This window comes from Saccopteryx leptura, chromosome 1 (genome assembly GCF_036850995.1).
Source record: "Saccopteryx leptura isolate mSacLep1 chromosome 1, mSacLep1_pri_phased_curated, whole genome shotgun sequence".
Taxonomy (NCBI): Eukaryota; Metazoa; Chordata; class Mammalia; order Chiroptera; family Emballonuridae; genus Saccopteryx; species Saccopteryx leptura.
In genome coordinates, this window is record NC_089503.1 from 315,741,317 (window position 1) to 316,028,631 (window position 287,315).

At 51.6% G+C, this 287,315-nt stretch overlaps 2 protein-coding genes across 4 annotated transcripts; both read right to left on the bottom strand.

Moving 5' to 3' along the window:
• Positions 1–26,593: 26,593 nt before the first annotated feature.
• On the bottom strand, positions 26,594–145,593 carry SHISAL1 (shisa like 1). Of its 2 annotated transcripts, none has more exons than XM_066358628.1 (5): positions 145,508–145,593; positions 60,277–60,372; positions 57,669–57,882; positions 46,607–46,924; positions 26,594–26,725 (listed from the first exon to the last, which is right to left on the bottom strand). In XM_066358628.1, coding segments are annotated over exons 2-5 (597 nt in total). In that variant the 5' UTR covers positions 60,341–60,372; positions 145,508–145,593; the 3' UTR covers positions 26,594–26,724. The 2 variants fall into 2 exon arrangements, with proteins under 2 accessions (XP_066214725.1, XP_066214724.1); XM_066358627.1 differs by lacking the exon at positions 145,508–145,593 and adding an exon at positions 82,490–83,301.
• Positions 145,594–199,240: 53,647 nt separating this feature from the next.
• On the bottom strand, positions 199,241–204,921 carry RTL6 (retrotransposon Gag like 6). Of its 2 annotated transcripts, none has more exons than XM_066358630.1 (2): positions 204,528–204,921; positions 199,241–204,391 (listed from the first exon to the last, which is right to left on the bottom strand). In XM_066358630.1, the coding sequence occupies exon 2, from the start codon at positions 204,114–204,116 to the stop codon at positions 203,397–203,399; it is 720 nt and encodes a 239-aa protein (XP_066214727.1). In that variant the 5' UTR covers positions 204,117–204,391; positions 204,528–204,921; the 3' UTR covers positions 199,241–203,396. The 2 variants fall into 2 exon arrangements, with proteins under 2 accessions (XP_066214727.1, XP_066214726.1); XM_066358629.1 differs by having other exon boundaries at positions 204,502–204,921.
• Between the last annotated feature and the right edge of the window lie 82,394 nt (positions 204,922–287,315).

Below are 287,315 nucleotides of genomic sequence, written 5' to 3' on the forward strand. Positions count from 1 at the left end.
GGAGGGGACAGGGAGCCCTTCCCTCCATTCAGCCCACCATCCACCACCCTGGCTCTCCCCGTCTCCTTCTCCTCCATCCCAAGAAATCTAACTGCAGCTGAAGTTGCCGTAGAAGTTGGAAGCAGGATATTTCTAGTGGCCTGAACTGGAAGGCATCCAGGGCCCAGGGAGGCGCTGGCAGGCTTGGGCTGGGTGTGCAAACAGCTTTGGAGTGACAGGAAATGCCTCGAAGGCGGGGGTGCCTGGGAGTCGAGCCGCATCCCAAAATAATCCGGGGGGCAGCTGTCTCGGATGCCGAAACTGGGTCTGGCTGCCGGAGCTGCGGGAAGCCCCAGGCCCCACACCAGCCCTGATCGGGGAACAGATGGCACCAGGGATATTTTTTTTTCTTTTACCAAAGTCAGCTGGTAAGTGAACAGCTTGTCTAGAGAAAAGCGTGTTTCTCCCCGTCTCTGTGGTAACAGATCAAAGCTGCCACCTTCCTCTTCCACAGTCCCTGTCCCTATGGCCTCCATCCTTGTCAGACCTGGGTGGCCGTGGCAGAGGGCATCACAGGCTTTTCTCACCTCAGAGTTCACAGGGTTCACACCCGTGGGCGGGTTTGTCCCAGGGGGCAGCTGGGCCCCTCCGTTCATGGGGACTTGGGCCGAGCTGGGGAAGCAGACTGAGAGGCCTGGTGGGTGGGAAAAGGAACAGTGACAACGTCCTAGGAACTGGCCCAGTGACCTGCATCGACCAACAACTGCATGGATTCATTCATGTATCCATGAGCATTTCAAATCACTTGGTATGCTTATTGCCTATAAAAGAATCAGTCCGCAGGTGAGCTTTCACATCTGCAGAAATCCTTGTGCACAAGCCACTCCTCGCAGACTTTTCCTGAGAACCCACCGTGTGCAGGCCCCATGCTTGGATCTGAGGGCATAGAGGCAGCTCAGGTGGAGGCTGGGTCCTCGAGGAGTTTACAGGTGGCTCAGGCTGGGTCCCAGAGGAGCTCACAGCTCTAGTGCAGGACTTGGGGTGGTGCAGTGCTTGTGTGTGAATCTGGAGGGTGAATCCCAGGCCCCTCCTCTACCTGCTCTGTGACCCTGGGTGAATCACCTGCCTGAGCCTCAGTTTCCTTCTCTGTCAAGAGAAGCTACTCTTTGTGGGGTTATTATGACAGCTAAGGAAGAGAACCCATTTAAAGAGCTTGAAACATTGCTGGGCTCCAGTAAGATGACATCACCATCACCACCATCACCACCACCACCACCACCACCACCACCACCATCATCATCACCATCACCACAGCTACAAAAACAGAACTAAAAGCCCTTCCCTCCGTGGTCCTGGTGAGAATGCCATGGTGTGAACCCAGGGCTAGGCACTCATGAGCTAGCTCATCAGGTGAACCCTACCTGGATTTTTCATGTCCCCATCCTCCAGTCTCTGCTTGTGGAACTCACAACACTACCCAGCACATTGGAGGCACTGGGTCATTATCTGCCATAGTGACTGCTTAGCTCTTCCAAGTGAGGCAGACCCACACCTGCTGTGTCAACTCGAGCTCACCCAGCTGGTCTGAACGTGACACTCCAGGACACCAACCTTAAAGCTGAGCTCAGCTCTAGACCCACTACTCTGACCTCTTGCCAGTTCCCTCGGCCAATGAGCTGGGCCAGTGGGTTCAGCAGCTCAGCTGAACGCACAGAAGTAAATGGAGGACCACCATCTCCAGGATCCTTCTCCTTCCCCTTGTTGTCTGAAGCCAAAGGCGTCAGTGTGACATGGTGAGAAGGCCTGGTCTACAATTCCACTGGGTCTCTGAATGGCTGCATGGTCTTGGGCAAGTCACTGTCCTTCTCTGAGTTTCCTTACCTGTAAAATGGGAGCAATCCTCCCTACCTGGGTGAGCCCCCAGGATTGCAGTCATAAGGATTAACTGAAACGGTTGCGGTTGCGGGCAGGGTCTGGAAGAGTGCTATCAGCTAAACAACGACCATGGCTATTGGACCCTCCCCTTTCCTCAGCTACTGTGGCCCAGGGGGCCTGGCTGCTCAGCTCACCAAACCCACCCATGCGGGGCATGCAGCTAGACTACATTTCCAAGCCTCCCTTGCAGTTTGACGTGACTGTGTAACTGAGTCGTGTAACGTGAAAAACGTAAGATGACGTTGCAGGGCCTGGTTCCCAAACCTAGTCCCCTGTAAGACCCTCGAGGCTCCTTGATGTGCAGTGATAACGGGGGAGGGGTTTGCAGAAGAGAGTGGTGATCTTGGAGGCCACATGCTGAAGCCGGAGGAGCCACGCCCAGGGGAACCGAGAGCTGCCCACCCATCAGGTTTTGAACCATCCACAAGTAAGACGTGTTTGACTTTCACCCTTTTGGTGTCTGTTGCGGCAGCTGGTGGCACCTTGACTCAGCAGTTGCTTCGATGCTGCTATTCCTTTTGTTTGTTTTATTTAAATTATGTAGGGTTTTGTTGTTTCTAGAAGTTCTGCTTTCTTTTCGAAATTTCTCAGCCATTTGACAGCATCTGGTTCCTTTCATGTCTGATCCTCCTTTGACTTCTGTGCACTAGATGTTTTCTATGTCTGGCGTTTGACGCTTGGGGGCCTGAAGCCTGGCTGTGTTCCATGTGTGCTCTTTCCCCCGTATGTCTTCCATGAGTGCCGCCCGTGGTCCTGGCTGCTCACTAATTACTAATTCTTCAAGGCCCACGTAGACAACGGGCTCTTCCAGGGATTAATTCCCATCGGCTTCAGCTGGGTAGGGAGCGGCCCTCTGTGATGGCTCGTTTTAAATTCATCTCTAGTCTGAGACACGTGGTCCACACGCCAGTATAAACGCACATTGGGCCTGGCACAGCTGTGGTGTGACTTAAGGGAGATGTCCCCTTTCCCCTCCAATGGCAGTACTGATACCAGCAAGTCTGCTTGCTTTCTGTTCTTCAGCCCCCCACTCCTCCCCATCCCCACCCCACCTACCTCCACCCACCCTCCCCCTCCTCCTCCACCCCATCCACTCTACCCCACCCCACCCTCCCCCTCCTCCTCCCCTACCCCAACCCAAACCACACCCCCAACCTATCCCAACAGGGAGAGCCCAGCTTGCAACTGTTCGGTATCTGACTCCCATGCTGGCAGGCCAGGGCTCTCCTCCCACCTAGAGCCACGTGGTCATAGCAAAGGAAGATCAGGTGACTGGCTTGGCACACGTGACCTCCCCTCCCCCCACAAAGCCAGCTTTGGCAGCTGCTTACCTCTGGGGACTTCTAATTTAACTCCTGGTTCTCTGGATCCTGACAGTTTTTATATTTTTGCTCTTGCTTGCTCAGTGTAGGGCATTTTAACGCATGGATTATATATGTATGTGCACATATAGAAAAGCACATCTATGTGCACAAATTCATATGTCATTTCTTCCTTGCTTTGCAGTGGGATGATTGCTCAGTGAATACTTTGCCATAATGTGGAAAACTGTTTGCACATTGCAGATTGTTAATCAGCAAAGCACCTTTAAAATTCTCTCTCCATCTCTCCCTCCTCAAGTCTTCACGTGGAGATTGATATCTGCTTCCCTACCCATTCTCGTCCACTCTCTGCTCCTGGTCAGGGCCACTCAACACCCCCCCACCCACACACACACACACACACACTCCTGTCTCCCAGTCCTCGCCCTCAATGCAGCATGGTAGTAGTGGGGGAGGGGCAGCACTGTCCCAGGGATGGCATTAGTGTGGCATGTGCAGGGGAAAGGCTGCTCTGGGGACGGGAGCTGGGGGCAGAGTGGGCCAGGTGCAGAGGGAAGGAATAGGTCTGAGGTCCCAGGCTGAGGAGGAAAGGAACAGGTGCAGAGGAGCCCACAGCCTGAGGTGGAGGGGAGGCCCCACAAGCTTACCTGTCAGAGGCAAAGGCCCCAGGTGTCACTGGCCTGGGCCCAGGAGGCAGATGCTATGCAACTATCAGGCAGGCCTTTCTAACAGGAATGCCAGGCAAGGATGGCATGGGCTGCCTTAGAGGTGCATGAGCACAGGGAAGATACCCACCTTTCAGGGAGTCTATACAGGGTTCTGGCATCCCATGGGCAAGGGGGGAATGGGGTACCCCTGATGGGCTGGGTGCAACATTCTGGGCCAGGGGCCTTGCTCAGACCACCTGGGCCCGGGGTCCAGTGCCCTGTCTTGTCTGCCCTGGTCCTCAAAACCTGGGCACTGGTGGTCAGACGGGGCCACCAGCTGATGTCCATCCACCACTTGGGGCCCAGGAGGACAGGCATCACGGCTAGGTGACCAAGGGTCAGACCCAGAGCCCCTGGGTCGCACATTCCACACCAGGCACACTACTCTTGCTGCTTAGACCTTACATGTGTATAACTCACTTGGGTGTTGATGCAGACGCTGTGTCACAACGGGCAATAGATAGTGGTCCCCAACCCCTGGGCCGTGGACCGGTAATGGTCCGTGGGCCATTTGGTACTGGTCCGCAGAGAAAGAATAAATAACTTACATTATTTCCATTTTATTTATATTTAAGTCTGAACGATGTTTTATTTTTAAAAAATGACCAGATTCCCTCTGTTACATCCATCTAAGACTCACTCTTGACGCTTGTCTCGGTCACGTGATATATTTATCCGTCCCACCGTAACGGCTGGTCTGTGAAAATATTTTCTGACATTAAACCGGTCCGTGGCCCAAAAAAGATTGGGGACCACTGCACTAGATGGTCCCGCTGGACTTGCCTGACCCCGGGTCCCAGCTGTAGATGCTCTCAGTTCCTGGTCCGGGTAGAGTTTGGACACTGTCCCAGTGATTCTGACAGGCAGCCGGGGTTCAGACCCGTAGTTCTCATTCACATAGGAATAGAAACCCATTGCCTCTCCTTGTTCATCTTCCATTTTGATAGAGAAATATCTATCTTCTCTGAGAAAAAAAAACAAACACAAAAAACAGCACATGTGATGCTCAGCAGTGACTGGCGGGCCCAGGACAGGACCGGTGAAAAGGAGACACGGAGAGAGGGGACCCCCCCGAACCCTGTGGGGTCTTGGATGGCCACCGCCAGGCGGGATGACGGGGAGAGGATTATGTTTCTTTGTTGTGTGTTCTAGGCTCCTCAGCTCGCCTCTGTTCTTGTCCTGCCATCTCTGGGCCACAGTGGTCACTTCCAGCTCTGGCCTAGCAACCACATTGCATGTGACATCTTTGTGCCTTGACCACCCCCCACCCCACCCCCACCCCCCCGCTCTGATTCGGCCTGCGCTGCACTCTGGGTGCCGTGTACACGGGTGGGCGGCTGCCTGCTGAGCGCCGGTGCCCGGTACAAGTGTGGAAACTGTAGAAGCTTCGAGTCCTGGGACCCCAGGGCTAGGACCCCACGTGGCTTCTTCCCAGTGGAGCCCCTGGCTCCCTTTTCTCTGCCCTCCTTCCCTGCCTTCCCAGCTTGGGGTCCCGCACTGCCAATCAAATCCATTACTCACCCACCAAAACTGCCCTCAGAGGCAAAGTGGAAACTGGCTGAAAAGGCAGGGCATGGGTTCAAATCCTTACTCCGCCCTTTATCTGCTGGTGAGCTTGGGGGAGGGACTGGACTTTCTAAGCCCACGTGTCCTTGTTGTGAGGGGGAATCACCTGCAGACGGCTCACCGGTCTGTGCTGGGCGTGGTGCTGCTGTTGGGCCAAGTGCCTGTGGCTGCTCTGTGCACCTCGAGCTTCTCACAGCTGGATGGCCGGGCTCTGAGTGTCCCAGGAGGAAGTGGGTGGCCTTTGAAAACCCAAACAGGAAGTCACATGGCAGGCTTTTACTGTGCTCTGTGTCTGACACAAGTCACAAGCTGCTCATGGCCTTGGCCATGGAGGGTTTTAGAGGCAAGGAGCAGGTGTAGCTCAGGCAGAGACCAGAGTCAGGGCCCCTGAGGGGAGAACGCTGAGATCAGATGGGGCTGGAGAAGGTTCTAGCCCAAAATGAATCACACTGTCTAGCGCAGCAGGGGAAGGAGCCTCAGGCAGGCCCTGTGGACAGCCGGCCTAGGTCAAGCTGTTCTCCAATGGGTGAACAACCCAGACCCTGTCTTGGGTGAAGATAGAAAGTATTGTAAATGCATCTTGCCTTGACCACATGGGCCAATTTGGGAGGTATAGGGGAGTGGGAAGGAAGGTGGCCAGGTGCTGGTTAGGATGTCCTGGGCTACTACTCCAGGTGTGGCAGCCCTGGCAGGGTGTGGGCCTGGGGCCTGAGGCTGCAACCCTCCCGACGGGCTGCCAGGGCCAGTTCCCCCAACCCTACTCCAGGATGTGTGGTCTGACAAAGGACGTCCCCTCTTGATTTGTGAATGTGTTTTTAGGGAAAATCTTACACAAGTATAAAATCCTTTTGACACTCTTAGCAACAAATTTCACATGCTGTTTCTGTTGATAAGAATAAAATTACTTAGGAGAAACATCAGCTTCAGGCCAAAGTTCCCTCCGGTTGCACTTGTCATTTTGGTGACTTGTTGCGACTGAAGGCACATTGAGGCATTTGGTCTACACGTGCCAGCTCAGCATGGTTTGGAAATACAATTCTGAATCTTTGTGCTACCTTAAATGGGAGTTGTCGGACACTTTAGATAGGAGCCCAGAGAGGCTGATAACTTACTGGGGCCACATAACCACATGACCAAGCCGGGAGACTCACGTGTGACAAGCCCAGGGTTGTGACTTGGGAGCTGTAATATCTGTAACCAGATGTTAAGAGTGGATGTGACCTTGCCATGTTAACAGAAGGAGAGGCACCAGGTGAGGGTACCTCGACCCTGCCCTGGACCTGTCCTTCCCTCACTCTGTTAGCATTTGTGGACACTTGTCACCTGAACAGTTGTCCATCTTTGTGAAGCTTCCTGGGGCTGCTGGAACAAATCCCCACAGACCGGGAGGCTAACGCAACAGAGGGCATCATCTCACTGTCTGGAGGCCTGGTCCCAAGGTCAAGTGTCCGCAAGGCTGGGTCCTTCTGCAGGCCTCTCCCCAGCGTCGGGTGGTTCCTGGCTGTGCCTCTGTTCCCACGTGGGCTTCCGTCAGGATCTCTTCTGTGACTGTGTCTCAGATCTCCCTCTTCTCTGTCTTAATATGTATTAAGATGCCAGTCATTGGATCCAAGACGACTTCATCTTAACTACATCTTATAAAGACTCACAGGTTCTGGGAATTGAGACATGGACATGTCTTTTGGGGGACAGTTCACTGCAGTCTTGGAAAATGCACAGGACCCTGTGGGGCTGTCCCAGGCAAGGGAAATAGGCATGTGGTTCCTGAGGGCAGGGCTGGGCCAGGGTGAGATGAGAGGAGCTGGATTTGGGCTTAGAGCCAGGAGGAGCTGCGGCAGAGTCCAGTGAGCGTCCTAAGCTCAGGACCCCATGCTGGCAGGAAGGAGGACTTCCAAAGGTGGGTGAGCAGCCAGGCCCTCAAGCCTGACCCTGCAGTGACCTCCTTGAAGGCTCTGCCCACTGTGAACAGGAGCCCACCACCAGCCTCCTCCTGGCACTGCTCAGAGCAGGGGAAGATCATAGAGGCCTGGAGAGGCAGGGGCAGGGACAGGAAGGGGAGGACACGCCTGGGGTAGCACACACCCAGGTGGTGTCCTGCAGGCTCGAGAGGGGAACAGTGCCCTGCTGCCAAATGCGCAGTCACCAGGTCCAGTTTCCGCTCCTGGTTGAGGACATGGAGGCCGGCTGCCTACCCCGGGGGGTCCTCTATCCTCAGAGGCCAGCAGTATCCCCATGCTGTGTGTCCACAGTTATCAGCTTAGTTGTCACGGCTCCCTGTTGTCAATGTGAGGCAGCTCCTGTCGCTATCTCTCACCACCCCTGGTCTCTGGGTTTGTCACTAGCTCGCTCCACCCTGCAGTCTCTGCGTTGCCTTAGCACTGTCTGGACTCTCCCCCCTCCCTGCCTTTTGCTGCCTTCTCAGCTTCCTGTCTCTCTGTCCGCAGAGGGCAGCGACCTTCTAGGTCATATGTGCCCTGAGCCTCATCTAGAACAGTGCTCAGCACATCATAGGAATTCAAAAGAGAAGTTTCTCAACAAGAACTCTCTAACATTCTGAAGCATCTAACAATGGAATGAGCCACTTAGTGGTAGTGAACTCCCCACCCTTAATGGTATACAAGCAGTAGTTGGATGAGCATTTGTCAGGGTGCCTTGGAAGAACGAAAGCAGAAGATAGAGCTCAAGCTTAGGGCAACCCAGCCCCCCTCCAAGGGGCTCTAACCTCCCAATGTTCCCCTCCCTGTCCTGATACCATCTTTCTACGAGACACTGGATGATGCCGTGCCCCTCTCTGGGGTCCAGTCTGTCTGCAGTTCTAGAAAACAAGAGGTGGCAACATCTATTTGGTTGAACCACTCAGATAACAAAGACCAATATTTATTCATTTTCATATTCAGAAATTAGACTGAGAGCCACAAATAGACATTCCTAACAGGAGCCCATCTGGCCCTGCTTCTTGGGCTCAGGCTGTGGATTCCTTGTGAAGTCACGTCTTGCTGCCTCCTCCCCTGGGGTTTGGCTTAACTATTTGCCAGCCACGTGGTGGCTGGCTGACAGCGGCCAGGGTGTTCTTTTAAAAGGATGCATGCTGCTCCAGACACGGACCCACCTGAGCCCTGTGCCTCTGCAAGGTTCCGGGGCCCGCCCTCCTCTTGGAGTTGGGGGGCAGTACAGGGTGGAGCCAGGACAAGCGGGGTGAGGGTGTGGAGCCCTTCGGCTGGAATGGCCCATCAGAGCCAACGCTGCATGGAGCAAGGCCCCTCGTTTTGGTTTCTGTTGCTCACCTGGCCCCGCCCACCACTCCGAGCTCTGGATAGGTCTTCAGACAGCTTCCCCATCATCAGGTCTTAGCATCAGCGTTCACACGTCCAGGTAGTTCTCCTGTCTTCATAAAAGTCTTCACCTCCCACTTATTCTGCCCTCCTGCTGTTTCCTTTCCCTCTTGATATCAAAGCTCTTTGAAAGAGCAAAACTCCCTATCTTTTTTGTCTCCTCCCAAACCTTGCAAGCAAGCTCTATACCCTGTGGAGTCCCTAAATCTGCTCTAAATGAAGTCACTGACCCCCAAACCAACATCCACGATCACTGGCCAGACCTTCAGCTTCCTGACCTATCAGAGTTGGCAGCATCTGCCTTGGCCAAGGGGCCCTCTCTCCTCCTGGCTGTCCTACCCTTTCCTGGTTCGTGGGACCCCTGGACACATCTGCCAGTGCCTCCTTACTCCCTTGCTGCTTCTTCCTGTTTCCTTGACCTTGAACATGTCAGAATGTCTCAGAACTCAGTCCTTGGACTGTGTCTCCTTATATTAACCACTTGCTCCCTCAGTGGTCTTGTCCCATGGCTTTAAACACTGAGATGCCAGTGACGTCCATGTTCTATATCTATCCTGAGCCTCCGTCTGACCTCCAGCCGGGTTCCCAACTACCTCCGTGACAGTTCCACTGGATGTCAAAGCCACCTCTTGTGAAGCTCAGATGCTCCCCCCAGGTTCCTGATTGCCTTCCCCCCTCTCAGTCTTGGCCAGTGGCAACCCCATCTTTCCCTTGCTCAGGCCGAGAACCTTGGGTTCACCCGTGGCACCCCTCTTTCTTTCTCTCACCCCTATCCAGTCTGTCAGGAAATTATGTTGGCTCTTCCTCCAAAACAATTCCAGGATCTGACCACGTCTCACCACCCCCACTGCCTGCATCTGGGTACAAGCCCTCCTCATCCTTGCCCCTACCATCAGTTCTCAGTGCAGCCATCAGAATGAGCCTTGAAAGACATTAAGCCAGAGCATGTCCCTCCTCTGCTCAAAATCTTGCAAAGCCCCCCACTTTTTACCCGAAATACCAGCCAAGGTCCTTAACAGGGGTCTACCAGGCCTTGTATAGCGGGACTCCTGTATCTTCTCTGCATCACTTCCTCTGCTCACCCCCATCCCCCAGCTTGCTCCAGTTGCCACGCTATGAGGAAGCCCAAGTAGCCACACAGAGAGGCCCGCATGGGGGAGAACGAGGTCCCTGCCCAATCACCTCAGCTGAGCTCCCCGCTTGTTGCCAGTATCTCCAGCTGTGTGAGGCAGTCCATGCTGGACCCCCCAGCCATCCCAGCGCCCTAGCCCAGCCCATAACATGTGAAGTGCAGAAGCCCCACGCTCACCACGCAGAATTGTCATAGTAAATGGCTATGGGTGTTTTAAGCTACTGAGTTTTGGGGTGGTTTTTTATACAACAGTAAATAACCTAAACAACTGCCCATCTGAGGAGTGGGTTTAAAAATGTGTTTTAATGACATGAAGACAGACCTGCATACATGTCTACACGATGACAAACTGTGCTAGCAGTCTGTTCTTCTGGCATTGTTGTGTTCCACTTTCCTATTTTGCCTGGCTCCCTTCTCTCCTTCCCACACATGCACCCCACATCCCCGGATCACGTTGTCGTATTGTTTTGAACACTTATGCAATCATGGACTGATGTATACTGACACGGGGGGGGGGGGGGTCATCATGTCACAAAGATGCAATCAGAGCTCTATTCTCTTGTCTATACTTTGCTTTTCTGATTTGACAATCCCTCCAAATCCCCTGTAGAACTCCGCTTCATTCTTTTGAATGGTTGCATAAATTTCCACAGTGTGGCCTTTCTCTCTACACTCGTTAGACGTTCCCAGGGGTGTGCTGGAGGTGGCACATGCTGACTGGTGACAGCCTGTTGTTAATTTTGTGAGCCAGTTATTAAAATGCGGCCCTGTAAAAAAATTTAATTCTATAAACTTATAATTAAATGCATTAAAAACAGGGGTAATAAATGCTCTAACATGCTAGTGCGGGCATGCATCTGTGCATCTCTCCCATGACCAGATGTTACGGGGAGGTTCAAAGGTGGCCCCGGTGAAAGCATACACAACAATGGTAACTGTCACCCACGGAGAATCAGGGCTTGATCTGGTGATGTTCTGTTGGCTGTCTAGATTCAGGAAATGTTAGCAGTGATGATGCAAATGCAACTTACAAGTGTGTCAGGTCTGTAGAGACAGTGTTGTGAACAGCTCCGGAAATAGAGGGACTAGTCTCTCTCCCAGGATTTGAACAGTTATTCAGTCCAACAAAGAGGGCATTCCTGCCACTGACGGTGAGTGGTGTGTCAAGTCTTCTCTGTCTCACGTTCACCTTGCCCCTAACAAAAATTCAACTGTCCAATAACGGTCTCATTGGCCCTCCACTTGTTCATTGGTTGCGATAAACCTGTGGAAATTAGTGGACTATACAGAATCTACAATGAAGAGGATGATATACTTTGTTACCATTTGGAAACTTTGGGCTGATGCATTTGATAATAAATACAGGGTTGCACATACAGGCTTGTGGTTTGTTTGTTTGTTTTCTGGAGAACTGTTGGTTTAGCGTTGGTCCCCCAGCACCTGGCTCCGTCTGTGGGCTCAGGGTCCTCCTGCTGCCACCCCAGTGCGGGATCCCATTCCGTCCCATCCATCCAGGGTCAAAAGCGGTGCCTAGTTTCAACTTTAATAGATACTTTCAGACTGCTTTCCACAAAGGTTCTAACAGTCCCCACTTGTAGCTGCAGCACATGAGCACCCTCCTCTCCCACAGCTGCTGATGACAGATTTGTGGGTTTGCTTTGTGCTGGTCTGATAGGTGCGAAGTGGCATCTCATTACCTCCCTGCGCTCCCTCCGTTTGCGCCAGAGCATTTGGAAGTCTTTTCATCCTTTTGCTGTCATTTAGATTCAGGCTGTGATTGCCTCTTGATGTCCCTTTTTCCTTTGTCTGGAGGTTGGGTTGCTGAATCCCTTCCTGCCGACTGGCTCGTGCTCTCTGTAAATTAAACATTGCCTAGTATGTGTTCTCTGAGTGTTAATGGTGTCAATTCACATTTGTGTTGTCTTTTGTAGTACAGAAATTAATTTCAACATTGCCAAATGTTTCTTATTTTTCCTCCAGCTCCTGCTTGTCTGGTCTTGATTAAGAATGTTTCTCTACCTTGTGAGTGTGCACATAACCCTTTAGAATTTCTTGCTACATTTCTGTTGTTTTGTTTAGGTCTTGAATATAAAGTTTCTTTTCACTTGTGGCTAAAATAGAGGTCCAGTCGTTTTATTTTTCTCCTAGATGGGAAACCAGTCATGCCAGCATCACTTGTGAATTTTTGTGAAACAACCATACTAATTATGTATTCATGAAGAATTCCCCACTGTACTAAAACACCACTTTTCTTATGTTACATTATCGTATATACTCATATATTTCTGTATTCTAATCTGTGTGTCTGTTTGGATGCCAACAGCATACTGATTCAATCATAGTGCGACAATATACATCACTAGTTCTGGGATGAGGTTATAAGAGTCTCTCTCCCCCACCCCTACTTCCTTTTGGTGGTATTTACCATGGGGAAGCTCTGTGTTGAAATTGTGGAGATACGAGGCGGAAGCAGTTAGATCCCTGAGCCACTTTGTGGAGGGGACTTTACTGGGGCGTTACCTGCTTGTGTCTCTGCATGAATGGTGAGTGACCTTCTCTGCCTTCCCTTAGCACAGCTGAGCCTGTGTTTGCTGAACTTGTAGTGGTTTCTTCTTTTCAATTCCTGACACTGGGAATTTGTGTCTTCTCTCTTTTTCTTGATTAGTTTGCCAAGGATTTTTCAATTTTATTGAATTTTCCCAAAGAGTTCGTGCTTGCCTTCGATGAGACTCCTTTAGATGATTTCCTTTTTTGTTAGCCTTGCACTCATCTTCATTGTTCTTTTCCTCTTGTTTGTTTGATTTAACTGTTCAATTTTTTTTTTAATTTGTGGAAAGGATGGCTGATTCATTAGTTTCCAGTTAGTTAAACTTGTATGTCAATTTGGGGATGATTGCCATCTTTACTATGTTGTCTTCCAATTCAGTAACACAGTATGTCTCTTCATTTATTTAGATTTTTGATTTAAAAAATTTTTTTTTAAATTTTAATTTATTGTGTTTACATAGATTCTAGTGTCCCCCTGAGTGCATCCCCTCCCTGTGTTCCCCACAACATCCCCCTTTTCCCCCTCCCGGCAACACCCTCCCCCTTTCCCTCCAGGATTTGCTTTTCTGCTCTCTATAACGTTGTGTTATGTGTGTATAATTTCACCAATCTCCTTCCCTTTTCTGATTCCTTCCTATCAACCACTTTCCCTCTGGACCCTTTGATCCCACCTCTGTCTCTATTCTGTTCCTCAGTTCATATTGTTCATCAGATTCCTCAAATGAGTGAGGTCATATAATATTTTTCTTTTTCTGCCTGGCTTATTTCACTTAACATAATAGTTTCCAGGTCCATCCATGTTGTCGCAAAAGGTAAGATTTCCTTCTTTTTGTGGCCCCATAGTATTCCATTGTGTATATGTACCACAGCTTTTTAATCCACTCGTCCACTGACGGACACTTGGGCTGTTTCCAGATCTTGTCTATTGTAAACAACGCTTCCATAAACATGGGGGTGCATTTCTCCTTTTGAATCATTGATGTGGTGTTCTTGGGATATATTCCTAAAAGTGAGATGGCTGGGTCAAAAGGCAGTTTCATTTTTAATTTTTTGAGGAAACTCCATACTGTTTTCCACAGTGGCTGCACCAGTCTGCATTCCCACCAGCGGTGCAGGAGGATTCTCTTTTCTCTACATCCTCGCCAGCACTTACTATGTGTTGTTTTGTTAATGAGCGCTATTCTGACTAGTGTAAGGTGACATCTCATTGTGGTTTTAATTTGCATTTCTCTAATGATTAGCGATGTTGAACATTTTTTTCATCTGTCTATTGAATATCTGTAGGTCCTCTTTGGAGAAGTGTCTATTCTTTTTTTTTTGCCCATTTTTTGATTGGATTGTTTCTCTTCCTGGTATTAAGTTTTACAAGTTCTTTATAAATTTTGGTTATTAACCCCTTATCAGATGTATTGTCGAATATATTCTTCCATTGTTTGGTTTGTCTTTTTATTCTGTTCATATTGTCTTTAGCTGTGCAAAAACTTTTTGGTTTGATATAGTCCCATCTGTTTATCCTGTCCTTTATTTCCCTTGTGTGTGGAGATAAAGCAGCAAATATTTTGCTGCGAGTGATGTCTGAGAGCTTACTGCCTATGTTTTCTTCTAGGATGCTTATGGTTTCATGACTTACATTTAAGTCTTTTATCCATTTTGAGTTTATTTTTGTGAATGGTGTAAGTTGGTTGTCTAGTTTCATTTTTTTGCAGGTAGCTGTCCAATTTTCCCAACACCATTTGTTAAAGAGAGTGTCTTTACTCCATTGTATGCTCTTACCTCCTTTGTCAAATATCAATTGTCCATAAAGGTGTGGGTTTATTTCTGGGTTCTCTGTTCTGTTCCATTGATCTATATGCCTGTTCTTATGCCAGTACCAAGCTGTTTTGAGTACAATGGCCTTGTAGTATAACTTGATATCAGGAAGTGTGATACCACCCACTTTATTCTTCTTTTTCAAGATTGCTGAGGCTATTTGTGTTCTTTTTTGGTTCCATATAAATTTTTGGAATATTTGTTCTATATCTTTGAAGTATGTCATTGGTATTCTAATAGGAATTGCACTGAATCTATAAATTGCTTTGGTTAATATAGACATTTTAATGATGTTTATTCTTCCTAACCATGAACATGGTATATGCTTCCACTTGTTTGTATCTTCCTTGATTTCTTTTATCGATGTTTTATAATTTTCTGAGTATAAGTCTTTAACCTCCTTGGTTAAATTTACTCCTAGGTACTTTTTTGTTGTTGTTGCAATAGTGAAGGGATTGTTTCCTTAATTTCTCTTTCAGACAGATCATTATTGGTGTATAAAAATGCCTCTGATTTCTGAGTATTAATTTTATATCCTGTCACTTTGCTGAATTCATTTATCAGGTCCAGTAGTTTTATGACTGCGACTTTTTGGGTTTTCTATGTACAGTATCATATCATCAGCAAATAATGATAGTTTTACTTCTTCTTTCCAATTTGGATGCCTTTTATTTCTTCTTCTTGTCTGATTGCTGTGGCTAGGACTTCCAGAACTATGTTGAATAAGAGTGGTGAAAGGGGGCACCCCTGCCTTGTTCCTGATCTTAAGGGGATTGCTTTTAACTTTTGCCCATTGAGTATGATGTTGGCTGTGGGTCTGTCATAGATGGCCTTTATCATGTTGAGGTATATTCCCTGTTTCCTACTTTGCTGAGAGTTTTGATCAAATCTTTGATCAAGATTTTATCAAATGCTTTTTCTGCATCTATTGAAATTATCATGTTGTTTTCTCCTTCTGTTTGTTTTTGTGATGAATCACATTGATTGATTTGTGAATATTGTACCAGCCTTGCCTCCCCAGAATAAATCCCACTTGATCATGATGTATGATTATTTTCATATATTGCTGGATTCAGTTTGCTAATATTTTGTTGAGAATTTTAGCATCTAAATTCATCAAGGATATTGGCCTATAGTTTTCTTTCTTTGTGTTGTCTTTGCCTGGTTTTGGAATCAGAATTATGCTCGCCTCATAAAAGGAGCTTGGAAGTTTTCCCTCCTCTTGAATTTTTTGAAATAGCTTGAGAAGGATAGGAGTTAATTCTTCTTTGAATGTTTGGTAGCATTCACCTGTGAAGCCGTCTGGCCCAGGGCTTTTGTTTGTTGGGAGTTTTTTAATAACTGTTTCGATCTCATTTGTTGTAATCAGTCTATTTAGGTTTTCTGATTCTTTCTGATTGATTTTTGAGAGATTATATTTTTCAAGGAATTTGTCCATTTCACCTAGGTTGTCTAATTTTTTGGCATACAGTTCTTCATAGTATTTTCTTACAATCCTTTGTATTTCTGCTGTGTCAGTTGTTATTTCTCCACTCTCATTTCTAATTTTATTTATTTGAGTACTCTCTTTTTTTCTTGGTGAGTCTGATTAAAGGTTCATTGATCTTGTTTATCTTTTCAAAGAGCCAGCTCTTGGTGTCATTGATTCTCTGTATTGTTTTTTAGCCTCTATGTCATTTATTTCTGCTCTGATCTTTATTATTTCGTTCCTTCTAGTTCCTCTGGGCTTTACTTGCTGTTCTTTTTCTAGTTCTTTTAGATGCAGGGTTAGGTTGTTTATTTGAGCTTTTTCTAGCTTCTTAAGGTATGCCTGTAATGCTATGAACTTCCCTCTCAGGACTGCTTTTGCTGTGTCCCATAAATTTTGAGTTGTTGTATGCTCATTTTCATTTGTTTCAAGGAAATTTTTGATTTCTTCCTTGATCTCATTGTTGACCCATTTATTATTTAATAACATGCTGTTTAGTTTCTAAGTGTTTGAGTGTTTTTCAGTTTTTCTATTGTAGTTGATGTCTAGTTTCATGCCATTTTAGTCAGAGAAGATGCTTGATACAATTTCACTCTTCTTAAATTTGTTGAGGCTCGTTTTATGATTTTTTTTTCATTTTATGATTTTTTTTAACCAACATATGATTTTAAGTTTCAAGTTGCATGCATTGCACAATTTTAATATGTATTATATCTTTTATGCTCAAATATTTTCTAAGTTCCATGATCTTTTTTTCTCTGAGCTCAAGCTATTTATAAGTATATCTCTTATTTCCCAAACTAGTCAGAATTTGCTAGTTATCTTTTTTTTTTTCTTCATAGATTTCTATGTTAATGGCATTCTGGTTAAAAAAAAAAGTCCTCTGAAGTTGGTTGAGACTTGATTAATTATCCATTGTGTGAAACTTTTCATAAAGGTCTGGGTCTACTTTAAAAATTTTTTTTTATTATTTGTTGGATGCATTTTTCTAGCTATATATACTAGGTAGTTTTCATCATATTCATGTCTCCCATATTCTTACTGGTTTCTCACCTGATTTCCTACCTGTTCTAAAGAGAAATGTATTGATATCTCTCTCTGTGATGGTGGTTTTGTCCATTTTTCCTTGTAGTTCTACCAGCTTCTGCTTTATGTATTTTTAAGCCATGTGTTATTAGGAGCTTACCAATTTAAGATTGTTATACTTTCCTTTTGAATTGACTTTTATCTTGAATAACATTGTGAAATGTTACTAAATATTTTCACTAATACTATTGTCTTGAAGGAGCCCTACTTCAAGCCCAGTACTATCTCTGATATGACTGTAGATACACCAGCTTTGGGGGTCAGTGCTCACATACTATCTTTTCTTATCCACTCACCTTCATTTCTCCTGTGTACTGATGTTATAAATGTCTTTTATAAATAACATACACTTGATTTTTAAAAAATCCAATCTGACAATCTTTTTTATTTTAAAGCATTTCATTGACTTAAATTTCATGTGACTCCTAAAGTATTTGGTGTTATGTATTATTTGCTTTTTATGATCTACCTGTTCTATAGCCCTCCTTTCTCTCTTATTTTTGTTTATGTCATGCCCTCTTTTAGATAAGCACATTTGGTCATTCCATGTCTTCCTTTATGTTAGTTTGGAAGCTATATCTTCTTTGACTCTTAATTGATGATTACTTTAGAGATTACAAAATATATTCTTAGTGTAATCAAATATTATTTGGTACTTCCTTTCTTCCTGAACCATCCATAGACCCAACAACATTTTAACTCCATTTGTGCCCTTCCTGTCTTTTCTGGAATAGTTGTCATGTACTTTAATGCTGTGCATTTTAAAACCCACAAGACATTATTACAGCCACCAAATTCAGGACTCATCTTTTAGATCGATCCACATGTCTGCCCTTCCTCTCGCTCTTTGCTCCTTTCTGTGTCACCAAGCTTCTTCCTAGAATCATTTTCTTTCTGCCCAGAGGAGACCCTTGAGTATTTTGTTTTAGTTGGGGTTAACTTAGTGATGAGTTCTTTCTGTTTCTAATTCTTTCAAATTATCTTATTTTAACCTTCATTCTTGAAAGATATCTTTGCTGGGTTCAGAATTCCAGGTTGGCAGTTACTTTCTTTTAGCAAATCCAGTATATAGTTCTGTTGTCTTCTATTTTCCACTGTTTCTATTGTGAAGTCTGCAGTCTGTCTAATTGTGCTCTTTCCAAGGTAATCTCTCCTCCCCCCTCCCCATTTACTAGCTGCTTTTAAGATTTTCTCTTTGTCTTCTGCTTCTTGAAAGGAGGGCTACTTACTTGAAGCAGCCCTACTTCAATTGCTAAAGGATGCATCCTATATGATTCCATTTATATAACATTTTTGAAATGACACAGTTTTAGAAAATGGAGAACGCATTAGTGATTATCAGGGATTAAGGAGAGGAGGGTGGGGACATGGCAACAGGAAGAATCCTTGTGATGATGGGAATGTTTAGAAATATTCTTGAATTTATGGCTTGATGCCTTTAATCCAGGGGTTGGGAAACTTTTTGGCTGAGAGAGCCATGAATGCCACATATTTTAAAATGTAATTCCATGAGAGCCATACAACAACCCATATATGTTACACATTATCCAATAAAAATTTGGGGTTGTCCTGGAGGACAGTTGTGATTGGCTCCAGCCACCCATAACCATGAACATGAGTGGTAGGAAATGAATGGATTGTAATACATGAGAATGTTTTATATTTTTAACGTTATTATTTTTTTTATTAAAGATTTGTCTGTGAGCCAGATGCAGCCATCAAAAGAGCCACATCTGGCTTGCGAGCCATAGGTTCCCAACCCCTGCTTTAATCATTTGTAAAACCTTCTTAGTCTTTTATTTCTATTCTCTTTCTCCTCTCCTTTTGGAACTACAACTTCATGTCAGTTACACATTTCCTACCTCTGCTGAGTGCTTTTCATCCTTCTGTCTCCGTGGTCCTCATTCTGGGTATTTTCTTTGAACCTATGTTCAGTCTCATTAACTCTTTTTTCAGTTTGTGTCTAATCTACATTTAACAATTAAACCTTTTCCCTTTGAGATAATTGTACATTCATGTGTAGTTGTAAGAAGTAGTGCAGAGAGATCCCCTTATCCAGTTCCCCCCAATGGTAACATCTTGCAAAAGTTATGGCACAATATTACATCTAGGATATTGACATTGATACTGTCAAGATAGGTAACATTTCCATCATCACAGGATCCTTCTTTTGCCCCTTTTATATCTAGGTTCAGTTTCCTCCTGTCCCCACCCCCTCCTTAATCCCTGACAATCGCTAATATTTCCTCTATTTCTATAATTGTGTGATTTTAAGATTGATATATAAATGGAATTGTACACTGTGAGCTTTGGGGATTGGCTTTTTTTCAGGCGGTGTAATTCTCAGGAGCTTGAACTGGATCATTCCACATACCAGTAAATGGTTCATTCCTTTTTATGGCTGAGTAGTAGTCCACAGAAGGACGTCCACAGTTTGACTGACATAATTTCAACACATATAGCACAGAAGGAGATTTTTATATCATCATGTCTTGACTGCCTTAGGTCTATAAAGGTGTGTATTTAGATACCGATACAGCCTTTCTTTAGTTGCTGGTAGGAGGCTGATTTGATGAGTGGGTGACCAGGAATGCCAGCAAAGGTGACAGCAGGCCTCTAAAGACTTGGGCTGAAAGCAGAGTCTAACCATCCACCTACTGAAGGACATTTGGATGGTTTCCAGTTTGGGGGTATAGGTTTTTGCGTAAATATAAGTTTTATAAATGCATTAGAAGACCCCCAAGGAAGCCTCTCTTTGCCCCAAGAGCATGCCCACAGCATCAGGGCAGTGACAGTAATGGTGCCCCCGACCTCATCCTATTTCTGGTCCTTTCACTGTCCCCTAGCCCTGGAGCGGATTGGGTTGAGCAGGAGGAGGGTGTGCTGCGAATCAGACCTCCCACCCCACTAGGCCATCATCTGGAACTCAAGTCCATTGAGGTGGGAAGGAGCACTCTGAATAGCTTTGATATTGAACCTGAACTGAGCTGGACCTAGCCCCTTTGTGTTTGGAGTGATACGGCTCTGGTCAGTTGGTCATGAGGTTCAGACCTGGGTGGAAAGTGGCCCCTGTGGATGGCAGTTACTGGAGACACAAAGCCCCTCTTTGCCCAGTAAGCATGTCTGTTCCTTGTTGAGTGCTGGGGGTCTGGTCCTTCTCTGCAAACTCACTTTGTGAATCTAGAGTTGGCGCTCAGTCATCTTCTGAGATGGGTGTGAGGTGTACCCACCCAGGAAGAGCTGCTCTCACATGGCTCCAGCTCCAGGTGTGAGGACACGAGATATGGAAGGTGCAGGGCCCATCGCCGACAACACTGTCTGCAGAATGGCCCCTCCCTTGCCTGCATCCTCTCAACTCCTCCGCCGACTGCCAGTGCCCCCTCACGGCTCTGTTTCCTTTCTCAGCTGGTTCTTGCTCCTTGGGACGTGGTGCCTTTGGCTCTGAACCCCTTGAGGTCTTCAGAATGAACTCCTGTGACCAGCTGCCCCTACTGCCACCTTAGACAGCTCCTCAGCTGAGACCCCTGCCCTGTCCTCCACCCTCCCTGACAGAAAGTGACCCAAGAGCATGAGCACAGCTTCCTGGGAGCTCATTTTGAAATGTGAAGGCGAATGTTAACACAGGCACCAGTCAACATGACACTCCTTTATTAAAACCTAAGGACATCTTTATAAAAACTACTGTATATAAAGACAAAAGCAGTGCAACAGCGGTCAGTGTAAAACACATTATTATTACATTATATTATTATTATTAATATTAGGAATATTATTGGTTTTTGGTTTTCCCCTCTCAGAGAGACCCCATGCCCGTCATGGGAAGTCGGGCTATACAGGAGAGAGAAAACGATTCTGTTCCACCCGTAGCTGTGCGCCCTTGTTCCACTGACCCTGGAGGGGACAACCTGAGGGGGGCCAGCCTTGTTAGGGTGACTGAGCCCCCACCCTCGGAGCCCCTGCTTGGTTATTGCACATCACCCAGGCTCTGCCTGTGTGGCCGTTTGACTGTGACATGTCCCACTAGCTCTGACATAGAAAACGGGGGAAGTTACAGGGAGGAACTGCACGTGGGAAACCGAGGTGGGCCCCAAGAAGACATTCTCTTGAGTCACCAGTTTGGTTCCAGTTGTGGCTACCTGGATGCCCATGGTGGCCGTGCAACCTATGACTTTCCATCGTGTGCACGGGCGAGCCTCCCTAGGGTCCACCTGACTTTGATGAGACCCTATATGTTTTGGAGGGTGGTTTCAACTGGGCCCCTCATTGCACAAAGCCAGGAGCCACTGTTCACAATGCAATCGTAGCAACGGTGCCCTGGGAGCCCATTACCATTTATGTGACAGCATTGTGAATGGTGCCCCCTGGAGGTGGGCACTGCAGCAGCCCTAAATTTCAGTCTGTCAAGGGCAAATGGATCAGGGTTTTTACACAAAGATAGGAGTTTTACATACAGTGTAACTAATGGTCACAGTTGTTCACTCACCAAGCATCTATCTAGCACCAGCTGTCTGGCAGGGTCTCGGACTAGAAACTTGGGGTTGGGGGGGAGACATCGCCACCTCCAAGGTCACTTTGTGGACAGAATAGGTAAGTGTTCCTTACTTGCTTTGTGAATCTAAGCCTTCCTAACTGTGAGGCACAACCAGTCATTTCAGGCGACCCCAGCCTCTCCCTAAACACGGCACATTTCCTGACATCCTCGTCTACAGCAGGAACTGCTCCCAGGGGGCACTGGGTTCATATCTGGGCAAATGCCCGCTGAATGGATGAATGACCGCATGTGTGAAGGAATGGGTTGTCTAGGACCTAGTGTCCTGCCTAACTGCCCAGCTCCAAATTTTTCCAAGTTTTTCAGGCCTCTGACCCCGAAGCTGCATACATCCACTCAGCGGCTGCGTGCTGTGGCGTCTGGACTCCAGGGAGGGGTGGCGAGCCTTGCGTGGCATCAGTAGACATGCTGTGCCTATTGTCTGGAGGGCATAGGGCAATCACCCAGGGCTGCCGATGACAGTGACCACAGTGTCACCCACGTGTGGGTGGTGGGCTGCCCCTCTGACCTTTCAGACAGTCTGTGGGGACCAGGCAGACACCCTCTGATGCTCACTAGGTGAGCAGTGAGACCAAGAATCCCCAAGGGTCGCCTTTACTATTTCAGCCTGATTTGCATGGCAGGCGTGGGGCTGATGACATGGCTGCCTGTCAACACTGACAAGACATGTCCCCCATAACTCTACTTGGAACTCTTGTTTGAGGCCTCTGCAAAGTCACTCTGAAGGCCACCTATGGCATGATGCTTCTCATTGGTGGGGAACTAACTAGTCAGCCAAGTTAAAAAAAATTACACCAACAACAGTTCTTTAAAGGTCCGCGACCCTGGGAAACTGGTCTTCCGGCACAGCCTCTAACAGACACAGTGAATGGGGTGGAGTGTCAGCAGGGCCAGGGAATGGAGCCGGGGCAGATAGTGTGCTGGAGAGGTGGTGACGGTTAGGATCCCTTCCTGGCACTGACAGGGGTTTGCACGTCCTGCTGGGAGTGTGGGAACAGTGCTGGGCTCGCAACACCCCCCTCCCAAGTCTCCTTGTGATTGAAATGACCTAAATGGAGCTTTGGATTTGGTGGTGAGCTGGGAAGAAGGAGTCAGTTACCTCCACTTCTGACCATGTTTTACCTGGTACCCCTAAGTCCTTCCTTCCAGTCCTGGGGCCCAGATTTGCTTGAGGAGTTTTTCAAATGATGAGGGGAATGCCGCCTATCCCAGCTAGTCGCCTACCTGCTGTTTTCTTTCGTTCTTTTTTTTTTTTCTTTCTGAAGTTGGAAATGGGGAGGCCGTCAGACAGACTCCCGCATGCGCCTGACCAGGATCCACCCGGCATGCCCACCAGGGGGTGATGCTCTACCCATCTGGGGCATTGCTCTGCTGCAACCAGAGCCATTCCAACACCTGAGGCAGAGGCCATGGAGCCATCCTCAGCGCCCGGGCCAACTTTGCTCCAATGGAGCCTTGGCTGCGGGAGGGGAAGAGAGAGACAGAGAGGAAGGAGAAGGGGAGGGGTAGAGAAGCAGATGGGTGCTTCTTCTGTGTGCCCTGGCCGGGAATAGAACCCGGGACTCCTGCACGCCAGGCTGATGCTCTACCACTGAGCCAACTGGCCAGGGCCTGTTTTTTGTTGTTTTTTTTAAAGCAACAGAGATGGCAAGAGAGATGGGATCTACCTGCAGTCGCGTGTACGAACATGTGCATGCATGTGTGTATGCTCAGGTGTCAGTGTGCATGTGTTTTCAATTAAGGCCTGTTTCATATTGGTCCTGGTCAGCATCAGATGTTCGCCTGGCAGCGGGCAGCCCCAGGCATGTCCGCACGAGCAGGCTGCTCCTCGGGGTGCAGGACGATTTCAGAGGTTAAAGTGAGTACTGCCAGCTATTGGGTCTGAATAGAGATTCCAAAACACACCACAAGGACACCATATTCGGACGAGAAGAAAAGCATAAAACTGCTCATTAATAACACAGTTCCCAGCGGGAGAAGTCCGGACAAAGACAGGGCGTGGGTTACGCAGCCCAGAGTCCAAACACCAGTTCCTTGGAGGTATATGGTCCTCTTCTTTCTCTTCATATTGTCGTTAACATTGTTATTTAGACAGGTTACGTGGTGCTAGCTGGAAGCTCACAGTAAAAAAGTAAACGGGCAGCTGCAGAACTCAGTCTTGGGAGTCACGAAAATACTCTATACATCTCTACTTGGACTTGTCTCTACCCTGCACCTTATTCTTGGGAACACGACTAATTGGCGTGTCTGCCCACCACAGTAGGATCGGGGTAGGTTTTTGTGGGGATGACCCGGTGTCCCACAGGCTTTTGGGGAGCTCTTGACATCAGGAGGGACTGAGCAGCCTTCTACCCGGGCTGCTCACACCCACGTGCACCGTCTTCAACGCCCAGCCACAAGGTGAGGCAGTGAGTGCTGTTACCTGCCCCCCTCCCATGACTCCGCCCTGCACACTTGGCAGGTGAGAAACTGAGGCTCGGTGAGAAGCGGTTTGCCCAAGGCACCCAGCTGGGAAGGGGCAGCACTGTGGTCTCTGCTCTCTATGCCTGGATCTCCCTGCAAGCTGCCCTGACTCTGTCCTGCAAGTTGTCCGTCTGAGGGCTGCAGGGCAGGTGAATCCTAGCCCTCCCTGGTCTACATGACAGTGGCCTCAGGGGCCGGGAGGCAAGGCCCCCGGCTCCTCCTTGGCAGAGACAGGGCACACACAGCTGCATGTGCGCCACCCAGAACCACAGAAAGCTAAACCTGCAAGTCCCCTACATACCTAGTCTGACTTCTTACTCTTACTGACGGGGAAACGGAGGGCAGAGAAGGCATGGGACTTGCCCATGGTCACATTGCTCTTAACGCGGAGCTGATGCCAATCTGGGTCTTGCGCCCACCTCCCCCACCCACAAGCCCACGGGGTTAGGTTCCTGTGACTTCTGAGGAGCTAGCTGCACATGGGACACAGGTGTGGGCTGACCCAGCTGGGCTGCATGGCTGCTGAGCGCCCTCCGTGGCAGCTGCTTCTCCATGGGGATGAGGCCTGGCATGTGTCCAGAATGACTCACATCTGAGGGAAAGGGAGCTATACCCATTCCCTAATCAAGACCCCAAGTGAAGATCCTCCCACTCTGCCTCTCCCGAACTGTCTACCCAGGCCCTGGCACCACAGTCTGGAAGAGACGGGCCGGAAGCCATGGGCCTGGGTCTTCCCCAGCCTGCCTGTGGGGCCTTGGGCAAGCCACTTGACCTATGTTAATGTTTCCTAATCCATAAAATGGGAAGAGTCCCTTCCTCATGGGGCTCTGGAGAGGAGGAAAAGCCAGGCTATAGGGAAAGCACTTTGTACCCTGGAAAGTTCCTTCTGCTTTATCAAGGGTGGGACCTGTCTCACAGTGAACCACAGAGTCTGGGCGCCCTCACCATCACCACTTCCGCACTCCCTGTGTCCCAGTCACCAGGGACCTTCTGATTCCCTGAACCCACTGAGCCTGCTGCTGTCGCAGGGCCTTTTCACTAGGTGCTTCCTCTGCCTGGAACGCTCTTCCCCTATCCCATGGCTGCCTCTTGCTTATCATTCAGAGCTGTGATTAACTATTACCTGCTTAAAAGGGCCTTCTTCCCAGAAGGCCCAAGTTCAACATGACCCACACTCACATGTTGTCACTGAATTCCCGGCAGTGCTCACCTTTACTGATGTCTTCCTTACTCACCACTTATTTCTTCTCTGACCGCTCTCAGCAGCTAGAAAACCAGCATCGTGGGTAGTGAGGAGGAGCCTTCCCACTCACTGCTGCGTCTGATAGTCTGGGTGTGAGAACACTGGGTCTAGCTAAGCAAGGATATGTGATCCAAAGGGGCCACACATACTCCGAGCAGGGCCCACTGAGCTAAGAGCTGGGGGACGTTTCGGTATCACTGACACCAGTGGGGTGTGTGACTATACGGGCAGAGTGGCCCTTGGGGCTGATGCGATCACTTCCTGGACAAGGCCCTTCCTGTGTGCCCTGGGAAGCAGGGTGGACCGTGGCCATGGTGAGCTCTGTGGATGAATGTTATGGGCGTCCAGGTCTGTTTGAAAGTCCCATCTTAAAATGGAAGGGCCTCTAGAACCTTCTCCTCTGGGTTTCCATACTGCTCGTCACTCTGTCCTAGAAAGATCGGTGTCTTATCTTTCCCACCAGATGGCGGCTCCCCTGGGATGGGGATGCGGGCTGCCTGACTTGTCTCTCGTCCCCACCACTGTCCAGCACGGGGCCTGGACACAGCCGGTGCTTAAGCAGAATGTGCTGTGTGAATCGGGGTCAGGACCATGACAGTGGAGAACTTGGCGTGGTGGCCAGTCCACTGGGAAGTGACCAGGAGATGCCTGGGGCTGTGCTGGGAGTGCTCTGGGCTGGGGCCTGGGATTCTGCGTTCCCACACCCCTGAAGTCACACTGAGGGGCTGGTCTCCTCACTGAGTGACCCTGGGCACCTCCCGTGTTAGAGCTGTTCCTGCTGGGGGTCCATCACACCCCTGTATCAGTGGTGAGAGAAGGTGTGTAAGAAGAAGACACCCAACCTAGTACCCACCCCGTGGACAATCAGAGACATGACCCTTATCACTGTTGTTATGGTAACAACGAACCCTCATTGGAGGTTCCAAATCTCCAGCATCCCCCGAAAGACACAGCAGGGCTGGGCCTCGTGTTTGCTGATTCCACCTGGTACATAGCCACCGGCTACAGCAAAACACTGGAACCCAGGCGGCTGGCGAGGACCCCCACCACATAGTGACAAGTGCCCATCAGAGAATTTGGAGGGACACAATAAAAACCAAACAAACAAAAAGAATACCCATATCACACACACACACACACACACACACACACACACACACACACACACTCACGTTCGTTATTTTGACACGCAGAGGCCCATGAGTCACTATGCGAGGGAACCATGGGTGTGACGCATGGGCCCAAATCCTTCCAGCTGGAACTGGCCCAATCAGCTTTGTGTGGGTCACCTCGAGTCCATAATGGCGTCATCTCTCAGAAGCCACCAGCCCAAAATGGGACTATTGCTTGCGGACGGGTGGCTCAGAACCCCCTCCCCTGCACCCCGTCCCGGGCCCCCACCCCTGAGTTTGCTCCTAATCTTAGAAGTCCGCAGGAGGGGCTTTTGGGCACAGGTGGTGTTTTCTCGGCTGCCACCGCAGCTGCCGAGGCTCTCCCTGGCGTCTCTGTGAAGTTGTTCTTCTTGGAGGCTATGCCGGGGGCTTCGGGTCTCACCTCCCCCATCCTGAGGCACGGCAAAAGGGCTTTCTGGGGAAGCAGAAGGAAACAAAATGTCACATTGGTGTCTCCTCCATGGGGACACACAGGGGACATTTCTCTCGGGCCTCAGTGCCAGTGTGTGGTGAATCTAGTTAAAACACAGGAAGACACAGGTTAAGCACTAGGGAAAGACCTTAATGTTGCTCCACAATGCCCCTTCCCTGCTGTCCCTTCACCTCTTCAGATAGGCTTTCGTCCCAACTATTCTGCAGAATTTGCCCTTGTCAGGGTCGCCAAAGACCTCCATGTTATGTTATATCCAGTGGCCACTTTCTCCATCTTTTTTTTTTTTTTTTTTTTGCTTGTCCTTGTGGCAGAACTTACCCAGGTGCTCACTCCTCCTGCTTCAGGGACATTCCAGCCTCTCTCCTGGCTGTCCTCCTGGCCACTTCCCACCTTCCCGGCCTCCTCTCCTCCTCCCCATCTCTACTCCTTCCTGATAACCGCATTTCCTCCCACCGATTTAAACAGTGTACACTGAGGACTCTCCACCCTCAAGCTCTCCTCTGCACTCCAGCTCACACCTCTAACCTGTCTGCTTGACATCACCAGCTGGATATTTAATAGACATCTCCAACTCAACATGCCCCAAACTAAAAACCACACTGTTCTCCGCAAACCAGCCTTCCCCGCAATTCTTCTGACCTCGGCAAATGTGACTCTGTCCTTCCTGCTGCTCACATGGGAGTCCCAGAGTGTCTCTGATCCCTCTCCGTCCCTCACACCCCACATCTGACCTTTTAGCAAATCTTGTTGCCTCTTCATTCAGATGTCTCCCTAAACCTTGCACTTCCTGCCGCCCCGTTTGCCTCTACCATGGTCCAAGTCAGCAGGGTTCTTACTGTGGCCTCCTCACTGGCCAGCTCCTCCTGTCTACAATCCATGCAGCAGCCAGAGGGGGGGGGGGGACCCTGTGAAAATCTACCTCAAATCATGTTGCTCCCCTGCTCCAAACCCTCCATGGCTCCTAGCTCACTCAGCATAAGAGCCAAAACCTTCCTCTCCACCTTCTCCAATCAAATCCCTGACCTTCTCCCTTCGACTCACTCCACTCCAAAGTGGTGGCTCATTTTACGTGTCACCTTGACGGGGCCACAGAAACCCAGACATTTGGCTGAACGTTATTTCTGGATGTGTCTGGATGAGATGCGTATCTGGCTCAGTACACTGAGTCCAGCAGGTGGCCCTCCCTGATGTGGGTGGGCCCGTCCGGTCCACTGAGGGTGACGGGGCAGAGCAAGCAGGCGGAGGAAGGGCGGGCGCCCTCTCTGCACGACCGTCTGTGAGCCGGGACGTCCGTCTCTCCTGCCTGCACACTTGCCTCGGGCTGGAACAGGCACCCCTGTCTCCCCTGGTCCTCAGGCGTCCACACTCCGTCAGGTTGCCAACTGCAGACCCTGACACTCTTCAGCCTCCATGACCCTGTGAGCCAGTCCCTTAGAGTAAATCTCTTTGTACGTCAGTATCTTACTGGTTCTGGTCCTCCGGAGAAGCCAGATGAACACACGGCCTGTACTAGCAGGCTCCAGCTCTTCGCCCAGATAAACGCCCAGCTTATTCCCGCCTCTCCTTCAGGTCAGCTGTTACGGAGACCCTCTCCGACCCCGTTCAAAATGCAGTCCATCTGAGACTCCCTGCTCTGCCTTTACCCTGCTTTTCTGCCTGGCACCTGTCACCATTTAACAGTCCATATACTTTATGTATGCATTTTTAAATTGTCCATGGGCTCCATAGAAGTACGGCTTTTCATCGGTCTTGGCTTGCTGCTGTCTCCCCAGGGCCAACAACGGTGCCGGCGCCAAAGCAGCCGCGCAGGGAAGCTGAGGGGAGCAGACAGTTAACGAGGGAAGAACACAGGAGCCTACCGCTCAGCTCGGTCCAACCCAATCAGAAAACCTCGATGAAATGGGTGGATTTCCAGGAAAACAGAAAATTACCCAAAAGGATCCAAGAAGAGAGAAGCTGCGCAGACCAGCTGCCAAGGAGAGAGAGAGAGAGGGAGGAACTGGCAGATTGCAAATTCAGAGTCTGAGCAGAGAGAAACGCAAATCAGAGCCATAATGAAAAAGTATTCCAGGGCGTGGACAAAGGGAGGCTTCCACGTTCCTTCACTCTGCACTCGGTGAAGAGCAGAAAGGCTGTGTTTGCTGGTGTGTTTGCCGGTGGTGTGTTACACCTCTGCTTCACCGCTGGTAGGGGGACATCGGGATCCCTTGGGAAGGCAGTGTAATGCCTAGCAAAGCGGCAGGTGCACACCCCTTCTGACCCGGCAATTCCGCTTCATGACTGTCCTGCAAATGGGCTCACAGGGCACATATGCACAAGCTTACTGACTGCAGCAGTGTGGGTGAAAGGGCAAGATTAGCACCAACGAAATGTCCACCAGTCGGACACTTGTTCAAAAGGAGTGGTTTCCCATGCAATGGAGAATGCTGCAGATATCAGAACGGGCCAGGCCATCGACCAGGAGCTCTGTCTGTCGTCTGCCCCAGGATGCCATGTTTAGATGCCCCCCTCCCCCATTCTCTGACCTCCATCCTGGAGTGCTGTCATCAGGGTCACCTCTCCCCTGAACTTTAGACTTGAATTCCAACAGTCACCTGGAGATCCTCCCAGCGTATCTAACAGGCATCTCGTTCTTAACGTGTCCAGACAAAATTCCTGAGCTTCTTTCTAAAACGTACTCCTACGTGGTTCTCCCCATCCTGGCTGATGGCCGCTCCAGCTGTAGCTAGGGGTGAAAAACCTGGGCCTGTCCTTGGCCCCTTTGCTCTCACACCCACGTCCAGTCCAGTACCACTGTCTCAACACAGTCACAGACTCGTGCCATTTCTCACCATTCTCACTATTACTCCCACGGTCCAAGCCACCATCCTCCCAATCTGAGGTGTTTCCTGTACCCTTACCTGATTCCCTGCACACACCTCCTTACAGTATATTCTCAACACAGAAGCAAGAGAGAGAGAGAGAGAGAGAATATAAAAATCTCTTTTGCTTGGAATCCCCAAGGCCCTGGTGACTCTCATGCCGGCCTCCCTGTGCTTCCCGATGTGGTTTCCTCTCATGCCTTCTCTCTTTAGCCACATGAGCCTCTTTGCGGTGCCTCCCACATTCCTGGGTAGTCCTGCCTCTGGGTCTTTGCACTGGCTGTTCCCAGTCCCGAGGCTGCTCCAAGGTGCCTGTGTGTGGCTCATTTTCTTAGCCACCTCAAGTTTTGATGAGGATGGCTTCTTAGGGAGTTCCTCCTGAGCCTCCTGCATCCCGTCCCCTGCTTGCTTCTCCCTGCCGCACCACCACTGGCTGCTGTGCTATCTCCTACTTTTGAGCACTGCCTGCCTTCCCACCAGCTCATTCATTCCATGAGGGCAGGGCTTAAGTGGAGTTGTGTCTGCTGCTCTATCCAGGCCCTGAGACCCCGTCTGGAGGGGCAGACAGCGATGTCATGGGTGAATGCTGAGACAGAGGGAACCCCAGGGGCTGAGGGAAGAGGGACAGAAAGTCAGAGGAGGCTTACAGAGGAAGTCCAGGTAGTTGTCTAGCTTTTGCTTGGCTTCCCCCAGGGACAGTGAACTCATTACCACACAGCCTACTGCCCTTTAGGCTGCTCAGTTAGCTGGAAAACTTCTATAATGCAGGCCCAGTTCCCACCTGCGTTCACTGTCTGCCCCCCATCGTTGCCCCAGTGGCCTTCTGAGATGCGGGGCAGCAGACAGTGTCCTCTTTACTCCTCACTGCTGTTCCAGGCTGACATGGAAGAGGCGCGCCCCCCCCTCCAGATGGAGGCAGCACCACCCCCGACCTGGGCCAAGAACTCCAGGCTCTGTCCTTGCTTCTGGGCCCCAGGTCCAGGCCAGCTTCTCTATTTCCCCAGAATGACTTCTCTGGAGGGAACAGCTCAGCAGTCTCTCCGTGGGGAGATGCCTATGTTGGGGGTGGCAGACACACAATCCAGCCTGGTGGGCTCTCCAGGGGCAGGGGCGTGCTGAGGGCCTCCGTGGTACGGACATGGCTCTGTTTCTCATCTGGGCAGTGGGAACACCATGTCTGTTTCATTATTTTTATGTACTTCATATACATTTTATATATATTCTCTTGTATAACATGAACTATTTCAAAATCAATAATGTTATAAAAAATATTCTGCTTATGGTTTCCGAGAGGGTGACATTTTGATGCCTCAGCCGGCATTCAGGGCTCCGTACTGCTGGGCATCTGTTACTGTGTCTACTGTCGTGGCCACTTCAAAGGAATCGCTTTCCAGAATGGCCAAGTGTGCCAACATGCTCGCCTACAACCTGGGAACAGCTTTCTTACTTGACAAACTCCCACCCAGCCTTCAGGACCTGCTCACCGAGTATTCCTGCCATGCTGCGTGTCAGGCTCTGGCAGGCCTTTGTGACGGTCACTACCACCTGGTACTGCAGAGGGGCCGAGGGCGGTCAACACCACCGGTGTCAGAGTCTCACAGGCCTGGGATCAGATCCTGCCTTTGCCCCTGACATGCTTTTTTACCCGAGGCAAGTCAGTTCTCTGGGTCTCAGACCCCATGCGACGGCACTCCGGTCACAGAGGAGCATCCAGCAGCCAGAGAGGACCTCCACTGCTGTGGCATCCGTTGGACAGCGACAGCTCTGAACTGGCCTGTCTGGACACAGCCCAACAGTCATGCTGCTGTGTCCCATGTGCCCTTGGAATGCTTTGCCTCAGCACAGCCTCCAGAATAAAGCTTCAGCAAATGTCAACTTCTGTTCTGCTTTCATGGGACTGTACCTCAGCCACTAAGGAGCTACAGTCCATGAGCGCAAGCAGTCCTGTCACCAAGAGTCCCCCACCCCAATCACAGAGCAACCCGTCCTCCCAGGCCCTGACACCTGGCCCCTCGCTGCCAACCAGGCCCGGACCACCGGCGCTCCTCTCACTGCGTGTCGATGCCATTGCCTCCCACCAGGCCTCTGACACCTGTCCCGGCGGCTTCATCTGCCAGGCCTGGGCTGGGGGCACAGACTGGAGTCAGACGTGAGCCCTGCCCTCAAGGGCTCTGAGAAGGTGGGAACCCAAACCAGAGTGGCAGATCTACCCTGTGTCACCAGTGAGTGGGGTCCTGGGGGTTCTGGAGGGCATGGCCTTGGATGGGGGCAGGGGAGGGGGTCGGGAAACTCCCTAGGGCTGTGTCAAGCATGAAGATGGGAGGGATTCCAGGAGGAGGGCGCAGTCTGAGCCAGGGCTGCTCAGAGGACCCCAGTGTGTGGTACGAGGTGCTCCCAGCAGGGGTGAATTGGCAGAGGGGGCTGCCAATGAGCGTTTCAGCCACTGGGCGAGGGCATTAGGACGACCCTAGGGCTCCGGGGAGCCAACGGGGAGGCTCCTTGCTGGTTCTGATAAAGGCAGGGTTAGGGGTGATGTGTACCGGGTGTTTCTTTCGTGCAACTTAGCTCCCCCAACAACCCTGTGAGGTGAGATCATTATTCCCCCATTTACAGATGAGGAAACTGAGGCTCAGGGAAGTAATATCATTTGTCCAATTAGTGATGGGGCCAGGGGTCCAGTCTGGGCCTCTAACTGCAATAGGTCATAAGGCTATCCCTGATGCATGGCAGTGGCCTGGGGAGGGGGCAGGCTGGATAGAGGCCAGCTGGCCCTGGTGACAGCTACAGAGCTGCTGGCTACATCTGCATCCTAATTGGGAAGTTAAGACAGAGCACCCGGCAATTTGAATAACAAAGAACGTTGAGAGTCGTGACCATGAACAAAAGCAGAGAGCTGGAGACACAGCAGGGCTGGCTGCCAGATAACCGCAGCCCAGGTGCCCTGAGCAGTGATGATCAGGCAGCAGCCCAGGTGCCCTGAGCAGCGATGATCAGGCGGTTCCTCAAGTCCAACTACCGAGCAGGCGTCACAGCCTCAGAGCGACCCTGAGAGGTGGAGACGCTATTCCCCACTCCTGACAGGGCGGAGGTGAGCGAGCTGCAGAGAGAAGAGGGCAATCCCTCGGAGGTGGCACCGGAATCCCTCAGACAGAGCTCGTAGCCACGAAGTGTGGTCCCAGAGACTGCATGGAGGAGGTGTGCTTGTGTTTGACGCTAGAAAGTGAAACGTGCACGTTGGGTAAATTCCACAGAAAACTCCTACAAGCCCACCAAAACAGCTAAGGTGAAAAAGACCAACCACACCACCTGCTAGGGCGGGGCTTGGGGCCACGGGAGCGCTCACAGACTCCTGGGGGCATGCAAACCGGTTGGCTGCTGTGGACAGCTGGTTGGCAGCACATCCTGTGACCCTACACACAGGCCTGCGGAGGCACAATGAACGCCCCCAGTGGGGCCCCTGTCCTAGTCCCCAGAAGCTATGAATGTCGTCTTGCGTGGTGAAGGAGACTGCTGGTGTGACTAAATGGAGGACCTTAAGGTGGGGAGGTGGTCCTGGCTTATCCAGGTGGGCCTAGCGTGATCACAAGGGTCCTTAAAAGAGGGTGGCAGGAGGGTCAGAGTCAGAGAAAGATGCATGTCCCCCACGTCTCAGGGCTGGGAGAGAGCAGCAAACGTACCTCCTGAGAGGCCCTGCCCTTGTGGACCATGCCGGCTGCTGGGAAGGCAGACAGACTCAAATGAAGGAGACAGTCCATTGGTTGGTGGGCAGTGTCGCAGCGAGCAGGACAGCAGGGGATGGCACGCAGGACGGTCAGGAAGGGCTGATGGCCAAGGGGGGTGGGCCAGGTGCCTCTGCAGAGGCAGGGCTGGAGGCTGCTCTGGCTCTGGTGGGGGACGGGGGCGGTCATGGGGAGCTGTCCCTGCCTCTGGGGGCTTCATTCTTCACGTCCTGCATGTAGCCTGCCTTTCCTTCCCTTCACCCTCCTAACTTCTGGACATTTCCTGGGAGCTCAGGGTCTTTAAACATCTATATCTTAAAGGTTAATTTTTAATGCAGCTTTGGTAAATATTTGATGCCCTTGCCTTTCTGGGAGATCTGAGTTTGACATTAAATGGTACAAAGTGCTTCTGACACTGTCCTTTTCATCACAGCCTCTGTCCATAACCCCCTCCCCTGGCTCCACAAAAAGACTCTCCTTTGCCTCCTGATGGGGCCGGCTATGAATTTTTCAAAGCACTTTCCACATCCATTTCTGCCCCTGATCTTGTGTCTCCGTCAGCCAGACAGAAATGCAGGGAGGTGTTAAGTTGAAAGACGCTATAGAAGCATCTCGTCCCTTTTCTCGTCCTACACAAAAGGAGGCAAAGCCATGGGTGGGCTGGGGCAGTGTGGGGGGCAGTGGCTGCCCAAGGTTAAACAGCAAGCCAGCAGTGGAGGCAGTCGAACAAGCAGGTGTGACCCCCAGGCCAGGACTTGGCTCCCAGCACTGGGATTGCTGGAAGGACACAGACTGTCCCTGCCCTCTCTCCCAGCCCAGTGGGCACAGGTGTGACAACGGGGACACATAGGAGTGGGGAACAGGGAGAGAAGTGCTCCAGAGACAGGAATGAGGCCTGGCGGGGGAGTGACCTGAGCAAGGTGTTTTTTGTTTGTTTGTTTTTTTGTATTTTTCCGAAGCTGGAAAACGGGGAGAGACAGTCAGACAGACTCCCGCATGCACCTGACCGGGATCCACCCGGCACGCCCATCAGGGGCCACGCTCTGCCCACCAGGGGGCGATGCTCTGCCCCTCCGGGGCGTCGCTCTATGGCAACCAGAGCCACTCTAGTGCCTGAGGCAGAGGCCAAGAAGCCATCCCCAGCGCCCCGTCCATCCTTGCTCCAATGGAGCCTCGCTGCAGGAGGGGAAGAGAGAGACAGAGAGGAAGGAGAGGGGGAGGGGTGGAGAAGCAGATGGGCGCTTCTCCTGTGTGCCCTGGCCGGGAATCGAACCCGGGACTTCTGCATGCCAGGCCAACGCTCTACCACTGAGCCAACCGGCCAGGGCTGAGCAAGGTTTTGACGGATGAGTAGGAGTTCATGGGGAGCTTGGGCGGGAAACCCAGTGAGGTGACCAGGCTAGGTGAGCATCTCAGGCAGTAACAGGGTCTGATACATTCTGTCTCCAGCCTTAACCTGAGGCCCAGGCTTTGGTCCATGTTTTGCAAATGCTTGTGAAACATGCACCTCCTTGTTCTGGGCGGTGTGCACCTTGCCCTGACCATCCGTGGCTCTAGGCCTCCTGCTCTGGCACCATCTGAACCTCCATGCTCCCTCAGTCTCGGTGCAGACCCGGTCCTGCTTCTATTTTACAGCAGCCCTGGCCTGTCTCAATGCCCTGGCCCATTCCCCATGCCTTCTCCAGTGACCTCAGGTCAGGACAGAGGCAGCAAGAGGGGCTGAGCCTGGAGCCAGGACACCCCTCAGCACATGAGTATGCACACAACACAAACACCATGCACACGATACCACGTTCACACTACACTCACACTACATATACCAACCACACACACTTACTCCCTAGTCTTTGACTTTCCTTGATGGCACCATCGCCAGGAAGGAGGCATCATGGGCAATATGTCCCAAGTCTGCCATCCCTCCTGGGGCCTTCCTCTGCCCACCTGGTGCACACCTGTCACCCCTGGTATCTCTCCATCTCCCTCTCACCTGGAACCTGCCCAGTCCTCAGGATGTACGTCCACCCTTTACACCTCCTATCCCCTGTGGCACAGCCCAGGGTCCCCTCCCCCAAGCCAGTGATAATGAACCCACTGTGCTCTGCCCGTAGCCCCCGCCCCGCCTCTCCTCCAGCCTGGTCCTTCCTTGCCTGTGGCAAGACTTCATGTCACTCATGCAGGATCCTACAGTTGGCCTTGGTGGCCCCTTCACCACCCCCCATATCTGATCCGGTCTCTCTGTAGGTCTTGTCTTCTCCACCTCCAAACTATTTCTACATCAGTTCATTTCTTCCCATCATTTCTCCACCCCCAGCCTGCAGTTTCCTCCCTGGGGTGCAGCAACAGCCGCTCTGCCCCCTCCAACCACCGCAGGCAGCTTTCTCACCAAAACTCCCATCTGACCAACTGACTAGCTGCTCAAAGTGCTCTGCCAGCATCCTGTTTTCCTTAAATCCCATCACAGTGGCTGCTTATTGCAATCCACTGTCCCCCTTCCCGTGCACGTGACACCAACTATGAGATGCACCCTGGCCTGAAGGATGGCTTTTCAGGAAAGAAACAAACAGCCCTCCTTTACTTATGCCCATTGGTTGAAGATGCATCTGGATGACGATGACAGAGGCCTTGAGAGGTGACAAAGATGTCCCCTAGCGTATGTAAGTGGTGATATCATGGCCTGGCACGGACACAGTGCTGGGGTGTTATGGAATGAGGCATTTATTATAGGAGCTCACACTTCCATGCTTGTGAGCAGGGAAGGTCCAGAAAGAGGAGTCAGAGGCTCAGAAAGGTCACAGCGCCGGACGGGACAGTGGCGAGGGACCTATATGCAGGAGGCTGGCAGCTGGGTGGGGACAGGGCGGCCCGGAGTCCACAGAAGGCTTTTGTCTCGGGACACATATGTGGAGTCAGCAGGTAGGAAGGAGAGCGGAACACCCTGGACTGGGTGCCTCTGTGGCCAGGCCTCCCTAGTTCAGAGAGCACCAGGGCCCAGTGACAGCTGTTTCGACCTCCTGGGTCTCGGACATCTCCAGGGTAACCAAACTGACAATGGGACAACTGAGCACAATTCCCCTTTACTTACCCATGTGGCAGAGCTATGATATAAAGCCCTCAGCAACCTCAAACTGGGGGCAGGGGAGACATTTGGCAGGGACTCTTTTCTTACTGATGAAGTGAACGGAGACAGGGAAAGAGGGTACTTGGGGGGGTCCTTCCTGTGAGTGGGTGCTGGAATAGGTCCTCTGCACATCCCCTTGGACTCTGTACCTGTGATCCCCCCCCCCCCAGGAAGGGATGACCATATTTCCTCATCTATAAGATGCTCCTTAATTTTGGGGCCCGAAATTTGAATAAAAAATGTATTACATAAAGTTATTGAACTCAAGTTTTATTTATCATAAAATTCATACAACTCCTCATCACTGTCAAAACTCCCATCCATTAGCTTATTCTCATCTGTGTCTGATGACGAATCACTGTCTTCAACAATGAGCGCAAAAACAAGTGTGAAAAAGTGGGAAATGCAAGTTAAAAAAAATCTACAACCTCTGTATAAGACGTACCCAGTTTTCAGACCCCAAATTTTTCAAAAAAATATGCATCTTATACATGGGGAAATACAGTACTTGCTCCCCACCAATGTCTAACTCAGAGAGGTGAAGCAGCTTGCCCAAAGCCACACAGCTGGGCAGCACAGAGCCCAGTGCCGGCCCAGCCAGGAGGCCCAGAGCCCTTATTGTTGCCCCCCCCTACATCCTGCTCTGGGCTACAGTGTCCAAGTGACAAGTATGACAGAGCCACTCCCAGAGTTCAAGGCCAAAACCATCTGACAACAAATCCCTCCAGTCTCGCCCTAGGGACCTCAGGAACAACAGGAATGTCATCCTGCAGGACATTAAGGACAGGTGCCCTCTTGGCCCCCGGGCACGCATTGGTTCGCACCATTCTGACAGGAACCGAAAGCCTGCGTTTGGAGACATCTGCTGCACCAACAAGCATCTATTCTTAGAAGCAAATATTTTAGCAGTTATGGCTGGAGCTTTAATGTGGGGGGGGGGGGGGAGGAATAACAAAGGAAAGAGTCCACCGTCCTCCTGGACCCACATGGATGGAGATAAATTCCTCCTTCCTTGCCCTGCCATGCCCTATCTGGGAGCTGGCCATTTGAGCCCCTGAGCTAAATGATTTTGGGGACATAACAGCCATCACCCAACCACGACGTTTCCTTCACGGAGATCTCGCTTTTCCCACGTCATCCTGGCGGCAGCCTAGAGGGGGATTATATGGAATTCCTGTCAAATTGACAGAGGTGCATCCTCCTTCCTGGAGGTAGTTAATGAGCCCTGAGGATCGCTCTGGCCTTCATGGAAACATCTCTGCTAATTGCTTAGGCGAGCTGGCATCTCTGATTATACTAACCCGGGCTGCAGTCACCAGGTTAGGGAATCTTAATTAAGTTCCAAACTAGTGTGCTGGGTGGGCAGCATGGGTCTCCCCTGGGGCTGGGTCGGCAGGCGTGAAGGCAGGATGGCAGGACCCCCTCCAAGGATGGGGCATGCCTGACAGCGTGTTCCTGGGAACAGGCTCAGCACCTACTCTGTGCCAGGCTCCGAACGGGCACATCTCCCTCCTCCTGATGCCCCCATTTTCACAGACAGGCAAACACAAACAGGCTTGCAGGAATGAGTGGCTCGCCCGAGGTCATGGAGCCTGCGATCCGGTTGGCCGGCCCCAGGGCCCTCGCTCCCCTGCCCCACTTCGGCTGTTAGAGGGGCTGTGGACAGCCAAGCTCAGTCTAGTTTATTCTGGAAGTGCGGCTTCGAAGTGCATTTTCCAACACCTTCCCTGAGGTATATTTGCCCTGTGGCTGAATACATTGATTTCTTTTTCCTTATCTTTTATTCTCTGCACTTAGCACAGGGCACAGCCAACCCTCGCTAAGTGCTTGTTAGAGAAATGAGTGAATTCACAGTGCCTGAGCTGCTTCCTCTCAATGGACTGTTTCTGTGAAGAAAAAGCAGGATGGAGCGGAAGCATCTGCAAAGGGGCCGACGGCCTAAGACGCTTCCTCCGGGGACCCAGAGCAGATGTGTGGCAGGAAGGTCTGACTACTCCTTCTGCTTCCTGCCTCCCCTGCTTTCTTTGCTCAGAAGGACCAGGAGCTGCAAAGAATAGATGAATCTCTCTTCCAGAACCACCTTGCCTCTCATCCCGGGTACCAGTGCCAGATGCCTGACTCTGGGTGTCCTTGGAAACCCTGGTCTCCTGTGCTCACAAGTACATGAGAATATGTGCATGTCCCCACGGGAAGGTGCACAGACCCTTGAGTCAGGCAGGTCATTCAAGCTGCTGAATATGTGAGCGTTGGAGCCATCATGGTCAGTTGGGTACCAGCAAACGTTTGACCAATTCTCCAGTGGGAAAATAAAAAGCCCTGATTGTAGCATTTGCTGCCCTTGTCCATGGTGTAAATACTGCCAACATGATCACTGAACTCAGAGCTGGGAAGGGATATGTGGTAGCCACCATGATACAGGTTTTCACTATACAGATATAACAAACTCAGGAGCACAGATAGTATAGCAAATGTAACAAAATAATTAGGAAGTAAAGAGCTTCTAGTATCTATTTCATGTTTAATATAATGTATTTAGTTGTAAGTTTGTGTCAAATTTCACCTCTGTCGGTGGCTGTGTTTAACCACGGGATCCCTAGATTCCTGACAATCTAACCTCCAACGATGCAGGCCGATGGCCAGTGGCCCCAGCACACCTTGGATATGTTTACGGATTTGTTTTCATGTGTTATCAGGGAAAACATAACTCTTCAAAACCAAAGCTATGATTGCTTAAAGCGAGTCGGAGTTTTCCAAAAGTGCGACTTGATTTAAAGTCAATTAAAAATGTATTAAGTAAATAGTGTGGGGGGGGGGAGGAGGAAGAGAGTTATGCAGACAAGAGAAACATTTAGGAACTGGAGTTTGGGAAATAAATGTAGCTTTATGGAAATGACTTCAATTATCACCTGTCTTGGGGGCACAGTAAAATAAATGGGCAACCCACAAGAGAGGAGAGACAATTAATTAACGAATGAAAGGAAAGGTGTTCAACACTCAAAGAGACAGCAAGCCATTAAAAAACAAACAAACAAAAAATGAGGGAGAGGGTGCCCTGCAGCTCAAAAGCTGCTGCAGGTGACAGTGCCTTTGGGAAAGAGGCTGGCACTGATATAAAGAGCCATGAAACTGTCACACCCCTTGACCCAATAATATCCCTGCCTGGAATCTATCCTGTGGCAATGACTCAAAAACGGAAAAACCATCAACACTTAACAGGTGTTTGTTGCCGCCCCTGAGTGTCTCCCCTGCAACTGTTATTTGTCATTATATATATATATATACATATATAATTGTCATGCTCTCTGAATACCTCCCTGCAGGGGAGACAGCTAACCTAATACTAAGCACAGGGAAGCTGGACGGCTGCGTGGCTGCTAACAAAGCATTTAGAAGAATGAAGGAAGATGGCAGAGTGTGGCTAATTTCATGCTCAGTGAATAAAATCAGAACGTGAAAGTATGTTACAGTGTTATTAGAAAAAGCGTGAATGCCTGTGCATGAGGAAGCAGAAAATGTGCAATACCTGTAGTTGTGCGTGGTGTGCTATGTGGCTTTCCTTCTCTCTGTTATCCTTGCGCTAATAACCACAGTGACTACCCTGATATCCCGCTGAGGACCCTACCACAGGCCAGCCTCCTGCTAAACCTCGCAGTCATCCTGCCAGGCAAGTCCGTGCACAGTTTCTCTTACTGATGGGAAAACTGAGGCTCAGAGCCAATACATGATTTACCAAGGTTCCCGGCTGACAGGTGCAGGGAGAACGGACCCAGCTCTGACTCTGAGACAAGAAAGTTCGCCACGCCGCAGGGCTGCTGGAGTATGGCCATGAGATGTTTGAGGTAAAATTCTATTTAAAACAGCCTGTGAGTTGCATTTTCACTTCCCACTGGGCCGTGTCCTCTGATGGGGTGGGGTTTCCAGAGGAAGGAGGCAGGTGGCCAGCTGCCAGGTGTGTGGGCATGGATACCTGACCAGCCCAGCTTCTCCTTGGGGTTCCAGAAAGATTCTGAGGGCTGGGAAAGAAGTTCACAGATGGCGCAAGAGCAAGGATGACAACCTCAAAACCAAACCATCCCAAACCAACCACGCAACGCAACCTTGCGCACCTGGTGACCACAATGGAGCCAGTGCCGGGTGGGAGCCCACAGAGAGTTTTAGGTCAATACTGGGCCTGGGCGGGAGAAAGCTGGGTTAGCTCCAGAGCTTGGTTAGCACTTTGGGGGCTCCTCGGGGCCCCACCCCCAGGTGAGTAAGACTTGACCTGCACAGGGAGTCCCATCATTGGCCTGGACAGGGGGCCGCATGCTTTATGAGCACCATCTCAGAGTTTAGCTCTCATGGCAGGAGAAGTACAGGCAGAAACTGCTCCCCATTTCAAGAGGGGGGCTTTGGAGTCAGCCAGACCCGGGTATGTATTCCAGCTCAGCTGCTGTGCAGCTCTGGGCAAGTTGCTAACCCTCTCTGAGCCTCTATTTCCTCCTCCATATGCTAAGCTCAGGATGACCAAGCAACAGTGCTCTTGGTGATATTAAATGGCTCGGTCTGTTGGCCCTGGCCGGTTGGCTCAGCGGTAGAGCGTCGGCCTGGCGTGCAGGGACCCGTGTTCAATTCCCGGCCAGGGCACATAGGAGAAGCACCCATTTGCTTCTCCACCCCTACCCCCTCCTTCCTCTCTGTCTCTCTCTTCCCCTCCCGCAGCCAAGGCTCCATTGGAGCAAAAATGGCCTGGGTGCTGGGGATGGCTCCTTGGCCTCTGCCCCAGGCGCTAGAGTGGCTCTGGTCGCAGCAGAGCGACGCCCCGGAAGGGCAGAGCATCGCCCCCTGGTGGGCAGAGCGTCGCCCCTGGTGGGCGTGCCGGGTGGATCCCGGTCAGGCGCATGCGGGAGTCTGTCTGACTGTCTCTCCCCGTTTCCAGCTTCACAAAGAAGAAAAAAAAAAAATGGCTCGGTCTGTTGTAGCTGCTTAGTTCAGTAGTTCCTCAATAAACTGGCATTGGGCAGAGGAAGATGCAGTGCCTACTATGTGTCAGGCACTGGCACTTATCTATCGAGCATCTACTACAGACCAACCCCCACTCTCCTCGGGTCCCTGACAGTGAAGAAAGCAGCAAGGCAAACAGCGCAGGTAGTGAGCACCACGAGGAAACTAGGAGGAAACGAGGGGAGTAGACGGGGATGGTGGGTCGGGGGCTGCTGCTATTTCACAAAGCTTGGTTGGAGAAGGCCTCTCTGATCAGGCGCTATCTGGGCAGGTACCTGGTGGGACTGAAGGAGGAAGCCTGAGCTGCTCTCTGCCTAGGTCGCCCATTCTCCACTTCCAGAAAACTCCTACTCATCCACTGAAACCCTTTTTAGGTGTTGACTGCTCCCAGGACAGCTGGCTGCTGCCTTTAAAATCACAGAAAACCTGCTGCCCCCTGATGTGATGCTGGGGAGAGATGTGGGACATTTGTAGAGGGTCTTCCCACGTCCTCCTGTCCTTTAACCAGACAGCACCCTGTGAGGCTGAGTCCATCATCCTGTCTGCTGGGGGTCCTCCAGCTATCAAAACCCAGGGGAGCAAAATTTGAACCCAGGTCCATCAGCCTCTAAGAGCCTTTGCACTGACCCACTCTGCTTCCTGCCCATAAAAAAAAAATACAGCTTCATAGCAGGTGGCGTTGTTTAAACATAGGTGCTTGGCTTCCCGAGGAAGTGAGGGCAGGGTCATTGGATGGCCTTCACCTGGGCAGGGAGGTGGAGGGGTTTCAGGCTGATGTCTGGACCCAGTGCGCTCTGAGAGGTAGGTGGGGAAGACACACTCCCAGGTGGCCCGAGCCAGGGAAGTGGGTCACCAAACAATGGACCCTCACCTCTTGGTGGACAGTTAATGCAGCTATTCAAGCCATGGTTACAAAAACGTCTCAATGTCGCAGGAAGCTCGCCAGGACATAATGTTGAATTAAAAACCCAAGACACAATTTTATGCGTGGATGGCAACGTCCATAAAGTAAGGAAATGAGCTGACAACAGCCAAGGCTGCAGGGGGGACGATGGCTGCCTTCAGTGCTGAGGCCGTTTGCTGTCCGCTCTCCCCATGTTCTCAGCGAGCAACGGCACTTTTATGATGAAAAATTAGGCATAAAAAGAAGAAATAGTGACTATTCCTTGGTGGAGGGCTAAGGGGAGGAAGCAGCTAAAACAGGAAAAGAATAATTAAGAGGAGCAATCCTGAGCCCTCAGGGTGAGGAGCGGGTGAGACGTGGCAGAACCTGCCTGGGTTGAATAACTCAGGAGGGATTTGAACTCTGGACTCCCTGTGGCTTCCCCTCTGCCCCAATATTACATTTACTCATTGGTATAAGTGGGGAAATGCACCAGTATAGACCCGGTCACTTTGAATGTTGCCTGGTCCTTTCCTCTGGACCCTGGGGGCTGGTGTGTCCAAAGAACCAGGCTGTTTCCTTCAAGGGCTGGAGTCAGGGAAACAGGAGAAAAAGAAAGAAGGTCCTTAACCCTGGAGACTTTGGGGGGGGGGGGGCATTTCTGGCCTCTTGTGGAATGTTATCAGTAAAAGGGGCTTCACCAGTAGAAGAATTTGATTATGATACACTCTGTTCTTGTGGAGACCTTGTGGACTGGCCCCCTCACCCAGGTCTTTGCACATGCTCATTCTTGAAGATCAGGCCAGCTGTCACCTCCTCCAGGATGATCTCCCAGATGCCCAGGCTGGGCAGGTGTGCCATCATCGCTGATTGCTCACTGCCATTATCTCCACCTGATTCAGGCCGACGGTATGTCCTAGTGCCTGGCCCAGGAGTGGGGAAGATCAGCTCCCTGCTCCTCTGTGGATGGGGATTCGACCCCACACACTGGCCTCTTCCAGGTCCCTGCAACTGCCCCTCCTCTGCCCTACACTGTGCCCTGGCTAGAGCCTGTGGCAGCGAGCTGGTGCCTGCCCGAGGCTTCAGCAGGCTCTGGAGACCCTGGGCTCTATCTCCTGATGCCTATCTGCCTTCTCCTGTCCGACTCCTTGGCTGAGGGACCAGGCTCGAGACCCAGCCCTGCCAGCCGAGCAGTCCTCCATGCAGGCTGAAGCAGACTGCCTGTGTTCAAATGCTGGGTCTGCTGGTGACCAGCGTGGGTAACCCTGGACCAGTTATCTAACTTCTCTGTGCCTCAGTCTTCTCAGCTATAAAATGGGGACTCATCAAATAAGTGTCTGACAGCTGGGGATGAAACACTGACCCAAACAGACAAAACCCTCATTCTCTTACTCTAGCGAGGCTTGGGCGGGACCATAGCGTGCCCTATATGACTGCTCGGCACAGCTCAGGCCTACACTTGGGTTCAAGGGTTGGCTGTTATTTAAAATTCATTCCCAGCACCAAATCCAAGTGTCCCTCCTCTGGCCAAGCCTCCTGCTCTTCTTCACTGAGAAGTCTGGCTCTGTGAGTGTCCTTGCCTGCCTTCCCGGGGTATAGAGGGACTGACCAGACAGTTGAGGGACAAAGCGGTGTTTCCTGGGAGAAATCAATGTTCCCTTCAGCCCTACTGTGTGCTCAGCACTGGGCCAGTCCCTTCCGTGCACCCTCCTGCACATTTTATCACCATCGTTCAGGGAGGTACTGAGATTCAGAGAGGGCCAGCAATTCCTTCGAGGACACACAGCAGGTAAGGCCTCTGGTTCTGGGTGTTTCTGTCACCCCCACTCCATGGCAGTCCTTGGTCCTGGAGCAGCAATAAGAACAAACACCCCCCTTGGGTTTTCACCAAAGCAGTGGGAACAAGAAGAAGACAGAGGTGGTGAAGGAGGGGGTGGGTCTTCCATGTAAATGAGGCCAAAGCGTAGGCCAGTGGGAGGAGCCAGGCCCCAGCCAGGAAGGTCAGGGATTAGAGGGGACAGGCCCAGCGTCTCCAGATCCAGCTGGAAGCCCAAGGATTTGAAACTCCAGCCTGACTTGGGACATTCCGTCTTGGAATTCCCCACATTCCAGTCTGGAGACCTCCTTGGTATTGGATGCAGTGCTAAGGAGAGGAAGTATTTGGTCTTCTCCCTTCTTATCTGGTAATTGTCTGAGATTCCTCACTGTAGGCTGTGTCCTCCCTGCAGAAACCAGACACCAAGGACCTGGGGCACAGAGCCGGGAAGCAGGTGACCAGGTGACGCCCGAGCTTCATCAGGAAGAAGGTTGTGGGGCGGGGTGAACGCGGACACCCCATGGAGGAGGCACAAATGAGTTCTGCAGATGGCTGGAGGGTACTCTCGACAAGGCTGGGGGTGCCCTGAACGTCAGGGCAGAGGGTCTGGTTCTCCCTCAGGCCACATGAAATCTGCTCAAGTCATATGATTTCAAGGGTCATTGTGGCCTTCTTGTGCTTCTGCTCTCGGTGTGAGGGGAAGCAGAGGAGAAGAGACACTTCCAGAGCCGGGGGGGGGGGGGGGGCAGGGCTCCTCCACATCACACAGAGGTGGGACAGCTGGGATGGGGGGGGGAGAAAGAGGCCACAGGGCTGAAGAGTGCTGGAGGTGACAGCAGAGAGTTGGCGGGGCGCTGTAGGAGGCCCCTGAGGGACACAGCGGAAAGAGGGCCTTTCAAGGTGTGTGACTAGCACTCACGAGCCTCCTGGCCTTGCACACATGCTTTGGCATTTCATGACGTGACTGTCAGGCTGTGACATGCACTTGGTGACAAACAGCCCGGTGTGCGCACTGCAGAACACTCACATTTCAGAAAACCCCACCATTGGGGCCAGGCTAACAGACGCTTCATGGTCTGCAGCTTTGGGCGGGCTGTGTATCTTTCCCTCCTGTCACCTCCACAGCACCAGAAGCCCTCATGGGACCCCCATCCAGAGGACCTGCTGGGTAGACATTTGTCAAACTTTGCCGAGCAAGACCGGGTCTTTGTCTCCTGCATGATCTATAGGGCAATTGTTCGATCAATAAGCACAAGCTGATTTAAGTGCACCTTATTAATTATTTAAGTCATGCATTATTGAAAAGGTCACTACCCGTTAACTGTTTAAATGATCGTTCATGAAACTGGTTGTATCTCCTGTGAGGATGCAGCAATGGTGAGCTGAGCACCTACTATGCACCTGGTGTTTCATCCTCAGAACAAGCCCAGGGTGAAGGGCTGTGCGTTCTTCACAAGAATTGGAAGGTTGAAGGGGATAAAGCAACTTGCCTGAAGTTATGGGCTGGTAAAAGGCAGAGGTAGGACTTGAACCCAGGTCGGGTTGCTTGCAAAGCTCATGGACTTGGCAGTGACCATAGTGTTGTAGGTTTTTGCACCTGAATCTTGCAGCCTAGACTCAGTATCGGGATGTCCTGGAATAATGTGCCCATGGCAGCAGCTCAGCCCCCACAGAGCGTTGGCACCTCTCACCCCATGCCTTAACGGGGGCATCTGCCCTCAGCCGGGCTTCTGCCCAGGCCTGGGTCCTGCCAGTGGCACAGTGGGTTCCTGCGCCAAGGTGCACAGAGCCTCCTCTCTCCTTCCAACTCCGCACTGCCAGGGACCCCCAGGGCGGGTTGTTCCGTACCTCCCACCAGACTGGGACTGGACAGATGAGAGTCGCAGCAGAGGAGGTGGGATGGGAACTCACGCCTTGAACAGAGTGAACAGGTTCTGCTGGGGGCAGCCACCCCGCAAGGCCATTCCCCTAAGGTCCCACCTCCCTGGCTAGCTTCCTTCCCGGCATCACGGAGCGCCTGCCTGCATTGGGTTTCTGTGACTCAGCATATGTGCATGATGGAACCCAGTAACGTGCTCAATTTCTAAGTTCATTCTGAAAAAACTTCTCCCCTCCAGCCCCTCAAAGACTGATTTGCCTCCTTCGACCAGACTGTGAAAATTTGGGAAGCCATCCAATTCCCCCTTTTGCCTTGTCAACCAGGAAACTCACAACTCTGTTTAACACTCAGTGGCAATTACTCCAACACCAGGTCCTACGTGTGATAAACTCACAAGCTATGTATGCTTCCAAGCTCCATTTCCACCTCTCACTCTGACTTTCTTGTCCAGGCACATGTTACCGTGAGCAACTTCAAATCTTTCTTTGCAAATAACTAGGTAATTGGCGAGTCAAACACAGCAGCTATAATGATCGGGTATTTTCTAAGTTTGCCAGTCAAAGACAAGAGACCCAGGGCATCCTGGGACCCAAATGCAACCACTCACCAGGCAGATGAACTCTGGAAGGTCACCAGCGGTGGGCTGTGGGTGTCTCCCTGCAGCGTGTGCACAGCCTGGGGGGCTTGTGGCAAGGGGTCTGGGGGCGGCTGTGGCTGTGGGGCCGGCTGCCCTGGCCGGGGGCCCCGGGCAGGGTTCCCCCACCGCCGGGGGTCCTGTTTCATCCACCGTCCATGAATGCCACAGCGCGCCAGGTAAACCTTGCAAATGTCGTAGTTCATTGCCGAGTAATACAAAAGATCCAGGATCAGCAGCATCAGCACGAAGAAGCCATAGATCCACACTCCCAACAAGGCGGTGTAATTGCTGAGGAAAAACAGAGAGAGGCTATGAGAGGAGACAACAGCGGTCCTGCTCAGGCTGGAGTTAATCAGCTGGGTTGATTAGAGAACATGACAAGGGGCTATTTCGGGGTCCTAGAGAGGAGGGGCGGTGAGGAGTCCTGGCTCCCTCTCCTCATGCTCACCCTCCACTTACTCTCTCCCACTTGCCCTATCTGCTTCTTCCCAGATCCTGCAATCCACTGCCCTAGACCCTTGTCCCAGCCTGAGCATCTCCCTGACACCCCAAGTCCTTGGACAGGGATCCTGGGGAGGGGGAGCAATGTTAAGCCTTTGACCAGACCATGAAAACCTGGAAAGCCATCCAATTTATCCTTTTGGAAGAAATATTCAGTTGGGCATTTGGTGGACCCTACCTTTACCCTCATGACAACCCCAACATCGGTGCTAGTCACAGGCCTGTCAGTTGTCCCTCATGGGTGCCACCTGCCTGCCTGCCCCAGGACCTTTGCTTATGCTGTTCCCGCCACCTGGGATACCAGCTCCTCCCCATCTTACTGGACCCAGGGAAAATGCAAGAAGCCTATTGTCTTAGGAAAAACTGACTCAAGTTCCAGAGCCATAAGCCCCTGCCCCTCAGCCTCCACAGTGGGCCACCTCACACCCCCACGTGCTGTGGAACTCAGCCGGGGCATCCCACCTGGGCCAGCTCCCTTACAGCTTGCTCCAATCTCCCTCTTGCTCAGAAGCCCAGGAAATGGCACCAGCTCAGCCACCTTCCCCGTGCCCCATGCAGCAGTCACTGGTGCTGGCTGTTCCACTCATTACCTGCCTTTCAGACCTCCCTCTATCCCCTCCCCCAATGAGCCCCTTCAGCAGGCAACACCAGGCTGTGTGTGGCCAGGGGTCCCAGGGCTCTGACATTATTTTTCTTATTCTTTCACCCAGTGCTTCCTACTGAGGGCTGTTCTGCCCCCAGAAGCACAAATGTGGAGGGTTTTAAGCTGCAAATGATCGCAGCCCCTTCGTGGAACCTGGCTCCCCAGCTAAGGGGCCTCGTCATCGAGGAGCAGGCCCTGCTAGCTCCAATACTGGGCCTTTGCACAGGCTGTGCCTTCTGCCTGGGCAGCCTTTTCTGATTTCCCTGCCTGACTCTTACCACTGCCTCTCTGAGACCAGCCATGCTGCCCCTCCATATGGGTGGGTCCGGCCCCTCTGGCCTGAGTGCCCCTCAAGCCCAGAGCCCACCACCTGGACTGTGGCATAGATCCTTCCACCCAGGGAAGGTCTAAGTGCCCACTGTACCCAGGGAGGGCAGTTTCCTGGGCTTGCTGCTGCACTGGGGCTGCTGCCCTGCAAGCTGTGCTCACCAGGGACCGTGGCTGTTTAAGGAACCAATTTACCAATCACTCAAATGCCGCCTCCATCTGTTCGCTGTGGCAGCCTCTGTTCAGGAGGGTGTGCACTGCCCGGTGGCAGAGAGGAGGCACGTCACTGAAAAACGGCCTTGCTACTCACATCCCACATGGGGGGACCCACCCAGCTCTTGCCAGACAGGGAGGACCCCTCCATGTCCTGGGTCCCCACAGCAGGTCCCTCTGGACCCTGTCTGGAGCCAGGGAACTGGGCCTGGAACCAGGAGGCCTGATTCTGGTTCCTCCTTGGCCCAACCTTGTTGTGTGGCCAGGGAGAATCCCTGCATGTCTCTGGGCCTGCAGGAGAGGATGTGAAGCCCCTCCTGGTCTCAGCTACCAGGCTCTGGATCTTCCTGGCTCAGTTCACCCCGGGTGCAGCTGCGGCCTCAGCAGTGAGATGGGGCTGCTCCCCTCCCACTGCTCCAGCCCCTGCCAGAGCTGGGCCCAGGCGGGGGTTCTCAGTTGCTCACATGTGCCCTCTGCCTGAAACGCCCTCCTTCCCCTCACAGGGAGAGGCCTCTGCATGTCCCAAGCACTTAGCACGGAGCCGGAACTGACAGGTACTTGGGGCTGGGTATCTGCTTGAGGAACGAGGGACCAGACACTTTCTATCACAGCTGCCCTCCTGCGGTCCCACCTCCAGCCACCACCTCTGTGAGGCCTGCAGATGTCTCAGGGGCTTGTTCAGGCTAAGGCCTAAGTAATTGCCAGCCTGATTTCCAGGGGAAGCTACACTCGCCTGAAGGCAATCTGGGTATGAAATTCCTAGCAAGGAACAGAGGCCAGCAGCCAGTCTGGCATGTTGAGGCAGGAGTCCTGGGTGGACATCCCCAAGGACAGAGGGGGAGGGCCTGGCTCTGGTCCCTACACAGCTGATTCCCTCTCTCCAGCCTGCCCTGGAGCCTCCCCAGGGTTGCTCTAAGCTTCGAGCTTTCCTCAGTGGTTCCCATGGCAGCGCCGAGGGGGCTGAGGGAGGAGCAGGGAGTGGGAGGCAGGGGCAGCTGTTTGCAGATACTGCCCTGTAGAGAGGGCATCTGTGATGCCGGCTGGGGGTGTTGGCTGGACCACGGCTGGCCTGGAACCTCCAGGACTGAGAAATAACAGTAATGAAAGCAGCAGCGGGTGTGCATTGCTCTAATGGTTTTACACATCTTAGCCCATTCAGCACGCACAGCCGGAAGGGAGGATTATTGCCATTGGCCCCACCCCACCCCCGTTTGCAGACGGAAGACTGAGGCTCAGAGGAATTAAAAGACTTGTCCAAGATCTCAGTCATTAAATGGCAGAGCCAGGATTGGAACCCAGCAGTCTAGCTTCGGAGCACACATTTCTAACCACTGCATATACCACCTTGGACCGGTGCCACTCAGGTTAAGTATTGTACCATACTGCCTTGGGCAGGTGCTACCCAGGTTCTCTGGGCAGACAAGACACCTCCATGTCTTTGTCTATGCTGCTCCTCTGCCTGGAAGTCAATCCCTACCTGCTGTACACCCAGCTGGCCCTGCCCCCCATGTCTTAGTGCAACTATCACCTCCAGGAAGCCTTCCTTGATGTGTTATGCTGGGCCCAATCCATCCTCTGGGGCTCCCAGAGCCACTGGATTTCCCAGAACACACTGTGTTGTCTTTGCTGTTCGGCAGGATTGCACTGTCTGCACCCCAAGACCAGGTCTGCTTGAAGCTAGGACCAGGATCCATCTTCTCTTCGTGTGCCCAGAGCTCAGCACAGGGCTGCTCCTGATGTTACTTTAGCTATTGCACAGTGAGTGCTATGGTGAACTGGGCACCATGGCGGCCTTGATAGTAACCTCATCACTGGATTGTATCTTCTTTATACATGGTCACTAATAGTTAACAGTCCTACTAGCAATCAGCACACACTCCTGAATCTTTGCAACAGTACTATGAATGAGAAGCCAGTCTCGCAGATTTACAGATGAAAAAATAAACCCAGAGAGACAAAGTCACTTGCCAAAGGCTACACAGCTGGAAGGGGGCTCTACTGGGATTTGGACCCGGGTCTGTCTGACCTCAGACTGTGCAGAATCTTGGGGAAATCCCAAGGTCAAGTCCAGGACAAATGTCCAGGGATGCTCCCACACCTGTGCCGTGTGCCCACTTGTCCCGGCACACCTTCCAGCAGGAACTAGAGATGGCTTCCCATCCCCCGATCCAGCATCTCATCATGTCCCTGTCCCCACGTGTGGGGGGCTGCTGGGCCTGCTGGGTGCTGCTCGCTGTGACTGGCACAGACCTCATCGCCCTCCCAGCCCAGAGAAGTGAGGGGCGCACCAGCAGGAGGTGCTCCCTTCGCTGAAGCCCACTTCTCTGCAAGGGAGCCCACCCTGGAGGTGGCCACTGGCCAGGAAGCCCAGGACGTGGACACCGGCCCCAGGCAGTTCTCCTGTCTTCTGTGGTCAGCTGGATCCATGGTTATTGGCTGGCTGGGAGCATCTTGGTTTTTACATTTAATTTTAAAAATGTGATCTGGAAATTAATTCCATCCAAATGCAGGGGTCTTTTTTGAGTGTGTGTGTGTTTTAAAGGGCAAAAGTTAAAATAGAGGCTGTTTGATGGGGCAAGATGTGAAGCCAGCCAAAGCTACAGTTCTTCATTCTATTTTGGGACATTTATTGATTCAAATGCTTTTGGTGTTTCCCAAAACTAGTAAATGAAACTTCTGATGGAGGAATCTCACCAAATACCTTCCGGGGTCTGGAGCAGGTAGGTCAGCCAGAGGAGCAGCTGCGACCAGGTAGAAGCCCGGTCACCACCCCACAGGCTATTCCAGTGAGGATGGAGTAGGTGAGTCCCCAAAGCTGCTGGGTCAGAACGAGAACATTTGCTCGATCCACCTCACCTAAAGTGTCCCAGCATCAAGCCCTCCTGCGAGGCGGCCAGCTGGTCAGTGCGGCAAGCTGATCTGGTGACTAAATTCTCAGCCCGAGAAGGCAGGGCTGCGTGAATGCGAATACCAGCTCTGCAAAATGCTCTCTCTGTGATCTTGGGAACCGAGCTCTACTTTCCCCATCTGTAAAATGGGGACAACAGCGCTCCTTAGGTGTGGGTGTGATGATGAGGTTTAATAAGATAACACAGGGTGTGGAGGAGAAAGGGCCCAGAGAGTGCTGGTCCTATGATTAAGGCGTCGATGGAATGCTCAATGATCTAGGCCCAGAAAGGCAAAGTGACTAGCCCAAGGTCACACAGCAAGGCTGAGGTTGTCCAGTGCACAGGAAGAGCATGGGCTTTGGGGCCAATGTACTATAGACCACTGTACTCACTGTCCCTCCTTGCAGGCCTGCCCCCGGGATCCATCTTATGCCTCTTTCCACCCCGTTGGGAATAGGTTTGGCCAAGTGATGTGCTTTGGCCAAAAAAACAAAACACAAACAAACAAAAACAATAGCAGAAATGTCCTGGCTGCTTCTGAGAGGGAGTCACCCTGTGATTTGACCATCAGTTTTTTCCCTCTGCTATGGGGACATCCTACCCCGATGGGGATATCCTACCCTGATGGGGACTGCCTGGTCAGCTGAGTCCCAGAATGCTCCATGCACAGAGCCACAAGTGACTCAAAAGAGACAGGCTGTGAACCAACAATAAGCCTAGGGATGCTAGGGCCCCAGCGAATCCGGGGCTGCTCACTTTCACAGCATGACTGAGCCCTGCCCTGCTCTGCCGCCTGTGTGCTTTGTGACTACAGGCAAGCTTTCACCCTCTCTGAGACTCAGCCCCGGCATAATGGGGCTCGTGGGACCTTCCTTATAGATAACACCTCTACATGGATCAATGGCGTTAGTGCGAGGCCCCTCGCGTTGCCCTAAGCGCTCATAAACGTTCACTTGTCTCCCATCCCTGTGCTGAGAGAGTATAATCAGATGAGGAAACACTGAGTCTAGAACCTCAGTCTTTCCAAGGCTGCCAGTGTGTATAGGTTTTATGCCTAACGGCTTAATGGCGATGAGCGTCTGATAAGATTATCGGAAGATTCTGACCCCACTCAGGGGCTGGACTCAGAGCCTGACTGTGCTGAGGGGAGACGTTAGGCCTGCAGGACAGGCCCAGGCGGGGAAGCCCAGAGCACCGGGTTTCTCGGGTCCATAGGCCCGGCCAGCCGACTGCCAGTCATTGGCCATCAGCATGGCTGGAGTACTTCTGGGCACTGGGAAAGGACAGCGTTAGGGGAAGAGCTTTCATGTGCGGACAGGGGAGAGTGACAACTCACCCCCCCCACCACCACCACCCTCTGAGGCCTCGGAGGGTTCTTTGCAGTCCTAGAAGCTCTCTCCCACGCGCCCAGCCCCTGAAGCCCATCTGCCTGGCGAGGGAACACCCACATATTGCACAAGACTCCACTCGTGCTCCCTGTGCCAGAGAGACATTCCCTGTCTCCAGAAAGAGCTGACCACTAGCCCCTCATGCCCTGTCATGCCCCGTCCCACTTCATGCCCAGGACAGACGCTCCTACTGCTCATGCAGGGCCCTGGGTAGACACTGTGGGCAGCTTCTGTAGTATGCTTGTTCTGAACACCAAGGGCCCCTCTGCCCGTGTGGATGGAAGTAGCACCTTGCCCGTCCGTGGCCTTGGTGGGGCAGCTTCCCTCGCTCGGCCTGCCTTTCCCCAGGCATCTGGAACCAAACACACCATTCCATTCCTCCAGAAAACACAACTAAATAAGTCATCAGATGCACTCTGCTTTCTCTGTCTCCTGTCTGCCTCCTGGCTGATTCACTGGCGGGGGGTGGGGGTGGGGCACCAGGAAGCCCTTGCCATCTTCATAAAGCCCTGACCTGGGTCATGGCTGCCTTGATCCATCTGGACAGGTGGTCGGCAGGAGCTACCCTGTCTGGGATCCAGCCTCTTGGCTGAGATCTGGTGCTTTCCCCAGCCTCAGTCAGCCCTGGCTTTCTAGATGCATCGAGGGTGGCGGAGCCAATGACCAGAACAAGGGTCCCGGCAGTGTCCCTCAGGTCTTGACTGCATCTAGAATGGAACTGCTCCAGCCTGGGCCTCAGGTCTTCCTTCTTCTCACAGTAGCTGTGAGGATTAATGGCACAACACAGGTGTCTTACCCAGAAGATGACTAATCCAGAATCTCAAAGGGCTGGACAGTCCCAGAAGTAGATGCTCCTGGCTCCCCTTGCACACCCACGGCCACCTGGGACCTGCCAGCCTTGCAGGCCTGTCCCACCTGGTTCACTGACCCATCCCAAGCAGAGCTCCAGGGATCAGCCCTCTTTCTTCCCTCTCCACTGGTCATCTCCAGTTGTTCCCCCCACCCCCGCTACACACTCCATATAGACACTGGACCCTGGTCCAGCTTTGGGCTCAGGCCTTTTCCCCAGGGTCCTTGAGATCAAACAGCTGGGTGGAGGTTTTCAGGGTCTGATCTGAACTCCGATTGGTCATCTCCTGGGTAACCCTGCCTCCCCTCCACTCAGCAGGGCCTCTGTCTTGCTTCTGCAATGTCCTAGATCCTTTGTCCCATGCACCATGCACCACTCACAAACACAATCCCAGCCTAAAGCCCTCAGGGCCCCTCGGCACCCTCAGGAGAAAGTCCAAGCCTTGCAGACCCTGCTGCCCGCCCCCATGGTTCCCCTTGCTCTTGACATTGAGGCAGCAGAGAACTCTGCCTGGAAATGCTCATCTGTCTGGGCTGTTTGGCTCCCACCTTCCTAGAATTTCAGATACATGGAGTTGAGTACACTTCTCCCTCCTGGGACACAAGGTAGTGGGGGTGGTGGTGCTTAGTGGAGAACAAGGAAGGAGGAATCCCCTCAGAGCAGTGGCTCTCCCCTTGGGATGGGGTACCCTGCACCCATACTTGGCATCATCAGGAGACATGGTTGATTGTCACAGCCAGGGCTCTGGGTGGGGCCAGGAAGGCACAGGCAGCCCCCACAGGGAAGGATCTGGCCCAGATGTCACTGGAGCTGCTGTGGAGATTCCTGTTTTTTGCTTCTGCTCAAATCGGCCTCCTCCAGACCTGGGCTGGCTCTTGGCTCCACCACTGACCGGCTGCCTCAATCAGGCATGTTATTCAACCTCTGCAAGCTTCATCTTCCTTGGGTGTCAAGTGTGTGGAGTATGGGTGACTTCGGGGGAGGAGAGCCTATCCCCTGCTGCACCCTCCATCGTGCCCTCTGAACTTCAAGAATGAGAACTGAACTAAACCTCGGATCCTCAGGATTTCCACGCTCCCTGAGGGAAGGGCTGTATTTTGTGGTCCAGCTCTTCATCAGTGCGGCCGGGGCCCACTGTGCGGAGATGATGAAATGCTCCATGTGAGATCCTGTGTGCACGTGTGAATTATAGAAATCCGTGGGCTTCCCAGACCCCCGTCGCCAGAGCCTTGGAGAAGTCTGGCTGTCTGGCCAAGCTCCTGTCTTCTGTCTGGCTTTTGGTCAGCAACGACAACATTTTCTGGGTCCTCGCCCCAGTCCTAGCACTACTGTCCTCCCTCAGGGAATCAGTCATTGCTTTTATAAAAGGTTTGGGTCAGATTCCGGGCCTGATTCCAGCCCTTGTGCCGAGCAGGCCTCGCTGAATGACTTCACAGACAGAATTATTCTAAGGCCTGAACAGATGGGAAGATATTCACCCATGCATTTGAGGAAGGAAGGCTGGGGGGAGCTGGCCACAGCGAGAGGAGGAAAGACTGGACCACAGTCAAATCTCCTGCCTGACCAAAGGGAAGGGGTGACTTCCCCAAGTGAGCATGGTGTGGTGGCAAACCATTCACGTCCCAACATCAAACAGAGATTGGGACTTAGACCTCCACCCCACCACCTCCCAGTGGTGCCACAAATCCCTTCAACAGTCACTCAACAAACATATCTTCCAAGTGGACTTCTCCTTACTATGAAAAAACAAAAAATATATATGTGTATACACACACACACACACACACACACACACAGTGGTCTTCATCTGTTGCAGGGATTAGGTTCCAGAACCCCCTGCAACAGGTGAAAATCCATGAAGTATCAACCTTGTATTTATTTTATTATTTATATATTTTTTAAGGCTTTATAAACCCTTCCCACACTCTTAGAAACCTTTCCCACACTCTTTTTATATTGTTTTCAATTTTTTAGGCTAGAAAACGCTCATTTTACCACAAAAATAATTAAAATAATAAATATATAAAAATGCCTATATATTGCAAAATCCCACGTTATAACAAAAAATCCATGATACAAAATTAGATAAATATACTTTAAAAATCTGCGATACTGTGAGACCGTGAAAAGTGAACCACAATATGGCGAGGGACAACTGTGTGTGTGTGTGTGTGTGTGTGTGTGTGTGTGTGTGTGTGTATTTACTCTGAGAATCAGCCTCAAGAGTTATTAGGAAAATATCTGAAGCATCCTCATTAAATAGAAGAAGATAAGAACACCTGACAATTTTAAAGACTGTGTTACAGATACGTGTCAACATGATCGGACAAGAAAAACAAGTGAGGTACAAAAATTGGAAAACAGGAAGTAGTTATCCTTGTTTGCAAATGGCATAATTAAGCCTAAGAGAAACAACTGAAAATATATGACAAAGACAAGAAATTTTAGTAAGGTGGCTGCGTATGAAATTCATATATAGAAATCATTACGTCTTGACCTGAACAATAGTTACTTAGAAGAGTTAGTGGGAGAAAAGACCCTATTTATAATAGCCTAAAAAGAAATAAGTAGGGGAAAAATGTGAAAGGTACAATATCTATATGAAGAAAACTCCAAAATACTATGAAAGACAGTTTGAACAAATGGGAAGGCATACATGGTCTTGGATAGGAATATTCAGCATCATGAAAAGTCGATTCTCCTTGAATTACTCTATGAATTCAACCCAATCTCAGTAAAAAATACTAACAGGATATTTTTTTAGGGGAGAAAGTACTATGCAAGCTAGTTCTAGAGTTTCTATAACAAATGAGCCCCGGGAAATAGACCAAGAAGACTTTAAAACATATTAAAGGCACATAGTAGTGACCATAGTGTGGTGCTAGCATATGGATAGAAAGACCAATGGATCTGCTTCATACTTAATATTTAGTACTTAATTCTTTAATACTCAAATTTAATATATTATAGGATCTGATAAATTTGCATTTCACACCAGTGGGGGAAAGATGGACAATTCAGCAAGTGGCGTTGAGACAACTGTCTATCCATTTGGGGAAAAAAAAAAGTTTGATTCCTATCTCGCAGCTTACATCCAAATAAATTTCTGACAAAGATTTGAAGGCAAAAAAATTAAAAACATAAAAGAAGTTTAAAAGAATTTTTAATGCTCTCAGGGTAGAGAAAGACTTTCTCAGTAGGATATAAAAGCCAGAGAACATACAAGAAAAACAAAATTTGATATGACTTGATTGTAAAAAATGAAAAATTAAGCACGAGCCCTGGCCAGTGATGCAGTGGATAGAGCGTCATCCCGGAGCAACAAGGTCACCATCTAGATCCCGGGATCTCTAGCTTACCCCCAAGGTCACCGATTCAAGCCCCAGACAGAACACATGTGAGAAGAAATCAGTGGCACAACTAAGTGGAACAAGTTGATGCTTTCTCTTTCTCTCTTCCTTCCTCTTACTCTCAAAAAAAAAAAAAAAAAAATAGAAAGCACGAGAAAAAAAAGCATCACAAGTGCAAAGACACACTGAGAAAATATTTGTAATGCATATTTCCTTCATCTATAAAGAGTTTGCGTAAATAAATAAGAAAATGGCCCAAAATTCCATAGGAAAATGACAAAGGACACCCACAGCTAGCTCACAGTAAAAGAAATACAAATGGCTCTCAAACCTGTGAAAAGATGCTCAGTTTCACTCATAATGAGAGAAATGCATGCTGCTTCAATCTTAGCACATTCTCACCGCTTCTCTCTTAAAACAGCGCTTTCTTTACACTCATTGCAGTCCCCTCCATCAGGGCCCTGTCCTCACGTCTTAATCACCGTAAGGAAAGAGGCTGTATAGGATTAATCTCTGGGTCCAGAGTTCAACAAATCAACATTTGTTGAACAAATAATGAATGAAGGAAGGAACTTGGGTCCTGTGGATTCCAGGCCTAAGCATTTTTTGCCTAAAAGCCTTCCACATACTTGACCTCATTCAACTGTGCAGCAGCTCTAAGAGGCAGGCATATGTGCCCACTTCCCAGATGGAAAGACCAAAGCTCCTAGGAAAGACCAGGCCAGAAAACCTGGTCTCCCGTACTTCCCAAGGTTCCTCCCAGGCCCACCCATCCTTACCCAACAACCGCCCCAGGAGCTGGGGTGTTTGGTTGGCACCTGCCTTGATGGGTGCCCAAGGCAGGGCGTGTGTGGCAGCAGCGTGGCACTTACTTGTGCGTGTAGCCCTCGGAGCCCGCCGTGAGGTTTGCCTGCATCACCGCCTGGAACTCGGTCTCGTTGCAGCAGTATTTGAACACCGTGTTGTTATGATGACAGCAGAGGATGAAGGTCTTGTTATCCGAGAGCCGAGGGCAGTGGAAGCCAAAGTGGTAGTGGCCTTTGTGGTCCGTGTACGGCTCACAGACCCGGAAATGTGCGGACAAGACTGGAAAACAGAGTCACTAGCTCGGTGGGGTCCTTCACCAAGCCGTAGGCACCAGGGGCGGGGCCTGCTGGGTCTGTCCTGGAGTCCTGCTTGCCTCATCTTTCCCTGGAGGGTCCAGTGCAAGCCTCACCTTTGTCAGGAAGGCTCTTCTGGCCCCTCATCGCCTCCCTTTGGGACTGGGGGCTCCTTGTGGGCAGGGCTCTATCTGAATCCTCCAAGGGCTCTCTCTAGCAGCTCTGCGCACAGCAGGTGCTCCACTGGGAAGCACTGAGTCTGGCCTCACTGGCTCTATCTCACTGTATCTACTTGGCTACTCTAGCGGGCAGGTCTGAGATCCCACTTAACAGAGGCAGAAACAGAGGCTCAGAGACATACAGTGACCTGCCTGGGCTGGACAGTGGTGGCAGAGCAGGAATCCACCCAGGCCTGTGCAGCTGTGGGAGCCCCCTCCACACCACTGTCACTGGCCTTAACAACCTGTGCCGCTGTGTGGTCTGGGGGGGACCTGCTGACAAGTCTGGGCTGGCCTGGGGAGCGGTGAGCAGCAAGGGTGCAAGAACCGGTCCCCTTGTGGAGGAAGGGCACCCCTTCATAGCCTGGTCCTACTAACGCAGTGCCCTGGACCTGATGGTTCCCAGGAGCCTGCCCTGGCACCCCCCACCTCCCAGTGACAGCTGGCCTGGCCCCTATTCAGCCACTGACGCTGCTGCCAACTCAGGATGGTGTTTGCCAGGAGGGCCGATGGTGATAAACGGGAGAGAAAGCCTGAGCAAATATAACAATGGAAAAACCTGGAGCTTCTGTCTCGGGCTTAATTAGTATCTTCATAAAAGGGATCGCTGTATCTAATTTGTATCACTGAAAGGGACCGTCGGCTGAATTCATTTCTCCGACCACAAAGGTCTGGTTTTGCACAAACTCCTCCAGCTAACTGAAAGCTCCGTCTCCAGGAGAGAGGATTAGGATGCAGCCCACACAGCGCCTGCTGTCCACCCGGGCTGTCTGAGGGGAGTCCCAGCTGGGCTGGGCTGGCCCGTTGGTGGCCTGGGCAACCTTGTGAAATCCTGTGCCCCTGCCCCATGTCCAGCACCTGCTTCTGTGAAGATGGACATGACCACTGTGGGAGGAGGGCCCCAGACCCCCTTCTCAGCTTCCACCTTGGGAAACAGAAGGCCTCTCATGGGATGCAGAGGTCACTAAAATAACCCAGGAGAGCACACCTTCTCATTTAATCCCATGTACTCCCATTGTACAGAGGAAAAAACTGAGGCCCTGAGCAGTGGTCTCAAAGTGTGGACTGCCGCATTTTGCTGCCTCTGTGGACTGGTAGGAAATGTAGGTTCTTGGACCCCTCAGCAGACTTTCTGAGTAGAAAGGCTAGGCTGGGGGTGGGCTGGGGGTGGGGGTGGGGAGCAGGAAGCGCTGCAGGAGATGCCAGTTGGTCGGCTTGGATTGGGACCACCTAGACTAGGGGAACGGCCTGCTGAAGGCAGGAAATGAGCAAGGGGGCATGAGGGCGTACAGAGAGAGAGACACAGGGAGAGAGACAAAGAAAGAAACAAGAGAGACAGAAGAAGAGAAAGAGAGAGAAGGTGAGGGAAGAGGACAGGGAGGGAAGAGGAAGAGAATGAGAGGGACAAAGAAACAGAGGAAGAGACAAGGAGACAGAGAGGAAAAGAGAGACGGAGGAAAGGAGAGACAGAGATGGAGAAACAGACAGGGACAGAAAGATGGAGAGAAAGACAGAGACAGGGAGATAGAGACAGAGAGGAGGTGCCTGGGTCAGGTCAGGGCTAAGCCAGCCAGGCCTTGCCCGGGGCCACCTCGCTGTTGGGATGAGGGCTGCTTCTCTGCTCAGCTGGCCCGACTTGGGAGAAGCTGAAGGGCTTGGTTTCTGCCCAACCCCATAAACAGGTGAGTGAAGGCCCACCTGCAAGCCCAGCTGAGGCCAGGCATGGGGTGGCCTAGGAGGCTGGTGGGCACTGGGCGGTGGGGCCCCAGCGTCATGCTGCCGTGGTTCAAATCCCAGCCCCTCACATGCTGTGTTGTCTCAGGCTAGCCAGCTCCCTCTCTGAGCCTCGGTATCCTCAGGAGTCGGGGAGAGAATTCAAGTACAGTCCTCTCCCAGGCTGGCTGGCAGCCATTGTTAACTCACCCCTCCACCCCACCAGTGTCCGAGAGGATGTCTCAGCCTCGCTCCTGGGCTGGTGCATGGGGTGCAGCACACAGTAGGGTGTCATTGTGTGGCACTGAACAGCAGCTCCTCATGAGGGGGATGCCAGTGGGGCCAGGGACTGGGGGCACCCCCAGTCAGCACCCAGAACCCTGGCTGGGCTGGCAGGGACCTGGGAAGGGACTCCCTGCCCTCCTCACCCCCTCCCGTGGAGGCTCTACCTGTGGAGATCAGCAGCGAGAGGACGGTGAGCACGTTCAAGGACTGCTGGCCACAACTGGTCATCGTTTGGCTTGCATCGGTCCGTCCAGAGCTGCCTGTTTAACGAAACCCGGAGAGGCTGGTATGGGCTGCCTGTCGGCGGTGGCGGGGGACAGGCACTGGCTGTGCTGCCCACAGCGGGGGACACAGGGTGGGCAGGGAAGCGAGTTTGCTGGGAGCAGGCGCTGGGCGGTGGTGGATGGAAACACGGCATCCAATTTCCTTTCTGGAATGAATGACCTTCCCCCACCAGTCAACTGTCACCTCCTTTTCTTTTCACAGCAAAATGAGACTTAATCAAAGGATGGGTGGCTAGGGCGGTGGAAATAACCGAAGGGCAGGCCAGGCCGGTGGGCAGGGTGAGCCAGGGGGGACTGAGAACAGCTGACTGACTCAAGCAAGGGGCCTGGGGGGAGCTCCTGACCCTCCGGGGCTCACAGGACCCCATCTCCCTGCTGTGTCGCTACCTCTGGCTTTCATCAACCCCTCTGCAGGTGTGAGCCCGGCCAGCCACCTTCCAGGCATGAGAGACACAGCAGTGAACTAAACAGAAAGTGTCCCTGCCCCGTGGGCACCCTAGTGACAGCACACAAACAGATGAATGTTTAAAATGCCCTGAGGCCCCTGGGGACACACCCTGAAGAACAGGGACCAGAAGGTCCGCAGCAGCACAATTCACAGAGCCGAAAGGTGGAAACATCCTAAGTGTCCGTGGATGGATAAACCAAAATGTAGTCTGCCCACACAATGGGATATCCCTCAGCCTTAAAGAGGAAGGAAGGCCTGTCCCTTGCTACAACGCGGGTGAACCCTGAGGACATTAGGCCGAGTGAAAGAAGCCAGTCACACACGGACAGATTCGGTGTGATTCCACTTCCACGAGGTCCCTGGCATAGTCAAATTCATCGAGACAAGCGGGAAGTAGAACAGTGGTCACCAGGGGCAGGGGGAGGGGCATGGGGAGTGAGCGCTGAATGGAACCCTTTCAGGTTGGGAAGATGAGAAAGTTCTGCAGATGGACGGGGGTGATTGTTGCACAACGAAGTGACAGTACTTAATGCCACTGAAAGGTACACCTACAAAGGGCTAAAATGGTAAATTGTATGTTATGTGTGTTTCATGACAGTAAAACAATCGAGGAGGGGAGATAGAGCAAGGTGGGTAGGGGGAGTGCAGCACGCTGATGGGGGCGCTGCTTGAGGCAGGGCAGTCTGGGTGGCCTCACTGTGGAGGTGACAACTGAGTAGTCTTAGGTGAGGCCAGAACCGGCAGTGCGGCTCTTTGGAAGAGCACCGCAGACCAGGCTGTGGCCCCTCTGACTTCCCAGACTGTCCCAGGGCACCCGGCTCAGGCCTGGCCCCGGGGCTGAGCTCCGGGAGCCACCAATAAGCTGGCTTGTCTTCACTATCAGAAGCTGGCAGCCTGGCAGGGGAGAGTGCAGGGACACCAGCCAAGTCCAAGGTGGCTCTGAATGCTGCTTAGTGACAGAGCAGGAAGCCACCAGGGCGATCCAGACGCTGGAGACTTCAGAGCAAAGAGACCGGGCCAGGCTCAAGGCCAAGGTCAGGAAGCTCAGGATCTCACCTTGGTTCTGCTCTCGGGTCCCAGTCTTCTCACCAGCGGCACGGGCAGTGTGTTGGCATGAGGGTACCAGGAGCCCTTCTGAAGTTTGAGCCAGAATTTAAAAAGAGGGGATGGGTGGCAAGACCCAAGGATAAAGCTGAAATGCCTTACCACGATGATAACTCCTGGGGACACTGTGTCCCACCCTATCTTTCCTGTGGGCTCTCTGCTCCCACCCCTGAGCCTGCTCTGCCCCACAGGCTATAATCTGCTTAATTGCTCTGAGCCTGGGCATCCTCCACGCCTCCCTCAGGGCCCTCGGGGAGGATGAAAGAGATTAAAGCATTTGAAAGTGCTTAGGAAAGGATTTCTATTGGGGAACCTAGGGATCAGCCCTGGAAAATGCACTGGGGTTGGGGGGGAGAGGTGGAATGGTGGAATGGTGGAATGACAAGTCCTCTGAGATGACTCCCCTGCCAGTGTAGCCCCGTTCTACAGATGGGGAAGCTAAGGCCCGCTGAGGGCAAAGATGAGTCTCCAGACTTCAGACCCTCTGGCCCCTGTAGGGTAGAGCTGCCCCACTTTTAAAACTAAGACTCAAATCAAAGAGCTGGTAAGTTTGTTCAATAAATGCCAGAGGGAAGAGGAGTCCACCTCTGCCTTGTGCCCAGCCCTCTCTCCTGCGGCCCCCACTCCCTACAAAGTCCTACATCTATAGGATGCGGGGTTGTCACTCACACCCTGGGTGCCCTCCCCTCATTCCTGTGAGTCCAAATCCTGCACCACCTTTAGAAGCTGCTCTAATGCTACCTCCTCCAGGAAGCCTGCCTTGATTCTATCAGCTACAAGAAGTTTGTCTCTCCACTGAGATCTATCGTTTTCCATCTCTTCTTTCATTTATGTATTAATTCATTTATTCACTCATTGGTTCTCTCAAAATCTACTCACTGACTGCTGATTAGGAAGGAAGGGAGTCCTTGCCCTCAGTCCACTGGGCAAGGATGCCCACCTGTAATACCTTGGGCTCATGCATAATACCCCCAGGGCCTACTCTATCAACTCAGGAGGGTCCTGGGCCAGGACCTGGCTAGATGGAGATCATGGCCACAGAGCTTGGGCTCCAAAGTCCCAGAGACTGAGTGAGAATTCTCAGCCAGCTAACACTGGCCCCAGGCCCTTGGGACTATCTCGGGAAGCTGACTGTAAGGGCCTATTGTAAGGGATTCCCTGGTTTGTGGGCGTGCAGGTCCCACACAGTGGCTGCATCTGTTCCCTGTCCAGCGGTGCTTTCCTTGTGGTCTGTTCAGTGTCTTGTCCACTCCTAGGGCTGCTGGACCAAGGTCAGGGTGCGGAGTCTCTGGATTAGGGGGATCCTGTCCTACCTGTCCAGGCTCCCAGGGCAGCTCTGGTACCAGAATTGAAGGCGGAATTTGTTGTAGAAGAAAACCCACCCCCCAGGAAGTTACATAAAATTCCCTTTTTAACATCTGAGGCAGCAAAGCTTGGAAGAGAGCGCCCCATCCCTGGCTGATCAAAATCTCCATGGCTCAGCAGCTGGTGGCTGTGATCCCGGTTAGGTTTCCATGAGAGGGATCACACAATCAATAGCACTGACATTCACAAGGCCAAAGCCATCCCCTCCGCCCCTCTGTAGGGTCAGCAGAGGGCGACTTGGGCTCAGGGACTTTGAGCTTGAGTGAGGATGGCATGTTATGCTGTCAGGCACCCCCATCTGGGACACACACAGGTGACATCTTCAGGAAGCTGCTCTAGCAGCAGTGGGCATAAGGGCCGGAAGTTGTGAGCACCCCGCTCCGCCCCGCCCCGCCCGCCAGGCTCTGCTTCTGGGTGCTGCAGCCCCCGTGGCGGCTGCCCGGGGTCTGCTTTCGCTGGCTGAGTTCTTCATGTGTACTGGACTCGGGCTTTCCACCGTGTCCCCTCAGGTAATCCCTATCAGCCGGGGAGGTGGAGCATCAAACTCCCACCTCATGAAGAAGGAAACTGAGGCTCAGACAGGTTGAAATGACTTGCCCAAGGTCACATGGCCACTCAGCGGCTCAGAGAGGCCAGCCCAGCCTCCAAACGTATTCCCCCTCCCAGCACTGTGGGAGTATCCAGGGCCCCCGGAGGCCCGCCGGAAAGCACATGTACCACAGAACAGATTAGATTTATCATCCAGGTTCTATTTCTTTGAAAATTGGTAAGCTGCCCATGATGGTCGCTTGTGGCCAACAATAAAACTCAAATTGCTGTGAGAACATTCTGGAGGAGTGGGACTCTCCTGAGCTGACTGCATCCACAATCACGAGTCAAGCACGCCTCTGCGGCCTGCCCCCAGGGTCAGCCGGGGACTGCTGTTCCCAGATTTGAGGATTATTTTTAAACACCGAATTTGGCGAGGCCAGAGAGGAGAGGAAGGAGGGCATATGAAGAGAAACAGAGCTGAAGAAGATGAATTAAACCCCAGCGGGAACAACAGATCCTTTTTGGGCAGGCAGGCTAAGCACGGAGAGGGACAGCAAAGCCTTGGTATTGTGCAGCAAGGGGCTGCCTGCCAGGGACACTCAGGCCTGGGTCCTGGGGCCTAATATTCTCAGCATCTGGCCCACCCATTTTCAGCCTGCCACGCCTTCCAGTGGGCGTGACCAAAGCACATCCCTCTGTCCTGGACCAAGTCAAGGGCCACACTGCCTGGGGCCAAGTCCTGGCTCCACCTTCTGTAACCACACCCCATGTGACCTGGGACAAGTCTCCTTCCTCAGTTTTCTTGGCCTCAGACTAGAAACCAAAATAGAATCTAATCGCTGTGACAATTAAATGAAGAAATGCATGAAAGCACTCGGAACAGGCTGGCACACAGTGGGTGCTCCCAACGTGCCCATGGCCAGTGCTATCTCTGCCCAAGCCTCGCCCACCAATCCAGGTCTTAGGTGACCCCCAGGGCCAGCTGTCAAGACTCCTCTTGAGGAGTCTTGGTGGCCTCAAGCTCAAGTCCACACTGACCGTAGCTCCCCCCACCCCCAACCGTGTTGTCCTGGCCCTGGCTGCTGCTTCTTCCTCTCTGCTCCTTCAGTTCAGCCTGCTGGGATCTATCTGCCTCTCCTTTGGGCCTTTGCACATGCTGTGCCCCATGCTTGGGACACCCTTTCTCTCCTCTCCTGCTTGGACATTCTTTTTATCATTAATAGTGGTATGACTACTATAAATTAGCAGTTAAACAAAGACAGGGCTCTTTGGGGCCTCACAAACAGGCCTGTGGGCAGCAGGTGCCCAACAAACAGACAGGTACTGAAACTAACAGTGGGAAAACAGCAGCTAATGGCTGTGGCATGCGCCCTGGGTGGGGAGTGGGCCGAGCAGAGGCCCCTCACTTCTCGCCATACCCCAGGCCACAGTATCACCTCCCCAGGGTGCAGATGGAAGGTGAGGGGAACAACCAGGATTCAAACCACATGCCCCACTCCTGCACCCTGTCTACACTGATGGATGAGCGTGTTCCTACCCCGGCAGCACACACTATACAACATGCACATGTGTGTGAGTACACATGGTATCAGCGGCAAAGCTTTAACCTCCAGCAAATTCCCAAGTTCCCAGGGCCTCTCTCCAGTGGTGCCAACCTAATCCCAAGTCTGTGGACGTCTGTTTTCAGAACAACATCCACTTGGAGGTTATAAAATCACTCTCTGAAACATTAAGTCTGGGAATAAACACATCAGGAGGCATGACACCTGCGTGCAGCAAGACCAGTGTCCTCCTGACCCCACATGCCCGCAGGAGGGAGCAGCAGGCAGCAGGGAGGTAGCATGCCTTGTCCCTGTGCCCTGAGGTGGCTGAGCACACACACAGAGGACAGACACTGGACAGACACTGGTTGGAGAGCGGCATGTTCACAGGCAGCCCAGACTCTGGGCTACAAGGCCTGTAGTACTGACCACTGTGAACTGAGCCCTTGCTGGTGCCCAGCCCTGTGTCAGCCCCTCACCCACAACCTCTCGTTTAGCCTCACGCAGGCCCTGAGGTCCCACACCGTTCCCTTCTCAGTGGCCTGCACCCCTCCCCACGCAGACCTGCAAGCCAAGTCTGTGCCTCCCCCAACGCCCACCGCCGACTCCTCCATCTTCCCCTCACCGAGCCATCAAGCTCCATGGGGCTGCCCTGAACTGCACTGCCCCCTGCGACCCATCCTCACCTGAAGCAGAGGCTTTCAAAACGCAAGTCCCACCACTTCAGCCCCTAGTTAAAACCCTCCAAATGCCTCCCACAAGGCAGCAGGGTGAAAACCAGACTTCTGTCAGGGTCCTGGTGCTTCTGGTCACACTGGCCATCCTCCAGCCCCTCCCTGTGCCCCCTCCCCCCCCGTGCTGTGCCTTCCCTTCACCTGGCCAATTCAGCCACAGCTCCCAGAGCCTGTGCCCTCCAAGAGGCCTTCCCTGACCTGGCACACAGGCGCTCTGCCGTGGGCACTCACCACCCGTCCACCTTTCCTCTGACCACAGATGCTGGTTTATAGTTGCGCGCTTGGCACAGTGGCTCTCTGGGCAGTGTCTATCCTCTCCACTAGATCACAACCCGGACAAGGGCTGGGACCGAGGACTGGTGACATAATTTGCATAGTCCGGTGCAAAATAAAAGATGGTGAGCCCTTTGCTCAGAAATGACTGAGCATTTCCAGACAGTGACGGCAGGTCACCAGCCTGAACTCAGGCCCGGCTCGACCTGGGATCTGAGATCTGCCGCTGACTTGCTGAGCAATCTGGGCAAGTTAACTTCGCTGGCCTCAATATCCTCATCTGTAGAATGGGAACCAGGGAACCCACCTTACTGGTGTACTGAGGAAAGACGGAAAGGGCCACGAGTGCTGGAGGGACACCTGGCACATCTAGCCAGGGCTCCAGGGCGAGTTTCTCTGGAGCTGCCCACTGCTGTGCTCCCACTGCTGAGGGCTTAGGGGCCTGAGGGCTGCCTGTGTGCCCCCTTAGCAAATGAGTGTCTGAACAGCACGCCTTCCCTTGTGCGGCTTCCTTCCTGCTGTGGCTGGGCCTCCCACCCCACCTGCTGGTTAACTGCCTCCCTGCCTGGTCCAAGCTCCTCTAGGGGGCGGTGAATCTGCCTCAGTATTCCCCCCCACACACACCATGTTTTTCATACAGTAGGTGCTGAATAAATGTTTACTGCTCCACCATGCTTTTCACACAGTAGGTGCTGAATCAATGTTTACTGCCCTAAAAGTAGAGACACCACCCGGATGGATGCCAGGTTCACGTTGTTGCAAACAGCAAATTTGCAGACCGAGGCAGAGGCTTTGGTGAAACTCCCAAATTCTGCTGTCACCGCCATGAGTGACGTTGAGCACCAGCCTCTTGGAGGAAATGCTCACTTTAGCCAAGAAATCTCACCTCCTGGGCTCCAGTGGGATGGCTCGGAGCCCTGCATCTGTAACCCTGGCCCCCGTTGCTCCCCGTGTGAGGCAGGCATGGTAACCCTTGCTCCACGGGGCCACTGTGGGGTCAGTGCGGGAGGGAGAAGCATGCTCTGCAGATGGCATGGGGGGTGGAGTGTCGACACAAGTGTTACAATTGGGACAGGGCGCCACCAACTCCCTCCCTGACTGGGTCTTCCTCCCTCAGAGACACTTCCACCTGCCCCTGCCTGCAGGCTGGACTCTGGGTTCCAGTTCTAACCCCGGCGCGTTCTATGGCTCCCTCTCTCAAGCCCTCACCCTGGGGCAGCTCTGCCCTCACCGAGTCCTCTGCATACATCACTTTCTTGAATCTTTGAGGTGGGCCCCGCTGTTCTTCCCCCCTGCACAGGTGAGGAACCTGAAGCCTGGGGAGGGGACAGGTCTGCCCGAGGGCACATCGCTGAAGGAGGCTGAGCTGGACATCCCCATCCTGCAGAGGCCCCGGGGGGATGGACACCCAGGCCACAGGGCCACAGCTCCCACGCCAGCCTGCTTCCTCCTGGCGAAGGGGCAGGCTCAGTTGAGGCCATCACGGGCCCTCGGCAACCCAGCCACCCTCTGCCTCGCTCTGTTCTCCTGAATTATTTGGCTGCACCATGAAGATAAAACAACCCTGGAAATCCCAGCAGCATTTTTTTTTTCTCACTGGAGAAACACAAAAACAACACATGAAGAATGAATCATTTAAATGTCAGATGAAAGAGGAAAGACAGACATGCAGAAGGCCTGTCAGGACGCTTCCCTCTGATGCTCGGGCATCTATTCTTGTCCCTGCATGTGAGGGCCCCTGGCCCAGGACCCTCCTTCATGGGGAAGAATGCTGAGCCTCCGTTCCCCTTCTGTACATGGGGATAACACACTCACCTTGAAGGGGCATTAGCATGGGCGGAGGAGCTGATTCAGGCATTCATTCATTTATTCCACACTGACTGTGGTGCTGGGTGGACACTGGGCTGGGTACTTCACACTATGTGGCAGGCTGAACAGACCGCCCCATTCCTATGAAGCCAACCAAATACGCACTGCCATGAATCCCGGCATCCTGGTCTGGGTGGGGAGGCCGCGAGGAAGCCGAGAGCTGACAGGCAAGCCAGCCTTATCCAGACCAGGTAAGTGTGAGCCCAGCACATGCGCAGGATGAGGGGGACTGGGCTAAGGAAGATGCCAGGGCAATGAGAGATGAGGCCACAGCAGCAGGCAGGGCCCAGCAGAGCACTCCAGGCCCCTGGCCACCCCACGAGTCATGAAGACCACCATAAGCTCGGGTGGTGGCCCTCTCATTGAGAAAGAGGCGGGAAGCAGAGCAAAGGAGGAGGAAAGTGACAAGTGACATGGGGAGGGAGAGACATTCGAGCACCTAGTGTGTGCATTGTTGGGCTTGCTTGTGATAGGGAAGGGGAGGGGACGAGGAAGAGTGGTGCTAGCTCAGCTCACACAGCAGCCAGCCGTGACCCCGAGAGGGTCCCCTGGGTCTGTCCAACCTGTCCTCTGCCTGGCCAGCCAGTGTGCACACAGGATGAGAAGGCCATCCCGAGAGCTCAGTGGAAGGGGAGATGGAGAGTGTGCCGTGTCCAAAGCAGCGGTACCGGGGCTGGGGTGGGGGGTAGGTGGGGGGCTGAACTAGGGAGGAGCTGGAAGGGAGAACACAGGTGGGGATGGGGGGCGGCTGGAGTTGGTCTAGGCCAGGTGTGGCCAACAGTCTTTGCCCCCGGGCCAGATTAGAAAGAAAACTTTTTTTATGGGCCCGACGAAGTATTAAAATAAAAAAATGTTAAATACAAAAACGATTCATTTAAGTAAACCAAATTTTATTATGTAATTTGTTTATGAATAAATGTAAGTAATTTAGTACGACAAATTAACAAAAAAAATCTTTATAATGAAATTTAAAAAAAAAATAAAGAAGTATCGCGAATCCATTTGACCAATTATTGGAAGTTAACCCTAGATTAGTCACACGCAGAATTCTTTTCCACGTATCACTATCTTCTTAAATATCCCGATTTCCAATAATCAAAGACACTTCCGCTTCTGAGTAGCTGAGATTTTGACTTTCATTGTTGTACAATGGTTAGATATTATAGTTTATGTATAATGATTTAAAAGTACCACTTATTTCATTTCCACAGTGCGTCGTGCAGAGAATATTAAAAATTTAATCGCGGGCCACATGAACTCATTATGCGGGCTGGATCTGGCCTGCAGGTTGTATGTTGGCCATGCCTGGTCTAGGCTGTACCCTCATGCTTCCCCCTACTTCCTGTCCTCCCTCCTAGATTGCCCATGAACCATGGAGCTTGTCCCAAGCATTTGCCCCCATATCATCACTCTCTGTGCTAGGCTCTTGACACGAGGACACTGAGGCACAGAGATGTGCAGTTACTTGCCCAAGTCACACAGCAGGTGGTCCAGCACCAGCATCTCTGTGCCCCTGCAGGGCTCACAGACTCTCTGCCCAGAGCCTGTGCTCCCCCCCAACCCCAGCACAGCCTTCCCTGGGGCCTCACAGCCTCCTGTGACTGAGGGTCACCTTCCCAAGGCTGGGCACTTATCCAGGGCTGAGACCCTGGCATATGCTGGGCTCCGTGAGGGTCTGCTCTCAAAGGAACATGTGTCTGTGCACGGTGTGAATCTGGGGACTTCCTGGGACATCCTCATCTGCCCATCTATGGCTGCTGGCATCGCTATCAACCCTAAACCCCAAATAAAAGTAGGGCAGCTTGGGCAGGCCTTGTATAGGCAATGGAGCCTTTCCATCACGCGGCTGTCTGTGCTGAAAGGAGCTCAGCTTGCTCCTCGGGGGTGGATGGGGGTGGGGGAGCTGGAGAGACCAGTCCTGTATCACCTAGTCACCTGGCGGGAGCCCAGCTCAGGCCTGGGGCCTGGGGCTGCCTCCTGGTTACTGTCCCCCCAGCCAGGCTCCAGTCTGACTGCCTCCTGTGTCTTCACAGCACCCCATCAAGAGTCCCATTTTTCAGGTGAGCAAATTGAGGAAGTTGCTGTGAGATCTCACAGCTAGGAAGCGGCTGAGTCGGGGTTCCAGGCGCCACACCTGGGTTAAAGCTCCCATACGTGTGTGATTCCCTCCCTGAGCCCTCAGGCTCAGCTGGCACCTGTGGGTGACACCACCGCTCGAGCCCTCCTCCATGCCAGGTCCTGCCCCAGTGAGGTGCGCACTTGAGCGCATTCAGTCCCCACATCAGCACTCTGAGGAAGGAAACCGAGGCACAGAAAACCCCAGACGTGCGACGGGACAATGTTCGTCTGACTCTAAAGATGGGCCGACCCTCCTGGATGCCCCCCATACGCACCCTTGGTTACCCTACACGTAGAAATTCCTTTATTCGCCTTTGACAAAGGTTAGAACCACGACACAGCCCAGCCTGCCTGGCAGTCCGGGGCCAGGGGCGCAGGAGGGGCTCAACCCACAGCAAGCTCAGGGAGGCCAGGTCACTCCACAACAGCATGTGCACGTGGCAGGTGTTCAGTGATTCTGCGACGCCGGGCACCAACCTCCACCTGCACCAGGATTGTTCTCAGAAACATTGTTTATAGGAGGGAAACCCTGGAGACAGCCCAAATGGATGGATGGGAAGACGCATCTGGAACACTCGACAGCTGCCAGAATGGGCCGCAGCCACTGGGAGTGTCACAGGGCATTGGAGCAACACTGGACTGAGGGAGGGCTCTATGTCCCCGGATTGCACTCAGTCTGACCCACATGACAAGGCTGGAAGGAGCTGGAGAAACTTGAACTTCTGAGAATGCACGTAGCTGTGCCAGGACGCAGAGAGGAGCAGAGGTAATGGTGGTGGGTCCTGTGGGGACAGGGGTAGGGGAGGGCACACGGGCCCAGGTTCCAGCCCTCACATTGGGTGCCAGGTGTGAGGTGTATCCCTGGTGCTGGGATTGTCCGATTCCGGTAAGGATTTTTCTCCATGGGAATTCCTGGCCTTCGCCTGCTGAGTCCCAACACCCTGTCCCTTTGCCCTGTGCCTGTTTTCTCATCTGTATATTGAGGATGCCCACTCATGAAATGTCCTCCTATTACAGAGACTTCACCTGACCAGATGGACCCTGATGTGATCCAGACACAGAGCCCCACTGCTGCCTTTTATCTGCCCGGGCAGGGGGCTGGGCCCCTGGGAGGCTCGTCTCTTCCTCTGTAAGTGGGTGCCCAGCCCCTCTCTGTTCCTCCCAGGTCGTGGGAAGGTGAGGGAGATGAAGAGTGTTCTGGGCACAACGTGCCCTTGACCATTCGCAGTGATGTCAAGTGATTCAGGGGTGACGGGACAAGTTTCTGCCTGAGGACACGCCACCACGGCCAGCAGCTCTGCAGATACCAGCAAGGGACGACAGCAAGCCCCACTGGGTGCCACGCGCTCTTGGCTGTGCCTTTCACACCCTGACCGCCCCCGGCTCCACAAAGACAATAGCATTCTGCATCTGGCCAAGGTGCTCCTTCTACTAACAGCAGGACCTGCTGTGGAGTCCAGATATGAAACAGACCAAGCCAGGTAACCCAACTGGGGCCTGTTGCACCTTAGGGTGTGTTATTACCTAAGATATGTCACATCCAGAATGTGTTGTACCCAGAGCATCTTGCACACTAGGGTGAGGTGCCTGGGTCAGGGTGTAGCATGTCGTGGGGAAGGGCCAAAGCTTATCAGCTCAGGGCCTTGGAACGCTGAAGCAACTCTCAGATCTCAGTTTCCCCTTCTGTCTGTTGGGGATGGTGTTCAGAGTAGGACGAGATAAATGGAGACTGTCATGGGAGATCCTGGATGTACCGAACCAGGGTGCCTGGAGTGTAGGTCCTCTGCCCCAGCTTGGAGCTAGTTAGAAATGCAGGGTCTCAGGCCACCCTTGGACCTGTTGGATTGGAACCAGGCTGGAGGGAGGCAGAGGGCAAGAAATCTGCACCTCTACCCCATCGCTTTCTGGAGGATTCTGACTCGATTCGAGAGCCACTGTGCTAAATCAGAGGTTGGGAGACTTCTTCCGTAAAGGTCCAAGCAGCAGACATCACCAGATTTGGGGCCCGCCAGGTCTTGTACAATGACTCGCCTCTGCAGTTACAGGGAGGGAGCATCGGAGACAATGCTGAAGCCATGGCTGAGGCTATGTTCCAATAAAACTTTATTACCACACACAGGCAGCCCAGTTTCAAACCCCTGTGTTAGAGCCCTGATCCCCAAAGTACAGGCCACAGACGAGTATCCCAGGCATGTCCTGGGGTTCGGCTGGAAATGCAGCTCAGAGGCCAGGTGCCGACCCATTCCCACGTGCCTGTAGATTTGAGAAGCCCTGGGCTGGGGCACGCACAGGAGGCCTGCAGCAGGTTCCCTTGACAGCTAACAGATCCTGTTGGTCCCTTCCAGTCTGATGGAAGGGAGGGCGGTGGGGGAGCAGAGGGATGGACTGTTAGCAAGTTTTAACAAATCACGGCAATGAGCTGACTGGTAGCTGCTGCTGTTGCAAGAGAGACTTGTCAGCTATGATTAAATGAAGTTGCCTTTAGGCCAATCAACATCAAATTTATGCAAACAGGGCTGCAGCAGAGACCACAGGATAGCACGGAGCCCACTCCCCACCACAATCTGGCACTTCTAACCCCCCACAGCTGGACTGGAGGGCCCGTATCCATGCATCACCCCTGGACCTGGCCCCGCTTCTGGGGATTAACAAGCTTCCCGTCCACACTCTGTAATTGGCACCAAAGCTGCTGAGCGGGAGGTGAGCCAGCAGCTGCCGAGAGCCAGGCCAGGGCCTGTGCATGTCCCAAATGTGTGTGCTGCCCCACTGGGTAGCCACATGGGCCCACAGTGCACCAGGCCTGGCTTTTCCACACCCAGGAGGGCTCCCTGGTGGCAATGGCCAGACAGCACGGGAAAGAGGACACGTCCAAAGGTGGCAGGAGAGCTCCCAGCCATCTCCCCGAGGTCTTGCAAACCCTTGTTCACCCGCACCAGCTCTCAAGGTCCAGACTTGAACAGACATCAGCCTCATCCTGTTCATCACCACTGCTGACACCCGTGGCACCCCAAATTTGTTGCACACAAACTAAACTTCTCAGTCATTTGGCTTTGGAGTCAAGTCCCAACTCCTTCACTTCACTGAGCCCTCAAGGATCAGTCCAATGCCGACTTCTACAGGCTCACTTGCTCAGCTTTCCACAAATGCCACAGGACAGTCATGCCCAAGTACTAGAAGTTTCCTTCCTCTGGGCTCCATACACACTGTTCCTTATGTCTCAATGTACCCCCATTCCTTGTTCATCAACCGATTCAACTCACCCTCTACCTTCTGGGGTTCCGCTTCCTCTGGAAAGGCTTCATTGATGCTTCACCCCTTCACCCCCCGGCAGAATCACTCCCCCATCCTATAATAACCCACACTTGCACAGTCTTTGATGTAGGGCAGAAAAGGCAACTGTGCCCAGTCTTCCTACAGACCAGGAGCTCGCCAAGGCCGGCCCTGGGGGCAATCTCAGGAGTGAATAATCATGTGACATCCACCCCACGAATGGTTCACCCTCTCCTGTCTGACACCTGGCCCCTTCTGAGGAGCAGCAGCAGAACCAGACTCTAGATGTTAAAGACCCTGCCGACCTTGACCTCTGGGCCCTGACAAGGCTGGGCCAACCCCAGTGCAGCTCCTCACTGGCTCCTACCAGGCCCCACCTCTTTCCCAAGGCTTGCTACCCCACATCTTTCTCCCCCAAATAAAAAAATTCAGGTGACTGTGACACTGCAAACAAGGGGGTCTGTGTGGAAGGCTCCTTTCTGGAACACTTTGCCTCAGTAACCCTCGCCCACATGCGACGTAAGAGGGCCTGCTTAGGTCCCATTTTACAGATGACAAAGCTGAGGCAGAGAGTTGGCTGGGTGAAGCCACTCAGTAATGAGGGACGAGCACAGGTGGGTATCCATAATCCCCCCCCGCCCCCGCCGAATCCTGGTTTTGCTATTTAGCAGCTGTGTGCCATGGGGAGGTCACATCCTTTCTCTGAGCCTTGGTGGCGAACGTAACCTGCCCTTGCCACAGAGTGTTCCAAGGATTAAGCCAGGTGTGTTTGCTAGCACCCAGGACAGGGCTGCAGTGAGGACGAAGTGGGGTGGGGGTGTCTCTCCAGCAGAACAGGGCTCCTGGTGGGGCTTGGACGCACTGTTCCACTCCCTGGGACAGATCTGCCCACTGGTTGATGGTGCCCTCCTTCCCACCCCTTTCCTGACCCCTAGCCTCGGACCCCCAGGCAGGAATCAGGTGATCCACAGGCTTGCCTGTGCCATGCCACCCCTGCCCCGAAAGCTCCTGTGTAACTGGTCACTCACCATATGGAGCCCGAACACCTCCTCAGATTTTCAGTGTATAGTCACCCCCCTCTTATCCTCAGTAGATATGTTCCAAGATCCCCAGTGGGTGCCTGAGACTGCAGATGGTACCAAACCCTGTATATACTATGCTTTTTTCCTGCACATACCTATGATGAAGTTCAATTTACAAATTAGGCTCAGTAAGAGATTAACAACAGCAACTAATAACAAGATAAAACAATTACAACCAAGATAAGGGTCATTTGAACACAAGCACTACGATAGCACTGCTGTCGATCCAATAATGGAGAAGGCTGCTAAGTGACTAACGGGCTGGGAGCATCTACAGTGTGGACATGCCAGGCAGAGGTACAATTCACAGCCCAGGTGAGACGGAACAGGAAGACAGGACGAGATTTTATCATGCCACGCAGAAGGCACACAATTTAACACATACACATTGTTTTATATCTGGAATTCTCCATTTAATATTTCAGACTGGGGTTGACTGCGGGAACAGAAACCACAGAGCGTGAAACTGCAGGTAGGGGAGACCACTGTAACCTTTACAAATTACAAACGACGCCCAAACGCATTATCTCTGCACATCACAACAGCCCCCAAAGGGAGACAGAGTGTTCCCCATATATTATGGAGGAACAAGTATTTCAGAGACATGCAAGAAGAGGAAGCCATAGTCTGAACTCAGCTCTGTCTAGCTCCAGAACCAAACTGTCAAGGACACCAAGTAGCCTGGGCTCCAGATAAGGGCCACCATCTCCAGTACCCTGAAATGGGGACAACAAATGTTTCTGCAGAAAACCAACATCATACCTGGCTACAAGAACAAGACTCATTCTACCTCATTGCTCCTGGCCCTCAAAGGGAAGCCTGTACCCCAGTCCTCTGGCCCCTTCCACATCTGCCCTAATCTGACTTTCGATGTTTCTTCATAGCCATCATTCATTTATTCACTCATCCATTTATCCACATGCCTGTCCATTTATCCATTCACCCACCTGTCCATCTATCCATCCACCTACCTGTCCCTCTATCCATCTACTCACCTGTCCATCTATCCACCTACCTTCCCACCCATTTATCATTTATCCACCTATCCATCCCTTCCTCAATCCATCTATCCACTCATACATGCATCATACCACCTTATCTACCCATCCATGCATCCATCCATTCACCTACCCATACATTCTTCCATCTATCCACCCATTGGACCTACTATCTGTCCATCCCTTCATTCACAGACATGTTCAAAGACACCTGGGCTAGGTGCTGGCTACAGAGCTAAGTCAGGAATGAGGTGGTCTCTACCCTTTGCAGGCAGAGAGAAGCTCCACTGCTTCTGTGTCTACTAGGTATTTGTTATTCAATATAGCGGTCATGATCAGCATAACAGTAACATTTACTGAGCACTTACTATGTGCTAAGCACCTTCCTTGAGCAATTCATTTAGCTCTTGCAAGAACCCTGTGAGGAGGAAGCTATCCCCATTTTTAAATAAAGAAACTGAGGCTCAGAGTGATGATGTAACTTGACCAAGGTAACACAGCTATTAGTGGTGAAGACTGGGATTAAACCCTGACTGTCCCTCCAGAACTCCGGGGTAATAATCAACGGCTACCGCTGTAACTGATACCGGAGCCTGAAATGCTATATTCCTTACCTCTAATCCTCACAATCACCCTTGTAGGTAATTTTATTATTAGCACTACTAACCCTATTTTGCAAATGAAGTCACTGAGGCTGAGAGAGTGAAACAAGCAGCCCAACATGGGCCATAGGTAGGAAGCAGAGCTGGGTGTGAAGCAGGCAGCTGAGTCTGAGCTGGAGCTGACTCCCGTCTCCACAGCTCTGTGGTTGCCATGGCGCTGGGCAGGCACCACCCGGGCCTAATGGCTCACTTGATTCATTTCCTCATTCAATCAACAACCACTGTTGTGGAATCCCCTGCTCAGGGGGTTCAGGCATGATCAAGTTTGGTTCCTGCCTGGCTGCTTCTCTGTGGGGCAGGAGTGATATAAACAGAATAAGCGTCAACTTTCTAATGGTGACAAAGTAAGAATACAGATTGCTGACGTGTTTCTGAATGCACCCCGTGTGCTAAACTGAGCACCTTCAGCAGATGTGTCTTCTCTCGTTCACACACAGTATCCCATTTCGCAGATGGGGGAACTGAGGCTGAGGGGTTATGTAACTTGTCCACCGGTCTCAGAGTTAGGAACAAGCTGAGGGGAGACTTTTCCAGGGTAGAGCCCTGAGCACAACCTCAATGATTCCAGGCTGCTCTCGGGGGGATCGGTGCCAGGAGCCTGTCTCCAGCTTGGCCCGTTGCCCTGACGATGGGCCTAAGCTCAGAGGCACTGCTCATTCCCCAAAGGCTTCAAGGTCCCAGGGATCAGATTCCGGACAGTTACACCGAGAAGATGCCACATTCCTGACCTACTCCCTGAAAAATCTAAACAACAAAGACCTTCAGAAGCAAGCCCAGGGGATGCTGTGCTGGACTCCCGCTGAACTTAAAGCTGAACACCAGTGTCCTGGCCTCTGGAGCACAGGGATAATGCTAGGGTTCCTTGCAAATAGGCAGAGAGAGGCTCCATCCACCCCCCCCCCCCACCCACCCCCACACACACTTTCTGGATGCAGAGATGAGGCTCAGAGCCAGCACCGGAAAAGGAGGAGTAAGGCTCAGGTGGAGGGAGAAAGGGGACATTGTAGTCTTTGGTATTTTAGTTTTCACATAATGGCTTATCACACTTGCCCCCCAGCCCAAGGCTCTGGGGCACAGAGCCTAGGTTTCAGAGCCCTGTTTGGCTGTGTCTCTGGCCACCTCACATTTCCCTCTGGGCTCTGTTCTAATTAGGAGACTTGGAGATCAACCTTGGGGTTGCCTGAAGGCGCTGGAAGATAATGGATATGAAAGGTCTTTGCAACAAAGAACCCACAAACATTAAAATCTGAACATGTCACTGGGAGGCTGTGCCTGTCTGAAACCCATTTCAAGCCTTTCCTCAGGCTGCCCCTGTTCTTGAAATGTCCTCTTCCCTCTTTTGCTGGGCACACTCCTACCCACCCTTCGAGACCCAAGCAAAAAGTTACCTCCTCCAGGAAGCCCTCCTTCACCACTCAGGCAAAGTTGGGGTGGGGCTCATAGACGTCTGGCTCTCTTCTGTTCTGCTGCCCACACTGCAAACTCTACCAGGGTGGGGTCCTGTTTTAGTCATCTCTTGTCCCCTGGGCCCAGCATTGTGCCCAGTACAGGGTGGGCGCTCCGGAAATGTGGGTAAAAGCTAGCTGCATTTTCTGTAGCTCTGTAAATCCAGCTGCACACACAAGAGTCTCCCGACAAAGGGAGAAGGAGCCCAAAGCCAAAGTGAAAGCAAATCACCGTGGTTTCTGTAACCCGCGGGAGCCAGGGAGGAAATGCTCACACTACAGTATGGAAGGAATTTGCCTTTATTTTTAATTTGTGCCAATATCTAAGAAAGCGGCACTTTATTTTGAGCCCATTATGCGACTAGGAGCTTCTGATCTGGCGCGGGAGACAAACTTTCCCAGCCCAATTTCCCAATGCAAATCTCCCAGCCCAGCCGCAAGCCGAGCCAGCGCTGTCCCCGCCCTCCGCCGGACACTTCTATGAGGCTTGCCAGGGAGGAATAATCAGATGATGTCGCCGGGTTTTAAAAGATCACGGTTTGTCTCATTTTCCAGGGTAGTGTGAACAAAAAAAAGAAAGAAAGAAAGAAAAAATTTCCCCCTTCCCAGGGCTTCCAGAATTTAATTCAGTGTTAAATGGGTGTAATTTGGGAAATTCGTACATTACTTCTTAATTTCTGGAAGGCGAGTTTGCGTGCGTCTGCGGAGGTGGCTGTGCGTGCGGACAGATGGGCGGGGACGGGAGTGTGCGCCCCAGGCTGGGAGGGAAGGAGGCAGGCTGTCAGGAACACGCACAGTAAACACTCCATTCATGTCTGACGTCGGGAAATATGGGACGGGAGGTATTTGCATTTCATCTTTTGGCTTTTCTGCTTGGATGGCCAGGGCAAGGGAGATTCTGAAGCCTTATTTCTGAAGGGAGAGCCTTGGGGGTTTTAAATCCAAGGAGTGTTTGCACCACCCCTCCCACCACTCTAGGCACTGGCCTCTGACGCCTCTGGACAATGTCCATCAGGTTTGCATCCTATCAGTGAACAGCTCTGGCCTTCCAGCACGCCCTATTCACTGTGACCTTGAGCCCTTCACCCTTGTGCTCTGGGCCTCGGTGTCCCTATCTGTACGTGGGTGAGCAGAGAAGCTGCAAGCTCCCTCACTGGCCATGCAGCTGCTACTTCTGGGGTTCCCACGCCCCCAACACACTGGGCTCCCTGTCTTTGCCACTCCCCCCATTGTAAGCTATGGAGAGTGGGGCTCCCATGCTGAACACCCTACCAATGCCTTCCCCACCACAACTCTCATGTTCCCACGCTGCTGAATGAGAAAACCCAGGCCCAGAGGGCAAGTGCTTTCCTGATGAGTGACAAAGTCAGGATGCCCAGAGAGAGCCCTCCGGGTCTCCAACCTGGTTACAGCCATCAGCCATGAAGAAGGGGAAGAAGGGACTTGTCACAGTGAACCAAGCTGACGCCTGGGACCAAGTACATTAGCAAGGCCTGGTGACAGGCTAGTCATCAAACAAATCTCTAGCCCTGATCATGTCTAAGCAAGGAGTGCCCTGGGGACAGGTCTGAGGAGCCTTGGGGTCTCCTGTATCTCCGCAAGGAGAGGTCACATAAGGCGAAGGGGTCAGGAATGCATATGCTGGAGGGAGAGGGGGGAGGGAGGCAGAAATAAGACTTGAATGGCATATGATGTCCCCAGCAGAGCATCAGGCTCAAGTCACCCTGCTCACTTTCACCGGTTTCAAATGTTCAGAGCCCCACCTCATAGAATAGTGTCTAGGAAACAAGGCCCCACTGTTCTTAGAGGTTGACTATTGCTTTAGTAACTTCTAGAAAGAGCAGCTAGGCTGGGAAAAGCCTCTCTGGGGGTCTAGGGATGGGGTCCTTGTTCATTCTGAAACCTACACAACTTCTGTGTGACTCGGCTAAGGAGATGCTAAAGCAACAGAGGCTGAGGGAGGTGATGCTTTCATCTGAGTGTAAGGCATGCCACATTCTGGGTCCGACCAGAGTTCATCAACAGGGCAATTGGGGTGTGAGACTGGGGAGATCCTGACCTGCAGTGGCTCACTGCCCTGTGTCCTAAGGAGCCATGATGATCGCCATCAGGCACTGGCCTAGTTCCAGATGGTGTAGCGCCGTGGTTAGGAGCGTGACCCTAGCTGGGTTATTTTTAACCTCTCTGAGCCTGTTTTCTTATCTGTACAACAGTCAGTAATCGCCAGTTTACAAGGTTGGTGTGAGGATTAGTGACATCATGGGGCTCTGTGCTTGTTTAGCGCAATGCCTGGCACATCCTGGGCCATTGGGCTTTAACTGTCAAGTGCAACCCTGCTGCCACAGAGGTGCAACCTTGCAACCGTGTCAGGGAAGTTGTCCATTATGGACGCAGACAACGAAGCAGCCAGATCTGATGTGCACTTCTGCCCAGTCCAGCTACCCCATTCGCTCCAGGCTGGGGGGCCTGAGAGAGGGCAGGTGGGGTACATACATACATCCTCATACAAACACGCCACACACATTCTCACACGCTCACTCAAACACACACCTTCTCACACACACAGCTAGCTCCATGCCGAACCGCTTCCCCTCACCTTCCCAGGAAAGCAGTCCAGTACCTCCCAGATGTTTGAGACAGAGCCAGGAATTCCAGGTGATGGTGACAGAGAAACAGACAGACTGCCTCCACCCCCCCAAAAAAAACTTTTAGCCCTAGCTGAGAGGTGGCAGTGCCGGCCTGGCCCACTGCATCAAACTTTCTGGCCACCTCTTGCTCCACCTCCACCTCCCCCAGCCAGGACAGGCACAGCAAACAGCCTCCCTGGAGAGATGCACTGCTTACAGGGAGGTACTCTGTCCTGAGGAGTCACACATCCAGGGCACAGTGGGAGAGGTGCCCCCACTTCTGGGCAACCTTGACCATCAGGGGGATTGTCTTGGACTGATCCTAGACTCAAAGGTTATTCTGATTCTGGTTTTGAATAGCATTTCCATCCACAGTGTACGCATAGGTAAAAAGTCTCAGTGTTTTGCTGGGCTGCCTGCTTCCTGGGACACTCAGACCCTCTTACAGGTGAAGGAAAAAGGGATGACACAGGCTCTCCTTCAGCCTGGGTCTGAATGGAGCCCTACTTGCTATACACAGTATTTCAGTCACAGCTAGAGTGAGAGTCACAGGACACCAGTGACCAAGGACATCTTAGACAACCTGGGGTCCAGGCCCCTATTCTAAACACTAGGCAACTGAGGCCCAGATGAGGGCAGGCAGTTCCTTGGGTCATACAGCCCATAGCCCACAGCACACAGACCTTACCGGGCTTCCTTAGAGTGACCTCACAACAATCTTCTGAGGTGGGAATGGCTCCCATGCTATTTTAGATGGGGAAACAGAGGTTCAGAGAGGTCGAGCTCCTTGCTCAAGGTCACACAGCCAGGGAGAGAGAGAGAGCTGTAGCCCCCCCTCCCCATCCCCCAACCCTCATCTGCTGTGATTCCTGGTGCAGGGCACTGGCTGCTCTTCGCATCCCTGTCTGGGCTTTCTTGGTCAGGAGCCATCACTAAGCCAGGGATCAGAGAGCCCGAGAGCAGCAGGGCAGACACAGAAGTGTACAGATACGCTCCCACGGCAGATTATATAACTCTCCTTCCCGGCCCCACCGCCCCAGGGGTGCCGCGGGACAACCCACACTGAGAACCCACTCCCCCCACCCCCTGTGGGCCCTGCGGGGCCAACAATGGGCACTAGCTCTTTTCAAAGACATAACAGTTGGAGGCGCCAGGACGCACTGGCTTTTTTCCCTCCTTTCCTGTTTCCTCTGGTTGAATAACAAATACTAATACTAATAATGATAATAATAATTAGAATAAATATAACCTGAAGACGCTTGGGGTCTCGTTGCCATGGCAACCGTTGGCTCTAATGAGCTTCCGAGGCCGCTGCAGGGCCACCCAGCCCCAGGCGCGGGATCAATATTGAGTCTGCCCCGGGAGGCGGTGGCGGCTCCGCTGGGGCCACAAGGCAGACAGGGAGCAAGGAACACGCACTTGGAGGGTTCTTCTCGGTCGCCCGCGCCACCCAGCTGGGACCCCGGAAACGGCCGGGTCTCCAGCGTGGCTCAGGAACGCTGTCAGGCGCGCACGGGGCTCCCGGCGCGCACCGGGCTCCCGGCTAGCTGCGCTCCCGGACTCGGTCCTCGGACTCTGATCCCACCTCCGACGCGGATTCCAGCCCAAGCAGCTGCGTCCTGGTACCATGCGCCCCGGACTGCTCCTTAAACCTGGGCCCCGTCCTCTACAGGGTTCAGCGACCCCGACCTCGGTGAGCCCTAGCGCGGACCACAATGCCAGGGCAACGGCTGCCCGACACGGCTCCTTCCCCCAGTTTTTCCCCTTGGCGTCCCTGGCCCCTTTTCAAAGCACCCCGGACCTCCAACGCACCGAACCGGCCTCCCCCAGAGTACCCACCCCTCCTACCCCAGCGTCCGCATCCCTTCACCCGAGCCCAGGCGGCGGAGACCCCGCCCCCAACTCGCCGGGACCCTCCTCCGCCAGAAGCTCCGCCCCCGACCCCTTTTCCAAAGCGCAGGGACCCCAGCCTGGCACACCCCTCCTCCGCGGAACCCCCGCCCGGCCCGCACCGGGCGCGGCTCACCTCGTGCCCGCCGCCGCTCGCTCCTTGCTCCGCTGCCGGGAGCCGCGCCTGCGGAGCTGAACCGCCTGCTGGGGTCTGAGGCCGCCCACGCCCCCGCGAAGCCGTTGCTGCCTCCGCTGCCGCAACAGTTGTCCCGACTCCGGGGGCTGCGGGGACTCGGGGTCTCCCGGCCGGCGCCAGGAAGGTGCCCGCTCCTAGGCGCGCGGGGCGCGGCGCGGCGCTGGGGCTCCGGCTCGGGATGGAGCTCCTGCTGTTGGCCGGGCCGCCGGCCGCATGCCCCTTCGCCCGCCCGCGGCTATTGGGCGGCCCGCGACTCCCGCCCGTCCGCCTGCCCCGCGCCCGCCGCCGCCGCCGCCGCCGCCGCCGCCGCGCTCATGCTCGCCGGGCCCTGCGCTCGCCGCCGCCACCGCCACTGCCACTTCACTCTTTGCCGCTCGTTGCTCGCTCGCGCCCTCTCTGCTGCCCCCTCTCCGAGCCCGTGGCTCCTAGCCGGCCGGCCCCGGCGCCGCACCGAGCTCCCCCTTTCTCTTGCTCTCTCTCTCACTCTCTCTCTCTCACACTCTCCCTCTCCCTCCTCATTTTTTCCTTTCGCAATCTCTTTTCTCCTCTCTCGCGCGCTCTCTCCCTTTGTGCTTTTCTTACTGTTTCTTCATTCCCTCTGTTGTTCGTCCTTCTCAGCATTGATTTTCCTTCCTGCCTTGCCTTTCTTTCACTCCTTTCCTTATCTCCTCCCTCATTTCCTTCCTTTGCTCTGCTCCTTTCTCCCTCCTTTTTCCCTTCTTTCATCCTCCCTCCCTCCTTCCCTTCCTTCTTTTCCTCTCCCCTCACTCCATCTCTGAACCACACTCACCTGCCTGCCGCCTGGTTGCTAATGGACCCTGGACCAGACTGGACTCAGGGCTCTCCCAGCCCTGCTTGCATCCTGCCCTAGGAGGGCCCCACCCTGCAGTGCGCCTACCCCAGGGATTGTTGTCAAGCCAGACATTCCTTCTAGTCAGGTCAATGTTAGGAGCAGTCTAGGGCAGGAGAATCCTTCTCATAGGGCAAGATCCTCTGTCCACCTTCCTAGGGAAAAGCTCAATTTCTCTGACCACAGTGGATACGACTACTTGGGCCCCCCTCTTGTTCAAGCCTCCTCCTCTTTACCTCGCCTCCCAGCAGCCCCCCATTTCACCCCTCACCTGCAGGACAGGGCTGTGCTAGACTCTGTGTGGCCTCAGCCAGTGAGTCACACTCAGTAAGCCCGTTTCCCCTCCTTCCTCTGTCCCTGGTCCAGTGACCTCCAGTGGTAAAGAAGGTCAGGTGAGGGGGGGCACCTTGTATGTCTTTAAAGACCCCACAGATGGATAGTCGTTTGGGGAGAGAGACTAGGTTTAAGTGTCCTGGAGAGCAGGTCATGCCCCCCCCCCCTTCATTCCTTGAGACTCTCAGTGCGTTAGAACTGGCTTCATTTTACCAGGAACTGGGTGGAGCCCTTTACACACTTTATTTTACTTATTCCTCACCACAGCACTGGGTGGGTCCTTCCCATTGTATAGATGGGGCAACTAGGGCTCAGAGAGGTTAGGGCTCCTGCCCTAAGCCATGCAGCCAGTGAGGAGCAGAACCAGAACTCCAGCTCAGATCTCCCTGACTTTTAAGCCCAGGCCCCACACCTGTGATTCACTCGCAGGTACCACCACTGTACTGGAGCACCTTTGTCCTTACTAAGGCAGCCCTTCAAGGATGGACCTTTCACCTTCAAGATCCAAGTGCTGATGGGACTGGGGTCCAGATGGGTGCCTGAGGCCCCCAACTGGAGGGTGGGCGTGGGAACAGTGCCAGGGTGCCCCCTGCAGGAAGCCTGCACCCATGGGGTGCCTCAGTTCCCCATCTGAAACCCAGGAATTCATGCCCCTTCTCCAATGGACATGGTTTGAGCAGGGCTCTGGGCTGGACATTAAGTCTACCCTGATGGACCAGACATGGGCACTGTCCATGGGGATCATGTTCATCCAGGGGCAAAGGCTATCTGTGAACCACTTAACAGGGTGAGGTCTAGGCTGCAGTAAAGAGCTTGGCTGTCAGGGAGGTGGTGTTTCCAGTGGCTAGGCTTATAGATTTGGAGCAAGGTGGTGCTTTGTCCCTAATTAGCCATATGGCCCTTCCACGTGACACAGAACCTCCCCAAGTGTCTCCTTCTCTAAAATGAAGGTCACAGCAGCCCCTCCCTCACCGAATGGCACAAGGATTAAATGAGATAGGTTACGGAAAGCATTTCCCTGGCACCTGCAAACCATCCCAAGATGGGGAGCGATCGTTCCTTATTGTGATGGGGACAGAATCAGAGAGGTTAAGACACAGGTCAGAGGTCCCAGTGCTCTAGGGGGCAGGGCTTAGGTTGAAAGGTGACCATTCTCTGAGCTCCCTGCCTGCAGAGGCTATGTTCTGGGGTCATTGAAGCTGTGTAGTGTGTGTGTATCCATGCATGAGGGATCTGTGTGCCTGTGTGTGTGCATTCAAGACATGTTGAAAACTTCGTTCAGAAGAGCCCCACCTCCCCAACACTTCCTCCCCGCCCCACATCACTGAGCAGGGCTCTGTCTGTGCCTGCCTTGGATTCAGGTGTGAAACTAGACACCCAGAGATGAGAGGAGAGCTCACTGCCCAAAGAAGCTCCTACCTATGTGGGTGACACATGGGATGTTAAACTTCCATCAACAACCATTTTCTACAGGCTGAAACAATCATTCTCTCCTGGCATCTGCGGCCCTATCTCCCCTCAGCCCAGCCTGCCTTCCCAGTCTCCCCTGCAGCCAGGTACCCTGAGCTCCAACCTCATTAAGCCAACTAGTGACTGGGGGCCGACTTGGCCCCTACATGGGCTCATTACACCTCCATTATGCACCTGCTTGCGTGCTGGGCTGGCTGCCCTCACTGTGTTCCCAGGGCCTTGTACCTCCCCCTGCCCAGAAGTCAGCTTCTTACCTGGACAAAGCTACTTTGCCTTCCTGAGCCTCAGTTCCTCATCTGCAAAATGGAAATGATTTCACTCACCTCAAAGGGTCAACATGAGGATTAAATAAGAGACTATAACCATGAGGAAAGTCCTGCTGGTTAGCCCCAAATAAATGTATACCTAGCACTTGGTAGGTATTTGATCTGCATCTCACTTTCCCTTCCAAGGTCACAGGGTGGGCAAGAGCTTTCTTGGGCTTTGGCACTGGTCAGCCTTGGGGGTTAACCTCAGTTCGGCCACTCACCAGCTGTGTGATTGTGGGCCAATTCATTCGCCTCTCCCAACCCCTGTGCACTGATTTCCTGTGGCTGCCGTAACCAATGATCACAAAAATGGTGGCTTAAAACAACACACAGTTGTTTTATAGAAACCTCAAAATCATTTCCACTGGGCTGACATCAAGGGGTCAGCAGGCTCATCCTCCTTGGAAGGTCAGAGGGAGAATTCCTAGTGGCTGTGGGCCTCCTTGGCTTGTGGTCATGGTGTTCAACCTTCAAGGCCAGCACCTTCCAGCCCCCTCTGTCCCATCTGCATGTGGCCCACTTCCCTGTGTGCACAGCCCCTCTCTCCCAATCAGAAGGACACCTGTGGTTGCACGAAGGGCACCCAGATAATCCAGGATAGTCTCCCCTCCAGAGATCCTTGATTTAATCACATCTACAAAGTGCCCCCCACCAAGATCCTTGATTTAATCATGTGTGCAAAGCTCCTTTTTCTCCTTGCCATGTAGAACCCCCGACCGTTCCAAGGACTAAGACAGGGGTGGGTGCATCCTCAGCCTTCTACACTGTGCACATCCACGGAGCAGGACAGGGCAGACGCGAGGTATCAGCGGTGACAAGCAAGTGCATGGGCATCTGTGGAGCCTTCAGCAAATATGTGCTGTCTCCACTCTGGGGAGGGCTGGGGGAGAGGGGGGACGGGTGTTGGAAAGGGGGTGGAGATGGGGGGTGCAGGTAATTACACAGACTGCCATGGGAACCATTACCATTACCGGGCTCCGTATCCACGGCCGCCTTTAATCCGTCCCTATTTACTATTTCTCTGCCTTCGGGAGGCCTGCTCCCCCGCAATCGAAGCTGCTCCCCAGTTGGGTGGCGGCGACGGGCAGGCGGGCAGGCAGGCAGCCTGGCGGATGACTCACACGCTCTCTCTCGGTGAAGAGCAGCCTTTTCAAAGGGCTGGCTGAGGAGGGAGCTAAATTTAAAGCCAGGCCTTCCCGAGAAGATCACCTGCCACGTCAAAATCACTGCCATTTAATTAAAAGATGCAGGCAGTAGGCATCCCACTGTCGTCCAGGATCGGAAGGCTCTGTGGGAGGGAGGGGCACTTGGAGGCTGAGACCCCAGGGTGGGTGCGGGGCAGGGGGTCATGACAACTGGCTTCCAGCCTCCTCCTCATCTTCTCCACTTTCCTGCCATCTTCAGGGAGCTGCCCAACCGCCCAAGGAGCCCCAAGTCCCTCCTTCTCCCTCTTCAAGATCTTTGGGTTCCAACCCTAAGCCCCCATTTCCCAAATTCAAGACACAAAGAGTTGAGCTCTGAGATGTTTTGAAACACCCCCCCCCCACACACACACACACACACATACACAAGACACCCACTGAGGATGTGGACCAGCCGGGATTTGAACTGTCAGCCTGGCTCAAGGGCTTGTGTCCTGGACCACTGGCCAGCTGGTCCCTCCTATGGAGTGGGTGGGGTGGTGGGCGGGTCATTCATTTCTTGGAGCCAAAGGGGATGGAGCACCCACACTGCAGCCACTACTTGGTCCCCCTTGTTTATCCCAAGGAGAGAAGCCCCCTGAGCTCGGGGGACTGGGCCCAGGCCCCTGGAGCGTGGGAGGAGCTGGCCAGTAGCTGGACCTCTGCCTCCCACCCTGCCTGCTCTGAGCTATGAGGCCTGTTAGGTCATGGCCGCCCTGTGCCTCTGCTGCTACTGCTCTCCTACCTGGCCACTGGAGCTACGTGTCATAGTAAAGCCATCGCCTGCCTGTGGCTGCAGAGCCAGGTCACGTAGATGGCAGGACAGTCAAGGGACACTGGCTCTCGAGCCAGAGCACTAAGCCAGCACCCCATATGCAGCAGCGGCCTGGGCCATACTCCCAGCCTGTTTGCTCATCTGTAAAATGTGGGTCTTAGCTGCTTGGGGCCCAGCACATAGTAGGTGTTCAGTATGCGGAAGCCACTGTTATGGCCACTGATTTTTAATTGGTTCTGGAGGTTTGGGAAACTAGGTGTGGTGAGCTGGTCATTGGGTCTAGGAAGCCTCTCCCTGAGGCCAGATGCACCGCACTGGTGGTTTGCCCAGTGCCCAGGCCCCCCTGCTCTTGCCTGCCTCCCTCTGGGCCAAAGGTGTGAACACAGTTTCTATTCTGGCCCTGGCAGGAGGCCTGGCAGGACCACTGACAGCCCTTGGAGCTGAGAGGAGACAGGGCTTCTGTCTGCATCAAAAGTGCACCTGCAAACCCAGACTGCTCCCTTGGGGTTACCCTAAGGTTAAAGTAAGTGGCAAAGGGGTTTTGCAGATGTAATTAAGATTGTTAACCAGTTGACCTTATGATAGATCATCCCAGTGGGTTTTCAACATTTTTACACTTGGGAATTATTTTGGGGACTGCTAAGGCAGAGAAATCACTCTGAGCATAAGTGAATTTGACTAAGATTATTGCGTCTATAATCTTCATACAACATCAGGGTGGTTAACTCTTTCATGGACTGGCACAAAATTTCTGGTGGACCGGTCTGCAGATCTGCAGTTTAAAAACACTGGATTATCCTACGCACCTTCCCTAATCACATGAGCCTTTTAAAAGCAGAGAGTTTTCTCCAAGTGGCAGCAGAAAGGGGGGTGGTGTGAGGTGGTCAAAGAGAGGCCACTGTGAGGAAGGATTCTACACAAGGCAGGCCGGTGCTGAGATGGGGGTTTGCAGGGCAAAGAGGTGAGAGCAGCTCTCAAACAACACCCAGGATGAAACAGTGACTTCCGTCCTGCAACCCCAGGAACTAACTACATGTGGCCAGCACCCTGGAGGGGCCTGGAGAGGTGCAGGAGCCCAGCGGGGCCGGTGCCAGAGAACTCACCCAGCCCACCACACTTCTGACCTACAGAACTGTGTGTAAGATAACAAATGGTGGCTGTTTTAAGCTGCTAAATTTGTTAGTTAGCAATAGAAAAACCAATATACCCATGCTCATTACTTGCTTTTTTATGGGGTGAAGAGCCTTATAGCCCATCCCTCCCGCAGAAGCCCCTCAGAGTGGTCTTTGCATAGCACAACCCTGACCTAGCCACCCCTCTGCCTGCAGACCTGCTGTCATGCCTTCAGAAGAAGCCTGAGCCCCTGGTCTGGCATTCAAGGCCATCCGTGTTCTGATCCCCATTTCCCCTCCCCTCCATCCCCACGAGTGGCCTGCCCACATGTGCCATGGGCAATTTTGTTCGGAGAGCAGGTCCCTCTTCAGACATGAGTTATGGATCTTCATGGCTTCCTGTCTTCAAGTAAAGCACCTGCATACTCTCGGGTCTTTCTCGTTCTTGGAATCCCCTCCTAGTGCTGGTTGTGTGAGTAACGGGGACATATTGGCCAATGATACACAGGTTGCAAGTTTCACGTTTTAGAAAATTCAAAACAAGGAAGAGAAGACACGGTCCCCATCAGTTTGGAAAAAGCCAGCAGCATGGACCCTGCGGCACCCCTGCGGCACCCATGGGCAGCTGACTGTAGCAACAGGTATGGCTCCCAGGGTGGCAGGGAGACTGGAGACTTGGGAACACTGCCTTGCAGACCTGCCTGCCCCTGGCCCCTGAGGCTCAGAGCCCGCTGGTGTCCATGAGTCAGGAACCTCTTCATGGGGGGCTTGAGGGGAGAGAGTGTGTCTACTGCAAATGAGCAGCGGGACCCCGGAGGGGTTAGGTGGTACCCACCTACACTTCTCAAAGCTGAAAAACAAGAGTCCCCAGAGACCCTGTGTCCTTGGCCTCCTTGAGCCTCGGTTTTCTCATCTGTCCATTGTCACTGATGATAACCTCCTCCCGGGTCACTGCAGACTCTGGCCGGTTTCTCAGTGCGTTGTGTGCATTAAGTCACAACAAGCCTATGGAGTAGGCGCTGTTCCCCAATCTGTCATTACAAGTTTTGCAGGTGAGACAAGAATGGAGATGACACGCTATGTCACCAGCTCGAGGGTTGTAGGAAGGCCTGGTGAATGAGAGAGCCCTGGCTTTGCCACCACATTGAATTCTGGCTCCCATGTGCCAGCTGGTGGCCTTGGGCAAATTGGTCTCCTCCTCTCTCAAATGGGCAGCCTCAACCTTGGGCTCACAAGAGGTGTGGCACGAGGAAAGGTAGAGGTGGAGAGGTTCTGTTATGGGGACACCCCCCACCCATCCCTTGGACCCCCAGCAGGGTCTGCCCTAGAGCACTCACACCCACCCCAAACCTCCTGGCACTGAGCTTGTATGGGCGACGACAGCCTCCCTTCCCTGTGTCTCTTTGGGTTAGGATCCCACTGCAGCTGGCAACCCTTGCGGGCAGCTGCATGTCACCGCTGCATCTCAAACTCAGCGCGCAGATGATGAGAATTAATATGATGCAAATTAGTAGGTTGATCCAGGCACCCCAAGCTAGAGGCCTAATTTCCACACAGCCCAGCACTCCCCGCGGGCAGGCCCAGCAGTAGTAACAGCAACAGCTGTAATCAGGGTAATTGGCGCAGGTGCCGCCTCTTCGGTCCCTGTGCCCCCCACACCTGTGTGCACCTTGAGAAAACGCAGGAGGCGGGGCAGGGAGCTGTCCTCAGCTCAGAGCTGCAGGGGCAGGGCCCAGCGAGGTTATGGAAAGGGCCTGAGGTGACCCCACTTGTAAGAGGCAGACGGGGGACTGAAATCTGAAGATTCTCATGTGAGGGCTCTTTTTACTGTTCCAAGCAGCCCCTTTTCAGAAGCCTCAGTCTTTGCTCTAAAGACTGGTCATTTTAAATCCCCAGGACAAGGCAACGTAGGCCAGAACAGGAGTCTCACCTTCGTAGCCGTATGGCTCTGGACAAGTCACCTAACCTCTGAGATGAACATCTACCTTTTCTTTCAAATTAATTTGACACCTTGAGGACAGGAAGTGTGCCTTCTCTCCTCCCTTCCTGGCTGAGCACCCAGTGTCAGCTCAGTAAACGTCTGCTTAACTAACTGAAACAAGGTAGGGCTTCCCCTTACTGGGCGCCCTGTTCCTCACAATATCACTTGGATGGGCTCCCTGAACCTCACAACCATCCTAGGAGTTGCTTCTGCGCATTTCTATTTGACATAACAGGCCCTGAGAGGTTAAATGCCTTGCCCAGGGTCACACAGCTGGGACGTGGTGGAGCTTGGATTCAAACAGGGGTCTGCCCCTGCCCTGGGCCCTGGCTCTTGACCTCAATGCAATAAGAAACAGCGTAGAGAGCACTGAAATGGGAGCACGTCCTGGCTCTGCCTCCCCAAGCCTGGGTTCCCCCCACCTGGTCAGGCCCCTCTGGCTCAGACATGTAGGCAGGCTCAGCCCAGCCCTGGCTTCTTGCAGGTTCAGCCCAGGCATTGGGAGGCAGGTTGTCTGGGGTATGACAGCTCAGGCCCCATGGTTGGGGTCGGAATTCTAGGCTTTTTTGATTTTGCTGAGCGGCCTCTCTAAATGTTGTAAATTGTTTGGCTTGGCCTCACAAAACAACCTTTATTATTGCAAAATCTCGTGTTTCCACAGAACCCAGGGAAAGAGGAGCCTTTGGTGGTGGGTTCCAGCATCTGTCTGAATTCCGTTCTGATGAGGCTCTGGTTGCGGGAAAGCTGACCCTGGCCTGGACAGCTGGGCGGAACCCGTGGCCCTGTCCAGGTAGCCCTCCGCCTGTCCGGCTGCCTGCCAGCCATAGTCTAGGCTCTGGTCAACATCTGAGATGAATCAGAACCTCTGGAGGGCTACTCTGGGGCCTGATGGGACGCAGCTGGGATGAGGAGGATGAGGGGGGTTGTGCCTGTGGCTATGGGATGGGACGCCCCACAGGCCCTGCCCAGGGCTCCCCTGGCTGCCTGGTTCCTTGGAAGAGGAGAAGGGAACGGCAACTCTAGCTTCCAGATACCAGATGTATACACCCCAGGTCAGGCCTGGGGCTTTGCAAACATTTTTTATGAACCTGGCCAGCACAACCATAAGAAAGACACTATTATTTTTGCAGTATTTCAGCTGACAAGCAGGAGGATCAGAGAGGTTAGTACCTTGCCTAGAGTCACACAGCAGGTGGATGGAAGCTGCTGCCTGCCCTGTGTTAGATTTCTAGGTTCAGAACCATTTACACCAACATCACTTTCTTGATCAGAGAAAACGTGGCCTCAGTTTGGAGTCCAGAATAAACCTTTGTCTTGGCCCTCCCGCCCTGGACCCAGAGCAAGTGAGGGGCCAAGCCCTCTGCTGTCAGTTTTGTTCACCTCCTGCTCTGCGGTATCCCCAGAACGTGATGTCTGGTACCTCAGCCCAGGCCAGCGAGCGGACAGGCTGCCGGCTGCACCCAGCGCATCCTGGGAGCACCCGGGGGAGGCACCTGTGAAGATGGAACCGCAGAACCATACATGAGTCCCAATTGATGCAGAAACAGGCTCAGGAAGGTCCAGTGACTGGCCTGAGGCTACCAGCACATCAAGCCTTCTCACTATCATAATGTCCTTTTTTTTTTTTGAAAAGTACAAAATTAGCCCAGCTTCAGAGTCAGACTCCTGGGTCAGCCTTATATCAGCAGAAGGTTTTGAACAAGTCACTTTCCCTCTCTGAACCTCAATTTTCTTATCTTTGAAGTGGGGACAACAGTTCCTACCTTTCAAAAACCCTATAGAAGATAGTCAGCAGAGGCCATGTGAGCAAGCGCCTTTGCACAGAGTCTGCATATAGTAGGGACTCACCTTGCTTTCCCCAACCTCTATCCCCGCTAGTAGCTAGTGCCTACAGCTACCATGTCGCTGCCCATAATACCAGCTGCTGAATCATAAGCACCTACTATGCCAGAGGTCCCCAAACTACAGCCCGTGGGCCACATGCGGCCCCCTGAGGCCATTTATCTGGCCCCCGCCGCACTTCTTTCATTAGCGGTCAGTGAGAGGACCACATTGACCATCTCATTAGCCAAAAGCAGGCCCATAGTTTCCATTGAAATACTGGTCAGTTTGTTGACTTAAATTTACTTGTTCTTTATTTTAAATATTGTATTTGTTCCCGTTTTCTTTTTTTACTTTAAAATAAGACATGTGCAGTGTGCATAGGGATTTGTTCATAGTTTGTTTGTTTTTTATAGTCCGGCCCCCCAGCGGTCTGAGGGACAGTGAATTGGCCCCCTGTGTAAAAAGTTTGGGGACCCCTGTACTATGTGCAGGCCCTGCACTGGGCATTTTGCGTCATCATCATCATAAGAATAATGACACCTAGTCTTTGAGCTTCGTGTGGGACATTTGAGAGGCATCACCTCAATTAATGTGATATGGGCTGCTGTCATGCCCAACTCACAGACAAAGGAACTGAGGCTAAGAGGTAACTTGCTTGAGGCCCTTCAAACCCAGGTCTGCCTGACCTCAGAGCCCAGCTCCTAAACCTGGCCACTAAAGCTGAGGTCCCATCCTCCAACCACAAGGGGACACCTGAGTCATCTCAGAGACATTCACATCGAGGGAGAAGGGAGGAAGCGAAGTCATCATCAGTGCAGTGGGGGGCGAGGTGGAGTTAGCCAGGCAGTGACCGCTGCTGGCAGGCTGCTGAGCAGCTCCCCAGAGGTCTGGTCCACAGGGCTGACGTCCAGAGACGCCCTTGGCCATGGCCTACCCAGGACCTGAAGCATAGTGTCAGAGCAGGATGAGGTCGGGGCCACGGACACAGGGCCCAATCTGTGTGGAAACTCTGCCCTTGACAGCACATCTTGACTTGTTGCCAGCTCCAGCCCCTCAGCCACTCCTGGTGCCCACTGGTGCCGCCCAGTGCAAGCCTCCCTTTCTCCTGCCTGGACATGTGCAGTGGCCAGCTGTTTTCCTGACTCTGTTCTCTGGGCCACCGGAACACCCTCTAAACAGGAACCAAAGGGATCTGTGTGAAACCCAAATCTGACAGCACCACTCTCCTCCTCCAGACCCTTCTGTGGCTCCCTACTGCCTACCGGATAGAGTCTGCTACCAAGCGCCCTCTCCTGCCCCTGGCCATTCTGGGTTTGCTCAGTCTCTTATCCTTTCTTTTTTTCTTTTTTCTTTTTTTTTTTACAGAGAGTCAGAGAGAGGGATAATAGGGACAGACAGACAGGAATGGAGAGAGATGAGAAGCATCAATCATCAGTTTTTTTCGTTACGACACCTTAGTTGTTCATTGATTGCTTTCTCATATGTGCCTTGACCGCGGGCCTTCAGCAGACCGAGTAACCCCTTGCTTGAGCCAGCGACCTTGGGTCCAAGCTGGTGAATTTTTGCTCAAACCAGATGAGCCCGTGCTCAAGCTGGCGACCTCGGGGTTTCGAACCTGGGTCCTCCACATCCCAGTCCGACGCTCTATCCACTGCGCCACCGCCTGGTCAGGCTCTTATCCTTTCTGAATATACCATTCTTTCATGCCACCAGATCCTACTTCTCTCCATTTACTCTTTCTCGACTGTCTCTCTTGTTCAATTTCATGTTTGAGGACACAGGTCATTCATCAATTCCTTCTGGAAGACTCCTCCAAGTCCAGGATGGATCTCTGTCTCTTCTGGACCCTCCACTCATTACAGCCCTGGTCATGCTGAGTGACACTATCATCTATTTCTGCTTCTGCTACCCCCAGGAGCTTACTGAGGGATAGCCTGGGTCCAACCCTGCTATGCGTCCCCAACCCAGAGCGGGCCTTCAAGTGAGAGGTTGCGTATAAGTGGTTCCGACGAGCCTGGGCTCAGAAGCCAGCCCAGGAGGCTGGAAGTGGCTGCTGCCCAGCCCAGCTCCCCCGGGACCCCTAGCGCAGTCTGGCTGTGCCTGCAGCTCGGCACGGATGTTTTATTAATAAGTGCATTTAGCACTTGCCCTGCACCTTTCATCCTCAGCACTTCGAGCTCATTCCCAACTTTAATTAATTCTCCCCATACCCCAAATCAAATCAGCTGCTCCTTCACGGTGGACAGCCATGTGCAAAGTCCCATCCGTGAAGGTGCCGTGATTAATTCCATGGTGTAATTAAGACCTGCTCTTCTCTACCTCCCAGGCCCTTCCCAGTTCTAACCCTCCCTCCCCTGGGCTGACAGGTGGACTTGAGGCCTTCAGCATGGAGTGTCGGTTTATTATTGTTACTATAAAACACAGGCTTCCTGTCTCAACAGCGTGGTTTTGTCCTGAGAAAATAACAATATCATTTTTGCAGAGGTGAGAGAAGCAACCCAGAGAGGCAGCGGATGGAGCGGAGCAGCGCTGGAGCCTGCTTTGGGCAAGCTAGCTGGGTGCACTGGGGTTGGGGAGGTTTTAGACAGCTCTCCCTCTTCTAGGAAGACACCCCTGATTAGTCTGCTCAGATGAGCTCATTCTGCTTCCCTCTGGCTTTTAGGGCAGAGACCCTCATTCTGATAGATGACTGCCTTGTGTTGGTTGGCCTGTCCTTCCCAATGACACAAATAGTCCCGTGTCAGATTCAAGTTCCCATGTCTTTGCAGCCTGGGACATGAACAGAGTTACTGGGCATTGAAATAGATGGGTAACTATGGATAAGTGCATGGAGAAATGTGGGAATGAGAAAAAGATAGGGGTATGTAGATGAAAGAACAGATGTACAGATGGTTAGGTATGGGTAGGTGGGTGAATGGCTGGCTGGTTGGCTGGCTAGCTGGATGGAGGGATGAATGATGGGTGGATGGGTGGGTGGGTGGGTGGATGGATGGCTGGGTGAGTTAGTGGATAGGTGGATGAATGGGTGGGTAGATGGATGATGGGGGAGTGAACTCATGGAAAGATAAGCGTGCAGGGGGACAGTGGGTAGATGGAGAGCTTCATGGAGAGGTGAACGGATATCTGGGTGGTTGAACAGGTGACTGAGTGAGTGAGTGATGGGTGGATGGGTGATAGACATGTAGCTGATGGGTGAGTGGGTGGATGATGAGTGGGTGAGTTTGTGGAGACAGTAATAACAGCAATAATAATTTACCCACAGCTAATATTTGTTGAGGTACCAGGCATTGCTCCAAGCATTTTATATGTATTAATGAACTCATTTAATGCTTGTAACTATCACTAGGTGGGGATGCATGGTGGGTTGGGAGGAGGGGATGCTTGGAGGTATGTCTTAGTGTGTCGACAGGTAGACGAGTGGTAGAACAGATGAGTGAGGGTGAAGGAAACAGTGGGTAAGAGGTCAAAGGGGTGGGCAGGAGGCTTGATGTGGAGCCTGGATATTGTTCTCTCTGTTCCCACTTCAGGGAAAGGCGTTTCCGTTCACTAGACACCCACATCAGCAATCTGATGTCCACCCTTAGCCGCCGTCTCTACCTCACTCTTTGTCTCTACCCCTTAGGGGTCCAGCTGGCTGTACTCTAACTTCAGACCCCACCAACTCTTGCTAGATTTGGCCTTTATCCCCACTTCATTGCCCAGCTCCTCCCAGACTCCCTCCACATGGCAGCCTGGGGGGATCTCACCCAGATCCAGTCCGCATTCTGTCCCCTGCCCAATGCAAGCCTGCCTCTGGCCTCCAGAGCAGGGCAGACCTCCTACCAGGCCATCTGCCCAATGCAAGCCTGCCTCTGGCCTCCAGAGCAGGGCAGACCTCCTACCAGGCCCTCTGCCCAATGCAAGCCTGCCTCTGGCCTCCGGAGCAGGGCAGACCTCCTACCAGGCCCTCTGCCCAATGCAAGCCTGCCTCTGGCCTCCAGAGCAGGGCAGACCTCCTACCAGGCCCTCTGCCCAATGCAAGCCTGCCTCTGGCCTCCAGAGCAGGGCAGACCTCCTACCAGGCCCTCTGCCCAATGCAAGCCTGCCTCTGGCCTCCGGAGCAGGGCAGACCTCCTACCAGGCCCTCTGCCCAATGCAAGCCTGCCTCTGGCCTCTGGAGCAGGGCAGACCTCCTACCAGGCCCTCTGCCCAATGCAAGCCTGCCTCTGGCCTCCGGAGCAGGGCAGACCTCCTACCAGGCCCTCTGCCCAATGCAAGCCTGCCTCTGGCCTCCGGAGCAGGGCAGACCTCCTACCAGGCCCTCTGCCCAATGCAAGCCTGCCTCTGGCCTCCAGAGCAGGGCAGACCTCCTACTAGGCCCTCTGTCAGCGTGTCCGAATCTGACTCACTTCTCTCTCAGGGACAGGAGGGTGACCTTGCTTGTAGGCCCCTGAGCAGCTAAGAATAGCCTGGAAAGCTGAACATCCTGTCCCCCCCACACACACACCGTGTACAGCAGGAGTAAGAAGACCCCGCCCCCCTCCAAGGGTGGCCAGCTGCTGCTGGCATCCTGGGGGCGTGGCTGAGCCCTGCCAGCTGTTTGGGAGAGGGAAGTGTCATAGGGAAAGTGCTGAGCCCGCACTTGGCTGCTGTCCTTGAGGTCCTCCCCCCCACCTGCCTGGAGCAGAGGAAGTTGTTTGAATCCTGGCTTTGCCACTTCCTAGTGAGTGACCTTCAGCAAGTCACCTGTCCTCCCAGATGGGGAAATGTCTCCATTTCCAAGGTGAGAAAACGGTCACGCCCTGATTCAGGCTGTGGAGCTGGCTCACGGCTCCCACCTCAATCCTACCCCACCCCCATCCCACCCCCACCTTCACCCCAGGGTTGGGAAGTGGGAGGCCTTCCTCGCGGGCCCCTGCCTCCAGCCTCCAGCTGGGCCTCCTCTGTTTTCACTTGAGCAGGCAGGACAGTTCAACAGCTCAGAGAATTGACCTGAAACCGATAGCCTAGAAGCAAACCCCACAGTGGCCACTCACAGGCTTATGACCTTGGCCCAGTGGCTTGCCTTTCCCTGCCAGTTTACCCTTGTATAAAACAGGGACTGTCCCTTTACAGGGGTGTGGTGCGATATATACACCTCAAGGGACACAGAGCTGGCGCTTCTAAAGCACACAGTAGGCGCTTGGCATTGGTGTTGTGGTTCCGTGGGATAGGCGAGGTATGGTGACCAGCAAAGACAACCTCTGAAGGGCAGAGCTGGGCAGAGAGGACATGGCCGTGCCCTCTGCATCTCTGGTGGGCAGGGCTGGGACCAGAAGGAACAGCATTCGGGCAGATTCAGAGGAATAACACCAACTGTCGGAGCTGGGGGGATAATTAGAATGAGCAGTCCCCTCAGGTAGAGAGCTCACCATTCCAAGAGACAATCAAGTGTAATTTGGAGCTCTGCTTTCGGAGGATAGTGCGACAGTGATCCACTCCACACAAGGGTCAGTGTCACTGTTCCCATTGCCCTGGTGGGCAAGGGAGGGGAGGAGGAGAGAAGAGATGGCTCTGCCCAGCCCAGGCCCTGGGCCCCAGAGCTTGGCAGGAGGACAGACAGCAGGCCAGTGCTAGAGGCCAGGTAGATGTGGACCGGGTGGACAGAGGGCTGCAGGCCCATCATAGGGGGCAGAGAGGGCAAGGTAAAGGCCATGATTGGAACAAATCAAACTGCTTTCTGTGCTTCTCAGAGCTCTGGTTGTGCAACGCGCTCGCCCCGGCTTGGGGGGCTGTTTGATGCCCCCATGTCAGAGGAGGAGTCTGAGGTCCAGAGAGGTTAGGTGACCCTGACAGTTACACCCCAGGTATAACCGAGTGGGACCTGAGCCCTCTGCCCCCCGGAGGTGTCGGTGAGGGGCTATTATCAGGAGGGTCTGGGGCTCTGCATACGGGGAGGACATCCCCACTGCCTGCAGAATTCCAGCAATTGCTGCAGCCCGTCCATCTCCACCCAGAGACTGCATAGAATCCTGACCTGCTAGCAAATCCACAGTCAAACCATGTCCTCACCCGTGGACCAGCTGGAGGTGGACATGCTGGTGTCTATAGCCCAAATCCTGGCCCCGCAGACTGAAAGGTCGGCTTATCTGGGGGTCAGAGCTGCCTGCCCCGGCAGCCAACCTGCACACGCCTCCTCCTGACAATCTCCTCCTGAGGCCCGGCAGCCTCGGGGGTATTTCACATGATCGCTGTAATGAGCGCCAGTTTCTGCATTAAGGTATCAGCTTAAAACCCTCCTACGGTGGTCTAGAGAAAGAATTCATTCATTCAGCGAGGATATAGTGGCGAAGGCAGTGGGCTGGGGATTGTTCAGATGGCTCACCTGCAGAGAAGGGGGCAGGCAGGAGTTCTCCTGGGTTATATGTCTGACCTTGCCCATCCTCTTCCTCCTCTCCTGTCCATCCATAGGCTGCCAAGTCCCGAACCTTGTGGCCAAATGTCTCTCCTGAGTGCCAAACCCATGCCACCAACCACCCTGGCCTCTGGGTCTGCAGGCAGATCCTCAATGGGACTCTGCATTCTCCCGTCCCTAACTGCCCCCTCCTGCAGTCCCAGCTCTCTCTGCTGTCCTATCAGAGACTCCTCTCCTCAGCTTCCTCAGATGCTGTGGGCTCAGCCTCATAACCGCTGCTGGGTTCTGTCCAGTCCCTTCCATGACAGCCCCATCTGAGGCACTGGACCATTACAGCAGCTGCCCAGAGTCATCCTGCTGCCAGCCTCTCGCAACCCCCTCGCCGCCGCTGCCGATGCCAGAGGCCAGTGTCCATCCAGCACGACGGTGGAAGTGTCGAGTGAAGTTCTGACCAAAGCCCCGATACCTCTGCACACAACGAGATACCAGTGTGGATCCTCCCCAGGGTTGTCGGGAGAACAAACACTTCCTGAACCTTAATGTTGCCTTGTCTCCCAGCCCAGGTGGTTTGGGGATCACAGAACTTCGCAGCTGAGACATTTGGGGAACAGCGGTGGTGAACATACCCTCCCATTTGCTCTCAGAGAGCCTCCTGAGGTGACGCCTTTGAAGTCAGAATGACCGTGCCCCTGGGCGCTCCGAGCTCTTGGCAACCCCATCTCCACCCTCACCAAGCCTGGCTCACAGCTTCCCTTCCCTGCAAGGCTCTGGCCCTAAGACACGGACACCACTAATTGGCTCGTCTGCCTCAAATCTTTTCTAAAGATTTTAGCTCTTCAACAAGGTGTCAGTGGGTCTAGTGTCCACCCCTACCCTCACCCCTGCCTGGCTACTTTCTGTTGAGATTCCCCTGTCCCTGTTGGTTTTAGATTTTCCCCCATAGCTGAAGCACCCCGACCATCTGTGAATTTTGCTCCCTTGTTACATTATTGCAAATGTTTTTTCCACCATGAAGGCTGTGGTCTCTACCTATGTGCTTCCTGCTATTCCCTGGGGCCTGGCACACAGTAGGCCCTCAGCAAAAACTTTGCTGGATGGACAAACTGGGATTCTGTAGAAACATTGAGCAGAACATGAGCAGGGAGCCAGGCCTGCTGCTCTTGATTGTACAAGTAGCTTTTTTTTTCAAATGTGTATTTTTGTTTCATTTATCAGAAATCAAGCGTGTGTCAAGCACAGTAATACATCTAAATTGGTTGATTAAAGCGTCAGGAAGAAAGTGGCACTTTGTGGCAATTAAGCAGAAGCCATGGGAAATTTTGGAAATATTGAGATCCCTTTTGTGCTTTTTTGCAAAGAAAAAGAAAAACAGAAAAAAAAATGGGGCTTCTATTCATAGTGAGTCCGTTGTCTCTATTTCATTATTTCTGGGGGTTTTCTTCATCGCTCTTCCCTGGGGTTTCATGATATTATTATAGAAAGTGATTTCAATAATGAAAACCATGCACTGTTTGTTCTTGCTGGTTTAGGAGCCAGGCTGGTTGTGTGCGGCGAGGACCCGCCTGGGGACCTGGTCATGAGGCTTTGTGACTCAAATGTTAAGACTTCTCCTGACGCCAGACGGGAAGGTCAAGGGGAAGAAGCCGGGGTCAGAGACTGGGTCTCGGGACGGGGGCACATGAGGTTCCCCCTCACCTCTGAGGCCTCCTTTCCTGCATCCTTCCCACCTGCGCCTTCCCTCCACTCCAGTTGTGCTGTCCTCCTTGCTGCTCCGGGCAAGGTCAAGCACATGCCTGCCTCAGGGCCCTTGCACTAGCGGCTCCTGCTTCCCAGATAGTTCTGCTGTCCTCAGATATCCCTGTGGCTGGCCTCCTCCTCCCTGGCTGCCTTGGTGGACGTGTCTTTTTAGAAGGAAAGCCTTGCCCTGACCAGGTGGCTCGGTGAGTAAAGTGTCATGCCAGCACACCAAGGTCACGGGTCTGATCCTCAGTCATGGCATGTACAGGAAGCAGTTGATGAGTGCACAACTAAATGGAACAACCAAGAGGAACAGTGACTTGATGCTTCTCTCTCAAGGTAATGGAAAAATTAAAAAAATAAATTAAATTAAAACACAGTGAAGAAGGGAGGCCTCTCTGAAACACCCCTCACCTCCTGACACTTCCACCCACCTTCAGGCTTTCCTCCCCTGAGGCAGACCTTGGCGTCAGCAATATTATTCATGTACCTGCTTTATTTGTGAATGGTGAACGGGTTCAAGAGTTCTTCAGGAGGTAGGGGTCAGATCCGGGGGCTGAGGGAGAGGGAGGGCCAAGGACAACCCTGGACTTACGGTTTGAAGAGTAGGGTGGGGGTGGAAGCATTTGTCCTGATGGGAAACAAAGGCAACAGCTCCCTGCGCCCTCACTGGTCCCCTGCTCCAGGTGGCCTCTCCCCAGTTTGCCTACCTGGTACTCACTCTGACCTCAATGATTCCAGGGCTGGCCCGGCTTATCTAAAGCCCCCATTGGGCATCCTTGGATGGTTGTTATGGGTTAAATTGTGTCATCTGTTTCCCTCCAAATTCATATGTTGAAGTCCTAACCTCAGATAGGTTTGTCACAGATATCATTTCACTGAGGTCATACTACAGGATGCTCTAATGCAATATGACCGATGTTTTTGGACAAAGGCGAAATTTGGACACAGACCAGCACACAGGAAGAGAGCCGTGAGAAGATGGAGGCAGAGACTGGGATGACACACCTATCAGCCGAGGAGCACTGAAGACAGCCAGCCAAGCCTCAGAAGCCAGGGGAGAGACCTGGGATGGTCTCAAGATGAACCAGCCCTGCCGACACCTCGATTTTCTGGCCTCCAGGCTCAGAGAGGATACATTTCTGTTGCCTCAAGACACCCTGTATAAGGCGCTCTGTTCCCGCAGCTCCAGGACACCAGTACCATCCCAAATTCAAACTGGTCTGACCCAGCCCTCGCCCTGTGACCCTTCCATCCTCACCCTACCTAGAACAGTCTCGGTCTCTTTGTGAGAGACGCCCTCATTCATGGAAGGAATCAGTTCTCTGAGTTTCCAGCTTCTCGTTTGAAAAATTAGGATAATCATACCCACCTGCCAAGCAGTCACGGGCCTTCAATAAAATACAGTGGAAGACGCACCTGGTTCATAGTAAGACTCGAGAGCTGGTGGCCGGTGACAGCGGTGAGTTTTTTGTTCTTTTGTTGTTGCTGTTGTTGTTATTAATGGTATTATTATAAGTCACTGCCAGTTGTCAGGACTGAGCTGGCAGGAGACAAAAGAGCCTCTCAGTCAGGTCTCCACCCACCGCCCCCAGCACCGTGAGCAGGATTGGAGGCTGCTTGGAGGAGAGAGCAAGATCTGCGTGCGTTCATTCATTCAGACTTGTTGCTGCCTCTTCGCGGGCTCAGACACACCTGCCCACGGGGAGGGTGTGGGAGTGACATCAATAGTGATGGCGTGCAGCCTGATTCAGGCTCTAATGACAGAACCTAGTGGGCCACAGGGGCCCAAGCGGGCACCGGATCCAATCTGGGATAGGGCAGGGCGTGCAGGGAAGGCTTTGCAAAGCAGGTGCCTTTTGAAATAGGCAGAGAAAGAAGGGGGTGGATGGTTCCAGGCTCCAGCTCCTGCACCCATGTGCAGTGTGACCTTGGGCTGACCTGGCCCCTTCCCTGGGTCTGCATTTCCCTGCATGAAAAATGCAGGCCTCCGAGAGCCTGGCTCCCAGGAGAGCTAGAAACATCACACTTTCCAGGCCCTACCATGGAAGTGGACCAAGGGAAAGCCGCAGAACGCTCAGGAGGCACCCAGTTGGTTCTGAGAGCATTCCGGCCAGTTCTGAGAGCAGCGTGTCTGAGGATAAGAAAAGAAACTCCTGACAAACATCTAAAACATTTCAGATTCAGCTGCTCCGGTTGAGGAGAAAACAAAGCCCTAAACCAATCTTGCCGAAGCCCCGCGCCCCGCTGGGCCACGCCGCCATTCCAATAGCTTCCTAGTCCTTTTATTCCGCTCAGTTCTGTGGCTGGCCACCTGCCTGTTCTTTTGAGCATCAAAACAGAGAGATAAATGAAGGTGCAGGAGCTAGGTGGATGTCATTGTTTCTGAGAGCGGGCGCTAGCTGACCACCTGGGATTTTGCTTTCTGGTTGGAGGACAGAATATCCCAGTAACGTGGACCCCTTCTTTGCTGGCAGATTTGAGGCGACTTGTAAATGAGAACCAGAGAAGGAAAGGCACGCACGTTTGCTGAGCACCTGCTCCGCTTGCGAGCTGCCGTGTGCGTTGCCTGTGTGGTTCCCTCACTCCTCTGCACCCATTTTACAGGTGTGAGCCAGGGTGCAGGGGGCTTACAGCACCCACTGGGGAGGGGTGGTCAGGGCTCTGAGCCAAGATGCAGAGTAAGATTTCAGGAATGTGCGGCTTTGGGGGGCATGATGGGGCTGGTGGGGGCTAAAGGGCATGTGCTGAAGAGAAAAATTTGCACCAGATGCTTGCTAAAAACAGCCAGGGACTTTATTCAAGACCAGTCTAGAGGGATCAGTGCTATTGCATCAGGGGCGAGAGATTGAACTCGATGCCCAGCAAAGACAGCTGGGGATTTACAGCCAAGGAACAGGGTGAGGGGAGTTTGGATGGAAAATTACCAGAAGGAACTTGATTGGACATCCAGAGGAGGGCAAGTCTTGCTGAACTGGCCCAATGGGATTCTTAATGGGCTAAGGACTTAGGTACAAAGTATGGGGACAGAGAACTAGGAGACCCCCCCATCCTCTCTCTTGCCCCCCCCCCATAAGGTGTGAGTACAAATCCCTGCACTGCCCTTCCTTGGCTGAGGCTCCTCTGGTCACGTGTTGACCCCTGACTTGGTTTCCCCATCTGTTAAGTGGGGCATCTGTGCAGGTTGAGTACCACTCAAAGGCAGCAACTGAACATAAATGGGGCTTGGTTATTGTGAACCCCGTAGCCTGGGGGTTTGGAACTTCAGTTCTCACACAGCCGGCCCACCCCAGCTGGGCCGAAGACACGTTCTCTGCTGCGGCAGCTCCCTGCCTTGCTGTTGTCTTGTCAGGCTGTTCACCACTGCCAGCTGCGGGAACCACAGGAGCCGAGGGATTCGTAGCTGGGGCCAAGTGGGCTTCTCATTCCACCGGGTGGTCGCCAGGTATTTCTGGGTGGTGCGGTGACAGGCTGGAGCCCTGGCGCAGGTGGAGGCAGGCCAGAGCCTGCGGGGGCCAGACCTGCTCCCTGAAGAACCCCATCAACTTCCACCATGATCCAGTTCTGTGACAGCTGAGGGCTTCAGAATTAGCTCGGGCCCCATGAATAGACGTGGAAAAGGTCAGCTCCATGTGGCCCTGTGTTAGTCACGATTTGCCCAACAATTTTCAAACAGTGGCTCTGTGCTGGGCAGGGGCCAACACTGTGGGTGCCGAAGTAAGTGGGTATCATTCTGCCCCCTCCAGCTCACTCCAGGACTGGCCCCTGTCTGCCACCTACAACCTGAAATAAAGCAGTTGATGGTGTCATAGCCCCTGAAGGTGGCATCTGGGGAGTCCGAAACTGTCCCTGACCACTTTAGGAAGCTGATGGAGTCTGCACAGAGCCAGGCCTGGGTCCAAGTCCTGCCTCAGTCCCTGGCTGACTGTGTGGCCGTGGGCCAGTCACGGTCTTACCTGGCCTCAGTTTCCCCAGAGGAGGCAGAGCTCCTGGTGTTGTCAGGAGGGTGTTTGTATGGGGGCTACTGAAGAGTGATCCTGGGGTTCGGAATGATGCTAGAATTATGATGACTCGCCAGTGTGATGGACTGAACTGAGTTCCTCACCATCCATATGTTAAAGTCCTCACCCCCTGGAGTGTGACTGTATTTGGAGACAGGGTCTTTAAATAGATGATTAAATTAAAAAATGAGGTCATTCAGGTGGGCCTTAATCTAAAATGACTTCTGTCCTTATAAGAAGAAGAGGTTAGGACACAGACAGGTACAGAGGGAAGGCCATGGAGGACACAGGAAGAAGAAGGTGGTCTACAAGCCAAGGAGAGAGGCTCAGAAGGAAGCAGCCCTGCAAACACCTTGATCTTGGACTTCTGGCCTCCAGACCAGTGAGATAATCTGTGTCTGTTGTTTCAAGCCTTCCAGGCTAGGGCCCTTTGTTACAATAGCCCAGCTAACAGATGTAGCCAGCGTGGATGTTAGAAGAATGATGTGATTATCAGACTTTTCAGACTCAAACCCACCCTGCAAGGTCTTGGCTATGGGACCTGGGATGACACCTGTGGAGCTTGAAGGAAACAGAGCCACACACACACACACACACACACACACACACACACACACACACCACCACCACCAGCCCATCAGAGCCAACCTGAACTTGTCTGAAGCAGTTCTCACCCAGAAAATCCCAAGTACTTTTCTCAGAGGACGTGCTCCCTCCCCTCCCCTCCCCTCCCCACAGGGGCGGAGCCCGAGTGTGTTGCAACCAAGTCCCGGCATCCGCTCCTGGGGACTGTCCCTGAAGAACATCTGGACACAAAGAGGTTTGTGTGAAAGTATCGTAGTCACAAATTATTTGGAGAAATGATCAAATGAGTTGTGTGACTCCATTCAATAGAGTTTGCAACAGCCTGAACTTGTTCAGGGTTCATGTTAGGGTTTGGCTCAGGGGCAGGGCTAGGGTTAGGGCCTGGAATTTACAGAGGAAGTGGGAGGAGGGACCAAGGCCTAGTGAATGGCTATCCAAGGCCTGGCTCCCATAAATGCTTTTTGTAAGTTATCTCATTCATTTCTCTTATCATCCCAAGCAAGGGAGAGGTTTGTAACCATATTTTATGAGGCTAAAGAACACACCCAGGACCACATGCCTCAGGACCATGGAAGTAAGCCACACACCCCCTCCGGACCCTGGGATGTGATGGCGGAGGGAGGCGTCCTGAGGCATCGTTACTGGGGAAGGGACAGGGATGAGCGAGGAGTCCTTCTTTCTCAAACTCTCCTTCAGTGTGCCTCTTCTATTCACAATGGAGAGAGCAAGAACCTGTGCTGGTTGCCTGACCACAGGCTGAGGCCTTGTTCAATGTCCCCTCCTATGGGATCCTCCTCTGGGTACCCGCCGACCTTGGGCTTGGGGCTGGCCATGATTCATGTCCTGGGCATCGTGAAGGCAGGCACTGTGCCTCTCTCACTTTCTGCCCTTCAGGTCCTAGCACAAGGCCTCACACAGATAACCATGACAGCAAACACTGACATTGCTGGCCTGGTGCCAGCCTAGCTCTGCACTCTCCTCATGCCCAGTTCCCACTGCAAATGCTGTGATCAGGCCCATTCCACAGATGAAGAGACCAAGGCCCAGAAAGGCTAAGTGGCTTGCCCACGGCAAATGTCTGAATAGTTAGGGTATGGGATCCACCCCTGGCACTTTGGCTCCAAGCTGGAGTGTGTGACCACTGGGCTACCCTGCCACTTAGCACAGGTTTGAGTGACTACACAAGCAAGAGAGCGTGGGGTCTGGAGTAAGCCCTCCCCCTGCCTGGGGTTGTTTCCTTGGCTGTGGGATGGGTTCCACCCCTACCATTGGCAGCTGTGGGAGGGCTACAGCTGGAGCACCAGCCTGACCTGGTTTGTGCTGGACACTGGTTTCTAGTTGTGTGGACTTCACATTCCATAGGGGTCTAGAAGGACAGGGAGGACATGTGGGGTGTCCTGTGAGAAGCTGATGAGTGACAGGCAGGACTCGGGGCTCCCTTCCCTCTTCAGTCACGCAGCTGTCTTAGGGAGTCTGTGGCTGGGCTGCCTGCACGTTAGCGAGTCAGGAGCACTCTGAGAAGGAGGGGCACAGCCAGGGCGTGAGTCCCTCTGCCCGGGGCAGCCCCCACCCTCTGGAAGGGCTGGCCTGCTGGATCAGGCACACTGGCCCAGCCGGTGAGGAGGGGTCCCTGCAGGGCAGGGTTGGCGGCAGCGACTGGACAGCAGCCAGAATTCTTGCAGGACATTCCAGGATCCTGCTCAGGTTTCCCATCTGACACTATTTGGGTCAGTGCACCCGCTATCTGCCCTGGGCTAAACAAGGGACAGCGCTCCTCTCGCACCACACGCGCCACACGAGTGACCATGTATGTGAGGACACCCCGCGCTCCTTAGCTAGACAGCCTGGTTCACTGGTCCCATTTCACACCTGAGGAGATTGAAGCCCAAAGGAGGAGGCCCCCTCCTCTCAGCCCGCCCTCGAGGCTGCCTGTCAGTCCTTGGAGGGGCGGTGCTCCTGCTGGCCCTGCCCCTACCCTGGGGCCTCCCAGCACCACCCTGGCCTCCTCACAAGCAGGTAATTGCTAGTCCTGACCTTATTCATCATCAGAGTGATGGGACCGCCGGCCTCCCACATCCTGCTGGGGGGCTGACCCTGGCCTAAGAAAGGAGGAATCTGGCAGAGCTCAGGCCGTGCGTGTGACACTTCCTGAGGCAGCAGGACATCCCGAAGGGAAATAAATCCCTAGAGATGCACCGGCCACCCCCAAGGCCTCCCCCAGTTTACAGCTAAGTTCACACCCAGCAATGGGTAGAAGTGGAGGGGGAGAAACTGGCCACGCCCCTGGCCCCTAAACCACAGCTGAGCTGAGCTGGGCTGGACGGGCAGAGCTTTAGAGCCCACGAGAGTATGAAGTCTGACATGAGACTCGCCAAAGTCCTGGGGAAACCTGGGGAAGCCCTGTGCTGTGCCTGCAAGGGTGGGAAGAATGAGTTCCCAGTGGGAGTGAGGGGTCAGAAGCAAGGAGGAATAAAAGCAACCTGCTCCCAGCCCACAGTGAGTCCTGACAGTTCCCAGATAGAGGGTGTTTGCCAAGAGGGGAGGAGCGATTAGTCAGATGATGGGTATGGGAAAAGGCCAAAGACCTAGCCCGCCTGCAGGGAGGTACAGAGGGGTTGCCCGTGGGCACCAGTCATAAACACCCTCCTGTCAGCGACCACTGGGCACCGTCCTGCTCCTACCTGGCAGGCAGTGGCCTGCCTTCTGCCTCCCCCTTCAGTGCCCTGGTTCCCTGAAGCTCTGCCATTATAACCGGGTCCTTGAACCTGAGTCAGGGCACATCTGAAAGGCCTCTTTTATCTTCAGAAAACTTCAGACTGGTTTCGAAATAAGAACATCTTCTTGTTCCGTAAGTCAGTGTTTTTCAACCACCAGTCTGCAGATCATCAGTCTGCTGGAAATTTTGTGATGGTAGGCCAAAGAGTTAACCACCCTGATGTTGTAGGAATATTATAGGCCCAGTGATCTTAGTGGAACTTGCTTATGCTCAGGGTGATTTCTACCTTAGTGGTCCCCAAAATAATTTTCCTATTTTCTCTGGTCCCTGTGTGTAACAAGGTTGGAAACCACTGGTATAAGTGATGTTTGCGGAAGCCAGGTTTCGGTTTTCAATCTCCACTTTTGTTCCTTAGCTTGTGGGTCAATTTATCAGCTACTGAATGGAACACACACACTTACACACTCACATGTGCGCACACCCACACACTCACTTACATGCATACTCCCCAGATTGCTATAGCCTGGTGTCTGGGAAGGACCAGCCTCCCTGGTCGCCTGAAGGGTGAGTTAAGAATCAACATTTCCCACCTGACCAGGCGGTGGCGCAGTGGATAGAGCATCGGACTGGGATGCAGAGGACCCAGGTTCGAGACCCCAAGGTCGCCAGCTTGAGCGCGGGCTCATCTGGTTTGAGCAAAGCTCACCAGCTTGGACCCAAGGTCACTGGCTTGAGCAAGGGGTTACTCGGTCTGCTGTAGCCCCACGGTCAAGGCATATATGAGAGAGCAATCAATGAACAACTAAGGTGTCACAATGAAAAACTGATGATTATGCTTCTCATCTCTTTCTGTCCCTGTCTATCTCTGTCTCAAAAAAAAAAAAATAGAATCAACAATTTCCTCAAGAAATTCAGCAGTTTGGTCCTGTTTGATCCTAACAAAGATTATCTCTGGTAGAAATGAAGAAAGTCTAGAAAAGTGCTCCTGCCTTGAGCTTTCTCATGGAGAAGGCCTGCCAGGGGTGCCCTCCCAGGCCTTGGGCAGGCAGATGTCTACCCGGCTCCTGGAGGGTATAGATCCAGACTTTCCAGTGGATCACGGATTTGCAGAAAGGGACCTTAGGTCTTCGTCTTACCTGTCTAAGCCTTCCCTAAACAGCCCCTTCATGGCTTTCAGCACCCTTGCACATCATTCCTGTCATGTCTCCAAGTCCCTTGGGACAGGTGTGGTTGTGCCTGATAAAGGAACACATTATTTCCGCAGATTATGCAGGTGGAAACAGAGGCCTTGAGAGGGGCAGAGACCTGTGCAGGGTCACACATGGAGCTTCTCTGGCTGTTAACATCTCTGGGAGGACCTCACTAATGCCCAGTGCGTGAGCCTCAGCTAGACTGCTGGAGAGGCTGCCTGGAGGAGGCCAAGTGCCCCAACCAGCAGCTGGCTGACCACCACACACAGGAGTGAGGCCATCCTGGACCATTCTGTTGCCAACCCACCTGCTAGTTGTCTTGCGACCACAGACGCATGATACAGATTGCTCAGCAGAAACAGGCCGAGCCGACCCAGACGCACTCCTTAGGCAACCCACAGAATTGTGAGCTAAACAAATATTTATTAAATATTATTTTAAGCCACAAAGATGTGGGATGGTTTGTTACACAGCAGAAGCTAACTGATACTGGCATTAATATCTGATTTGGGGATAAGGTATTGGACATAGGTGTTCAAGGCTTCGGTGCATTGGTGGTGGCAGGGGGTGGGGGTAGGGCTGCTCTCAGTGCAGCCTGGCCTGGAAATTACTTTACAGCAAAAGCGTAAGTAGCTAAAAACCCAGAATAGGCCTCACACAGCAGCTGGCGGTCCAAGTCTTTCCTGATGACTTAGGTCAGGTGACAGGCTTTTTGCAGACTCCTTTGGCAGAAGTGAGTCTTAGAAAGGTGGCTGGTGACAATCTCATGAACTAACACTGACCGAGAGCCTAGTGTTCTTTAGAGTGAACAGTCGGGATTCTAATGGAAGAAACAACAGTTCTAGCAGGGAATAGCTGGGGATAAATAACAGCATTGCCTCGACTTTAATCCAGAGGTCATTCTCGTAGCGAAGGGGTTTCCAGAAGCCATTCTCTTAGCTAACTTGGGAGAGGGTGCAGAACCACACAATTCATTCTTATCTCATTGCATGTATCTGTGTGTGACATACAACGGGATACAATATATACTTATATAGATAGCGAATGATCTGATAAACCACACACATAATTCTACAGCAAAGATCTTCAACACACTTTTTGCTTTCTTCCTAAAGTCCTGAATTGAGATACACCCTCAGACACCCACCCTACCCCCTGAAGTCATGGTTTCCTGAATGGACATCCCTCCTCCCCAGATAAAGTCATTAAATTCCATCTATCCTCACGGCAACATGAGAGCTCATTTTTACAAATGAGAAAAACTAAGTCTCAGAAAGATTCAGTGCATTGTCTAGAGTCCTACAGCTGGTACACGGCAGGGCCAGGACATCAGCCAAGCCAGCACCTCAAACTTCACACCCAGTGAGCCTTTTCCAAAGTCACAGGTGCCAGAATCAATGTGCTCCATGTCCCCCACATTGGCAGGGGCTCTACTGGACACTGGGCCCCACAGCCAGCCCCCCGGGTCTCCTCCCAGGCCACTGGTGGGAGAGCAGAAGCCCTCCAGGGCCGGGTCTGTATCCAGTGGCCCTGATAGTTGTCAGTAAGAACCTGACCTTGACTTGTTCCTGGGGCTGACTGCAGGGAGATAATCGGGACACCGTGGGAGCAGCTCAGTTTTCAAGGCCTGTGTTGGGCCAGACAGGGAGTCGGCTTGGTTTGTGTGCAGGGCTGGGGAGGGGGGCTCTGCAGCCTGTGGATACATTTATCAGCTGTTTCCAACCTGATTGATTTCTTCATGCCTCGGGAGGGACCTGGAGACCCGGGCAGCAGCTGAGGCCCTTCTCATTTCCAATCTGTCCGGGCAGAGTGTGCTACACAGGAGGCAGCTGGAGGGGTGTGTGCGCAGGGAGCACGGAGGGTCGGGAGCACCCTCCCCCCTTCCTGGCGGCGGAGGTTTGGGAGGCCCGGGGACTGAGATGGAAATCTTCCTTGGGCTGCATAGCAAGCGACACCCGGGCCAAGTTTGGCTGCTGACCTCGGCAGGGGTGGCCGCCAGCAGGGCACTCAGGCCTCTTCCAGCCTCGGCCAGTGCGTGGCGTGTAGCCCAGTATGGTGTGCCTGCAGCCATCCAGGCTGCCTGCTCCCTGGCCTTGCCTCTGTTGTCCTTGCTGTCCCCTCTGCCTGCGTGCTCACAGCTAGCTAGCCTCCGATCTTTCTGCAGGCCACACACACCCAGCCACCCTGCACCTTCACCAAGAAGTCTCCCAGCAGGGTCTTCCCAAAGCAGCCACCCTGTGCCCCCTGCCACCTGACCCGCTTTGGGGTTATTGGTTCTTACTGCGTCACCTGTTGTTTGGCAGACCTCTTGTGTGCAGGGATGCCCCGTCTCCCAGGATGTTAACTTCTCAAGGACAGGGACTTTGTTTATACTGTCCCACAGCTGTGTCCCCACTGCCTAGAAGGGTGTCTGCCACAGAGGGGCTGCCTGACTCCATAATTATTGGGCCACTGAATGAGTAAAAGAAGCTGATTGGAGCCCCACGGCGTCCCTCGGGAAGGCAGATGGACCGGGATGAATAGCCCCATTTTGCCAATAGGAGAAACTAAGAGGAAAGTGCTTTGTCTGAGGTCACAAAGTGAGGAGTAGGGGCTGGTGCAGGGGCAGGTGGAAGCCCATATCCCAGGCTGCCAGGACCAGGCACCCCTCACATAGTCGCTCAGCAAATGTTCAGGGACCAGCGACTGTGTGGTGGGCGCAGGGCTTGTCAGAGGGACGGTGGTGGACCGGTTCTTGGTGAGAGACACAACACGGTTGTCACCAACCATGTACAGTTGCAAACTGAAGAGCGGGGCACATGGCCTGAGCAGAGACATTTGAGCTGAGACCCAACGGGTGGGGAGGAGTCACCTGCTACACGGAGAGGGCGAGAAAAGCCTTCTCGGGCTGGAGGACAGCTGCGCAAAGGCCCTCTGGCAGGAGGGACCTCAGGATGTGTGGCCCGACACGTCCTGAGAGGGAGAATGCTGGGTGTCCAGGCTGGGCCAGAGCCCACATGACTTTCTTGGCCACACCAAGATGTTTGGTATTTATCTTAGGATAATGGTGCCCTTGAAGGTTTTATATGGGGTGATGTCACCAGGTTTGAGGGCACTAGGATTGTATACTGGGGACTCTCTCTTGTCACCAACCCTGGTCTCCTGGCAGCCCTGGCCCCATCTGCTAAGAAAGCACTTAGGGCATGTCTCCTGCAACATCCAAACCAGATGCCACAGGTGTGGACTGCGGTTATGGCCTGTTGCAGCCTCAGATGTTGGGAATAAATGTGCTGTGGGTCTGTGGCTGGAATGGCTGGAATCGCCGGAGCAAGGGCAGAGATCACACGGGGCCTGGCAGGGTGACCTTGGGGGAGTGAGGGAATGGCTGGAGTTGCCTGAGCAAGGGCAGAGATCACACAGGGCCTGGCAGGGTGACCTTGGGGGAGTGAGGGAATGGCTGGAGTCGCCGGAGCAAGGGCAGAGATCACACAGGGCCTGGCAGGGTGCCCTTGAGGGAGTGAGGGACTGGGTGGGACACAGTGCAGGGTCTCAGGGAGCCACGTGGGCTGGGCAGCCCAGTGAAGGGCCCTGCCAGGACCACATGACAGCAAATTTCCCTTGGCTGAGTCACAAGCTCCTGCACTGGGTTTAATAGTGCCTCCCCCAATTCATGTCCACGTGGAACCTCCAAATGTGACCTTTCTTGAAAATAGGATCTTTGCAGATGTAATCAGTTAAGATGAAGTCATGCTGGAATAGGGTGGAACCTAAATCCAGGGTCCAGTGTCCTTAGCAGAAGGCCGTGTGAGGAGAGACAGACATGCATGGAGAAGGAGGCAGAGGCTGGAGCGATGCAGCCATAAGCCAAGGATTGCTGGCAGCCACCAGGGGGCTGGAAGAAGAGGCAGAATTCTTACCTAGCAACTTCAGAAAAAGTGTGGCCCTGGGAACACCTTGCTTTTGGACTTCTGTCCTCTGGAACTATCAGAGAATAAATTTCTGTTGTTTTAAGCCACCCAATCTTGTTCATGTCTTGAGGCAGCCCTGGGACACTGATGACTCCCAGCTCAGACAGACTCTAGCCCATGGGGGACAGCGATAGTTTCTGTGATAAAGGGCCCTCTGGATGGAACCTGTTTTGAAAAAATCTCCATCTGAAACCAGGAAAAGTCTCCCCCACGTTGTGCCAGGTGGGCCAGCTCCCTCGTAAATTCTTTCCGCCCTGTAGCACCCCCCCCCCAGGGGTCTAATTCCACCGCACAGAAAAACATGGGCGGTCAGAGGTGGTGGTGACTTGCTGGGCCAGCTCTTCCTAATATGGTCTGAAGAGAGGGGCAGTGGGCAGTGGGGTATGGGATGGGGGGTGCTCCAGGAAGCAAGAAGTTGTCCTTGTTATTTGTCTAAATCCTGCACTGGCCAGAAGGAGAGGCTGTGGACACGGCCAAGCCAAAGCAAGTGGTGTGTACCTCTTCCTTTCCTCCAGGCTGCTGTGAACGCCCGTTCCCCACAGCCCTCCCAGACTGGAGAGAGAGGAGGGATGGTGAGGTGTGGCCTGGCCAGAAGTGGGTGAGGGCTGGGGCAGCCAGGAGCCAGGGGATAGAGAGCCTTGGGATTCATCCAGTGACCCAGTTAGAGCTGGGTCCTGGCATGCCAGCTGCGGGTGAACAGATGGGCTGGGAACCAGGGAGTGCTCTCCACTCAAGCCTTGTGGGCACAAAACAGTTGCTTTGGGGCCCAAGGGACACAAGTCTCCCTACAGTGCACTGTTAGACAAATTCACGTGGATTAATCCATTCCCTTGATGACCTGGGAACGTCTCAGCGCTAGACAACACTGGGAACATGGCGCTCCCAGCTGGCGGGGGAGGTGGACAAGGACATGGACAGTACCCACAGAGTGGTCAGGGCTCTAATGGAGGTGCACAGGTAGGAGGTTTGGGCATCCAGGGGAGAGACCTGTGGGAGCAGGCATCAGACTGATGTGGGGGGGGCATATGCTGATGTCTCAGAGGGGCAGTTTGCCTTCATCCCCAACTCCTGTTCGTTCCATCTAATAAACCACTACAGCTGCATCTCTCCCCACACGGCTATTTCTGCCATTTCTGCTGCCACAAGCCAAGTTGAACCCAGCATTGTCTCTGGCCTGCCCTGTTTCCTGATCTCCAACTAAGGAGAAAAGACACATAAGGTGCCAGGGAGAGCTATAGAGGCAAACAGGACAGACGGGCCCAAGATCCTGGAGAGAACTGGAGGACTCATCAAGGCGAGGCCGATCGTCTGCCTGGCTTTCCCCAGAGACACCTGCTGATGTGTAGGCAGCTGTTTTGGGAGGCTGAGGAACCAAGCAGAAAATCACGCAGAAAGTGGCAGCTCGTCAGAGTTCTTGGAAATCTCATGGGGCTTGGAGACACAACTTGGGAGTTCAAGGCTGTCGGGGCATCCGAGACGCAAGGACCTAAATTCCAAGAGGAAAAAGAAAGAGTGCAGAGGAGTGAGTCCAATACTTTTTCCATCTCCCCTTTGTGAAACTTGCCGAATCCTAAGCAGAATAAGCTGAGCAGAAAGTGGCTGCTAAAACACTGAGAATTTAGCAACACGTCCAGGAAATTTATGGTCATGTGGGAAAAATAAAAAGTATCAGCGTGTAGGGACCACCGAGGAGAGACACCACATTTCAGATGGACCCTCTGAAGGCTGTTGGGTCCTAAGAGTAGGGTACATCGGAGAAAAAGCATGCCTAAGCAAGACTTCCACCCAGCACAGCATCAGCCTGGGCTCTGATTGGATTAAGGTTATCTCTCCACATTTAAATGCCCTTAGAAGCTGAGTAAGTGCTCTCAAGAGGATCATAACATGATAGAGACTTTGCAAGTTTGTACACAATGTTTGACATTCACTAAAGAAATTCCCAGACGTACCAGTAACTGGAACAAGAGAGAAAAGAAAAAAAAAACAAGACAAACAGATAAACAACCCACTGGTGGTCCAAATACTGGAGCCATCAGACACAGATATGAATATTAACGTGATTTTTTTTTTTTTAGAGCTCTAATCTTTTTTTTTTTTTTTTACAGAGACAGAGAGTGAGTCAGAGAGAGGGATAGACAGGTACAGACAGACAGGAACGAAGAGAGATGAGAAGCATCAATCATTAGTTTTTCATTGCGCATTGCAACACCTTAGTTGTTCATTGATTGCTTTCTCATATGTGCCTTGACCGTGGGCCTTCAGCAGACCAAGTAACCCCTTGCTCAAGCCAGCGACCTTGGGTCCAAGCTGGTGAGCTTTTTTGCTCAAACCAGATGAGCCTGCACTCAAGCTGGTGACCTCAGGATCACGAACCTGGGTCTTCCGTATCCCAGCCTGACGCTCTATCCACTGTGCCATCGCCTGGTCAGGCAATATTAACGTGATTTGCAGGCTCAAGGAAATAGATGACAAGCTGAAGAATTTCATCCCAAAGCTGAAATATACAAAAATAAAATAAAAAAAGAACAGAGAAAGGAAGAAAGAAAGAAAGAATAAAGAAAAGAAAAGAACAAAAGAAAAAGAAGCATAAGGAATATCTAAAGATGAAAAATACAATAAGTGCAAACAAGTATTCAATAGACAGGGTTGAAAGCAGAGTGGATAAGGCTGAAAAGTGAGTTGAATAACTAGAAAGTAAGTGAGTAAAAAATATCTAGCACGGAGTGACAGAAGAAGAAAAATACAGAAAAGATGATAAAAGACACAGGAGTCAGTTAAAAGATCCAACATATCTATAATTGGAGTCCCAGAAGTGGGGAAGAGAAAATAAACTAGACAGAAGCAATATTTGGAAACATAATGTTTAAGAAGTTTCCAAATCTGATGAAAGATATCAAGCTAAGATTCAAGAAGCTTACAGAACCCTGCCCCCAACCCACACTGTGGCACATCATAGCAAAACCAAAGACAAATCTTACAGCAGCCAGAGAAAAAAAGACACATTACCTCTGCCTGGCCAGTGGTGGTGACACAGTGCATAGAGTGTCAACCTGGGATGCTGAGGACCCAATTTAGAAACCCTGAGGTCACTGGCTTGAGCACGGGCTCTTCAGCTTGAGCATGGGCTCATAGATATTATCCCGTGGTCACCGGCTTGAGCCCAAGGTAGCTGGCTTGAGCCCAAGGTCGCTAGCTTGAGCAAGGGGTTACAGGCTTGGCTTGAGCCCTCTGTTAAAGGCACATATGAGAAGCAATCAATGAACAACTAAGGTGCCACAACTATGAATTGATGTTTCTCATCTCTCTCCCTTCCTGTCTGTCTGTCTGTCTCTCTCCCTCTTAAAAAAAAAAAAAAAAAAAAGACACATTGCCTTCAATGAAGCAACCATAAGACTGACAGGTACCTTCTCAACAAAGATGAATCCATCCAGAAGAGAAGAGATTGGCTTCCCTAAAGTGCCAAGAGAAAACAACTGCCAACCTAGAATTATAAACCCTGTGGAAGAGCCTTCAAAAATAAAAGCCGGCCCTGGATGGTTGGCTCAGTGGTAGAGCATCGGCCTGGCGTGAAGGAGTCCCGGGTTCGATTCCCGGCCAGGGCACACAGGAGAAGCACCCATCTGCTTCTCTACCCCTCCCCCTCTCCTTCCTCTCTGTCTCTCTCTTCCCCTCACGCAGCCAAGGCTCCATTGGAGCAAATTTGGCCCGTGCGCTGAGGATGGCTCTGTGGCCTCTGCCTCAGGTGCTAGAATGGCCCTGGTTGCAACAGAGCAATGCCCCAGATGGGCAGAGCATCGCTCCCTGGTGAGCATGCCGGGTAGATCCTGGTCGGGCACATGTGGGAGTCTATCTGACTGCCTCCCTGTTTCCAACTTCAGAAAAAATACAAAATAAATAAATAAATTAATTAATTAAAAGCCAGACACTGGAGAGCGAAGACGAGCTGGCCTGGCTGTGCCTTGTCTGAGCAATCAGCCCACAGAATCCATTAGAGAGGAGGTGGTTTTCAGTCAGTGTATTCTGGTGCTGTGTTTTATGTGGTGACAAGTAAGAGGACAATTCCAGGATGAAAACTAAAGATGCACAACTCTTCAATAAAAATGTTAACAAGGCCCTGGCCGGTTGGCTCAGCAGTAGAGCATCAGCCAGGATTATGGAAGTTGTGGGTTCGATTCCCAGCCGGGGCACATAAGAGAAGCGCCCATCTGCTTCTCCACCCTTCCCCCTCTCCTTCCTCTCTATCTCTCTCATCCCCTCCTGCAGCCAAGGATCCACTGGAACAAAAGTTGGTCCAGACGCTGAGGACGGCTCCATGGCCTCCGCCTCAGGTGCTAGAATGGCTCTGGCCACAACAGAGCAACACCCCAGATGGGCAGAGCATCACCCCCTGGTGGGCATGCTGGGTGGATCCCGGTCAGGCGCATGCGGGAGTCTGTCTGACTGCCTCCCCGCTTCTAACTTTGGAAAAATACAAAAACAAAAAAAAAGTTAGCAAAACAGTATCTGGCTAAATATACAAAGACCAGTGCAACAGGATCAAGAGGGCTTACTCTGGGATGCAAGATTGATTTGACATTTGACAGCCAAGCCAAGTGATTCGCCACCACATCAGAGGGGTCTAACACGTAGTCATCTCTTTATCTCAATATAGGTAGGAAAGCACTTGGTAAAATTTGACACCCATTTATGATTTTTAAAAATGTAAGCCATCTAGGAATAGAAAAAACTTCTTTTCACCTGATAAAAGCTTTCTACAGACAATCTGTTCCCAAGGTCAGGAGCAAGTCAGGAGTACCCACTGTCCCTACATCCATCCACTCAACATGAAGCTGGTGCAATAAGGCAACAAGGAAAAGTGTAAGGACTGGGAGGAAAAAAGAAATAAAACTGTCGACATGTATTGATGACATGATTGGTGTTGATAGATGATGCAAAAGAATTCACAGGTAATCTATGAGAACTAATACATTGTGCAGAGTTGCTGGATACAAGGTCAAAGTGCCCAAATCAATTGCATTTCTGAATCCCATCCAACAATAATGAGGAAGCAACATTTTAGGAAATCATTTGCAATCACATCAAAAACACAAAGCACCCAAGAATAAATCTAATGGAAGATGTGCAAGATGTCTACACGGGAAAACCAGGACCTTAGAGAGAGAAAGCAATCAGATCTTTAAAAGTGGAGAAGACACCACATTCACAGATGAGAAGACTCAAGGTTGTAAATATTTTAATTCTGCACAAACCGACCTGTACATTGAATGCTCTCTCAATCTAAATCCCAGTGGGCTTGTGTGTAAATTGACAAGCTGATCCTAATATTTATCTGGAAATGGGAAGGACCTATCATATTCAAAAACAATCTCAAGAAACAAAAGCAAACAGGAACTCACAGGACTGGATTTGAGATTTACCACTAAGCATTCATTTGAGCACACAGTGCAATGGCAAGGAGGCCTGTGAGGGCACGAGAGGGGCAGCCTCATGGGGGGAGGGGGAACATTGTGAGCATGGGAAGAATACGGGCTCAGAAAGTACAGGTGTGGGGCAGGTGCGGTGGGATGAAAATACCTGCGTTTCCCTGGGCCCCATCCTGAACACATTACAAGCACTCTTTCTCTCTAAATTCTGTGTGGCCTGCAAAGCACATGCTATTACCCTATTTTACAGGTGATTATACTGAGGCTCAGGGAAATTAAGCCTGTTGCCCCAAGTCACACAGGGCCATAATTCAAGCATAGATCCAACTCTGTAACCTGTGCTTCTAGTAATGGACACAGCTTGGGACCAGATGAGACTCCTGGAGTGATCAGGGGGCCACATGCACGGCGGGGCTGTGTCCCAACTAAGCAAGGAACTCCCAGCATGGCATGCTTGGTGGCTCCAGGGTGGGCTGTGGCTGTCTTTCTCCTCCTGTGGGCCTGTGGCTTCTGCAGACCCTGCAGCAGGTCATGCATACCCCAGATGCTGTCTGCTCACAAACAGCACGGATGCGGCCCTGGCCGGTTGGCTCAGCGGTAGAGCGTTGGCCTGGCGTGAAGGAGTCCCGGGTTCGATTCCCCTCCAGGGCACACAGGAGAAGCGCCCATCTGCTTCTCCACCCTTCCCCCTCTCCTTCCTCTGTCTCTCTCTTCCCCTCCCACAGCTAAGGCTCCATTGGAGCAAAGATGGCCCGAGCCCTGAGGATGGCTCTGTGGCCTCTGCCTCAGGCGCTAGAGTGGCTCTGGTCGCAACAGAGCGATGCCCCAGAGGGGCAGAGCATCGCCCCCTGGTGGGCAGAGCGTCACCCCCTGGTGGGCGTGCCAGGTGGATCCCGGTCCAGTGCATGCGGGAGTCTGTCTGACTATCTCCCCGTTTCTGGCTTTGAAAAAAAAAAAAAAAAAACCAGCACGGATGCCCAGAAGGGAAGTGGCCAGGGGCTAATGGCACCACAGTAATCTTAAATGCTGGTGAGCAAATCAATGCTGAGCTCTCTAAGTGGAAGCTCAGCGGATGCTCAAAGAGGCGAAATAAAAATTATCTTCAGCAAACAGTGTGTGCCTTATTTATCCACCCAGTTCCAGTCCTGCCAGGAGAAGGCTGACCCAAATGTTGGCTCCAAACAATGTTCTGTCCCTCTGTTTGCCCCAGGGTCACACAGGAGCCCCAGGTGAGATGCAACCAGAGAGCCGCAGGAATAAAAGTATAGCTGTAGACCTAGGAACAAGGGAGGGGGGCTTCACCCCAGAACCCCAGCTGGCAGTGGGAACTGGAGTCAGAAGGCTGGGTCTACCCTAATCCTCGTTCTGCCTAATGTGCCCCTGGGCAAGACAGGCCTCAGTTTTCTCTTCTGTGAAATGGAATGTCACACATTTCACTGGAGTATTGACCAAGGATGGTAGAAGTTTACTCTCGGTGCCCGGCACACTGTAGGTACGCAGAAAACAGAGGCGTTTAGCCCTCCTAGCCGGTGGGGCTGAAGGAGCTGTGGGTGGGACGTTGTCTGCCCAAGTCACACATAAGGAGTTGGTGTTAAAGCCAAGTGTGGGACCCTGAGCCTTCCTTTCCCCCCATTCTAGACTACAAGGAGCAGAGCAGGAGCCTTTCAACTCTAAATTCTTGGGGAGCAAAGGGGCCCCGGCTTCACACAGGCCCTACATGGAAACTCTGAGCCCTTTTTAGAAAAAAGCTGCCCCTAAGTGACAGGAACTGAGGAGGGGGAAGTTGGGCTCTGCAGAGGAAGGAGTTGGAATCAGGGTGCCAGTTATCTGGTGTTAACACCAGGAGCAGGAGCCAGCACTGTGGGGACACTGCTCCCAAGTGTCAGAGGTCCCTCTCGGTGATCAAAAGGACCTGTGGCTTCATGGTTGCAAGTGAGCACAAGCTCCCCCTGGTTCCCACGGCTGAGGAGCTACATGGCCCTGGTGAGCGCCAGTCTCTCTGGGTCTCAGTGCCCTCAGCAGAAACATGGCATCATCACAGTGCTCTGTACAGAATGGTGAGGGGACGCTTAGAGCAGGCGCTGCCACATGCAGATGCTGCAAATGTGTGCGCTGCTATTATTATCACAGTGCTATTGTTATTATAGTGACTTCCCAGCCAGAAGGAGTGTAGGGGAGTGGAGAGAGAGCACTCTGGGGAAGGAGTCCAGTTGTCAGGTGGTCCCAGCATGTCACCTCCTCTCACTCCCTTTGGAGGCGGATGCTAGATCACAAGGACCGTGGAGAATAGTGGTGAGCACCCCATCACCGGAGGTGTGCAAGCCTGAGTGCTGGATGCAGGCACAGGCACCTGCGCCTCGGTTTTTCCACCTGAGAATGGGATGCTGAGGGCGGTGTGGTGACTGAGTGCTCCTCTTCCCAGAGCCCGAGCAGAGTGCTAGCACATGGGGACACCAGCTAGGATTACTGTCACACTCTTGGAGGGTCAGGACGGACAGTGGCTTAGACCCTGCAGCACACTGAGCCCTCTGCACGGCTGGCTGCGATCCAAGGCGGAGGGGCGGGGGAGCGGATGCTCAGTTCTCAGCGCATTAGCCTTGTTCCCCATTGCAATTATCGCTCCTAGACCGCAGGGCAGCTTTATGGAGTGGAAAAAATCCATTAAGGTTTTTAAAGCAAAGCTCAAGACATAATCACCTAATTGTCAGGGTCTTTTTTTTTTTTCATTGACTTTAGAGAGAGAGGAAGGGGGAAAGGGGGAGAGAGAAAGAGAGAGAGAGAGAGAGAGAGAGAGAGAGAGAGAGAGAGAGAGAAACAGAGAGTCATCAGTTTGTTGTTCTCCTCATCGTTCCACTTATCTCTGTGTTCATTGGTTGATCCTTATATGTGTGCCCTGACCAGGGATCAAACCCACAACCTTGATGTATTGGGATGATGCTCTAACCAACCGAACTAGCCAGCCAGGACCTTGTCAGGGTCTTGACTGCTGGGCTGGGCCGCCCCTCCCCCACCTACCCCTGACCTGGCTCAGGTAGGGGCTGTGCTTCTCAGGGCAGCCAGGTGAGCCAGGTCCCTGCTGCCCACCTCAGGGGGTCCATGACACACTCCAAACAGCCTCAATGACTTCCAGAGGGATGCCCTTTCCTGATCTTTCTGCCACATGTTGATCTGGCCTCTCCTGGCTCACCCACCTCCCCCAGAGCAACCTTTCAGAATGTGAGTCTGACCTTGCCTTTCTTCTGCCTAATGTCTCCAGTGGCTCCTCAGTGCCCTCAGCCAACCGCCAGCTGACGGCTCCAAGTCTGAGTGCAAGGCCCCCATGGGGCAGCCTCCGCTGGAGTCTCTGCTGCACCACTTCCCAACAGAGCCCCTAACTTCCCAGAACCCCAATGTTCCCGTCTGTGAAGAGCATAAAAGCACCAGTTGCAAGGGTGAGGTGGGAGGCTGCTGAGAGAATGGTGAGATAGCACAGACGGGGAGTTCTGCATGGCCCCAGGCATGGGCACAGCGGCTGGGTGAGGTGGGAGGCTGCTGAGAGAATGGTGAGATAGCACAGACGGGGAGTTCTGCATGGCCCCAGGCATGGGCACAGCGGCGGGCACTGCACCTCCTCCTGCCCACCCCACCCCCACTCTCTCATGGCTCAGCTGTATACTGGCTGTGCCTCCTTTCTGACCTGGCTCCGTTCAGGGAGCCCTCTTCCAGGACGTCCTCCCTGATTACCCAGAGTTGCCCTGAACTTCTGCATCGATTTTCCTGCCTCTGTGCAAAGGATAAGCCTCTCAAGGTCAGGACCCACCTCTGGGTCCCCAGCACCTGCAGGTACAGGCACAGAGGGTTGTCACTGAGGGCTAGTTGATCTGAAAAAGCATCTGGAAACTTCTGACACAGCTCTGAACAAATGAAACCCTTGCCAGCCCCCTGGTCATGCACTGAGGGCCCTCTGCCATTGACTCTAAGGGCTGGTCCACCTCCTTTATGCCTCAGGCCTTTGTATATGCTATTCCCTCTGTCTGGAATATTCTTCCTCCCTCTTCCCTGCCTCTTCTCCCAGTTAACTCCTGATCATCTGAGACAGGATAGAAAGAAGTTGGGGAAGGAAGTAGGAGCAGACATCACAGGCTGATAAACCCAGAGCCCGCACCTCCACCCATGATCAAAGGGAAACAGTTTATGCAGGAAACCCCCGAGGTGGTCCCTGAAGTCAACAACAACAAGGCCTGGCTAACACCAGATCAATCTGAGATGGAGGGAAAACTGACCAGAGAACGACCCCCAAAGCTCATTATACCCTCTTTGTGATTAAAAAAAAAAAGACACTTTAAGTAGAAGGGGGGCCTACAGGGCCAGGGATGAAGGCCATGACACATGGAACAGGCCCACCCCTCCCAACCAGAAGGCAGAGTCAGAATTTGGCACCACGAAGTTCAGAAACAACCCACCCTTGGAAAAACAGAATCCCGAGAACTGACTGACCACGCTTACAGCCCCCTGGTGAGTTTGCCCGAGTCCACGTGGCTCACAGGGGCGCCCGTGAGACTTCCAACCAGGGGACTGTCAGTGGCTCCACCCCTGATCCTGTCTCCAGGGGCCTGAGTCCTGGCCTCTGTCTCTACCAGAATAAAAGTTGCTCCCATTCTCACTCGGACTAGTTCTTCAATTCTCTCTTGAGTGAGTCAGGAGTCCAGAGCTGGGAGGTACAGGCCTTGTCATCCAGTTTAGGGAAGTCTCCCTCCTTCCGTGCTGGGCTCAGAGCAGTTACTTGCCTTAGGTAGCCAATATCTGCCTCCTGCCCTGGGCTGTGTGCCCAGGGGCACAGGCCTCAGTGGGGCATTGACATCTTCCCAGTTAAGGCCTGATAAACACTTGGTGCTTAATAAATATTGCTTAAATCCACAGCAGGTCCTATTGTTATTCCCATAAGCTGAATAACAACAGTGAACCTGAGCTCAGAGAGTTAATGAGCTCCCCTGTACTCCTGGCTTTTCAAGGCAGAGCTGAGGTTTGAACCTTCATCTGTCCTGCTCCAGAGCCTGTGCCCCTGATTCTCCATGCTGGGGCCTCCTCAGGCGAGTATCACAGCTTTGCAACCCCTCCCCCCAAACACACCTGTCCTCCCCTCCCACAGGGGTCACCCACCAGGGCAGCCCCAGAGCCAGAAAGGAATGCTTCCTTCCGTGAGGCACATGCCGCACCCCCAGACTTCTCAGGGCATGGACCCCCGCTTCTGTTGTTGATAGCGCCCAACATCTTGGAGAGGAATGGCCTCTTGTGCACAACATCACTTCCCCACCCCCAGTGCAACCAGTAAGCTCCTAGGCTCAGGCAATCCCTGCCCCACCTGGTCTCCCATCCTGTTTATGCTGCTGTTCCAGGTTCAGAGGAGGGGGCACTCCTTCACAGGCAGTAGCTGGGGGTGGGGGAAGCTGGCTGCGGGCTGCCTTCAGTTCTGAGGACTTACACACGGAGATGGGCCCTCTGGGCTGGGAGCCCTGCCGCCAGGAGCAGCCCTGCCTCAGTGGGCGCAGAGGGCAGCGTCTCATCCTCCTGCCCTCCAGCCCCCACCCAACCTGGCCAGCATCCTCCCCACTTGCTTACCCTCCATTCATAGCCCTTATCTGCATCTTAACATGTCTCATTTAGGTTTAAACTTATGATTGTTTATGATTTTATTCTGTTCACCTCACTTAGGTCCTGGAGGCAGGGACTTGGTCCCCTTTACAGCCTGTGGTCACCAGAGTAATGACCCCCAAGGGTGTCCAGGTCCAAATCCCTGGAACCGTGAGTGGGTCACCTCACATGGTAAAGGAGATTTTGCAGATGTCATCAAAGGCACACACCTTGAAATGGGGAGATTATCCAGGCTCAGTGTCATCATGAGTGTCACCTTTCATGGGTGGGTGAGGGATGGCACTGGAGAGGGAGGAGAATCAGAAGCATGAGAAGCCTTGGACGCTCTCGGATCCTACCTCCAGTGGCAGCTTTAAGGATGGAGGAAGGGCCCTGAGCCAAGGAACACGGGTGCCCCAAGGAGCTGGGAACAGCCCTGAGCGAACCTCAGTCCTGCAACCTCAAGGAACTGATTCTTCCAACACCCAACGAGCAGGAGATGGATTGTCCCCTAGGACAGGGGTCGGGAACCTTTTTGGCTGAGAGAGCCATGAATGCCACATATTTTAAAATGTAATTCTGTGAGAGCCATACAATATGTTTAACACTAAATACAAGTAAATGTGTGCATTTTATGTAAGACCAACACTTTTAAAATACAATGAGTCTCTGAATTCTTTTTAATAATGTTGTTATGCTTTTGCTAACCAGTGATGAATAAAGTACTTCTTACCATTAATGCGACTTCTGGTGCTGCATGGTTTTGCTGATGGCTTTGTAGTCTGGTTGATACATAGTGAGGTTAAGCTTCATGCAGGCGTTGAGACTTCGATCTGTTAAACATGACTGTTGGTTGGTCTTAACTTTCTTTAGATGTGAGAAACATTGCTCACATGCATACATAGAGCCAAACATTGTCAGTACAGCAATACTCACACGCTGCAGTGTGTGGTATGTGATGGGAAGCATGTTCCAAGTTTTGACAATCAGCTGGTCCATGGATTGAAGTTTTTCCATTTCGCCCTACTTGTGTTTGCTTGCCAACTCTGCTTGCTGTTGTGCAAGTCTTTCCAAATCTTCATTCAGTGACTTGAACTTATTCATCTACATGTCTGAGGCCTTCAGGTCAGCAGCTATAGCTCAAAATCTCTGACGGAGACACTGGGGATGTAACTCAGGTCGGCGCTGTCCACTGCACACTCGTGTGGATGGGTGATGAACTTATAAAGACGAGTGCGCCTGACCTGTGGTGGCACAGTGGGATAAAGTATCGACCTGGAACACTGAGGTTGCCGGTTCGAAACCTTGGGCTTGCCTGGTCAAGGCACATATGGGAGTTGATGCTTCCTGCTCCTCCCCCTTCTCTCTCTCTCTCTCTCGCTCTCTTTCTCACTCCTCTCTCTCTAAAAATCAATAAATAAAATATTAAAAAAAAAAAAAAGACGAGTGCGCTCACAAAATTCTCCAAAGTGCACTTTGAATGACTGCAGGAGATTAGATGTGGAGCCCGCTAGCTGCTGGAGATCAAGATGTTGAGCAGGGTCACTTGCTGTGCATGCATCTTTAAACTCTCCCAATTTTTTCAAAGTGTAGTAAACGACCTGATTCAATGTCTGCGATGAAGAGTTCCAACTTGTTTTCAAATGCAAACACTGCTTGTGGAAGGGATAAGACTGTATTTCCAACGCCTTGCATTTTCACATTGAGCTGGTTCAGATGTTCAGTCATGTCCACGAGATAGTAGAACTTCAGGAGCCACTCAATGTTAGCTAACTCGGGATGATCAGTGTTTTTCATTTCAAGAAAAGTCTGGATTTCGCTCAGACAAGACGTGAAACGGCTGAGCACCTTCTCTCTTGACAACCAATGCACATTGTTGTGCAGAAGCAGACCAGGATAATTATTCCCAACTTCATCCAGCAGTGTTTTAAACTGGTGATCATTTAAAGCTCAGCAACTATAAGGTTGACCACCTGAATGACCAGCGACATCACCTTACCATCTGCTCATCACACATCGGAGCACAAAGCGCCTCCTGATGTAGGATGCAGTGAAAACTTAGGATGGGTCTCTTTTCATGTTCATGAAGAAGCGCTATGAATCCTCTGTTTTTCCCCACTATGCAAGAGCACCATCAGTACACACCGAAATAAGTTTATCCATCCGCAGATTTTTTTCTTTAGCGAACTCAGTGAAAGACTTGAATAAATCCTCCCCTCTTGTTGTCTCTTTCATAGGCAAAACAGCAAGACTTTTCTCAGGTAGTGTCACCGACAGCATACCTTGCAATCACGCTGAACTGGGATAAATGGCTTACGTCTGTTGACTCATCCAAAGCGAGAAAAAAGAATGGTGCTGCATTTATGTCCTTCACTTGTGTTGCCTCAGTTTGATTTGCCATCATGATGGTACAATCGTGAACAGTTCTTGCCGACAGAGGCATGTCTTTTATTTGTTTGATAATCTTGTCTTTATCCGAAAAGTCGTCAAAATGTTCATTGGCAACATCAAGTACGAATGTTTTGGCATACTCCCCATCTGTGAATGGCTTTCCGTTTCTCACAATTGCTAAAGCACCAGTAACGCTAGCCGAATTCCAGTCACCTTGGTGGGTCCAAACATGGAGTTGCTGCTGACTAGCTTGCACTCGGCACAGTAGCTCTTGACATGTTTTCTTCTTGCTGTCCCCCGCTGGATATTTCGATGCAAATGTAGTATGGCATGTGTCAAAGTGCCACTTTATATTTGACCGTTTCATCAATGCAATTTTATCACTGCATATTAGACACATTGCAGAACCTACTCTCTCCACAAAGGCGAATTCCTCTGTCCATTCCTGCTGAAAAGTACGATACTCCTCATCTTTTTTTCTTTTAACCATCTTCTTCATCAAAAGGGTTCCTGCAATTAGCTAGCTGACTACTTGACATTAAAAGGAGGGAAGTTTACTTCCTGACTTCACAATGACCCATGTACATTACACATTATCCAATAAAAATTTGGTGTTGTCCCGGAGGACAGCTGTGATTGATTCCAGCCACCAGCAACCATGAACATGAGCAGTAGGAAATGAATGGATTGTAATACATGAGAATGTTTTATATTTTTAACATTATTATTTTTTTTATTAAAGATTTGTCTGCGAGCCAGATGCAGCCATCAAAAGAGCCACATCTGGCTTGCGAGCCATAGGTTCCCGACCCCTGCCCTAGGACATCCAGAAAGGGTCCCGGCCCACACCTTGATTTCAGCCTAGGGAGGCCCGTGTCGGACTTCTAACCTCCAGAACTATCAGAGACTAGAATGTGCTATTTCAATCATCAAGTTCATGGTCATTGGTTCTGCAGCAGGTGAGAATAAAAGGTTAGGTATAGCTGGGGGTAGGGGGCACTGGCAGCCGAGGGAGCACAGAGGAACAACTTATTTGACCAACAGCTGGCCAGAGGAACAAAGAAGGGAGGGTGTTCTACCTGGAGGGAACAGCATGGATGAAGGCCTGGAGGAATGAAGACTGAAGCCAGGGCACAGGATTGAATTTGGGGAGGGGCTGCAGAGGTCAGGGGCAGGTGGTATGGGCTGAGGCAGCAAACTGACAGGCCCTTGCAGGTGTCTGGCTTCTAGTCTGTGTCCGTGGCATGATGGGGCCACGAGAGAATTTCAGCAGGAGGCAATCCTGTGGGTAGATTTGGGTCTTGGGAAGTTGAACCCTGGCATCCAGCAGACGCTTCTTATCAGAAGGCCTGACCAGCCTTCCCAAGAAGGACAGACAGATGGGCGAGGTGAGGGGCAGAGGTCCCAAGAATGTTCCGCGGGCCCAAGGAGAGGCAAGCAGACTCTTCTGGCAGCAACATCCACGGGCGTCACAGAAAGGGCCGCTGCATTATGAGAAACGGCAGCAGCTTCCCCTCGAGTCATTTGAAAGTGTTCTTGATTAAAACCAGAGCAGTGAAAGATGAAATCTGAGCCCCGCCAATGCCTCCCTCTGCCCAGATTAGTTGCCTGGAGGGTAATGATCTTCATTAATACCATCAGCCTTCCTCAAACTTGATTGTAATTACTCTCCAGCCCACACTCCCTCCCGCGGAGGGGTGCTGAGTGGGACGTAAATTAATCAAATCAACTGATCACATCTGAACGCTGATGGCCTGAACTCAGAGCCAAGGACCAGGGAGAGGCCAGAGGGGCAGCAGGGCCCTCTCCTCCCCTGGGCAGGTGGGAGGGACATCCATACAGATGAGGGAGGAACGAATGCTAATGCAGCCGGCAGGGGCGCCTCCCTGCAGCCCCCCCCCGCCCCCGGCCTGCCCCCCCCCCCAGGGTCTGTTCCCATTTATCACCTGTGGGGCCCCTGCAACAGCTCCCAGTGGCAGGAATATTCTTTGCATTTTCAGATGAGCAGGAGGGATCTGGTGACTCCCTGAAGGTCACATAGGTTGGAAGTCAATGTAGAACCGAAACCATGCCGACCCTTCTCTTTCCTCTGCATCCTGACTGTTCCCTGGACAGCGGGGTGGACAGGGCTGGGTGTGGAAGGGAGGAAGAGCCGGGCAGAGGGAGCTGGGCAGGAGGAAGCGGGAGGCAGGTGCTCAGGCCCTGAGCGCTGACTGACGCCTGTCCCTCCCACCCCCTGTAGATAACATTTCTGTCACTGAGTGGCCTCCTGTCACTCTCCCCTCTGCACTCTGAGTGATTATTAAAGTGTACATAAGATTGTGTCAGTCAAGGCTCCGAGCCCCTGCTCCTGGCCCAGTGGCCCAGTCTGGGGCCCCTTCCCGCCCCGCCCCCCCGTCCCCCTTGCATGCTGCACTGCAGCAACTCCGGCTCTGCGAGCTGTTCCCCAACCCCACTGCTTGGGGCACCCTCCCTAACCTGCAGCCAGCTGTACGGCCCCTCCCAGATGGCTGCAGGTCTTTATGAGGCTTAGTCTTTATGAGGCTTTTTGCCCACTGATGGAGTTGGAGGCTGCCCAGTGGCTCTGCCACTTGCCTGCCACCTTGGGCACAGTGTTTACTGCATGAGGCCTCAGTTTTTCCCATGTAAGGTGGCTGATAAGAGCGCCTGCCTGAGAGGGTGGGAATAAACTCAGGGAGGGGAGGCTGCTCCTCAGCAGCAGCACCACCACCACCCCGCCCCCAAGAGGCTCCCGTCTCGCCCTGCCGCTCCCTGGGTAAATAATTCTCCATGAGGACCTGGTCGTCCCCCTGCAGACAGATTTCTCCAACCTGAAAGCAGGGGCTCTCCTTCTCCTCTGTGTCCTGAGCCCCGAGCACAGGAGCAGCTCAGAAGCAGAGCAGGCTGGTCCAAGTCTCATGCCTTCCAGGGCCTAGCCGTTCTGTGCAGGAGACTGAGGATCAAATAAGTTTGCAAATGTGATATATATGTTTGCTGGCTTATAGCTTGCATTGGGTGTGGGGGACAGGCTGTAAGCAGGCAGGGTCCTTATAGCCTAAGGCTTAGTCTTAAAACTAAGCCTTTTCCACTCTTTTAATACTAAGATCTCAACGCTAAGCTTTCCCCCACACCCTTGACTGTTGCATGATGTGGGGTGGTGCACTCTAATGAGGCATAAATCCCATTTATACCTCAGATAAGTAACTTTGTATCAGAGACTTCCTTATTTGTATACTGGCTTAAAGGTTTTGATTTCTATACTATAAAATGGGGCAGCGCAGGAGCTCTCTCTCTTGGTTCCTGAAATTAGCATTGCAAAGGAGAAGCAGCCAAGATGGTGGAGTGCTGAAGGAGAAGCCAGTTTGTGCAGAGTTTGTGCAGAGAGAAGGAGATGGGAAACAGAGGTGAATAAGGCTGGTGAGGTAGAAACCTTTGATTCTAGGAAACTCGGATAAGTCAGTGACTTTGGGAGCCCTGAATGGAAAGGGAAGTGTTTTCCCACTGTGTGTATTTATCGCCTGTTAGGTGCGAGCTAGGATTAAAAAGGTAATGGCTCACCAGTTCTTGGCTCCATTGTTTCATTGCCGTCTGTCTGAATCAAATGCGAACCTGCACAGGCCAGGCAGCTGTGATGGTGGCCACAACTACTGGCCCTACAGAGACACACCCAGGTCTGGCTGGGCAGCTGACCTCAGGATCAGTGCTGAGTTACATCCCAGGTCCCCCTGGGGGAAAGGCAGCAGCAGGCTCCCCCACCCTGCTCTGGAGCTCAGAGAGCAGAGAGCAAGCCATCGAAGTAGCCAGGGAGGCAACTGACAGGTCCACACCCGCCGCGGCCTCAGGGAAGAAATAAATCTGTCAAGTCACCAAGCCCCAGCACCCACTCTCCCCAAGCCACCAGCAAGTGCTTGAAGGGCACACATCTGACAGATGATTGGCCCCTCCAGGTAAGCTGGGGAGAGAAGTAATGCCTAGATAGTTACTTAGGGGAAAAGAAACAGAAACATCGTAAGTCCACTTGCCAGGAAAAATCACCAAGGTGCCCTGTGAGCCTGGGCTCTCTGCCCGAGATAGGACTTGGACTCCTCCCCTGGCCGCTAAGAGGTGCGTGGAGAGAGGATGACCACGTAGCTGTGTGTGGGCAAGGGAGGAAACCAGGGGCTCCCCTGCGGGCCAGACAGCACTGGGCTGCAGAGACCAGAGGGGAGCAAACATAGCCAGAGGTGACAAGAAGTGTGGGTCTCCCCAGCAGAGCTGGGGAAGCCCAAGCCAGCTGGGCATGAACAGTACAAAGGACAGAGTTGGTCAACGTGCAGGACTCTGGTATCCATCTGGGAGAGGAGTTCGTCTGGTCCCGCCTCTCTCTTGTTACCCAAAGTTTCTGGTGGCTATGACCTTTGACTCCTCCAACCTGGGCAACGTGCCTGGGTGGGTTCTGCCTGGGTGCTGAGTGATTAGAGAAAAGAAAGGAACAAGTGAGCATCATAGGGATGCTTGGAATACAGGTGACTGCTAAAATTAACAAACAAAAAGCAACAGTGAGGCTGGCTAATCCACAGGGCCTCTGGAGATCCAGTCGGTGCTCTGAAGACAAGGGAAGGGAACTCTGGACGGGAGGGCAGACGTGAGCACAGGCGAAGGGACACGTGATCTTGAGAGGCAGTGGCAGCTGCGAGCAGCTCCCAAGGGAGGAAGCCAGGGACAACGGGGAAGAGAAATCAGCCGAGTTTAAGAAATAACGGAGGTGGCATTCCCGTCAAGTTGTGACAAGACACACAGCTAATGATGGAGTGTACCGATCAGTGCGGAGCACGGCTAACGACGGGAAAACACCCACACCTGGCAAAGCTCAGAATGATGGTCGAAAGAGGAAGACCCTGGAAGCTCACATTCGAAAGTGCCGTTTGCAGAACACCAGCTGGAGTCAGATCCGCCCTGGTGTCTCCCGGTCAGAAGAAGCCGGAAGACAGCGAAGCAAGGTCTGCAGAGTCTGGAAGGGAGAAGTTTTGAACAGAGCCCAGCACCCAGGTGAACTGTCCACAATGAAGAAGGCAAAACAGAGACCTCCAGGTGAGGAGGAAGGCCGCAGGCTCACCCCCACCCTGCGTGCACACAGGCGTCCAGGCTGCGTAGACACACGTGCCCAGCGAGCTGCTTACAATCAGACTGAAGCCAGAGAGAAGGCAGTGTGGGTCGGGGGGAGCGGAGGCGATGCCGAGCGGCAGGGAGACCAAGGCAGGACAAACAGGGCACGTGTGTCACCGGATAGGGGACCTAGCCCTTCAGGTCTGCCTAAGGCCAGCTGGTCGCGTTCTTGACTTCGTGCAGGAAAAATTTCATGAGTCCAGGTGCTTTTGAAAGTTTATTAAAGCCAGGGGCAGGGAAAGTTATTAAAGAAAGGGCCTAGAATAGAGGGTGGAAATGAGCCGACCCTGGGAAGTCAGAGAGAAAGGGGGGCCCTGGAGACAGGCTCAGGGGGTTAGTCTGGGATGAGCTACCGCTGCCCACTGCTTCCCTGGTTGCACGTCTCATGTGGACCCTCAAGTTAGGAGATACACCCTGACCAGCGGTGGTGAAGTCGAGAGTGCCTTGACACCTGGAAGGCTGAGGTTGCCAGTTCGAAACTGGGCAAGGCACATACGAAAAGAAATCAATGAACAACAAGAGTGAAGAAACTATGATCTTGCTCCTCTCCCTCCCTCCCTCTCTAAAATCAATAAATAAAATCTTTTAAAAAAAGTTTAGGAGATACACCCCTGTGGGAGGTGGAGAGAGAGGGGAAGGGGCACCAGGGAAGGGGAAAGGGAAGAGGAAGGTGCACCTCACTCCCTGGAGGGAGAGCACACTGGGATCTTCGTTTTGAGGGTTTTTAAAGGCTGGGAGTTTAGGGGAGGGTCCCAATAGAATATTCATTGGCTATATGCACCATATGGAGGTATATTTCCCTGACTTGACCCTCCTTGGGTGTGGCTGGCACATATGGCACTGATTGGATTTCTGCTGTCTCTCTCCCTGGGTAGGATGATTTAAGCCATTTACCCTCTGATTGGGGAGGAGGAGTGTAAACCATTTACATGTGGTAACAGAAGATAGGATTTTGTGATTTACTAGATGGCTATAAACTGCTTGGCTGTTTAACTATCTGTCTCGGTTTCCTTGTTCCACTTGTCTGGGCCTCTGGCTTGTCTCGCATGGAGCTTAGCGTGAGGCAGTTCCCCTCCTGGCACGTTTTCAAGTATTGCGATCACACTTCCTGGTCAGCAGGTTCAATCACACATCATGGCTCTTCAGGGAATAATATTTCTGTAATACGAACATCATAAACCCCGTTTATTAATTTTCAACTTGGAAACTTGGACCATTGACAAAATGCAGATGAACGGTTGATTATTGGTTGTTCCACCTGGAACGTAGATCCCTGGACCGGGACCATGGATTGGACCTTTCTGAGGAGCAACCGGGGGAGGAGGGAGGGACCAGGACCTTGGACTTGTCCCACAGCGCTTGCCAGAGTCAGCACATGGAGAGTCGGAGGTAGAGTTCTTCACTCATTGTTTTTTCTGCCCTGCGCCTACCGAAGTTCATAGCACTAGGGTCACAGCCATTGCCAAGAGCGAATCGGTTACTCCTCCCGTGGGAAGGTCAGAGAAGAAGCCCACTAACTTAGACGAGAACTCTGAGGCCACTGGGTGGAGAGCATCTGGGAGGGGACCTCAGATGGGACATGCAGGACAGGCCCTGCAGGGAGGGATACTAAAGCTCAGAATGAGTGGCAAGAAGGAGCCAGCAGGGAACAGACTTTCTGTCTAGGGAATAGCCAGGTGTAGGGCCAGGCTTGGAGGATACAGAGAAGGCCAGTGAGGCAGGGTGGGAGGAGTCACAGAGGGCCGTGAGGTGAGTTTCAGGTCAGGCGTGCTCTGGGGGCCACAGGCGTGTCTGTACTTGACCCTACGTGCTATGGGGGCAAATGTGAAGAGGGTTTAAGCAGGGAATGGTCCTGACCTGTGAGCTCCCTCTGGCTAGCTGGGGCAGACAGCACATAGTCAGTGGGGGCCTTACTGAGGAGAAAATGCTGAGGGGAGGTGGAGGGGTGCAGTGAAGAGGGATGCATGTGGACGAGCAGAGCCTGGCATTGCAAAGCAGGAGCCAGCAGACATTGTGCGCCGTTGGTAAGAAAGAGGCAGAAGTGTATTATTTAAAGTTACAAAGAGAACACAGAGCTGAAAGCAAAAACAGAGAACAGCCGGGAACAGTGTCGGCTCACGTGAGAGCGTGTGGGTGGGTGGATGTGAGTGGAGCTGGATGTGGATGTGGATGGATGTGAGTTTAACTCTCCATGTTAAACATTTCCGTGAGATGTGCATGTGCGTCATACATAACCATGCACATATGTAACTTTTTAAGTAAAAAGGTGGTGGGGCAGGGAGAGAGTAGAAAGAAGCGATGGCCTTCCTTGCAGAGCCAGACTGACACCAGCTTAATGCCAGAGGAAGAGGCAGGGGTCACAGTGGGTGCTGTGCAGAGAACCACCACAGAGTGGTCAGGGGGCTCTCCAGGAGGTGACGCTGACGCTGCGCCTGGAGGATGAGGACGTGCCAGGCCTGGAAGTTGGGGGTGATAGGTCAGGAGAGAGACAAAGGTGTGCAAGGTTTCTTGAGAAAGCAGGATGGAGGCCATGGAGGAAGTAGGTGAGTGGGTGAGAAGGCCGGAGAGGGCTCACTCAGGCTCCGAGCTGGCACTTGACCCTGTGTGGAGGACCATTTGATGGCGATCAATCTGGCCTTACTTATGGAATTCAGGCTAACATCACAACAACAGCTAAGGCTTGCAAACACCCACTTTGTGCCACGCCCCCTGCTGAGCACTCAGTGGGGATTATTTTATCTACTCACACAGACCTGCATGACTGTGCCCATTTTAGAAATGAGAATACTAAAGGCCAGAACAGTGAATAAGCTCACCCAGAGTTGGAGAGCTGGTATGGCAGAGCTGGGATTTGCACTCAGGCCCCAATTCCTGCCCTATATCCCTGCCTCTTGCAGGGGGACGGGGTGGTCCCCCAAGGGTCCCTGAATCATGGGCTCTGTCCCTCGACGGCACCAGCAGTAGGCGAAGGCAGAGACGTGAGCCCTGCTCCCACAAGGAGGCTCCCGATCCTACACCAGCTGCATCTAGAGCGTCCCCTTGAAGTTTGAAATTCAATGAAGTATAAATGCATTAAAAAATCATGAGAACTCGAAGCTTTCTCACTGTAGAAACAGGACCTCCCTGAGCAACACAGAAGTGAGCCTCTGGCTTCTCTGGGCTGCCTGAGGCTCTTTGAGGAAAGACAGCTCGCAGCACCCCCCCAGGCCGGAGAAGTAATGGACCTGTGCCCCGTGTGGCAGGATGTCCCACAGCTCCCCAGCCAAGCAAGAGCAGCCAGGTACCTGCAGCCCCTGTCCCTGCTGAAGGGGCTTCTCCACCTCGAAGGGCGGAAAACAGGCCACTTGCCAGCCCCACGTAAACACCATGGTGTCTGGGCTTTGGGGTGGAAATCACACTGGGCCTGCCTCTGCACCCCTCGGCCTCTGCTGGTGACCTTTGGCAAGTCACTCGGAGCCTCGGTCTCCTCAGTGGTGAAACAGGGATAACAGAAAGTCAGCTTCACAGTGCTATCCAGACGAGCACATCTGAGAGCCCCTGGGGAGCTGATATACTCAGGGGATTAGGTCCCACAAGGGACTGGCCCAGCCTCATAGTCTCCTTTCAGTTTCTAGTGATGACCAACCTCATTCCTACCCCCTCAGGTCTTTGCATGTGCTGTTCCCTCTCTCTGGGATGCTGTTCCCCACGTCCCCCTGGCCAACTCCAACTGGTCTCAGCTTACACATCACTTCCTCAACAAGAGTGTCCCTTGCCCTCCCGTCTGTACTATGAGATTGTTGTCCTTTCCTGTGGGGCCAGGTCAGCTGACACCACCTGGCTAGAGTGTAGTACCTACTAACGTCACTATTCTCTGAGCCTCCACGGTGCACCGGGGCCGTTCTCTCAACTTCTCTCACTCTGTCATCCGTCTTCGTTCACAGACAAGGCCACTTGAGGCTCAGAGAGTTTGAGTCACTTGTCTGTGGTCACACAGCCACTAAGTGTGAGAGCAGGGATCTCAGCTCAATTTAATGGTTGGGCTAGAATGCCTGAGCTGGCTCCCCTGCATGCACCCCTAGAGTGGCTGCAAATTGACTGATGACTGAGCTGGCACCTTTGTGGGTGACCCCTCTGTCCCATCTGCTCTGCACACCCTGTTCCTTGGCTCTGGGTGGCAGGTCCTGGAAAAGCACGAGTCTGTAGAGTACAGAGGGTTTCCACTGAGGCAGCCCGGTGACATCCCTGCGCATCTCGGGAACAGACAGCTTTAACAAGGAGCCACAATGAGCCTTAATTGTCCTTTGGTCTCTTATCATCTGTGGTCCGCTTTCTCTGCAGACCTCCGCAGAAGCTAATTGGCAGGCGGGTGCAGGAACTTATGAGGGAGCAGCACGTTCCTTCAAGTGACTGATCCGGGAGAGATCACACAGCCGGGGAGTTGCGTTCAGAGGACAGCTGGGCTCCCATACTAGACGCAAACCTCAAAGTGCTAGCTAGCAGCAAGACGAGGCCCCTGGCACGAAGGCAGGGAGGGCAGGAGAGGGATTTTTAACCTCTGTGCTCCCAGCCAGGATTGGCAGGGGATGTGGGAGGTAGGGGTGGCTCAGCTTTTCAGTCAGTTAGCCAGGACTGGTGATGCGTGGATGGTAACCCCAACAATGACATGTAGGGGTACAGTGCAGGCTGGGGTGCCCCCAAGAAGCAGAATTCCTGGGTTTTAAGGACATACTGTAACCCAAAAGAGTCTCCTCACCAACCACATGGCCCAGTCTCTGTAAAGAGTCATTTTCTACCCCACCCCAGCCCCATCCATTTCTCTGTCTGCCCTTGCAGCTCCTCTCTCCTTCCCCTGGCTGTTTACTAACTACGGCCTCAGCCAGATGGGCTTATAGATTGCTCTCCACTGTGCCCATGTTCAGAACTTTCTGCCACAAGGGACAGTTAAAGAGCCTGTTTGCCAACTCCTGGCCTTTCTCTTTCTCTCAGGTTATTTCCCCGGTTCTGTCTCAGCAGCCCCGGACTGCTGGCCCCCAGGCGCGCTCTCCCCAGGGTCTGAGCAGAGGGGCAGGTCCCTGGAAAGTCAGCATTCTCTGTCACTGGGGGGAGGCAGGAAGTTTGCCCATGTCACTGTCACTTTGTTGTGTTACTGTAACAGGGGTCACTGTTTGGAAGGGGCTCCTCCACACCAGGCTCAATCGGCCACTGTCCCCACCACCCTCAAGCAGTCCCAACTTGTGGCAGAGAAAGACATGTGTCCTCTGGGGGGACCACTGTCACTAGTACCTTCCTGAGAGTCTGCACAGGTTCAGTGGGAAAGAAGGTAGAGGGAGGTCTGGATGGCTTCATGGAGGAGGTGATGTTTGAATGGGGAATAGATCTTTACCAAGAAGACAGGCACCCTCAAAATAAAGGGAACAACAAGACTCCAGTCAGGGGACCAGCTGAATGCAGGGTACCAGCGCTGAGGTGGCAGAGGGATAGGGGAAAGTGAAGAAGGACAAAGACATGGAAGTGGCATTTAGTGATAGACAGATGGGGAAGGAGGAAAGCGTGTTCATGACAGAGGGAACAGCATGTACAAACACCTTGGAGTGGGAAAGAGCCTGGGGTACCTGGGAGTCTGTGATGGCCGGCACCAGCCTGTGTGCCTCAGGGTCTGCCACCCCAGCTGACGTCCTCGCGGTAATGAGTCATGCCACTGCTTCTGGGCAGGTGTTCTCATCCTGTTTACAGCCAAAGACATCAGTGGTTTGGCCAAGGCCACTGTGGTCAAGGGGGCCTGACGGGGCCTGTGCCTAAGTCTGCCTGTGTCCAAGGCCCACAGGGCCTCATGCCTCTGAGCCACCTCCAGTCCACTCGGTGCAGAGGTTCAAGCCCCAGCTTTGCTGTACTGCACAGGTGGCTTTAGACTTGTTCCCTAACCTTTCCAGTCAGTGTCCTACCTTACAAGGTGACATTAGTGCCCTTGTGAGGGCTGTGAGGGGGAGGCCTAGAGAAGTACCAGCAAAGGACCAGAGTTCTGTGGCTCCTCCCTGCTATCACCAACATCACTATCACTTGGGGGTGTGGCAGGATCCCAAAGTTAACCTGGGGGTGGGGGTGGGGCTCAGGGTGGGCCAGAGCTGAGGACCTGCCCGGCTGCAGTGACCGGAGGACAGGCTCCCAGCCTCGAGAGCCTCCTGCTGCCAGGCAGGAGCAGAGAGGACAGCAAGAGGAAAGGATCAATTAACTCCATTTGGTGGCTTTTGTTGCATATTTTTGAGAGAGAGAGAAAACACTCCACTCATCTGCTTTTTAAATTAAGCATGGAAAACATTAATACATTTTAAATGGCTGAAGAGGACACTTGAGCTTTATCTCAGGGCCACTCCAGGCTGAGAGAAAGGAGGAGGGAGACAGGGGTCTGGAGGGAAAGAGACAGATGGATGGTAGGAGAGGTGGAGACACGTGGGGGAGGAAGAGGCCTGAGAGGGGCAGGCCCAGAGCAGCCCCGGGGACTCTGAGGAGACCTGGGGAGACCCCAGGGAGACCTAGGCGTGGCCCCACTGTAACTGCGCAGAAACTTTATTTCTTTAATATGATCTTTCCTCTCTCTTTTAACTTTTATTTATTGGTTTTAAAGAGGAAGGAGGGAAAGGAGAATATCAATTTGTTGTTTCACTTTATTTACGTATCATTGGTTGAATCTTCTATGTGCCCTGATCGCGAATCAAACCAAACCTGCAACCTTGGCATATGGGGATGAGGATTTAACCAATGGAGGTACTCAGCCAGGGTTCTCTTTTCTTCCCTTTTGACTCAAACTGGCCTCAACCAGCACCCAGACTCACCTGCCCCCTCCTTCCTTGCAGATCTACTCCCTTAATCATTAAGACCTCAGGACAATGAGGTTCTGGTCAGATCAAATAACCTCAGAAATAAAGCCTCAAGTCTGTTTACCCCAGAGACAGAGTTTTGTCAAACCAAAGATAACATTTAGTTCTCAGTTGTGTTTCAGCTCCAGGCCCAGCAGGCAAGAAGACAAAGCGATGCCATGGCTGACACCAGGACCAGACGCAATGACTAATGACCATCTCCCTGCCCAAAACACCCACCAATCAGTAGAGGACATATCTCTGACCATGATCCAACTCCTTCAGCCACTCTGATTAATGATTGTTCTCCTACATAACCCATTCCCTGCAAGCCATCAGGGAGTCAGTTTTTGGGTATTAGTTTACCTGTGTCTCTGGGTATGGGCCTCTCCCTAAAAATAACCCTTTACTTCGCCTGACCAGTGGTGGTGCAGTGGATAGAGTGTCGACCTGGGATGCTGAGATCCCAGGTTCAAAACCCTAGGGTCACTGGTTTGAGCATGGGCTCATCCTGCTTGAGCGTGGGCACATCCAGCTTGAGCGCAGGCTCACCAGCTTGAGCACAGGGTTGCTGGCTTGAGCCCAAGGTCACTGGCTTGAGCAAGGGGTCACTGGCTTGGCTGGAGCCCCCCCCCCCCCCCATCAAGGTATGTATGAGAAGCAATCACTGAACAACTACAGTGCCATAACTACAAGTGGATGCTTCTCATTTCTCTCCCTGTCTCCGTCTCTCTCTCTCTCTCTCTCAAATTAATTAATTAAATAAATAAATAAACCCTGCTTTCTTTGCTGCAAACTCCTGTTCTTGTCTTCTTGGGTTTTGGCACATGCAGGAAAATAGACCCCTCTAGTCCATTAACACCACCAGGCTGGCTGCTCCTGTAATCCATCACTGCTCCGGGCGTTGCCCCGAGGGAGCCGGCCAGGGCGTTGCCCCGAGGGAGCGCTGCTGGGCTCTCCTCTCCTCAGCGGCAACTATGGACAAGGCTCAGGACTGGCTAGAGTTCTGACTGCCTCTAGGTTCTGGTGGGTTTCTACAGAAGATAAAACCCTGCAGGGGGTTGTCAAGGTGTGCCCCTATTGCCCCCCAGTGAGCAGGAGAGCTCCCAGAGGTGTGGGGCCTCTGTGGGGAGCCAGCAAGATCCAGGATGGCTCCTCCCCCATTCTACTCCCATCTCCTCCAGACAGTAGTCCTAGAAAAAATTTCATTTGAAAACTCAGCAAAAGAAAGCTCAAAGTTTTATGGCCATGGTCCCCGCCTCCAGGTTGTCATCCATGCCCACCAATGTCACCCAGGATTGGACCAGGTCCTCTAAGAGAAGCGCCTGGAAAACAGCTGGCATTTTCCTGAAAGCCCCCGAGTGACTGGCAGTGTGCCAAGTGTTGGCTATTAATTCATTTCATCTTCGCAATGATTCAATGAACACCCCATTTACAGGTTAGGAAACTGAGGCACACAACAGCACAGCAAGTCACCAAGGCCTCATGCTGACCAAGGGGCAGGCTGGGGTGTGAACCCAGGCTGTCTGGCCCCAGAACCCCAGAGCCTTGTGCACATGGCTCTTTGCGACAGCCCTTCTGAAGCAGGACAAGGATGTTGATGGATAAAAAGGAAACTGTTTCTCAAAGAGGTTGGGGTGGGGTGGGGATGTGACAGCCAGTGAACATCTTTTTCCTAAAATGGAATACCTCTTATATATTCAATCACCTATTTCTTTTTAAATGTGAACTCAGATCTCTCCTTTCTGAGCTGGAGACGATGGTGAGGTGGCCTGGGACCCCATCGAAGGACAGTGAAGGAGGGCGGATCCTGGCTAATGTGGTTCCCACTGTCCCCTGACAGCTGAGTGTGATGTGACCCCTAGGGCCCTCACTCTGGCTGTTAATGGTTTCAGGGAGAGCAGGTGGGCCTCTCTCTGCAGGTGACATCTGTGGTCACCAGGTCTTGTTTCCATCAAGAGTCCCCATCCTAGATCGGAGGTGACCAACCTCTTCCCTCCCCCTCCCTAGTCTTTCCCTCTGGGACCCTCCCTGCCTTACTCCGTTCTGTGTGCACAGGGCTGGCCCTTCCCTGGGCATTTTCAGTCTTCATCTCCAGGCCTCCTAGAGGATTGGCCCAAGCAGGGATCATCCACCCATTTTACAGGTGGATAAACAGAGGCTCTGGAAGCAAAGGGATGTGCCCAAGGGCACACAGCTGGGACACACTGGAGCCTGTTCTTAAATCCAGACCTTTCTCTTTCCTGGTCCACCCTGCCTGGAGAGGAGAGACGCCTCCAACAAATGCCTCATATAAAATTCATTTCCTTGGATGTCCCCTCTGCCCAGGACCTTTACATCTCAGGAGACAAGGGTGTATTTAACGTGGAAAAATAACCCCTCTCCCTATTTGGTGTTTTGAACTGCTGGTATTTAAATACCGTTGTAGCTTAAGGGCATTTGGGCTGTGTAATCTTTATATTTTGGATTAATGTGAGCAAGAGTATTTGTGAGCAACCTTTAAGCCACTGGCCTCCTCTTCACCCTGCTGGCTGGGTAATTCCCCAGAGCCTCCCGGTCCCCAGGCTCAGCCACTGGGAATGATTAAAGAGCAGGACAATTATAATTCGAGTAATGAGATCAGAGGCTCCCAGTTACTACTTAATTTAGAGCTGGTGCCAGAGGGGCTTCAAGGATTTCCCAGGGAGAAACTCAGACAGGGGGTTGCCTTTGAAGGGCCCCAGTCTGCACTCTCTGCAGTGCCCAGGCCTAGACAGGGCGGACGGCTGGCTCAGCAAGAGGCAGCAGGGCCAGCCAGACTGTGGCTCCTGCTTTCCTGTCTCCAGGCCTTTGCCCAGGCAGTACCCGCTCTGCCCCCTCCTCTGCATGCCGAAATCCTTTATGGGTCCACCTCCCCTGTAAAGACTTTATTGTCCCCTCAATGACATAAAAGTGCTTCCCCATCTCTGCTCCATTTCTCTCCCTGGACCGGCTAAGCTGGGAGGAATGCCATTACTGTGGTGCTGACTTCCCCTGTTGTTGACCCCAAACTTGACCAAATCTCAGTGATACTACATCATGAGGACCATGTGGTCCGGGGAGAATCAGGCACAGGCCGTCCTCATGGAGCCCCCAGGCTGGAGGGAGACAGCATGTGGATAAACCAGCTAGCACATGGGGGGCACGTGTGGATGTGGAAGATGGAGTCCCTCGTTCCCATTCTCTGCCCCTCCTTCCACCCTGTGACTTTGCAGCGCCCCCAGGAGAGCAGGTGGAGTCTATACCCTCACCCAGTCAACTCGGGGCTTGGAGGATAGATGACGGCTAAGTGATGTGAGCACAGACCTTTTGTGAGCAGCAGCCGCAGCAATGTGGCGTGGCCCCTTCCGCCATAACCAGGAGAACATGCCCCAGAATGGGACTGCGACACAGGCCCAGAAAGATTGCTGCCGAATGCAGCTGCACCCACTCAGCCCAGCCAGACCCAGCCCAGATCAGCCAAAACCCAGACCTAGGAGCAAGGATTGCTGTGAGCCACTGGATTTGGAGACTGTTTGTTACAGAGCATTGTTGCAGCTAGTGCTGACCAATACAGTGAAGACAGACCTGGAAACCCCAGGACAGATGCAACCCTCCTACCTGGGCAGGTGAAAAGATGAAATGGCTAAATGATGACTCACAGGGCACCTAAGGGGTGAAGGGTGTTTCAGCAGGACCTGAGCACCAGCCAGGGAAACAGGGACTTCTGAGTGTCTAGAGGCCCCTACTGAGGGCAGCACTCACAAAAGGGCTTTGGCGCTAGCAGCCAGAGATCTGTCGGTATGGCCGCAGGCACAGAGGGGTGCCCGGAATGCCTCTCCAGCTGTCCCCTTTATCGTGGTTTCCCTTTTCTCAGTTTCCATCACCTGTGGTCAACTGCAGGCCAAGAATATTAAATGGAAAGTTCCAGAAATAAACAACTCGTAACTTTTAAATTTAACACCATCCCGAGCAATGTGATAGAAATCTCACACTGTCCAGCTCAGGCCCATCCGGGACGTGCATCATCCCTTGGTCTGCTGCATCCCGGCTCTATGTGGCCCCCTGCCTGCTGGTCACTTAGCAGCCATCCCAGGCGCCCTGGGACTGCAGTGCTTGTGTACAAGTAACCTTATATCACTTAATAATGGCCCCCACAGCACAAAAGTAGTGACGCTGGAAACTCAGATATGCCAACGAGAATCCAGAAGGTGCTTCCTTTACATGACAAGGGGAAGGGGAGAGAGAGAGACCATGTTCACATAACTTTCAGTACAGTATATTGTTATAATTGCCCTATTTTGTTATTTATTGTTATTACTCTCTTATTGAGCCTAATTTACCGGTTAAACTGTATTATCAGTAGGTATATATAGGGGAAAACAGTACATAAAGGTTCTGTACTATCCACGGTTTCAGGCATCCACTAGGGTCTAGGAATATATCCACTGTGGATGGGGGGGGGGGCTGTAGTTCAGATAGGCATCACTCTTTTGTACTAAAGTGCACATACAGGGTGGGCAGAGTAGGTGTACCATTGCTCATATGGAAAATAATACAATAATTAATAAAGAATAAGACAAGAATAAATTGTTTTGCATACTTACAACTGTAAACCTACTTTTGCCATACATACATACATACATATAAATATATAGTATAACTTCATCACTTTGCTGGGTTATGTCTTTTTACAGACTTGTGCTGCTTCCTGTGGAGCTAAGTGGTTAGACATAGAAGATAGTGTTGGTTGAGCACCAGCCCCAGCCTGGCATTCAATCTGTGCCTAAGTAGGATTGTGGTTCCTGCCAGGGGAACTCGGCTTGGTTCTCAGGCCTTTCCATGATGCTCGCTTGACCAGGTTGGTGGCTCCCAAGACGGCCACCTTCCCTACTCCCCACCCCCCACCCCGCACTCCCAGCCTTCCCCAGTGGCCATAGAGGCTGCATGGAATCAGAGGAGACTCTTGGGAACAGAGGCATTTGGGGGGTTGGCTGCATGTCCACATGCATGCATTCAACAGGGACCAAGCCAGCCAAGACTGAGACGATGCTCCCAGATACAGGCTGGCGGCTACCAGGACTTAGGACTTTACACTTTCCCTCAGCCCTCCTCTCCCCACTGCAACGTGTCCCGAGTGCCTGAGACCCAAACCCATTGCCCTCAGTCAGCCAGGACCAGGACCAGGACCAGTACCAGGCAATGGGGGGGGGGTGCAAGAGGCTGTGTCTGTGGGCCTTGTCACCAGGGTCCTAGTCACAATGGACTGGTGTTAAATGTCAAAGCCACAGCAGCCTCACCTGTGTGTGTGTGTGTGTGTGTCCGCATGCACACGTGCATCCACCAAGTACTCTTTGCACTCCCACTGTGTGCCAGGCTCTATCCTGGGAAGTACTGAACCCCCAGGCCCATGGTCTAGTGCAGAAGACATGACTATGGTGTGGACAGTTCACCTTCTCACATACTGCCCACATTCTGTGTCACACGTGATCTCTGCTAATCGTCCAACAGCCTGAAAAGGAAGGCAGCACCACCCCCATTATTTTGGTAAGAAGATTGAGGTTTAAAGAGGCAAATGTTTTGCCAAGATTCCCACAGCTGGGGAGCGGCGGTGTCAGGAGCAAGCCTGCCTCGGAATTTCAGCCCTGACGGCGACAGTTAATTCCATAGCTGGTTCTGTAGCCCAGGTTGTGCGTGAGGATTGGAAACTGCACTGAAGCTGGGGTGGGGGGTGGGTTGCCTGGGCACGTGGGGGGCAGCAGTTATGGGCAGGTTCTGGGGGGTGCGTGGAGAAGGTCGAAGAGCACCAGCTCCTGGGGGTTGATGCTGAGGACTGTGAGGGAAGAGTGGGTAGCAGGTAGGGTGGCAGGAACAACTGGCACAGAGGGATGTTGGGAAGTATTTGCAGGAAGAATATGCTCATTTGGAGACCCCTTGGGGGCCACCAGCTATTTCTCCACTACCCCCAGAACCTTCCCCACAGACACCCCATCGCCCCAGCCACATACCTGGACTGGACACCCTCACACAGTCCCTTCATCACAGCTGCAGGATTTGGGTGGCAGAGGCCAGTTTAGAGTCATCCTGGTTAATCCCACTCTCCACTGTGAGCCCAGGAAAGGTTCACAGCATGGGGACTGGGGACCGGTGTGCCGTAGGTCCTCTCTGCAACCCCTAGCACCTGCCTTCCTCTGATGAATGGGGGGGGGCAGCCAACAGGCCCTCCTCTACCCAGCCCAATACCCTGTCTTCTCCCTCCTGGACAGGGGAGATCCTGTTAGCATGAATCACTTTGATTTTAGGTGAATGTCTTGCCCAAGGATGAGGCATAGAAATCCATTTAGGCAGAAATCAAATTTGACAGACCCTCCCTCAGAGCACTGGGGACAAAGGTACAGAACCCACAGGATGAGCCTCTTGTTTTTTGTTGTTTATTTAAATTGACTTTTAGAGAGAGAGGAAGAGGGAGAGAGAGAGGGAGAGAGAGAGAGAGAGAGAGAGAGAAACATCACTCTGTTCCTATATGTGCGCTGACCAGGGATCAAACCCATAACCTTTGCTATCAGAATGCTGCTCTAACCAACTGCCCTATCCAGCCAGGGTGGCAGATCCCTTGTTCCAACGTGGTTCCATCAGGCCAGCTCCATGCTCTGAGCAGCCCCTACCCTGCTGAAATGGTTTCCTTTTGTAAACCTTGAAGTATGACACAGATTTTTTCTGGAGACCCACCCAGGGGAGCTTTCTCCCCATCTTTCCAGAGAATCTTTCCCAGACAGAGCTCCAAGAAGGCCAACTGCCACCCCTGTTGTGGGCAGGGCCCGGCCCCCACCCACCCTGGAGCAGGATGGGTGGGCATGTCTCCCCCAAAGGCCAGGCATGGCGTCTGCTTCCCAAACTTTACAACTGGTTTCTGAAAACCCATTAACCTGCAGCCAGCTTCTAATTAAACCAACAGCACTGACGTTTGGGCAGCGGTCAGGAGTGTCCAGAGCTGGAAAAGGCGAGGGCAGCAGAGTCCAGGCCCTCTCTGGGAGACAGTTAGGGGCCACATCAGGGCTCCCTGGGGTTGAGGATGACACAAGACGCCCCCCCCAGGAGCCCCTCCCCCAGGTCCACAGTCTCATCTCCTTCAGGGGAGCAGAGACTTTGGGACACAAGGAGACACCCCCCTACCTGTACTGAGGCTTGTCACTGTCCAGCACGCGAAGGGTAACTCCCGGTGTCCCAGGTTCTCGCCGCTGGCCCCTTCCTCAGGAACAGCTCGGCCACGCTCTGTGGAGCACGTCCCAGGTTAAGGCATATGTGGTGTGCATGGGCGTGTGTGTGTGTGTGTGTGTGTGTGTGTGTGTGTGTGTGTGTGCATGTGGGGGTGGGGGTGCCTCCGGCAGCCAGGGATCAGATATTCCTTGCTGCCACCTGCCACCAGCCCATCCCAGGGGCCAGCTGCCTGAGACGGGGGTGCCCCGGCTGGGACAGGCCAGCCATCATCTGCCGGGAGGGAACGTCAGGCGGCCGCTTTTGCTCACCAGGCTCCCGCCTGCTGCTCCCAGGCTGAGGCGAGCGGTTTATTTTTAGAGCCCGGCCCTTCCCCAGACGCCAGGATCCCGGCTGAGATTTCCAGTGGCTCAAACTAGCCCATTCCTGGGAATGTTCTGGAAGAGAGAAAGACGGGGACACGTAAAGGATGCTGTCTGCTGTCCTTGGTGTTCTCATCTGAGAACGCGGGGCTGGACCCGGGGATCTCCAGGGCTCCAGCAAGGACAGCCCCAAGCTCAGTGGCCACGCCTGGAATTCAGCTGGAAGCCAGCACTTCCCAGCCTTAGGCTGCCTCAGTTTCCTTATCTGGAAGAGGATAAAAGAAGGCAGCAGGCTCACCTGTCCAGAGCCGAGCTGGGATCAGAGAATGGGCTGGAACGAGGAATAGCCGTAACTGTCCACCATGTGCTTCTTCTCCCCAGCTGGACTGATGTCACAGAATGGCGGGGACCTCATCTGTCTAGTTCACCATTGTAACCCCCAGTGTGTCTACTCCACACTAGGTGCTCAGTCAATATTAGTAAGGGAACAAATGCCGTCCCTGATTCCACTACTAGTCTCTGAATCACCTGTAAGCTCAGGGAGCGCCTGTTTAACAGATGAGAAGCCCGAGCGGGCAGCACCTCCTCACTCCCCCACTCTGCCTCCTGGTTGGATAACCATCCCTGGACTAATCCCAATTCCTTGTCTCGGATCTGTGCATGTGTCCACCACTGTCCCTGCTAATCCCACGGCTCACTTGCTGTGCACCGGGCGCTCTGTAAACATTATCACCCTGCAGATAAGATGGCCATGATGGTCTATTAGGACTCAGTCACGGGACACCCTCCCCACCCCTGCCTTTTGAAGCCCTTTGGCATCGGAAAGGAGGACTCATGGGTTTGTTTTTACCCCCAAGGCCCCTGCACACCTCTGCACCCCCTTCTATCAAGCTAGAGCGGGCTTTCTGCGAGGAAGAAGGGGAGGCACCAGACGCACAGTAGGAGACCAGTGTTTGCTCACTGGCTCTGACTCAGCTCGCAGGGAAGGAGGTGCGCTCAATTCTGCGTGTGTGTTTGCTGACTGTGCCTTTACCTACAGAGCAACTCGGCCTGAGTGCGCCCTGGCCTCAAGGCACAGCGTGGGCCAGACCAGCCCTCATGGAGCCAGTGCTGCCCGTCTACAGACGCAAGGACCGCTGTGCTGCCACTGCCCTCCTTCAGAAGCTCTCCCCGGTGTCTGGGACATCCCCTTTCCTTCTGCAGCTTTCCAGACCCGAAGCCACCTCCTCTGTATCTGAGGGACTGGCTGCTTGGTCTCCCAGGGCCCCACCACCCCCATGCTCCTCTCCTGGGGAACAGGAGGCGGGTCACCTGGATGCTGCAACGCAGCTGCAACTATTGGGTGCCCTCCCCACCCCGGAGACAGAAAGACTCCACCCTAGCACATTCTCTAGGTCCCGGACATTCGGAAGCAGGGAAGGGTCTCAACTCCAACTCCCTAACCAGGACTCTCCACCTGCAGGGCACGTGACCAGGCCTAGCCAGTGGTCCCTCCTGCGACCTGTGCTGCAGAAACACCAGTGAGGTGGGAAGACAGTGTCTGTCCTTCCTGCACTCCGAAACAGCCCCCTTCCCACGCACCATGTCCTGCTACCACCCTGCCGTGTCCCCCCTCCCTCTGTTGTCCCTCCCACACTGCCATGTCCCTTCCAGGTAGGGCTCCTTGGCTCTCTTGGAGCCTTGGACTCCTCAGGGCACCTGTCCAGGATAATCTGTGCTTTGTGTCCCTGACTTGGTTCACGCCTGTCTCTTCCACCAGGGTAGGAACTCCCTGCGGCAGGACCACTGTGCACACGGGCCCCTCGGTTCCTACTTGCTGGTCAAATGAATAAATCAGTCAACTGGGGCTGTCTGCACGATGTCACACTGTGCAGCCATTTCAAACTGGTTTCTGAATGATAGTCAATATCCTGGGCCCATGTTTACAACCTGATGCTAAATGACTAGATTACAAACTTTAACTACAGAAAGATTTCAATTTTGTTGCAGATAAACATTGAGAGTTACAGTTTGGAGAGGCGGGCCCCTCTCCCACCAGAGCCAGCAGAGTCAGCCTGTGCAAGGTGGTCCTCACTTCCAGTAGGCAAACACACAGCCAACATGAAGCGGGGGCGACATAAAATATTTGGTAGAAGCATGGATGAGTTTGTTCACCCGTTATTGTTCATTCTTGCAGTCAATAAACACTGTTGAGAACCTACTGTGTGCCAGGTTCTCCGTGCCGGGGTCCCGGGAGATACTGATGGCAGAGATCCCCGCTCTCACGAGCTTGCATCAAACCATGCAAGCAGCGATGAGTGCAGACACAGGAGGACAGGGAAGGAAATGCATCAGGCATTCAGGAGGGCCGGGGCAGAGTCCCGAGAGGGGACACGAGAGCAGAGCCCAAAGTGAGACAAGACGAGAGGACTGATCGAGGCTGACGGAACTTCCCCAAAAGGACTCGTCTCCCTTTTACAGGGAAGGAGCTCCACGTGTTAGCTGGGTCCCTGCCACTCCCTGAGGCCTGAGACCCTGCTCACAGTACCTGGGCGGAATCAGGGAGTCTGTGCTCTGGACTGATGGTCACCCTCCAGGGATGGAGCCCAGAGTAGCCCCTACCATGAGTCCTGCCTGTCCTGGAAGTGGGCACCTGTGGGCCACTGCATTCCCCCATGGGGGCTTCTACTCTGAGCCAGAATAGCCTCAACCTGTTGGTGATTTGACGGCCAAAGCACTTCAACCCAAGCCCAATTCAGGGTTTCAACAGCCGAATGGGAGGTGCCAGGCAGAGAGGAACGAGAGAGTAGCAGTTGGCCTCCCAGCTGCTGGTCTAAATCTAGCCCTGTCTTGCTGCCCTGTCACTTGCTGGGAAGGGGAGGGGTCATGACAGAGAGTAACACAGCGAGACCAGGAGGGACACAACCACAGAAACACACAGCTGGAGGAGGACATTCAGACAGAAAGAGATCAACACAGAGAATGGATGGAGATGGGGAATGGGAGACACAGAGATAGAGAGAGACAAGGGAGAGAGGTTGGAACAGAATGGGGAGGAAGCAGTGGGCAGAGAGACCCTGAGAGGCATAGCCGGGGTCCTAGAAAAGAGAGATGGGCAAGGCAGAAGGGAGGAAGATGGTGACAGTCTGGTGATCTAGGAGGAGAGGGAAGACCCATAGCCCTGGTGTCTTAGGATCCACTCCCTCACCCCCCCCCCCAAACACACACACAGCTGGCTGCCCCGAGGCTCAGGCTGCCCTGCTGTGAATCCACCCAGCTCAGTCAGGGTCACTGAGCCCTGATGGGGCCTGGGGAGCCCAGCGGAGCCTCAGCAGGAGCCAAGGGCCAGAACGGGGCCTGGGTCAGAGCAGGTGTGCACTGTTTTTTGAAAAGAGTATCCTTTCTCTGCCATGTTTATTTTTCTTCAATTAAAAAAAAAAATCTCTGTTCTTAAGTTTGAATCATTTTTATGGGTCTGTTTTTAAGGTCCCTGTCTTTTTGTTTCCCCTGTCACCTCTAATACACTGTGAGTTATTATTGCCGTTAGCGTACTTTTCAATTGTAGAGTTTGCATTTGGTTTTTGTAGAAAAATAAGTTTTCATCCTCCGGCTGAGATTTCCTATTTGTTTGCTCACTAATACCATATCCTTTTATTTATTTATTTACTTATTTATTTATTTATTTATTTTTACAGACACAGAGAGAGTCAGAGAGAGGGATAGATAGGGACAGACAGACAGGAAGGGAGAGAGGTGAGAAGCATCAATCATTAGTTTTTTGTTGCGACACCTTAGTTGTTCATTGATTGCTTTCTCACATGTGCCTTGACCGGGGGCCTTCAGCAGACCAAGTAACCCCTTGCTCAAGCCAGCGACCTTGGGTCCAAGCTGGTGAGCTTTGCTCAAACCAGATGAGCCCGCGTTCAAGCTGGCGACCTCGGGATCTCGAACCTGGGTCTTCCGCATCCCAGTCTGACGCTCTATCCACTGCGTCACCGCCTGGTCAGGCCCTTTTATTTCTTAATGGTGTTTTTTCCTTTAGTTCTTTGAACATATTTATAAGGGCTACTTTGAAGTTTATGTCTGCTAAACCCACCATCAAGGCCATCTTAATTTCATTTTATTTTATTTTTTTGTATTTTTCTGAAGCTGGAAAAGGGGAGAGACAGTCAGACAGACTCCCGCATGCGCCCGACCGGGATCCACCCGACACACCCACCAGGGGCAACGCTCTGCCCACCAGGGGGCGATGCTCTGCCCATCCGGGGCGTCGCTCTGCCACGACCAGAGCCACTCTAGCGCCTGGGGCAGAGGCCAAGGAGCCATCTCCAGTGCCCGGGCCATCTTTGCTCCAATGGAGCCTTGGCTGTGGGAGGGGAAGAGAGAGACAGAGAGGAAGGAGGGGGGGGGGTTGAGAAGCAAATGGGCGCTTCTCCTATGTGCCCTGGCCGGGAATCGAACCTGGGTCCCCCGCACACCAGGCCGACGCTCTACCGCTGAGCCAACCGGCCAGGGCAAGGCCATCTTAATTTTAATTCCTATTGAATGATTTTTTCCCTTGACTGTCCATCACATGTTCCTGTTTCTTTGGATATATAGTGATTTTTTTTATTATATGCTAGGCATTGTGGATAACCCACTACAGAGATGCTGGATTTTGCCATTTCCCCCTAAGGAGTGTATCTTATTTTAACAGGCAGTTAAATTGCTAGCTGATCACTTTGAACTTACATAGACTTGGTTTACACTTTGTCATGTGGGTCTGAAGACAGCCCGTGGGCTTCCTAAATCCCTCTCAGTTGGCAGGAAGTGCCTCGAACTTAGTTTTCCCTGCAGATCTTTTGGAGGCTTGATTTTAGGCTTCATGTGACTCTTCCACTAAGACGTGGTCCCTAGTCCTAAGGTCTCGCCTCTCTGGGGTCTCAGTTGGATGCCAGGGGTACTACTAACAAAGTGCGATGTCTCCATTCTGGCCAAGCTGGAGTCAGTGTTCCCCAGGCCTGCTCATCCCCCAGCTCAGCTCGTCCTCCACGGTTTCTATTCTGCTTTCTGTCCCACCAAGTCCACTCTCTGAACGTCTTGAACAGTCTTGCTCTGAGACTATACAGCTCATCCTTCAGCTATAGACCTCCACATTGACTTCTGCTGCCCTCCCCCCGCCCTTTCCAAAGTTTCTCTCTGAAATCTTATCTTCTGGTACAATTTCTAATTACTGTCTTCTCAGCTCACCACTGAGCTCCACTCAGGCCCGGGTCCCTGGGCTGTCCTCAGGAAATCACCCCTGGGAGAGAACAGGTGATTGTAGGCTCCCCAGTGGGTTTGCCCTCTCCCAAAGACCACAGCCTTGCATGGCCCGTTGCCCGCTTGCTATGATGCCCCATCTAGCCTAAGACCCTTTGGATCTGGGGGACAGACTCAGAGGCCTTCTCCATCTGACCCCCCACCCCAATCCTGCCTCTTTCTCCTAATTAACCCAAGTTCATAACTGTTGACTATGAAGGGGATAGCGTACTGCCCATCACTCTATCTTGGCCAAAAGCACAAGCCCCGAGTGGCTTTCCTTCCTGCTTTTAATCATTCCTTGGCCTCTGGTTCCATTTAGAATAGTATTCAAAGCCTTTCTTTGGTCTTCAAGGCTCTCAAATCTCTAAATCTCTCCCAGATTTCACCTCTCACTCTCCACCTTTAATTCCAGCACAAAGACCTTGTTCCCTTTGTCCTTCTAGTACATCAAGCTCTTCGCTGCCCTGGGGACTTTGCACATCCTCCCTCTGCCAAAATGTTCTGACGCCAGATCCCCGCATGACTGGCTCCTCCTCGTGACTCGGGTCTCAGGTCGAAGTCTCCCCTCTCTTCAGAGTGTTTCCCTGACCAGTCATTGCAACAGAACCCACAATCCTCCCCACTCCCTGTCACTCATTTTCCTCTTTCTCATTTATGACTATCCACAGCTACGGTGCTTAGTACCAGGTTTATTCTGTCTCCCCAAGCACAGCATCCTCCCCAGGAAGCAGGAGCACGCCTGTCCCCCTTCCCGGTCACGTCCGTGGCCCTAACACAGACCCGGCATCCTTGGCTCTGGATAAGGATTTTAATTGACCACTCCCCATCCAGCTCAGCATTCTCAGGCTCTTGGTAAGATTTCCCAAACGGACAGTCATTTTCCTTGAAAGAGACGGTAGGAATCCCTCTGCGCCTTGTGCCTCCCAACCGCCTTTTGCCATCTGCCGTGCTGCCGCCCTCCTTCTGCAGGCCCCTCCCTGAGCACTCTCGTTCCCCTGGCAGCAGGTGGAATGGAACAAACACCCTTCCCTTGGGGCCATGGCTAATCAAGCCCCTAACCCGGGCCCCCGGACAGAGGGAGCAGCAGGAAGGTCCGCAGTCAGGCCCCAAACGGGGGATGCCTGTGTGGACGCAGGAGCCAGACTGGGAGCTGGATGCTGATGCTGGAGGCGTGGGTGACTCATGGGAACAGGCCGTGAGATCAGGAAGCCAAGACAGGGCGCTATGTTCCCTACAGCCCACAGCAAAGGGGCTTGTGCAGCCTTGAGGAGGGCACTCAGTTGGGCCCCGGAGCCAGGAGGACACATGGGAGGGGAGCAGCCAGGCTGGGGCCATCGGGGAGTGGTCAGTTTTTCAGTCCCTCTAGCTGCTTTCAGTGGTTGTCAACCCTGGCTGCACAGGGAGTCCCTTAAAAATATGCTGGTGCCTGTGCCCTCCCAACTCCAATCAATTACATAAAACGTCTGGGGGCAGCCCGGCACCGGTATTGCTGAGAAGGGCCTGGGGTGGAGAGCGTGAGTATGTGAGGAGCCCCCGAGGAGCACCCCACGCCCCTGCTCTGCGCCCTGGCGCCTCCTCCCCCGGGGCCAGCAGGCTGGCGGCTGTGGTCCTCCCTGTCAGCTTGATTAACTGTTTGTAAACCCTAAATCGAGACCGACAGCTTTCTTCCCGCTGACAATTCTGCACGTAATTGATATTTGTTTCCCTCTGTTCCCAGAGGCCACCTGGAAATAAGAAATCTCACTTGCTATTAAGCTTGATCCTGGCCTAAGATTCTCTAGATGTAGGGGATAGACTCATCAGCCTCCCTCACCCGATCCCCCCAATCCTGCCCCTTTCTCCTCTGCTGTGGCCCCTCGTGGGGGGGGGGAGGCTCTGACCCAGCTGACTGAACCCTCGAAAATCTCCCCATCCTCAAAAATACCAGTTCTTCCTTAGGGATGAAAACATGTCTTCTAAAAGCTATTCCGCAGAATGTTCTAGAGAGCCTGTTTCTTCTGCAGTGACCCCTTCCCAGGCTGTTGTCTGGGAAAAGTGAGGGGCCCTGAGGATGTGGGAGGAGTGGACACTGGTCAGTCCTGGGTTCAAACCGCAGCTCTGCTTCCGGGCAGCTGTGTCCCCTTCCGGGCCTGATTTCTCCGCTGGGCGTGAGAATCAGTGATCACAGCCCCTCAGCAGGCGCGTGGGGATTAAATCAGGAAAGGTGTGTGAGATAGCTTCAAACATGCTGAACAAAGGCTGACTGTCACGGCGACAGGACAATTTGGAGCCAGCCTGCCGGCCGCCTTGGAACAAATGGGCGGCTCGCCCAGGCCCTTGAAGAAGCCCGTGCCTGTGGCAGCAGCCTCTGGGGTGCAAGTCAAACTGTCCATCACACCCCACACTCTGCTCTTTGTTCACAGCCAGGGACTTTGGGCTAATTATAGACGTGAAATAATTACCAGGGCCAGCGGACTCCATACAGTGTCATCTGTGAAAACCCAGCTGGCACACGGCAGGGCATCATGCCCCCGCTCCAGAAACTCCAGAATACGATAGCCATAGGGAGGGCCCTGCCCAATCTGGACACGATCCCCCCACCACCACCCTCCCACACACACACAGGCGGTATCACCTCTTCCTCACATCTTGCCTTAGCTGGTGAAGTCTGAGCTTCAGAGAGGCCAAGGGTATAAGTTTGGTCCCAGGGGAGATTCTTCAGCTTTTTGGGGCATGTTGTGGGGGCCCTCAGGTCCTCTTAAGTTCAGGGGATCTCAGCTTGTCCCTATCCCGGGCCTGGAAAGCCCTGGCCCTTGTCACACCTCTTCTGATGTCCTTGGAGACCTCGCCAGCAAGCTTTCCCACTGGGTCCCGACTGGGCCTCAGAATCCTTCTCAATACAGTCCCAGGCAGCCTCTGCTGAGTGATTAGTGTTGGCGTTTGAGATGATCGCCACTTGCCAGCCCTGACTTAAACCTTCCAACTCTGAAAGAACTCAGGGAATGGTGACTGTGATGTGAAGCAGCCCGTAGCAATATACAGGGGACCTCCTTTCACCCCATCACCAGTGATGGGCGGGGAGTCCCTCCTTTGGAGAAGGCCAAGCCCTGAAGAGAGGAGAAGAGGAAGGATACTGAGGAGGGAGAGTGACCACGCTGTCTCCCCCACACTCCCAGCCTGCTGCCTGGGCTCCTAACTGCCTCCCCACCTCCCGTAACACCCCTCAACCCACTCCTGATCCCCTGCCCTGGAGTCATGGCTCCACTGAGGGAACCAGTACAGCAGAGGACCAGATGGCCCTGGGTCAAGTCTCAGCTCCGCCACCTAAGTAACTTAGTTACTTAAAGTCTCTGTGCCTCAGTGTCCTCACCTGCATATTGGGGATGACATTTCTTGCCTACCAGGACTGTTGTGAGAGTAGATGAGTTCAGGCAGTGCTCTTGGCGGTCCCCTGGGTCTGTCTTTTGCTTCAACAGTGTTTGTCCAGAACAGACACAGAGCCGTCCCTTCTTCCAGCCTCTGACCACCCTCCAACCTCCTTTCCAGTCACCACCTTCGAACACCTCAGCCGTCCTTGGCCTCCGAGACCAGCCAGCACCACTTTTTTTTTTTTTTTCTGAAGCTGGAAACGGGGAGAGACAGTCAGACAGACTCCCGCATGCGCCCGACCAGGATCCACCCGGCACACCCACCAGGGGCGACGCTCTGCCCACCAGGGGGCAATGCTCTGCCCCTCCGGTGCATCGCTCTGCCTCGACCAGAGCCACTCTAGCGTCTGGGGCAGAGGCCAAGGAGCCATCCCCAGTGCCCGGGCCATCTTTGCTCCAATGGAGCCTTGGCTGCGGGAGGGGAAGAGAGAGACAGAGAGGAAGGAGGGGGGGGGGTGGAGAAGCAAATGGGCACTTCTCCTATGTGCCCTGGCCGGGAATCGAACCCGAGTCCCCCGCACGCCAGGCTGACGCTCTACCGCTGAGCCAACCGGCCAGGGCCAACACCACTTTTTTTACCTTGGCCCCTTATTGCCAAACAACCATGAGTTCCCAAATTCATCAGAATTATTTCACCTAGGTGAAGGCCCTGCCCACCACCTGGTCACCTGCGTCTCTGGTGATCAACCCCACACCTACCTCTCTCTGGGCTTCTGTGTCCACTGAGGCTATGTGGCCTTGGAGGGCGTGGACCACTTCCTCCTGGAGTTGGCTGAGGAGAAGCTCCAGGGCAACGGGCATCTGAAAGATACAAAACCAGTGCAGTGGCCACGCCCCCTGTGAGGGCCTGCAGAAGCCGCCCCAAGACAAGTGGGTAAAACTCAGGGCGCATGGAGTCACCCTGGTCATGGAGACGAGCCAGAACCAGGCCCCTGTGGACCTGCAGGCCCCGGGTTCTGCCTGTACAGACCCTCAGCTCTGTGACTTCCAGGAGAACCACTTCCTGGATGAGCAGGTAAAACTCATTGAGAGGATGGGTGACCACCTGACTCAGCTCCGCAGGCTATCTGGCCCCCTGGCTGGGCAAGTGTCTCTTTGAAAGGCTCCCCATTAAGCACAACTTAGGGGGCTTTGGAGCCCAGAGGACTTTGAGGGGCCCTCTGCATCCCCTTGGTTGGCTTATGCCTGAGCCTCTCCCTGAAACCACTAGACATCCTTGTAACGCCCTGGAACCCTCTTTCATGCTTTGGACCAAATGAAAACAATAAAACTTTTAGCAGGGAAAAAAAAGGAATAGATGAGTTCATCAATGATATTTCATTGGTTCTAGGGTTCATCTTTCGACAGCTCTAGAATTATGGTATGCCTTACAATCAATGATGTGTCACAGTTTAATTATCAGTACTTTTAAAATTCTTAGTGGTCTGTAAAAATATAAGTGTCTCACAATGTTCAATTGATTGAAATATGAAGGTTAACTAATTATTGTTTCTAAAATCCAGATCTCATTCTGTTGCCTTCTTCCCACCCCTGGTTCAAATAAGGCAAATAAACATCACAGAAAACAGAGGCCCCGCCAAGGGCTCCCCAGGAGTGCTCAGGGGAAGGGCCCGTCGATGCCAGCTCCAGCCAGGGGGGGAGGCGTTGCCCCAGCCCTGGCCACACCAGGGTTGTCTTTGTCTAGATGCCTTGTGACAGGGACATGGTGCTCCATGTCTTGATGACTTTTCTCATAACCATATTATAATATTTTCTGCAAGGTGATTTTTATTAGTGGCATAGCATCCCAGTACATCAGTGGCCTGTACTCTTCCCAGCAAGTCCCTACAATTAGTGGTCAGGGTTGGCTCTGATTTTTCAAAGACTGTCCTTGTTCTTTCTAATCCACTTACGATTTAGGAATTATTAGCCCATTTCACCAAAGAGGGAAATGATCTTCGGTGTTCCCTGGTCAAGGTCACCTAGAGAGCCAGCGCAGTGGGACTCCACAGCTAAGCTGTTTCTGTGCCACGACCCGCTCCGGGCCTGACCCCTGCCCCTAAGCCCTGAGGGTCTGAGAAACCTGGGAAAGGCCCTGAAAGGTCCCCTTTGGTGGGGACACATCTGTGTCTCTGTGCTGGTGGGCAGGAAGGAGCCTGGGGACCTCCCCTCGAGCTACCAGCAAGGCCACGTTCCCAACAAGCAGGATTTGTATGTATATTTATTCTGTTCTGTGAGCCGGGGCAATTCCGGGTGCCTGGGCGATCTCATTTTCCTCGGTGACTGCGCCCCACAGCTTTTCTGTAGAGCTCTCCTCTCCCAGCCAGAACGGCTCACCCGCCATTCACCAAGCTCTGAATTAATTGAGCACGGGCCCCACAGCCTCTGTCAAAGAACGCAGAGAAGCAATTTTAGAAAAGAAACCACTTTTTCTTGCTTGGTGGCTTTCATTGTGGTAGGAAAGGGACAATTATGAATTACATCAGAGCTATTCTGGGGTTGGGCGGAGCCTGGTCTTAGCTGTCCGAACGGGTGCTGGCCTCCGGGGTGCCAGGCTACTGGGCACTGCCCCTCGCAGGCTCCCACACACTGGGGGTGAGAGTTTGGCTCCCAGGAGCTGCTCCAGACCCGATGTCCAATGGTCCTGGTGTGTGTGAGCATCCTCAGATCACAGGATATTAGAAACCTCTCCTGTCATTCTGTTATTAAAGTCAAGAGCCCCAGGTCCCTGAGAGGGAAGGGGACTTGCTCAGATTCACACAGCCAGACAGGTGAGGGCCTGGGGCCGGGATCCTCCTCTCCAGAGTCCCTTCGTCCAGAAGGTTCACAGGGGAGAAGAGGTATCTTCGGTTGGGTACCCTGGAAAATGAAGTGAGGGAGGGCTCTCATGGATGCCTGAAGTGGGTTGTATGGTGGCCCTCAGAAGATACGTCTACATCCTAACCCTTGGAACCTATGAAGGTGACCTTCTTTGGAAAAAAAAGGGTCCTTGCATATGTGATCAAGCTCAAGATCTCAAGAGATCATCATCCTGGATTATTTGGGTGGGCCCTAATTTCAATGACAAGTGTCCTAATAAAAGGAAGACACAGACAGAAAGAGAAAGTCATGTGGCCACAGAGGCAGAGACTGTGATGTGGCCATAAGCCAAGGAATGTGGGCAGCTGACCAGAGCTGGAAGACACCGGAAGGACTCCCCTGGAGCGCTCAGAAGGAGTATGGCCCTGCAGACACCTGCTTCTGGACTTCCGGCCTCCGCAATTGGGGGAGAATAAATTTCTGTTATTTTTAAGCCACTAATTCTGGGGCACGTTATCTCAGTCCCAGACACAGACACACCACGTCTCTATCGGGAAGTGAAGAGGAGGGTTGGCCAGATGGAAAAGTTCACTGCTAGGAACTCCAGGACTAGGGACACCTTCAGAGGTGTCCTAACCTGAGGTCAGAGGCTGAGGCCTTTGTCCCTCTGCATCAGCTCATCCGTCTTTGGGCTGCTCTCCTGGGAAACCCAGAGAGAAGCAACTGCCAGCATGGAGGGTGGCTGTCATGCAGGCACAGTGGGGTGATGGATGACAAGTGTGATGGGCGTAGGGGACAGGCGACAGGCACACTATCTCGAGGAATATCTGGGCAGAAGACTGACATTCCCACTACAGAGAGGCTGACGAATTTGTCAGCATAAAAGTGGAAAAGTCCTCTATGGCAAAGGAATGAAAACAACATACAGCAACAGCTGCCAAGGAAGAGAAGCATTTGGGACAAATATAACAAAAGCTTAATGGTCTCCTTTCTCGGAGAGCGCGCTTGACGGCACTGAGAGAAACACAAACAAGAGGGAAAAAAATGGGTAAAATATTGAAACAGGAAAAAATAAATAAAACATGTTCCGCTTCGCCAGTGATCAGGGGAGACCAAAACTTCAAACAACGCCACGTGAGCCCTCCCTTGTCGGCGTGCCGACAGAGAACGGGCACAGGGTTGCCTGCACTGCCCTCGTGGTGGACCAGGGTGGGGGCTGTCGGTTCTGCTCTTGTGAAAGGCCCGCAGGATCCAGATGGTGAGTGAGTGAGAGGGTTCACTTGTTGGAGCCCCTCGTGTAAAACACTCCTCAGGCTCACAGAGATGAATGTGCGCTTTGTGACAACTGTGCTCATCAGCGAGGGAAGTGGGGTGCCCAGGAAGGGGCCGCCGTCGTTCCGGGGCACGTGGGCAGAGGTGCTAGATCCATCTATCCTGCGGAGGAAAGATGTCCGTGAGCTGTTACACGGAGACGAACCAGAGTGTGCAGAACTTAATTAGAGAGGACGGCACCCAGCTCAGCACGTGTGTGTGTGTGTGTGGGGGGGTGAGGACATGTGACAGACACGCACATCCCACTGCCCAAAAGGCCTGCCTCACACCTTCCCCCTTCCTCCAACTGCCCCCACCCCATGCTCAGAGGTGACCTTGTTTCATTCTTCACTGAGGACGTAGAAGCCACCAGGCTAAGCTGGTCCTTCCCCCACCCCTGTGCCCATTCTCCGTGTGTGTCTTGTAAATGGACGATGGCTCCCATCACACTAGCTGAGCCGTCCTTGACCACTGCCTCCCGCTCTGTCCCTGGGTCAATCCGTCGGCAATGACTGCATTCCCAGTGTTTTGCAACCTCACGACATCATCTCCAGAATAGTCTCATCTTCCCAAACTGTAGCCCTGTCCCCACAAAGTGCAACTCCTCCTCCCTCTCCCCCAGCCCCTGACACCCACCATTCTACTTTCTCTCTGTGAATTTCACTTCTAACGGGACCTCACATCAATGGAATCTCACAGTATTTGTCCTTCTGTGACTGGCTTACATTTCTTGGTATAATGGTCTCGAGGTTCATCCATGTTGTAGCAGGTGTTGGGATTTCCTTCCTTTTTTTTTTTTTTTTTTTTTTTTGTATTTTTCTGAAGCTGGAAACGGGGAGAGACAGTCAGACAGACTCCCGCATGCGCCTGACCAGGATCCACCCGGCACGCCCACCAGGGGCAACGCTCTGCCCCTCCGGGGCGTTGCTCTGCCGCGACCAGAGCCACTCTAGTGCCTGGGGCAGAGACCAAGGAGCCATCCCCAGCGCCCGGGCCATCTTTGCTCCAATGGAGCCTTGGCTGCGGGAGGGGAAGAGAGAGACAGGGAGGAAGGAGGGAGGGGGTGGAAAAGCAAATGGGCGCTTTTCCTATGTGCCCTGGCCGGGAATCGAACCCAGGTCCCCCGCACGCCAGGCCGATGCTCTACCACTGAGCCAACCGGCCAGGGCGGGATTTCCTTCCTTTTTAAGGCTGAGCAACATTTCACCCCACTTTGTTCTCGACAAGTAAACAATGCTGCTCAGTCATTGCATGACCTACAGGCCCTGGTGAGTGCTGAGGAACATGCCAGTGGCTACAGAAAGTGTGTGGCGTATCCGTAGAAGCAGACCCTGTGCTGCCCTGTGAACTGGGGACGAGAACAGAGACTGTGCTGCAGGCTTCACATCAGGAGACGAGTGAGTGCAAGAAGGCTCTGAACAGGGGCAGCACACGGCAAGTGCTCCATGCATGCATAGTTATCATACCTCCTGCATGCCCTGGCAGGGCACCTGGGCATCCAGCCTAAAGCCCAGCACAGAGTGGATACTCGCTAAGTGTCTGTGGTGAGTGGCACACTGGCTTACCCAGGGCCAAGTCAGCCAAAGGCTTTACTCACATTCCCCACTTAACCCCCACCACCTCCGCACTCCAAACCCCATTAGAGAGGTGAGGACACTGAGGCAGGGAAGAGAGGTGGGCTGCTGGTGGTCTGACGTGCAGGCCTGGCTCTCCAAGTCCTGTTCTTGCCTCTGGACCCCACATTCCCACACCGAGGTGGCTGGGGCTTATAGGAGCAGGAGTAGGGCACACTGCGGGAACAGGCTGCAGGAAGGGACGGGCTGTGGGAAGGGACAGGCTGTGGGAAGGGACGGGCTGTGGGAAGGGACGGGCTGGAGGGAGGAGAGAGGGCGAGGTGGGGAAGAGAGCTCAGTCTCTGAGCAAGAGAAGGGCCTGGGAGCCCCCTTGGACCAGCAGACAGTGAGGCCACGGGGAAGGGGTGTGGCACCGGTTACACCTGTGAAGGAACAGGGTCTTCTGGGGCTCACCTGTCTGCACTCGGTAGGTCATAAAGATATGAAGGGGCAAAGGGGGCATTTCTGTGCAGTCCAAGAGCTGGGCCTACTGGCCTACGTTGCAGTGGAGGGCATGGAGGTCCAGGGAAAGGCCCCCGCTGGGGTCACACAACCTATGAGAGGCAGCACTGCCCCCAGACCCCGGCCTCTCAGGACAGCAGCCTAGCAGAGACGGGGCCTCCTGGTCCACAGGTGTGGCCAGTGGAGACAGATGGGAGGAAACGGAGGCTTGGCACACGTGCCCTCGCGGGCTGGCTGCCGTCTTTCCAGGGGTCTTATTAAATTGAAAGGTACAGGCCAGAGTGAGGGAGCAGATGGCAATTCACTCTGCTCCTGCGGACAGGAAATCTACCCCATGCGAGCTGGCTGCCGGCTTCCCTGTCTGCACTCCACGAGGAGGAATATGGACCATCTTCCTGCAGCCTTGGGTCCCAGGTCCAAACTGAGGAGGATGGGGGTGGAGTGCAGGAAGGGCTGCCAGGGGGCAGGCAAGGAGAGCATCCCTGTGAAAGGTTTGCTGGCCTTGAGCCCACAGCAGTGTGGGGTGACCCTCAGCCCGTGGACTGCATCTCCTTATCAGCCAGCGCCCCCTCCCCGCACTGAGGTGGGCCCTGCACTGGTTATCAGTGTGAAGACCAGTGGTGATGATATTGTCGATAGTACTTGATGTGCTGTTTGCTGGCCTTTCCACAGCCGGGTCTGGGCTCTGGGAGGGAGCGATGGCATCCATTTGGGAGATGAGGCCTGGTGGGCCCTTGGGTACCACAGACCTGCGCCTGGTAAGAGGAAGGAATTCACACTAGGAGCTGCCAAAACTTGGCGCTGCCAAAGCTCAGTACCGTCCTGGACAAGGATTCCTTGCAGGGTTGCGATCATGTTCCCCATGCTGAAACCTCCCCACGGCTTTCTAGGACACAGTGAGGTCTGACCCCAGGAAACCTAGCCTTCCAGTCCCTGGGCTCCTGTCTGCCCCCAGGCCCCAAGACTCCTATCTCCGACCTTCACCCTTCCCTTCCATCTGCAGGAATGCCCTTCTCCATACCTCTGTTCACTCCATCCTCCTTGTTGCCCCCTCTCAGCGAAAGCCTCACCACCTGTCTCGTTTCCTCAACGATTGATTCACTTGCCCATAGATTGTTTTGCTTATTTGTTGTCTCTGTCCCACCTGGGTATACACCTGGGTGCCAGGCGCTCAGAGGGCAGTGGATTCTAAACTCCATCAGAGAGACTCCATCCTGCTCCAAGTCTGTCACCACAAGGAAGACTTGGGCAGAGGGTGAGTGGTGACAGAAACACCAGCCACAGTGGCACTAGATGAAGGGTTATGGTGACTAGGCAGAGAAAACTGGGCTCACTCTTCTCAACAAGGTCTCTCGCTGGGAGCCAAGGATGCCAGGGGGCTGGAGAGGATCTAGATCAGCGGTTCTCAACCTGTGGGTCGCAACCCCGGTGGGGGTCGAACGACCAAAACACAAGGGTCGCTATGGCTTTAGGCGGCTTTCAGGGGCTTAGGTGCCTCAGGCTCTCCCACAAAGTGTGGGAGTCGCCACACCAGCAGTCAGCCTGGGCCCGGCCCGGCTGGCTTATGCTGCGCTGTGTGGCCTAGGGCAGGGCAGTTTCCCTCTCTGGGCCACATCTTCCCAGCCAGTAAGGCCTGGAGCAGGTGGGCTCACAGGGCCCAGGCAGCCCAGCTGGGCAATGCCTCTGTCCCACAGGACCATCCCTGGGAGCGCTCTGCACCAGGGACCCGGGAACAAATCCATGTTGCTAACTCTCCGTCTATTCACCTGTGTCAGCCTGCTGGCCTCAGCACTACCTTGGTCATCAAAGGCCCTGCATTTAGAGGAGGAAATAACAGGATACGACAGCTCCCCCCACCCTTGCTGTCCACCTGAGGCTCTACCACTCCCTCATCCAGCTTCTCTCCCAGTGGATGAGGGACCTCCAGCCTGTGTGTGTCAGAGCAGGAAGAGACCCCAGGAGCCCAGGCCAGGTATTGCCAAGAAAACACCCTGAGCTCAACTTCATCCCCAAACCTCACCTGGGTGTCCACAATGCACAGCACCTGTGCACGGTGCACGGTTCATCACCTCCTGGCTGGAACGTCGGCTCACGAGACGTGGACTTGATGACGGTGGTGATGACAGCCTCTGGAGACCCCCATCAGGGATTCAGACTCAGGGCAGCCTACTGAGCCCTATGCCCGGGGCCTGGCCCACAGCAGGTGCTCGAGGGTGGTCACTGAACAAAGTCCTGGAAGAAGGAGGCCCGTGTTTCCACTGACATGGCTCAGAACCCATTGTTAAGATACTACCAACATGGGGTTCTATAAACACATTCCGACCAAAGCTGATGGAACCCAAGCCCATTTGTGCGCAAGTGACATCCTTTCCCCAGATTATCCAGGAGCCAGGTGGGGCTAACTAACAGGCAGACTCATCATTAAAGATGCAGCTCAGAGCACGTTGGTGCCACTCAGAATCTGCCACAGTCCCCACCCCCACCCCAGGAGAGCCCAGTCCCTCTTGTGGGCCTGGGATGAGTCACAGCTCCCCCCACCCCCACTGACGGGAGCAAAGGCTGATGGAGGGGTGAGCCAGGCAAACGGGAAGTACAGATGGTATTTCCAGAGCGTTGGCTAAAAGAGAGACTCTGGGGGCGGGGGAGATATGGGGACGGGGGTTCCTTAACTTGGGGACCCTTGTGTGGAGAGTGGACAGAGCTGGGATGTGAGTAGATGGGGGCGGTCTTCCCTTTTCCTTGCCCCCCTCCCCCTGCTGCGTGCAAGTCCTGCAGGCCCTGCGGTCTGGCACCCTTGCCCCCTGTCCCAGGTCCTGGGCGTTCCCTCCTAGGGGTGCTCTGATTTGCAGCAGGTCCAAGTTCGGTGTCCAAGGTCCCGCACTTCCAGAGCCCGCAGAGCTCACCCAGGGCGTGGGAGAGACCATCTGTGCCTGGGGGTCGGGGTTGCGTAGACAGAAGCTGCTGGACGCACCCTGTTTGCTCTTGAATTACAGAGAAGGGAAAGCAAAAAATGAAACAAAACCCCAGGGGCAAGGCCAGCCTGCTGGCTGAGTGCTTCACGCCCAGGGCCGCTGCTCCAGCCAAAAAGCCTGCTGCCCTCTGCTGGGCTCAGGCCCCTCCCCCGTCATCAGCCCCCAGCCTCCAGCCTGTGTGCCTCGCCCCTACGCCCACGCCTAGAAGAGGGACTTTTCTAATAACCTTCTGCTTCTCTGCCTTCTATCAGCCTGCAGCCACTTTCAAGGCTTACTGGGATTTCCCTTGCCATGGTTTGATGGTTTCTTTGGGGAATTGGATAGTTTAGCTGCAGAACTCAATTTATCTGTGGGAGGAGTGTCCTGGTCCCTGAGCCGCCTGGCACCTCTTCATACCAGCTCTTGGGAACAAGCCACATGCCTGCTCTGTTTCTTGGCACGCGAAGTGGCCACTGAAGCTGGGAGCCCACCAGGGGCAGCTCACACCCCAGAGACTGCTCTGAGGGCGACTGGGAAGCATGCGGTATTTGATGGTGTGCTCTGTAAGCAGGGTTTGGGGGAAAGCAATCCCGGAGCCAGCTGGAGAAATGGAGCTCATATGGGGGGAGGTGAGACTGAAATGTGGCCCTGCGACTGTGGAATCTCCCGGCGGAGGCACCTCCTCCTCTCTCCGGTGCAGCCAGAACAAATGTTGCCTGTGTAAAGCGGGGACAAGGCTGGGTTATTTATAAAGGATGAGGTTGAAGGTCTGTCTTAGCATGTAGAATCCTTCACTTTCCTCCAAACGCTCTCAGCCCCACTCACGTGTCGCATATTACCTGGTGTCCTGCACGCTGACGCCTCCCACCCTGGCCCACGTGGTCTCTGCACCTGGGCACAGGTGCCAGCCCTGCTACTGTGGTGGAGGAAGTTCCCTCCTTGCTCCAGGCTCATCTCCCAGAGGGAGCGGGCCCCGAGCCCTCCGCGTCAAGCTCCTCTCCGTCCCCAGGTTCTCCCAGGCCTGGACGCAGACCCATCAGCACAGGGAACATACTACCTGCCACGCTCTGCTTAGGTGCCTGCCACCCAGTCCAGGTGCACGGTCCCTGCCTCCATGCCAATAACAAACGCAAGGCCAATGTGTATTCAACAGCCCATCTTTGAGCCCCTAGATGTGCCAGATGCTGCTAAGAGCTGGGGCTTGCACCCCTGCCAGACAGGCCCACCAGGTGCTTCTGAGAGGTGTGAAGCCTCTCAGAAACCAGAGTGGATGAGCAGGGTGGCTGAGGCTGCCTTGGCCCGGAGGCAGGTGACAGACTCTGGAATGGCAAGGGGGCCACATACCCTGGGAGCCCCAGCCTGCTGTCTCTTAGAATCCTGTGGCGAGCTACAGAGCCAGGTGCCAGGGCCACAAAAAGAAGGTGGGTTTACGGGTTCAATTCCCGGCCAGGGCACACAGGAGAAGCGCCCATTTGCTTCTCCACCCCTCCGCCGCGCTTTCCTCTCTGTCTCTCTCTTCCCCTCCCACAGCCAAGGCTCCATTGGAGCAAACATGGCCCGGGCGCTGGGGATGGCTCTGTGGCCTCTGCCTCAGGCGCTAGAGTGGCTCTGGTCGCAACATGGCGACGCCCAGGATGGGCAGAGCATCGCCCCCTGGTGGGCAGAGCGTCGCCCCATGGTGGGCGTGCCGGGTGGATCCCGGTCGGGCGCATGCGGGAGTCTGTCTGACTGTCTCTCCCTGTTTCCAGCTTCAGAAAAATGAAAAAAAAAAAAAAAAAAAAGAAGGTGGGTTTAGCAAGACCTGTGGGATCAAACAACTCATCATTTAGTGTCTGAATGCGAAGGGCAGGAAGGAAAGGAAGAGGCAGGAAAGAGGGATAGAGGGAGGGAGGGAGGAGAGGTGGATGGAGGAAAGATGGAAGGATAGAAGGATGGAAGGATAGACGGATGGAGGGATTGGGAGGAGGGATGAAGGGAAGAGAGATGAAGGGATGGAGGGAGTAGGGATGGAGGTAGGGAGGGAGGAGAGAAAGCAAACAGAAGGCAAGGGGAAGGAAGCTTTGGAAATTCTTGTAGGAAGAACCTTTATTCCCATTTGGAGTCATGCCAAAGAAACCAGCCCTCAGCACCATCCTTTCTCTATTCCTAGAGCTGTGGACGGGGATGCTGTCTGGTGAGCTTTTCAGAAAAGCTCTGGAATCCTCCTGGGGCCAGGATGGAGCCTTTCAGATCATCCCCCAGGCCCAGGGAGATACAAGCAGGCCCAACCCTATAGGGGGTGGGTAACAGTCAACAGAAGGAGAAAGTGCCAGAGCAGGTAAGCTCAGCCCAGCGGGCCACGTGCATGTGGGGTCCCCAGAACTCTCCAGACGCTGCGTGTTCTCCTCTGCACAGGGAGTCTAGCGGCCTCAGGAAATACAGAGCCCTGGCTCTGCAGGTGTTCACAGGGCACCTGCAGCCTGATGGATGCTGACCCAGCGAAAACTGCAGAGGTGGGCTTGGTCTCGGACAGGTGATCTCTTTGAGTTTCAGACTCCCAGCTGTAAAATTGAAGTCACAATAAGACGGATGGCTCCATGGCGTTCTTGTGAGCTTGGAGTGAGCTCCTGTGGAGAAGGGCCTTCCCGGAGCCCGGCACGTGGCTTGTCCTTTGCGTTCCTTTCCTCCTGGGTTCTTGGGAAGACTGGATGAGGTCGGCTGCTGTGTGTGCTGGCCCTCAAAGCACCTCGGCAATGTTGTTCTCACCTCCAGTGCTTCCTTTGTACGAACTCAGGCAATGGCCCCAGCAGACAGAGAGGCTTCCGGGTGTCAACACTGAAGGGAAACTGGTCACGGGAGGTGGCCTTCAACTTGGCTTGAGAGGGGAGATCCAGACCTGGCTGGGCTTGAGGGTCAGAGACATGGGTTCGAGTCACAGCCCCACCTCAGTTACTCATGGGGCCAAGTCACTGACAATTAACCAGGCACTATACAGACAGACCATCGTGGAGTGTGACATGCAGTGGGAGCTCCACAGACACACGCTCCTCTTCCTCCTTCCCAGCTTCCAGGACAATGTGGCTCAGTGAAGAGGGAGGGCCCCAGCCCTGCCCGCAGGGGGCTCCCAGACCAGGCAGTGGGGGTCATAAATAGGTAATAAATGATGACTAATGCATTTATTCAACAAACATTTATTGAGAGCATGCTTTGTGTCAGGCACTCACCTAGAATGTAAAACTGCTAACATGTCGTGAAAATTTGTTTTATACTCAGGACTGTGCCTCTGGTACCCCACGGAAGCCTCATAATAGGCCTGAGGGCAAGCCGTCCTGTAACCCCATTTTACAGATGAGGAAATGGAGGCCCAGAGAGGTTAAATTCTTTGCTGTACTGTTAGGTAATGATAGAGTTTCTGCTGGATACTAGGGGTCTTCCAGGGACCAAAGGTGACATGGTCTGGTGAGGGGGGAATGTGACATTACTCATGTAATTCCCTTGCTTCAGGGGCTAGTATGGAGAAGGTCACAGAGGGTCATCTGTCATAAGGGATTGATAGGGGGGTGAGATCAGGGAAAGCTTCCTGCAGGAAGTGATGCTTGAGTCAAGGTCTGAAGGTCAAGCAGGAATTAGCCAGGTTCAGAAGGGAGAGAACATACCCATCCCATAAATACTACTCACCTTTTAAGGCCCAGCTGTCACACTACAGCCACACGTCTCTAACTGTGCCTGAGCCCCTCCAGACCAGTAGCTGCCGCAGAGCACAACCTGGGCTGGCTCTTCTGTGTCCCATTGTCACCAGCCCTGGGCACAGGAATCACAGAGAGGCTGGGGGGTGAAAGGCCGTGGAGGCTGAGGCCGAGGTCAGCGTAGCCGAGGTCCCAGCTGTTTCATGGGTGAGACACTCAGGGGAATTCTGGGAACCCAGGCTGCTCTGTGTCTCAGGGGCATTTTAGACCAGTGACCAGCCTGTCCCTGATGCACCCTTGATGTTGCTCAGGCTGAGCAGCCAGGCAGGTGACTCCGTCCTTGACCCCAGGAGAGGCTGGAGCAGGCATCTTTCCAGGCCAGGTGCAAACCAGCGGTGCATCAGAGGAAATGGGGGACAAGAAATACTGGGTCGGGCTTTTCCCACCCTCTCCCCCATTCCCCTTTGCTCTTGGTTTGCACCCAGAAGAGCACAGTGCCTCCTGGCTGGAGGGCGGAGGCTGCCTGGCTGCCAACATGAAGTGGCATTTCCTCACAGCCTTTACACCCTCCCTTTCCTTGCCTCGGGCAGTGTGAATCACAACTCATCGCCATGACAAGGGACAAGCCTGCTCAGAGGGGGAGTCTTAGCCTCGGGCCAGAGTAGACAATTGTGCAGGGGTGGGGAGTGGGGGTGGGGTCAGGTCCCTGATGCCTCCGGTGCCAGAAAAGTAAAATAAAAACAGCAACAATGAATACTGAACCCATGAGTGCTCACGAAGGCCCCTGTGCTGGGGACCTGAGTTCTCGCCCTTCATCCCTTTGGCTTCAGTTTCCTGATCAGTACAAGGCGTGGAGTAGCCCTCCTGCCACCTTGTAGAATGGTTGCGGTATGGTCCCCTCTCCCATACCCAGCACCTCCCGCAGCGTCTGGCACAACCTTGCTCAACACGTGACCACTGCCATCCTCGTAGCTCAGTTACTCATGTGTCACTGTGTCTGTCACCAACTAGCCAAGGAGCCTGGGATCAGCCTCAGACACCCAGCATGGCAGACCAGAGGTCGAGCCTGTGCCCTTATACAGCGCATGCTTTTGTGAACGGAGCGGGCAAGAACCCTGGAAGCTTTGAAACCACAGCCAGCCCTCATATTAGATTAAAATGGCTTTCTGCAGGCTTCTCGCAAACAAAGGCAGACACCCTCTGGAAGCACCCACCTTGAAGCCAAACAGGAAGACAGAACTCCAGGGGGAAGGAGCACCCCAAAGAGGAAATTGCTGAACACACCAGGGATCAGGCGAGAACCAGCAGAAACCACACCGGACCAAGTCCGCCCTACGGTAGCGTCCCAGTAACAGAATTATCAGAGGACGAGTAGAAAAGAAGTTTGCTTAATACGAGTAAAGACACAAAAAAGGGGAAGATTGAAAAAGTGACTTCAGAACAAGAGATTCTGAAAATGACATAAACAGATTTGAAAAAGACCCAAGTAGAATCACTAGAAATTAATGAGACAGTAATTGTGTCACTTGGCGCAATCCCTTTGGCAAACAACATGGCGTTCGTTAGTAAGTGGGAAGCTGAGCCAGCCCGGAAATCTCACGTCCATCTCTTCTGGAGACTCTCCTGTCCCGGTGCACCAGGAGAGGGTGCCAGACTGTTTCTGGGAGTGCTATTTGTAACTGCACAAAAACACACATAAAACAAACAAACAAACAAACAAAAAACAGACAAACTCAACAAAACTTTGTTTTTGAAAGGAAAGAACTTTTTCAAAGACAGAGATGTCCAGTTCCAAGAGGAGCCAGCTTGCAAGGTAGTGAGCTCCTCATCGATTGCAGGATGAGGAGCCGAGACTGACGGCTGCCTGGGAGGGTGCTGCGCTCTGAGGTCTCCTCTTGCTCTGAGGTCCCAGGAGCCATCTGATCACAGGGTTCCTGTCTGATTTCTCTCCCAAGTCTCCCAGGTGACCTGACTCACGCACGTTCCCCGGGCTGTGAAACGGATCCAAGTCATGTGGCTGTCTGGCCCTGCAGACCGAGCTGGCTGAGGACAGTGCCACTGCCCTTCTTCCTCTGCCCACAAGTGTGCGGCCCTCACCTCTTGGGTGGGAGGGAGAGAGGGCATCTCCTCTCCAGGGTCAGGCAGGCCTGGGGGCAGTGCTGCCAAGGTCATGTGGTATAGGGGAATGGTTCAAACGCCCTGGGCCACAATCTCACTATAATAAAAGAAAGGATAGCCCCATCAGAGGGCTGCTAGGGGGGTCAGGTACAATTTTATGGACAAGAACATTCTATGTAAACATGAAGGCAGGATGACCAGGGAGCAGCAAGGTGGATGCTGTACTAAAGGCTTCCACCTCTCATCCCATTTATTCTCCACCCCAAGCCAATAAACCAAGGGCTACTATGACCTCTCTCCACTTTACAGAGGGGTAGACTGAGGTGCAGAGAGGTGAGCAATAAGACCGCAAGGCCAGGGAGTGGGGCAGCCCTAACTGTTGGACTCTGTTAGGCCAGGTTGCTGCAGCCACTCCGGACAGTGTTGTCTGTGCATCTGAGGCACAGTCACTAATTTCTGGTGCTCTTGCCTCAGAGAGACGGTGGGAAGAAGGGCTGTCACTGGGGGTGCCCTGACCACAGGCTTCATGCACGATTTCAAACGAGGGCTGTCTGCAGATTTTGACAGGCTGGAATTCAAAAATCCCAGCTCGCCCTGGTCTGTGTGATTTGGGATGAACTGCAGAGCCTCCTCCTGCCCACGTATGTGGCGCATCATGCGCGCCCATCAGCACTGACCACAGCACTGCCCTCATCCGATGGTAATGCACAGGCTCTGAGAGTACCTGGTGGTTAGCGCTCCAGGGATCTGTGCTAAGAAGACACACCTGGGCCAGGAGCACCCCTGAACCTGACCGAGGCCTGGAGCCCAGCCCCACCGGCCACAGCCTGAAGTTGAGCCACTCAGGTGAAGCCAACCTGGACAGCTCAGCCAAGCCAACACTGACATGCAGACCCGGGGTGGGACAGTACTCGATTACTTCTGTCTGCCGCCAGTTTGGAGGAGTCTGTTCAACTGGCTTATTTTGCTTATTGATTTTTAGAGAGGAAGAGAGAGAGAGAGAGAGAGATAAACACTGACTTGTTGCTCCACTAATTTATGCATTCATCAGTTGGTTCTTGTATGTGCCCTGACCGGGGATAGAACGTACAACCTCAGCATGTCGGGACGATGCTCTAAGCAACTGAGCTACGCAGCTAGGGCCTAAACCAGCTTATTTTGCAAATAGCCAACTGATTTGTTCTCTGCTCTGTGGATTCTTTATCCATAAAGCAAAGACAAGGTCGCCTACATCAGCCATACCTCATTTGAACCTCAGGGTCCCTGCAGGAACATGCCACTGGTGTAGCTCTGAGACCCCTGGAGGCTCTGTCTGCTCCACACAACCGGGACATTCTCAGGGCAGGGCTGGGCTGGTCAGAGGCGGATTAAGGTAGGATGAGGCTCCAGGCTCAGAAGAAAACATTGGGCCCCTTGAAAAAAAGAGAGAGACGGGAAAATAAAAATACATGTTAACCATATTTTTAAATAAATAAAAAATATTATGTACTGTTAATGTTAAAATTGCACATGTGAAACCAAACTTGATGTCATTAGAAAAAAGTGTAAAGTTGGGGTTTTGCAGGGCCCTTCAGAACTCAGGGCCCAGGGCATTTGCCTGGTACGCCTGCCATTAAATCCGCCTCTGCGTCTGGTCCACGTCTCAGTGCCAGGTGCCTGGCACAGAGCCTGGCATGTACAAAGTGCCCAGGAAAAGTCCCATCCTTCCTTCCCTGGTTGGCCAAGAGGTGCAACGAGCCCCCAGCAGCCCTGACTTCCAGAGCCCTGTGCAGGGTCAGCCCTTCCCCATGTCCCCTGGTTTGAGTGATCGTCCCTTTGCCCTGAGTGTGAAGGCTGGGTCATGACAAAGTGCAGGCATAAGCGCTGGTACTGCTCGCTGCACGTGAGAATCCAGCAGCTGTGAAAGAGAAATGCAGCTACCTCGGCAGGCCGCAACAGGTTTGGGGAAGCCCGGGAGACTGACTTCAGTGAATTAGGAAGTAAACAAGGACTGGGATCACAGTGTCTGCACACAGGCTCACATGTCACCCTCAGAGGGGGCATCCGTGTCACCAGGAAGCAATGGCAGGGCAGTGGGCAGAGCCTGTGAGCAAGGACGAGGAAAGAGCCAAGACTAAGGGCCCCCCACCCATGGGTGGGACAGGAGAAGACGCAGAGAGCCTCAGAGTTCCTCGGGGACCACCTGGTTCTCCTCACCCCTTACCTGTTTAAGGAAGAAGCTAAAGGTCAAGAATAAAATCCCACAGTACACATCAGACTAAGAAGTTTTTGCTCAGCAAGAGAAACTGATAACAAAATAAACAGAAAGCCAACTAAATGGGAAATGATATTTTCAAACAACAGCTCAGATAAGGGCCTAATATCCAAAATATACAAAGAACTCATAAAGCTCAACAACAAACAAACAATCCAATAAAAAAATGGGAAGAGGACATGAACAGACACTTCTCCCAGGAAGAAATACAAATAGCCAACAGATATATGAAAAGATGCTCATCTTCTTTAGCTATTAGAGAAATGCAAATCAAAACTGCAATGAGATACCACCTCACACCTGTTAGATTAGCTATTATTAACAAGACAGGTAATAGCAAATGTTGGAGAGGCTGTGGAGAAAAAGGAACCCTCATACACTGCTGGTGGGAATGTAAAGTAGTACAACCATTATGGAAGAAAGTATGGTGGTTTCTCAAAAAACTGAAAATAGAACTACCTTATGACCCAGCAATCCCTCTACTGGGTATATACCCCAAAAACTCAGAAACATTGATACGTAAAGACACATGCAGCCCCATGTTCGTTGCAGCATTGTTCACAGTGGCCAGGACATGGAAACAACCAAAAAGCCCATCAATAGATGACTGGATAAAGAAATTGTGGCACATATACACTATGGAATACTACTCAGCCATAAGAAATGATGACATCGGATCATTTACAGCAAAATGGTGGGATCTTGATAACATTATACGAAGTGAAATAAGTAAATCAGAAAAAACCAGGAACTGCATTATTCCTTACGTAGGTGGGACATAAAAGTGAAACTAAGAGACATTGATAAGAGTGTGGTGGTTATGGGGGGAGGGGGAAAGGGAGAGGGAAAGGGGGAGGGGGAGGGGCACAAAGAAAACTACATAGAAGATGACAGAGGACAATCTGACTTTTGGTGATGGGTATGCAACATAATTGAACGACAAGATAACCTAGACTTGTTATCTTTGAATATATGTATCCTGATTTATTGATGTCGCCCCATTAAAAAAATAAAATTATTTAAAATAAAAATAAAAAAAATCCCACAGTACATGTGAAAAACTCAGCTCAGCCTGTGACTGACCAGAAGGGATGGCGGGGGGGTGTCCACCTGGCTGGGGATCATGAGCTCACCCCTTAGTGGGGTCCTCTGAGGGCAGTCAATGCTGTCTTGTCTGGCCGTCCTGTCTGGCTGTCCTGCCCTAGTCAGGGGACCAGGACACCTGCCTTGAGAACAAGGATGATGATGAGTGAGTCAGAGATGCGAGCCACGCTGAGGAGACGGCCTCTGCCATGACCTTTCCGGGCTGCAGGGATGGACGGAAGCATCGCCCCAGACCCAGGATGCTTACGCAGAGTGGCAATTACTCCATGTCTGGGAGAAGCTGTGAGAATGTTGTCTGATTTCTACCCAGAACACCTCTTAGAATTCTGCCCACGAAGTCACTGCCAAACCCACCACTGAATCAAGGGGAGGAAATGAACCTTGCAGGGTGAACCAAATCAAAGAGACTCTGGTATACCTGTTACTAGGTGCACATGGCCACACATGGGGCACACATGCATACACACATTCACACCCAGGATTCACAAACATAGGGACACACACAGTTGCAGCCACACCAGGTTCATTTAGGTCCAAGATGCTGTCCTTTCCCCCTCTCAGTTTCCCTCCATCTCTGTTGGCACACGGGGAGACAAGCAGCCGGGTGCTGGGCAGGCCGGGCCCGCAGCTCCCCCGCAGATGTCCGGTAACACAGTGGGCTACCAGGGAGCCAATGTGGCGTCCTGGGAGCATTTTCCTCCCCCGCTGTTCTCTCAGGCTGCAACTGAGAGGAGGAGGACTGGAGGAAATCATCCCTGTTGGTGCCTGTTTGGGGGCCCAGGGCTGTGTTAGGGCTGAGCCCCCACTGTCCTGTCTGCTGTGTCTAGACTTCTGTTCCCCTCAAGTCTCTGGTGGCCTCTGAGGATTTGGTTTCTTTTTTTTCTTCTTTTTTTGGTGTGTGTGTGTGTGTCAGAGAGAGGGACAGATAGGGACAGACAGACAGGAAGGGAGAGAGATGAGAAACATCAATTCTTTGTTGCGGTTCCTTAGTTGTTCATTGATTGATTTTCTCATGTGCCTTGACCGGGGGCTACAGGAGACCAAGTAACCCCTTGCTCGAGCCAGCGACCTTGGGTCCAAGCTGGTGAGCTTTTTGCTCAAGCCAGATGAGCCCGCACTTAAGCTGGCGACCTCGGGGTCTTGAACCTGGGTCCTCCACATCCCAGTCAGACGCTCTATCCACTGTGCCACCGCCTGGTCAGGCAGATTTGGTTTCTAAAGACTCTGTGATCAGGGAAGAAAGCCAGGGTTCTTTCTGAGTTGTGGTCTTAAATTTGGACTACAGTCCTGAGATTTCAGTCTCTTAGCAACCACTCCCTGAGCTGGGCCCATGCTTCGGGTAACCGGTGGGCACCAGGGCAGCCAGAGGGGTGCTCCGCAGCCCAGGCTGCACAGGTCAGGGTGGAGGGTCTCCAGTAGGCATTTCAGGAGGGCTAGGACACTGCCTTCCAGCTCCCACCTCTGCTCATGGGACACCCAGCTTGGGGTGGAGAACTGGCATTTGCAAGCCTGCCAAGCTCTGGGCTGTGAGACTCAAGGCCCCAGCTGAGACACAGCTGTACTGTCATCTCTCTTTGTCCAGGCTTGGCTCTGCAAGGGCGCTAACCTCTGTCTGTAAGGAGCAGCCATCATCTTCCCATGTCCAGATGTTTCTCTACCAAAGCCCCAAAGCTCCAGCTTCAGTGAGAGCACAGGGGTGCTTTGTTCCCATGGGACAGGGCTGGTGGCCCCCCAGAGGTCCCAGTGCTGGCGCCACACCAGCCTGCCATTGCACACAGTAGGCTCCACTCCTGCCAGTTGCACACAGTAGGCTCCACTCCTGCCCGTTGCACACAGTAGGCTCCACTCCTGCCCGTAGTCTGGATTCCCAATCAAACTTTGAGCAAACAGAGTGTCTATGGCTCCCATGACTCAAAGGATGCTCGACAGCTCTGGCTCCAGGTGGCGACTCCTCCAGGTGCCCAAGTGGCACTGGCTTCTCTCCTCCCGCCTCTCTCCTCCTCCCGCCTGAGGCTGAGCCTTGTTCTGCAAACACCAACCAGCATGGCTGGGAGGTGGGTCCACCCTAGGAAGCCCGGAAGGCTTCATTTCTCATCTGAATGCTGCCAGCTCCCAGGCTGCCATCTCCTGCCAGATGTCCCACCTGAACTCCAGACAGATGGCGCCTTGTACTGCATCAGTTGGTCCTATGTGTCACAGAGCTCTGAACCCAGCTAAGCTAGTGAGGGGCTTGCTTTATCTCATGGAAAAGCCCAGAGTGGGGCAGCTAGTTCAGACCAACATTGTTATCAGTGCCCAAGATTCTTCTGTCCTGCAACTCTGTCCTCCTTAGCCTGTGACTAGAATCCCTGTGGTCACAAAACAGATGCTGAGATCAAGGCACTAACTCTGCATTCCAGGCAGGAAGGACACAATTTTTTTCTTTTTTAGAAAAGGAAATGGCAGCTAACTCTGGTACTTTCACAAAGCTCTCCCTAAAGCCTCCCCCAGTGGTTTTCACTCAGACCTCTTTAACCAGAATAGAGCCAGCAGGCCACCCCCAAATGTAAGGGGGGTTGGGAGAACAAGTGGTTTCAGTGGGCACGTTGCTGCTCTACCCCAAGTCAGGGAGCATGGCGATGAGCTCGACAACTGACAGCATCTACTACTACCTCTAAGAGTTTGCTTTATCTTTGATGGCCTCAAAGATGGGGAGCTTGCTCTGCCCCAATGTGGGCAGACAGCAGCTGGGACCCCTGAGAGGAGACAGCAGAGCTCTAGGGGTGGGCTCCGGGGCCCGTAAGTCCTGCTCCTAGGGACTCCGTGTCTGGCAATTTCAGACACACAGGACTCTCAGCCTTTTATCAAGAGCGCTGGATGCCACTCATCAAACCTGACACGTTCATTCTGCGCACGTGTCTGGGTAAGGATGCTTTTTTAGACAAAAAGCCACAGGGAATTGTCTCTAAGACAAATCACCTCCCGGACCACACAACAGCTTGCTGTTATCTCTGTGTAACCGGCCTCGAGAGTGATAAACAGTCTGGATTGGAATATTGCTTATGCAGTTTGAACTCCGTGGGGCTGAAGGACTGCCATTATATTAATTGTATTCCAAAATTTTCCATTGGTCTCCTGCCTGCCCCAGTTCCCGGGCGGTTGTGTTCCTGTGCCTTAATGGAGGACGCTCAATTCTGGCTCAGCCCAGCTTCCTCTCCACCAGGTCCCCTCCCCGCTATGCGAGGACCTCTGCCGGCTTTCCCTCGGCACCGGCTCACCTGGAGGAGGGACTTGCCAGGTGCACACAGCTGGGCTTTAGATACGTGTGGGTTCGACTGCTGTGGGGTCCCAACCTGGGAACATTTGGACACAAAAGCAAGAAAAGAATTCTTGCCTAGAAGCCAATTAGCATATTATGCTAATCTTGGCGTTAACATATTACCTGCATAATGGCTGGTCTATTTTTAAAGCCACCAAAAGGGATTAATTTCAGCCTGAAGTTCTTGTCCAGCCACCGTGAGCTTTTTGATTCTGTGCTATTTCTAGAGAAAGGACCTCTTCACATGGAGTGGGGACTGAGCTGGAAAAAGGCCATCCCCCTGAACCCCTGGGGTGTGCAGATGACCCCACAGGGGTCAGAGAGTGGAGCAGAGAGGTGGCAGGTCCCAGGAACTGGGCACGAAATGTGGCCACCCTCCTTCTTCCTCCAGGCCTGGGGGCAAACAGAGCCCTCCCCCTCTCACCTCACTCTGCACTGCTCAGAGTGGTGAAAATGTGCCCAAGAACTAAGAGGCTAACACTAAAAACAGTGGTCCTGGCAGTCATTCCTAGGGGGAAATGCTTACACATAGTGCTAACTTTTCAAGAAGGTTATAAAAGAATGGTTATAAGCATGGCCTCATTTTTTGTTAAAATTATTATATCAACAGTGTAAGGCCAGGAGCCGCCATCGTGGCCATTCACATGCAGGTTCCCATTGGATTCGGGCAGACGATAAAGAAATGGCGGAGTCAGAGGACGGGGGGCCATCCTATTTATTGGTGTCTCACCAAGACAGGCAAACCACAAAAGAAGACAAGGGAAAAGCAGAAAACCAGCTCTTCCCATGAAGGGCAAGGGATCAGGGAAGCCCCTGCAATTGTGATAGCAGGAACTGTGTGTCCAAGCTCCTGGTCTGTCCCACTTTATAGTGTAGAAAACCAAAATCCCTTAATCCAATATACAAACAAGGAAGTCTCCGATACAAAGTCACCCATCCAAGGCATAATTGGATTCCTCATGAGAGTGCACCACCCAGATAATACAATCATTCAAGGGTGTGGGGAAAAGCTTAGTCCCAAAACCAAACCCCAGGCTACAATGACCTGGCCTGCTTATAGCCTGTCCCCCACACCCAATATAAGTCACAAGCGAGCAAACATATATATCACATTTACAAACTTATTTGACCAACATTCCACCCCTTTTGCTCGCTTTACAATCTAAACCACAGGCATCTTCCATGATGGTCACTGTGCAAGGAGTAGGATACATTGCATAAACAGAAATAGTACCAACTACAGCAAAAGGATTAACAGATCAAAAACTATGGGCGAAATGAGAGAGCTGTCAGTGGCACCAAGAGAGGCAAATCTTTTCCCTCTGGCAGAATACAGGCCAGAGTTTTGTCTGCAGACAGCACCGTAGCTGGCACCAGAGGCTGCCCTGAGCGGGCATACCAAACCTTATTGGCCAATACACCAGCATCTGCTGGTTCTATGTGTAGTAAAATAGGGGAACTCATTATTGGCCATAAAGAAATTACAAAGGTGCCCTTCAAAATGCTGTCCCCTTGAGCACTCAAGGGATAATACACTTCTACCTTAGGTGGCCAGGTGCTGGTTGCCCAAGGAGTTAACTGGAGGTCCACCTCTAACCCCTTTCCCCATGGTGCCAACAAGGCCACCCATCTCAGATGGGGGGCCTGTACAGTCCAGGGCCAAGTCCATTGAAGCCGTTGTCCTTTAAGAAGGGATGTTGGAGCAGGCAAGAGCACGTTGCCCTGCTGTCCGAAACCTGGCTTGAGTAAAATGTCCTTGGTGCGTATCTGCAACTGAATAGGGGCAGCTGTCCGATGCAGGAGGGCCTCTACTGGAGCTGGGCTTCCCCGTCGAGGTCGCTCATTCAAAATCCGAAGTACTGTCCATAAGCGGCGTGTCCATCCAGTAAGAGAGCCGGTGCCCCCCTCCTGTCGCAGTCCCTGCTTTAAGAGTCCATTATAACGCTCAATGATACCAGCAGCCTGGGGGTGGTAGGGAACATGGTACTTCCAGTCCACCCCCAGCTTTTGAGCCCATTGCCTCACCGTTGAACCAGTGAAGTGGGTACCATTGTCACTTTCAAGGACCAGCGGTCGCCCGTATGCAGCACTCAGGCGGTCCAGAGCCTGTATGACTGCCCTCTGGTCAGGGTTACGAGCGGGGTAAGCAGCAAGCAGCCCGGTGGCAGTATCTACACAAGTGACTGCATACTGGTACCCTTCTGACTTTGGTAAGGGTCCAATGATGTCTATCTGCCATCGTGTCGGTGGGACATGACCCCTCTGGATCTGTCCAGGTGACACCAGTAGTCTCCGAGGGTGTTCCTTGGAACATACTGCACATTGCTCACAGGTTGCAAGTACCTCTGCATAGGACACAGGCAAGTTCCAAGCCTTAACCGTAGCCCACATAGTTTTCTGTCCTGCATGGAGCAGGCGCCAGTGGAGCCACTGTGCCACATCACCTGCAGGGGCAGTCTCCAACCATCGCACCCTTGCCAACATATCTGCCTCATCATTCCCAGGATGGGCTAGAGGGGCATGCCCTGTGACATGATATACTGTCACCTGCTTCTGGTGTCCTATTTCCCATAAGTCCTGCCACATGGCCTGACCCCATAATGGACGGTGCATTACCATCCACTGGTTAATGTGCCAAGTAGCAATCCAAAGGGTCAGTCCACGATAGACAGCCCAACTGTCAGTACAGATCACCAGAGGTGAAGGTTCATTATGGGCAACTAGCCAAACAGCTCTTAATTCTGCCCATTGGCTGCTTTGGCCTGTACCCGTGTCCATCCAAATAGTCTCAGTGGCCGGATGGAAGGCGATAGCCGTCCATTTGGCAGGTTGGCCCCTGCTGGAACCATCAGTATACCAGGCATCTTCGGGGATGGGCACCCGCCCCTCCTGGTAGGGACTGACCTCAGGTTCTGCCTCCTGAGCCCCAGTTGCACCTGACTCTAAAGTCGCATAGGTGACTGGACCCAAGACTTCCTGCAGTTCTGCCCTCAATGGGCTGGTGCTAAGAGCACAGCGTTGTTGCAGATAGGCACCCCACTTGGCCAGGGTAGACATTTGGGCCATACCACTACGTGGTTTAGTTGCCCAATCTCTCACCCATCCAGCTATAGGGTATGTTGTTTTGACTGTAACTGGTGTTGTGGTTGTAATACTCTCAGTTGCCAGGAGGGCAGCATACACAGCTGCCAGCTGCTTCTCTACTAATGAGTAACGAACTTCAGCACCTTTCCACAATTGGGACCAAAATCCAATAGGTTGCCGTAGGCGCTCTGTCCGCTGCCACAAGCCCCATCCAAACCCCTCCGAGGTTACATGAACATCCAGCTCACAGGGCCTGGCAGGATCAAACACATTCAAGGCCTGTGCCACCTTGACAGCTCTCTTAGCAGCTGCAAATGAACCTTGCACCTGCTCAGTCCAATCCCAGCGAACCCCCTTTCGAATAAGGTTGTACAAGGGGCGTAGTAACTGAGCCAAATGCGGTATAAATGCTCGCCAATACCCCAACAAACCTAAGAATTCCTGTAACTGTTTTACCGTAGTGGGCACGGGGTAGGCTTGAATCTTATCTATAACTGCGTCAGGGATAACTTTTGTCTTACCCGACCAGACAACTCCCAAGAATTTAACAGATAACCCAGGTCCTTGTAATTTGTTCTCGTTAACTGCCCAGCCACATGCTTTCAAATGGGATAGCAGGGTAGGGACTGCTTGCTCCAATTCTGAAAGAGAATCACTAGTTAGCATAATATCATCAATATAATGGTACATGCGGACTACCTCTGGCTGTTTCCATTTAGCCAGGTCAGCAGCCACCAGCCCATGGCACAAGGTGGGGCTATGCAAATAGCCCTGGAGTAACACTGTAAAGGTCCATTGTCTCCCTTCCCAACTGAAGGCAAATTGGTCTTGACTCTCTGCGGCTATATCAATAGAGAAAAAAGCATTGGCCAAGTCTGCCACAAAGTGGTATGTCCCCAACTCATGGCTTAGCCGATCCATCATGTTAGCTATCGAAGGAACAGCAGCGTGCAAAGGGGGAACAACTTTATTAAGTTCCCTGTAATCTACTGTCATTCTCCAGGTTCCATCTGCTTTGCGCACAGGCCATACTGGGGAGTTGTAAGGACTGTGTGCTGGCCGGATGATCCCCACCTTTTCTAGTTCAAGGATTGTCCCTGTGACTTCTTCATAACCACCTGGCAGGCGGTACTGCTTGGTGTTAGTCACACGCCGAGGGACGGGTAATTGCAAAGGGGAATGTGATGCATGTCCCCGCAAAACTGCCTTCACAACCCTGATCCGCAGCCGAAACTCCCCAGCTGTAGTTTCCAACCACAGTCCTTGCAAGACATCTACCCCCAAAATATATTCAGGAATAGGAGATACATACACCTTATATGGCTTAGGAGGCAGTCTCCCTATCCCCAATGGAATAGTTATTGGCTTCACTAGAACAGTTTGGTCCCCATAACCGTCAATGGCCACTGGGGTCCCAGCAAACCGCTCTGGGTTTCCATAGAGAAGGGAACATTCTGCACCTGTATCCACCAAGGCCAACACCTGTTGTACATTGGAAGGGGACCAGTGGATAGCCAGTTCCACATGTGGCCTCCGGTCCCCGCCCATCCCCGTTAGACGGGTCCCTCGGCCTTTTTCCTATTCAAACTGGTACAGTGGGTCTTGGGAGTTCCCCTCTCCCTTGGCCGTCTCTATCATATAATCTTGTAACCGAGCTGTGCGCGCACCAAACGTTTTATTGGTAGCTGCTGGGGCCTTTCGTCTCAGTGGCTGGAACTTCTGTTCTGGTTTAAGCTGCCGCCAAAGCTCCAAAAGAATTTTATTAGACTGGCCATCCAATTTCCCCTTATCTGCTCCAGCCGCAATCAAGTCTACCCACATCTGTGTTCGGGTAACCTTTACAGGCCTGTTTCCCTTGTTAGTTGGGGGGGAAACATAGGCAGCAGCCCTCACTGCTTTATGATCCCGAGCGGCCTCCAGCTCTCCCAAATCTGCTACCATCTGTGTAACTGCATTGATGGGCTGCCCCACATAGGGGCCCAAGATAGCCACAAGTGACCCAAAAAGGGCTGACGGGGCGCTAGCAAGGACAAATTCCCTCATTTTGGCCGTAAACACTTCCTCGTCTGGCCCACGAGACCCAGGGTTGAAAACAGCATTCTTCATACCTAGTTCTCGAAGGACCTTTACTAACTCACTGTAGCACTGCCACCGACTCATTGCCCCCGGCAGTTCTCCAGCATTCTGCCAGACCATACGAATGGCAGCCATCACCCATTCTAATAGGGTATGGTCTCCTGGGTTGCCATGGCAGTTCTGAAGACGCTGCCTCAAGGAAGAGTGTGTGGTAATGGCGGCCAATTTCTCCATCTCTGTTCCGGAGAGCATGATGCCATCCACCCCTATATCCCATAATCGTAGTAACCAGGCTACCAGGGATTCAGTAGGTTTCTGCCTAAATTGTGCCCCCAACTCCATCAGCTCTGCCTGGGTATAGGGCCAGACCACAGAGTGTTCCATTACCTGGGCAGGAGGCTGTGGCTGCCCCTGAGGGACTCTTTGTTGCTGGGTTTTTACCTTCTTGGCGACAACTGGTCGGGCTCTCAGTGTGCGTATGGCAGCTTCAGCCTGAGCCTTCTCATCCTCAGAAGAGGAGTCGCAAGCGCCTGCTCCCGCTGACTCAAAGCCAATCCACCAGCACGGATGCTGCTGCTCCTTTGGTGACCGTTTAGGCTCCTGTGGCTGCTGGCTTTTGGCCAGAAGCTGAGACTCGAGCTCTTGAATCCGCAGTTGTTTCTCCAACAACTGCCGGTGAACACGTTCAACTTCCAGGGTAAACTGCAACTCGCGAACCCGTAATTCCTTCTCCAGTGCTCGCTCCAATTCCAGCCTTTTCTGCCGTTCTATTTGCAATTCATACTGAAGCTTTTGACCTCGGGCAGTTTCCTCTTGAGTAAAAAACATGTAGCCCATGGCCCCTAAAAGGACAGCCATGGGGAGCCAGAGCAGCAACCAGTACTCTATCCCACCCATCAAGGGTGGTGGCTCCATACCAATCTCTGAATCCTGCCGGAAACTACGCCAGTTGTAAGGCCAGGAGCCGCCATCGTGGCCATTCACATGCAGGTTCCCATTGGATTCGGGCAGACGATAAAGAAATGGCGGAGTCAGAGGATGGGGGGCCATCCTATTTATTGGTGTCTCACTGTAAGGCCAGGAGCCGCCATCGTGGCCATTCACATGCAGGTTCCCATTGGATTCGGGCAGATGATAAAGAAATGGCGGAGTCAGAGGATGGGGGGCCATCCTATTTATTGGTGTCTCACCAAGACAGGCAAACCACAAAAGAAGACAAGGGAAAAGCAGAAAACCAGCTCTTCCCATGAAGGGCCAGGGATCAGGGAAGCCCCTGCAATTGTGATAGCAGGAACTGTGTGTCCAAGCTCTCGGTCTGTCCCACTTTATAGTGCAGAAAACCAAAATCCCTTAATCCAATATACAGACAAGGAAGTCCCCGACACAAAGTCACTTATCCAAGGCATAATTGGATTCCCCATGAGAGTGCACCACCCAGATCATACAATCAGTCAAGGGTGTGGGGAAAAGCTTAGTCCCAAAACCAAACCTCAGGCTACAACGACCTGGCCTGCTTATAGCCTGTCCCCCACACCCAATATAAGTCACAAGTAAGCAAACATATATATCATATTTACAAACTTATTTGACCAACACTCACCAAGACAGGCAAACCACAAAAGAAGACAAGGGAAAAGCAGAAAACCAACTCTTCCCATGAAGGGCAAGGGATCAGGGAAGCCCCTGCAATTGTGATAGCAGGAACTGTGTGTCCAAGCTCCTGGTCTGTCCCTCTTTATAGTGTAGAAAACCAAAATCCCTTAATCCAATATACAAACAAGGAAGTCTCCGATACAAAGTCACCCATCCAAGGCATAATTGGATTCCTCATGAGAGTGCACCACCCAGATAATACAATCATTCAAGGGTGTGGGGAAAAGCTTAGTCCCAAAACCAAACCCCAGGCTACAACGACCTGGCCTGCTTATAGCCTGTCCCCCACACCCAATATAAGCCACAAGCGAGCAAACATATATATCACATTTACAAACTTATTTGACCAACAAACAGGCACGTAGTTGCAATGGAAAAGTCTGGTAGGAGAGACAGCAATGTGTTAAGAGTGTTTGCTGTGCCCACTCCCCACTGCAGGGGTCCCCAGGGCACCTCGGGGCACCCGTACTCTTGTCCACTGTGCGTCCTCTGTGCCACCCCCACCCCATTCCTCAAATGCACTAAGCAGAACCCTGATTCAAAGTTTTCACACTTGCTGTTCCTCTGCCTGGGGGGTTGCCCATTCTCCCCACCAGGCTTATTACCCCTCTCATAGGGCCTCTGCTAAAGGCTGGACCACCTTCAGGACACTGCCTGCTCCCACTATCATTGTGAAGGTTCACTTCTATGCTATTCTCATTAATCTATCCCATTAATGCTATTCCATTCATCTATGTGTCTAGAATTACTCCAGTATCACACTGTTTTGATGACTGTGGCTTGTGGAAAGTTTGGAAATCCTGAGTGTGGGCCCTCTGAGTTATATTTTTCATGTCCAAAACGTTTGGGATATTCGGGGTTCCTTGAATATTCATATAAATTTGGATCAGATTGTCCATTTGTACAATGAAACCAAATGGGTTTCTGATAGGAATTGTATTGAATTTATAGGTCAGTTTGCATTGAATCTTAAATCTATAGATCAGCCTATTGTCATCTTAAGACTGTTAATTATTCTGGTCCATGAACATGAAAATGTGTTTCCATTTATTAAGACCTTCCTACATTTCTTTTGACAATGTTTTGTAGTTTTCAGAATATAAATTTTACATGTATTGCATTAAATACATTCCTGTTTTATTCTTTGTGATGCTCTTATAAATGAATTTTCCCCTAACTTTATTTTCAGATTATTACTAGCATATAGAAATACAACTGGGCCCTGGCCTGTTGGCTCAGCGGTAGAGCGTCGGCCTGGCATGTGGGGGACCCGGGTTCGATTCCCGGCCAGGGCACATAGGAGAAGCGCCCATTTGCTTCTCCACCCCCCTCCCCTCCTTCCTCTCTGTCTCTCTCTTCCCCTGCCGCAGCCAAGGCTCCATTGGAGCAAAGATGGCCCGGGCGCTGGGGATGGCTCCTTGGCCTCTGCCCCAGGCGCTAGAGTGGCTCTGGTCGCGGCAGAGCGATGCCCCGGAGGGGCAGAGCATCACCCCCTGGTGGGCAGAGCGTTGCCCCTGGTGGGCGTGCCGGGTGGATCCCGGTCGGGCGCATGCAGGAGTCTGTCTGACTATCTCTCCCCGTTTCCAGCTTCAGAAAAATACAAAAAAAAAAAAAAAAAGAAATACAACTGACATATATATTGGACTCATATCCCAAACTCATTTATTAGTTCTAATAACTAATTTAACTAATCACTTAGTTGAGTAGGTAGTAGATTTCTGAGCACTTCCCTACAAGGTCATTTTATCTGCAAATAGATATATTCTTTCTTTTCCATCTAAACACCTCTTTTTCTTGCCCAGGCTAGACCCCTGGCACAAAGTTAGATAAGGTCATGAGGATGGACATTCTTGTCTTATTCCTAATCTTCAGGGAGAATCATCCTGTGTTTCCCCATCACAGGTGATGCTAGCTGTGGGTTTTTCATCACATTGAGGAATTCACTAGCTTGTTGGGTTCTTTGTTTGTTTGTTTTTTATTATGCAAAGATATTGGATTGTACCAAATGCTTTTTCTGTAACCACTGAGATGATTGTGTGGTTGATATGGTGTATTATATCAATGAACTTCTGGATGTTAAATGAACCTTGCATTATTGGGTTAAATCCCATCTGGCCATGGTGAATAATGTTTTTTATATGTGACTGGATTTGGTTTGCTAGTATTTTGTTGAGGATTTCTGCATGCATACTCATGAGAGATACTGGTCCATGGTTTTCCTGTGCTATCTTTGTCTTGTTTTATTATCAGGGTAATACTGGCCTCAGAATAATTTTTGAAGTGTTCCTCACTCTTTGATTTTTGGGGGAAAGCATTTATAAAGAATTGCCATTAATTTGTTTTAAATGTTTGATAGAATTTACCAGTGGAGCCAAATGGACCTTGTGGTCAGGCTTTTGATTATTAATTCAATATCTTTAATTTTTTTAATTTAGTGTTTCTACTTTCTCTTGAGTCAGTTTTGATCGTTTATATCTTTCTGTGAATTTGTTTATTCCATCTGTTGTCTAATTTATGAGAATACATCTGTTTATAGTATTTAAATAGAATTTGTTAAAAAAAAATTTTCTGCTCTGGTATTTAGAAATCCAGTTGATTTTTATATACCGACTTGTTAAACTCTTATTAATTCTAATATTTACCTGCAGCATGTCTATAAGTCATCACACACATAATCACATGTCCAGTGAATGATGACAAGTCTGTTTTTCATTTCCAGTTCCCATGACTTCGTTCTTTTTATTGCCTCATTACTGTGGCTCGGACCCCCAGTACAATGTTGAATAGAAGTGGGGATAGCAGGCATCTTAGTCTTGATATCAACTTTAAAAGGCAAACTTTCAACATTTCACCAAAGAAATATGTCTTTTATAGATTTTTATCAGATTCAGGAATTTCTTTATATTCGTAGTTTTCAGAGCTCTTCTTTTTTTCATAAACGAATGTTGAACTTCACTAAATGCATTTTCTGCATCAACTAAAATAATTGTATGATTTCTCTCCTGTAATCTGTTAATATGGCAAATAACATAAAAGTTTATCATGTTACATCTACCTTGCGATTTGGTGGATTTTTAATATTTTGTTTAGAATGTTGCATTTATGTTCATGAATGAGATTTACCTGTAATTTTTTTTTCTCCTAATATCCTTCTCTCTCTCTCTCTCTCTCTCTCTCTCTTTACATCAAGTAGTTACACTGATCTCACCAAGTGAGCTGAACATCTTCCCATTTTCCTTTCTCTGGCTGAGTGTGGGCGAGCGTAGCATTATTTTTCTGTGAATGTAAGGTGGGATTCTCTGGTGATGCCATCTGGACCTGGAGCCATCTGTGTGGAAAGGTTTTCAGTTATGGATTCAATGGTTACAAGATTGTTCACATTTCCTCTTTCTCTTTGTGCTAATTTTGGAGCATTGTATTTTCCTAGAAATGTATCCATTCTGTGTAAAACTTCATATTAAATTGTCACAGGTTTTCTCTTAGCAGTCTCTATTGACTTTCCTGTAGCTCCTGTAACAACTTGTCACATTTTGGTGTTCTAGAACAACACAGATCCAGTTCCTTACAGGCTGGAGGCCTGAAAACCAAAGCGGGCTGCCCTGAGTTAAAGTCAAGGTGTCCGCAGGACCAAGCTCCCCAGAGGTTCCGGGGAAGAATCCGTTTCTTTGCCCTTTCCAGTTTCTAGTGGCCGCCTGCACTCCTTGGCTTCTAGTCGCTTCCCTCATCTCCAAAGTGCATCCTCCAGTCTCTGCCTCCATCATCACTCTCTCTCCTCAGGTCCAGGCTCCCTCATTTAAGAACACGTGATCACACAAGGGGGTCATGAGATAACACAGGCTACTCTCCCCATCTCAAGAATCACATCTGCAAAGTCACTCCATCATATAAGGGGATAGGTTCCAGAGGTTAGGAGCTGGGTTTTCTATGGGGTCATCATTTAGCTTACCACATCTTCTTACTATCTTTTGAATGTCCTCAGGTCCACGGTGTCTGCCTTTCCAGTCCCGACTGGGTATCTGCACCTTTCTTCTTTCTCTCCACATCTGTTTCTCCAGGGTGTTTCCATCAGTCTTGTCATGCAGACGAGCGTGCATGGCCAGAACAGGTTCGCAGTGTACACGAAGGGAGAATCAGAGGCAGGAGCCATCATCCAGGGTGGGGCCTCTCTTGCATTCTGTGCAAAGTGCACAAAGCTCTCACTTGAGGGCATCAGACCCCAAGACAGGGAGACTCAACTTCTGGACTGTGGGACTCGGAAGCTGCAAAATTAGGAAAGCACCAGCCCTTCCCTGGCACGTCATGGGCCAGGATCCACAGCTATGCGAAGGGCAGACCCTGGGTTACAGGTCTGTTCTGCCAGCTTGGCGTTCAGGCTGGAGGTGCACTGCCCCTTCCCAGGTGTGATGGGGCTGGGATCCGAGCCTTTTCAGTTGGCCAGCACACCTGTCTTGGGCACTTGGCCCTGCCCAGCTATAACAGAGCTCTGTGCCAAGCCCACCTTTTTTCTGGGGGCCAGTCTTCAGTGAAACAGACAAGTTAACCCTTGCCCCTCAAGGATTTTCAAAGAATTAATATCTGTTTTTGTTAATTTTTTTTCTTCTTTTCTATTTCATTAATTCCTAAATTCATCTTTATTATTTTCTCCTTTTTCTTTTGGTTTTATTCTTTAAAAAACAAACAAACAAAAAACAACAACAAACCTCTTTGAGCTGGGTGCTTCGCTCATTAATTTTTAGCTGAGGTTATTTTCTAAAGTAAATATTCATTACCATAACTTCCTCCCTGAGCCCTGCTTACCTGCCTCCCACATGCTCTGATGTGCTTGGCTGGGTTTTTTTCATGCAATTCAAATTTTCTAATTTGCATGGTGATTTTTTTTTTTACTTGTGGATTACTTAGACAAGCATTTCTTAATTGATAGCTATCTTTTTTATACTGATTTATCATTTAATTACCTTGTGTCAGATTCTTGTGTACGCCTTCCATCCTTAGATATCAATAAAAATAAATTGATGGCCAAACATATGGTCATTTTTTTAAAAAAAAATACCCCATCTGCGCTCAGAAACAACAAGCATTCTGCAATTAAAGTTGGCTTTTTACATGCCAAGTAGGTTAAGCCTGTTGTGTATCTCAAATCTTAACTATGTCCGCACTTATTCTTGTCTGCTCGTTATCTCAGTTACTGAGGCTCCCGCCAGGACTGCGTAACCTGTCTGCACCCCTGTGGTTCTGTCCATGTTGCTCTGACACGTGGGGGCGTGTCATTAGGTGTGCACAGATTTAGAATTGTCACAGTTTTCTGGTGGACGTAGCCTTTATTGCTATAAAGTGTTTCTCTCTTTTGGTGATTTTTTTCTTGCTATCTTGCCTGTTACCAATAAAGCTTTACTGCCTTTTTTTTTTTTTTTTTTTTTTTTTTTTGGTTAGTGTTCACATGACATATGTTTGTTTGTTTTTCCATTCTTTCACTTTCCACTTTTCTGCATCCTTGACTTTTGGATAGGTCTTTTGTAAACAGCACAGAGAGTTCTGAAAAATCATTCTGACAATCTTTGCCTTTTGGCTACAGAATCTGGCCCATGTGATTTTGGTCTGATTCTGACATACCTGGCTTCAATCTGCTATTGTGTGGTGTGTTTTTACTTGTCTAACCTTGTCTTTGCTCTGTTTTCTCTCAGCTCTTGCCTTTTAGGTTTGACCGAATATTTTTTATTGTTCCATTTTGCCTCCTGTATATGAGTATATGAGTATATTGTAGTGCCCCTAGCGATGTCAGTGTCTTTCCTTTACTTATGAACATGGACTGTTCATTGCTTCCCCCCACTTTCCAGGGCAAGGGAGGGATATAAGTTCTTTTCACTTTATTTACAGCTTTTCCAACTTGTATGCTCTTGTGTTTGTGTGTGTTAGTTTTGTATATATTTTAATCTCCATAAGAACGATGTACAGTTCATGCTTAGATTCCTTAGCAACTTTGAGATACAATAAAATTGATTAAGATATAATCTGTGTAGCATACATTTTTCCTGTTAAAAACATACAATTCAATGCATTTAAGTTTACTTATAGAGTTGTGCAACCATCACTATAATAAAATGTAGGACATTTTTATCATTCTCTGAAAGAAACCACATACCCCAGAGATCCAGGTTATCTCAGATGGGCTCTGCAGAGAGGGATGGGAGGAAGAAGGGAGGTAGGGAGGGAAGGAGGGAGGGAGGAAGATCACAGCAAACGGAACAATCAAACACAAGAGGAGCATTACCCAGCATAAATTCTGAGACATCTTAGGCCTAAAAGAAGATCAGAGGGAGAAAAATGATTTCTGTATTCTAATAAATTAGTTTGGAAGAATTTAAATTAAATGTCTTTGGCATGCTAAATGAACATCAGTACTTTTAAGGTTCTGAGAAGAGGTCTAGAGGAAAAGTGTGAACCTGATCTCATCCACTGTCCCCTGACATAAAGCTCTGTTGGCCACCATTTCGTCCACAACCCAGGGGATGTCTCTGTTTTACTGTGTAAACTGGAAAGTGAATTCTTTACCACTTATTAGGAAGTGCCAGTTTTGGAGGAAGGAAACAATAAAAATATCACCAGAAGTTAATGAATAAATAACAATGAAATATGTTAAACCAATAGTTAACTTTTAAAATAAATGGTCAATCTGTCACCACTCTAATCAATGAAAAAAGGAAATAGATTAAGAAGAAAAGAGATATGACACAGAGGATTTTCAAAGCCTGAGAGAAAACCATGCATAATTATATGCTGATGAATTTGGAAAACCCCATGAAATGGACATTTTTTCCATCAAAGTACTCAAAATGATTAAAGTAGAAGGAGCTGATCTGGGATAAATTAATGTCATTGATCATCTCAGTTATGTTACCAGAAATCCCAGCCAATTAAATTTAATGAGAAATGAACCTGTAGGTGGGTGTCCTCAACGAGGAGACATACCTCCCTGCTGCCGAGGGAAGCCCGGGAGCACCAGCAGGAAACCACTGGAGTCATGAGTAATTGAGAATGGTAGCCGGCAGGAAATGAGGGCAAAACCCAGGAATCAGTTAGTGAACGGGAAGGCAAAGTGATGCAAGTCAGCTAAGGAACCACAGGAAAGGAGCAGGGAACTCCACAGCTTGGTTGCCGGGAACTCCACAGCTTGGTTGCAGGAAACTCCACAGCTTGGCTGAGGAACAGAACTGGGATGAGGGTGAGGTGCCCAGTTCAGGGGAACCCTCCCAATGATACCTGCACCTGTAACCATGAGAGGAGAGCCCCCCTCCAATGGGTGCGTGTGCAAACTTGTGTGTCACGCTTGTGTTTGCATTGCAAAAGGTCTGAAAGGGGTACGTAAAATGCTAACAGTGCAAGAAGGGCTACTTCCATGTTTTGCCCTGTGTATTTCTTCATTGTTTTTTTTTTTTTTTTGGTTTTTTTGTTTTGTTTTGTTTTTTAGTGAGGGAGAGAGAGAAAGAGAGAAAGCCAGGGACAGACAGACAGACAAGAAAGAAGAGAGATAAGAAGCATCAATTCTTTGTTGTGGCCCCTTAGTTGTTCACTGATTGCTTTCTCCTATGTGCCTTGACCAGGGCCTCTAGCTGAGCCAGCAACCTTGGGCCTCAAGCCAGAGACCATGGGATCATGTCTATAACCCCACACTCAAGCTGGCAAACTCGGGGTTTTGAACCTAGGTCCTCAGCATCCCAGGCCGACGCTCTATCCACTGCACCACCCATTGTTTAGTTTTTTATAAGTATGCATCATTTTGTGTTTGAGTAACTATATATAATACAGAGATGAGAAGAGGAACATATACTAGAACTCTCACTATGTAGGCAGAAAATTCTAGGTTAATTTTATTGTTTTCATTATACTCTATTTTTTAAACTTTTTACAATAAGTAGGCAGTTTGTATAGAACATAAAAGTTTTACTTTTATAAAATGGAACACATCAATAAACATTATGAAAAGTTAATAAGAAATAATAGGTGGGTCTAAACAGCCAATATATTTTTGAAAAAGACCAGTGATGCAGGATCAGCTGCTCTAACAACTATTTAAAACCAACAACAATATGAATCACAAACACATAAAAGTTATCTTCAATTGTTTTTAAAAATGCCAATTCAGGTTTAAGATATGGAAAGCCATAGAGAATACTACCACCCAACCTCACAATTAGATAATCTGCGTAATCTACAAAATGAGAACTTTTCTTGAGCTCACGAGAGCCAAGGTCACAGGAAGTGAAGGGAGGTGAAGGTCAGATCCTGGCCAGCCCCTGTGAGGAGGGGCAGGACCCAGGAGCCGGTTCACCATTAGCAGAGCACGGAGAAAAAGGGGTGGCCAGAAGGGCGGGAGAAATACCAACGTTTTAATAAACTCTTAAAGGCTGAATATGGGACAGGGGGACCTTTGAGGATTACTGGGAGCCCCAGGCACAGGGGAAGCCATGTTCACTCATGAGCTCTTTTCCACAGGCTTTACTTGGTGTCACCAGGAATAGTGGGGACAGGGCCAGAGAAAGCTGCCCTTTCTTCAATACACAAACATGCAAAGCCACATGCTATCCCAGACTCTCCTTATTAAAACACAAAATTCAGCCCTGGCTGGATGGCTCAGTTGGTTAGAGCATCATCCTGAAGCTCAGAGGTTGCCGGTTCAATCCCAGTCAGGGCACATACAGGAATGGATTAATGTTCCTCTCTCTCTCTCTCTCCCTTTCTCATTCTCCCAAATCAATAAAATAAACATTAAAAATAATAATAAAAATAAAGAAAACACAAGATTCATCTTGAACTTGAAAAAGAGAGTGAATTAACCAAAACATAAGCAGGAGGGAGGAAATAACCGGGCAGGCACAGGCGTCAGTGATACGGAAAATAGAACGTGGAAGAAATCAATGGAGTAAAAAATGTTACTTTGCAAAGATCAATACAATCAATAAACCTCTAATTAGAAATATCAGAAAAAATAGATAAGACACAAACTACCATTATTACGCAATGAAAGAGGGGGAAAACACTCGAGACCCCTCAGACTTCAAAAAGATAATACAGGAATCTTAGCAAGATCTTTCGCAAACTTTCTAACTTTGAGAAAACCGGCAAATTCTTGAAAGGCACACACACCACCAAAGCTCCCAAAAGGAGAAGCAGATGTATAGTCCTATGGATCCACTAAAGAGACTGAATCTGCTGCTAACCACCTTGTTACCATGAAGAAGACCCCAGGCCCAGGGGTTTCATCAAACAATTACAGAAGGAATACACTGGGACACAAAATATTTGTTGCATCCACAAACATACTTGTTCTTACCTAATACGAGTGTGCTGATCTCAAATCTGACATTAGTTTTTCTCTGTAAGCTACAGTTTTTTTGCAATTCAAGATTTTAAGTTTTCATATTATTGTAAAATTTTCAACATTTAGTTTACCATAATGAAGTAGAATGTCTTCTTGGGCATATATTATCTTTGTGAAAATATAATAATTTACATAATGCAGTAAATACACTAATACACTAAAGGATATAATTGCATCAGAATTTGTCTACAATTTCAAAACAGAACATATTAAAACACTTATTTTAATCATAAAATTTGTGCAAAACTTATTTAAGTTCTATTCAGGCAAAAATTTGTGTTTGTAGCTCTTGCGTTTGTGTACTTGTTGAGGACAATCTTGTTTGATGCTCCAGCAGTAGTCTGATCATCACTAACAGCTCCAAGATTTTTGGGAAACTTATCAAGGTGACTGTTCAGGAAGTGAATCTTAATTCTCATGTTGCATCCAATGTCGCGGAAAGCCAACAGCATCCTTTGAACCAGAAGTTCATAGTTTTCTGCTTTTTTGTTGCCAAGGAAGTTCTTTGTAACTGCCACAAAAGACTGCCATGCTGCTTTCTCCTCCTTATTCATCTTCCTGGCAAATTCTTCATCATGTATGAGGGTTCAAATTTGAGGTCCATTGAATACACCTGCTTTTATCTTCTCGAAAGGCAAGGCAGGAAAAGCAGAAACAATATGTTGAATGTATTCACTTTCTCTATTCAGAGCCTGAACAAACTGCTTCATTAAGCCAAGTTTGATGTGAAGTGGGGGGAAAATGATCCTGTCTCAATTAAGTACAGGTTCATTCACAATATTTTGCATCCCTACTTCCAGAGCTTCACGTTTCGGCCACTCCTTCTGTGTCCAGTGTTTCTCCCAAGCTCGGCTGTCCCACAAACATAGAAAGCAAGGATACTTCGTGAAACCTCTCTATTGTCCTAGCAGGAAATTTACCATTTTAAGATCCACACAAATGATCCAGTTATGCTCCTCATACTTCAGAAAGTCGAGGACAATTTTTATGTCATTCTTATTAAGTCATTCAATTCGGGTTGGCTAAACTGCTGAGGAATTAATGACTGCTTGGTATCAGAAGAAGACCCTTCAGATTCTACAACCATTTTCTCATGCATCTTATCAAAATACACTTCATCACCATGTTCACTTTCTTCGTCCTTAGAAGAAATAAAACCATTGAAAACTGGAACCAGGAGTGTCTCAGAGTGTGGGATAGGTCGTATCGCTGAAGGAATATTAGAATATGCGATCATATGCCATTTTTTCTTGCTGATGCCCTTTCTATGGATCAGACAGAAATAATAGTCACTGCTGTGGTCCTTAGGTTCACGCCAAACCATGGGAATACCAAAAGGCATTCCTTTGCATTTTCCTTTTTTCCAGTCACAAAGCATTTCCTCACAATTATGGCACACAATATGAGGAGCCCAATTCTTGTCTTGATCACCAAGGGGAACTTGAAAATAGGCAATATATGCACGTGTCACAAATGATGAAATATTGCGCCTCTGACATTGAAGTGTGTAACAGCCACATATATAACAGAGGTGTCAGGATGATTCTTACATTTACGTCTACTCAAAGAAGCCATGATTCAATCTTAAAACAAAATAAGAGGGTGTTTTGACCAGATAATTATTTTTTACATTTAAAAACAACTACAATTATGTAAAAGTGATATTTATAAAACATTAATTGCCTTGTGGTTATGTTCAATCCAAGACTTGTTTCCCTTTAACTCCAACTTAAAAACCAATGCATGCCATTAACTATAACAAAAAGAAATTAAAATTGCATAAAAACTAGATGCAGGGGTCCCCAAACTTTTTACACAGGGGGCCATTTCACTGTCCCTCAGACCGTTGGGGGGCCGCCACATACAGTGCTCCTCTCACTGACCACCAGTGAAAGAGGTGCTCCTTTCCGGAAGTGCGGTGGGAGCTGTATAAATGGTTTCAGGTGGCCACATGCGGCCTGCAGGCCGAAGTTTGGGGATGCCTGAACTAGAGCATGCACCAAAAAACAGATTTCAGATTTGGAATCAGCGATGCAGAAATATATAGAAACAGTTGTAAAACCTCATGCAATGGAAAATGAAAAAAAAAATTGTTCTCCAGTGAATCCAATCTTGCAACCTCATTCCAGAAATAGAGAGGGGGAACTACTCCCAACCTGTTTCATGAGGTGAGCACAACTCCAATAGTAAAGACATTGCAGGAAAGAGAGTTACTGACCAATATCCCCACTGATAAGAAACCCAAAAGATACTGAAAAACATTAGCAAATTAAATGCAACATTTACAGAAAGGGTACTTATTCAGTGACCACATTGTGTTATCCCAAGTGTGCGGGATTGGTGCATCGTTTGAAAATCAGTTTTATTCTCCATGCTAACAGAATAAAAGAGAAAAATATACAAGTGTTGAAATTGATGAAGAAGCAGTAACAAAATTCAGCATCCATATGAATTATTTAAAAAATTCTCACAAATTAGGGAGAGATGGAAACTTAATGAATCTGGTAAAAGACACAGATGAGAAACATGCCACTTGGCATCACACCCAATGAATGTGACACGTCACCCACGTTCCCCAAAGATCAGCCGTGAGGCTCGGGCTGCCCGCCCGTGACTGCTGTATGACATGGAACGGAAAGGCCTGGACAGTGCAAGAGGCAGGAAAGAGAAGCAAAGGCATACGGGACGAAGAGAGAGGTGTAAACTCTCTTCACGGTCTGATAGTGTGCGCAGAAGGTCCTAAAAAATCCAGGAAATAAGTACTAGAGCTAATCAACGAATACAGTAAAATCACAGCATAAAGCAAGTATAAATATGAGTTTGGGTTTTATACATTAGTGACAAACAATTGCAAAATGAAAAAAAAAAGCTTAATCCCATTTACAATAGCAACAGGATGATAAAGTTCTTAGGGATATATTCACATAAGATGTGTAAGGCCACCAACTAATAACTATAAAACTGCCAAGAAGAATTAAAGATGTTCTAAATAGAGAGAAGAACCACATTCATGAATTGAAAGACTTGATATTATTAAAATGTGGGAGCTCCCTCCTTTTGATCTGTAGACTTAATTTCTTCCCAGTCATAGCCCCAGCAGACTGTTTAAATAAAAATTGATAAAACTGATTCTAAAACACGTAATTGCAAAGGACCTAAAATGGATCTAACGACAATAGAAATTCAAATAGCCACATGTGTCTAGTGACTTACTGCACGGAGAATGCAGCCCTGAGGTACCCAGAGCAGCCTTGGACAGGAAGTGCGGGATTTACACTGTCTGAGTTCCAAATGTACTGCAAAGTCACAGGGATCAAGACAGCATGGCACTGGCATGGGAATCAACACGTAGATTAACAGGACAGAACAAGTCCAGAAGACGACCAACTAACCACATGAGGTCACTTGATTTAGGCAAAGTTGCAAAAGCAATCCAATGGAGAGACAGGAAGTCTTTCAACAGGTGGTTCTAAAACAAGTGCCTACTCTGCTTGGCAAAAAACAAACAAACAAAACACATTTCAATCCCACCTCATATCATCCACCAAATAATTGAGATGAATCAGAGACCTACATGTAAAAGTTGAAACTAATTTTTTTGTATTTTTCCCAAGTGAGAAGTGGGGTGAGGTGGGGGGGAGAGGTAGACAGACAGACTCCCGCATGCCCCCGACCGGGATCCACCCGGCATGCCCACCAGGGGGCGATACTCTGCCCATCTAGGGCGTTGGTCCGCTGCAACCAGACCCATTCTAGCACCTGAGGTAGAGGCCATGGAGCCATCCTCAGCACCCATGCCAACTTTGCTCCAGTGGAGCCTTGGCTGCGGGAGGGGAAGAGAGAGACAGAGAGGAAGGAGAGGGGGAGGGGTGGAGAAGCAGATAGGTGCTTCTCCTGTGTGTTCTGGTTAGGAATTGAACCCAGGACTTCCACATGCCAGGCTGACGCTCTACCACTGAGTCCCCCTGCCAGGGCAAAACTATCTTTCCTTTTTAGAAAAAATTACAGCGTTTCTTTGTGTCTTGGGAATGGACAAAAGTTTCTAGGTCTGGGAAGAGGCTTTAGGGAAATTTCTGGGTGGGGATGTTCTATATCTCAATAGAGGCTTGGGCTACTATGGTGTATATATTTTTCAAAACTCACCAAATGGTATACTTAATACTGATGGTATAACTACATGTGATTAATCCTCATCCTCCGAAAGAACCGTATCTAGTTAGTGATGTGCATGCTGAGGGCACTTAGGGGTGAAGCCTCCGCTGACTGCCAGGTCTAACCCTCTTCCTTAGTTTGGTAGAACTGTGGGCTCACTGCTCTCCCCTGGGAGGGGCATGTTCCACGAGGGCAGTTGTTGTCTTGCCATCACTCCTTCAGCTCCCAGACAGTGCCTGTCACCCAGCAGGCAAGCACAGCTAATTTCTGTTGTGCTGTCCTTCAACCACTGAACCTTCCCCAAGCGGCTTCTCCACCAGGCCCTGGACTGGGTGCCAGGACACAGATGGATTAGACATCAGCTCTGCCCTCAAGGGGCACAGATTAATGTAAGCTCCATAAGGTGATGACTTTTCACAGATGAAGCCTGGGGTGGGTGTAGGGTCGCAGGAGCACAGCGAGACCCCCTAACCCAACCTGGTTCTTTAGGGAGGGCTTCTAAGTGGAGGACTACTTGATCCTTGTCCTGACATAGGACTACAAGCATGGGGAGGGAGGCAGGAAGAGAGATTGAAGAGAGTAGTAGTGCTGCTGGCAGAGCTCCAGACTGAGGGTTTAGGCAAGGCATTGGGAGGCCCTGACAATGGAGGAGTTGAGATGAATGACTTAAGGCAAGGATGACACCCAGGTTCCTGGCCTGGGGACAATGGATAGAACCACCACTCATTGAGTGGAGATACCTCAGGGAGTCTTCAGAGCCATGGGATAGATTCTACCAGGTTGGGTATATGGGACTCAAAGCAAGATCAGGGGTCCTGCAGCCACTGAAGACAGAGCCCGGGTTCCGTTAAGGTCTTGGTCTTTAGCTTCAAACTAGGTTACATAGTAGGGTTGGCTGGGGAGTGGAGTGGGGGGTGGGGTCACAGCTCCATACCTCCAATGTCAGAGTGGGTGGCCAGGTCCTTGTAACCCTCTTAGCACCAACCATCTGGGCAAGCTGGGAGGGCAACTTTGGGAGGGCTGGGAGTCAACTTTGCCAACAGGACAGCCAGTTGGGGCACAGATTTTTACCCCCAATCCCAAACAATCAGTTGTAGAGAAGCACATTGGTGGAAGACCCCATTCCAGGGGCAAGGCCTGCAGGTGGGGCTCCCAACCCACAGGACTCCCCACTGCAACTCCCCAAAGCAGTGCCTTTTCCAGCACTTGCACCTGTTACCAAGATTTTGGGAAAACCTTGGAATCAATTATTTAAAGTTCATCTGGTGAGAACAGCAAAGAAAATCTAAAGGGGGGACCCTAGATAAGAATATGAACTATAAAACTAAAATCATTTTGCAAAGGGAAGTGCTGGGGAAAATGGATCAATAGTTAACAGAAAAGTTGGCCTATAAGAGGTAAGATTTTTTTTTTTTTTTTTTTTTTTTTTTTTTTTTGTATTTTTCTGAAGCTGGAAACGGGGAGAGATAGTCAGACAGACTCCCACATGCGCCCGACGGGGATCCACCCAGCACGCCCACCAGGGGCGACGCTCTGCCCACCAGGGGGCGATGCTCTGCCCCTCCGGGGCGTCGCTCTGCCGCGACCAGAGCCACTCTAGCGCCTGGGGCAGAGGCCAAGGAGCCATCCCCAGCGTCAGGGCCATCTTTGCTCCAATGGAGCCTTGGCTGCGGCAGGGGAAGAGAGAGACAGAGAGGAAGGAGGGGAGGGGGGTGGAGAAGCAAATGGGCGCTTCTCCTATGTGCCCTGGCCAGGAATTGAACCCTGGTCCCCCGCACGCCAGGCCGATGCTCTACCGCTGAGCCAACCAGCCAGGGCCAAGAGGTAAGATTTTCAAATGTGATTAAGGAAACTTCCGAACAGGAAGGCAAAGGAATCTATGAGCTCAGGATATTTGCTGAACTATTTGGGACAAAGTCAATTTAGAGTCTTGCCTCAAGCTACATGCATGCCAGATGGATTCCAGAAATAAGTTTACGAATTCTGGAGGGAAGAAAAGACCTTAATGTTAAAGTGGTGATGGAAACCACACAGGACCAGATGGAGATGTTTGCAGGGTTGCCTTTTCTCGTCTCTTCCCAGCCCAGCAGTACTGTTTCCAGGGTCTGAGAGGGAAACAGGTTTTCATGGCGACACAGGAACACCCCGTGCCTTCCCACTCTATCTCCCGGTGAACAGTGGGATTTTTCAGAGGCCACATGACCTGTGATCTCGTAAGAGATTACGTGCAGAAGCAGGTCTGAGGTTCCCACTATCTTGTATTAAGCCAGACATTAAAGAAATCTGCAAAAAATGTAAAACAATGCTACTCCTCTAAACTTTTTGTTTTGGGAAATACAGTTTTCATTAAAATATGCTAGTTATGTTGATATTGAGTTTATTTTCAATATTTTAAAACACCCTCCATTTTTATTTATAAGATGATAAATATTGACAAAACTTACATAAGTAAAAGCTCCTTGGGACCCTCGGGGATTTTCAATGCTACAAAGGGACTTGGAGACCCAAAGGCTTGAGGACTGCTCTTGGTCCCTGAGCACTTGGGCAGGGGCTGTTTTCCCCAACACCCAGTGCATCTACTTGTACCACAATCTGACCATTTCCTGGGTCCCTACTATGTGCCAGAGGGCACTGCTACAGATGCAATGATATACCTGTCAGTCTTGTTACAGCCCAGTGGGTGGTGCCCTGAGGGAACAGACTGGCTGGGATAAGAAGTTAGAACTGCAGTAAGACACACCCATAAAAGTAAAAAGCTGCAAATGTGCAGGGAATAGGTCACTCAACAGGTTAATATCTTTAATATACAATGAGCTCATACAAATTTATCAGACCCCAGTAGATAAGAGGAAAGGGCACTGACAATCCACAAGAGGAAATACAACGGCTTAACGTGAAAAGATGTTAAACTTTGCTAAAAATCAAAGAAATGTTAACTGAAACACAATGCTATTTTTTTTCGTTAACAAATCAAAGACTCAGCCAGATGTTAATACTCAGTGCTGGCAAGATGGGCATCTTCATCCTTGCTGGTGGCAGTGTAAATGGATATGTTTCTGAAAACCACTGTCAACATGTAATAAGTCAATAGTTTTCATAGTTCCTAATTCAATAATCCCCTCTGGGAATCTATCCTATCGAAATAAAAAAAAAACTGGAAGAAAGCTTTATGCACAAAGACGTGTTCATCATTTTCTAACAGTGAAAAATTAGTACCAGCATGGCGACCAACCATTGGCACTACTGTCCATCTCCTTGATGGAGTACCCAGCCATTCCAAAATAAAATTACTAACAACAAGGGGCGAGGGAGAGGAGGAAGGAGCCTGAAAGGAGAAATATCAAAATGTTAAAAGTTTACTTTTCTCTTTCATATATTTTATTTTCAAAAACTTTGATAACGTGTAGTTTTGCTGAAAAGACCTAGTATATAGTTTGTCCCTCGTTTATGGAAAGGGGTTAGTGATGTTGAAGTGAGGAGCAGGGGTTCCTCTTGTCTCTGCTGCGTCTGCGCTGTGCCCACTGCTACCACATCAATGTTAGGCCTGAGATGACACAGGAGATGGCAGTTCTGTTCAATGGGCGATGGGCCCACCTAAACCTCAGTCTCCTCCCGACACGGGCAAGCTTCGGCTGATGGCCCAAAACCTGTTCTATCTCCCTTCCCCCAGCCCTATCTTGTGTCATCATCTCTAAGCTCCTAAGCTCATGCTTCCCAAGCAGAGGTGACCTCAGCCTCACAGCTCTGGTTGCAAGTTGGAAGGGACCTCTGCAAGGAGCTCTTCCTACTCAAGGCTCCAACTACAGTCTGTGGTCCCAGCATCTGTCCCTTCATACAATCACAGGGCTTGCTCCCCAACGTCACGCCCAACTCTACCCACAACTGTTCCCTCTCCCGTAGGCCCGTCAGGGTCGTGGTCATCCAGTGGGTGGTTCTGCCCTGACCAGACACTTGTGCATCAGGGAAGTCTTACCTGCTCCTTCACGAGGTACTTTCGCATTCCTCGCGGTGGCTTACTCACCATGTTTAGCTGGGACAAATGAAAGGGGTTTTTGCTTTTTCCTAGAAGTCACTGAAATGCCTTAGACAGTAAATTAACCCCAAGGTCACACTATATATTAGGCCAGGACATCACCCTTACTCTAAATCCCATCCCAAATGATGCTGTTGGAAATGAAGCTTACTTTCCAGATGGGAATCATGTAGACCAGACAGCAGTCACAATGACATCCAATGTCAACACCATGAAAAACAGAAAACTGTCCCTCACATGCATTAACACTACTAACTGCCTGACCCTTTTATAAATCAATACCAGCTCTCTTATATTTAGAGGAATTATAACCCCAAATTATGTACAAAGCAGCTCCTCTCTCCCACTTCCTTCTTCAGCTTGACCCTGCCAGCCACTGTGGCCTAGATCAGGGCCACATAGAGCTTGGGTTCCATCCTTCTTTGCTGGGGACTGGATATCTTCCATCTGAGCCGGTGGGTTCCCAGCGTGGAGCTTCTCCCGAGTCCAATGTGGGGCAGCTTCAAGCTCTAATATCTGCTCCAGTTTCCACAGCTGCCAGAAGCAGTCAAGGTCACAGATGTACAACAGCACAGTCCCAAGCCCACAAGCATAAGCACCAAGACAAGGTGTGATTAAATTACCAAGCCAGATGAAGCTGGAGCAGCAGCCTGGGCGGGGCACAACCCATATACAAAGGGCCAGGTCATGGGTATGGATGGACAGCACAACTGAAACATAGTGTGTAATGCACAGGATATGTAAAAACCACTTGAGCAGACCCAGGGGTTGCTGAAATAGCAGGGTTTCCGCCCTGCTCCCATACTGGGTCTCCAACCCAGGTGGGCCTGGGCCACGCAAGAACCTTCAAGATGTCCGTTACCCCATGCAGGCTTCCTTTTCCCTAGGTGCCCCTGTTCCCCTCCCCCTGTGGCCACCTCCACCTGGCAGGCAGGCAGGCAGAAGAAAACTGCACACTAAGAGAAAGTGATCTGCATACCCCTACCAGAAGTCCCACCCCCGGGATGGTGGCTCCACTGTGTCCTTCCCTCATTCATGCTTTGTGAGCACCATGGTCCCACCTGGACAGCCTTGGCTGGAACCCAGGGGGGGCTGTGGCCTGTACTCAGGCAGTTGTTCAGCATGGCAATTGGGCTAACAGTTTACAATGAGTGGGGTAGCAGTGACCCACAAACATCAGCAAGCACTGAGTATCCTTGACCTTGCAAGGCAGTGGTTGCTTCAGGAACGCAGTCACTTTTCCCAACATCACCAAAACTCTTAGGAAGTAAGGACAGGCCCCAGGACCCAACTTCTGGGTATTTCAAAACAGGTCTCTGGGTGGGTGTAAAGGCTATCTTTCTGCAGTCAAGCCAGAAGAGAGGCAGATGAACCCAGGGTAAGATACCCAACCCTCCATCCCCCCATTGTCCAGATGGTCATGTAAATGCAGTTCATTTGGCATTCAAATATGGCGGGAGCATCACCATCCAAAGGACTTGGCCAAGACTCATCTAGAAAGTGATTCCTGGGCATCCCCCATAAGGAAGTACATAGCCATCAACCACTAAGAGATATAGCTTTGTCCCTCAGAATTAGGATGTCAGTCTGCACTCTCATGTTAAGATGGAGGTAGTTTGCAGCTCTTTTCCTTTATAAATGCCACCAATGCCCTGGCTGGGGTTACCAGAGGCCAATACCCCCTTGCCTTAAGTGTTTATAGATGTGTCCCAAAGGAATTGGGTCTCTAGCTATAAGAGGTCACACTGTCTTCGACAAAGGCTGGACAGCTGATGGACAGCCCAGGCTTGGGGAAGGCATGTTATATGGAAGCTCTGGAGACCTAGAGATGCTGTGGGCGGCTGAGGCTGGAGTGAAGGCCACTTGTCACCTGAATGGAGAAAGGAACATATCTCAAGCTAGACAAGGCCCACCACCACATGACATGGAACAGAAGAGGATAATTATGCACTTGCAACTGGAGGTGATTCCCACTGGAGGTCCAGGGCAGCAGAATGAGCCACTGGCATCCAGCCCTCAGCCTGCAGAGGGTCTCGGGCATGGATGCACTGCCTATGGCAGTGTGACGGAACTGCTCAGTGGTCCAAAGGCAATCACCTTCTTTAGCAGGCAAGTCAGATTCCCCAAATTCCTGATGCCATCAGAACACTGGCAGCGAAAGCCAGGCATAAATGGAGGTGCACCTTCCAGGTTTCACCCTTTACCTGCATTTTCAGCCTTCCCCAATGGCAACAATGGGCCACTGACTGCACATTCAAGCGAAGCTAACCCCCAGGAATACTGGAACTACACTTCCAGCAGTGATCAAGACTTCCCAGCCCAGCAGTGCTGGGGGCCACTGTGAGCAAGGTCAAGGCCCCGGCCTGCTACACTGGGCTCTGGCGGGACTGCTGATCACTTATGAGTGGGAGGCCAGACTCCCCTCTCCAGGTCCCCAAATCAAGGCTAAAGTGCCTTCGGTCATCAGTGAGCTCACCAGTGATTACAGGGCAACCAGGTGGGGAGCTGCCATGGGGGACTGCAGAGGCAGAATAGGAGCAGCTGTGAACCTCGTCAGGCTGGGAGGGACAGCCCAACTAGTCTAGAGCACACTGTGGAGTCCATGGGACCAAGGAGCAGAGCTGTGGTCACCAGAAGGGCTGGAGTTGCAAGCATGAGAGAGGGAACATGCATTGAGGTGCAGGTACCAAGCTAGCACATGATACAAGGAAGCAAAGTGGGTAACAGGGAGCCCAAAAATATGAAGGAAAATCTCCTGCTGGAACAGGTCTGGAGAAGCAGGAAGGGGAATCTTCAAAGAAGGATGCTGTTGTAGGGACGTTTCTTCTACGCAGCAAAGGGGGTTGCTACCTGGTAGCTGCAGATGCAACCAGGGTGCTGGTGGGTTCTTAAAGGTTCCGTGCTCGGGTAGGCACGGTTGGGGCTGGACTAGTTCCGTTGGAGGCTGGGTGCACAGGGCAGGGGCCTGTGCCCGAGGCAGCCAGCTGTCGGCACAGCATCTGCCGTTCCCGCACAGCCCGATTGGAGGCAGAAGTCTTCCTGATTTGGGCGCGCCTCGCGTGCCGCAGCGGAGACTTGTAGGTTCTCCGCAACTCTGCCAGGAACCCTTGATAGTTGTTTCGCAAGGGGCTGTCAGGTTGCATGTGCGGGATCGCCCACTTCTCTGCCTCCCCAGTCAGCCGGGATACAAGGAACGCCACTCGCTCGGCCTCACCTGGAAAGCGGGAGGCCTGGAAGATCATGAACCTGTCCATCTGCATCAAGAACCCTGCTAGCTGGCCTGGGTCTCCTGAAAAAGGCTCAGGCAGAGAGGTTGGAGGCGTGGTCATTGGTCGGGTCCCATTTGAGGTAATCGCAGAGATGGGCGGGGTGATCTGCAGGGCACCCGGAATCCGAGCCCTGGTGCGTAACAAGGTCAGTTCTGCCATCACGCTCTCCAGCATGTTGGTGAGATTGGCCTTCTCCGCTCGCAGGGTAGAGGCCTCCCGCCTCAGCGCGGAGTTGGTGAGGCGCAGGGAGGTAAGGGTGTCAATGACGTCATCCATTTGGGCATTGGTAGAGGATGCAGACGCTGGGGTTTCAGCTTTTGCTGTCTGAGGTTGGACCATGTTGGCAAAGGGCAGTCAAAGGCTCAATTACTTACTAGGTGGGTGAAGGAGGTTGACGGACCTGTGATGCTAAATTGGGTAGACCCAGACAGGAATGCGAGCACAGGGGTTCAAGACTCCGAGCGAAGGCCGGGTGGATGGAGCCGGGAGAGGCGCGCAGCCGCGGCCAGACAGGTGGTGCAGGCCTAGGGGATCCCCAATTCCGGATCAGCTCCTTTACCGCGAACCTCACCAGGCCAAGGCGGGCTATACAGGAGATTAGACTGTTCTGGGGCCTGAAGGATAAAAAAAATGTTTTTAAGAGGTTTCGTCTGCAGAAAAGGGGGGTCGGAGTAGGGGTCGCGGCGTGGGAGGGGTAAAGAGCGGGCGCGGGGCCCGCACCCACCTGAGGCAGAACAAAGGCGGTCGCACCTGCGGCGGCGCAGAGGCCTGGAGCGGGCGACGGGCGGGTACCTGGGTCTCCGAGGCTTCCTCCGCGGCTGCGTCTGCCGCGCCGGCCGCAACCAAGATGGCACGATCGGGAGACGCAGGCAGGCGGATGAGTCACGGCGCTGTCCACCGGAACTGCTTCCTGGTCAGGTCAGGCCAGGGCAGCCGTGGCAGAGGAAAGCGGGCGACCTCAGGAGGGAAGACGAGGGGAGCCAGGGACAGCGTCGCAGTGGAGAGCGGGTCGCTACGCGACCTTGGCGCGGCCGGGGCTGGTACGGCGGAGGCAGCAGTATCAGCGGCCAGTGGGCCGTGCGCGGGACCCACTGGTTACCATGGAGACCACTCGTTCGCGCAAGGCGGCGGCCGCGGCCGCAGCCCCGCCCCGGAAGTAGTGAACCAAGCCCCGCCTCCGGGCAGCGCAGTACCGCCTCACGGGGCAACTCCTCCCTGTCCTTCCTCAGCAGCCAATCAGCGTTCGCTGTTACTGTTAATTTGGTACTGTAAGTGCTTGCTTTCTTTTCTTCTTAATTCTGCACGAGACTGCTTGCCAAACTCTTCTTGTTATATGTTAATTGTTCTTTCATTTTTTAATGAAATTGTTTTTCATATTGTAACCTGGATAGAAATTCAGTGTAGTATGTAGTCACTGTAGCAAATTTTGATGTCAGAGAGGTCCAAACAAATCCTTCATTTCTCCCAGAATTTCTCCGCCTGGACGGAACAAATAGTAATATTTCTGTCGTTCTATCCGGTCATTTTTAGATGATCTAGTCTATTATGTTAATTTTTGCACTTTCTGAACTGTTTTATACCCTTGATACACTGAATTTTGAGCATTTTCCCCTTACAGATATTTCAAAAGCCTGATTTTCAAATATTGCCTAGGGTTCCACTGAAATCACGTACCGTATTTGATTTAACCGTGCCCCTTTCAATGGATCTCCATCTTTTTTCCCATGCGGAAGTTTTTTAAACCACACATATATAAATTCTGGACTCTTTCTCTGCCACTTTCTCCAGGATAAACTCCAAGGGGTGACATTACTGGGCCAAAGAGTATGAATGAGCTCTTTGACCTGGATGTCTTTTCCGCTTGACCTTGCTGAGCTGCTTCTCCATGGTCAGTTCCAGGTTGGGGCTTGGCTGGAAAGAAGATACCCACCATGCCAGTCTTTTGTAGACACAGTCTTCGAGGAGGTAGTGACCCCTGGCAGCCATCTTCATTTACTCCTCATATACGCCTGGGACAGAGCCAGCTTCACTTGTGCCTGTACTGTTTTTTGCTTCTATAAAATGGAAATTGGAACATGAGGGTGTGTGTACCCCAATGTGACAAAGGATGCACTTTTTGTGACCAGCTGAAAACTTCTAGAGCATAAGGCAAGAGAGGAGAGAAAGTAGACAGTGTTTCTTTGAACTGCCTCCACGAAATCTCCCAAATCAGGCAGGGGCAAGGGCTGCAATAATCTTGACTGAGGTCAAAAGCTGCAGACATTGGCCTGGGCCCCTCTACCCCTCCCACTTCTTCCAAGCAAACAGAAGATTCCCCGTCCACTCCTGTGAGTCACCCCATCGGTCTCTCTGCCTGCAGTGCCTGAGTTGCACTTCCCCAGGTCCCTGGATGCTGTGCACATGACCAAAGTGTCTGCTCCAATTTCAGGTGTGGTTGGCACTATGTCTTGAATTCCCCTGTGCATTGAACCATGATTTCAGAAATTATAAAACATGCATTTGAAGAAATATATAATTTATTTTACTTTATTTTATTTCAAATAGGATATAAAGTGGCAGTGCATAAAAGTAGAGTGAAATAAAGAGTAGACAGACTTTATAAAATGAGAAAAACAGCAGAGTATTTGGCTTCTGATCCAGATGATGCTATGATTCATGCTCTGAGGCTCCCCTTTCTGCTGCAGACTCAAAACAATGATAAACTACAATGAAAAGACCTGGCTGGGTGGAAACACCACATAAACTCCACTGTGGCTCGGGGACACAAGCTGCTGAGTACTGACAAGGGCATGGGCCTGCTAGGAAAGGATGGGGACGTGGGTCTGGGAACAGAGCCAGGCTTCTTATTTGAAACCAGGGGAGAGAGGGCTCATTCCAATATCAGAAAGGAGTCTAAAAAGTCTGCTTGCACATTTCATGGAGCAACAGCCTCTGTGAGGTGTGGTGCTGGGACAAGGGAGAGCACGTACAGTCTCATGAATCTCATGCCCCCTGGCTTGACAAGTACACAATAAGGGCTAGGAAGTGTGAATCACCACTGCTGATATAAATCATGTTCTGTACTGCAGACCAGGTGTTCCTGGTACAGCCCCAAACTACTAGATGGGGGTAGGGGTGAGTACACAGAGAGAGCAAGACTGTAAAAGACAGCCTTTTACCCAAAAATGAACCTAAAAAAAACTCTGAAGCCCACAAAGACGTCTAATGCTAAGAATAATGGCCACCAAAATCAATAATCATAATATGAATTAAGTCTAGTCAATAATCATAATATGATTAAATTAGCAGAACAGTCTGGGAATGAAAAGCCTTCAAAGTAAGAATATTTAGGATCTACCATGAGGATAATGAAGAAATAAACCTGTGTAAAGAATGGACATGGGGGAGGCGAGGAGAAAGCTGAAATGTAACCGTATGAAATCGTTCTGGTAAAGTGCCCTCTAAAAGGAAATACATTAAACTTCCATTTGCAGGAAGATGGAATAAGTGCACTCTTCCCTATTCTTTCAGCAAAGCACAGCTGAAAACAGCTTTTAAAAAAGACTCTAAAAGGCAGAGAGAAAAAGGCAGACTGGCTAGGCTGCTCAGAACCCAAGAAATAACGTGGTAATGAGTAATGTGAGTATGCTCCTGCATCATAGATCTCAGACATAAAACTGAAGAGGCTAGTAACCTGGAAATGCCAATGAGTGCAGCCAAAAAAAGGTCCCCCAAAATGCCTGCTCTCTCAAGCCAAAGAACCAGAAAAGGAACAGTCTAAGAAGACAGAAAACATTTAGATGATAATCACTCTAGACCAGCAACACTGCAGAAAAATCAGTGGCCCACCACCACTCGAGCCAACAACAGCCTAGAGGGGAGCCTAGACTTACACCCTTGCCAAGCTGAAAGGAGGTACCACACCCCTTTCCCCAGCTGGGGTGGCATGAGAGATGGCCAAAAACTTCCCAGATTTTATTAAACACCTTTATCTGCACATCCAAGGGGCTCAACTAACTCCACATGGGATAACTCAAACACGTAGTGCATCATAAGCAAAATCTCAGAAGTCAAAGACAGAGAATCTTGGAAGCAGCAGGAAAGAAGCCAATGATCATGTATTAAATGTCATCAGTAAAATTAATAACTGGTTTCTCATCAGAAGCCATGAAAGTCATAAAGCAGTGGGAGGACAGATTCAACGTGCTGGAAGAAAAGGACTATCAACCCAGAATTCTATATCCAGCAAAACTTGCTCTCAAAAAAAAGTGAAAGAAAAATGAGGACATTCCCAGGTAAATAAAACTTTAGCATATTCATCACTAGTAGCCCTGTCCTACAAAATATAATAAAGACAGATCTTTCAGGTGAAAGATCAGGAGATATTTCAGGTGAAATGAAAGGGCATTAGGCAGTAACTGGAATTCATACAAACAATAAAGAGCATCAGTAAAGGTACCAACATAGGTAAATATAAAAGACAATATAAATGTGTCTTTGTCTGTAACTCTGTTTTCTCTTGTTTTATTTAAAAGACAACTGCATAAAGCAATAATTACAAATCTATGTGGATGAGCATACAATATGCAAAAATGTAATTTGAGTGATAATAGCAAAAAGGAGAGGGGGAGGAGAGGGGCTATTTCGGATAAAAGTCTTCTAAAAACTATTGAAATAGGTTGGTATTAATCCAAACTAGATTTTTATAAGTTAGGATATTAATCATAATCCTCAGGGCAACTACTAAGAATATAGCTTGAAAAATATGTTAAAGAAATGACACAGAAATTAAAATGGGACACTAGAAAATATATATTTCACATGAAAGAAGGCAGTAATGGAGGAATAGAGGGAAAAAATAGAACATATAGAAACCAAATAATAAAATGACAGATGTAAATCCTACCTAATCAGTAATACATTAAGTATAAATGGATTAAACCCTCAAGTTAAAAGGTTGAGATTGGCTAAGTGGACTTTTTTTTAAGACCCCACTCAATGCTGTATATAACACACACTTTAGTTTTAAAGACACAAATAAGTTGAAATTAAATAAATGGAAAATGATATACTATTTAAAGTAACCAAAAGAGAACTGGAATACTATCGGACAAAACAGACTTTAAGACAAAAGCTGTTACTAGAGAAAAAGAAGGACATTTTGTAATAGTAAAAGGGTCAATCCATTGTGACAACAGGTATGAACATTCTGTCATGCACCACATAACCTATTATAGAGCTACAGTAATTAAGGTCATGCTATACTGGTAGATAAATGCATAGATCAATGGAACAGAATTGAAAATGTGGAAATAGACCCATAAAAATGTGCCCAATTCATTTTGACAAAGATGCAAAAGTAATCCAATGGAGGAAAGATAGCCTTTCCAACAAATGGTGATGAAGCAATTGAATATCCATAAGTTCAAAAAAAATTTTTTTTAATGCAGTTCAGTCTAAGTCTCATATCTTCCATGAAAATCATATCAAAATGGGTCACAGATTTAAATATAAAACTATTAAGTTGTAATAGTTAAATAGTCCTATGTTTTATATAAAGTTATACATATATATAAATATATGCTGAAATCTTTGTGATGTAGGGGTAGGCTAACAATTCTTAGATTTGGCACCAAAAGCATGATCCATAAAAGGCAAGATTGATAAATTGGACCCCATCACAATTGAAAACTTGCTCTGCAAAGGATCCTGTTAAGAGGATGAAAATACAAGCTACAAATGGAGAAAAATATTTGCAAACCACATATCCTACAAAGAAGTAGCATCTCGAACATATAAAGAACTCTCAAAATTCAACAGTAAAACAACAAACAACCCAATTAGAAATGGGCCAAGGACGTGGACTGACATTTCACCCGAGAGACTATACAGGGGAGGGCAAAAGTAGGTTTACCGCTCTGAGCACACAAACACACAGTTGTTATTGTATTATTATGAATTATTGTATTATTTTCCATACAAACACTGTAAACCTACTTTTGCTCACCCCTGTACAGAGAGTAAATTAGCACAAGAAAAAGTGTTTACCATCGTTTCCCATCAGGGAAAAGAAAATTAAAGCCATAATGATGTATCAGTCAACACACACCAATAAAAATTGGTGACAGCAGCAGTGAGGATGCAGGATACTGGGTGCATTACTGACGGGAATGTAAAATGGTACAGCCACTCTGGGAAGCAGTTTGGTGGGTTCTTTAAAAACTAAGCCTACTACTGTCATTCGACTCAACAGTTGTATTTATCCCAAAGAACTGAAGACTTCAGGGGGCTTTGGGATGGAAGAGAAGTGTGTGTGGCCATAACAGGGCAACAAGGGGCACTTCTGTGTCTTGACTATATCGAAGTCAATATCCCATTTGTGATGCTGCGCTGTGGTTTTGCACTGGGGGAAACAGGAAAGGGTGCAGCGGGTCCATCCCTATTACTCCTTACAGCTCCAGGAGGTGAGGTGAGCTTTGGTGGGGGTACACCAGTGAGACTGAATCTGAGACCTTTTCATAACTTTGAGTGGGTACCAGGCTGGCTCTGGCTATGATTCTGGAGTTCTGGGGACAGGACCATTGGAAAGCCATACATAGGCCGGTGGTATTTCGAGCTAGGGAGAGAGTGTGATGGAAAAGAGAGGGTCAAGAATTGCGCGCACACCATTTAGAGGTCTAGGAACGAAGGGGCTGCTGAGGAGCAGTCCAAACGGCGGATGGAAATTACGGAACCTGGGAAGCCAGGGGCTGGCTTCAGAGGGGAGAGTGGCCGTCCATGCCAAAGCCTTCATGTGGGCAGGGTGTCATTCAAACTGGGATGCTTCTGAGAATAAAACAAGTTGCTAAAGATGATTAAAAAATGCATTCCCTGAAACATCGTTTATTGCCAGCAGGTTGGTTTCTTGTACTAGTAGACCTGTAACTATGGCCATGTTGCTGACATTTTGCTAAAGAATGTTTTTTTTCCCCCTTCAATATGGTTTGATTATTCTTCATTTTATTATAAAATGACTTTCAGTCTTATTCCAAGTTGTATCCCGTGGTTATAAATTTAAATCTGTTGACATTTTCAATTAACTCTTCATTGTAGACTATATTTTAATTGACAAATCCTCTTTCTACAGGGACTAAGAAACCACTCAGAAAAAAAATTAGTAAATGAAAGATTATATCAAGTCTTTTTTTTTTTTTTTTTTTTTGGGGTATTGAAATGTATAACCATTCCAGCTCTAAGATCTCCGTAGGTTCAGTCTACTCGACTTCAAGGTAGCTTTCTTTGACAAACATTTTTATAAAGAAAAACTTATCCCCCTTGAAATGTGTCTATTGTTGTTTCAAATGTTTCATTAATTTTAGAAGCTACAAAATTGTGGGTCTTTCTGGATTTCTTTCCATTCCAATACAGAATATAAATTTTATCTAATTAGAGCTAGAAACCTTATCAAAAAACCTCTTCCCACATGTTGAGATGCTCCAGAAACAATTATGGAATTTGAGCATTAGCCCACAAACACAGTTGGAGCTCTCAGCAGTTAATTTCTGCGGCTCCTCCCTTGCTTTTGTCAGGATGAATTTCAGTGTTTCCTTGTGGCAAGGGTAGTTTCTAATAATTACAGTTCACTACGGCTTCCAAGCTCAAGATTCTTCATGCTCACTTAACAAATACTTTGATCAAAGATTTCCAACGGACTTTGAACACAAGGCAACAAAAATTTAGAGTACTCTGTAACCAAAAATTCAGTGCTTCTCTAGGGCATTGGGCAGATGTACACAGGGGGTCTTCAAGGGCCCCAGCATTGGAAGGTCCTATGAATGACTACAGCAAAGACGAAAGGACACACCAGGAACCTGAAGTCTGTTTTTGTATTCAACACTAACTTTGTGCCTGACCAGGTGGTAGCGCAGTGGATAGAGCATTGGACTGCGATGCGGAGGACCCAGGTTCAAAACCCCAAGGTCGGCAGCTTGAGCGCAGGCTCATTCGGCTTGAGCACAGGCTCACCAGCTTGAGCACGGGGTTGCTGGCTTGAGCGTGGGATCATAGACATGACCCCAGGGTCGCTGGCTTGAGCCCAAAGGTCTCTGGCTTAAAGCTCAAGGTTGCTGGCTTGAGCAAGGAGTCACTTGGTCTGCTGTAGCCACCCCCTCAAGGCACATATGAGAAAAGCAATCAATGAACAACAAAGAAGCCACAACGAAGAACTGATGCTTCTCATCTCTCCCTTCCTGTCTGTTCCTATTTGTCCTTCTCTCTGACTCCCTCTATAAAACAACAACAAACATTAACTTTGTCACAAAAATGTGTGTTAGCCTAATTTCTCCAACTGCATACCCATAAAAGTATTTTTAAAGACTGACAACTACAGCTTCGTCTTTGATAAAGTATCACAGATAACTAGGATGCCATGTTCATGGCATGTGAACCGCAGCCGAGCCCGGGTACCTCTGTGCTCCACTGGCTGTTTAATCACTTGAAGACACTGCTTTTCATTAGGACACTGCTGTGACTTGTCTTCTATATTGAACTTCTTTTCATTTACCTGGGACTGAGCTTGCCTTCTGTTTTCTGCAGGGACCTGGACTGATCCCAATACATTTGCAAGGTAATTTGGCACAAAATAAGAAAGGTGAAAATAGATAGTTCCTCTCCTAAATCACAAGTACCCTGGAACAGTGGTCTCCAACCTTTTTTGGGCCACGGATGGTTTAATGTCAGAAAATATTTTCACAGACCGGCCTTTAGGGTGGGACGGATAAACTATCACATGACCAAGACAAGTGTCAAGAGTGAGTCTTAGACGGATGTAACAGAGGGAATCTGGTCATTTTTTAAAAATAAAACATCGTTCAGACTTAAATATAAATAAAATAGAAATAATGTAAGTTATTTATTCTTTCTCTGCGGACTGGTACCAAATGGCCCACGGACCGATACTGGACCGTGGCCCAAGGGTTGGGCACCATTGCCCTGGAGAACCTGTGTAAGACTGTTCACAGGGGCTCTGTTTCTCATAGCAGTACCCCAGGAATAACACAAACACCCATCCCAAAAGGCTGGAAAAATCCAGTGCAATAGTACATAACAGTCACTCTCAGATTTGAGTGTACATCAGAATCACCTAGAAAGATTGACCCCACACACACACCCAGATTTTCTGATTCATTTAATAGATCCAGGATGGACCAAAGAATTTGCTTCTCTAAAAAGGTCTCAGGTGTCACCGATATTGCTGGTCTGCGGACCCTACTTTGAGAAGTGCTCCTGCAGAACGATGAAAATCGATGAGCTGCTCCCAGTAGGATGCACTCTCCAAACATACAGATGAAAGAAGACTCTGAATATGTGCTGTCTAATCTCATTATATAGAGTTCAATATCAGGGAAAACTAACTTGTATTTCTTACGGGTGCGTACATAGGTATTAACTGTGCTAAGGAAAATAAGACAATTATTTCTACAGAGTTCAGATTTGTGACCCCCTCGAGGCAATAAGAAGGTTTATCATAATGAAGAAACAATGTAGTCTTCTAGACCACAGGCAACAGAGCAGTTCGTGACCTGCGTAGTAATTACACAGATGTGTCCCTCAGCAACTATTTAATGAATTGCACACTTGGTGTTTTGTGTACCTGCCAGTGCATGCATTATATTTCATGACGCCAAGTTTCTAAAAAGACAAGAGAACCTGGGCAAAGGGAGAACATTGGAGGAGGGAGATTGGATGGACACCTCTTGCAACTTCCTGTGCTCCTGGATGAGGCCCATTCCTCCCCCCTAACCTTTGCTTCTAGATCCTTCTCCTGAAGTCTCTCCCGGTCGCCAGGTCCTCATTCTCACCTTTGTACCACCTTTCTCTTACTTAATCAGTTTTTCCTTTCCCAATGGGTTAGTCGCATCAGTATACAAATAATGCCATTTCAGTATACAAATAATATTATTTCTCCATCTTGTAAAACATCTCATGATGCCACTGCCTCCCCTTCCTGCTAATGCCTACACTCTCCTTTTTTTTTTATGTACAACAAAACATATTGAATTCTGGGGGACACAGTTTAGTCTGTAATAGGGAGGAAGGTTATTAGCTGAGAGGGATGAACAGACGAATAGGGGTGAGGACGAGAGAGTGAGATTGTTTTCAGAGCATCAGGGCCACGGTGAGGGGAGGGTGGTTGTCAGGTAGTGTTAGGGGCCCGTTGGAAGATGGCGACCTTGAATACTTTATTATGTGCTTTTATTTATTTTGTTCTTCTCCTGACACCTTCAGTTAGGTGCTAGGCTCATCCTGTTTTTACCTGTTGCCTTGCAGTGCTATGGCAAAGAGAGAAGCTAATACAATGGTTTCATTCATGTGGGATAAAGAACAGGATTGATTGAGCAAACTCACAAATCCAGGGCAAGTAAGAAAAAACCACACACAGTGCCTGGTGTTCTCAGAAATCCACATGGGCTCCACCAGCCCTGAGCAGGGCTATGGGACTGTGCTATGGGTTTAGATCTCAGGGGAGACATGATTCCTGCCTCCTTCCCTGCTTTCTTACAGTCAAGCATGAGAAACCACCATGAGTGCTGGGAATGCTCTTGGAGCTTAGGCAACAAGCAGTCCAGAGTGAACACAAGGTGTGCAGGGGCTTGTCCAGGAATGCCAGCTGCTAGCCTTGGGGGTCAAGTGAGGTGTTGGGTTTGTGCTGCTGGGAGAAAGGGAGCCCCTGCTCCAGGACAACATAAATGTCCAGTCATTTACCAGGCAGCCCTGTTTGTCCCTCCATATAAGATAAGCATTTGAGGCTATAAATTTCCCTCTAAAATAGTGCTTTAGCTGCATCTCTCAAGTTTTGATATTTGGTATTTTTTGTCTTCATTTATTTCCTAATGGTTTGATCTGTGACCCATGAATTATATGGAAGTATATCCTGTATTTTCAAACCTGGATTTTTCTAATTATCTAGAGATTATTTATTCAAACTTAAAATCATTGTAATCAGAGAATGTTCCAGTTTGTGGTTCATTTTCTTAAGTGTCCATGTATGTTTAAAGGAATGTGTATTCTATAGTTGTCTGGTGTTGGATTCTGTATATGTTCTTCAATTGCTGAGAGAAGTATCTGTCTTTTAAAGTATCAGCAATAAAAGTTCCTAACTGTAGTAGATTTATCTGTTAGTCTGTCAATTTTTGTTTTATGTTTTGTTGCTCTATTATTGGGTACATACAAAATTATAATTGCTACATAGTCCTAGTTAATCAAACTGTTTATTATTGTGAGTATACTTTTACTCTCCAAAAGGATGTTTTACATTAAAATCAATTGGTCTGGGCTCTGGCCGGTTGGCTCAGCGGTAGAGTGTCAGCCTGGCATGTGGAAGTCCCAGGTTTGACTACTGGTCAGGGCACATAGAAGTGACCACCTGCTTCTCCACTCCTCCCTCTCCTCCTCTTCCCCTCCTTAAGCCATTGCTCAAATGGTTCAAGCAAGTTGGCCCTGGGTACTGAGGATGGCTCCATGGCCTCACCTCAGGTGCTAAAATCGCTCAGTTGCCAAGCAACAGAGCAGTGGCCCCAGGTGAGCAGAGCATCACCCCTGTAGTGGGCTTGCCTGGTGGATCCCGGCTAGGGCACATTCGGAGTCTGTCTCTGCCTCCCTGCCTCTCACTTAATAAAAAAAAAATCAATTGACCTGGTATTACTATAGCTATAGTTTCCTTTTAGTGAGTGATATTCAATTATTTTTATGCCCTTATGCCTTAGGTGTATCTACAGTTTAAAGCATGTAGCTAGATTTTTTAAAAAATATCCAATATAACTATCTTTATCTTTTAATTGTAGAGTTTGCAAGTTTACTTCATTTTATTTATTATAGTTCTATTTGAATTCACTTCTGCCAACATATGATGTGTCTTCAAACTGTCCCAACAATTTTCTGCCTTTTTCTAGTCCTTCTTGATTTCTTTTGGATTAAGTTTTGTTTTTCCTCTTTTTATTTTATCCCTCTATTAATTTGGAAGTTGTACTCTGGTTTTTCTTCCTTCAGCAGTTAGCCTGGTTATTTTAGTGGAATTTTGAGATTCATCACACTCCTGACCTTTTTTCTGAACAACACAAGAGCCTGAGCCCCATTAGCTCTGACCACGCCTCTCCTGCTGCATTTTTTTTTTTTTTTTTACAGAGACAGAGAGTCAGAGAGAGGGATAGACAGGGACAGACAGACAGGAACGGAGAGAGATGAGAAGCATCAATCATCAGTTTTTTGTTGTGACACCTTAGTTGTTCATTGATTGCTTTCTCATATGTGCCTTGACTGCGGGCCTTCAGCAGACTGAGTAACCCCTTGCTCGAGCCAGCGACCTTGGGTCCAAGCCGGTGAGCTTTGCTCAAACCAGATGAGCCCACGCTAAAGCTGGCAACCTTGAGGTCTCGAACCTGGGTCCTCCGCATCCCAGTCCGACGCTCTATCCACTGCACCACCACCTGGTCAGGCTCCTGCTGCACATTGATGAGTAACGTAAGCACACACCTTCTGAAACCCCACTGAATGCTTTCCGAAGCCATCAGCTGTGTTTAGATTTATCCACATAATCACCCCTGTCTTGCTTAATCATTATTCTTATTCATCTGACCTTGTATTAAAAAGCACTTTCCTTCCATTTGAATTCTCTCTAGTGCAGGTCTCTTAGGGCAAATTCTTAGTTTTATTTATTTATTTATTTAAATGTTGACGATGTCTTTATTTTACCTTCATTCTTATAAAAGGCATGTTTGCTAACTAGACAGTTATTTCCTCTCTGCATGTTGGGAGAGATTTTCCAGTCTTCAGAATTCCGTTTTTGAAAGAAAGCACGCCTTCCGTCCTGCCAGCCTTCCTCCCCTCCCCCCTTTTCTCTGTTGTCTGCTTTGATCTAAGTGTGACTTTCTTTTGTTTATTGTCTTTGGAATTGACCGTAATTCTGGCTTCTATGATTGGTGTCTCATATTCCTCCTGAAAATGGGTCTCCGGGAACATTTCGAATACCGCTCAGCTGGAAACACTGACTACGCCCCTCCCGTAGCACAGGCGCTGATATCCCATCACGCTCTCTGCTCTCTGCCTCTTACCTCTCTCTCTGTGTGTTGAACTCACATTCTCCATTCCTTTCTTCCACTGCATTGTGTTCTGCATCATTTTTCCCAGGTATATTTTCCAGTTCCTCAATAACCTCCCTCCCCCCACATTTCTATATTGGAGGATGTGGCATATTTTATTTCTATACATTATACAACAATGAATTCTACAAAGATCTAAAAGTAAGTAGCAAAATTCGAAAACTCTTAGCAGAAAATACAGAAGCATGTTCTTTTGGCTATAGGGTTCAGAAAGATCCCCCTTAAATAAGACATGAAAACTCAAACTGCAAGGAGGAGCTTGATCAGTTCAGTTCATCAAAATGTGATACTTCTGAATAAACACACACACACACACACACACACACACACGCACGGCACAAAATGAAGGCAAGCCAAAGTAAAGAGAAGATAACTGCATGTTACCGTCAGCAACGATTGGTATCCATAGTGTAGAGAGAATGCCCGTCAATCAATGAGAAAGAGAGAATCATCCGATAAGAAAATGAAGACTCTGGAGCAAAGCCCCTAGAAGAGGAGACCCAAAAAGCCGGCAAACAGGTTTTTTAAAAAATCAACTTCACTAGCAATCAAAAAACTGCCAGTGAAACCCACAGCAAATTGCCGTGTTCTTGGGCTGTCTCCTTCTGTTCAAGTTTGGTCCACTCAACACTGTTGCTTTCATGCAAGTTTCCCATGAACATAGTTTAGAGCAGTGGTCCCCAACCCCCTGGCTGCGGACCGGTACCGGTCCGTGAGCCATTTGGTACCAGTCCACAGAGAAAGAATAAATAACTTACATTATTTCCATTTTATTTATATTTAAGTCTGAACGATGTTTTATTTTTTAAAAATGACCAGATTCCCTCTGTTACATCCGTCTAAGACTCACTCTTGATGCTTGTCTCGGTCACGTGATACATTTATCCGTCCCACCCTAAAGGCCGGTCCATTAAATATTTTCTGACATTAAACTGGTTTGTGGCCCAAAAAAGGTTGAGGACCACTGGTTTAGAGAATTGTGTGCTTGGACCTTCACTCTGTAATAAATACAGCAGTCCTTGGCCCCACCCCATAGCCACTTCCCCAAAGCATGTGCTCCTGCCTGATTTTCTTTTACATTTACCTTTAAATCTGTGAATAGCATCTCATGTTTTATTGAATACTTAGATTTGGGTGTTATCTATCAACTTCCCATCATAGAAGATGATGATTTAGCTACACACACACACACACACACACACACACACACACACACGCTTTCTCTCCTCCTAGGGCCAGCCAGTAGTTGACTTTGTGCAGGGAAGTGAACATGAGTCCAGGTGATTTTGAGCGTGTGTTTATAAAAGCTGGGGATGGTAAAACAACGAAAGGCCTAGAACAGAAGAAGCAGCAGGAGAGCCTTGGCAGGGTTGCTTTTACTCTCTGGGAAGTCCGAGAAAAGGGGGCCTTGGAGACAGGTTCAGGGGCTAGCCTGGGACAAGCTGCCACTGCCCACTGCTTCCCTGGTTTCAGGTTTCCTTGAGGATCCTTAAAAACTTAGGAGCTACATGCTGTGGGGAAAGAAGGGGGAAAGGGGGGAGGGTGTGCTCCCAGGAGGGAGAATGCACTGTCCTTTGTTTTGAGGGTTTTTAAAGACTGTGAGGATTTCAATAGTCTAGTCAACAGCTTTTCTAGATTTATCCTTTCTCTTTTTTTAATTTAAAAAAAGATTTATTGCCTGACCAGGTGGTGGCGCAGTGGATAGAGCGTCAGACTGGGACGGAGAGGACCCAGTCTGACGCTCAAAACCCAGAGATTGCCAGTTTAAGCGCAGGCTCATCTGACTTGAGCACGGGCTCAATCGGCTTGACTCTGAGATCATAGACATGACCCCATGGTCACTGGCTTGAGCCCAAGGTCGCTGGCTTGGGCAAGAAGTCACTTGCTCTGCTGTAGGCCCCCCCCCCCCCGCCCTTGGTCAAGGCACATATGAGAAAGCAATCAATGAACAACTAGGGTGCTGCAACAAAGAATTGATGCTTCTCATCTCTCTCCCTTCCTGTCTGTCTGTCCCTATCTGTCCCTCTCTCTGTCTCTATCTCTCTGTCTCTGTCACACACACAAAAGGAATTATTGATTTTTAGTGAGTGAGGAAGGGGGGGGAGGGAGGGAGAGAGAGAGAGAGAGAGAGAGAGAGAGAGAGAGAGAGATGAGCATCTATCTGTTCCTATATGTGCCCTGACCATGGATTGAACCAATAACATCTGCACTTTGGGACAGTGTTCTAGCCAACCAAGCTATCAGCCAGGGCAAGGTATATCCTTTCAAGTTTTGTGGTTTCCACTGATTGGTCAGGCCCAAGGCAGGGGGTCATTAGTCATTGTAGCTGGTCCTGAGTCCACTTCACCTGGTTTTACTGCTTTTCTGGGCCTGGAGCTGAAACATAACTGAAGCCTAGAACTTATTTCCAGGGAGGTGACCTTCTGTATCTGGCTGTAAATTGCTGGGGCCCTTTGTTCGGCTGACTAGTTTCCCCATTTGTCTTGCCAAGGAATTTTCTTAACTTCTTACTGTTCTGCCTCAGGCCCAAGATGCTTACATTATAACTGTGGTTTGATCAGTGTGCCTGTGTCTAGCTTCTCCCCTGCTTCCCAAATCTCATTTCCATCACCTCTTCCCCTGTCTTCTTTGTCCTTGTGGATGAATGTCTATTAAAAAAATCACATTTTTTATTGTCATGATAGTGGGTTTGAAGGGGGAGGGTAAAAAATAGTGTGTGTGTCACAAACCACCTTCGGCCTCCTAATCTCCATCCTAATGTAGTCATCTATTTTTATCCTGTTTACTGTCAGCACACTGTTTGCATAATTTTTCAAAGTGTAAATGTTTGTGAAATGAGTGAATTCATCTTACGATAAGTGTCAAAGACCTGGCCAGTGCCCAGGCCTAGGGTGGGGCCTCGGGTGACCAACCATCTCACTTTCCTTAGACCTGAGCGGGCTCCCAGGATGTGGGACCTTCCATTTCAAACCTGGGTGAGCTGGCCAGCCTGCTTAGGGGCAAGCTCACTGCAGAAGCCAGAGCTGTGACCTCAGCTCTGTGTAGGTGTCTGCCTACCCTCGCCACCTCAGTTCATCTGTGGGCATGGGCAGCACCACAAACATTTAAATTTTAACCTAATTGAGCACATCTGATTTCACTTTAATTTTTTTTTTAATAAATGAAAGTAAAAACTGTTCTCTCAACACTTTTTTCTAGAGGAAAACGTTTTTCTTCTCCTCACAATAGTCTAGCCACCAAACTTGTAGGAGTTGATCCCATAACAAGCAGTTCCTTAGAGCGTCAGCCTGGCATGCAGAGGTCCCGGGTTCGATTCCCGGCCAGGGCACACAGGAGAAGCGCCCATCTGCTTCTCTACCCCTCCCCCTCTCCTTCCTCTCTGTCTCTCTCTTCCCCTCCCGCAGCTGAGGCTCCATTGGAGCAAAGATGGCCCGGGCGCTGGGGATGGCTCCTTGGCCTCTGCCCCAGGTGCTAGAGTGGCTCTGGTCGCAACAGAGCGACGCTCCGGAGGGGCAGAGCATCGCCCCTGGTGGGCAGAGCGTCGCCCCCTGGTGGGCGTGCCGGGTGGATCCCGGTCCGGCGCATGCGGGAGTCTGTCTGACTGTCTCTCCCCATTTCCAGCTTCAGAAAAAACAAACAAACAAACAAAAAACAAGCAGTTCCCCATGTCCTCCGTGGACACTGTCAGGGTATCCTACAGTTTAACTTGATCCTGGCCATCCACCTGGAGATAGCATCAGACCTCATGGGTTAAGGACTCAGCCCCACAAGAGAGCCTCCATTTCAGAGGACTGTCATAAGTCCCAGGTTGTTACCTGTGATTCTGTTGGACCAATTCCAAATCGAAGGTTCCCACAACCCTCTCCCAAGGTTCAATAACTTCCCAGAGTGGCTCACAAAACTCAGCAAAGCAGGTGACTGACTTACTGGCTTATAAAGGATGCAACTAAGGACCAGTCAAATGGCAGCGACGCATTCTTCAAGGTACGGGGGCGGGGCGCAGGGTCCCCATGCTGACCCCCGAGACACTGTCCTCCAGGCCCTCACATGCTCAGTAACCTGGAAGCTCTTCAGTCTCCACACTTTAGAGGTTTTTTATGGAGGCTTCATTACATAAGGCTGATTGATTAGATCATTAGCCATTGGTAATTAGCTCAACTTGCAGTCCCTCCCCCTTCCTTGGATATTGGAGATAGAGAGGGACTGAAAGTTCTTGCCCTCTAATTACTTGGTTGGTTCCCTAACTACCAGCACCCCCCACTTTTAAGGACTTTCCAAAAGTCACCTCATTAACAAACACTCCAGTGTGGTCAAAAGGGGCTTCTAATGAATAACAAAAGGCACCCCTTCCAATTTTATCTTTGATGCTCTTATCACTCAGGAAATTCCAAGGGTTGGAGGAGCTCTGTAAAAGAACAAATATGGCCTGACCAGGCGGTGGCACAATAGATGGAGCTTCGGACTGGGATGTGGAAGGACCCAGGTTCAAGACCCCGAGGTCGCCAGCTTGAGCGCGGGCTCATCTGGTTTGAGCAAAAAGCTCACCAGCTTAGACCCAAGGTCGCTGGTTAATTGGTCTGCTGAAGGCCTGTGGTCAAGGCACATATGAGAAAGCAATCAATGAACAACTAAGGTGTCAAAACGAAAAACTGATAATTGATACTTCTCATCTCTCTCTGTTCCTGTCTGTCTGTCCTCTCTCTCTGTCTGTCCCTGTAATTAAAAAAAGAACAAATATGTATTTCTTATTATAAATCATGACATCACAATAGGGCAAGATGATGAAGCATTAAAACCAAAAGTGCTCTCCTACTTGTTTCCTCCTGGTGCCCAGAAAAAGGAAAGTCTGATGAAGAGCTATCCACATGGTCAGCTGCTCGATCACAAGCCAGCACTGCGTTTGCATGGGTTTCTTATGTGTCTTTGGAGACTTATATTTGAAACCATGTCAGTATCTGTCTCAGTCAGCTACAGTCATAACAATGCTGCATAACAAAGTATTCCAAAACTCAATGGCTTTGAACAAGCCTTAGAACACCAATCATTATGTTCTCTCATGCAGCTTGTGATTGGCTGAAGGTCAGTTGACAAGGACAGGGCTAGTCTTGCCTTTAAGAGGCAGGATGAGTCCAGGTTGGTACCCACCTGTGTTCATTCAGGGGTGCAGGCTGAAGAGGCAGCTGCTACCCAGGGGGAAGCTCTTCTCAGGGGATGGCAGAGGACCATATGGTAGTCTACTCCACAAGCACATTCAAAACTTTGCTAAAATACATCCACTAGGATCCGTTTGGCCAAAACAAGCCACACGGCTAAGCCCAAGGTCAAGGAGCAGAGAATAAGAATGGCCCACCACGGAGCCAGAGCAGGTCACATAATTGGACCCGGGATCAAAGAGGTGGAGTATGCTCACTCATGGAAATAGCGGCAGAGAATGAAGATTCTGGAACAATCATCTCAACACCTGTATCCTCATAGCCTGTCTCTTAGTTGTCAGCCCAGGCACCTAGAGCTTCAATTTTCGTTGTTCATGGTGATGCTTGCCTCTCTCTTTAAGTCATTTTCCTCACAACCCCCCCAAAGTGAATTTTGCCATTACTTCTTTGAATATATTTTATGTCAGACAATCCCCAATCTGGTCTCTAAATTCTGTGAGTTTATTCCTGAGCTATAAAAACAGGGAAGAAAAAAAAAAAGACTGCAAGTTAATTGTGGGTAATTCCCAGTCTTGTCACACACTTGCCAATGAATTGAAGACAGGTGACATTGCCAAATCACTCATAATAGATTCTAGAAGTTCCAAGGCTTGGAGAGGTTCCAGGAACCACTTCATCTGTCAAAAGGAATATCACTTAGGAGCCAAAACATCCCCTTCTGTCTCAAGATTCTGGCTGCCGTTCAGAAGAAGCGGTAGAACTTCAGGTGATAAGTAAATTCAATTAAGGAGGAAAACTGAAACTCTGCTTTCCTTTCTGAACCCCAGGACTCCTCAACGCAGTTTCCGTGCTGAGAGCGCGAGAGAGGTCAGCTCACAAGCAGCGGGTTTGGAGAACGGCGGTGTGGTGTTCCGTGCAGCCGCCTAGCACAATTCAGACTCAAATTTTCATGGTGGTGACCAGAGAGAGATTGGGATGGAATTGTGTGAGTGTGCAGGTCACTTGTGAGTTGTTGGGTTTTTGTTTTGTTTTTTTTTAATCTTGCATTTACAGTAGTCATCAGACAGTGGGGTACCAGGATAGTGGCCACCATAACAAGACAATTTCTTGAGGCCAAAGGATAACGTAGACAACCCCATAGATTCTTACAGAATTTATTAGAGGGTGAGTTACTCACAGGGAAAGGGGTCGGAGAGGATGACAACCCTGACAGTCTGCATAGCTAATCTGTGCTACCAGACATTGCATTTTTTTTATAGTAAAGCCTGGTTACTAATGATTGACAAGACAAAGGGAGAAAGAAGGCATATGTGCTGGGAGCCTCACCTCCTGGTGGTCCTGTGATAGATGACTGCTTAGAATGTGTGCTGACACCAGTTTGGTATTCACCTCTGATTGTCGTACCATTCTGGCCGTTACTGACGAGACCCTTTACAGCTATGCTGTGTAAGTTTAAGGGGCACAGGTCATCATGAAGCTTCTGCTTTGGTATGCTGACGAGGAACAGTGAGGTCGGTGCAAGTTCATAGCATGAGAAACTTGAAGAGAGAAGAAAGCGGGGGACACGACGATGCAGCTAGTTTTTTCACATCTATGTCTATGCAGTAGTATTTGCTCGTTTCCTGAAAAACCTGATCAGTGGAACACCTTAGGCTTGGGACCATGCCACGGGGAAACAGGATTTGCACACCGCCTCAGGTCTTTTGGGGAAGAAGGCTGAGGGTGGGTGGAAAGATGGATAAACAGAGACCATGGTTTGTAAACTGTGAAGCACAGGGGTAACTACCTGAGGGTGGGGACATTCTGCAAATTCAGATGCCTGGTGACACGGATAGGGACTTAGCCAGAAAAGGTGGAGGAGTATTCTCAAGGGTAAGGTGCCTGGAAGATGGGCCCTGGGGGTGGATCGTGGAACCAGCTAGTGCTGCACAGGATGATCCCAGGTACTCTCCTACCTCCTGCCTCAGGCAACAGGGCAGCCCCATGCTTCTGGCTCTTTCCTGATAGAGCTATACCTGTGTGTGTTGGGGGGGGGGGGGGCAGAATAGTGATGGCTGGGAAGCAGGGGTCGTCCCCAGTTAAGATTCCTTCAATACAGGGTCATGGGCCTAGCAAGTCACAGTGGTCATGAGCAAGACAGACTAATGTTCTGCTCTTACAGACTCTGCAAATGTAAGGGAGTGCACTGCTCAGGACAGTTCTGAGCCAACAGGTACAGGGGTCTGTGGAGGGCACCCAGTTCTGGTCATCCAGGTGGACAGTTCCCAGGTGCCTTCTACATGGTTAGGGGCCCCAGTGGATGGAGCTGAACCCCACTGCCCACAGTGATCTCCTCTCGGCCTGTGTCTCTCTCCCCACGCCCTTTCTGCTGCCCCCTGGGATCCAGCCTGCACCACACCTGTGATTTCAATACAGCCCAGGTGGAGTAGTCTTCCTTCTGGGCTTGCCGTGGGATTCGATTAGTTAGTACATAGTCCCACTCCCAGCAACAGTCCAGCGTCAGATCAGGTGCTGTGGCTGAGAGCTTGAGGGCTTTCCATGCAGAGGGTGAGAGGAGGGAGCTGATTCACTCTAAAACAACCAGTCAGTTCCAGCCATATTCCCAGGGGTGCTCTTTGGACAGTCCAACAAGGGGTGGGACTTGGGTTGGGGGCAGCAGTGGGGATACAGAGAGACAGTCAGACTCTGGACACTGTGAAGAGGTAAATTCTCTGAGATTTGGTGATGAATTGGGAAAAGAAGACAAGGGAGAGGGAAATGTCATCAGACTTTGAGACTGAACAGCTGAGTGTCGGTGAAGTCATCGAGGTGACCGGATTCAGGCTCCACCACCCCCTCATCCTGAGTGTGGGGCCTAACCTCCAAGGGAGCCTCTGCGGAAGGAGAGGAGAGCAGGCTGCCCACCCCAACGGCCTGGGGGGTCGTTTTCTCTAGAGTGTCACCCCACTTTCCAAAAGCAATTATAGTGAAGGCAGTGCTTTAAAAATTAATGGCAATAATGACCATTTCTTATAAGTCTGAGAGATGAAATAATTCTAAATGTCTGTGGAGGTGGCTGTCGCCTTCTCGAGAATGGAGAGGTTGAACAGTAAATTAGTTTTCTCCTAACTCATTATCTCTCTACTGAATCTGATAATCCCAACTCACAGAGACCGGGCTCAGGGCTCAGAGACGGTGATCATTATGGAAAGATTCCACATACATCCTTGTGGACTAGGTTAATGACCTAATATGATGATTATAATAGGTTAATAAGTGAATATAGCCTGACCTGTGGTGGTGCAGTGGATAAAGCGTCGACCTAGAATGCTGAGGTCACCAATGCAAAACCCTGGGCTTACCTGGTCAAGACACATATGGGAGTTGATGCTTCCTGCTTCTCCCCCCTTTCTCTCTCTTTCTCTCCCCTTTCTAAAAGGAACAAATAAAAAAAAAATAAGGGAATGTAAATCTCACAGAAAACAAATTCACCACTTTGCCACTTGGCCAGACACCCCGACGCCGGAAAGTGGCATGTCGCTGTGCAGGAGATGACCGTGAATGTACCCTGCCCACACTTCTTTCCTGCACTCAGTTCTGGAAATATATTTCACGCAGCTTGTGGGTATGATCTCTTAGATGCATCCGATCCTCGGTTTCTTTTTCCAGTGGTACCCGGGATGGTTGATATTTTTTAAAGCGCCCGTGATTTTTTTCTGTCTTTGAGTGACAGATCCAGGGTCTTTGTGACAGTCAATACATATGAAATGGATCCTCAAGATACTTGAATGAGCCCCTCAAAATCCCAGGAATGGCATTTCCTTGCTTTATCTGTGTCAGGGGGGAAAAAAAAGTGTTTTCTCTCCCACTTGAGGGTTTGGTAGCTGCTGCCAATTAACTCACAGGGAGGATTGAAAGACGCCAACTCCGCAGCTGTCCTTGGTCACGTTTATTATTCGTGACTTCTCCTTCAACACTGAGACGAGATCAAATGGACTATTAACTCTTTGCTGAGGATAAAAGGATGGCATGCTGTGCGACCTATTATTCCCAGAGTGATGTCCTTTCTTGCCAGCCAGAGTCAGTGACCCATCAGAACTGTCACACACCTTTCCAACCCACATCATGGCTACCAGAAAACAGTGATAATAGTTTCACTTCACAAAAAAAAGCCTTTTTTCCTGACACATGGGCTTTCTGTAGTGAAGGAGGGGGAAAGCCACTGTTGCCCTGGCCATTTGACTCAGTAGTAGAGCGTTGGCCCGGTGTGTGGATGTCCTAAGTTTGATTCTTGGTCAGGGCACAAAGGAGAAGCTCCCATAAGCTTCTCCACCCCTCTCCTTTCTCCCCACCCCACCCCAGCCATGGCTCGATTGGAGCAAGTTGGCCCTGGGTGCTGAGGATGGCTCCAGGGTCTCCGCCTCAGGCACTAAGAAGAGCTCGGTTGCCAGCATGGCCCCAGAGGGGCAGAGCATCTCCTCCTAGTGGATCTTGGCCCAGGCTTATGCAGGAGTCTGTCTCTCTGCCTCCCCTCCTCTCACTGAATAAACAGAAGAAAAAGTAAAGGAAAAAAGCCACTGTTGCTCACTTTGGGCATAGGTTCTTTGACACAGTGGGAAGGATATGTGTGAGCACAGCCTGCCTGGCATGCAACTCTCTGCTGCCAACTAGCTGGGTCGTATGGACTGGCCAGCTTGCCTCCATGGGCTGGGATTGGCCAACTACAAAAAACGTGGAGAATGAAAGCATCTTTTGTTAAATAAATCAACTGTGGCGATTAAAAATAAGTAAATAAAAGTCAGGGTTGCCCAATCCTTGCGAAGTTCCTAGAGCGCTTCCTAGCCCAAGCTCGGGCTCAGCTCCAGCTGGGATTACTAGGACTTTCCTGCAGGACCCCAGGCATGTGCACCGGTTCCACCGGAAGCTGAGTCAGCATTCTCTTCAGATCCGAGGTTTTCCTGGGGAGAGAGAAGTTCGTGTGAGCAGGTGCATGTTCAGGAATTGTTCCTAAATGTCACAGGTCCTTGGCATTGGCCACTGTCCCAAAGGACCGTCGGATGCGGGTTTGGCATGATAGTTCTTTTAGTTTTCTCTAAGTGTGATGTTTGGCACAAACTCTGTGGTTAGTTAAGAAGCAGTAGCTTGCTTCTTTGCCGTTGCTACAGAGAGGGCAATGCTGAAGGATGTCATTTTTGTTCCGTCTCAGCCTTCATGAGGAAAACCCCTCACTTTTGCACTGGGAGGTCTTGTCTCCGGCTTCTTCTGAGAAGTTCATCAGTTTACCACAGGGCAGGGGGGTTCCCGACATGAATTATAAGATGTGGCATCTTCCTCGGCTTCAGGCTGCTGTTTGATACAAGTTTCATCATAACCAATAATGTCCCAAGGCCTGGGGACAAGAGTTCACTGGTAAATGAAGTCAATTTTTCAGATAATTGAACTGGGCGCATTTTTATTTGGTGCTTTTGTTTTTCAGCTACTTGGGCAAAATCATCCTATGAGGGAGATTCACTTCCCCAGGAACGGGCATAGCCACTTCTTGCTATTGATGGAGACAGCTGTGAACTTCCTCTGCGTCCTCGGTCAGCATTCTTCTGTCTAAAGGACAATTTCACTTGGTGACGAGCCACTTCCAGGCCATGGCTGCGTCTCTGCGAATTCGGGATACAGTGCAGCAAATTGTCGCTATGATAAATGCAAATGAACTCCAGCAGATAATTAGAGGGCAATGACATGAAAAGAACAAGCTTATTTGCCCACCCAAACGTCCCCTGCTATGCTGTGAGCCGGGGCAGCATTGTGGCCCAGTGTCCTTGGTCTCTTCCATGGACAGATGGACCCAGGGATGGCCCGTGAGTAGTGTTGGCAGGTAGGTGCATGGATGAGGAAAGCCATGCCATGTCTAGCAGTCTCGGCCACCCAGGCATCACCCTCTGTGTGTAGTGTCACGATCGTGTCCACCCTTCTAAGGATCTTTTAGCTGATCCCCCCAGGACCCACGGACCCTGCTGATTTAAAGAGCGGGTGCCGAGAAGCAGCATGTGAGCCCTGGCCCCCGGTTCGAGACCCCATTGTCATGGATGCTCTGCTGTGTGAGCGAGGCTTCCTGTGGGAGGACATGGTGAGTGTGCCAGGCTGCCAAGTGCCTCCCATCATCTCCTCTCCAACCCTCTGAAGCGGTGACCGTCATTACCCCCATTTTGCCAATGCGGACACAGGGGTGCAGGGAGGTGAAGGTATTCACTCAGCTACACACGCTAATAAGAGGCAGAGCCACCGCTTGCCGGCTGGCCCCAGCGCCCCAGCGCATCACCGCCTCGCTAATCTCCACCGGAGACAATGATTTAATTTCCAGGGACAGCGACCTCTTGCCTCTTTGTTGCTGAAGAGCTGAGCTGAGCAGGCTCTTCTTGGGAGCAGGAATTTCGATAATAATAGCAGAGCCCAGGACCTGATGGGGCTCTTTCCACATCCTGCTGGCGGAACCCAGCTGCTTGTGTGTCAAAGAGCCTCCCTTTGTGAGCCAAGGAGCAGAGAGGGGAGGGATGGTGAGGACCAAATGAGACTGGGAGGCCACACTGCACACAGAGTCCAGCATAGCAGGTGTTCTAAATGGCAGGCTTTTGTGATTAAAAAAAAAACAAACAAACCACACACCATCATAAACACTTTGATCTCAGTAATTTTTTTTTCTTAAGTGAGAAGTAGGGAGGCAGAGAGGCAAACTCCTGCATGCGCCCCGACCGAGATTTATCCAGCAAGCCCCCTATTGGGCAGTGCTCTGCCCACCTGGAGCTGTTGTTCTGTTGCTTAGCAATTGAACTATTTTAGTGCCTGAGGTGAGGCCATGGAGCCATCCTCAGTGCCTAGGGCTGACTTATCCAACCAAACCATGGCTGAGGGAGGGGAAGAGAGAGATAGAGAAAAGGAAGAAGAGGAGGGGTGGAGAAGTAAATGGTTGCTTCTTCTGTGTGTCCTGGCGGGGAATCAAACCAAGGACATCCATACCCTAGGCTGATGCTCTACACTGAGCCAACCTGCCAGGGCTCAAATAATTTTTTTAAACATGTTATTCACTGGGCACACATTCATAGATTTATGGAAATCCACATAGGCCATCTTATGATGGGTTGCAACCATGGACACAGTAGTGAAACTGGAGACCACTTTGATGTCCAAGTAAAAGGCTGCAGCAGTAGGGACTGTTAGAAATTAGGAAGGCACAGGATTCAGCGACACTCATTCATTCATTCCTTTCTTCATTCATTCATTCATTTATTCATGTATTTTTTCACTCGATGGGGTCTTGGATGATACAGTAGGACCTTTCTATCATGGGACCTATATTACAGTAGGGCAGGCAGATAATGAGCACACAAAATAGGATAATTTCATAAAGCAAGTGTTCTCGCGACAATAAAAAGGGGACATGCTGGAAAGTGCTGGCGACTGAAGTGGGGGCCTTCCTTGGCCTTTGACCTGAGGCCTGAATAAGCAGCAGGCTCCACCACATATATTTGGGGCACTGCATTCCAGGTATCAGGAGCAGCAAGTGCAGAGGCCTGACCACCAGGGTTCCGTTCAAGTCCCAACAGCACTCTGACCCACCTGTCACACCCAGCAGGCGGCCGCCTTTGGGCCTGCTGCCCACCTGGCCTCAGGTAAAGAGCATCACCCCCAAGCCGCAAGCCCTCATCTGGAAAATGAGAATAGGAACCACCCCATAAGTCTTACTGCAAGGGCTGCAAAGAGGAGTTAGAGGCAAAAACGTGACTTCTGTTATTACTCACGTGAGGGAGGGCAGCTGGCTTTCTTGGTGTGGCAGATTGGGGTGGAAGTTTCTCTGTTTTATGAAGAGTTATTTTAAAACAGCTAGCATGTCTGAGTGACATGAACACAGGTCAGAGTGAATCCCTCTTTCCTTCAACAAATATCACCACAGTGGAATCACAGCCTCATCCTCCCCACCCCACCCACACATATACACACATATGCGCGTGCACGCGCGCACACACACACACACACACACACACACACACTAAATCTGAGTTCCAGCTCAGCCACGGACATCTTGCAAAAGTGTGGACCAGGCAACTCCCCTTCCGATCTATTTTCTTATCTATAAGATAGGAGTCCAACCAAATTACCCCTAAATCATACTTCTTAATAATCCAGCCCAACAAAATCACTCAGCTTCCACTGAGCCTGACAATTCCCCCAACATCCCGCCTCCCCCAGCCTGTGCCACAGTAGTCGCCTGGCAGAAACATGTCCTTCATCTGGCAAACCTTTCGTGTCCATTTTAGTCTATTATTGAGGTATAATTTACACATGGTAAAAGGTACCTCTCTTAAGTACAATTAGCATAAATAAACACCCTGATTAAGGCCAAGCCCTATTAAGATACAGAATATTTCCATCTCCTCAGAATCTTCCCTCGTGCCCCTTGTCAGTTTAACCCCCGGCTGGCCCCACAGGTCACCACTACCCTGACCTCTACCCCTGAGGTTAGCTTTGCTGTCTAGACCTTCGGATGCCACAGTCTTTTATGGACACGGCCTTCCGTGTCTAGGCGGTCTTGCTCAGCATAAGATTTGGGGACTCAAGTTATCTGTTTCCCTGGATCCTTTTCTTTTTTGACTGAGTGACTTGGCATGATGACAAGGCCACGATTTGTTTGGACATTCACCTGTACAGGTAAATTTTCACTGTGTGCTGGGCACTGTGATCGCCAGGCTATTGACCATCAGAATTATTTCATTTCCCTTGAAACACTGTGGGGGTTGGTTCTGGAGGGCGCTTAATTTACTGGTGTTTCTCCTCCATTCTCTCAAGTCCTGGCTTTGTCAGGAAGAGCCGAGCACTGTCTTTACCTTGGGCTGAGGTGTGGCCGCTCTGGAGTCTCAGCTGAATGCCCAGGGCTTTTAGTAAGGCCGCTTCCTCTGCCTGGTTGGAATAATGCAGCCCCTCCAGAGTTCCCAAGAGGCTCCCAGCTCCTCAGCCTTATTCTCTGCTGGGTCATAGGGAATCTTGGCCTGAATGATCCCGAGTGTTCACCCCAAGACACAAGGGACCCCCACACAGATCTCAGGGCTCTTTCCCACACTTCCTGCCCCTCGTCGGGGACTGGGACCAGATTTGATGCATCACAAAGATTAGGCACGTTCTCCAAACTGGCAAAACCCAAAGCCCCAGGGAACATCTGCTAGACTGTTTGCTGAGTCATTTTCTAAATTGCTTCGCTTTTGGAAGAGTAAAAGCTCCCAGAGTCAGACAGCGGTAGCAATAGCGATCTCTAACACAATAGTCAGACCCCATCACCCAAGCAGGGGGCCATGCCTCAGATCTTATTACCCACCTGCACAATGATGCCATCGGGCGCCTCCTGCTGTGAGAGGTGTGACTCTAGGTCACAGCCAGGTGTGTGCCCACTCCACTCAGTCTGTGCAGCTGACAGTACTGGACCCCAACCTGGTTTGGCCTCCTTGTAGCAGCCTGACCTTGGGAACCTCTCCAAGGGAGGATATGTTGACACTAACCTCAGAGGCCATTGTGACCACAGTTGGTGCTCAACAATGGAAGCTTAGTCACCACACAGATCCTCCAGCCCAGGAGCTGACTGCTGATGGTTCCCAGCTATATCTGTCTCCAGAAACGAACTTGGCCCAAGGTAGTCCCCTCCCCAGGAGAAGCCTGCTTCCCATGACTGCTCAATGCAGGGGTGGAAAGGGCTGGCCTTGGCCCAATTCAGGCGGTCTCTGCAGGCCCTCCCACGTCCAGCGCTGGTGGGCTGAGGTCTCCCCTGCAGGCCTGTCTCAGGCCAGTGGCTCAGGCCAGCCTCTCCCCGGGCAGGCGTGCCTGCACCACTCACCCCTGCTGGAGTGTGCTAGAGGGCCCACCCCAGCCAGCATCCTGCCACAGGAGCCCAGCTTAAGAAAGACATTATGCATCACTGTCCAGGCCCTTCCCTTTGTAAACCTGGAACCTTCAGACCCCCCGGTGAGGGGAGGATGCTGTTGGGTAAACAAGTGTGTTTAGGTTTGCTCACTTGCATTTTGCACTGGTGCTGCTGCAGGGTAGCACCATGTGTGTATTGTCTATGGAAGGCTGTGGGTGCTTGCCCTCAGGGTGCAGATTGCAAATTGTGGATTGCCTTCCTGCTTGGGAGGGGTGATTGTTTGCCGGAGAAGAGGTTATTTTCCCCCAGCCTGTTTTGCTAGAGTCCAGAGAGAGAGAGAGAGTGAAAGAGTGTGCTGAGGAGCTTGGGAACCCTGAGATTTCAGCCCGACTTGTTTGGCTGGGGAGTGCTGAGGCTGGTAGGGGGCCTGAGTCCACTGGGTCCGGAAAGGTAAGCGGTCGGTCTTCCCTGCCTGTTTGCTTGTCCGCTGTTAAACGGAATGACCCACCATTATCTGGCTCCACAGTTCTTTTACCGTCTGTTTGAATCCAATGTGAATCTGCATGTGGATGGCCGTGGTGGCAGCCACTGGCCTTACAGATGCCAAGTCACAGGGCAGGTTTTGCTACAGTAACAGACAATTCTAATATCCTATTTTTTTTTTTTGTAGCAAGGAACAGTACTGCCTGTTCTCCATCATAAAAATGTTAGAGAGAGAATTAAGCAAGACTGGTGGAGATGAAACTGTTAGAGATGGAATTAAGCAAGACTCATGAAAACAAAACACCTCAGCAAGGCAACTTTAATAACGTCTGCAGAAGGGCGTGCTGCCGCGAGTGAAAGCCAGCCAGCAAGCGCGTGGGCAGAGGGCAAAGTCTGTTTTTATCCCTAACGCAGGCTCTAGGATGCTGGGTCTTGCTCCATTGGCTGGAGTGTTGATCATTCAATCTTATTCTTTCTCGATTGGCTAGTTTAAATGGCTGTGCCAAGGTGGAAGGGAGAGATGGGGATATCATTTACTAGGTAAAGGGGTTGAGGAATGGTCAGAAACAACCGGGTGACTAGACACAAAGGGGGTTGGGGGATTGGGAAACAAGTTAGCTATTTCTGATTCTATTCCCCGGTCGGAGGAATCCAAATGAAGGGGGTTGGGAATTAGTTGAAGAAAAGAATGTGAGTTAAACATTTCCTTCAAAACTGTGGCTCAGCTGAGATGGACTCCTGGTGTCTTCTCTTTCTAGAGCCCAGGATGGAGGGGTGGCCACCATCCAGGACATGACGCTCTCGTGGTGGAGAGAGTAGCCCAGAGGGGAGGGCAGAGCAAACCAGGGGAGTACACTGAAGCCACTGCTTGGGCAGGGCATGGCCTGTTGGCCAGCACAGGCCACAGGCCAAGCCCTAAGTCAAAGGGACAGCGCAGCACAGTGTAGCAAGGGTGAGAAGGGGACAGCAGCCATGACCTCATGACCCTTCTGACTCCACATGCAGCCGACTTCACCATAAAAGTCCAAACCAGTAATACAGGGTAATGCTATCGTTACTAGAATCGACAGTATTTTTTACCTATCAACTTAGCAAAAATGGATGAATAGCGTTTACCATATGCAGGCTGGCACTGTGGGTCAGGCTCATATACTGCAGCAGGACTATAACTTGGTCAGTCTCTCGAGAGGGGGGCAATTTGGCAACATTTTATGAAATGGCAGGAAAATGCTCATGTCACTCACTAGGTATTTCCGGTTCATGAATCTAATCACATCAGGGCACCATTGTTTCCGCAGGAGGGGCCGTGTGTACAGGTGATAGAGAATGGGTAGGAAATCGTATGATTTTCCCCCCCACACACAATCTCCCTTCCCTCAGCTGCTCCTTGGCCATGGCTTCCTATTGGTGGGGTCAGCGTGTCTGCTTCCCCAACCCCAGGCTTGGTCATGAGACTGGGGCAGTAAGAGTATTGGGTGCGAGCGAACGGCGGCTCTTAGAGGCATCCCACGGTTCTGCTCTACTGCCTTCCCTCCTCGCAGGAAATGCCTCAGGTGGGCACTGCTCCTTCTCTGAATGGGAGACAGACAGACAGGTGAAGCAGACCTGAACCCAGCCACAGCCCAGGAGAGAGTAGGATCCTTGTTGAAAACCACAGCCCAGGAGAGAGGTCTGGGTTGCTTGCCACATGGCATTATTACAGCGAAACTGACTGATAAAGTGGGGGAGACTTTTCAACAACCTACCCATGTGTAGAAAGACATTTATTAAATGCTACTGTGCTCCCGACACTTACCAAGTGCTATACGTACAAACAGCAACTCATTTCTTATTTAAAGCAATCTTATGGGAATATGTGCGATTTTTGAAGTTGTTTTACCAAAGAAAAAACTGAGATACCAAGAGGTTAATTAACTTGCCCTTGAACAATCACTAGTAAAAGACAAAGCCAGGTGCCCACATGTTGGACCTTAAACACTGGTCACCAAGACATGGTTACAAAAGCCATAAACTGTCCACATAACCGACTGCTTGCAGCCCCTGAAAAGACGCAGACACAATTTTAAAATGACCAGCTCTCACCTTTTCTTTCTGTGGAATACCCACTTGGACGGCATTGCCATGCCCCCCTTCCGGGAGCACTCTCACCCGATGGGGCATGGCAAGCCCTTCCTTCACATGAGCACCCCCACTTGCCGACCTCCACCTCCAGCGAAGCAAACCCCACAGAGCACCTGTGTCTGACAGTGACCTGGAACCCGTGCTGATGTATGTATGAAAACGGTAGTGCATTCCCCCGAAGCATTCCTACTTAAACTGTCAATAAGTACACACTACTTGCAAACCTTCCTGTGACAGTGGGGACATCATTTTGAAGGGTATTCTTTCCTGATGCAGAGAAAAGGCTACATGTGTGTGTGTGTGTGTGTGTGTGTGTGTGCACAGAAAGAGAGTAAGAGCCCAAATCTAGAAGGACAGGGAAGGATGGAGAAAAATTAAGGATAAAAGAAAAAGGAAACCAAACAAAACTCTGTCACTGTTGGGTTCTTGTGCCTGTGTTTGTCTCGCATAGCCACGTCATGGGATAGGGCAGGCGTCCCCAAACTACGGCCCGCAAGGCCATTTATCCAGCCCCCACTGCACTTCTGGAAGGGGCACCTCTTTCATTGGTGGTCAGTGAGAGGACCACTGTATTTGGCAGCCCTCCAATGGTCTGAGGGACAGTGAACTGGCCCCCTGTGTAAAAAGTTTGGGGACCCCTGGGATAGGGTCTCATTCCAGCCTGACGCCCTCCACGTCACGCTGTTTATGAAATTCATCGTGGCCCCTGCCTGTGTCTGCTCCACTGTCCTTCTTGTTGCTGTGAAGTATCCACTGTGTGAACATCCAAGTTCATTTATTCATCCACTGCCATGGGCAAATGGGTGGTTTCTAGTTTGAGGCGATCATGAACCTTCTGGCATGTTCTGTGCATCTCTGGTGACCACCTGTGCACCTTTCCACTGAGCAGGGTTGCTGGGTCGAATGGGGACTTAGGTCCACTAGTCACTGTGGCCAGCTCTCCTGTTACAATTCAGATATTTCCAGATCACATGCCAGAAGCCCCCTGAGCTCACAGGCAGGCGTGGGGAGCCTGGCTTCTGCAGGAAGAGACAGGGCTCAGAGCAGGGCGGAGCACTTATGCTCGGAGTGGCGGGGGCGGGGGGCTCCAGATCCCCTGTGGTCACTGCAAAAAGGCCCAGATTTGCTCTCAGTCCCCACTATTCTGTCTACTACAACCCTTGTCCCTTGTGTTCACACCTTTCATTTCAAAATGCAGCCAACAACCAATATGGGGCCTTTTTTATTAGGATGCTGGGAGGATCCGGAGTCTAAGGAACACCTGGAGGCAGAGGCCGGATGCCACGGGGCTTCCTGGGCCTCAGTCATATCTCCCTTCTCTCCTCCCCTCCCTCCCTGGACCTCAGCTCCTGCAAAAAAGATAGCAAAAGAGAAGGCTGTGCCTCAGTTTCCCTGGCCCTCCCTTTCTCTGTGTCCCAGCCTCAAACCACTCACATAGTCCAGAACCAGAGGTGGCAGTTCCCACAGCGCCATCCAGGTGGAGAAGGAGCAGGTACAGTCCCGGCTGGGCAGCAGTGGCCGCCCCTGCCGCCCTGCCTTCCTTTGGCCTCATTTCTCTGTTCTTGTTCTGTGAACCATTTTAAACAAGGCCTGTTTTGGAAATATCTATTGAACAACAAAGATTCTTTATCTCATGATCTAATTTCATTTACACTGGAGACTTGCAATGAAGACACTGCATGAGCCCATTGTACAGATGAGGAATCCAAGGCTCAGAGAGGTGAAGTGACTTGCCTGAGGACACACAGCTAGAGCGACAGCAGGAGTCATGCATGCCCAGTCCTTTTGGACTCCAGAAATCACATGAATGCCTGTGTGAGTTTTCTTTTTTCTTCTACAGCAAGATGAATTTGTTCCTGTGGCCCCCTCGGGGAGTCTATGGAACATGAGGCGGGAGGTGGGGGAGAGTACCAACGCATCGATAAATAAATGAATGCATCAGACTGTGTGGAGACACAGCACCCAGCCACCTGGGGCCCGCGCTTAGGCAGAGTCTGACGCTTCAGTGCCTCGTTGACGGCAGTGTGATCTCTCATCTTTAGCAAAAAGCCCCACGTGTCAAAACCTGATTTTAATTAGCAGAAATCTTTGGGTGATCGCAGCGCCGGGATCCATCTGGAACACAGACGGCAACAGCTGTTTTGTTTTGTTTTTAGCTCAACAGCCAGCGGCAAGCATGGCCAGGGCTCCTCCAACGGCCCAGAGCCCACACTGCTTCCTCCTCCTCACGGGGTAGGTGACTTCCTGGAGGGGAGGCAGCTGAGCGCCCCGGGCCCCCCTGCCCACCCCTGGTGGGGGCGCCTGGCAGTGGGATCACCTGACCGTGGGTGTTAGATGCTAGATAGAGGCTGTGGTGCTGACACGGGAGCGTGTCCCTGGGAGAGAGCAGCCAGCGCCCGTGTTCGCTGGCACCGAGCTCCAAGTAGGGGAACAGTTCATCAGTGTCCCTTCTAGAGACTTTTCAAAGGACCCAATTATCTCAGACCTGGTCCAGCCGGCACCTTAGCCCGGTAAAACCCCAGCCTTGTTAAGAGCACGGGACAGCAGCTTGTCACCCAGACGCTGCCGGAGTCTGAGCAGGCAGTTGAAAATGCTCCTTTGCTCCGCCAATTAGAAGGTCATCTCCAGCGGGACCTGAGACCTGTGTTCACCTGTCAAGAATTTGCATTCATGCTGCTCTCTCCTCAAGTTAGTCTCCACCGGCGGGGGGTGTGAACGAATGAGAGGGCCCTCCAGATGACTCACCGGATATTGATCTTAAGTAACACTTTCAGGCCCTGCTCCAAGCACCGCACACACATCACTTACTTCACTCTCCCAACAGGCAAGTAGTGGAGATAGGTAGTGTTGCTCCCTGCTCCCTTTCAGCTTACAAACGAGGGAACTGAGGCACAGAGAAATCTCACATCCAAGGCTGCACATTTAGTAACCGGCAGAGTGAAGAGATAAATGCTGGTGACCAGACCCTGGAACCCAAAACCAACCAGGACAGGCCCCAGGGTCTTTGCACCTGCCCTTGTTCTCTCTACTCATCATGAGACCCACCTTCTCCGCCTCTTGACTCGGTTCAAACCTGGTGTCTCCTGGAGCTGCTTTCTGAAGTCCCAGGCATTGGTTCAACCACCTCTCAACCTCCCATGTCCACCTTGCTGTCCCCCCTGCCCAGTCCCATCCAGCCTGGGTCATCTCTGTGTATCCAGGACAGAATGTCAGAATGTTTGTGGAGGGAAGGAAGCCACAGGAAAGGAAGGGAAGAGGCATCACATCCCCAGGCCAGTACTCTCAGAGATGATCAGTTGTCGGCCTATTCTACCTCAGTCTCAGCTTCTGAGCACAGCCATGCAAGCTGCCTGACCAGGCAGGACTGTCCCCTGGAAAATAAGAACAATGATGACACTAGTTGTCCTCAATGTCCCAGTGTGTCTGACATGAAAAGTCACTCCAGAGGTGGGCTGGACCCCTGTCATAATGGTACAAATGTAACAATGAGACACAGAGAGGCTGGATCACTCACCTGGGGCCACACAACCAGGACGCGAGTCCCAGGATGCCTGGCTTGTGAGCCAGGGCACTTAACCCCGTCTGAGAAGATGGCTGTGGCAAAGACCGGAACCCTCCACCGTCTGACAGCCATGCACTTCCACCCCTTCACCCAACCTGTTCAAACAACCTTTCTGAAGGCTTATATGTCCAGCCTGCCCCATGTTCTTTCTTCATCTCGGCAAGGAAAGCCCTTGAACCTGGGGCGCCACTGTGATGCAGGTGGGGAGCTCCTGGGCCAGCAAGGGGTGTTTCGTGGCGCCCTCGCCGTGGGCGGCGCAGGGCAGGGCACTGGGTGTTTGGTGGGCCACAGGGGAGAGAGCCCTGGGTGGGGGTCAGGGTAGCCACAGAGCCTGCCCCTTCTCAGGCCTCAGCCCACGCACGCGGGGCTCAAGGGGAAAAGGAAATGGGTGTGTTTAGCCTCCTTTCTCGATATTTCTTAACTGACCTCAGTCCACATGCGGGGCCTGGGAGAAGGGTCAATGTCAAACGCCTGCCAGAGCCCAGCCCCACCAGGCTGAGCTATCAGAGCCACCTCTGACCCTGCAGCCTGGCCACCCAGGCGAGCCCGGATCTGGTTCCTGCTGGCCCCTCCGACCTCCACACAGCGCATGCGGCCCCAGCCCAACTCCACTCCAACTCCCCGTAACCCTGCAAGCCCTGCCCTGGCCCGACCTTGCCCCCGCTCAGGCCGACCGCTGCCCTCTTCCTCCCCACCCCTTGCCTGGCTATACCTCCTTCACATACTTCTAGATTCATCTCAGATGTCCCCTCCTGATTCCCAGGCACGGCCCCTGGGCACTCACAGCCCCATCCTTCTCCCCTCTGTCCATCCCAGTGTCCACACAGGGTGGTCATTGCCAGGTAGCACCTCTGTCCCCCCTCCCCAACCAGAAAGATTGAAGAAAGTCAGCACAAAGTTATAGGGCTTGAGGTCTGCCAAGGGTCAAGGCCAGAGACTGGGTTTGACTTTGCTTCGCACCCTTAGTGTAGTACAGAGTGGACACAAGTATTTGAGGAAGGGTGGGGGAGGCATGGGTGGGAGGGTGGGCGGATGGATGGTGAGTGGGTCGGTGGATGGATGTTGGGTGGGTGGGTGTGTGGGTGGCTAGATTATAGGTGAATACAGGAAAGAATGGGAGGAAAGACTAGAACTCCATCCTGTGCTTTAATATGAAATCACCTGTTTCTTCTGCAGCCAGCTGACCCCTAATTCTCACCCTGCCTTGCCCACCGACCATGTTAGGAACCTTCTCTGGGTTTCCTCTCCCCTTCCGAAGTTCCCCTCTGCCTGAACACAATGTGTGGTCACTTCCTGAGCCTGCATGTATGCCCCAACCCTGCTGGAAGACCCTGAGGGTGTATCCTGTGTCCCCACAGATGAACGCGGCCAGTGCCCTCATTTGCCTGGCCTCTGTTCCATGCCACCTCTGCAGACAGGGCTCCCCCATCGCCATGGACAGAGCTTGGCACTGAGCCTCACAGACAGTGGAGACTCTGGTCCCTGATGTCACGTCCTTCATGTACATGACGTGTTTTGGCAGCACCAGAAGCAAGGGAGTGGCTACTATGGGCAATTGGAAATGCTTTAAATAGGAGAGAGCATTTGCGGGTATTGACGGATGAATAGGAGTTGACCTAGTCAAAAAGAAAGAGCCCACCATCCCAGCATCCAGATGGATGTTTGTTAACAGAGGGTGGAGTGAAAGAGCTGACGGGGAAGGCGGGAGAGTTTGAAGGTTCACGAGTGAAGAAAGGAATGGAATTGATGTGAGGGACACAGGGGCCCAGGAGGGTGTTTCTTCAACATAGTTTAGGCTGAGAGTGGTTCCCTGGAGAGCCGTGCAGCTACGGGAGGCACAGGGCAACTTGTGGGTTCACTGAAGGCCCATCTGGGAGAACAGGTACTCACAGAGGTTGCACCCATGCGGGCCCATTGGCTTGAAGGCGCCAGGACTCTAAGTGGTCCTGGGCGGCGACTTCACCAGCCAGAGCCAAGGGGGTCCGGTCCCACCAGGTTTTGTCCTGCAGTCAGCCTAGAAATGCCAGCCATCACAGCAGCAGCCTTGGGAATTTTCACCAAATCCAGGTCAGTCTGCAAACAAAAACACTCCGTTAACCTCAGATCTTTTGTAGCCCAGGAACACAGGCAGAGACTGAAACACTGTATTGTGTAGAAAGCCTGAGCCTGCACCACAGGTGGTAGAGTGCCCAGGCTGACCCCCGAGGCTGCTGACGGGGACCCAGGGCCCGTGGTGCCGCTGGGGAAGTGGGCCCGGCTGGGTTCTGCTCTGGTTCTCCCTGGCATTGGCCTGTTCGCCCACCTTGGCACAGAGCCAGCCACTGTGTCCCTGGTGGCCACTCAGAGTCTGCATTCATCAAGGCCTGGGACATGAAGGATATGGCTGGGTTTCAGAGGCGGCCGGAAACCCTGGCTGAGATGCTGAGAAGATTCAGAGGGGCCCGACTCTCAGCACCGCCTTCCCCGGCCCCTCCGGGCCCTCGGCCTCACAAAGCCTGCTCACCGGGGAGCGGCCTGGGCCCCTCTGCTGACGCCGCTGCGCCACTGAGTCACGTATGCGGCTCTGACACGATGTGCTGGGGAAATTGTTCCACAGAGTCGAGATTGTTCATCAACGTTGGCGTCATGCAGGGAGGCCTTTTCTCAGGGCGCCACCAGGGGAGATGGCCTTTCTTAAAAATAGCAGTATCATTACTGACTGTGCATCTACCAGGCACCAAAGAGGCCGTTCTCAAATGCCAACTGCCTCACTCCCGACCTCCCTGATCCACACGGGTTGTGCAGTGAAGTCGGCAGGACCAAGCCTCACGCTGTGCCGCAGCTTCTTCTCCCTGCCCTCCCTGAGGAGATGACCTTTGAACTGAGACCACCAGCACTGACTTGGAAGAAAAGGGAGGTGAGGAGCATTACAAGCAGAGGAGAGTGCTTTGGGGCACAGGCCTGAAAGCAGGAGGGGGCTTGCTCTTTGGAAAGCACCCTTTCATTTTATGGGGCCTCAGCAGTGCACTGACCTTGCATTAAGGGCTGTGGTCCTGCATTCTGGTCAGGGCTGTGCTCCCAGCCTCCTTCCCTCTGCCACAGGGATCATGGAGACCAGGCGCTAAGGAAGGAAGTAGCCTGGGTCCCTGAGTCACTGTATGGAGGAACCCACCCCTGAGCGAGGCGCTTACATGCAACTTTGTATGAGAAGAAATAAACTTTGTGTTGAGCCACTGAGGTTTAAGACCTTGTTACTGCCACAAAGCCCATTCCAGGCTGACTGATTCAAGGAATGAATAAAAACAGATTTCCAGAGATTTACTTGGTTAGCAGCATGGAGCTTGGGAGGGAGAAACCCCAGCCTTTCTCTACGTGTAAACATCAGCCAAGCCTGACCAGGCGGTGGCGCAGTGGATAGAGCGTCGGATGGGGACGCAGAGAACCTAGGTTCAAAACCCCAAGGTCACTGGCTTGAGCGCTGGCTCAGCTGATTTGAGCAAGGCTCACCAGCTTAAGGTTGCTGGCTTGAGCAAGGGATCACTCGGTTTATTGTAGCCCCCTGGTCAAGGCACATATGAGAAAGCAATCAATGAACAACTAAGGTGCCACAACGAAGAATTGATGTTTCTCATCTCTCTTTCTGTCTATCTGTCCCTATCTGTCTCTCACTCTGTCTCTCCATTTCTGTCACACACAAAAAGCACATCAGCCAAGATGTTTACAATAATTAGGACCCTCAGAGGCCAGCCAGAACAGTGACCTCCAAGTAGTGTTTCTAGGAGCCCCCGCCTTAGATGAGGAGGTTGGGGGATGGCCCCAGGAGGGAGGGAGTAGCAAACAGGGGTCAGTGCAGGAGGGAGAAGGTTGAACAAGACCCTGAAACAACCAGGGAAACTTCCCTCTGTCCATTTATATAAGACTCTGAACAAAGTCTCATTTGAAAAAATAAAATGGTCCTGTTGCTTAAAACATACATTTTTAAAGTGTGGAACCTAGTCTATTTAGTCCAGCATTGTTTAATACAGTGGCCGCTAGGCTTGTGTGGTTACTGTGACTCCAGATGCAGTGACTCCCAAATTGAGATGCCCCTCAAGGGTGAAATATACAACCAGATTTTAAAGGCTCCGTACCAAAACAATAAAATTAAAATTAATTGTGAAATCACTCATGATCAATTCATACAGGTTACATGTTGTAACCATATTTTGGCTATAATGAGTTCAATAAAATTTAATATCAAAAGACTTTTACCTATTCTTTCTTTCACCTTTTAAATGTGGTCACTAAGAAATTCTAAAGGACATGTTTTGGCTCATATTACATTTCCTATGGATGACACCAATCTAGTCCAATCACACTGCATTTTACAGGTAGGACAAGCGAAATGGAGAGGTTACTGACCTTGCTCACGTTCACACAGTGGCGTGTGAGTTTGGGAGCTGAGCTGCCTCGTGAGTTTAAAAAGATAATCTAATGTCCACTCAGAAGGCAAAGAAAGCCTCTGAACGAGAGGTGTCTCCTGCCGGCAGTAACAGCCCCCAGGGCTGGTGCTGTGCAGGCTTCCCGCCCCAGCTTGAGGGCCCTCGCCAGGTCTCTCACCAGGAGAGCAGCAGAGGCAGTCAAACAGGAGATCTCGGGCCTCCAGACCCTTATTCCCTCCTTTCTGAGGATCACGGGGACAAGTGGGAGCAGAAGGGAGACAGGCTCAGCCGCTGAACCTTTCCTCTGATTCCCATTGTCCAGGCCAGTAAACTAGCAATAAAGTGACTGCTCCAGGTCACTGCAAGGAGTCAATGGGATAATGTCTGCTTAAGGACTGGCAGGAAACCCCAATTCATGCTGACAAGTAAAACAGAGACCTTCCTGGCTCCTAAAATGCAGAAGCCCCAGGGTTGACAGCTTCAGGCATAGTTCTATCCAGATGTTCCCATGATGCTGAATGGATCTACCTCTTCTTCCACCTTCCAGCTCTGCACCACTGTGTCTGGCAGCTTCCTGCTTCAGAAGTTCACCCTATGGAGGGACAGGTGGCAGCAGAAAGCCCAAGCCCACCTTCCTAGTACCCAACCCTCCCAACCAACGTCATCAGGATGAAACATCTGTCTGTCAGTCAAAAAGGTATAGTAAAGCAGAGAATTATTTTTTAAATGATGCATGTATTCTTCTGGGGTGCTGAAATGTTTTAAAACTAGAAATAAGTGGTGATTATACAACATTGTGAATGCACTAAATGGTATACTTTAAAATGGTTCGTAGTGTGTTCTGTGAATTTAACCTTAATTTTTAAAAGACAGTAACACACATGTACCTTAAACTTCTCACTTCAAATTGAAGCTATCTCATTGCACTTTTCTGATGCAGTGACTTTTCTTTGGATGTGACTGGCATTACCTCTGATTGGCATTTCTTGGAGTGTTTATTGCAAAAACCTAACTCCCGGTGCATTGTTCACAGTTTCCAGGTCAGGTTTTTACAAAAGAAAAAAGCTTCAAGATCTATCCTGTGCCATCAGAGTGCAGATCCTTCTGGGTTAAAACTTCCTCCCAAATCTTCGGCAGCACAATTTTAGTGTCTGAATTTTATTGAGTCTTCAAATCCTATTATTTCTTTTTCATAGGAAAAAAAAACCCTCTTTCCTCATTTATATTCATCATTGTTACAGTCACAGGTGCAACTGGCATGAACAGGTTTGGGTGAAGTAAGGTCAGCACCCACACGTAGCCGGAAGAAACTCCCACTCTCCCGGCTGCCACAGCCGTCCCCGAGGCCACAACCAGGGCCCTGACTCAAAGTGAATTCTTTTTATCAGCACGATCATGGGGTCCTTGCAGGCAGCTCTTGAAGATCCCCTGCCCTCCACGCAGCCTGGCAGGGTCTGGGAGGAAGCAGCCCTCAGCCAATGGGAGCCAAGCCTATTGATCTAGCCTAGCTTTTTAAAAATTGGTACAATTATGTATTCATATGTTGCACGTGCTATATATATACTTTATATATAATTCATATATGTGTACATATTCTAGGTAGGGTGGGAAGGTGGACTTCTGGAAATTCCTCAGTAAAGTTCCTGGTACCACCAACAGTCTGCCCACTTTGCTAGGTTCAGGGTCACAGCTGAATCAGACACCTTTAGGACGTTCCCACTGGGAAGTGGGTCTGGTCATCTTCCCAGGATGACAGGGAATGGACTCACTATTCCAGCATGTACCCCGCCCTTCCCATAGGAAGGTACGCCTGGTAACCAAACAGACCAGCAAGGGCCTCTGTGAACTTATTCCAGATGACAAAAGAAATGCTACAATAGGACCAGATAGTGTCATTCTGCGCCCCAGTGAGTCCATGCCCTGGACATCAACAGCCACCAACATCCAAAGAAGGGGGACGCCAGATGCCACTCGGTCGTCCTGATGGAAACACCATGACCAGCCTGCGTGAGCAGAGACCGAGGACAGAGGAGCACACTGAATGGCACCAGGAAGGCACAGTCAGCCAGTTGCCAATGGGGACAAGTCCACAGTCAAGATAGCCCTGTTCTTCAAAAGACACAGGACAGAGAATGGAGGGATGGAGGCGTCTGCAAACCCAGAGACTTGAAGGACGTGAGAGTTCTAAAGGATGATAGCTTCTACTTGGAGGATAAAACCACAAAGAAACACAACATGTGATCATTGCAGAAGTCAGAAGAGAGGTCAAGGGGGTGGGGGAAATCAGGAGGCTGTGATGGGCATGGGCACAGGGCGTGCCTCTAGGGTGGCTGGCCTCTCCAGACTGTCCATGACTACTCCATGCCCACACTTACCCCTCTGGCCCCAAACACTCCCTGCATTTCCCTCCTCCAGGCCTTTGCCAGGAGAGCTCTTAGACACCTCCCTCTGCCTGCCTGTCACCTCCTCTGGGAAGCCCTCCCTGATGACCTGCACCTCAATGAACTAAAATCACCCCCTGCTCTAGACTGATCTGTGTGACCACCACCCACATGGGCAGCCATCTCCTCCACCAGACTGTGATGTCTTTGAGGTCAGTCCTGATTCATGTGCACGTCCCCAGTGCCCCACTCAGGACCTACTCTTCTGGCCTCCCAGCCTCAGATATAACCAAACCCCCCAGATGGCAAGTGACGAAGCCAAGAGGGGAGGAGACAATGTGCCCATGGCCACAAGCTAGAAAAAGGCAGAACAGGACTTGAACCCACGTCACTTGCCTTGTGTCTCCTTCCTTGTACTCTAGAGCTCCTGGAGGCAGCCGCAGAAGTGAGACCAGGCAGGCCCGCTGGAAGAGGTGCTCCGACTCCACCCTGAGGTCCAGCATCACTCCCAGGGCAGAAATAACGAGGCCCAATCGATCTGCTCCAAAAAGGCAGTCACAAATATAAAATGGCTTCAAGCCTGGTGATCGCCATCTGCTGCAAATGCCACCACCACAAGACAATCCAAGCACAGCCCCTCCTCCCCAGCGAGAGCTCCTTCTGTGCTGAGCTGTGAGCCGCGGAATCAAATTAAGACTTAGCAGCTGTGCCTTGAAGATAAGGTGACCCTCAGCCCCCTCTGCTCTGAGTCGGGAACCAGGCTGGGGATTAGTGAGCGGGCCATGTGGCATGCTTCTGTACCACCTCCTAAGCTGGGACCCCTGAGCCTGGTGACAGGAAGACACTGGGCAGGACAAAGCACACCGACAACCAAACAGGGCCCTTGCGTTTGAGAGCTTGAAGGTCCCAGCCCCAACCTTAAAACAAGGATACAAAACTATTTTTCCCTACAGTAATGCTGCTTAACAAACCACCCCACATTCAGGGGCTTCAAATACAAGTTTGTTTGGTTCACACAGTTCAGCCCTTCAGGCTGGGCTCCGTTGTGTGGTTCTTCAGGCCTCCGCCGGGCTCACTGGTGACACCCTGTGGCCTCTCATGTCTCTGCACGTGGCAGTCTAGGTGGAGCCTGGGGCAGAATCTGGAAGTTACAGCCACAGGACAGACTCACCGGATGTTTCCTGATGCTGGGCTCTGGGAACGCAGAGTTTTGCTGCTGTGATCCTGGGAGCAGACTCATGTATCACAAGGCTTTTCCAGTGGTGGGAGAGGGGAGAGCAGCAGGGAGCAGAACGGCCCGGAAGATGCCACCCAGGATGGGCCCCCAAGACAGTGACTCCCAGTGGGAAGCAAAAGTCACATCTGCAGGCTCTCCTGTCTCCCCCAGTGGTGCTCATCATGGGACGGCAGTGATGTGGTGATGGGACAGAGTGCTGAGCAGGAAGGGGGGGGGTGGAATTGTAAGTGGCTGAGGGCAGAGTCCTGCTCAGAGCTGGGGTTGGACGCTGCTCTGGACTCCCCGCTCCACACCCAGCCCAGGAGTCCTGTGCCGGGCCCTGCACCAGGGAGGGCGCCAGTCCACTCTCCCCAGCACCCCGTCCTAGCATGGCCCTCCCCCCCGAGATTTGCAGGAGCATGTACTCAACTAATAAGTGAATGACTGGGTTCATTAATCAAAAGTTATCTTTAGACCAGAGAATTTATCAAGTTTAATTAACATGTCAGAGACTCCAGTGCGAGAGATGGCTCTGAACGCGGTCCCGATCATACTAATTTCTCTACATCAGTGACAGCTCGGTGCTGAGCACTGAGCAGGAAATAGACTGTCAGTGCAACCGCCCCCAGAAAATTAGAGGCAATCTCCTCCCTAAATCAAGTTCAAGGTGTTGTGGACATGGGAGGGAGACTCTGCCACCCTGTTGGGAAGTCAGGATGCCATCTGCATGCCCCCCCCTGCTCTGCGCCAGGCTGGGCACCGCCTGTCTAGAATGGCATTCTCACATCAGCTTGCTAGAAGCTGAGGTCCAGGGAGGCACCTGACTTGTCAGGGCCAGACGGTTTAATTGAGTCCGGTGCCAAGATTCAGTCTTGCCTGCCTCACCCGACTTCCAGGCCCTCGCTGAGCATTCACTGAGCACAGGCTCATGCTAGATCCTGGCTCCAGCAGTCCAACAGCAGACAGGACACCGTCTCATGGAGCAGACATGCTGCTGGGAGGTACAGACATTGGGGTGAGAGGCAGAGGGAAGGAGGAGGAAGAAGAGGTGGTGGTAGCTGACCAGGGCATCTTGGAGCCCAGAGCCTGGTCCTCAGAAAAGGCTGGGAGAGGGGATATTCACCCGGGCACTGAATCATTGCCTTGAGAGCTAATTGATTGAGTTACTCAACCTGGACTGAGATCCTGCTCCTCGGGGACCAGCTGTGTGACCTTGGGTGCATCACTTCACTTCTCTGTGTTCCGTGGTCCCATCTATGAGATAGAGAGGAAATCTCAGACTCTTAGATTGGTTGTGAGGAGGGGTCCCAGCCCAGTGCCTTTCACAGAGGCCTCAGTAAGTGGAGGCCACTGCTCTCAGGACACACCCAGAACCGTTGGTGCAGCAGGCGGGATGAAGATAGGTCCCCAAGAAGAGTCCACAGAGGCAGACTTCAGCTCCTGAGGGACAGATGTTATAAAGTAGTGGAATTCGCGGGTTACATAGAGACACCAAGATAAGTTATAGGAGAAATATTAGGAGGAGCTTTATTAATAAGCCAGTGACATACACGGGGTATAGCTAACCCAAATCGTGCAGCCCAGATCATTGTTCTGATGCTGCTTTTATAGAGACAAAAATCACATACTGGTTAAGGGAAAAGAGGAAGGAGAGCATGGTACAAGAGTCATTTACTAATAAGCTTACAACATTTATCTATAGAATCTATTAAAAGGAGAAAACGTTCCTACACATTAAGACCACAAGATAACACAGTAGTGATAAATGTTTTACATAGCCGACAAAGACATTCCCAAATTTTCTAGGGTTTAAAACCTATCCCTGTCGCCACAATAGTAGAAAATGAAATGTTTAGCTTAGGATAAGGAGAGAAGCTAAATGAAATTACCTTTGCTAAGAGTGTTAGGGCTAGCTTATTAGGAAATTAATAAGCTAGTCTCCGCATGCTTAGTTTACAAGTTTTATATATATATAAATAATTTCAGAAAGATGATTATTAGAAAGCATGTAACATGTTACAGAATACAGATTTTTCAAGCAAGGGGAGTGAGCTCGTGATCCCTTCGTCTAGAGGTACACGTCACTCTCAGGACTTCAGGAGGGGAGGAAGAGTTAGGGTCAGTGTAGGAATTTTAAATTAAGGTACGTAAACATTGTTTCCTAAAGGCTTTTAAGAAAAGAGAAGAGGAAGAGGTTTTCAGATAGGTTCTATCTTCTCTGCTCTGTCTAGCAAGTGGCATCAGTCCTTCCAGAGAACTGTAGGAACTAGTTAAACTATGACTGACTAGCTGACTTTTGCCCCATGTAAGCTCTTCTTTTTCTTTTTTTCTTCCTCAGAAAGGAGGGGTAAGGGGGGCCTGACTCTTCCTTTTAAAACACTAATGTTAACAATTTTTGCAATTCCTTGGCACCTTATCACACAGAGGGACGCCATGAGGAGCTGCACAGCCTGTGTGGGAGTGAGCTCTCCATCACAGGAGGATACAAGCAGGGCCCACAGCAGACTATCTGCCTGAGCTGAGTCCAGACACCATGGGACTGGGCACACACTCCAGTCCTCCAGCCCTGAGCAAAACAGCCCTTCCCAGAACCTGTGGACTATCTAGAGCTCAGGGAGTCAGGCAAAAAATGAACCAAACGCAGTTCCAACACAGGCAAGAGGATGTCCGTGTTCAAGGCCTGGACGCCCGGGGAGCACAAATGTTTGTTCTTTGCTGCTGGAAGCACCCAGAGGCCACCCGCCCAACCGTGCAGTGTGTGGACGTAAGGGCCACTGGCCGAGGTCCCACAGTCCTCCAGGTCCTCAGCTCAGCCCCATGAGCCCTCGGGGCTGGTGTGCAACCCTCACCACAGGGCTTCTCAACCAGAGCCTCGGCCTGGTCCCCACTGATGGCCACCTCCCTGGTCCCCTGTGTCTCCTGGGGTCCTGCCCCTCGCTGCTCGTGAACAGTGGTCTGAGCCTGAACTAAAAGCTCCACAGGAGGCCACCTGCCCCGACTTCCCTGCCAGCTCTGGGAAGTGAGACCACGGACTCTGGGGTCTTTACATTCCCTGTATGGGTTGAGGGGTCCTGGAGCAGCCCCCCAGCTCAGCACCCCTCACCCCCCTCACCCCCACCCCCACCTGTGGGGTCCCAGCATCATGCACCCCTGCATTTACAGTCAGGTTCCCGGGGTGGGGGGGAACACACAGCTGACGGACGCATCCAGAACTCAGCCCGCAGTGCTCCAGAGCAGGGCGCTCTGCTAACACCGCCACCATGGCCTCCCAGGGCACTTCAGGCATGTCACTGTCCCCCTCTGGGCCTCAGTTTCCCTCCCATCTCCAGGTCTCAGCATCTCTAAGTAATTGGGCTGGTTTTGGGGAGCAGATGAGGTGTTCACTGAGCTTTTCACCTGACTGCTTGCCTGCATAGGGGTTGGGGAGAATTCTCCAAGTTTGGGGCCTGAATGGATGAAGACATGAAGCAAATTCTTCCTCAAGGGTCTGACTCCCGCCCCTCCCTGGTGGTGGGAGCCATCCCTAAACTCCCACAGTTTCCAGCCCGAGGACCCTGGAGACTTATCCGAGGACTCTGTGGCTCCCTCTACCCCTTCCTGATCTCTCTGAGTCTTGCTTTGTCTTTCTGTCCCTCGGGGAGATGGATCGCAGGAGACAACTCCTGCTTCCATTACCCAGGGACACCGCCTAATTGCTTATTAAGCTGTCACGGCCACTGGGCCCCCTAATAAATTTCTACCACATATCATTTGCATAATCTCCAAGCATAGTATGATAGGCAGTTCTGGCACAGAGGCAGGGGAGGATGCTCATTCCTTTATATCTGGCTAAGACCCCATTGTCTCAGGCCTGGGCGTCTCAAATATCTTCACTGGACCCCCACCCCTCCCTCCAGGCCCCCCTCCACTCCGTAGCCCAAGTGTTGTGTTACCATACAACCTAACCACAGCCCCCAGCCACCTGGCACCCTCTGGGGTCTCCCCGCTGCCCAGGGGAACTTCTCCCTACTTCTCCAGCCAGCATTGGTCTAGCTACATTAACAGGAAAGCCTGACGCAGAGAAGCTGTCACAGAGCCAGCATGCTGGCTGGTCACTCCCTGGAAATACCAGCATTCATATTGTTCAGTGCCCATCCCCCATGTGGACCGTGTACACCTTGTACACCGGAGACAACGGAGCTGCAAGAAACATTCACATAGAAGCTGTTCAGAAAACAGCTTCAGGTTTCACAGGGAAGGTACCAGGGAGAATCTGGGGCAGAGAGAGGGGCATCTCATTGGAGGGAACGGAGCACTTGGGGGACACGGCTGCTGCTCTCCTGGGCTCTGACATCCCTGTCAGATCTGCAGCAGGAGCATGGGCAAAAGAGACCCCTACATTCAGGGGCCCTGAGTCCAGACACAAGGGGCCTCCTGCCTTGGGTCAGAAGCTAAACCAGGAGGGAAGAGGGCTCTAGGCTTGTGTTGGGAAGACAAAGACATCTCAGCAGTGAATGGGAGATCCTCCAAACCAAAGTTCCCAAGATAGAAATGGGGAAACTGAGGCTCAAAGGACTGGACATGTCTAGAGTCACCCCTGTGGTGGTGACAGAAAGGAAATCGGAACGCTTGGCCAGTTTGTAAAGGGCCCTAGAGAGGTTGGTCTCTTCTCAAGCCCTGCCCTGGTGAACACGTGGTCTCAAACACACCAGGGTTCCCCAGCAGGCTGAGAGCCACCATGATGGGCAGTGACCATTCGCTGGGTGTGGCTCCAGGGAAGTTCAGAAGAGGGGCAAGAACAGATGAGAAGTCAAGCATGTCTGAGGGCCTCTGAGAAAGGCCTCTCAGAAAGGGGAGCACACATAAAGACACAGGGCTTCCCAAATTTTGGCATGGGTCAGAACCCCCAAGAGGACTGGCCGCAACAGAGATTGACAGCTCTACGTCCAGAGTATCTGATTCAATAGTCAGATCAGCCCTAAAATGTACATTTCTACCAACTCACCGGCTAATGCTGGCTGGCCCAGGAACCCCACTTTGAGTACCACCGGGGTTAATGAGAAAAAGAGGCACGGCATGCTGATTGGGGTTTTCTATATTTATTTTATAAAGCACAGTTAGACATCACTTTACAGTTTGAAAGATCTCTTCACATGCTATCTAACCTCTCAACTATAGCAGGAAGCGACCCAACAGAGGATAGACACTCAGATAACTTTATTAGAGAAAAAGAGAATTTATTAAAAGCCGGCAGAGCACACAAGACTAGTAGCTCCAAAGACACGTGCTCCCTGAAGTTGATTTCCTTACAGGTTATATACCTTTTACAGAATACAGGTTTTCATGCAAGGGGTTCGTGATCCCTTTGTCTAGAGGTGTGCGTCACTCTCACGACTCCATGATGGGAGGGTGAGTTTAGGTGTGTCCAGAGGATAAGTGTTGAAATTTTTTAATTAAGGTATATAAATATTGTTTCTTAAAAGCTTTTAAGAAAAGAAAAGGGGAAGGGGTTTTCCAGATAAGTTTTATCTTCCTTGTTTTGTGTAGCAAGTGGCCCTAGTCACCCTTTCAGAGAACTATAGGAAGTAGTTAACCTAAAACTGGCTGACTCAGTTGCCCCTGCAGGCTCCCTTCCCCTGCATTCTTCTTGTTTCTTCCTCCTCAGGGAGGAGGGGTCGGGGACCTGATTTCTCTTTGCTTAAACAGCCCCACCATGCTGACCCACCTTGTATTTGCCCAGGGATCCTCAACACATTGTCCAAAGCCCCGAGGCTCACTCGGGAAGGAGCTCAAAGGGACTTGATCCCAGGTCTTGTACCTTTTCCCACTTGTCCCAAATGCTCTTTACACTGAGCCCACGCGTCCTCTTTCCCGGAGGATCACCTGCTTTTCCTGAGCGCTCAGTACATCACACACCTTGTCTCACGTGAGCCTGGCGCCTGGCCACCCACCGCAGTTACATTACCCTTTGCAGAAGAGGAAGCAACGCTGGGGTGGCCACGCCCCCTGCTTCACGGGCGCCAAGTCAGGATGTGAACCCACGGTCTCTGGCCTCAGGCCCTGGGCTCTCCCTGCCACCCAGTGCCTGTCACATGGGCGGTATCAGAGAGCAGAACCATCCTCGGAAGCTGTCAGTGCCATCGGGTGGGAGGCCGGAGGGACCGCGAAGGTAATTGGGGTGCTGTGGCCTTGCACGGTGAGTGTCCCGGAGCGCACCCTGGTGCGCCGTCCATGTCTAGAAGGCTTTGTTCTTAGTCCTTTCCAAACGGACCCTTCAACTACCTATTCCACCCTTTTTACAGCTTGCTTTCCTCGTGTCCTCGAGTTAATTATTCCCAGACAGAAAATTACTTCAAACCCCAGAAACAAGTCGCCTCGGTGGCAGAGCTCATTATCGGCATTGTACGCACGTCTCCAGGAGAGCCGAGGAGATGTCTCCGGCCCAGGAGTGTAATTAGAGGAACATCCGAGGAGAGCTGCGGTCAGACCCGACATCAGTGCGTGGCTGGCTCCTGACAGTGGCGGAGTCCAGCGAGCCAGGGCCTCCGAGCCCAGCTCCGGTGGGGCCTTCACACCTGACCAAAGTCCCTGAGGGACTGAATCGTGAACCCCCCCAAAAAAAATTCACACCCACCCAGAACCTCAGAATGTGACCTTGTGTAAGTAAGGTCTTTGAGGGTGTAATGAGTTAAAGATCTTGAGATGACATCATCCTGGATGTAGGGTGGGTTGTGACTTTAGGTTGGACAGCCAGGAGTGGCGAGGAACAGCAGTCCGGGCAGAAGCAACACAGGAGCAGAAGCAGGAGTGAGGCTCAGGGGCCGGGAGCGCAGGGAGAGGAACGTAGCCGCGCCAGGAGCTGCAGCGGGATCCCTGAACTGTGACAGCTGTGTGAAGTGTGCCTGTTACCACCACCATCCCACAGGGGGAAACTGAGGCTCAGACTGGCCAAGTGATCCGCTCAAGGTCACACAGTTGATGCGTGGACCAAACTCAAACCATCTGAGGCCCAAATTTCCAGTTCTCTCTCAGTCATTCAATTCAAGAGGGTTTGGGTTTCCTAAAAGTCACATTTTTATGGGCAAAGAACAGGGGACATTGGCTGACAGAATAGGGTGCAATGACAGGAAATGGGGAAGGGGGCTGAGGGAGAGGGGAGGGAGGATTACAAGGAGTGCCCAGAACTGGCATTTGTCACCTGAAGACACGTAAGAATCAATGTGCTCACTCTGCAGGCTATTAAGGAGGCTCATTTTGTCCTTTCTTCCTGATGGCATCAGTCCCCACTAGAAGCTGGGGACCCTCTGATCACCCCTCACCCCCACAGGGCTCTGCACACCCTTTCTCCAGCTGCCTTTCCCTCTGGGACTTAAGTCGACTGCCAACAAGATCCCCTGGACCCTCAAATTCCTCATGGACGTCACCTTCACCTCCGAACCACAACCAAGCCTCACCTGCCCCCCAAGGACCTCACTACCCTGGTGGGTCCACTCTCAGGACCCGCTGTTGTTGCTCTCTCTTCTCCCACATCCCACTGACCACCAGGGCCTCCTTATTCCTCACAGCTGCTCCCAGGCCACTCCCCCCCTCCTCCCTACGTGCCCCCACCCCAGCTCGGACGTCAGAGTCTATCCCCCACCACCTCCTGTGTTAGTCATCAGCCACCCCCAGGTCAGTCTACCACTCCTTGGAGATTTTAGCTCCTGGATCCCTGTCACTCTCTCCATTGTCACTCCTGATATCTTCCCGGTGATGGCCACAGCCATGGACTTGACCCTTCCTGTGGCCTGGCCTGTGAAGGCTCTGAAGCTGCCAACTGTGCTGAGAGGGTGCCCCTACGAGGTGGGTGAGCCCCAGGGTAGACACCCCCCACCATCTCAGGGGGGAGACAGCAAGTTTTCCAACCAGGACAGATGGCGTCCCCTCTGCTGTACAGACGGCCACCACAGACCAGACCCAGAGGAGAAAGGGACTGGCTTCCAGAGAGAGGCAAGTTGCTCACAGGGCCACCCCAGAGTGACTTGTGGTTGACACGTATCATTTTGCAAACACTGTGATGCAATTTTTACAGAAAGAGAGAGAGAGAGAGAGAAACAGGAAGCTAATAGGCCAACGTACCAGAACAAACAGACGGTCAGGACCCAGCCGCCCACGCCTGAGCAGATGAAAGGCCTCATGGTCACTGCACAGACACCACCTCCGAAAGAGGGAGGGGCAGCATCCGTGTTGGTGGGAGAGAGGCCAGCAGCCCAGACCCTCCAAACCCGGCCAAGATGCAGAAGGCAAGTTCTCCTGATTGCTTCGCCATAGAACTGAAATTCAGGACAGAACGTGCTTGGGGACCTAACACGTGCGAGGCTACCCCTGACCTCCCCCACCCCTTCCTGACTTTGCCCAGTCCCCTCCTCCCTGCAGCGGTCCTCTTGACCATGCCCTGAACCCCTGCCCCCGCATTGTTTCCCTCATAATCTCTGTCCACTTCTCACGTGCCTTGTGGTTTCTTTATCTGGCTAATCATCTCTCTCTCTCCCCACAATCCCCAGGGCAGAGACGTGTCCACTGATGTCTCCGCAATACCAAGAAAGCCTGGCCGATAGCAAGCCGCCGCTAAACCTGGGCAGATGGATGGATGGGCAGAATAGACAGCGAAGAAAATGGGATTGAGGATGGAGAGGACAACTCCGAGATAACCAATGACTGCAGAGTGGACACAAATAAGAGTTAGACAGAAGTTCATAGATGTGGGTTATTGGAGTCCCAGTTGGCTCACAGCCCCCCCCCCCCCCCCCCCCGTAAGGGTCATGAAGCTGGTCATAAACAGAGGATTCCAGGGAGAGTCCTTGAAATGAAGAAAGTGCTGAATCCAATGTTCTAAAGAGCTTTCTGTGTTTCAGAAAAAAATCTTCTCAGGACGCCCCGCAAGTATCTCTTAGCAAAGTTACAAATTTCAAGGAAACAGCATCCTTTGAGCATTCCGGATGAAAAGAAAAATTGTTTACAAGGAGGGAGGCGCTGCCTGCTGGACTCGACTGGCAGCCCAAGCAGCCCTGGGTCCGGAAGGGAAGGAAGTCTGACGGAGGAAATCTGTGCACCTGCAGCATCGTCGCTTGTAAATGCGGCCGCCTGACAGAAGGAACTCAGGGAACCCACCCCTGTGGGCCCTCCTTAGAAAAAAAATTATACATAAATTACAAGAAAATCCAGCCAGCGAAAGAACTGGTGAATATCCTAGCAATTCACATACGCATCTGGTAAGAAAACAATTATACAAATTAAAGTTACAGAAGAGAACGTGGATGTCCATCACCTGAGATAGTGTTAAAAAGAATAAAATAAAAAAAGAGTGGAAAGGTGGGGCATGGGAGGGCCATGGAGTCCTGACTTCATACTTCACTGCAGGGAGCTAATGGATGCTGGAAATTGAGTGCAAAAACAAAACAAAACAAAAACACAAAAAAATCCAGCTGCCTTCTCATCTTTTAAGGGTTTTTTTTCAGTATCTCTTTTACCACCATAAAGGGCTCCTTTCAAGAAATAGTTCACTTGACATTTAATGAGTCCTGCCATTTCTTCTCAGTTTTACCTGGGTGTAAAAATTAAATATAATGTTTTACATTTAAATTGAGTCCTACCTGACCAGGCATTGACGCAGTGGCTAGAGCATCGGACTGGGATGTGGAGGACCCAGGTTCGAGACCCCGAGGTTGCCAGCTTGAGCGCAGGCTCATCTGGTTTGAGCAAGGCTCACCAGCTTGAGCCCAAGGTCACTGGCTCGAGCAAGGGGTCACTCGGTCTGCGGTAGCCCCCTAGTCAAGGCACATATGAGAAAGCAATCAATGAACAACTACAGAGCCCCAACGAAGAATTGATGTTTCTCATCTCTCTCACTTCCTGTCTGTCTGTCTCTGACACAAAAAAATAAAATAAAATAATAAATAAATTGAGTCCTACTGTTTAAAAATCATGTGAGGTGAGATAACATTTGCATAAAAGCTCTCTCTTCCTTTGTCTCGAATGATGCTCACTTCATATTAAGGGTAATGACGTCTAGATAGTAGGGTGGGGATGTTTTATCTACCTCAGCATTGTATTCTTTCTCCTTTATTTTGTCCTCTTGGACCAGCGTGGATGCAGTGCAGTGGGCTGCATGCTCCAGATCTGTCCTTCAGGCACCTGGTAGAATGGTGCTCCCCCCCCCCCGCCTTTGACACCAGGAGGCGTGGGGGATGGGGAGGGGGCACATTGCTTGCTCTGGCTTATGGCATGTGAGAAAACAAGTGACATCACCCCAGAGGGGAGGCTTAACAGTCGTTGAGCTCTGGGAGCTGGTTGTCACTGCAGCATAACCTAGGTCATCCTGACTGATATAATAAGTACACATCGTTTTATAAACCAGAGTGGTTTTTTAATGAGTCAGAAAGGAAGGAGGGAAAGAAGAAGAGAGAAAATTAGGAGAAAATATGCCAAAATGGTGACGTGGTTCATTCTGTGAGGTGGGAACCTGCACATCTGTTAGTCCTTGCAGGTTTGACCACCAAGGGTAAAAGGGGACCCAGGGGTCCCCAAACTTTTTACACAGGGGGCCAGTTCACTGTCCCTCAGACCGTTGGAGGGCTGCCACATACAGTGCTCCTCTCACTGACCACCAATGAAAGAGGTGGCCCTTCCGGAAGTGCGGTGGGGGGCCGGATAAATGGCCTCAGGGGGGCTGCATGCGCCCCCGGGCCGGGCTGTAGTTTGGGGACGCCTGGGGGCGGGCTTGTGGTTTGGGGGAGGGGAGGGAAACGGAGACTACCCGGGACCCAGGCTTGAGACCCTGGGAGCTGAGAAGTTCCTGGTGGTGGGAGTTTAAGATCAGGGACACCCTGCTGGGCTGGTGGAGGCAACTGTTTGCTGCTTGCTACCACTGCTCATTATCTAGAATCTCCCACAGAGTCTGAGGCACGCAGTGGTAGATAAGAGCTGCTTTGGGGACACAAAGGACTCGATGCAGGTGGGAGCCACATGTGGGTCAATACAGGCAGAGAGACTGGAGGAGACCTCCCGGGACAGGTGCGAGGCACTGGAGAGGTTCCCCATGAGCCGGGATCAAAGCGAGGAACCAAGTGAATGCCAGGAGGTCCCTGAAAAGTGGGGCTTCACCAAATGCACAAGAGAAGAAGTGGGGAACAACTGACCCTGGGTCCTAGCTATCTCATCTCACTCAATGCTCAACAGGGTGGGGGAAAATATCATGTGCCCATAGTACAGAGGAGGATACGGAGGCTCAGAGAGACTCATAATTACTGCTGAAGCCATGCAACTATGAAAGGCAAAGGAAACAACTAACCTTATCACAAGGTTGCCCCTTGTTCTAGATTCAAACAGGAAAGGCCCAGGCTGGAGAGATGGATTTGGGGGAACCTGGGAGGCTGGGTCGGGTTTCCTGTGGGGAGTGGGGTGTGTGAATAGGAGAAAGTATCAGAAGTCAGGGAGATGGGAGGGCAGCCAGCAGTGGAGCCAGTGAGCTGTGGTGGGGGAGGGGATAACTATCTAAAATGTTGGCTGGACTAGTGAATGAATGAATGAATGAATGACAAAGAAACTACTAAGTTTAGCAAATGACCCTAAGAGCCTCCAGCCCCACCTTTTGCTTGTCCCAACGCCCCTTGGATGGGCAGATGGGGGCCCTGGTGGCATGGCATGACACATGACGCCCGCCCTCGTGTGCTGCCACATAGACTTCCTCCCACACCATTGATGGCAGCATCTCCTAGGAGACCACCAAGTTATGATGCAAATGTCACACCGTTTGTTCTGAGGAAGCAATCACCCGGCTGTTTGTGTTTATCTGAGGCTGTAACTCTGCCTGGTGCCTAATGGAGCAGCCCTTTCCCAGCCATTGAACAGCGAGCGGTCTGCGTTCGCCGCACTGCGAGGCCCTGGGCTGGCCTCTGCAGCCAGGAGCAGCAGCTGGGCTTGCTCCCAACAGGTCAGCTCCCGTCACACTTGAGCACAGGGGTAATCTCCTGACAGAGGAGGAGCTGGGGGAGGGGGCGCTGGCAGGGGGCTGGGGGGCAGGGGATCTGGGAGAGCCTTGGAAGCTTCTGGCTGATGATCGCAATGCCCTCCCACCATCCAGAGCTCCGTTCATTTCTCCCATTGAAGCAACAGTTTCAAACTACACTCCTGTCTTTAATTTCTGACGTGATCACAGAAAGGACGGTGTATGGCAGGGACCCAGGCTTACCTGGGCCCATCAGGAGGGCTCGTGGAGAGCCTGTCAGGGGCATAATGCAGATGACAGACTCAGAGACACCTGGCAAACAAGTCACTCGTAGTATCAAGGGAAAAGGCATAGCTAATTTGCCTGGCCTGGCTTACCAGTGGCCAGAGCTGCTGGCCCCCAAAGCAAACTGTCCCCTTCACCCCAGAAGGGTGGCCGGCAGCTACTGGACAAGTTTAGTGAAATATTAACCCCTACAGCTGAGCAAACAGTTACCAATTGAGATATGGACTCAATGCCCATGTCATGATCCCCACATCATGGGTGAGAACACTGAGCCCGATGCTGGCCAGTACCTGCTGCGAGGAACGTGGTGGTCTGCCCTGGGCCCTGGAGGCAGCAGGCTCACCTGCCCGCCCTGACCTGGGCACTTACCCAGGTCACCCAGGCTGACTCCTGGCCCCATTTGGCCAGAGACCTTATGTGCCATCCCCTACCACCCCGTCAGACCCCAACCCCTCACTCTGAGATAAGCGCTTCTGTAATCAGTCCAGTGACAAGCTCAAGTTGGTGTTGGCCGGCAAGACTCTGGCTGCCTTGGTGGACAGTGGGCAGCACCAAGGACGGTGTCCCCCTAGGCATCTATGGCTTTAGGGTAGCACAGGGGAGTAATGGCTATCTCCCATTCTCCCCTCTTGCTCCAGTCTCCAGGACCAACCCTTGCCCGGACCACCCTTGGAGGTCATGGATGGGAAGGCCCTGGGTGAGCTAGGGTTAGGGATTGGCAGGTGTGGACCATGATCCCCTGAACCAGGAGGCCAAGCTTAGTGGGGTTGACTAAGTCACAGGAAGCTCTCCAGCCTCAGCCAGGCTGCCCCTCTGCAGATGCCCAAGGACTTCGGGAGCAGCCCAGGCCTGGGAGGGGTGGGCTCGGCCATCAGGGCATACAACCAGGCTGCTCCAGCACCAGGCAGGCTCAGAACAGCTGGGGGCGGTGGATGGTGCATGAATGGGCAGGAGGCTAAAGTGATCAGGGTGAAGGAAGCATCTACTGTGTGTTCCTTTCATCTTCACATTAGCCCTAAAAGGCTGACAGGGTCAGACCCGTTTCACAGAGGAGAAAGCTGAGGTGGGGAAAGCAAGTGGTTTTCCCACAGTCGCACAGCCCTGGACCTAGGTCTAAGGGGCCACGCAGCCCCAGTCTCACGGGCAGCTGTCTGCCAGCCTCAGTTTCCCTGCACCCACACGGACTTTCTGGTGCTTCTTATATCACCAGGAGTATGGCTCTGGTCACGGGGCCATCTGTGCACCCCTAGCAGGTCCCATACCAGTCCTCTTGGGGGCCACCATGACGAACAGACAAAGAGGGATGTGAGCTTCCAGGTAGACTGACTCCAAGTAGCCAGGACGAAAGTGGCAGGCCACCTTTCAGAAGCCCTTCTGTGTGGATCATCCTTGCTGGGTGTCCAGAGACCATGCACACGCCTGCCATAAGACCCTGGCTGGGTCCCCTCCCCTGTCCTCTCAGTTTCCAGCGGCAGAATGGGATAAGTACAGAATCAACTCCAGGATGTCAAGAGGATGGATGAGTCAACTATGGAGACAGCGCATTGAGAAATGCCAGGTGCTGGGCAGATGTGGGGATTGTTCGTGTGACTGGGCAGTTGCCATGGTAACGGGTGCTCTGTGTTTAGTGGGTAAATATCCACAGCCACTGGAGCAGCTGCTCCTCCTCATCAAACATCTCCACGACAGGCATGGCCCAACGGCGCACACGGCTCCCGGGCCCTCGCCACCCTGTCCTGGGAGATGACTCTTTACTCCTCTGTCCCCCCAGACTGGAACCCACCCTGTCTCCTGAGCACAGTTTAAACTTGAACTCAACTCCCCCCACCACCACCAACCTACCCCTCTGCCCTCAATGCTTGTTCCAAAAGTGCCCTGGGACCAAGGTCTGACTCAGACCCTGCCGTCCTCATGGAACGCAGGGGTGGCACAGGTTAGAAGAAAACATGACCCCAGAGTGGGCTCCGGGCTACAGTGGACAGATGAGGGAGACGCCAGACCGTCTGGGGCTCCTTCCAACACAACCCTTCAGATCCTGAGTCTCTGGGTAACAACTGACCACCAAGAGGGAGAAATTTCTGTCCTACACGTGCAGCCCCCCCACCCCCACCGCAACTACACCAGATCTTCTCCAGCTGCCTCAGCTGTGGAACGGTGATAAGCACTTGGTAGTCCACAGAGCCAGGCACTGGGGGCTGGCACTGCCTGACCTCCGTCCACACTCAGCAAACCATGATAGCAAATAAACGTGTTCCGTAACCTCTGCCAGACTGGTGGAGAGGTGAGGCATCACTTATGCCTGTTGTGTGGACTCCATCATCATGCATGAATTCCAGAGACACCCCTGAGCCTTTCCATGCAGCTTCCAGAGCCTGCTGCCCACACTGGGGACCCACAGTGAGTGGCCAGCCCAGCCCTTCCTGGGGGACACAGAGGATGCCCAGGCATATGGCTCTCGTGTGCCTAACAGATAGGACCCAGAGGGACAATCACAATGTAGCACATGACAAATATTTATCATGAGTCTAAGACTGCAGGAACTGCTGTGGCTCTGAAGCCCCAAAGACCGAGTGAAAAAAGAAAAGAAAAGGGAATAAGAAGAAAAGGAGGAGGAGGAACGAGAAGGAGAAGGTGGTCCCAAGTACCCTCATACATCCAACAGAAAACCATCTTTGGACCCTCAGCCCAACTACCTCCCCAGGGAGAAGCAGTGGGGGAAGGCCCAAGGCCCAAGAGGGGATTTCCCTGGACATGTGGTGGTTCTAGTCCTCAGGCACTCCGCCCACCCGGCCATGGAGGAGGCAAGGAGATCCTTTGCCTTGATGTCAGTCTGGTGACAGAGCATAATATAGTCCCTGACACAGCCAGTGCAAAGGCTCTGGGGTAGCACGCTGTCTGCCTAGAGTGGAGCCAGCAAAGGAGAAAGGGTGAGAGAGGAGGCCGGGAGCTGGGGTGAGGCCAGGAAGGCCCCTTCAGGACACTGTGAGGACCAACAATCAAAGATATTCGAGAAACTGTTCACTTCTGAAGTTTGCAGACTCGTGGGAATCCATCCAGACTCAAAAAGGATGGCTCATCCAATAAAAATCATACAGGGAAAAACCGAGAGCCGAGATGACTGAGCCTACTAGGTTCACCATTGATGATGGCAAGATAGCCATTTCCTTCCCGATTTTCCTGTCAGCAAGGCCATCCCGCGCCTTCGCTGAGCATTGCATAGGTCAGGGATGACATGGGAGCAGCTGCGACTCCAGGCAAAGGCTCACGGTTCCATCTTCACCTCGGAGGATCAGAGGTAGACGGGAGGCCCTTTCTGCTTCGTGGTTGTTTGGTGATGTTTCATCTCAGGGGCGAGCTTTCTTCCACCTTCCTGACGGTGGAATGTGATGTCCATGCTTCTTCCAGCAGGAGGCGGCGAACTGTCGGTTGTCAGTTCTGATTTCACAAAGAAAACCAGCCCCAGGAGCTGTAAGTTGCCATGTCGGGGACAGAGGAATGCCACAGTCCACTCAACAAATACTCATTGTCCTCTAAATGCAGGGACTGTTCTGGGGGTTGGGGTACAGCTGTGAGCAGAGTGGCGAATGGCCCCATCACTTCCCCGGGAGCTCAGGTCCGAGCACGGCAGCCAGCTGATAAGCAACAGGTCGCAGCCTGGTGTCAAGAAGGGCGAGTGCCCGGAAGGGGGACAGGCAGCACGTGGAAGGGAGGGCTTGCAGGCGCGTTCCAGATGGAGTGGCTGCCACCCCCGAGGGGCAGGGGCGTTCCAGATGGAGTGGATGTCACCCCCGAGGGGCAGGGGCGTTCCAGATGGAGTGGATGTCACCCCCGAGGGGCAGGGGCGTTCCAGATGGAGTGGCTGCCACCCCCGAGGGGCAGGGGCGTTCCAGATGGAGTGGATGTCACCCCCGAGGGGCAGGGGCGTTCCAGATGGAGTGGATGTCACCCCCGAGGGGAAGGGGCGTTCCAGATGGAGTGGACGTCACCCCCAAGGGGCAGCTTTGCCGACAGTCTGGGCTTCCAGATGTGAGGCGTGACCTTACACCAAACTCAGAAACGCCTGCCACCTCCCAGACTGCCTGAACTGGCAGACCCTCAGAGGTTCCCACTCAACATTGTCCTGGTCAATTTCGGGAAAATGTGGCCCCAAGGGAGGGGAGCAATGAGCCCTTTGTCACTGGGTGAAATCACTGCGGAAGCAGAGTGGCCTTGGCGCCCCACCCAATGACGACGACAAGCCCACAGAGCACAGGTCCCACTCTTTCGTGGAGACTCCTCCCCTTCCCCTCCTCCACCCAGGAGTGGGAAGAGCTAAATTCTCACTGAACAGCAGGATGCTTCTGGGCCTCATTACCATGATGCAAATTAATATTTATTATGCAATTATTCATTTTTGTAATTGCCACTATTTCACAGGGAGCACAGAGGCTTTAATTAGAACACTTTGAATAATATTGAAATGGAATGTCAGAATGAGATGTGCCCCTCCTCCCTCGACGACAGACAGCTGCATCTCCACCGCCAGGAGGTTCTCAGGACCCAGCTCCGTGAGCCCTGCTTTCCCACCCAGCCGGAAGCTCGCTTGGAGTTTCGGGCCATTTATTTCATTCTGACTTCTGGAAACCATCTAGGGGCAAGGTTCAAGGGGTCTGTGGTCCATGCAGGACACCTTGAGGACAGGCAGCAGAGGGTCCTGGTGGCAGAGGGGCTGGCACCCACACCCTGTGATAGGACAAAGTGTCACAGGACTGCTGCCAGCTCTCCTGCACCCCTGCTGGTCCCGCCCCCCCCCCCCCAGCTTTTCTTTCCTCCCTTCTCTGCTTCCTATTTCATCTCAGTAAACTTTCATTGAGCCCTCTGAAGTGTCTCTTGCCCTTCTAGGTTCACAGAACATTTCCAAATGCTGGACTTCTGGGTGGCAGCCTGAGAGGATCTGAAGGTGGGCACCAGGTTTTAAAAAGCAAGATTTGGAGATCTGAGACAGTCCACCCAGCAGGAGCAGGGCCCCCCACAGATGCCCCCGTCACCGACTGTGCAGGCAGGCAGGCGCTGGCCACACTTCTTACACGGGTGAGAGAGTGGGGGCCGCAGTCGGCGTCAGAGGCAGGGGTCGGGGAGGACGGTGGGGCCTGCGCAGAGATGGGCAGAGGGCCTGGACCGGCCAGAGGGAAGGGGTGCTGTCCATGATGGCACATCAAGGGCTCTCTTGGAAAGCAGGAATCTTTGCTTTGGCAGAGTCCAGAGGCCCAGGTTCAAGCCCTGGTTCTCACACCCACCTTCTCTGTGATCTAAGGCCAGACAATGGCAGGTTCCTTTTCTGTCACTTCTCAGTGCCCCCAGACCAGCCCATGTAGCCCTCGGGAAACATCACAGAGCCCCTTCTCTGAGCCCCTGCTGTGGGCTGTGCTTGGTGCTGGGTAGACGCAGAGGCCTGGGTGGGGTCCCCCACCACCACCATCCTGAGGCGGGGTGGAAGGCAGCCAGTGCTCTTGCCACGCCCAGGTGTCCTCTCCTCCCCAGGGCTCTCGGAGTTTGCACTCCCCCTTCCAGCGTTTCAAAGCAGCCTGATCACTCGCCAGGAACCCTCTTCTCTGTCCCCTGCCCCCTCCCCTGGGAGAAGCCCAGGCTGTCTCTCTGGGTGAGTCCCCCAGATGAGGCCGGGATTGGCTCTACAAATGCTTGTCAACAATGGTGACAACTATAGTAAAAATAACCTCTCAGTCTGCCAGGCACTGACACGTCCCAGTCCCTTCCAACAGGCCCTTCTGTGGCAGTGGGACAATGACGCTCAGAGGGAGTCCCTTGTCCCAGCCCCACCACCCACGGGGGTCAGAGCTGAGACAACCAGGCTCCTGTGAACCAGCTGGGCTCTGCCCACCAAGCCTACGGCCCTGACTTTCGTGGACCCAACACAAGCTTCCCAGCAAGGAGGTCTGGTGAGTCCTCCAATCAGGTGCCAGTCAGGCAGTGTCCTGTGGAGGGACTGTGGGCAGGGCCAGGGGCCTGGGGGTTTATCAGAGACCTCTGGTGATGAGAGACTGGCCATTCTTTTCTCCCACCAGCCCCTGCCCACTTGGTGACCACATGAATCTATAAACCCCTCTCACCTGACCTCAGATGACAACCTCTGGCCTGCAGGAGGACCTGAGGCCTCAGCCTGGCATTGAAGCCCTTCTCCAGATGAGAAGCAGGGAGGCCGAGCTCCACAGGCACCTGGGTGGGCCTTTGTTCCCCAATAATAACAACAGTGGCAGGTGAATCATAGAAGCTTGCCATTTTTGTTTGATGAAAAATGATCATATGTTGGCAATTTCAGAGAGTTCAACCAAATAATAATAATAATAATAATAATAATAAATAATAATAATAATAGTGTTTTGAGCAGTGACACTATACTGGGCATCGTTCTGGGTTCTTTGCATGTATTTACTTGTTTAGGACGTACCTCACCCCACCTGGTGGGCTTAAAGAAATCAAGCCCAGAAAAGTTCGGTAATTAACTGCAGACCACACCACTCACATGCACCTATCACAATGGCTAAAATTTAAAGTAGTGACAACACCACATGGTGCTGAGGCTCTGAAGAGACTGGGTCCCTCACACATTGCTGGCACGCATGTCACAGTATATACAGCTCTGGGAAACCATTTGGCAATTTCCGAAACACCTAAAATGCAGCACCCGTAGGGGTCAGCATTTACATTCCTGGGCACTTCTCTCAGAGAAACGGGAACTCATGTTCGCACAAACACCCACGCATGCACTCTCACAGCAGCTGTGTTTGTTGTGGCCCAGACCGACATCGGCTCAGGGGGTTCTGGGAGAGATGGAGGAACACACACGCTGGGCCCACCCATGCCAGGGCTTCTGCTCGGCACAGGGGAGGGAGAGAGGACTGATGTGGAAATGCCGGGAACGGGCTCCAGGGAATTACGGGAGGGAAGCAAAGCAGCTCCAAAATGTATACCGTATGGTTCCGTTTATACAATATTTTAAAATACAATGTTTTTGAAATGGCATCATTTTGGAGGTCGCCAGGGATGAAGGGTGGAGGAGGGGGGTGTGGCTGTAAACGAGCCACCACGGGGCCTGGTGCTGGAACTCTCGGTGTCTTGGCTGTGGAGGTGGTGCAGGCATGGGCGCAGGTGCTGAGATAGTGCATCACTTAGACACACACACACGCGCGCGCGTAAGTAAAATGATTCAAATAAAACCCATGGACGGGTCAGGGTCAATGTCTCTGTTTTGATTTTCTACTCTTGCTTTGCAAGATGTCACCATCAGTGGGAGACTAGGCGTATGGTACCAAGACTCTCTCTCTCTCTCTCTCTCTCTGTGTATTGTTTCTTTCAATTGCCCTTGACGCTGCATTATCTCAATTTTATTTAAAGTAACACATTAGGCCCTGGCCCAGTAGCTCAGTTGGTCAGAGCATTGTCCTGATACTCCCCGGCCCTCCCAGTGGCCTTCATGCCACTCCAGGACGATTCCAAGAGCCCGTGCCCTGTGGACATTTTGTACTAGGTAACTTCTTGCTGTGGGCTGTGCTATGCCTCAAGGGATGTCCGGCAGCATCCCTGGCCTCTCCATGGTAGTATCTGTAACCCCCACCCAACTGTGACACCTAAAAATGCCTGTAGACATTGTCCTGGGAGCAGAGGCACTGGGCAAAGGCCTGCTGCTGTTGAGGACCTGGCTGGGCATGCAGCCCAGGTGATCTAAGGCCAGACAATGTTACACGCAGCCAGCCTGCAACAGTAACAGCTGCCGCAGAACAAGTCATCAACAGTCATAGCGATCATCATCGTGGCCACCACAAGAGCAATCACAGCGCAGCGGGAGCAGCACACATGACCATACCACACAGCAATGTCCATCACGGACAGCTTGATGGGGACAAGAGTCACAAAATGACATGACTCAGAGCCCAAAGTAGCTTCTCGGTGTCCCTTTCCTTTGGAAAGGCCACCTCTCAAACGTTTCAGAGTGAAGCCCCCATAGAGCATCTCGACACGCACCTGAAAGGTTCTGAGAAGAAAGGGAAATTGTGAGTGTGGGAAAGGGGCAGCGCCATCTGGGGCAGCAGGACATCTGCTGTGAGACCGTCACGCACAACCGTGACCACCCACACCTACAGGTCTGAAGAGGGGCTGCTCTGACTCACATCGGCCGTGGGGGCCAGGCCGGGCAGGGGCTGGAGACCTGGTCCTGCTCTGCGGGCCATGGGGCCTGGGCTTTTCCACATCAGTGCCCTCGAAGGCAAGGGACAAGGGTGGGGTTCTCTCCTCAAGTCGTAACCTCCCTCAGGTCTCTCAGCGGGCACACTGAGCCCACCTCTAAACCTTTGTGACACACTCCCTGCCCCTGAGCCAAGAAACAGGGAGGAAGAAAGAGTGAATAGGAAGGGTTCTGAGCTCTGTTTCTGGAATCTTCCACTCTCCTAGACGTCCCCAAACTACGGCCCACGGGCCGCATGTGACCCCCTGAGGCCATTTTTCCGGCCCTCCGCCGCACTTCCAGAAGGGGCACCTCCTTCATTGGTGGTCAGTGAGAGAAGCACTGTATGTGGCGGCCCTCCAACGGTCTGAGGGACAGTGAACTGGCCCCCTGTATAAAAACTTTGGGGACCCCTGCATCCCTCCTGTGGGAAACAACTAGGACAGAAACCACAAATTCAGGTGATGGGGGAGGCAGTCTTCCAGGGGCCCTGTCCACACAGCCACTTCCTGTTCCCACAGCCCCACACACATGCACACACACCCCATATACACACACACCCATATACACACACCCCATATATACACTGCACATCTGTACACACAGACCACAGTGCATACACACCCCATATACACACACCCCATATACACACTGCACATCTGTACACACAGACCACAGTGCATTCACACCCCATATACACACACCCCATATACACACTGCACATCTGTACACACAGACCACAGTGCACACACACCCCATATACACACACCCCATATACACACTGCACATCTGTACACACAGACCACAGTGCACACACACCCCATATACACACACCCCATATACACACTGCACAGCTGTACACACAGACCACAGTGCACACACACCCCATATACACACACCCCATATACACACTGCACATCTGTACACACAGACCACAGTGCACACACACCCCATATACACACACCTCATATACACACTGCACATCTGTACACACAGACCACAGTGCACACACACCCCATATACACACACTCCATATACACACACCCCATATACACACTGTACAGCTGTACACACAGACCACAGTGCATACACACACCCCATATACACACTACACAGCTGTACACACAAACCACAGTGCACACACACCCCATATACACACTGCACAGCTGTACACACAGACCACAGTGCACACACACCCCATATACACACACCCCATATACACACTGCATATCTGTACACACAGACCACAGTGCACACACACCCCATATACACACACCCCATATACACACTGCACAGCTATACACACAGACCACAGTGCACACACACCCCATATACACACTGCACATCTGTACACACAGACCACAGTGCACACACACCCCATATACACACTGCACATCTGCACACAGACCACAGTGCACACACACCCCATATACACACTGCTCATCTGTACACACAGACCACAGTGCACACACACCCCATATACACACTGCACATCTGTACACACAGACCACAGTGCACACACACCCCATATACACACACCCCATATACACACTGCTCATCTGTACACACAGACCACAGTGCACACACACCCCATATACACACTGCACAGCTGTACACACAGACCACAGTGCACACACACCCCATATACACACACCCCATATACACACTGCTCATCTGTACACACAGACCACAGTGCACACACACCCCATATACACACTGCACATCTGTACACACAGACCACAGTGCACACACACCCCATATACACACACCCCATATACACACTGCTCATCTGTACACACAGACCACAGTGCACACACACCACACCACATATACACACACCACATATACACACTGCACATCCGTACACACAGACCACAGTGCACACACACCCCATATACACACACCCCATATACACACTGTACATCTGTACACACAGACCACAGTGTACACACACCACATATACACACACCACATATACACACTGCACATCCGTACACACAGACCACAATGTACACATGCTACATATACACACATGCCACGCACACCTCATACTGAGACATAGACACACTCGCACCTGGTGCACACAGACACACACACACCCTTGCCCCAGGCCTGCGGGTACAACAGCGAGGAGGTGACCAGGCAGGCAACTGGCAATTCAGACAACGTGGTTCTGCTCTTTACAGAGGAACAAGGGAAATCTCTGTCCTTTAAGCCAACTTGGGACCAGCCACCCCAATATGGCTGTGCGGTCCCCTGCTTCCCCCCACATCCCTGGGAACACGCTCCCACCTCTGCAGAGCAGTGGAGCTCTCCCCCTGTGTCCTGGGACTCAGCGTCTGGGTCCTCCCTGCTGCCCCTCAGGTCCTCGGGGGAAGAACGGCTAGGCTGGAGAGGAGGGGGCTCCTGTGGGAGTGGGGTGAGGATGCAGGGGGAGGGGCAAAGGAGGGGCCACTTTCTGGGTGGTTTCCCAGGGCTAAGGGCTTCAAGGGGCTGATGCCCTTCAAGGCAGCCCACCCACAAGTCTGAGTAAATATTGGAACCCAGGAGAATGCCATGCAGAGGGGCCTGTGAGGGTGTGTCCACATATCTACGGACTCGTGGTGAGTGTGTGGTGTGTATGAAAGGTGCATGTCTATGTGTTTGTGTATATGTGTGTGAAGTGTGTGTCTGTGTATGTCCATGTCCATGTGTTCCATGGTGTGTGTATGTGTGTGTGTGTTTTCTCAAGACACCAAATAGAAGGAAGTCCATAGATTTGGCCCCAAGGTGAGGTTGGGGAACGGATGAGGGTGGGGTGGCCGGAGGTGGGGACAGCAGGGGGGTGGGGGGGAAGCTTCTTCCCATGACCCATGTTCTCACTCACAAGCCTAATGGTGTCCAGTACACACCAAACGGCAGGAAGCAGGCTTGACCTCAGCAGGGGTCAGGCAGGACCATGGGCACGTCTGTGGCAATGGAGGCCCATGGCCCTCAAAGCCATTGCAAGAGGTCCCACAGAGCACCTCAACAGGGCCCTGTTGAGTTGTAGGCAACCATGTGGTCATTTAAAATGCAGTTAATGGAGGGCAGACTGGGTGGATCCAGGGCTCACTGTCCTTGGCCTGACCCTTGGCACCCAAAGTGACCCTGGATGGCCCCAGCGACAACCCTGCTGTGCTGCTGCCTGTTTTCATGGCTGCTAGGAGGTTCCATAGCGACTAATAAGGGATGAGGGCATCCTCGCAGTTTCATTCTCCCCCCTTCGTGGAGGGAGCTGGGCCCTGGCAGCCCCTCTCGGAATCGGTCACCCACACAGGGGCTGGGGGCAGCCAGACTGCTGCAGATTCGTCCAGAAGCTGACACACTAGGAATGCTGGAGAAACAGGATCGGAATGCTTGAGGGTGGAGAGCAAACAAAAATGGGGCAGGGGAGCAGGAGGGCACGGGGCCGGGGTACAGAACCCCCTCAATGACCCTTGCTCCCTTAAGGACATCCTATATGCCAGCACTGGGTGTCAGCTTATCCAACCACCCTTAGCCCGTGACATGGTGGCGCTTTCCCGTCCAGCTCAGAGGACGACACTGAGGTTGTGAGGTCAGAGCTCAGGCCCAGACAGAGCACCTCGGTTTGTCAGCAGTGTGCCCAGTGCTGGCTGGGCCACCTGTCCTCCAGTACCATGCTCTGGCCACCTCCATCTGACAGCAAGACCCAGGCACAGAGAGGCCAAGGGTCTGCTCCCAGGTCACACAGCATGAGGGAGGGCTGAGTGTGCAGGGAGTGGGGGGAGCTGCCAGGATGCAGCCAAAACACCTGGTCATGAGACAGAGCCCACGGGAGGTGCAGCCCAAGGGACACACTGACGCAGATGGGAACGATGGGAAGTCAGGTAATTAAACACCTAGGAAACAAAGCCGTGTGTGATGTTGGCGGGGGGGGGGGAGCAGAGTGCAGGGGAGGTGGTGGCCGTGTGGAAAGCAGAGAACTGAGCCTGTCCTCAGTTGCCAAGTTGTAGGCAATGTCTTCTCAATGCTGCCCCATACTAGGGTGTAGGCATGCCCCCTAATTTCCCTTCAAGCTGGGGTACAAGCAGTACCCCTCAATGTCCTCCCAAGCTGGGATATAGGTAGTGTCCCCCAGCTCTCCCCCATGGTCACACTCACCTCTTTGCTGTCTGAAAGCAGCCCCTGAGGGGGGCAGGCAAGGGAGGCTTACACCCAGTCACACAGGGAAACTGGGACCAGGAGAGGTCGAGGGACTGGCTAAGGTCAGCCAACATCAGATGGCCGGACAGGCCCTGACCCGTCTCTCCTGCCTCCTGGCCCTATGAGCTCCCACTGGCACGTTTGACACTTATCCCAACGATTTCTGATTGCGTGCCCAGCACAGAGCCAGGCAGTAGGGGTGAGGCCCGGCCAGTGTGGTGCCTGACACAGGGCAGCACTTGTGAATGGGAAGGGAAGAGCAGCTCTCACCACGCATTTGGCAGATGGGGACTGAGGCTCAAGGGCAGGGGCACAAGGGAATCAGTGGGAGAAGGGGCAGATCCCAGGGCCCCTGTTCCTGGGCCACAGAGGCCCCTCGACCCCTCACCCTCGCAGCCCATGCCTCTACTTCACAGACTGCCCAGAGAGAAGAGCTGGGGAGAACAAAAGTCCCAGGAGGCAAATGGTCAACTGGGTGGTCAGGGCTCAGCCCCACCATTGCCTCCCCCGCCCCTCTTCTGCAGGTGGGGGTGCTGAGCCTTCTGCTCCCTCCGAGGAGGCAGCGTTGCTATGGTGACCACCGTTACCTGGCAACTGAGCTGCATCATTCTGGACACCTGCTGTCTCTCTGGCTCTGGCAATGGACATGTGTCCAGAAGTCCCCTTACTGAGAAAACGCCCCCCGTGGGGATCAGCCAGGTAGGCCCGGCAGGAGGGGATGTGCAGAGACCCTCCTGGGTCTGCAAGAATCAGAAGTGGAACTATCTCACACAAAGCTTTCACTTTTTTTTTTCAAACCTGAGAACAACGGTATTGATTTATGGGATAATAGAATAAGACAGTACAAATCTTTTTTCAAACAATATAAGAAAATAAATAAATGAAAGTAAGGTTCACCCCCATCACCCCTCTCCACCTGCTGCATCAGGAGGAACGGTGGAACAGGTCCTAACAAGGGACCACACGGACGTGTTCCTGGGTCAGTGACTTCAGTCCATCGCGTCCGTGTTGCCTGGTGCACGTGAGACTCATGGAGCATGCCTAGAAACCCTGCTCAGGGCCAGGCTGAGCACTGGGCTCCCTGGATCCAAGACCCTGTGCCTGGGCAGAAAGAGCTAGGACCATCGCACCTGTAAGCCCAACATATGGGAGGGCGTGCCCCACCACATGACAAGGGGCAGGGTTGGGGTGCAGGGTTCAAAGGGAAGACAAACCATGACCCACCAGGAAATCAGGATGGGCTTACTGGAAGAGGCCCCCTTTTGGCTGAGATTAGAAAAATGAAAGGGTTTAGGAAATGGAAATAAAGACGGGAAAGAAGGGAACGACACAAAGAAGACAATATCGTGTGGGCCTAAGCATGGAGGTGGCACTGTGCTGGCCACTAACAGAGTCCTACTGCATGCGGTGGGGGCACTGGAGGGAGGGGGTCACTAGGTCTTGGGGAGGTGGGCCAGAGGGAGAGGAGGACAGGGGAGGAGAAGGGGAGGAAGAACAGGGGTGGGGAGATGGAGGAGGAGCTGGGCACAGGGCACGTTAGCTGAGCACTGGTACAGGCCAGGTTCACACACACCTGAACCACCACACACATAGGCACTGGCTGTCCCCATTACACAGTGCAGCAAACTGAGGGCCCGAGATGTTCAGTAACACTTTCTGAAGACAATGGCCAATGAGTGGCAGCACCCCAGTGGAATCCTACCTGACTTCAGTCCTCACGGCCCATGCCAGCCATGACAATTGTCCTTGTAAGAGGAGAAGACACAGAGGAGAGGCCACGTGAAGATGGAGGAAGAGACTGAACGATGGGACCACAAGCCAAGAAGCCCCTGGAGCCCCCAGGGACTGGAAGAGGCAGGAAGAACTCTCCCCTGTAGCCGTCAGTGGAAGCACGCCCTGTCCACACCTGAATTTCAGAGTTCTGGCTCCAGACTGTGAGAGAATGGGTTTGTATTCTTTCAAACCACCCAGTTGGTGGCAACTGGCTACAACAGCCTCAGAACACTGGCACAGACTGTGAGTGGCAGTAGCTCCTGGCCCAGCAGCTGCCCAAGCTCCACCCCTGAAAATGACGGGAAGGTGGCAGGATGAGGGTGGGCTGGTGGATGTGCCCCAGCTGAGTCTGGGAATGGGACGAGGAGGGCCCCTGCCCTGCCTGACACCCTAGGGAAGAACCACCACCAAGACCTCTGTGCCAGACACCCCTCCCTTACCCATCGCCCAGAAGGACCAGCCTATGAAAAGCAGAAATAAGCCAGACTTAACCCTACAGAGATGTTTCCAGGCCTGGCACCATTCTGGCCAACAGTGGGGAAAGCAGAGGCCTGGAGAGAGGAGGGGCCCTGGCAGGTTGTGGATGCTCTGAAGGTGGTTGGGGGACTCCCAGCATTCCCATGGGGCGACAGCGCCCCCTTCTGGCCCTAATTGGGAGGGAACCTGAGCCCAGTAGCCCAGTAACGCTGAGAGCGTGTGCAGTTGGCGTTCACAGCCAGGAAATCTGTTTGCCAGGATTCTGGGCAGTAGGGGTTCTCAGTGTAATGAGATCAAGCATGTTACCATTTGTTTAACTGCCTCCATCACTGTTTCTCATCATCATTATTAGTTGAACATACGAGTACAGACACCTTACTTCCTGATCTTATGGAGCAAGGAAACCAGGATCTGAGCTAGTAAACAGCCTCAGCCTGAGGCACTGAGGGCCTAAACTGGGCTGCCGGGGCAGTGACAATGACCCCAGGGAGAAAGCTCCAGGAGATGGAAGAGATTGTGGTTCTGGGGAGGTCCTTTCCCCTCCCTGAGCCTCAGTTTCTTCATCTGTGAAATGGACATCTGGACAGCTCCCTCACTTTCCTGTCCATCCATCAGGGGGCACTGTGAGCATTCAGAAGGCGTGGATAAGGGTACTGCAGCCGTGTGCTCTGTACACAGGGTGGAAGTCCCCCTACCTTCAACCACTCCCTGGCCCCCAGCACATGTGGCCCCACCTTAGAAGAGCCAGAGCTTGGTTTTCTGACCCACTTTCACCATCTTCGACTTTTAACATTTTTTTGAACAAGAGCCCCTACATTGCATTTGATCCCGCTAATCACGCCCTGGTCCTGAGTGTAGGAACCTCTGCTTGGAGCCCTTGAGCTAGTGGGTGGTGCCTCCATGCAGCTGCAGGCTGAGTGGGCACTGTCTCCACTGCCCCACCTTCCATGGGCCGGTGCTCCAGGACTATGTCCAAGTGCCTGGGAGGCCTTCTTTGACCAGCTAGGTGCGCTCACCCCGACCTCCCTCCCACAGCCCCGGACCTACCTCTCTGATGCTGGGCCCTGGGCCAGGTCCAACGCCATAGGAGTTCTGTTCCCCACCCACAGCAGGAAGGGTTTGCTGATGCGTTGAATAGTGAACCCTGGGGAGTGCTGAGAGGGTGCAGGTGTGGGTGCTCCAGCTTCGCCACCGTGGGGTCCACATCTGTGGCTTCCACCCTCTAAACCTGTGCTGGATGGCGCCTGTCCGCCTAAGTGACCCAAGATGGGATTAGTAAGGCTCTGCTGCCATCTGGTGGCCTATGGGGAGAAGGCGGCACATCCACCGAGAGGAGAAGTGGAGCCCAAAATGGGGGCGGGGCCGGGACACCAGGTGGGTGGGGCAGAGCCTCCGATGCAAAGTGTGAGTTCCTGGATGCTTAAAACGACGAAACTTCTGTCTCTTCCCCATTACCCTTCGCCAAGTAACTGCTGGGTGTGCTCGTCCTATGGACAAGGGACCGAAGGGAAGTGAACGTGGTCATGTAGCTGGTGAGTGGCAGGACCCCCGGAACTCCCACATGGACATTTAAAAGCTCCTCCCAGAGCCCCCAACACTGAGCCCTCCTTAGATGAACCCGTGGAGGGGCGACAGAGGCTGCTCAGAGGGCAGTTGGGGGTTGTGCCTCAGCCCCGGACCTACCTCTGTGATGCTGGGCCCTGGGCCAGGTCCAACGCCATAGGAGTTCTGTTCCCCACCCACAGCAGGAAGGGTTTGCTGATGCGCTGAATAGTGAACCCTGGGGAGTGTTGAGAGGGTGCAGGTGTGGGTGCTCCAGCTCTGCCACCGTCTCCTTCAGGTCCATCCTACAAGTGAGGGGTCCTCGCCCTCTGCCCAGGACCTGCATACTCATCTTCCAGCCCCCTTTCCTGCCAGGAGCCCCTCCTGGGTAGACAGGCTGGAGCCACTGTGGACAAGGACCCCAACTCTTCCATGAGAGATGCCCTCAGCTGCCCTGGGAGATGGGGGAGCATCTTTAGAAGTGAAAATGGACCAGACGGTGAGTGAGGTAAGGGGGAGGGTCAGGCGGGCAGGGGAGCAGTGCTCAGGGTCCCCGCCTGGCCACCTCCCCACTCTGCCACCTACTCACCCACCTGCCTGAACCTTCGTATCCACACCTGTGAGACAAGGCCCCTGCCTCTTAGGCCAACCTCAAGGATTAAACAATACTTATGGAGCACTTGGCGGAGGCTCAGTGTCCAAGACAGGCCCCACAGAAACACAAAGCACCTACTATGCACCTGGCGATGTAACAGTGTGCTGGGGGGAAAAGAAGATGACTACAGCATCCTCTCTGCCCCCGGAGGCACCCAAGTTAATGCCACCCAAGGCAGGGAGTAGATGGGGTGCCAGGGAGCATCCTGAGACCAACTTCTGCAACCTGCACGTCCATCCCAAAGATTCCACCAAGGCCCCTGTCCCCAGAGAGCCCTCCTCCAAATCCCGGTGCCATTTGCCTTGGTGTTGAAAAGACTCTTTCCTCCCTGCTTGCCTTGGCACCCTTGTTGAACAGCAGCTGGCAGTTTCCCAGCCCCCACTGAGCCTGGCTTCAGACAGACCTGCCCAGTAGAGCTGGAAGGGCCTTGTGAAGGGCCAGACCGCCCAGACTGCCCCCAGTGAGGCAGTGACAGAGGCAGAGTTGATCCTAGGTGTCCTAATGCCCAGTCCAACCCTCTCCCTGCCCCCACTCTGCCACCAAGAACCTGTGCAGGGAAGGGGGGAGGCCAGAAAATCAGGAGCCGGGCTGGGGAGTGGGGCCTGAGTCTGCTGGAGAGATGAGCTTCTCCCTTCCTCCTCCCACAGCTAACCAGTCCCAGGGCCCACGCCCGTGGCTCCTTGTCCCTCAGCACCGCAGCTCCTACCTCCTCTCCTTGCATCACCTGGGACCTGACCCACCCTTCAATCCATTCTCCATGTTCAGGTCAGTCTTAGAGAAACACAAGTCTGACCTGTCACTCACCCACTCAGAACTCTCCCCATTGCCCATCCCCCAGGGAAAAGCCCTCCAGCCTGCCGAAATCCTAGCCACCTGTTTTGCAGAAATTGATCCCAAAATGCATTTGGAAACCAAAGGATCCTGAAAAGCCAAATAATCTTGGAAAAGAAGAACAAAAGTGGAGGATTCCCACTTCCCAATTTTAAATTTTACTACCGGTATCAAGACAGTGTGATACTGGTCTAAGGAAAGACATATAGGTCAGTGGAAACAACTATAAGTCAGCCCAGAAACAAACCTATACATTTCTGTTCGGCTGATACTCAGCAGGGAAGCCGAGGTGAGCAGAGAGGAAACAATAGTTCTCTTGACACCTGCGGTGGGGACAACTGGACATCTACATGCAAAAAAATAAAGCTGGACCCCCTACCTCACACCATATACAAAAATTAACTTGAAATGCATCAAAGACCTACCTGTCAGAGCTGCAGCTGTGAAACTGTTGGAAGAAAGGTACAACTCTCTGTGTCCTTGGATTAGGCGATTGTTTCTTAGATGCAACACCAAAAAGCACAGGCAACCAAAATAAATAAGTAAAAGTATGTATTGGACTTCATCAAAATTAAAACCTTTCATGTTTCAAAGGCTTTAAAAGACTACTTACAGCTCAACAATTAAAGAACACAAATAACTCACTTATAAAATGATCAAGTAATTTGGAGACATTTCTCCAAAGGGCATATATAGGTGGCTGATGAGCCCATGAAAAGATGCTTGACAATGTTAGTCACAAGGACAGTGAAAATCAGAACCACAATTATATCCACTAGGATGGCTATGCTAGAAAGAAGAGGGGAGGGAGGGAGGGAGGGAGGGAGGGAGGGAGGGAGGGAGGGAGGGAGGGAGGAAAGGAGGAAGGAAACAAACAGACTGTAACAAGTGTTTGACAAGCACCTGGAGAAATTAGAACTCCAGTACTTTGTGAGGGTGATGTAAATTGGTGCAGTCATTTTGAAAAACAGCCTTTAGTCAAGTCAGTTCTTCAACAAGTTAAACATCAAGTTGTAGTTTGACCCTGCATTCCCACCCCTAAATAAATACTCATGGGAATATAAAACGCATCTCCCCACAAAAGTTGGTAGCAGCTCTGTTTCCAAAAGCCAGGAAAAGTAGAAACAATCCAAATATTTATCAACTGGTACATGGATAAGCAAAATGTGAGCCCATCACTCTGGTGGAGTACTACTCAGCCATAACAAGGAGTGAAGTTCTAACACCTGCTTTTTCACAGATGGACCATGAAAACATGGTGTTCAGTGGAAAACTCAGACACAAAGGCCACATATTATATGTTTCCAGTGATATGAAATGCCCAGAATAGGCAAATTCACAGAGAGATCAGACTGGTGGTTGCGGGGGGCTGGGGGTAGGAGGAACGGGGAGTGATTGCATGCAATGGGTACAGAGTTTCTCTGGGAGGAGATCAAACTGTTCTAGAATTAGATAGTGTTAGTGGCTGCACAGCTTGATGCCGTATAAAAACACATCGTACACTCTAAGAGGGTAAGTTATATGGTATGCGAATTGCTCTTTTTAAAGGCCCCCCACCATAGACTTCTTAGCCAGCATTTGGGACCCTCCACAGCAGGCCCCATAGCCTCATCTCTCACTCAAATCCCCCCCCCAACATCCTCTGCCACCCCAGAAATTCTAGAAGGTCTCATCCCAGCCTCACTGGGCACCCCTCATTACAGCACCCATCATCTGGCATTGAGGTGGGCCCTCTCTGTCTCCATCTCCTACCATGAGTTTCCCACAATCAGCAAATGGACTGGTTACCCTGGTGTTACAGCACCCTGCAGAAGCCACACAGAGCAGGTGTCATATGAGGAACAGTGATGGATAGACAAATGAATGCATGCGTGGGTGGATTATGGATGGATGGATGGCTGGATGGGTAGATGGGGGATAGATGAATGGGTGGATGGGATGGATGGATGGATGGACGAATAGATGTATGTATGGATGGATGGACGATGGGTTTTCAGGAGCCTAGAAAGGCCACCAGGTAATGCTGTTTGGGATGAGGGAATGACCACCATTCCCTCCTGTTTCCTCTCTACCTGCTGGCCCCAGGAGCTCCTGGCTGGACAAGGGTGGTGGGAGGCGATGGCCCCACTGAATGAGCGGAGTCAAGGAGGGGAAGAGTCAGCTCTGCTCTTTGCCCTGGATTTCACAGCCCACCCTCCCTTGCTAGGGGCACAGGCAGCGAAGGCAGGACCCTTGGGAGCACGCTTGCAGCACACAGGCCAACCCTGCCCTAAGCCAAGTGGTGCCAAGGGCGCTGGCCTGGGGACGGGGTTGGAGGGAGGCCCAGGCCTGGCGTCTCTGCTGAGTCAGGGGAAGTGAGGACCCAGAGAAGCTTGGGCAGGAGAGAAGACAGACATGCCCCAAACTGGGACCAAGCCGGCTAGACCCTCACGGATACACAGCATCCCCGTCTGTGCATGCATGCACACACACCATCCAGCCATCCCACCCCTGCTCTCTGAGTCGGCCCCACCACAGCTCTGAAGTAGGTGTGAGATGTTAGAAAGTCTACATTGCTCCCTGCCCCTGGTTCCGGGCACAGAGTTCTCTGGACCCCTTGTGCTTTCCTAAGTGATCGGAGCACTCAGAGCATCTTTTGTTCTGATGAGGTGACCCCTGGGTGAGCTCCTAGATGGGGGTGGTCACTGGATAGATCAAGCCATGATTAGGAGCTTGGGATTTTCAGCTCCAGCCCATCCTCCATAGAGGGGAGAGGGCCAGAGGAGGAGTTGCTGGATCGTGCTCATATGATGAAGCCTCCGTAAAATCCAACGGTATGGGGTTCGGACAGCCCCCAGGTGGGTGGACACAGCCATGCGCCAGAAGGTGATGCTCCCCGACTCCAGGAGCACAGAACTTCCTGTGCTGGGACCCTCCCAGACCTTGCCCTGGGCGTCTCTTCATCTGTCTGGCCATCGGTATAACCAATACTTTAATAAACTGGTAAACACGAGCATTTCCCCAAGATCCATGAGACACTCTAGCAAATAATCAAATCCCAGAGGAATGGGGTCCTGGGAACCTTTGCTATGTAGCCAGGTCAGACAGAAATTACACATAACCGGGGGACCTACTACTTGCAAATAGCATCTGAAGTCTCAAGGGACTGAGACCTTAACCATCCCCGGGCAGACAGTGCCAGCATTGAGTTACATTGTAGGACACCCAGCTGCTGTCAAAGAATTGCTTGGTGTAGGAAACCCACACATACATCTGGTGTCAGAGCGTTGTGAGTGTGGCGGTCATGTGAGGGTAAAGAAGACACACAGGAGGAGAAATGTAGTTTGTTTTTTTAACTCAGTAGGTGAAGCAGGGTTCACTGTGCCCGTTTCACAGAAAGGCAAACTGAGGTCCCACGCTGAGCGGCTTGGTCTGGGGCCGGGATGCCTTGACCAGGACTCTCACTCACTCACCTACAAAAACCAAGGACCCCCCCCCCTTTCAAAGGCAACCCTGCAGGCATCACCACCACCTGGGGGCATCCTTGTCCATCCATCAATGGTGGCAAAACTCATTTTCAGTTTGTTCCCACTGCTTGGCTCCTGCAGACGTTTCTTTTTTTTGGGGGGGTTGTATTTTTCTGAAGCTGGAAATGGGGAGAGACAGTCAGACAGACTCCTGCATGCGCCCGACCGGGATCCACCCGGCACGTCCACCAGGGGGCGACGCTCTGCCCACCAGGGGACGATGCTCTGCCCCTCTGGGGCGTCGCTCTGTTGCGACCAGAGCCACTCCAGCGCCTGGGGCAGAGGCCAAGGAGCCATCCCCAGCACCCGGGCCATCTTTGCTCCAATGGAGCCTCGGCTGCGGGAGGGGAAGAGAGAGACAGAGAGGAAGGAGAGGGGGAGGGGTGGAGAAGCAGATAGGCGCTTCTCCTGTGTGCCCTGGCCGGGAATCGAACCCGGGACTTCTGCACGCCAGGTCGATGCTCTACCACTGAACCAACCGGCCAGGGCCTGACGTTTCTTGATTACCCAACATAAGCCTGGCACAATGTCCCACACTGAAGGTAACACCGGCAGGGCTCAAGAGCCAGCGGTCCAGGGATAAGCCCATAAGAGCTTAATTATAGGAAGGTCACGTCACTCCCACTGTGAGGAGGCCTGATGGGAAATGCCGCTGATGGCTCCATGGATAAGGAGGGCTTCCTCCGGAAGGTGCACTTTCTCCTGGAGCCTGACGGTAAAGGGCGGTATCCAGCCAAGGGGTGCGGGGGTCAAGGGGATGGCATGGGAAGAGGGCTGTCCAACAGCACGTGCTAGAAACTCACAGGGCAGGAAGCAGGGGAGCAAGGCGCTGAGCCCAAATCTGAGGTCTGGAGATGAAAACGAGGGCGAGCTGGGTGGGTCTTACCATCCTGAAACCCCAGAAGGCGCAGGCTGTAAAGGCTGGTTGAAGGGATTGGGGTGCAAACCAGGAGAGAAACAACTGTTCCAACATAGTCATTTCCAATCTGCTTACCTCTCCGCTTGGATGGGATGTCCGAGCAGCAGCCAGACCTGCGAAATGGGCTAAAAGAGACAGAAGCCGGAGGGCTTAGGTGATTATGATGCAAGACGGCTTCTTTTCATCTGATGTGTGGCTGCTCTTGGTCCACGGGGGTGACGCTACTGAGTGCTCTCCCGCTATTAAATAACACACACTCATTACCAGACATGAGGAACTGCTCGTTTGGAAACCTAGAAAGAGCAGAAACCCCCAGATGGTCAGGAGCCACAGAATAACAATGGGACATTTCTTTTGGGTCTCAACCTCTGCATCTTACATCACTTGATAACATTCCATATACTACTTTGACTTTTAGTGGATGTTTTCAATAATACAGTTGCATAGGCACTTCACCACATCTTTGAAAGGTCACCAAAACCTAACCCTTGTAGCTGCAGCCTGGTCCAGAGGAAGAAAGTATAATCACATTGTAATTCATCTTCTCTGGGCATTTACGTGGCGCCTATTTCTTCTAGTACATAGAATGCTTCGGCCAACTGCGTCAAGGTTTCCCAAGTTCCAGAATATTCCCCCGCATGGGTTTGCCCATGTGGAATTGTTGAGTCAGCTCCTTTCCTGAAATGGACAGCCCAGGGGGCCACTGGCAAGTTTGCAGAAGTTGGGCATTTCCATCCAAGGGACCGCTGTGCCCTGCGTTGTCCAGCCGGGGACAGATGTATATCACCGTCACCAATGATGTCGCTGACCTGAACCCCACAGGTCACTCGCCTCCCGCCCACCTGCCGCAGGAGAGTGTGGCCTGGGAGTTTGTTGGCCATGTCCCTGGGCTGGGCGGGGGACAGTGCCCGGTCTGAGAAGCCCCCAGAGCCAGGTCTATAGCCTGGGCCAGCCGCTTCCTAGCCTTTAAATGGGACTATGGGAGGGTCTCGAAAGAATGCGTGGACAACGGGCACAGGCAGAAAGCAGCTGCTGCTGTTCTTATCTCTCACGACCCTTCCCGCTGGCTTGCCCACTAGGGGCCGGGGGTGGGGTGGGGTGGGATGGAATGGGGGACGTGTTGTTCCCCCATCCAGAGCCGCTCCTGCCTCTTCCCAGAACAGCACATCAAACACGCTGGGCTCCTGGACTTCATTAGCGGCTCATTTATTTCTCTGTGGCCACAGATGTTTCCATTTAACTAGAGAAACCTTTTTCAAACTTGCATGTCCCCTCCAGCAAGCACGTGGTTTGGACGCTGAGAAGAGATGGGGTTTGTCCAGGGCCCCTGGCTCAGAGCCTCTTCCTATTTGGGAGGCCTGGGGCACCACGAGGCAGGGGTGAAGGGGAACACCCAGCTCTGCTTTCAGATGGAAGGAGGGAGAGGAGGCCGGCTTCAGGCCCAGAGCTCCAGGCGTGGGGAGGCTGCAGCCATCCACCCATTCACTCACCCACCAATTCATTCACTGGCCTGATGTCCCTCACGCTCTCGGTGTTGGGGCTGGGCTGGGGCTGGGGACAGAGGAATAAGTCAGACAAAACCCTCTCGCAATCTATTGCCAGCCTCTGAAGGAGAGAGACCGGAAACATGTAATTACATTCACGCAGTTGAAAATGTATTTTCTGAGCACTTACTGTGGGTCACAGATGGTGTAGGGAGATTCATGTTATAGAAATTCTGTAAGCTGGGGACCAAATGTGTCCCAGGCCCTCGCTGGCCTGAGGCAGAGAGAAGTCTATCACAGAGTCACACTCAGGCCACCAGCAGGAACTCAGGACCTAGACATCTACCTCTGTCAGCTGAGTTCTGATGGGGCAAGCAGGGAGGTGATGTTCCTGGTGTACCTGCTTCCAGGCCCCTGACCCTGGGGCAGGGGTAGCAGAAAACATGGGCCAGCACCTGTGGGCCATGACTGGGTTCCTGCAGGCAGCTCGGGCAGGAAGCAGCTGTGGGAAACCAGAAGGGGGTGTGGGGCAGTCACTCCACAACCCCCTCCTCCACGGAAGCCGGGGCGGGGACAGTGCTGCAATGCGGAGCCACACGCTGAGTCCAAGCCCAGCTCCAGGGCCTGCCAGTTCCCACTGGTCGGCCACGGTTCCTTCCTCAACCTGCTCCAACCCAACAGCCACATGGAGGTGACAGCTGGTGAACACAAAGCTCCTTTCAGAGATCGCCATGTCCATGTGGTCAGCCCCAGAGGACAAGATGGAGATCTCTAGGCAGAGAGCTGGTACAGGATGCAAAAAGACAAACCCAGTCTTTAAAGAAAATGGAGTAAAAAATGGCAGATTTCTTTCCTAACCAACTTCAGTGTGGTCTGGACCCATATTCCTGCCTTTACTCTGTTTCTAATTGAGGCACCCAACCTCCACCTCCAAGAACCCAGCCTCTGAGTGGACAGTCCCACTGAGGCAGAAGAGAGAGGAACAAGGGAGGTAGACAAGAAAGGTCTTCTTCAACCTGAATCCCACAGTGAGAGCTCAGGCAACAGTTGGGAGTAGTGAGCCTACCATCTCTAGAAGCAATCAAGCCTGACAGGAGCTTCTGGGGCTGGCAGCAAGGCTAGGCACACAGTAGCCTCATAAAAACCCCAATATCCGCATGAGTTCCATGCCCACATGGGAGGAATTTTCACCCCATTCTACAGCTGAGGAGAGTGAGGCTCCCCTATAGAACCTCCCAGCCACCCTCTTCTCTTCACAGTTGCCATCTTGTTGCCTTTTTTTCTTTGTTCCTTGATTCTCACCCCACGATTTGCACACTGCCCTCCTCCCTGCTACACGGAGCCATTCACCCAGCCACAGGAACCTCACCACCACCAGCAGCAGAAACTGGGAGGGCAGAGATTTGACCTACTGCAAGCTAGCCAGTGAGCCCATCGGACACAGTTCCACCAATGCTGGCAGAGGACAAGACGCCTGGATCAGAAACAAAGGACAGGCCCTGGCTGGTTGGCTCAGTGGATAGAGTATCGGCCTGGTGTGCAGATGTCCTGGGTTTGATCCGAAGTCAGGGCACACACAAGAAGCAACCATCTGCTCCTCCACCCTCCCTCACCCCCTTTTCTCTCTCTCCTCCTCTTGCAATGAGAGGCTCAATTGGTTTAAATGTCAGCCTCAGATGCTAAGGATAGCTTGGTTGAGTCGAGTATCGGTCCCAGGCAGGATTGCTGCAGGAGTCTGTCTCTCTATTTCCCCTCCTCTCAGAGAGAGAGAGAGAGGAAGGAAGGAAGGAAGGAAAAGAAAGGAAGGAAGGAAGGAAGGAAGGAAGGAAGGAAGGAAGGAAGGAAGGAAGGAAGGAAGGAAGGAAGGAAGGAAGGAAAAAAAAACACAAAGAACAGTTTACAACTCACACTTGCAACAGGAGCCAAGGATCAGCATTTTTACACACTAGGTCCCCAAGCCCCGATTCCCACAGGGCAACACAAAGCAGCCAGGTGGCACCTGCATCCTCAGAGGTTGTGTTATAGGAGTGGAACCCTGAACTAGAGGAACCCGAGCCCTTTATGGAGGCAGTGGACATGCCTGCACTTTGTTCTGGAGGAAAGAAGAGCCCTCCAGCATCAGGATGCTCCCTTACCCGGTATTAAATACTGTCCCCCCAAAATTCATGTCCAGCCAGAAACTGTGATGTGATCTTACTTAGAAACAGGGTCTTTGCCGATATAATCAAGTTAAAATAAGATTACACTGGACTAGGGTGGGCCCTTAATCCAATACGACTGATGTTCTTATAACAGGGGTAGTCAACCTTTTTATACCTACCACCCACTTTTGTATCTCTGTTAATAGTAAAATTTTCTAACCTCCCACCAGTTCCACAGTAATGGTGATTTATAAAGTAGGGAAGTAACTTTACTTTATAAAATTTATAAAGCAGAGTTACAGCAAGTTAAAGCACATAATAATAATTACTTACCAAGTACTTTATGTCAAATTTTCACTAAGTTTGACAGAATAAATCTTTATAAAACAACTTACTATAGTTAAATCTATCTTTTTATTTATACTTTGGTTGCTCTGCTACCACCCACCATGAAAGCTGGAACGCCCACTAGTGGGCGGTAGGGACCAGGTTGACTACCACTGCCTTAGAAGAAGTAAGTTCGCACACAGACCCGTGCACAGGGAAGATGGCGTGGGAAGATGGAGGCAGAGACTGGCGGGATGTGGCTGCAAGGCCAGGGTCACTGCCAAGTGCCAGCCATCGCCAGGAGCTGGGAGAGGCGGGAGGCTGCTCTCCTAGAGCCTTCAGAAGTAGTGTGGCCCTGCTGACACCTTGATTTTGAACTTCCAAGTTCCAGAACAGTGAGAGAATCCATTTCTGTTGTTTTAAGACACCCAGTTTGTGATCATTTGTTATAGCAACCCCAGAAACTAATACATTGCGAGCTATGTCCTATAAAAGATATCCAGCAACTCAGAGCCATGGTGCCTCGCTCACATCGCACAACGAGATGCAGGAGGAATGTCTGTCCCCTGCCCCGCCCCCATGCTTTTATTCATCAGGCCTGAAGACCAGCAAGTGTGCGGAGACCCACTCATCTTTAGTGCCTTTTTCTTGCCCTTGTGTGGTGGGGAGGTCTCACCTTGGTCCCAGTTGGCTCACTGTGGCATTTCCCTTCCTTGTAAAAAAGAAGTTTCTGTACCAGATGTTAAGACAATGTAATTTAAATGCTTACATCATATCATTGCTCCATGTTGGATTTCCACCCAGGATAGAAGAAAGGGTTTCGAAGATTTCAAATGTTAAAAAGCTAGACCGTCTGGGCCTACCCCTGTCACTGGCTGCTCAGAGAAGGGCAGATGCTTGCCCAAGTCAAGAGAAAGTCCGAAGTAGAGTTCATCAGCTTCACAAACTCCTGAATTAAGTCCCAGTTTCCACCTATCAAAGTGAGGTCAGGGTAGAAGCCGGGAATGCTGGCCACGCGGGGGGCCCAGTGTGGGCAGAGCAGGGAACACAGGGCGCTGCTGGGGCCCAGGCAGGTGGGGCAGGGCCTCCTCCTCCACTGGTGGGGACAAAGCACATCTGTGACAAGCAGCATCCTGTTACTGTCTCCTCCCCTGCCTGCTGTCTGACCACAGAAAACTTGGCCACACTTGCAACACCCAGCTCTCTCATCCACACCACTTCCTCAGGTGCTTCCATCAGAATCGTAAGTGCTGCTGGGTCAATGCGTTGGTGAGAAAACCCTGCTGGAAGGGGGCTGCCTCTTCATCAGCCGTGCTCCCCAAACCAGCACGTGCAATGCGGAACATCTGTGTGATGGCTGTGCCGGCGCCAGGGCCACACACTGGCCCGGCTGACCCACCCACTCATTCCAGGTTTGTGCATGGGGCCCACCAAGTGCCAGACACAGGGCACCAAAGGCCTTGCAGCCGGGATCTGGTTTAATCCCCCAGAAGAAGTGTTGTCAGCCTGTTTTGTTCTTAAGGATCCCAAGACCCAGTGAGGTAGGTCTTCAGCTAGAAACTGACCATGTAGGTAAAATGGGAGAGGAAGTGAGGAAGGAAAGGAGGGAGGAAGGGAGGGAGGGAGGGAGGGAGGGAGGGAGGGAAAGAAGGGAGGGAGGGAAAGAAGGGAGGGAGGGAGGGAGGAAGGATGGGAGGGAAAGAAGTGAAAGAAAGAGGAGGAAGGGGAAGGGAACTACCTTCCAGGGAACACTAGACATCATCTCATTAGCTGATTCTGTAAGAGTATGTATCTTTCATTGCCTTTGATGAAGCAAGTTTACAATTTTGTACATTGTAGAAAACAAATAGAAATTCAAAGAGTCTTACCCACAGAGAGGCCAATGAATTGGATCTGGTGACCTGGGGCCCCCATCCACTGAAGGAGACAGCTTTGCATCAATTAGCAAATTCATTTTAGCTTCCTGATCACTTCCATATGTGTCTGCTCTGGGCTTTCCCTCTCAATTACTGTAACGTCCCGTTGGTCCTCTCACCAGCTGATGAGCTCTATACACTCTTTGGCACATGTTCATTTAATATTTGTGAGAGTCATGAGTTCACTCTTCGACTCAGGGACCCCAACCTAGGCCCATGCATCTCCTCAGGCTCTGAGAGTGCATCAGAAGCCTGGGAAGAAAGGGTTCCCTACAGCGCAGACTTCTGACTCAGAACGCCGGCGGGGCCTGAGAACTGGCATTCCTAAGAGGGTCCTCACGCTGGGGCTGCAGGCTTTACGGACTACGCCTCTCTCCAGTGTGTCCAGCTCTCTCCTCTGGGGTAAATCCCACAGCCCCCTGGCAGGCCTTCAGAGAGGATTTCAAGGTCATATTATCTACCCCACCCCCGCCCCCACCAGGGGCCTCTGAGCTCGACACAGCCCCACCCTGGTGTTTACACTCAGGGCCCAGCCTCACTCCAGTGAAGTGTTCACTCTCTCTTGGGTTGTGTTTGGGGTGGTTAAGAAGCAGACAGAGCTCCAGTCCAGAGATGGGAGACCAAGGCAAGACCCTCAGCAGGCCAGTCCGTTGGAGGTCAGAGCCAGGGCTCAGGGGACAGGAGCCTCCCCCATGCCCTGGCTGCCTCAGATCCCTGCATCTGTTCCCACATCCTTTGAGCTCCCTGAGCCTGCAAACCTGACTCTCCCAGGACTGGCTTGGAGGGGCAAGCCCCTCCCCTGCCCACACAGGTAGAGAAGATCCCACAGCTCATGCTGCCTTCCCCCTCTCAAAATCATCTTGGTTGGGGCTCTGGATGGTTGGCTCAGTGGTAGAGCATCAGCCGGCGTGTTGAAGTCCCGGGTTTGATTCCCAATCCGGGCACATAGGAGAAGTACCCATCTGCTTCTCCACCCTTACCCCTCTCCTTCCTCTCTGTCTCTCTC

Excerpts from the sequence above, each read along its gene's own strand:
- SHISAL1 (XM_066358628.1), bottom strand. The coding sequence starts at position 60,340 with ATGACCAGTTGTGGCCAGCAGTCCTTGAACGTGCTCACCGTCCTCTCG. Across the intron at positions 57,883-60,276 it reads CTCGCTGCTGATCTCCACAG|TCTTGTCCGCACATTTCCGG; the intron begins GTAGAGCCTCCA and ends TCTGTTTTCCAG. Across the intron at positions 46,925-57,668 it reads TCCGAGGGCTACACGCACAA|CAATTACACCGCCTTGTTGG; the intron begins GTAAGTGCCACG and ends GTTTTTCCTCAG.
- RTL6 (XM_066358630.1), bottom strand. The coding sequence starts at position 204,116 with ATGGTCCAACCTCAGACAGCAAAAGCTGAAACCCCAGCGTCTGCATCC.